This window comes from Histomonas meleagridis (genome assembly GCF_020186115.1).
Source record: "Histomonas meleagridis strain 2922-C6/04-10x chromosome Unknown contig_14, whole genome shotgun sequence".
NCBI lineage: Eukaryota > Parabasalia > Tritrichomonadida > Dientamoebidae > Histomonas > Histomonas meleagridis.
This window is the reverse complement of record NW_027150770.1, coordinates 169,348-404,956: the sequence shown is the minus strand read 5'-3', so window position 1 is coordinate 404,956 and position 235,609 is coordinate 169,348. Positions and strand designations below refer to the sequence as shown.

The 235,609-nt window shown below is 28.3% G+C and overlaps 48 protein-coding genes across 48 annotated transcripts; 24 read left to right on the top strand and 24 right to left on the bottom strand.

Annotated features, from left to right (window-relative positions):
- Positions 1-2,071: 2,071 nt before the first annotated feature.
- GO595_001449 (Mobile element protein) lies at positions 2,072-4,176 on the top strand (the record flags this gene model as incomplete). Its single annotated transcript, XM_067914249.1, has 2 exons — positions 2,072-2,426; positions 3,569-4,176. The coding sequence occupies 2 exons, from the start codon at positions 2,072-2,074 to the stop codon at positions 4,174-4,176; spliced, it is 963 nt and encodes a 320-aa protein (XP_067778441.1).
- Positions 4,177-5,668: 1,492 nt separating this feature from the next.
- On the top strand, positions 5,669-6,505 carry GO595_001448 (replicase; the record flags this gene model as incomplete). Its single annotated transcript, XM_067914248.1, has 1 exon — positions 5,669-6,505. One exon carries the CDS (start codon positions 5,669-5,671, stop codon positions 6,503-6,505), a length of 837 nt encoding a protein of 278 aa, XP_067778440.1.
- An 8,134-nt stretch (positions 6,506-14,639) lies between these two features.
- On the top strand, positions 14,640-16,109 carry GO595_001447 (uncharacterized protein; the record flags this gene model as incomplete). Its single annotated transcript, XM_067914246.1, has 1 exon — positions 14,640-16,109. One exon carries the CDS (start codon positions 14,640-14,642, stop codon positions 16,107-16,109), a length of 1,470 nt encoding a protein of 489 aa, XP_067778439.1.
- Positions 16,110-20,801: 4,692 nt separating this feature from the next.
- Positions 20,802-21,293, bottom strand: GO595_001446 (uncharacterized protein; the record flags this gene model as incomplete). The annotated part of the gene is made up of 1 exon (XM_067914245.1): positions 20,802-21,293. The coding sequence occupies one exon, from the start codon at positions 21,291-21,293 to the stop codon at positions 20,802-20,804; it is 492 nt and encodes a 163-aa protein (XP_067778438.1).
- Positions 21,294-21,844: 551 nt separating this feature from the next.
- GO595_001445 (uncharacterized protein) lies at positions 21,845-22,204 on the bottom strand (the record flags this gene model as incomplete). Its single annotated transcript, XM_067914244.1, has 1 exon — positions 21,845-22,204. One exon carries the CDS (start codon positions 22,202-22,204, stop codon positions 21,845-21,847), a length of 360 nt encoding a protein of 119 aa, XP_067778437.1.
- Positions 22,205-33,182: 10,978 nt separating this feature from the next.
- GO595_001444 (Protein regulator of cytokinesis 1) lies at positions 33,183-34,622 on the bottom strand (the record flags this gene model as incomplete). The annotated part of the gene is made up of 1 exon (XM_067914243.1): positions 33,183-34,622. One exon carries the CDS (start codon positions 34,620-34,622, stop codon positions 33,183-33,185), a length of 1,440 nt encoding a protein of 479 aa, XP_067778436.1.
- Positions 34,623-35,298: 676 nt separating this feature from the next.
- On the top strand, positions 35,299-37,323 carry GO595_001443 (Clan CA, family C19, ubiquitin hydrolase-like cysteine peptidase; the record flags this gene model as incomplete). Its single annotated transcript, XM_067914242.1, has 1 exon — positions 35,299-37,323. One exon carries the CDS (start codon positions 35,299-35,301, stop codon positions 37,321-37,323), a length of 2,025 nt encoding a protein of 674 aa, XP_067778435.1.
- Positions 37,324-37,815: 492 nt separating this feature from the next.
- On the bottom strand, positions 37,816-39,072 carry GO595_001442 (26S protease subunit regulatory subunit 6a; the record flags this gene model as incomplete). Its single annotated transcript, XM_067914241.1, has 1 exon — positions 37,816-39,072. The coding sequence occupies one exon, from the start codon at positions 39,070-39,072 to the stop codon at positions 37,816-37,818; it is 1,257 nt and encodes a 418-aa protein (XP_067778434.1).
- An 870-nt stretch (positions 39,073-39,942) lies between these two features.
- GO595_001441 (uncharacterized protein) lies at positions 39,943-40,974 on the bottom strand (the record flags this gene model as incomplete). Its single annotated transcript, XM_067914240.1, has 1 exon — positions 39,943-40,974. The coding sequence occupies one exon, from the start codon at positions 40,972-40,974 to the stop codon at positions 39,943-39,945; it is 1,032 nt and encodes a 343-aa protein (XP_067778433.1).
- Positions 40,975-41,682: 708 nt separating this feature from the next.
- On the bottom strand, positions 41,683-42,717 carry GO595_001440 (cell division cycle protein; the record flags this gene model as incomplete). Its single annotated transcript, XM_067914239.1, has 1 exon — positions 41,683-42,717. One exon carries the CDS (start codon positions 42,715-42,717, stop codon positions 41,683-41,685), a length of 1,035 nt encoding a protein of 344 aa, XP_067778432.1.
- A 1,981-nt stretch (positions 42,718-44,698) lies between these two features.
- On the top strand, positions 44,699-45,031 carry GO595_001439 (large subunit ribosomal protein L31e; the record flags this gene model as incomplete). The annotated part of the gene is made up of 1 exon (XM_067914238.1): positions 44,699-45,031. One exon carries the CDS (start codon positions 44,699-44,701, stop codon positions 45,029-45,031), a length of 333 nt encoding a protein of 110 aa, XP_067778431.1.
- Positions 45,032-47,164: 2,133 nt separating this feature from the next.
- GO595_001438 (uncharacterized protein) lies at positions 47,165-48,172 on the top strand (the record flags this gene model as incomplete). Its single annotated transcript, XM_067914237.1, has 1 exon — positions 47,165-48,172. The coding sequence occupies one exon, from the start codon at positions 47,165-47,167 to the stop codon at positions 48,170-48,172; it is 1,008 nt and encodes a 335-aa protein (XP_067778430.1).
- Positions 48,173-48,463: 291 nt separating this feature from the next.
- Positions 48,464-50,035, bottom strand: GO595_001437 (ATP-dependent RNA helicase DDX42; the record flags this gene model as incomplete). The annotated part of the gene is made up of 1 exon (XM_067914235.1): positions 48,464-50,035. The coding sequence occupies one exon, from the start codon at positions 50,033-50,035 to the stop codon at positions 48,464-48,466; it is 1,572 nt and encodes a 523-aa protein (XP_067778429.1).
- A 125-nt stretch (positions 50,036-50,160) lies between these two features.
- GO595_001436 (cytoplasmic FMR1-interacting protein) lies at positions 50,161-53,694 on the top strand (the record flags this gene model as incomplete). Its single annotated transcript, XM_067914234.1, has 1 exon — positions 50,161-53,694. One exon carries the CDS (start codon positions 50,161-50,163, stop codon positions 53,692-53,694), a length of 3,534 nt encoding a protein of 1,177 aa, XP_067778428.1.
- A 1,094-nt stretch (positions 53,695-54,788) lies between these two features.
- Positions 54,789-56,834, bottom strand: GO595_001435 (uncharacterized protein; the record flags this gene model as incomplete). The annotated part of the gene is made up of 1 exon (XM_067914233.1): positions 54,789-56,834. One exon carries the CDS (start codon positions 56,832-56,834, stop codon positions 54,789-54,791), a length of 2,046 nt encoding a protein of 681 aa, XP_067778427.1.
- Positions 56,835-60,649: 3,815 nt separating this feature from the next.
- Positions 60,650-63,559, top strand: GO595_001434 (AGC family protein kinase; the record flags this gene model as incomplete). The annotated part of the gene is made up of 1 exon (XM_067914232.1): positions 60,650-63,559. One exon carries the CDS (start codon positions 60,650-60,652, stop codon positions 63,557-63,559), a length of 2,910 nt encoding a protein of 969 aa, XP_067778426.1.
- Positions 63,560-63,936: 377 nt separating this feature from the next.
- Positions 63,937-77,502, top strand: GO595_001433 (dynein heavy chain 2, axonemal; the record flags this gene model as incomplete). The annotated part of the gene is made up of 2 exons (XM_067914231.1): positions 63,937-65,917; positions 67,649-77,502. 2 exons carry the CDS (start codon positions 63,937-63,939, stop codon positions 77,500-77,502), a joined length of 11,835 nt encoding a protein of 3,944 aa, XP_067778425.1.
- An 8,641-nt stretch (positions 77,503-86,143) lies between these two features.
- GO595_001432 (Bromodomain containing protein) lies at positions 86,144-86,806 on the bottom strand (the record flags this gene model as incomplete). Its single annotated transcript, XM_067914230.1, has 1 exon — positions 86,144-86,806. The coding sequence occupies one exon, from the start codon at positions 86,804-86,806 to the stop codon at positions 86,144-86,146; it is 663 nt and encodes a 220-aa protein (XP_067778424.1).
- A 271-nt stretch (positions 86,807-87,077) lies between these two features.
- GO595_001431 (ribosomal protein L24) lies at positions 87,078-87,488 on the top strand (the record flags this gene model as incomplete). Its single annotated transcript, XM_067914229.1, has 1 exon — positions 87,078-87,488. One exon carries the CDS (start codon positions 87,078-87,080, stop codon positions 87,486-87,488), a length of 411 nt encoding a protein of 136 aa, XP_067778423.1.
- Positions 87,489-87,613: 125 nt separating this feature from the next.
- Positions 87,614-89,443, bottom strand: GO595_001430 (Sec1 family protein; the record flags this gene model as incomplete). Its single annotated transcript, XM_067914228.1, has 1 exon — positions 87,614-89,443. The coding sequence occupies one exon, from the start codon at positions 89,441-89,443 to the stop codon at positions 87,614-87,616; it is 1,830 nt and encodes a 609-aa protein (XP_067778422.1).
- A 5,869-nt stretch (positions 89,444-95,312) lies between these two features.
- On the bottom strand, positions 95,313-96,224 carry GO595_001429 (serine/threonine phosphatase Pph21p; the record flags this gene model as incomplete). Its single annotated transcript, XM_067914227.1, has 1 exon — positions 95,313-96,224. One exon carries the CDS (start codon positions 96,222-96,224, stop codon positions 95,313-95,315), a length of 912 nt encoding a protein of 303 aa, XP_067778421.1.
- A 1,757-nt stretch (positions 96,225-97,981) lies between these two features.
- Positions 97,982-99,297, top strand: GO595_001428 (uncharacterized protein; the record flags this gene model as incomplete). The annotated part of the gene is made up of 2 exons (XM_067914226.1): positions 97,982-99,163; positions 99,262-99,297. The coding sequence occupies 2 exons, from the start codon at positions 97,982-97,984 to the stop codon at positions 99,295-99,297; spliced, it is 1,218 nt and encodes a 405-aa protein (XP_067778420.1).
- A 10,422-nt stretch (positions 99,298-109,719) lies between these two features.
- On the top strand, positions 109,720-110,724 carry GO595_001427 (serine/threonine-protein phosphatase alpha-2 isoform; the record flags this gene model as incomplete). The annotated part of the gene is made up of 1 exon (XM_067914224.1): positions 109,720-110,724. The coding sequence occupies one exon, from the start codon at positions 109,720-109,722 to the stop codon at positions 110,722-110,724; it is 1,005 nt and encodes a 334-aa protein (XP_067778419.1).
- A 1,259-nt stretch (positions 110,725-111,983) lies between these two features.
- On the bottom strand, positions 111,984-112,661 carry GO595_001426 (Bromodomain containing protein; the record flags this gene model as incomplete). The annotated part of the gene is made up of 1 exon (XM_067914223.1): positions 111,984-112,661. The coding sequence occupies one exon, from the start codon at positions 112,659-112,661 to the stop codon at positions 111,984-111,986; it is 678 nt and encodes a 225-aa protein (XP_067778418.1).
- Positions 112,662-112,731: 70 nt separating this feature from the next.
- Positions 112,732-113,826, top strand: GO595_001425 (LRR-containing protein; the record flags this gene model as incomplete). The annotated part of the gene is made up of 1 exon (XM_067914222.1): positions 112,732-113,826. One exon carries the CDS (start codon positions 112,732-112,734, stop codon positions 113,824-113,826), a length of 1,095 nt encoding a protein of 364 aa, XP_067778417.1.
- A 2,065-nt stretch (positions 113,827-115,891) lies between these two features.
- Positions 115,892-116,290, top strand: GO595_001424 (pyridoxamine 5'-phosphate oxidase family protein; the record flags this gene model as incomplete). The annotated part of the gene is made up of 1 exon (XM_067914221.1): positions 115,892-116,290. One exon carries the CDS (start codon positions 115,892-115,894, stop codon positions 116,288-116,290), a length of 399 nt encoding a protein of 132 aa, XP_067778416.1.
- A 547-nt stretch (positions 116,291-116,837) lies between these two features.
- GO595_001423 (uncharacterized protein) lies at positions 116,838-117,911 on the bottom strand (the record flags this gene model as incomplete). The annotated part of the gene is made up of 1 exon (XM_067914220.1): positions 116,838-117,911. The coding sequence occupies one exon, from the start codon at positions 117,909-117,911 to the stop codon at positions 116,838-116,840; it is 1,074 nt and encodes a 357-aa protein (XP_067778415.1).
- Positions 117,912-122,351: 4,440 nt separating this feature from the next.
- Positions 122,352-123,392, bottom strand: GO595_001422 (CK1 family protein kinase; the record flags this gene model as incomplete). The annotated part of the gene is made up of 1 exon (XM_067914219.1): positions 122,352-123,392. The coding sequence occupies one exon, from the start codon at positions 123,390-123,392 to the stop codon at positions 122,352-122,354; it is 1,041 nt and encodes a 346-aa protein (XP_067778414.1).
- A 110-nt stretch (positions 123,393-123,502) lies between these two features.
- Positions 123,503-124,033, bottom strand: GO595_001421 (uncharacterized protein; the record flags this gene model as incomplete). Its single annotated transcript, XM_067914218.1, has 1 exon — positions 123,503-124,033. One exon carries the CDS (start codon positions 124,031-124,033, stop codon positions 123,503-123,505), a length of 531 nt encoding a protein of 176 aa, XP_067778413.1.
- Positions 124,034-132,909: 8,876 nt separating this feature from the next.
- On the bottom strand, positions 132,910-134,358 carry GO595_001420 (uncharacterized protein; the record flags this gene model as incomplete). Its single annotated transcript, XM_067914217.1, has 1 exon — positions 132,910-134,358. The coding sequence occupies one exon, from the start codon at positions 134,356-134,358 to the stop codon at positions 132,910-132,912; it is 1,449 nt and encodes a 482-aa protein (XP_067778412.1).
- A 487-nt stretch (positions 134,359-134,845) lies between these two features.
- GO595_001419 (DNA repair helicase rad25 family protein) lies at positions 134,846-137,065 on the bottom strand (the record flags this gene model as incomplete). The annotated part of the gene is made up of 1 exon (XM_067914216.1): positions 134,846-137,065. One exon carries the CDS (start codon positions 137,063-137,065, stop codon positions 134,846-134,848), a length of 2,220 nt encoding a protein of 739 aa, XP_067778411.1.
- A 3,409-nt stretch (positions 137,066-140,474) lies between these two features.
- On the top strand, positions 140,475-140,915 carry GO595_001418 (ubiquitin-conjugating enzyme E2-16 kDa; the record flags this gene model as incomplete). Its single annotated transcript, XM_067914215.1, has 1 exon — positions 140,475-140,915. The coding sequence occupies one exon, from the start codon at positions 140,475-140,477 to the stop codon at positions 140,913-140,915; it is 441 nt and encodes a 146-aa protein (XP_067778410.1).
- Positions 140,916-146,116: 5,201 nt separating this feature from the next.
- Positions 146,117-150,150, bottom strand: GO595_001417 (TKL family protein kinase; the record flags this gene model as incomplete). The annotated part of the gene is made up of 2 exons (XM_067914213.1): positions 146,117-146,765; positions 147,056-150,150. The coding sequence occupies 2 exons, from the start codon at positions 150,148-150,150 to the stop codon at positions 146,117-146,119; spliced, it is 3,744 nt and encodes a 1,247-aa protein (XP_067778409.1).
- A 3,593-nt stretch (positions 150,151-153,743) lies between these two features.
- GO595_001416 (uncharacterized protein) lies at positions 153,744-154,418 on the top strand (the record flags this gene model as incomplete). Its single annotated transcript, XM_067914212.1, has 1 exon — positions 153,744-154,418. One exon carries the CDS (start codon positions 153,744-153,746, stop codon positions 154,416-154,418), a length of 675 nt encoding a protein of 224 aa, XP_067778408.1.
- A 274-nt stretch (positions 154,419-154,692) lies between these two features.
- Positions 154,693-155,652, top strand: GO595_001415 (CK1 family protein kinase; the record flags this gene model as incomplete). Its single annotated transcript, XM_067914211.1, has 1 exon — positions 154,693-155,652. One exon carries the CDS (start codon positions 154,693-154,695, stop codon positions 155,650-155,652), a length of 960 nt encoding a protein of 319 aa, XP_067778407.1.
- A 14,576-nt stretch (positions 155,653-170,228) lies between these two features.
- On the top strand, positions 170,229-172,166 carry GO595_001414 (mitogen-activated protein kinase-binding protein 1; the record flags this gene model as incomplete). Its single annotated transcript, XM_067914210.1, has 1 exon — positions 170,229-172,166. One exon carries the CDS (start codon positions 170,229-170,231, stop codon positions 172,164-172,166), a length of 1,938 nt encoding a protein of 645 aa, XP_067778406.1.
- Positions 172,167-175,423: 3,257 nt separating this feature from the next.
- Positions 175,424-177,937, bottom strand: GO595_001413 (dentin sialophosphoprotein precursor; the record flags this gene model as incomplete). The annotated part of the gene is made up of 1 exon (XM_067914209.1): positions 175,424-177,937. One exon carries the CDS (start codon positions 177,935-177,937, stop codon positions 175,424-175,426), a length of 2,514 nt encoding a protein of 837 aa, XP_067778405.1.
- Positions 177,938-178,460: 523 nt separating this feature from the next.
- On the bottom strand, positions 178,461-178,931 carry GO595_001412 (ribosomal protein S14; the record flags this gene model as incomplete). Its single annotated transcript, XM_067914208.1, has 1 exon — positions 178,461-178,931. One exon carries the CDS (start codon positions 178,929-178,931, stop codon positions 178,461-178,463), a length of 471 nt encoding a protein of 156 aa, XP_067778404.1.
- A 212-nt stretch (positions 178,932-179,143) lies between these two features.
- GO595_001411 (NAD-dependent protein deacetylase Sirt2) lies at positions 179,144-179,965 on the top strand (the record flags this gene model as incomplete). Its single annotated transcript, XM_067914207.1, has 1 exon — positions 179,144-179,965. One exon carries the CDS (start codon positions 179,144-179,146, stop codon positions 179,963-179,965), a length of 822 nt encoding a protein of 273 aa, XP_067778403.1.
- Positions 179,966-183,013: 3,048 nt separating this feature from the next.
- On the top strand, positions 183,014-183,526 carry GO595_001410 (charged multivesicular body protein 1a; the record flags this gene model as incomplete). Its single annotated transcript, XM_067914206.1, has 1 exon — positions 183,014-183,526. One exon carries the CDS (start codon positions 183,014-183,016, stop codon positions 183,524-183,526), a length of 513 nt encoding a protein of 170 aa, XP_067778402.1.
- A 4,278-nt stretch (positions 183,527-187,804) lies between these two features.
- On the top strand, positions 187,805-190,006 carry GO595_001409 (uncharacterized protein; the record flags this gene model as incomplete). Its single annotated transcript, XM_067914205.1, has 1 exon — positions 187,805-190,006. The coding sequence occupies one exon, from the start codon at positions 187,805-187,807 to the stop codon at positions 190,004-190,006; it is 2,202 nt and encodes a 733-aa protein (XP_067778401.1).
- A 1,441-nt stretch (positions 190,007-191,447) lies between these two features.
- On the top strand, positions 191,448-193,445 carry GO595_001408 (putative adenylyl cyclase-associated protein; the record flags this gene model as incomplete). Its single annotated transcript, XM_067914204.1, has 2 exons — positions 191,448-192,700; positions 193,058-193,445. 2 exons carry the CDS (start codon positions 191,448-191,450, stop codon positions 193,443-193,445), a joined length of 1,641 nt encoding a protein of 546 aa, XP_067778400.1.
- Positions 193,446-196,852: 3,407 nt separating this feature from the next.
- Positions 196,853-197,461, bottom strand: GO595_001407 (Ras family protein; the record flags this gene model as incomplete). Its single annotated transcript, XM_067914202.1, has 1 exon — positions 196,853-197,461. The coding sequence occupies one exon, from the start codon at positions 197,459-197,461 to the stop codon at positions 196,853-196,855; it is 609 nt and encodes a 202-aa protein (XP_067778399.1).
- A 16,432-nt stretch (positions 197,462-213,893) lies between these two features.
- GO595_001406 (NAC domain containing protein) lies at positions 213,894-215,342 on the top strand (the record flags this gene model as incomplete). Its single annotated transcript, XM_067914201.1, has 1 exon — positions 213,894-215,342. One exon carries the CDS (start codon positions 213,894-213,896, stop codon positions 215,340-215,342), a length of 1,449 nt encoding a protein of 482 aa, XP_067778398.1.
- Positions 215,343-216,258: 916 nt separating this feature from the next.
- GO595_001405 (cell division control protein 45-like) lies at positions 216,259-218,010 on the bottom strand (the record flags this gene model as incomplete). The annotated part of the gene is made up of 1 exon (XM_067914200.1): positions 216,259-218,010. The coding sequence occupies one exon, from the start codon at positions 218,008-218,010 to the stop codon at positions 216,259-216,261; it is 1,752 nt and encodes a 583-aa protein (XP_067778397.1).
- Positions 218,011-226,003: 7,993 nt separating this feature from the next.
- On the top strand, positions 226,004-226,309 carry GO595_001404 (histone H4-3; the record flags this gene model as incomplete). Its single annotated transcript, XM_067914199.1, has 1 exon — positions 226,004-226,309. One exon carries the CDS (start codon positions 226,004-226,006, stop codon positions 226,307-226,309), a length of 306 nt encoding a protein of 101 aa, XP_067778396.1.
- A 378-nt stretch (positions 226,310-226,687) lies between these two features.
- On the bottom strand, positions 226,688-227,008 carry GO595_001403 (leukocyte elastase inhibitor-like; the record flags this gene model as incomplete). The annotated part of the gene is made up of 1 exon (XM_067914198.1): positions 226,688-227,008. One exon carries the CDS (start codon positions 227,006-227,008, stop codon positions 226,688-226,690), a length of 321 nt encoding a protein of 106 aa, XP_067778395.1.
- A 28-nt stretch (positions 227,009-227,036) lies between these two features.
- On the bottom strand, positions 227,037-227,654 carry GO595_001402 (serpin family protein; the record flags this gene model as incomplete). Its single annotated transcript, XM_067914197.1, has 1 exon — positions 227,037-227,654. One exon carries the CDS (start codon positions 227,652-227,654, stop codon positions 227,037-227,039), a length of 618 nt encoding a protein of 205 aa, XP_067778394.1.
- Between the last annotated feature and the right edge of the window lie 7,955 nt (positions 227,655-235,609).

The window sequence follows — 235,609 nt, the reverse complement described above, 5'->3', positions numbered from 1 at the left end:
GTTGTGTACGTGAATTGTCAAAAATCATTCAATTCATGAGTAAACTATTCAAGCTAAAATTTTCACTATATCGTACTAGCGACCGTTAGAGGCTGAAGGAAGACCATTGTTGAAGCAGCAAATGCATATTAAATTTAATTTGGCAATTCAGCGCTGAATCTCATAAATTTATGAATTCTTTGAAAAAGTGTAATTCAAAATATTTTAGCATACATTAAAAGCATACAGTGATACAAAAAATGTGAAAATTTAGTGAAAAGAACTGAAAATTCTTGTGGACCACCCCAAAACCGTTGACAATCGGAATACACATGAAACTTTTATACAAATATGTAAAATAGAATACAACAATATATCACACACAAAAAGTTGAAGGGTTCATTAATCCATTTGTTTACTATGAGACAAAACGAATATACAACTCTAAAACAAATTTTTACATGCGAGCGCCGAAGTAGCGAGCGGTTGTGATCGTATTTCACTGAAAAAGCCTATATTCTTCAGTGAAATACGATCACAACCGCAGAAGTGGGTTGACATGTGATTGAATAGTTTACATCGAAATTTAATGATTTTTGAGAATTTCCGTACAGCTGGTATACAAAAAATCTCGAAAATGATATGAATGATTATGTATCCAAACAGACTACTCAATTATTTCACAACGTAAATTAAAATCTGTTCAATTTCCACTTTTTGAGTGGTTTACTCGAAAATTGAATGATTTTTGAGAATTTCCGTACAGGACACTGTTTAAAGTGAGACATAACGGGTCGTATTCTAATTTTCTTATAGATTTTAAATATTTTAAAATATTTAAAAAAAATTTCATATGTTTTAATAAGAAAGAAGACTTTGCTTTAATTTCATCTCATTATCAATAATCAGATCCAACGAAATATGTTACAGGATGAAATTTCCATATGGAATCTTGTCAAAATAGATGAAAACAATGTTAAAAAAAATAACATTGTCTCCTCAGATTCTTCAAAATCATGTTTTTGCATTACTGATAAATTGAATACCCCTTTATTGGTGAAATTAAGAACGGATCAATAGTAATTCATCCTGCGAATTTCAAATTTATTATTACGTCAAATCACAGTATTGAAGAAGCTTTCTCTAATAGTTCTGAAGATGACATAATGGCAATATAAAAAAAATACGAAGAAGTGAATATAACAGGGCCGGATGACTTATTCCTAAGTAGAAATCCAATGGATTAAATAAACAATTCATTTGAAAATTTTTTCCTTAAATTGTTTTTAATATACCTATAAATTTGTGACTTTTTGAATGGAGACCGTTATGTACCATTCTCGAAATTACGGTTATCACGATCAAAATGAATTGAATTTAGAAATAAAGTATTCAATTCTGGAGACCGTTATGTACCAAAATAGATATTTTTTTGCTATAGTAATATAATCTTGACTGGAGGTACCGCTAACGTCCTCCGCAAGATGGTGCCTAGCATAAGAATTTTTATTTTTTAACGTCCTAAAATAACGGTCGGAATTGAAAAATAAAATTACTCAGATTTCCCATAGTTATCCGATTTTGTAAAGTATTTAATTCCACAGAAATGACGACCGTTTGAGGATGACCATTCAATACATTGATGATTCATCCTAAGTTTGTGTTTACTCAATCTTTTACAACGAAGCGAAAATGGTATCGCTATCATGAAGACAAGGTGCTAGTTGAAGAAATATTTAAAGCGTTTGATATTGGAATGAAACTTGTAGATATCCAAAAAGAAACAAATGTACCTGCAAGTCTTTTTGGGAAATGGAGAAAAAAATATAAGGCAGATCACAACTATAGGCCAGGCCAACAATATGGAATCTGGCGAAGAAAATTTACAAAAGATCAAGAAATTGCCGTAGCTGATTTTTTGAGGATCCAATATATTCTCCCTGGAATTGTGGTCAAAAGAAAACATTTATGTAATTTGTTGTTTGAACTATGGAAATCTTTTGATCTCCAAAACAGATGACATTTTGATGGTTCTTTTTCCTATCATTTTGTCACTGACTTTTGTGAGAGAAATGACCTTTCTTTCCGTAAAATGCGGAAAAAGAAGAGGTCTGATTTGAACGAAGATGAAGTTGCTCACTTTGCAAAACAGTACATGAAAGCTCTATTAAACACACCTCCTGAATATATATTGAACATGGATGAAACTCCATGGAATTATGTATTCAGGAGGGGCTTTGTTCTGGCTGAACGAGGGAAAGAAGAGGTAGATGCCAAGCTACCAGATGATTACAGAAAGACTTTTACTGTTATTGCAACTATTTCAAGATCAGGAAATAAATATCCACCATTATTTCTCGCCAAAGGCACAACAAATCAATGCCACAAACAATTTTCACAAATGGTGTCAAGCGCCTCAAAGTATGAGCTATGGCATGCAAAGGCGGGTTACACTGATGAGCAGTGCATGCTTCACTATTTGGACTTGGTTCAAAAATGGGTTGAATGTCAAAGATGCGTTTTACTTTTGGATCGCTACAAAACCCATCGAACACATAATGTAAAAGAATATGCCAAAAGCAAAAATATCAAATTGATCTTTGTCCCCACCTCAGGAACAGAAAAATATCAACCATTAGACAAGAAAGTAAATGGAATTCTCAAATCAATAGGACAATCATTATTTGATGATTTTTTATGGGACAGAGGCTACACGAAATCATAGGCAGCTGATTTGTTTCTTACTTGTTGGAAAAAGCTGACCAATAAAGCAGTAATTCAATCATGGAACTTTGCCGATATCATATCTGATGATGATGACGATATTGAAAATGAAATCGAAAGTTCTGATGAAGACCAATTATATGAAGTATCTGATGAACAGGGATCAAGCAATTAGGTTATCCGTGTTTTTATTGAAAAAATTAATGGATTGAAAAGCCAAAATTTCATCATTTGCCATGTTAACGTGCTCTATAACGATCAAAATTAACGCAAAATCAAATGAAGAACATCCAGGTGCACCGAAGAATAATCTTATTTAAATATAGCAAATTCCAAAAAAATGATGAACATCGGCCCAAAAATATCGGATTTTGTTCTTGAAAAAGCTTCAAAAATTATGAAGTAAAAAATACTAATCGAAACTTTTTATAAAAATTCGTAATAACAATATTCGAAATAAATCTAATGATATCCAAAGGGTTGCAATCTTCAAGATGTATTGATGGGAACAATTCTAAACCAACTTATGAAGCTATGATTTTCCTAGCAAAAAACGTGTTGTTGCAAGAGAAAATCCGTACGACTTCACCTTTCCCCACTTTTTGATAGACCACATAGAAATGTTATATGAGTTCATACAAAAAGCTGTATTGAATGGTTTATAATTCCCGCTTTTTTCATAATCACAATTAATATATTATATGAGATTTATCAATATCACTTTTTCATAAGATATTTATTCAATGTTCAGGAAACTTATTGATCCATGCGATGGAATTGATTTAGATGCATTCCGCAGGTCAATTGAAGAGAATGGAGTTGAGGCAACCATGAAGATATTCTTTGTTGGGAGAGAGAGACTCAGAGCCATATGCCAACAAGCCAATATCCCAATTCCAGGAAGAGGAAGACCTTGCGAACAATGCAAGTCAAGAAACGGTCAGCTACATCCAAGGATACAAGAGCGACTACCATGGTGCCGGATATCAGCGAGTTGCTGGAGTTGCCAAACGGAAGGGATTTTCAGCCACTGAATGGAATGTTCGAAAGTTTTTCGGAGAGCAGAACCTATTTAACTACCACAAGCCACCGAAGAAACCTAATGAGCACAATAGCCTCTTTGTTGCTCGTTATGCTGGGCAACTATGGCATGCTGATATCCACTATGTTAGAATTGATGATAATCAATTCTATCTCCTTGGCTTCATCGATGATCGTACACGCTTTCTACTGCACTATGAAGTTCTCGCAAGCAAGGATTCGAAACTCTGTAGCGAGGCACTCGAGAGAGCTTTGAACAAGGTGCAGTTTCGACCAAAGATGCTCACCATTGACAATGGTGGAGAGTTTGTTGGAAATCCTTTCCAAATTGTTCTAAGTGCAAATGGGATAGAAGAATTCCGTACTCACCCCTTATACTCCCCAGCAGAATGGGAAGATAGAAAGATTTTGGTCTACGATCGAGAGAGCTAGAGGTCCATTATTTAAGTGGAGTCTCGAGAAGATCCAAGAAACGATCAATGAGTACAATACCTATTGGAATCATCGAAGCCTGAAGAAGCTAACTGGTCAAAACATGACTCCCCTTGAAGCATGGAACACCATGGTGAAGTACACAGGTCAAGATGATGCCATAATTGAGTCGGTTTAATAAATCGCATCTCAATCCACCCTATTTTTTATGAGAACGTTTATTTTGGCCTGGTACTGATATGACTTGGAATTGTATAATTTCCAGGTTCCCGATAGGCTGGTCAAATTTGGATTCCGATGTGCATCTATATGTAATAATATTCTCTTGCATATAGACGACGGACCGATACAACTTTTTGAGAGTACTCTCAAAAAGTTGTATCGGTGTTTTATTATAAACCATTCAATACAGCTTTTTGTATGAACTCATATAACATTTCTATGTGGTCTATCAAAAAGTGGGGAAAGGTGAAGTCGTACGGATTTTCTCTTACCACACTAGCAAAAAACGTGTTAGCATTTAAAAAGTCATAACCGCCACAAAAAAAGGAAAACTATGGGAAATCTGGGTAAACCTGACCCCCATTTCTAGTACACTTTATACTGATCACCTGTCTACGCCCTTTTATAAAAAAGTGCTCCGCGGAGTCGGGCTTCGGCAGGTTTGTGATAAATGCACTCATTCGCCATTAGGGCTCTCTTTGGGGGAGGGGGTACCTTGGTTTAAAGAAAAAGAAAAAAAAAAAAAAAAAGTTCTCAATTGCCCATAGAGTGAACAAACTTTGTTATTATCACTTATGTGCTGAGTCGAAAAGAGAAAAAAATTAACCAGAAAAACCGATAGAAAAAAGAAAATATCTTAAAATCAATTGAATGGTTTAATTTTTACAATTAAAAATTAAATAAATAATTAGAATTAGGAACAATTAAAACACTTGGGGCAGCTACTTCAAAATTAGTTTCACGAATATAAAATACAAGAGAATTATTAAATGTATAAAAACCAACTATACGATCATTAACTGATGGAAAAGTAGTACCAAAATCATATAAATAATAATAAAAAGTACCTACACTAGATAATAGAGATTTACAAATAAAGAATTTATGGATTTGATAATTAACAGTTATCTCTGTAAAATCAGAATTGGGTTGATTGCGTTCAATAACAATAAAAACATAATAATGAGTACCATCTATTGATGGTAATGGATGACTTGCATCACGTAATGAAAATTGTTTCAAAGAAAATAAACCAGAAACATCTGAAATAGAAATATAAGATATTGGTATATTAACGCTAATAGTAGAACCTACATCTAATGCTCCCTTCTTATTTATTAAAAACTTTGATATATACAAATATCAATTGAATACTTTATTTAGAAAAGTGGTGGCATAAATAAAATCTATAAAGAATGCCAAAATTAATCGAAAAAATGCCAAATAGTATGAAATAAATGCCGCAATTTGTTGATTTCATTTGTTCAAAATGGGAGCTAAACGCGGTATCAAGAGGAACAATGTAAGGAATAATGTAGATGGTGAAAGAGATATTCAACAATTAAATCCCAGAGGTTGTCGATGGGTCGGCACACTCAATAACCCTCTCAACAATTGGCAAGACTTATTCCAAAGTATTGCAAAAGACTTAAATATTAAGTATTTAGTGGCGGAGAAGGAGTTCGCCCCAACAACGGGCACTCCACACATTCAGTTTTATTTCAGATTATCCAATAGATTATACAAAAATACAATCACTAGTAAGTTTACCGGATGTTTTATAGACATCGCAAATGGTTCTGAAGTTGCAAATTATAAGTATTGTACGAAAACCAAAGTTGAATTATTAGAAATTGGTAATCCTATTGCTGCTATTGAAGCTGAGAGAAACAAATTGGAGAAAACTAAAGAGATGCTTTCAGATGTTTTGGAATTATCCTGGAATGAGTTTGAGGCAAAGTGGCCTTACCAGGCATTCCACCATTATAACAAACTAATGGAGTATAAGTTGCGTCATGATAAAACAATTAAGATTTGGGACGGAAATTTGAAATCGAAGAATAAGTGGGTCTATGGTCCGCCAGGAACCGGTAAGAGCCGGTGGGCGAGACAACAGGCGACGAACATTAGTAAAGTATATAAAAAGAACCTCAACAAATGGTGGGATGGGTTCCACCATGAAGAGGCTGAAGTGGTCGTATTAGATGAGATGAACCTGTCGAAGAGTGTACTGGTGGATCAACTCAAAAATTGGGGAGACCGTTATCCTCTCGAAGGAGAGGTTAAGGGGTCTGCGATGACGATAAATGCACTCATTCGCCATTAGGGCTCTCTTTGGGGGAGGGGGGATTAAATTTTATAAAATAAAGAAAATTAAAAAAAAAAATTTAATAGCCCATTGAACGAACAAACTTTGTTATTATCACTCATGTGCATAGTCAAAAAGAAAAAAAGTTATATCAAAAAAAACCGATAGAAAAGAAATGTTTTTACAACTGACTAAACATCAAATTAAAAAAATTAATTGAAAAAATGTCGAAAACACATCAAAAAAGCAAATTTAATCACGTACGATAAAAATTGAATAAAATTACAAATGTCACAATAAATTTGAGAATTTTAAATATGTCAGTTATCGTTAAAAATAAAAAAGGTATGTCAAATAACTAGGTGGAGGTAACTGTCAAACCATCGATTGTAAGAGCCTAGATTGTTTACTACTGTCATTGAATACTTTACTAAAGAGATATAAGTCATATAAAAAATCAAACAGTCTCAGTCAAATTACTATTGTCAATCAAGAGAATGAAAAAGTGACAGAAAGGTCATAACATATGAAAAACATCATATTTACTGATATCAATTGAAATGGTGTACAAGAAAAGTGACAATATGATCATCATTGAAAAATGGATAAGATAATATGATGCCAAATGGAGTATAACATCGAATGGAACATATCATAACTTTGCCACAAAAGTATAATTATAGAATTTAAATATTTCAAAAATAGTGATAAATAGTAATCATTTATTTAATGCAATAACAAGAATAACAAATCATTAGATTAGATACAATAACAAAGAACAAAGGTATGTATTATGGTTCCTTATCCAATGGAAATGTGACAATACCTATCAATGAGTAAGATTTAATGACTTAAATGCTTTTCACTATCTAGATCAATATATGATGCAATTACCACCTGAAGAAGTACAAAATATAATAAAAATAATTTAGTAAAAAACAAATCAAAATATCTTCTTTATAAAACAATTGAGAAAAAATAAAAAATAACTGAGATACAAATAAGAATAAAAACTAAATTGCAATTGCTAAATGTAAAGTATAGAAAAAAATATATAATGAAAAAATGACAGAAAGGACATGTCATATGAAAAACAGCAGATTAACATAACATTGAGAAAAATAAAGTATAAAATGACACATATAAATACACACAATTACGAAAAAACATAATGTAGTCTACCTAAAAATGAATTTCCAGGTACCTGACTCATATTGATAAAAATAATTGTTAAATTGCTTTTAAGGTACCCCAAAATAGAAAATTTTTTGAATAAGGACCGTTATGTACCATTTTCGAAATTACGGTTATCACGATCAAAATGAATTGAATTTAGAAATAAAGTATTCAATTCTGGAGACCGTTATGTACCAAAATAGATATTTTTTTGCTATAGTAATATAATCTTGACTGGAGGTACCGCTAACGTCCTCCGCAAGATGGTGCCTAGCAAAAGAATTTTTATTTTTTAACGTCCTAAAATAACGGTCATCTGACGGGTAAAATTTAAACCTAGCCCCTACGGTAGGTATATAATGCGGTCGGGACTGATCACGAAGACCCTAGGGGCCCTGCCGGAGGCAAAGCCCCTAGGGTCTTCGTGATCAGTCCCGACCTTAAGTTTTCACTGGGGGATTGGAGGGGTCTTCGGCCTCCGGATATGCCCTTCGGACCCCTCCGGAGGCCTCAGACCCCTCCAATCCCCAGAGTGTGCTCGCTCCGCTCGCTACAAAAATCAAAATGATTTATGTGAGCCATACAATTCGTCTGAAAATTTGAATACACATTCAATTTTGATCGAACGCGAAACTTTTTGATAGGAACGATAGCACTTTTAGCACCACTTTTCGCATAAACCTATCAAAAACATCACATTACCAACACGAATTGTCCCCGATTATCTTTGGTCGGACATTTATCCTATTTAATTTATCTTTGCCAGGAGGTTAATAGACAAAAAACGACGAATATTTGTTGAATGCATGGCAAACTTTATTTTAAATAGTAAATAACTGTTATAAATTATCACTTCATTTTTTCTTCATGTATGCGAATATTTTTTCCATTGCTCAAATTGCAGACAATATCAAAAATAAGGATCTTGATGCTATTGATGTTGCAATATTCTTTGATCCTAAATATAATAAAATGGGAAATTACAACAATTTTATTATCAATCCAATTGGGATGATAATAAAACATAGTAATTCTTCCGATTTTTATTTTATTCAAAGAGAAATAATAGAATTCTTTGACAATCCAATACTAATATCAATTCCAATTACTGAAAATAAGAAACCACCTATAAATCAAAATGTTCATTATTTAGAAATAGACTTATTTCCATTGAAATGTAAATTTGGACGATGGTATGCATCATATATCTATGAGTCATATAATGATGAAATTAATCGTACATTATTAGATAATGTAATCGTTAATAGTCAAAATAAAGACAAAACTCATCAATCTGCTTTTGATTTAAAGCAGGATCATTTTCAAGAGTGTCTAAAATGAAAATGATTTTAATTTATTTTATTTATTTTGATTCCATTAAAAACTAGAAGGTGATGTATATATTCTACTATTTTGTCTTTCAATTGGATAATTTGATAATTTTTCAAAATAAATTGAATTACTAATAGTTAGTTTTGGTAACTTTATATACTGGATAGATGGATCTATTAACTCAGTTTCTTTATCTATCGTTGATGAATTTGATGTCTCATCGTCATAATAAGTCTTGATCACCTTCGTGCTACCAGACATTAATAAAAATGAAAATTTTATTAAATTATAATGAATTTTTGAAACTGAACTATGACAAATGGGACACAGGTGTTCTTTAAGGACGCCTGGGATTTGGAATAGTTTCAAAAACAATATATATAAATAATATTTTATTATTTCTTTTGTCCAACTAGCGCATTTGCTACACCATCTATCACAGGTGAGTATTTATCCGCTATTTTAATTCCTTTTGCAATAGCACCTGCATGACCAGGTAAATCTTCAATTCCAGGTATTTTACCTACTGTATTTACAACAGGTTTAGCTACTTTATTCCATACATTACCAATCAATCTTCCGACTGGTTTAATAATTTTATTTTTAATCCAAGCACCAGCTTTTTTAAATCCGTTTTTAATTTTGTTCCAAAAACCCCAAGCCATGAATAATAATAAAAATAAAATATTAATTCTTTTTTTTTTTATTGATAAAATATAGGATGGATCTTGTCATTTGCTTCATTTCCTATATTTTTAAATAATGGAATTATTTTATCACCGGTTTCGAATATTTTATCCACAGGTAACTTTTTAAGAGGTTTTATTTTTTTAATGTCTTCTTTATGTTGTTTAGCAAATTCATAACCTTTCACAATATGTGGACTAATTTTTGCGAACCCTTCTTTCATTTTTTTAAGTAAAGGTCCTATTTCCTTTATTCCGTTTTTAAATTTGTTCCACAAACCCCACGCCATAAATAATAATAAAAATAAATTCATTGTTTTATTAAATCCTGTAATATTAACTTATTCCTAACTTTTTCTTTTACATCTTTAAATATTATTTTATCATTAGGTTTATATGGTAGAATTCTATTTTTATTACCACCTAAATTCCTTTCATGTTCTAACCATTTTTTCACATTTTTGTTGAATTTTTCTTGTTGTTCTTTACTTAACTGAAATTTGCTCAAACTTTTTTTAATTTTATTCCAAAAACCCCAACATATTTAAAAATTATGAAAAATATTTTTCATTTTTATTAATGTATTATAATAATACGCAATCTAAAAATGAACAAGATGATCAAGGTAATGTTGGTGCTTATTTTGATCGTCTTAAAGATTTAATTGCTAAAAATGATGGTACTCGTTCTTTTATTTTAAGAACTGAAGATTGTCATGATCAAAATGCACCATTTAATCAATCACAAGAAACTAGATTAAGAATTACTCATGGTGATCATATGATTTCACAAATAACTGAAGGTTTTATTAATTTTAAACTTAGAATAACTGTACAATTATCAAAAGCTATTTCATCTGGTAATTTACAAGATCCTGAAAATTTAGCTAAAATATTTATAGGTTTTAAGAGTTCTAATCAATTATTAGATCAATGATAAATTATATCTAATAATATTTCTACTGGTTATCAACAAAATGAATGTTGTCGTGAAGGTTATTGTTATTCTACAATTAAACCTTATGCTGAAAAGAAAACTAGATAATATACACATTCTTTATATGAAAATGTTTCAGAATATTCTCAATCTGTTTGTGGTACTTATGTTGATTTAAATACAATTGCAGATGGAAATAAACATGATATCGAATTTGAAATGAATCTTCCATTTGAAGATATATTAGCTTTACAAGCATTTGATTTATATCCAAATAGATTAGTTGGTGATATTGAATTAAAGTTTTATGTTAAACAAAATGGTTTAGTATGGTGTCAAGTAGATCCACGTAAAATTAAATAAGTTAAAGAATTTTTAGAAGATTCTACTATTAATGCTACATTTAATAATTTACCTTTATTTACTCATGGTTTTACTCAAATTGGTAATTCTGCTAATATAACTACTACATTTAAATGTGATACTGAAACTAATCATACTATTGATACTGCAACTGAGAATGTTTCTTTATATTGTACAGGTTTAACAGTAGTTTCATGTAAATCTAATATGTATGGTTTTGGAGTTAAAGAAGAAACTTTAAATCAAATAGCTCAAATACTTCAACAACCTGGAGGTTTATTAATTCCTTCACAACAATTAGATTATAATGCATTTGCTTTAGCTGCTACTGAATCTGGTATACAGTCTACTATTAATATGCCTCTATTTAATGTTACAACTATTACAGTTGTATTTCCAAAACATGCTAATGATTATACTTGTTTCGATAATTCTATTTATAATAATGTACAATTAACTATTGCAGGTCAAAATTATCCTGATGAACCTATTTCTACATTAGGTGCAAGATTTTTACAATATCAATTAGTTGCTTCTGATTTAGATGGTGGTATACAATGTACTAAAGAATTCGAAGATTCTTTAACTATGGATAGAAATGCTTCTAATGGTACAAGATATAATAATACATTAAGTGATGCTACTTCTTTTATGCTTAATATATAATGTGAACGTTTGCGTGGTGGTTACGTATTCGACGGCTTGGACTCTAACGGTCAAAACATCCCGATACAAATTAAGGGGCAACCTATATATACTCAAGCTAATGATACTTATTATAATGTTGATGATGCTGGAAATCATCCACCTCCTCCACAATTATTCATCTGTCGTGATACTTATTTCACATTAGATTTACATAATGGTTTGAAATATTATGCTAATGGTACTCCTGATGGTTATTAAATAAAAATTATTTGAAATTAGATCTCAATTTTATTTAGATTATAATAAATTAGAAGTATTTTTTTTTATTTACTCCATTTTCTTGAGTGCTGCTTCAATTTGTTCATACATCGTATGAACAATCTCCGGTCTTAAATTCGGACCATGAGTCTCGATCCAATCATAAAGAAGATCGAGACTTCCCGGTACTAAGCATTCCAGGGGTTCTCTAGTGAACTCTCCTGTGCCCCAATGCACCAGGAAAGACACCACCCCATTCTTAATGCGTGGCGCAGGAATGCTTTGAACTGGATATTCCATTTTTAGATGTAAGGTGATTCTAAATATTTCAATACAGTTAAACTTTTTGATATATTTTTTTATTATTTTGAAACAAAACCCTTTCAAATATCAAAAAATATACGATCATAAAATTGAATAGCGATAATGTTGTTTTCTGAAAGTTTTGATCACAATGACTTTTTGAACTGAATAAAGACTGTACTATCAAATATTTTTTGTTTGAATAGTTTACTGATCTTTCCCATGATCTCGAAAATTAATTTATATCTTAAGTTAGTACATAACTGCAAAAATTGAATCTATCGTTAATTCGAAGGTGGGAAAATACGATCAAAATCGATTCATTTTATTAACACTGATCTTCTGTCCATAAAAATATATTAACATATACTAAATAAATATGATTTTTCATATGACATGTTGTTTCTGTCATTTTTTATTTAATATTTTTCTATACTTTACATTTTATGATTGTAATTTGATGATTTTATACTTATTAGTATCTCAGTTATTTTTTTATTTTTTCTCAATTGGTATTAAAAAGATTTTGTAATTTGTTTTTTTTATTTATTGATGTGTCTTGTTAGCCAATTCACTAGATCATTTGCAATTTTAATTTTTTTATCTTCATATAAAAAAATTACGTGAATATTGATTAAATCTTCACATCCTGGTATTAAATTTTGAATTGGTTCCCAAGATGTTTCGCCTGTAGACCATTCGACTTTGAACACAAGTCCTTGTCCTAGTTTGTGGCCTATTATGTTCTTATCTTCGTATTCCATTAATAAAATGTCACTATTTTTCTCTTCTTTAATCATTCGACTATTTAAAATATTTAAATTCTATAATTATACTTTTGTGGCAAAGTTATGATGTGTTCCATTCGATGTTATACTCCATTTGGCATCATATTATCTTATCCATTTTTCAATGATGATCATATTGTCACTTTTCTTGTACACCATTTCAATTGATATCAGTAAATATGATGTTTTTCATATGTTATGACCTTTCTGTCACTTTTTCATTCTCTTGATTGACAATAGTAATTTGACTGAGCCTGTTTACGTTTTTTTTATATGACTTATATCTCTTTAGTAAAGTATTCAATTAAAAATGAGTTTTAATCTTTGTATCTTCATTTTTCATTCAAAAGTGACACTTTTCGAACAATAGAATAATATTAACGGCATTAAATTTTTATTTATAAAACACATTGAGCTTGATCATTTTGATTTTGAGGCATTATTGAGTTAGCATAATTTTGTAAAACATTTAATTTATTTACATAAGCATTATATTTATTCTAATCATCATTAAATATTTGATTTAATAATTCCATTTTAGATATTTGATAAGCTTGATCTAATTGTTCAGGTGTTATATTTTGTAAAGGATTTTTAATAGTAGGATGATATTTTTCATCTATAAATTTATAAATTTGTTTTCTTAATAAATTATGATATTTATTATATACAGTTACAGTTAATGTTATTACATTTTTATTTTTAACGATAGAAAAGGAAGGTTTAATATTTATAGCAGTAAAATCACAATCTTTAAATTTTTGTGCAAAGCATGTATAAAGAGCTTCCATTAATAATAATGAAATGATTTTATAAAATTATTTTATTTTATGGAAAACGATATTAATATTGATGCCTTAGATAATATGATTGATTATTGTTTATATAAAAATAAATTTAAATTAAATGAAGAATTAATAAGTGAAATGCATCCAGAAGTAAATGTGCCTTATAATTCTTTAAATATAGCAGTAGGTAGACAAAGAAGTGGGAAAACTCAATGTATAATTAGAGAAATTATTAAAATTAGTAATATTAGTCCTAGAACTCATTTATTAATTTATATTAATAAAAATGGATTAGAAAACGATCCCACTTTTGAATCATTAAAACCTTTAATTAAAATCCCAATTTTATATGTAGCTGAAAATCAAGCAGAAGATATAGTTAAAGATATATTAAAATGGAAACAATTTTATAATGAAATTAAAAATAATCATTGGGAAAATAAAATAGTAGATAATCAAATATCTGAATTATTTGAAAAATTATATATTAATAATTTTAATAATTTAACTTTACATACTATAATATTTTTTTTTTTTTTTTCTAATAGTCCTTTATTTAAAAAACCTACTAATTATTTTAATCAATTATTTACTAAATTAGCTCATATTCAATGTTCTGTATTTTTCGCTGTACAATTTTGGAAATCTTTACTTGCTGAAGTTAAAGCTAATGTAAGTACTATATTTATATTTCCTAATTTCTCTAAACAACAATTAATTTATATGTTAGCTCAAATACCATTGTCTTATACTAAAGATCAAATTTATTCAGTTTATCAAAAACTGACAGGACATCAAAAAATAATCGTCGACGTTAATAATCAAAAAATAAAAATTGAATGAAAAATGAAAAATTAAAATTCATATTTTTTTAATGTTAAAAGGCCAACAGGGTATAGATAATGAAATAGCTACTTATCTTAATGTTCTTGGTATTGATATGACTGCTGCTGAAGAAAACTTAAAACAATGGAGAAATAATCAATCCAATAAAACAATAAATGATCTCAATAATCAAATAAAAATATGGCGAACATTAAAAACAACCAATATAGATGAGAATACTTTATGGGACAATATATTGACGTATTTACAAAATATTCAACATCCATTTTTTGAGGATCTAGCCGCATTTCATCCAGAAGTACAAAAGGATGATGCTTTGGAAGAAACAGAATATGAAGATCATTTTTCATCAGTGCAGCCAACAGTAACTATCGAAGACATTAAACCAATTTTGTCTAACGAAATTCCACCATTGGGTTATGAAAAAATGGTTGGAAAATATCAAAAAAAAAGAACAAATACTAAAGGTTTACCACCACCTTTAAGACCTCATGAATATCACATTAGAACTCCTGATGGTAAAATGTATGATTTTATAGAAGATAAGAATAAATATAAATATACTGGAGGAAGTAATGTTATATTGGATGAAAATATGGATACATTAGCACATCTTATTCTTGATTTAAAGAAAGATGTTAAAAAAATTAGAGAGCTTCAAACAATAGAAGGAGCAAGAGCATTAGTTGAAAAACATAATAAAGATAAAAAGGATCCAAGATATCATTGGACTGCAATTGAAGAAGATATAAATAAGGATGGTATTCCAGATGTTATAGTTGCAGATCAACATAAAAGAGCAAAATTTGTAAATGGATGGACAGTTAAACAACATGACCCCTATGAAGCACAATATATAAGATTTTTACAAAAAAGTTATGGTAGTCCACAAAATAGAAAACTTTTGAGAGCAAAAGGTCAACATATAGAGGATTTCGATGAATTTATGGATAAATATATAAGAAAAGTTACATATGATGATAATAAGCCATTTGATGATCCTATGGTGAAACCTACTCGAGAAGGTAGACAAATTATGGATACTGTTGATAAATTTAATTTAAATTATTATCAAGATACAGGTGTTAGAGATGTTTATAAAACACACAAACCAAGAAGGAGAACAGCAAATCAAGTGTTTACTAGATATGTTATTAAGCCAATTTATAATGATTATCTTAAAGATTATCAAAAGAATAATGCTAATGATGAACAACTTCCTGTAAAGTTAGCTATGATTAAAGGAATGTTTCCAATACTTAGTGTATCTGCTAAATTTTATAATGACATTATAAAAACAAGAATGAATAAGATATTGTCAGGTCAAAATATTGAGGATGAGAAAACAGCTAAGAAATATATTAGAGAAGATACAGGAGAAAATTATTGGTCAAGTGCTTCAAAGCAAGCAGTTTCTGAAATTTTACTAGATAAGAATAAATTTGCAGATGTTAAAACATCATTATATACATATATTGACAGTAATCGTGGTTTCTAAATAAAGAAAATTTTTTTTTAAAATCATTATTATTTTTTTATGATCAAAATAAGTGATTTCTCACCCCATGTAGGGAAGAATAATACTGAACATAATGGTTGTAGTGCTAATTGTAAAGTTATTATTAATGATAACAATAGTGAACCACCAGTACATTATCCTGAAGTTAATGAAGAAACACCAAAAATAATTACAAGAGAAACTGAACTTAATACTGTTAATGCAAGTGCTTTATATAAACATATAGCTTTAACATTTAGTGCGATATTAAAGACGAATAATATGAAATTAATAGCAAATTTAATTGATAATAGTGGTAAAATTATTATTAATGCTAATGATTTAGTACAAGCTATAAGTTTAATTTTAGAAATTGATTTTAATCAAATTAGATTAAGTTATGAAGATCCTGAACCTGGATGTTTAAAACATGTAAATTCAATTAAAAAAGTTAATTCAATTAAGATTAATGGTTATGATTTTAGTTCACAATATAATAAAGAATATTACACATTAATAAATGAATTCAATATATCATTAGAAAAAGTATTTATTTATTAAAATTAATAGGATAAGGCACAGGATTTAATAAATATCTTGGTACTGACATTTTTATACCTTTTTCATTATAAATATTATATTTACCTTTTTCGAAATTATCTACTATAAAAATATCTGGTAATATTTTTGATCTTTTTTTTAATTGATCTGTGTTATAAACTGTTACTGTTGTACCAGGAGGTAAATAAAATCCTTCTTGATTTATAATTTTATCATTTAATTTATGTAACTCTGAACCAAAAGATTTTTCTTGATTAAAAGCTTCTAATGGTGAAATTTTTTTGTGATTTAATTGACTTAATGTTTTATGATAAGTATTATTATAATTATTAACAATTTTCTTCATATGATATGGATCTATTTCTTTTAAACCCATATTATCAGCCATATCTCTAATAGTTCTACAAATTCTATTTATTATAGCTAAAGAAGTATGAATAGGATAAGATTTATCTTCTAAAATTATTCTTTTTACTGGAATTATTTTTACACCAGATAAATGTGCTGCTATATATTGTAAAGGTTTTGATAAAAATGTTTTTTCAGAATCACAATGTATAATTATAGGATTAAATTATACAAAATATGAATTAGCTATAGATTCTATCGATTTCTTTCTAGTTATTTTATCATTTATTTTTGTATTAGTATAGGCATAAAATAAAAATCTAGACCTAATTTCAACTGCTAATAAATAACAATATTTTGTTTCTGTTTTAGTGGTATCATCATAACCATAAAAAAATAAATCCATTTGATATTTACCATTATTACCAATATATTTTAATTGGTATTTTTTATATCTTTTATAAGGAAAATAATTTATATTAGGTTTAAATTGAGGATCTAATTTTGAATAATCAATATGATATGGAAGAAAATAGTTATCAAATAAATATTTGTTTTTCGAACGAGATTTGAAACCTGTGTTAATATAAGGTGGATTCTTAGAATCTTCATAAATATTATAATATTTATATGTATTGTCATAAGGAAATTTACTAAAATATTGTAACAAATAATTGCTATATGCAGAATCGAATGTAAATACGTTCCCAATTTTATTATCAATTATTTCAATACCATATAAATATTTCCTTAATTCTTCACAATATTCATTAAATTTGAGAGGCTTTTTTTTTAGTTTCAAAAACTTTGCGTGCAAACATCTCATTCAATTTTTTGATAATCGTTCTAATATAATATTCATAATGCTCTGGAATTGTTTTTCTTCCAATTTTTCCATTAATAGGTGTAATTTTTTCAGTTTTGATAAAAAGTTTAATAAAATTATATTCAAATTGCTTATAATCGTCATATTGTTTATTTTTAAATTGTTCATCTGTTGTTCTTTCTAAGCTCACATCTATATAATAATTAACTAAATTGTTGTATGTTTCAACTAATGGCTTTGTACCAGTATTAAATTCAGGTGTAAAATTAAACTCCCTATTATATTTTTCATTCAGAAAATTAATAAAATTTTGAAGACTCAAATTACCTTTTAATTGTGAATTTTCATTATTTAATTCATTTTTAATCAATTTTTCGAATGAATCCTGTATTTCTCTTCTTCTTTTATAAACTGGATCCATATAAAAAAAATAAAATGAAATAAAATATTTTTTTATTCTTTAAATACACTTAATAAATGTTCATCTATTTTACCTGTTACTTCACCAACTATTGAATTTAATATTTTAGTCGTTATTACTAAATCATCTGATAATTTATTACCATCAAATAATACTACATCACCATTTTCATAATCTGCAGTATTATTTACTGTAAAATAAAAATCTCCATGTGTAGCAAAATCAATAGTATCTTGTAAAATTTCGATTTCTCTTTTAATAACATCACCTATTGAAGCTTTATAACCAGTTTCATGTTTAGCTACACATATACCTAAATATTCTTTATATGTACCTGATGTTTTAACTGATGGTATACAATCTGTTGTAAATGTATTTGAAGTATATATGCCATTTTCTTTTAATGAAAAAACATTACCTGTACAAAATATAGGTGAACCAATTTGAAATTGTGTTAAATCTTCTGTAACAGGAGCATTATGAATAATAGTTGTATTTATTTGTACAAGACCTGAAGGAATATCTGTTAAATCATTATAACTATGTGTATGGCCTTTTAATGAGAAAAAACTTACATTAATATCATTAATAGAATTACAATTTATATTACTCCTATCACCATTAAAACTGATATTACCATTACTGTTATTAAGTTTACCGAAATACATAGTATTATCAGCAGTTCTTATTCTCCAATTGTAATCACTATCATCATTACTATCATGAAAATCAATGTACTGTCCTATTTCCATAACACCATCACTTTTAATAGTAGCTATACAAGGTAAAGTATTTAAATAATTATTTGCTGTAGAACCATTATTAATATAATAATTGTTAATTTTACCATTAATAGTAATATCATTATTAAATTTTGTATGTGTATGATCAAGCAATGAATATCTATAATCATGAAAATGTTCTATAGGAACGAATCCATCAGGTATACCATATATTGACCAACTTCTACAACACCATCATTTTTTAATGTAATAATAGATGGTACATATAATTTTGTATCCCATTTACCACCTTCTGAAGTTGCCAATTGAAAACCATTTAATGAAGTAACTTGTACATTCCCATTTACTGTTAAATCATTATTTATTGTATTATGAGTATGACTTTTGGTAGAATATTTTTCATCTGTTTCTGATTTATTATAATATAATTGAGGTAATGTAATCGAAGTTATAGTATTAAGTTTTTCTGTTATTTGGTCATTTGTAGGATAATTTTCTAAAACTTCTTCTATATCATCTTTATCAATAATTTCAGAAGCTTCAACAACATTAGTTTTTACACCTTTCATAGCATTCTCAATAGTAAACATTGATAAAAAATGATTTTTATTTAATAAATTAATAATAATTCTAACATAAAATATTCTGGTTCAATTTCTTTACCATTCATTTCTTTAAACCATATTTTAAAATTTGGTTTTCTACTTTTATATTCATATTTCTTATATTTAGTTCTATTTTCATTCGTATAAATACAAAAATAATCTTCATAATGATCACGTTCAATGAAATCAGCATGCATTGAAACATCAGATACTAAATAATCCTTAAATTTACACTTACATTGTTGTACTACTATATATCTAGGATTTTGAGAATCCACAAATTCAGGCGGAAAACGGTTTTCTTTTTGGGAAGTACAAAAATACGTTTTAATCACTGGTTTAAGCATTTATAAAAATAAAGGTTGTGATGAGACCAAACAATAACCGTCGCTTTTTGACTACTAACCTCCGATCAAAGATAAATTAAATAGGATAAATGTCCGACCAAAGATAATCGGGGACAATTCGTGTTGGTAATGTGATGTTTTTGATAGGTTTATGCGAAAAGTGGTGCTAAAAGTGCTATCGTTCCTATCAAAAAGTTTCGCGTTCGATCAAAATTGAATGTGTATTCAAATTTTCAGACTAATTGTATGGCTTACAAAAATCATTTTGATTTTTGTAGCGAGCGGAGCGAGCACACTCTGGGGATTGGAGGGGTCTGAGGCCTCCAATCCCCCGAGTGAAAACTTAAGGTCGGGACTGATCACGAGGACCCTAGGGGCCCCGCCCCCCAGTACACTATATACTGATCACCTGTCTACGCCTATTTATAAAAAAAGTGCTCCGCGGAGTCGGGCTACGGCAGGTTTGTGATAAATGCACTCATTCGCCATTAGGGCTCTCTTTGGGGGAGGGGGTACCTTGGTTTAAAGAAAAAGAAAAAAAGAAAAAAGTTCTCAATTGCCCATAGAGTGAACAAACTTTGTTATTATCACTTATGTGCTGAGTCGAAAAGAGAAAAAAATTAACCAGAAAAACCGATAGAAAAAAGAAAATATCTTAAAATCAATTGAATGGTTTAATTTTTACAATTAAAAATTAAATAAATAATTAGAATTAGGAACATATATATTACTAGGTGCAGCAACACTAAAATTAGTATCTTGTGAAATAAATATAATAGAATTAGTAGTAGTTGCAAATGATACAATACAATCATCATTGTCTGGTTGAGTTGTATCAAAATCATATAAATATATATAAATAATAATACATAGGACCTGCTTGAGATACTTGACCTTGTTTAATAAAATTAACACGTATAAGAGTATAAATATCATTAGGAGAATTGGGTTGGATACAAATAAAGACATAATAATGAGTACCATCGAATGTCTGATTTAAACCATTAGAATAAGTAAATTGAGTTAAGGGAATAACATTAGAATTATCAGAACCAATAATAACTGATGAAATTGGTATAAATACCTTAATAGTAGATCCAATTTCATATGCAACACGTTTAGTACTAGTACCACCAGGATAATAAACAATGTCTTCTTGAATAGTATAATCAGGAATTTTACCATTGTTCTTAAGAACATCGTATGCTCTATCTAAATCATACTTAGTCATAGGAGGATTAAGAGGGGGCACCAACTTACGTTGTAACACACGTCCCTTATTACGTGAATAATAAGATTCACTAATAGGTCCAATGCGATGAGGATCAAACATAAAAATAACAGTGGGAAAATTTTTTATTAATAAGTGATAGCATAATTTAATTGAACCCCTAAGAATTTATCATCAATAACAGTGCCGGGCATAGAATCTTTAAACATAAAGCGATATCATCACCAGAATTCAAATTACGTGCTAAGCGAGTACGAAATACTTGAGTTTGCTGGGCATTGGGAGTAAGGTACCCTGACATAATAACATTTCGATTAGGTTTATATAATGATACAGGGGCAGCAGGGGTACCAAGTGACATCGGTTGTACAGCAGTACCATCAGGAACATAAACTAGAGCTTATAATATCGGTATATCAACATCAGTAATCATTTTTAAAGTAAAATTCTTTACTTTACGCATACATTGAGTAGCAACGGCACTAATCAAGGTTGTATTTACTTGATCACCAACAGCAGAATCTCCAGAACCGGTATTGAATGTGATATTCCCAGAACAGTTGAAAGTCTCATTAGAATACTTTACAGTCTTCAATGGACGTCCACGTGAATAACTACGTCTACGTAACCTACGAGGCATAACAATAAAAAATTTAATGTTGTGGGAGATTTATTAATTGAGGGTGAATAAGATATGAAGGAACATCCTTACGGCGACGATCATAACGGATGGCACCTATCGAGACTATTGGAAGTACAATAACCCAATTCTCAACCAACTGAGGATTCTCCTTAATAAAGCCCTTAAGTAGGTCAACGTTGCTGAAATATATGGATTTAACTTGACCTTCATTGTCCGGCATAAGGCATGGAGCAGGGGGAGTAAAAACTGGTGGAGGGATCTGATACGGTTTTTCATCGTCTTCCGAATGTATTGATTCAGGACAAACATTAGAAAAATCAAAATCATTGTCGCTAAAGCCAAAATTTTCAAAAGAATCATCATATTCCATTGGACAAAAAAATAAAAATGATATTCCCGCATAGTGTCAAGTAGGAACTTGCTTGTGACATTTGATATGAAATATCTTTGATATTTATCATTATCAATTGAATACTTTATTTAAAATAGTGGTGGCATTAATAAATTTAGATAAAAATGCCAAATTATCGAAATAAATGCCAAAATATGTCAGGACCCTCAATCATACCTGTATTGATTATGCAATCATTAATGTATACATCAGAGTTGACATTACTCTGGATAGCAATTAATGGTGTTTTGTACTCATAGTTGATTCCACCAAACATTAAAACTTTGGGGGTGAACTTTCTATGATGATTAATAATATCATCACAGTCTTCCCCTCGCCTTCTCCAAAGCCACCTATGGCTATCGCTTAAATAAATATAAGATTCATCAACAAACAATACTTTTTTCCAATCAGTTTAATTTTGGATATGAAATTGAGCAAAATTTATTCGATCTTGCTTTTGAGAATCAGTTAGAAAAAAGGTATTGCGAAGTGGAAGATAGCCGAATTATTGGCTCTTCCGAATGTTGTATACAGTCCCATGGCTAATAGGACTTGTTTCTGAAAGGATATTGGAAATTGTTCTTGTTCCCCCCATTCTTCTATTATTTAGCGTCATGCTGTTGACTCTATCGATAGTGGCATCATTTACAATAGATGGTCTTCCAATTGCAGTAAATACAGTTTTATTGTTTGAATCATTTCTAACTTTTCTCACAAATTTTCGACAATGCCCAGTTTCCCTGAAAATTTGAGTATTGTTTTTTCCTTGGGATATCAGCTGAATGATTTCCAAACGATTCTTCATCATAGATTCTGACATCTTGTATTCCATGATTTATAAAATAAACGGTACCCTTTCAAATTGGTGGAACAACCTTTTTGATCGAGCTTTAGAAAGTCAACAATTCTTATATAAAAATTTGATTATTTCTAATATACAAAATAATATATAATGGAATAAATAAAACTTTTAAAATCATGTGCGTGAACCAATTTTATATGAAGATATATTTGTTTTATTTATAAATGTCAAATCTTTAAATAAAAATTTTTGTCTTATAAAGATATAAGAATATTATCTACTGTTATTATTAATCTTTGCTATATATATTATAAGGATTAATATAATGAAAACAACGAGATAATTATATTCTATTTGGTGTCAAACGACCGTTCAGAGAATAGGATCCGTTTGTTTCATTTTTTTATAGCTTTTATTACGCTAAAGCACATGCTTAATGATGATACTGCCATAAACACAGGAGATAAATAATTGGGTGATCTGTCAACTAGCTTGAAATTCCTAATCGAGCTTGAGAAAACTATATTCGGTTTAACCGAAGAAAACTGCGAGGCATCAGTTAAAAAAATATTGGAATTATTCGATTCAAATTTTCCAAATACATTTAATTTTATCATAATAAACATAATTTATAATGCATTTTCGTCAAGAAAACAAGTATTCGATATTAACTTAAATTTTTTAAAGACACTTCAAATGAAAGAAGAAGAAATTAATCAAAATATCGTTAAATTAATACCAATTTTTATCAAACGTATATCTACAACAAACACACAAGAATCATATTATTTAATCGTACAAATGATTAAACAAAATTTAATTGATAAAAATATCACAAAAAATATTAATTCAAAATATTTTTCTCATTATAAAACAAAAGAAGAAAACCAAAGCCAAAATCATTTTGTATTTGGGTCTAATGGAAATGATACAGTAGAAAAATCCTTTATGGATCATTATGAAGAACTTTCAGAGAATGATTGGGAACTTCATAATAAATATATTAAAGAAGGAGTTAATCTGAATGAAATTGCAAAAATAATTCGAAATGATGAAATAGAAAAACTTCAAGAAATATCATCACAAGCAAACTTTGATTTTAATCAGACAATTGAACCATCACTTTATGAAAGATGTTCATTTATTAATCAAAAGAATGTTACATTAATTGATTATTCAGCATTTTTTTCTTCTATTAAATGTTTTAAATATTTACTTATGAATGGTGCAAAAGTAGAAAACACAGGTAAATATGCAGTTGCAGGTGGAAATGAAGAAATCATTCATTTGTGTGAACAAAATCATTCGACATTTGAAGATGCATATGAAGCTGCAATTGAATTTCATCAAAATGATATATTTAAATATATTTATTAAAATAAATTAGAAAAAACACAATCAATTCCAAAAATGTCTAAAGTCACACATTAAAAAAGATAATTATGAAATTTTAGCATTTTTGGTAGATAAAGGAGTTAATGTTAATGCTGATAATATAAACGAATCAGCAATAAAGATGGAAATTTATATCTCGTTAAATACTTCCTTCAAAATAACCAAATTCCGGAAAATATTTTTCCATTTGCTTCAGAATCAGAAAATATTGAACTTGTGAAATATGTTTTAGAACAAAAAGGAATTGATGTTAATGCAAAAACCATTCATTTGAATAATTTTGGATTTATTTTTATAATTTATAACATGTTTTAATAATTTGAAATATGTTTTAATAATTTGAAATATGTTCTAATAATTTATAATATGTTTTAATAATTTATAATATGTTTTAATAATTTATAATATGTTTTAATAATTTTGGATATGTTTAAATAATTTGAAACAGCACTTCATATAGCAGTTAGAAACAATAATATAGAAATAGTAAAATTACTTTTAGATAAAGGAATTGATGTGAATGCAAAAACTATTCATTTGAATAATTTGATATATGTTTTAATAATTTATAATATGTTTTAATAATTTATAATATGTTTTAATAATTTGGAATATGTTTTAATAATTTTGGATATGTTTAAATAATTTGAAACAGCACTTCATATAGCAGTTAAAAATAATAATATAGAAATAGTAAAATTACTTTTAGATAAAGAAGGAATTGATGTTAATGCAAAAAATATTTATTTGAATAATTTGATATATGTTTTAATAATTTGAAACAGTACTTCATATAACAGTCAAAAACAACAATAGAGAAATAGTGAAATTACTTTTAGATAAAGGAATTGATGTTAATGCAAAATATATTCATTTGAATAATTTTATATATGTTTTAATAATTTGAAATATGTTTTAATAATTTATAATATGTTTTAATAATTTATAATATGTTTTAATAATTTATAATATGTTTTAATAATTTATAATATGTTTTAATAATTTTGGATATGTTTAAATAATTTGAAACAGCACTTCATATAGCAGTTAGAAACAATAATATAGAAATAGTAAAATTACTTTTAGATAAAGGAATTGATGTTAATGCAAAATATATTCATTTGAATAATTTTATATATGTTTTAATAATTTGGAATATGTTTTAATAATTTGGAATATGTTTTAATAATTTGAAACAGCACTTCAAATTGCACAATAATTAGGTTACATAGAAATAATAAATTTACTCCTTGAAAAAAGTACAAACGAAAATTCTAATTCAGATTCCTCTTCTACAAATATCAAATCTTCACTTTCAAGAAATAGAAATGAAGCGTATATTGCTAATAATCAAAATCAACTCAAAGATGTAATGTTCGTATAAAACAATCGAAATCATTGTCTCAAAACAAAAGTTGATATTAACATACAAACATATGAAAATCATCAAAATAGCAATATACATTATCCATTTTACCTATTAAAAAACGTGTTGGCAAAGCAAAATTTAAATACATAAATACAATAATATTATAAATTACACTATAAGAAAAACTTCAAAAAATTGTTGGAAACAACATGATGATATCATACAGCATTTCTATAAGAATCTATTCGATTTCATTGATTTTTACATCTACAATTGTTCTAGCTGAGCTAGCCAAAGTCCGGCCTTCTTTCATTAAAGCAACAAATTCATGCAATCCGTACTCCTCGTTTTCCAAGGTCTACATTTCATACATTAAATTTATGAACAAATTTCTTCGTATATTTCAAAAAGAATAAACAAAGAAAAAAATATTTTCAATGACCAAAAGCAAAAATTAAGAAACAAATATTTTTATCAACCGAAGATCTTCTGAAAATTCTTGCTTCTATTCGAATAATAAATGCATCAACGAGTTCCCAATTTGCAATGATTGTTATATACTTTTAAAATCAATTAAAGCAAATAAGAAACATTAAAAAGCACATTTTAATTATGTATCAAAAACAAAAAATAAAACATTCTAAAAAAATAAAATCATATAAACAAGAAATTTTCACATTAAAAAATGATATCAGTTTACTTCAAAAGAATAATCAAATTACTAAAGAAATTATATTCCATAAAATTAAATAAAATAACAATGTTAGTTTTTGCGTTCAAATTTTTTGAAACTATTACCACTAAAAAAATAAGTTTATGCCAAATTAGAGTATATAAATAAAAAATATTATTAAGTTTTCATCTGATGGTATCAAAAGATTTCATAAATTCAAAAATTTTAATGTGATCATCCCTTTTAATTATATATTTTACATCATCTGACTGATTTTTTGCGAGAATACCCCTACGATGTTATAAAAATATTACGTACTTGCGATTATTAAGAAGAAAAAATTATTAAAATTTTTTCCCTCTTATTTTTGTTTTTTAATACTTCATAAGATCATTATTTTGGATATTTTGAATGCAATATGATCGTTATAGAACTGAGCTCGGTCATAAAATTTGAATATATTGATAAATAAAACAAATGAAACACAAAACACATCCAATTTTAGATCTATTTTTTATTCAAAGTAGATATTCCACGCATCTATAATAGAAGAATCATGGATTTGGTTCCACGATTTGATCATGTCTTGACAAGCATTCAGCTCAACAACTAGCCCTTTTGATTCTTTTACCCTTAGGCGATGATATCTTTTGGCATGCGCTTTGACTATACCAAATATTTTTCGATCCAAAAGTTGAAAAGCATCTGTCGTTCCCGGTGGGATAAAGCGCCAATAAGGACTTATGTCACCGATCTGCGAATCTTCAACTCTCTCAGTTTTACAACGCCCTACGAACATTAATGGTAGTTTCTGCCCGTCTGCAGTTATACTTGCCAAAACAGTGATGTTGTCTTTTTCCTTTTTACGAATTAAAGTTTTAATATTGTCTTCCCCAATTATAGCCCAGGTTAATAAACTTTTGGGATAAAGGCAATAAGAAGTTTCGTCGCAATTGATTATTCGATAAATGTGGTACAGTTGTTAACAAATTAGTAATTTCATTTATCCACATTATTTTTTGTTCTGTTGTGACATTTGGTCTTCTTTTATAATGAAACTTCTTAGATGTGAATTTATGTTGTTTTTAAAATCAGAAATAAACCCATTTGAACAATTAAACTGTTTAATATTTTCATGTATGCTCATATAAAATTCTATAGCTATTTCTTTAATATCATCGTTAGTAAAGAGATTTCCTTCATCAATAACACTAGATATATAATCAGCTAACTCATTTTCTTCGTCTTCAGTAAAAATTCTTCTATCTTGGTTTTTGTAATTATTTTGAGGTGACGAGTAAGGGTCATTTCTGTAGCAATTTCTCCAGGTATAAAGTGTTAACTTTGGAATATATGTTCGAATACTAATTGATGGTATTTTCTTCTCATTTTGGAACTCTTGACCAATTAGCATCCATATATCGTTTGTAATAAGACAGTGATGATTTCGATAAGGGTTTCTGAAATAAAGCTTTAATAATCTTTTCATAATTTTTTCATTGTTTTTGTCATAATGGTAATTACCATTGAAAACAAAAAGATTTAACTCAAATTTAATAATGTTTACAAAAGTTATAGTTTAATGAAGTATTTGAATATGGTAAAAAATTACGAAATGGAGCGACTGATAAATAATTGTTGTGAGTCATTTCGGAATGTTGTTCGTTTGAAATATTGAATAATTGGGAAACTTTTTGATAACAGTGATAGCACTTTTATGTCGCTTTTCATATAAACTTATCAAAAACATTGCCTAACCAGCACAAATTGTCTTTTCACCTGACCATTTATTTTATTCAATATTTCATTAGTGTGTCCACTACAATAAAAATTCTAGAGCGATCGAATACTTCATAGTATAGAAAAAGTTCAAACGCTCAAATACCATTGACAAAAAATTTTAATTGATTTTTTTTGATGAACGAACCAGTAACTAAAACATATTTTTGTACTTTTGTAAAAGAAAGAAAACCGTTCACCTCTCGAATTTGTTGATTTCCAAAATTCTAGATATATTGTTGTTCGACAATGTAAATGTAAGTTCAAAGATTATTTAGTGTCTGATGTTTCAATCATATCAATGTTTATTTAATAACCATCTTTGGTTCCATTGGCATGATATTTCAATTAGTTATGTAAATCTAATGTGAAATAAGTATCACAACAAATGAATAATTGAGGAGGTGGTGGATGATTTCCAGCATTATCTACATTATAATAAGTATCATTAGCTTGTGTATGAATTGGTTGTCCTTTAATTTGCATTGGTATATTTTGACCATTAGAATCTAAACCATCATAACCAACACATTCAAGAGGTACTTCAACTCTAAATTCCTCAATAGTTTTTCGTTGAAAATCAAAATATATGGGCAACTTCGGGTGTTTAGTATAAATATAAATTTTTGAGCAATTTCGACTGCTGAATTTTGAGATCTCGATCTGATCAATTTTTCTCTTTTTTCTAAAATCCTTCAAAATAATAAAACCCTTCAATGTCTCCAATGTAAATATCAAAAAATTTGCTTGATTGTTATTCAATATTTGGAGAAAAAGTGAAAATACGTGAAAAAATTAAACATTTAAATGTTAATTCGGATGAATTCTAATATATCGAGTAGCGACGTGATTTTATTTTATATATATTAATATAAGTGATATTTTTTTCATAAATACATATTTTTGAGTATTATTTAAATTGTTAAGAATGAGAAATTTTTGTTTCAAAATAAGGTTAAGTGACAAATTAAGGTATGATTTTATCTATTTTTTTTATGCAATGTTATTATAAATTGCATTGCATAATAATAATTTACTTTTCTATTTCTTTGAAATGCCTAGGTATTTTTGTTAAATCTCAGATGAGATGATGAAAACAAACTCTTTTTCGATTTTTCATTATTTCTATAAATTCTTCGATAAATATCTTCTAAATCCAATTATATTAATTATTCAAGTAAGTAAAATTGAATTTTATGTCTTATTAAAATATATTGGCATAATCCAAATATATTATCATTTTTAATTTTGTTATAACATTGCGCGGTTATATAACCCGCCCCTGTTTCTTCCTGTTTGCCGACCAATTAATGATAGAAATAAACATAAAAAACATAAAATTAATATATTTTTATGTACATAAAATTGAGTACTTTCCTCGAAATAATCTATTCTAGTAAATGTATGTAATATATATTTAATATATATCAAATTATATAAATAAATTTACCAATTCCATTTTCAAGAAAATTTAAATATGATACAAAAAGGTATCGTCTTTATCAAAAAGTCATCATTTTTTGAGTTTTCAAAATGGAGTGTTATTTAACAAAACACTTAAAAAAAAAGCACAAATTCAAAAAAACTAGCAGTTGAATTCAAATAAAAATCTAAGCATAAATAGAAGACTTATAATATTTTAATTTTTGCTTGGTCACATTAAAAATCTATTAACGAATTTTTATTATCGGTCAAATATTTTTTTAAAAAATGAACAATTTTTTATAAAAAATTAAAAAATGAAAATTTCTCGGCAAAAGTTTGTTTATAAAATCATTTATATTTAATTTTCATCATATTGTGTTATAATCAAATTGAAAAAATGTTCAAAAAAAACATAAAATATGTCTGATCATTTATTATTTTTATCGATAAAAATAAAAATTCATTATTTTCTAATATATAATACGATGACATAAAAGAATTTGATTGTTTTGGTTGTTGTATTATTATTTTTATTATTTATTGCAAAAAATGAATATTTTGAAAATTATGTCACTTTTTTGATAATAAAATTTTTTTATTTTCATTTTTCAATTAAATTTATTTATATAATTCATAAAACAAGGATTCTAAGTTGTGCTAAAAATAAATATCTAAAATAAACCAGGTCGCCACTTTATATAATTTTTTGCATCAATTTTTAAAAAAATGGGAGAAAAAAATGAAAAATTTGAATGAATTTTATTTCCTGGTAGGTTTCAGGTTCTCAAATCAATACAATATAAAATTCACCATAAATTAATTATGAATGACTGGAAAATATAAATCTTTTAAAAAAATTGATTTAAAAAATATATTCCATGAGTTTATAAATTTTTTCGATTTAAAATAAAATTATTGTATAAATCATGGAATGCTTACATATGGAATGAAGAAAGAAGATAAAAAATCTGTTTTTTGGGAGTTGAAGTACCTCTTTTCAAACAAAAAATAACTTTTGAGTTAAATATCTTATGTCAAATTTTTTTGAATGTGAGAGGTACATTCATAATGTTATTTATTAATGTTCTAAACGTAAGCTATTCACTTCAGTTAATCTCCATCCGGATTTTAACTGCAGATGCAACTGAATTTTAACCCCCTGAAGAAACACAGACGTTTAAATTTAATCGGTGTTTAAATTGAATTGAATTTGGCTGTTTGCTTTTTCCTTTTGAGTTTAATTTTTGCCACCAAAACCATGCAAGTTGAAAGTAATGACATAGTCGAAATACGCAGCCTTTTCTCTGATATCGAAAAGGAAATAGAAATGTATGAACAGGAAAAAAAAGATAAAATTCAGCAACAATTAATCATTGAGTATCGATCCGTTTTAAAAGATATATTTAAAGATCAAACAATAGAATCGCTTACTGTAAATGAAGGCGAAAATGAAATAATTCAAAGAATTTGTCAAATTGTAAAAAAGTGGAAAAAGAAACCCGGAAATATTCCCGAGCTTCGCTTTAAAGCAATTAAACTTTCACAAGAACTAGGCCTCAAGATTACAACAGCAACAAGAAATCACAGAGAAACACTATTAAAGTGGTACCAACTTTACTGGGATGAAATTATTCCTTTCTTGGATAAAGTGGAAAAAACAGATGAATAAGTGTCAAATTATCAGATGTTACAATAAAACATTTTTCAAAACATGTTTTGAATTCACAAATCCCTTCATTAAGAGATTTTTCGGTTTTTATAAAATTAATATAATGATAGGCTTTTAGCTGAAATTGTTTTAAGCTTTTTTGGTTCAAGACTTACTTAGGCTAATTGTTTGAATGATTCATTTGGATTTTTTTTTTAAAATGATTAGTTATTAGAAAAAAGGAAAATATAAAATAAATATAGCTTTGCGTGTTGTAACACTAAAATTCATTTTTTATGCAAAAAATTTTATTTAAAACAATATTTTGTTTCGAATTCTTTTCCATTTACTGAAAAAGAAATCTCGAATTTTTGATTTGATGGATTGCTAAAGTTTGGACTTAATCGAAACACTCCCTTTATTACATCACCTGGTTCTACATTCACAGGTTCCTTTAAATAAAATATGGTTTGATCCCAATGTGTTTTCTTGCTGAATGGAGATGTTGAAAATTCAATTGTTGTTTGCTTACCAACAAACATAACATCAAACCACATTACAAAAGCATGCATAGTCTCTTTTCTACAAATTTTAAGGGAAAATTCAGAATTTACATTAAAATCATCAAGTGAACAATTTCTTAGATCGAACTCCGCAATTTTATATGAATCACTAATGACATTTTTTTGAAAACAAATATCGATATATGGTTCAAGAAAGACAAGGTCCAATAAAGAATTAAAGGAAAACCCGTAAGCGCTTTTGTAAAAGCCAAATCTTTCTTCATAATATTTTTTATCTTCCATTGCTGACATATATAAAAATGCTTTTGTAGGAAAAATTGTTCCATCTGGCTTGAGATATCGGTTTCTTGCTAAAATGACAGAAGGAAGAATTGTGTCGTAAAGAAGACAATCACTTATCCAATTGCTTATTATTAAATCAACTTTTTCTGGAATAATAATAGACTCTATTTCTCCTTCAAGTAGTTCAATCTTATGAGAAAGATTATTAACTTCAATAATTTTCTTTGTATACTTACTAATAGAAGATTGTTCAATTGAATATACTTTTTTAGCTCCAAATTTTGCTGCAAAAAGAGATAAAATTCCGGTGCCACATCCTACATCAAGTACAACTTTACCATAAAACACAGATGGATTCATAATTATAGCATTTCTAAAAGCACTTACATGAATTTTATCCCTCAAAAATTCTTCATGGAAACTAAAATGAGAGTATTTGTTGTAATAATAGTCACATGATTGTTCTTCTTTTGTTTTTTCCATTTTTTGCCGAGATTTTCACATAACAAGTCAATAACAAAAAAAAATAAGTTTTATTGTGCATAATATATTGGTCCAGGCCTAATTTCTGGCGGTACCGGCATTGTTGGTTCGAAGTTCGGCATTTGCTGCTGGAATCTTGGATCAATTCCTTGCATTTGCTGAATCGGTGGTTCACATGGAGAAGCTTTTATTGAGCGTCCACCTAAAGAAATGTGGTTTAATTGGTTTACTGCTTCATAAGCATCTTGTAGTGATGGAAACCCCAAAAAACAAAATCCTTGGTAAAGATTTTCACCACCAGCAAACTCAATAAAACGAACAGCTCTTAATAGTTCCTCTAAGTTAGAATGAAAAAAAACTGAATTTGTTGTGGGTTCACATCAAAAGGAAGGTTTGAAACCCTTACCCACGCAAGCATTTTAGTTAAAGTTTCTACTTAAACGAGAGCACTTTTCCTATTTTAAAAAGTTTCTATCCAAGGGCGCTCTAAAATAACGTTCTCCATCAATTCAACAAATTATTAAAAATATAATTTGATAATGTTTTCCAACAAATTTTTATTTATGAACAACATTTAGTAAAAAGGTTTCCTAGATCTTAAACTTACAACTGTTTTTTCCCGCATTCCTTTTTTGTTTGTTTTTGCTTTGTATTCTTCCAAATCCGGCTTACTTGACTCTGCTTGTCTAATTTTCTTCAAGAGCATTTCTCTATTTATATCTGTTGTTTTAGGTTGTATTGCCAAATCATCGAACACATCAATTTCCAAAGCATCGATAAACTTGACGCCATTAAATTCGAAATCGTAACCATTTTCGTCTCTAAACTCATATAAAAGTTGCAAAAGCTTCTTTTGAAGCTTTGGAAGTTGTTCTATTTCTTTTCTTCTTTTTCTTTCTTCTTCTATCATTTGTTTTGCCGAAGAAATTTTTTGTGTTTTCGAAATTATATTTTTGTTCTTTAATGTGTCTTTAATTCGCTCTATTTGTGTAATTAATTCGATGATTGGCTGTGATTTGATTCTTTGCTGATTTAATTCGTCGTATTTCTTACGTAAATAAACAACTTCTTCTTCAATCGATGTATTCCCTTTAAGTTTCGGTCTGTTTCGATTCGGTACTCTTAAATCATCACAAAGTCGAATGATTTCTTTACGCAATGCTTTGGCAACTTGTGGTAAGCGTGAATCTTGTTGATCTTGAAGAAACGAAACTTCGTTTTTGAGTGTTTTAATTACGTCAATTGATAAATCTGTGGGAAATTCAATTTGATCATTTTTATCAATCGCTAAAATGACATAAAGATATTGGATCTGTTCAATGAGTTCTTGTATCTGTTGACTTCGTTCTTCTTTCGTTTGCTCTAATTTATTTAAAGCTTCGTTAAGAATCGAAATATTAGAATCTGAAAAAATTTCGTTTTCGAAGATTTGCTGTATATCAGTGGGAATTTCTTCATTAAGTTGATCGCATATATCAATAATATGTTTTTTGTTTGAGTAAAATAATTTTTTGTTTTGATCTTTTGTATCTTTAAGATTTGAAATCCGTCGATAATATCGTTGAAGTCTTTCTTTGGTTAAATCTGTGTCACCTACATAAGCAAGGTCATCTTTTTCTTCTTCTGTAAATCCTAATTTTTGGAATAATTTATCAATTTTGATTTGAACATTATTAAATTTTTGAATCCTTGTTTGATATTTTGCTTCGAGATCTTCAATGGCTTTTTTTGTTTGCTTAATTTGATGTTTTAATGAGCCAGAAAATCTTGGACATTTTAAATTTTCGCCAAAAGCAAATTGTCGTTGTTCGTATGCATCTTGGAGATTACTTAATTTTTCCTTGATTTTTTCTTTTCTTTCGGTAGCCTCTTTGATAAAATTTTGGTATGATTGATTGAGTACCAAATTTAACTTTTTTATTTCTTTTACTTGCTCTTCTTCTGAATATCCGATTGCTTTCCATGTACTTATTAATGAAGGATCAATTTTGAATTTAATCAAAGAATCCTCCATAAAGAAGAGAAGGAAAAAGGATTGGTATAACGGTCGTTATTAGACTACTTAACGTACAAACAATAGGGGTGGAGTAAACCGTTTATACTTTTTTGTGATCTCTACGATCAGCTTTTGGGGCGCCTCAATTGTATTTGGAAGAATGATCTCAGTAAAAGAAAAGGAAATAATTAGAATTCAAGAAACAAATTCTTCCAAAGGATACACTTCATCATACTTTAAAATTGGGAGATCTTCTTTTTATTTAATTTATAAAAATACAGAAGTATTATTATTCCTATGTTCTTCATCATGTATTAGCGATAGAGATCCCAAAGCGTTTTTTGTCGAAATAAAATCCCAAAATGTATTTTTATCAGTCGTAAAATTTTCAAAATCCCAACCATTCTGCAGAATCGAAAATGTTTCTTTACCATTTACTATCCGAATATGGAGTAAAAATCCTAACAAAGTTCCTTATGTTGGGATTACTAATGTTTTTGCAACATGTTACATTGCGTCAGCAATTCAATTTTTATCCAGAGTTACACCTTTTGTTGACCTAATTCTTAAGCAAACACCAGAGCCGGATACAACATGCAGTGAACTTCAAGAACTTTTTATTAATTCTGCAAAAGCAGAATCACCACTTAAAATCAGAAAATTTGTTTCAACCTTTGGAAAAGGCGCATCTCAAATGCTTTTTCAAGAACACGATGCACACGAATTCATCCTAACGTTATTTGACAAATTAGACAAAGATTTAGGAAAAGAATTTGAAAAATTAAGAAACGAAATTTTTGGTGTTATTGGAACACGTACCATCGAATGTGAATCTGTGGACATCAAAAGTTCATCAGAAGAGCTTGCAAGTGATATTGAACTTCAAATTCTTGGATTTTCAAATATGATTGATTCTCTCAAAAGTCTCACAGAATCTGAGCCACTTAAGGGAGACAATCAATGGGATACTGGAACAGAGCATGGAAAGCAAGATGCGGTTCGTTATTTTCTTTACAAGCAGCTTCCACCATTTTTAACATTTCATCTTTGTCGATATGCATATATCCCATCTTCTCAAAATTGCGAAGAGGTAACAACAGCATTTGATTGTCCAGAGACGATTGATATGAAACCTTTTTGTATCCCTGAATATAACGGGCCAACAAAATATGTTTTAATGAATGTTATTGCGCATAGAGGTAGTATGCAATCAGGGCACTATGTAACATACTCCCAACCTAAGCTTGATGGAAATTGGTATCTGTTTAATGATTCTGTAGTTTCTCAAACAACTCACGAAAAAGTGCGTGACACTTTTTCTGGAAGCGGTGGATTTTTTTCAATGATTTACTCATTCTTCTCTGCAAGTGATTTTATTGCTTACTTAGTTGGATATGTAAGAGAAGATTGGATTCCTAAATTCAAAAAAGGACCTACGTTACCTGCATCAATTGCTCCTCATATGTCAGATAAGCATCAAGCAAAAATTGTTTATTCAAAAGATGTAACAAGCTATCATATTTATGATAGTGGAAAACAAGTTGAATGGGAAGATGATGATAAGACATTTGATGATTTATTCGAAGAAAAAGATGTTGATATATTCATTGAAATTCCTTATCAACATAATCTAATTGGTCCTATCAACAGAAACGAAAGAGCTTCTGCATATACTATTCCTGGATTTCTTACAACTTTTATTGCCATTCCCAACGATCAATCAACAGATCCTATCTTTTTCATTAAAGATAATACGTATGCAGGTGCATTTAACAAAAACGAAGTTATTCAGAAATTTGATCAAGAATATCAATTTCGAGTCGATGGTATTCCAATCGAAAACGTAAACGGTCTCCCACTGGGGACCGTTATTTTTGGGGTACCCCTAAAGCCGATAAAGCTTACGATATCAAAAGTAGAATATGAAGTATCACCATGTACAACATATGAAGAACTTCAATCAATGATTGATCCAACACACCCAGAAAATATTCTCTTTTATAGTGGTCATACAGAACTTCTCCCTAAAGAATATCCTACTGCTCTTCAGCTCCATATGATGGGACCGTTAACTTTTGAACGGTTTGAAGCGACCGTTAATTCTTTAGATTTATATTTACAACTTACGCTTAATTTATATGATTTAAATCATGTTCAACATAATAAATCATGCCTATGGATCAAGAAAGGCTCAACTATTACTGACTTAATTCAACGTATACCAAATTGGTTTAATCTTAAAACAGATAAATCATTACATTTTAACATATCAAAAGCAACGCCTTATGGCATCTCTAGTATAATGAATTCGGCTGACATTGTTACGTCAAATAATTTACGAGTTGATATCCTTAAATGTAATGTTCCCTTAACAACTCGTGAAATTACAGATGAGCTTGAAGAGAATAACCTGTCAGCGATAGAAGTCCGAAAGTGTATTTACGAGGGGCAACTCCTAAGAATGAGTACGCTTGGGTTCTTCATGGCAACAAGCATAACAACCGCCAAGTCAATTGCCAAAAGTGCCATATCAAGCAAACCGATAAAATTTCTGATAACTCAAAGGGGAACGTTTATGGGCGGTTATCAAATTGAGGGAAATTACCCAATATCAGAGCTTATGCAGAAGCTGCTTGAAAAAAGAGGTTGGGCTGATGAAAGGCCAATTTTGTTGTTACAAATGAACGAACCGAAAATAGATGAAAATTGTGATGAATAAGTAAAATAGTAATTGGAAATTGATGTATTTTATTAAGAATTCGATTTATATTCATTGATGTTTCTATGTTTAATTGATGGTTTTTCAATTTCATTACATAATATTATGTCTCCTCTATTTATTATCATGAGAGAATCAATTCCTTCGTAATATGCAACATTTCAACTTACAGTAATAATCTGATTATTTCTGTATAACCACTTGAAGATGTTTTCATAAGTGCTGTACTAAATAATTTAAATAATTTTCGAATATTATTTTGAAATATAAAATTATTGAAATAAATATAAAATAAAACAAATAAATATTTTTGGCATTAACATCAATTCCTTTTTGTTCGAGAAGTAAATAAAACATATTAATGCTAAAAATATTTAATTGTTTTCTTCGATTATTTCGGAACGAAACATCACTTAGTGACGAAGAACTCAATGAAGTTCATTTTTTTCGTAACAAAAACGTCAATTTGTATACAGTTTCTTTAGAATCAAATCAAGAGAAGTAGTTCAAGAACTTCTTTTTCTTTGCCTGCACCTGTGCTATTCCCTCCACGTAATCCTCGTGCGATATCACGTCCGCGTTTCTTCTCAATGCGACCATTCCCGCCTCCACGCACACAGCCTTCAGCATCGCGCCATTAAAGTCCTCTGTACTTCGCGCGATTTCCCGAAAGTTAACGTTCTCGTCTGTTTTCATGTTCTTCGAATGGATTTCCAAAATTTGCACTCGCGCGTCCTCATTCGGCATTGGCAACTCGATTTTCCTGTCCAGCCTTCCGGACCTGAGCAACGCCGGATCGAGTACGTCGGGCCGATTGGTGGCGCAGATGACTTTGACATTGTCCAATGATGTGAATCCATCAAGTTGATTCAGAAGCTCCAACATCGTTCGCGAGACTTCTCGTTCGCCGGTGATGTTATCAGAGTCATTACGCTTGCCGCCGACTGCGTCGATTTCATCGATGAAGATAATTGTCGGCGCTTTACTTCGCGCTAATTCAAACGCTTCACGAACAATCTTCGCACCTTCCCCAACATACTTTTGGACAAGCTGTGGGCCTGCTAAACGTAAAAACGTGGAATTGGTGTTTGCAGCACACGCACGCGCTAACATTGTTTTGCCTGTGCCGGGTGGGCCATATAATAGGACACCTTTGGGTGCTTGAATTCCAATCTTTTTAAGACGCTCGGGCTCCATCAATGGTAATACAATTGCTTCTTTGAGTTCTTGGATTTGTTTGTCTAATCCACCACATTGCTCATATGTTTCGGTTGGCTTGGAATCAACTTCCATGGCTTTAACACGAGAGTCGTAATGTGGTGGAAGCTTCTCGTAGATTGTATATGTGTCGCGACTGACTGCAACTAATTCTGAAGGTTCAAGATCTGCTGCTTTAAGTAAACCTGATATTGGAAGGAAGACCGTTTCACGTCGAGAAGTCTTAATGACGGCTGATAATTCTTCCCCAGATCCTTGATAAATATCTTCATCATCTCCTTCAACAAGTTTGAGAGTTTCCACAACAGAGGATATAAGATAAGGGGTTTGCTTCAAACGTGAAATGATCTCCTTATTTTGTTTAGCATGCTCTTCAAGTTCTTTACGTTTATTGGTTAATGAGGATAATGTACGTTCTGAAATTCTAATGTTGTTCTCAAGTAGCTGTGTGTTGTACTTGATTTCTGAAACAGATTTTTGTGACATTTCATTGATTAATTCTTGATCAACTTCGACTTCTTCGTTAGTCATGAAAATATGGAATTGACTAACTTTGTTTCATTTATAGTTGGCCAATTAAAGAAACCGTTAAATATTTTTTGAATGCATTTTTAACGTTATTATTATCAAAACATTTCTTTTTTTCTGCATTTAGATGTGTTGGCCACTCAGATGTTATTTTATGGAAATATCACAATATCTGGAATCCTAAAAATATTTTTATACAAATTATTACAATGTTTGGTAATTTCATTCATGATGTGTTTTATATTTCTGCTGAGGATTGTATCAACATGAAAAAACCTTTTATTGGAGAGGATTGTAGCATCCTTTAATGGTTATATTGAAATATTTAAATTACTTCTTGAAAAAGAAGGAATTGATATTAATGCTGAAGTAATTTATATTAATTATCTGATATTTCAAAATAATATTTAGAAATTATTTAAATTTTTTGATTCAGCACTTATAAAAGCATCTTTATATGGTCGTACAGAAATCGTTAAATTACTTCTTGAAAAATAGAATATTGATACTGATGCTAAAAATATTTTTTTGTTTTATTTAAAATTAGCTGATAAATTTGGTGAAAAAAACATGAAAAATGCAGCACAGCATATTATTTCATTTAATGACACCAAAAAATTATTTAATATTCCTAAGATGTTTATAGAATTTTTTACTTTTAAAGTTTAATGGAAGTCTATAGAGTGCATATAATCATTATCAGTCATATAAAAAAAATATTTGTTCTTGAGTCGAAATACAATGTCAATAATACGTACTGTGACGCGAAATTCCTTAAATCCTCAAGCACGACAAACTTAACAATGTCAACTTGTTAACATAAAATTTAAAATTAAATTATAAAAAGTATAGATCGCAAATTTATATTATTATTTATTGAAGTAAATTCATTTTAGTAACAGATTTTTTAAACTTTGGACCTATTTCTGTAATTTCATTCAAGAACTTAGTACAAGCAGCTTTGCATTTTTCCTTCGCAACAGTCACCACTCTTTCCAAAGAGCTTTGTAAATTCTCGAAGAAATCCAAATCCGAAGTTATTGACAAATAAAAGCCAATCAAATCGAACACGATCTCAGCCTTATCCTCATCTCTCATTAATTCCTCAAATTGCGGCAATAATTGCGCGAATAATCTTTTCCACGTTTGAGCTGAATTTGAGTCCATTGGTTGTTTTAATAACAATTTACAAAGCTCAAATTCTACGTCCCAATTTTCGAGTGGAATTGATTTTATATGCGAAATCAAAGCCTCATTAATCGCAGCGCTATTCCAAGTGCTTGTTAACTTTCCAAGTTGTATTTGCCCTACAACAGATTCAATTGTGCATCTTTCAGTACAAACATTTTCGATGTTTTTACTTCCGATTCTTTTAAATAAATCAATGAGTAAGTTTGATGAAATTGTACCTAATTCTGATATCATATGAAGTGCTAATGACATTACGTCAATGCTTTTTGTATGATCAATGATTTTGGTAATTAATGTTTCTTCATTTATATCAACTAAAAGTTGTATTAAGGCAACTTGAAGTGTAGTTCGATCATCTTCAATTAATGAATTGATTTTGTCCATATACGAGGAAATGATATCAGGACTAATTGGTATGAGATATCGAAGAATATGAATCGAATATGGTTGATAATCTTCGATTTCGATCCCATGTTTAACATATCCCGAATACAAATCGCATAATTTCGTGGTAAAAATTTTTTCTTGAATGACGGAATATGATAATATGACATATTTAAGTTCTTCATCATCACAACATTCAAGAATTTTGGGTAAACGAATGTCACGTGAAGATTCATCCGATTCTGTATATGAATAAATAAGTTTTACTAAGTTGGGTATGAGTGAACGATCATTTAAATATTTACGATATAATGGAAATGCTTGGTTCATGAAAAGAGTTGAAAGAATTTGTTGTTCTTTTTCAGAAAATGCTTGCGCAATCGAGAAAAGAAAATCAAATATGGAGGGATTATGTAAAATGTTCTTCGATATTAATGAATGGAATAACCAAAAATCAGAAACATTGTTACAAATACTTTGAGAAATACTTCTAATATAATGCGATTTAAGGTGATTGATATATTGTGGAAAAATATCAGATGATGAAGTAGTACTAGAAGAAAATATAAATAACACTGGATCGATTGCAGAAGGATTAGATTTTTTATTTGCAATCAATTGATCAACCAATTGAACAAAGGATGATTGAAGATTTTCAGAATGTGCGAACTCAAAAAGCGCTTGATTAAGAATTTCAAAAAGAGATGTGTTCTGAGTTGTTTGCTTAGTAGTTTCTGTATTTCTTTTGCTCCTCTGTGTTTTTGTTTTCCTCATTTGTACGTTATTTGATGAACTTTATATGAACTTTATTTGGAATCATTGATTATCCTATTGACTTAGCAAAATGAGTTCAGAGGCACGATGGCCGAGTGGTTAAGGCGTGGGATTTGAGTCCCCATGGGTTTATCCCTCATCAGTTCGAATCTGGTTCGTGTCGTTTTTTTGATTTTTTTTTTCAAAGGCAATTGCCGATATAAATTTCAATATAGAAAAAATCATATTTCACTGAAAATTCCTTATCGTCAACTTAGTTGTATTTTATTTATTAAATAGCTTCGAGAAAAATCCTTTTTTCTTTTCTGTTGCCTTTGCGATTATTCTTTCCCAGGGAGCGAAGTGTGCATCCAAGTGATCTACAACCTTTTCGACCACTCTAATTTCGAATGGCTTTGATCCTTCTAAAATTTCTCTATCCTTTGTCCAATCGAACAAAGCGCTTCCTGTTGATACGCCATAAGGGTTTAGTTCCACGACGAAACATTTTCCTTTAATCAATGCAAAATCAATAATGCAGCTTTGCTTTGCTCTTTCAGGAAGAATCGGTAATAAAACGTCATTGAAATACTTTTGGAATGTTTGCCCTATCTCGTCTTTGTGTGCAGCAATTTCTGGGAAATAGCACTCTGTCTGGTAGTGGGAAACCGCCGTCAGTTTTCGGTTGTACACAAAACCTCTGTACTCTTGAGAGCACTCGAGGTCCTCGTTGAACGCACGGACGACGAGTTTGATGTCAAACCAATCACCATCCCCGCTTGCGTCAAGGAAAATCTTGAGGTCAGAAACAATTCTAGAGCTCCATTTCATCATTTCAAATGCTTCATCAGAATTATGAACGCCAGAGGCTTTGATAAATGAGTTACGAAGGGCTATCATCTTTTGATTATCATCTTTTATGTTAACTTTGTTAAATTCAGCTTGAAGATATGGAAGAAATCTTTTTTCCATTCGTGAAACTGCATCTTTGGCACTACGACTGGAAAGCTTAACGAAAACTCGCTTGACTTTATGCGTGGATTTGATTTTATTGATGGCTTGTTCAAGTTCACTTTTCAATGAATTAAATGCAGATTGTTGTTCTGGTGTCATTTCTTTGTCAATGTTAAAACACCTCCATGCAGCAGCTTGCTCTTTTGAAACAGAGATAAAGCAAGTTGGAAACATTTCAGTCTTGATTTGATCATAATAAAGATGCATGCCAAAATCTAATAATTTTTCTACTTGCTCTCGCTTTTGTTCAGGTGTTCCATGGAGTTCTCCATCTTCTGCAGGGAGAAAAGCAACAGTTCCTTGCATCTTTTTCAGAAAAAATGATATAAAACCGTTTTTATTCAAACGTCGACTTTTTCTGTTGCATAAACGATTACGAATTCAAGTTTCACATCACCATGTAAATAAAACTGAATTTTTTTTCTCATTGAGTGCGCATGAATTCCATTTTTTTTTTTTTTTTTTCCTCTCTCTCTCTCTCTCTCTCTCTCTCTCTCTCTCTCTCGAAGGCCATGTGTCATTAATAAGCTTAAATATTTTATACAAAAATTCACATCAAAGCTAATGATCTCAAAGATTGTGCAAGAAAAATCGCTTTTATGATTTCTGGTGATCATTTTCTTTTCGAAATTTTATATCATAAATTTATTATTAATATACACTCTGTTTTTGATGCTTCTTGAACTCTTTATATCGAGATTTTTTTTTTTTGTTTCTTCATCTAGTCTATTTTTTATAATTTCTCATATCGACTGATCTTGAAGCATTACCTGAGATTGATCCTTGGACAGGAATTCCTTGATCATTTTTAAATTATTAATTTTTGAAATCTTCCTGAAAGCTCATCATAATTCAGTTCATGATCCGCACGCCTCATCAAAAATCGTATTGCGGATCGATTTCTATAAAAATACCTATAAATTCTTTATCTTCATCTTTGTTAAAACAACATTTGATGAAAATAAAAACATTTGTTATTTTGCATGGATGTAACTAAAGAGCTGCTTGTGCCAATCCCAATCCCAATAATTGGCTGATTTTCCAAATTCCAGTGTTAAAAACAATAATATATTAGGGCAATTTTACATCTATATACATAAAGTGCTGCTAGATTGGAAGTTTTTTGCATCAAAAACGGTGCAAAAAAATCACAATATTTTCATATTGTTCGATTCATAATTACATCCGAACGTACAATGTACTTATTTTTGAAATCTGACTTTGCGAAATTGTAAAAACTTTGAAAAATCAATTTTAACCAATTAAAGACGCTTTTAGTGAAAAAATTATTTTTATTTGTTTAATCCTTTAAAGGCTTTGCATAATGACCATATTCGTAGCTTTAGATCTGTATCTTTTATTTCTTTTTTAGAATTTCTTCAATCGTTTTTTCAAAAATTTGTTCTTTTAAATTTTTTCCTTCAATTTTTTTTTCTTTTTGATAATATATTTCTGTGTTCTCATTCTGTAACAATTTTGAAATGTTGTCATTAAGTGAATGGATCTGAGATGATTGGTAATTTATATAATTTAATAGTTGTTGACATGCAATTTCGAGTAAATTCTTGGAAGCCGAAACATCTTTATATTCTTGATGAATTTCGGATAGGAATTTTTTGAATTCTACAGCTGTCATATATGTCATCGCAACTTGGCCACTAAAAAGGATAACGTTTAAAATTCTTATCATTTGGATTTGTGTGTTTATATGGTCATTTCAATAAAGATTTGTTTATTTAATGGATATACAAAAATGTTGGATAAAATGATTTCTTTGAAAACTTTCAAACATTTTTTAGAAGAGTAATGGAATTTATTGAAACAGAGAATCGATTTTGAAATCAATTTCTAATAAAAATATTATTATTATTTTTTATTTTGAAATTTGCAGAGGGTGATTGGTCTAGTGGAATGATTCTCGCTTTGGGTGCGAGAGGTCTCGGGTTCGATTCCCGAATCGCCCCTGAATTTTTTTCTTTTGATATTTTTTACTAAAGTAAGTAAAGCAATTTTGTTATTTAATTTATTTTTTATATAAACCAAAAACTTGAGAAGATCAAAGATAAATTTTGGGTATTATATTGGGTCATATTTTTTTTTTAAATTTTAAATAATGAACTCATCCATAATTCGAATTTGATGTTGTGCTTAGTGTGTTGACCTTAAACCAAAAGCTACCAATGAAGTTAAGCTTTTGCAGCATTTAAATGCTATATCTGAAAAGTGTAGCTTGTGATTCTAAACAAACCCCTTTGAAAAAAACGGTTTGGTCCTACCTTTCTTCATAATGCCTCTTTTCCACACAAAGCAACAAGAACCAAAGAAGATTGAAACTACAGTACACATCCAAAAGCTTGTGTACGATTCACGTCGTAAATTAAAGGCCCAAAAAGCTATCAAAGAAATCGTCAGGGTAGGACAAACCCTTATGGGCACTAAAGAAGTTAAAATTGATCAAGAACTCAACAGCCGCGTTTGGTACAGAAGCAGAGCAAACCCACCAGCACGTGTTCGTGTTCTTTATGAGCGCAAGGTTGATGATGATGGCAAAATGATTACGACAGCATCATACGTCGATGTTCCATCATTCAAGGGTCTCCAAACGGAAAAGAAAGAATAAACAATTCCTTTGAAAAGAAATTTAACATATTCTCATTATTTGTAGTACTACGACTACATATTTTTCCAATCCCACAAACAACTTCCTCTAAAAGCAAAAAAATAATTTTACAAATGTATAAAAGCTGCACATAAATTTTAACAAAAACAATAAGAAAATATGATATCCACACTTTATTGCAATAGGGATTTAGAAACACACCATTAAAACAAAACGGAAGCTGGTACTTACAGCAAAGGGAAACGCACAGGTCTGATCAGATGTTACTTAGTGGCCATATGGAACGAGGAAATCGACAAGTTCCAGGCAACATGCGAAGTCGGAATGAGTTTCTCCGACAATGTCCTGAAGGACTTCACCGAGAATTCAAGGCTGATTGTGACGAAACCCAATGTTAAGAGCTGTATCATATGTATTTCCTGAAGAAATGATAAATTATTATAGATGAACAAGAATAAAATGCAAACATAAATTTATTTGTATTTATGTTTTTGTTTACTTTCTTCTACAAAACATATTTTGATCAGAAAAGCATTCATCAAAAAATCAAATGTCTCCAAATTTTATTGATTATATTTTTTGTTAACACAAAACAAGCATAGGATACAGATACAAAAAATCTCACAATATATTTCAGATGATTTTTCAAATGATTATAAAAATGTTGCAAAACATGTTGTAATTATTAATGTAGGAGAGCTTGAAAATAATGCATTCAGATTTTATTAACATCAGCAATAATTGGTGAAACTGTTAAAACTATAAATAATGGAGCATTTGCATCACTTAAAAATTAGAACACGTACCATTTCCAGAGAAAACATTGAGTGGAATTGGAGATGGAGCATTTTATGAAGTATTTCATTAATTAATATTACAATTCGATGTAATAGCATTGGTGGTAATGCATTTTATATATGTACAGGACTTGAAACAATAACTTTAGATGCAGGCGAAGTATTGGATCTGATGCATTCAGAGGATGTACAAAACTTATGAATATTCATATACCAAGTTTTGTTACTTCAATTGGAAATTCATTTTTAGAATGTACAAAACTTCAATTTATTAATGTTTCAGATGAAAATATTGAATATTTGAATTACGAAAATGATGGCGTTTTATATTCTAAAGAAATTACACATATTATTAGTTATACGAATGGGAAAAGTAAAACATTTACAATTCCTAATTCAGTCACTTCTATTATGAATTATACATTTGCTTGTTGTAATAATTTAGAAAGAACTGATAGCTTCTATGGGTTCTGGTAAATCATATACTTTCGTAGAAATTTCACCAAATCTAAAAATAATGATGCATTATATATCATCCAGAATATTTTACTTATCATTCAAATTTCATTATTATTACTTATATCGAAAATGTAATAATAAACACTGATGATAATAATACATTAATTATCATTATAATCCTCATTGTTATTGTAATATTTATAAAATTTGAAATGATAAAATAATTTATATGATCAAATATCAAAATAAGAAACGAAAACAAAATGAAGAAGAAATGAATATTTCAGATGAAAATAATTATAAAATTAATGAAATAGATAGATACATTTTCAGTTGGGATTAATAATTCAAATATTGAAGAAGATCTATTTGCAGACGATTTCAAAGAAGAAAAATTTATAAGTCAGATATAAATAAACATATTTTAAGAACAAAATAATTTTTTATTTATTTATTTATTTCATACAAACATTTTTGTTATTTAGCAAATATAGATTATTTGACACGTTTACATATTATTATATAACATTAATGTATGTATTAAATTAATAAAAGACAAAGAATTTCCAAATGCTTATAATCTTACACCTAATTGGCTGTAGATCTCATTTTTGAATATCAAATAAATAAATGAAAATTATGTTCGTAAACCATATTTAAAATTAAGTGTTAAATCTAGTAATATAAGTTTTTTATTATAAAGCTGTAAAAATACCTTTGCTATTATTATTGTCCATCATATATTTTTTAAGGAGCATGATCATAAGAATAACAAGATAATTTTATTTTGCTTGATCTCAAATGACCGTTTAGAGAATAGAATACGTTATGCGTTTAGTGTAATTAATTCGAACAAACATAGTGAATATACATTCAAATGAGAGTAGCTAGCAAAAAAGATGTTTACTATCCTTGGCTAATCTATTTTGCAGTAGTATTCTTTAGCATTCTCTTAGTTAGGGGATGCTACAAATTTGAATATATTAAGGAAATTTCCACTGAATTACCAACTCAGCCAATTCCATCAAGTTACCTCTGTAACATGAATAGATCTTCGGGTATTGGAAGCACAGCTCGAGATGTTGTTCTTCTCTTTGGTTCTCATTTTGCACCTGGACTACAACTTTGCATAAAATCACTACGTTCCACAGGATGTAAAGCTCGTATTATTTTATTTGGAGGTTCTAGCATTACATCAGATCAAACAGCGCTCAACTTTTTCAAGTTAATGAATGTTGAATTAATACCAAATTGTGATGAACCCAATAAGAGAGAATATGTTCCACATATGCTTCGTTATGAGTATGAACTTAACTGGCTTCTTAAGAATTCAGGAACCATTGATCGAGTCTTACATACAGATTCATTTGATGTGTTTTTCCAAGGCGATCCTTTTTCGGAGCATGTTCCTCATGATTCTCTTAAATTTGTTGTTGAGCCACATCAAGTCAGGAGTTGTGGTTGGAACTATGCATGGATATATTCATGCTATGGTGAAGAAGGACTTAAAAAGCGCTTAAACAACTTCATCATTTGCAGCGGTTCCATCAGCGGCGGTTATCTATCGTACGTGGCACTTTTGAAACTAATGATTTCACAAAAGGAATGGAGCACATGTTATAAGGCGAGTGAAGATCAAGCTATTCTTAATTATTTGGTTTGGAATCAGGACGTAAGAAATGCCGGTATTAAATATTCGTTCACTGGATGTGACGATGGATTTTTCACTGTTCAATGGTGCGCAATTGAAAAAAAGGTGAAATTTAATGAATACGGACAAGCTATAACAGAGGCGAATACGGTGCCAAGTTATATTCATCAATACAATAGAATTCAATCATTCACAGATTTCTTGTTCCAAAAGTGTGGAGTTCAACAAAAATAAAAATGTTATAATTTCATTATGTTTTTAATAATAAGTTTTTAATATAAAATTTTATTTATTTGTTCATTTCATATTATGTTTATTAACATTGTTAACTTTGGTATTGCAAAGAAGCATTATTAACCGATCCTTAAGTGGGAAAAATTATGTAATTTCATCTTTTCTTGTTTTAGAAGTAATTATATTTCGTTTTACAAGGCACATTCATAAGTACTGTTCGAAATAATTTTATTTATTTACACCATATATAATAATAATCGAATTTATTTTAACAAACATTTTATTTATTTATTAAAAATCAAAATCGAATCTTAGTTTCTTTGCTGTCTTCGGCGTGTTCTGTATTTTATCAACGAAATCCACCAAGTTTTCTGGCGGCTCTATGCCTGACGCCATAAAATGCTGCAACAAGTCCACTGCGAACTGTCCGTCTCTTGGCGTCATAAGTGTATATGCAACGCCGCTCCTCCCAGCTCGCGCAGTTCTTCCAACTCTATGGATGTAACTTTGTGGCTTTTCAGGTATGTCCAAGTTTATTACAGTGTTTATGCCATTGATATCAATTCCACGAGCTGCAATTTCTGTTGATATCAAAAATCTGATTTTCCCAAATTTGAACTTATTGAAGGCTTCATCTCTTTCTTGTTTAGTAAGCTGTCCATGAACATAACCAATATCATTAGTTTCGAGTTTTAATTCTTCATATAATTGTTCACAAAATTTTTTGTCTTTGACGAAAATTAAAACAAGGCCTTCATCAAACTTGTTTAAGTTTTCCTTTAACCATTCGCGTTTCTGTTGTGGTAGGTCAAAAATTAGAAAATTATGTTCAATGTTCTCTTGGGGTGCCCCTGTTCTTCCAATTTGCACTTTTGCAGGGTAATGAAGCGAATTATTCGAGAGCTCATTGATTTGTGGAGGTAATGTAGCTCCGAATAACATCGTTTGTCTGTCTGGCCTAATGTAGTCGAATATAGAACGAAGTTGTCTGAAAAATCCAGATTCAAAGATTTTATCAGCTTCATCAACAACAACAAAAGTACAAAATCGCCAATCTATTTGTCGAAGGAACTTAATGAGTCTTCCAGGAGTAGCAATTATGATATCTGTACCTTTAATGATTGAATTTATTTGTTTAAATTTGAGATTACCACCTGTTATTTCAGTGGATTTGATTGTGGTTGATTTGATGAGTTGGTGTAGAACAAGTGCTGTTTGATGTGAAAGAAGTTCTGTTGGTGCAAGGATTAAAGATAATGGACCTGTAACATTTTCACTTTCTTTTTGTTCCTTACATTTTTTGACGTGGTATATCAAAGGAAGAAGAAAACAAAGAGTTTTACCTGTGCCTGTTGGTGATACAACAATGAGATCTTTTCCAGTAAAAGCAATTGGTATTGCTTGAGCTTGAACAGGAGAAGGAGAATTTATTTTATTTGCTTCCAAAAATTGGTCAAATCCAGGAAGTGTTTGAATAAATGGTTCAAATGAAAGAAGTGGTGAACAATCACTATTTGTTACTGTGATTTCGTTTTTAGTTTGGAATTCTATTATTTCATCTTTGTTTGTTTTGTCAATAAAAGCTTGCATTTCTGGAAAAGTAATAACTCGTTGAAATGGTGGATATTGGATTTTTGAATGATCAGGAGGTAAAATATATTCTGGCTCATTATCATCAGGTTCTATTTCTTCATTTATTTGATCATTGTATGCTTCAGGATTTACAAATGATCGAATTTTTTTTTCTGGATCTTCAGAATCTGATTCATCAGAAAATTCACCAATATTTACTTCTTGTTTTTTCTCTTCTAAATTATCAAAAAAACTATCGAATGGGTCAATTTCTTCATTTTTATCACCCATTTGTTATTGGCTAAAAAGAAAATTATCAAATATTATTGACAGAAAATTTTTTTGTCAAATTTTTTTTGATCAGGTAAAAATAACGGTTTCTAGGGGTTTTTGACTGCTTTATATAAAATAACAAGATGCCTTCAGACAACGATGATTTTGTTCCACAAAAAGATTCTAGAACAAGATCAAACTCATTGACTAAAGTCAATAGTATGAATCAAGATGATTTTAAGCGTAAAAAACCCGAAAAACCACCTGAACAATCTCCATCACCAAAACCTAAACAAGGAAGATCACGTACAACTGCGCCAAAGGCACAAGAAGTTGGGCCTATTCTTCACTTTGATAATGATGGGAAGGATGATGGTTTTTCGAATATTTTTGCATCAAAAGAGCCATGTGTTATTCCTCCAGTTATTCAATTACTGTACTCTCCAAGCACTGAAATTGGAAGGCTTGATGTTCCTATTGATAAATTAGATTGTTTTGATCAAATTAAAGATATTAACGAAATAATTTCGCTCACTAAAATAGCAAAGGATTATATCCCATTCTTGTATAGCTATCGTTCCATCATGAAAGCTATTAATTCTGATAACCTTCCTCCTGACCAAAGATTAATTGATACTTCCATGTCTGATAAAACGAAAAGTGGGCCAATTACAAAAATCTTTAGGGAAACTTTCAAAGGCACAATTGAGCGTCTATGGAACTTAAAAGAATTCTGTACCCAAATATCAGAAACCATCAAAAAAATGTTCCTTTCAATACAATATGAGCCATCCGATGTTTTCTTCCGTTACCTCACAGATCTTTTTGATGTTGTTTTCAACATTGATTATCTTAAACTTGTTAAAACAGGATTTCTTAATGATTTAGCATTTGTTAAAAGAGATACTGAACAAGATGAAGAAACTAAAGACAAAATCTTTAACCTACAACCTTGGGTTCCATCACCATATTCTACTCTTAGTTCAATTCGAGATGCAATAAATAATGAGCTTGATAAAAGTAAGCCAAAACAATCCAAATATTTACATGTCTTTTCCAAGTATCTCAAATATTGCGTTAGTTTCTTTTCAGGCAAATATGTTTTACCACAAGAAAAGAATGCATTAATCATTGGTATGATCTCAACTATATATATTCAATCCAATCCAAAGAACCCGCAATATGATATCTTTGCGCAAGCGGACCTTTCACAAGTCTATTCCATCATTGAAGGTAATCCAATTATTCCATTATATGGTGAAAATAGTTTTGCGCCAGGATATATCTTAGCAGGTATCCAAGGCTTTAAAGCTGAAGAAACTAACATAGCTACCACCGCAGAAAAGCTTAAGTCTAAAGAAACGCGTTGTCTTCTCAAATATAGGCTTAACGAATTCCAAGAAAAATACAGAACTTTACTTCAGATCACTACTTCACTAGTGAAGGATGAACCTGCTACAACTCAAGACCTCTTGCAACTCCTCCAAGGTATTGCAGAGATGTCCATAGCCATCACCAGACAATCTGCCTTTAAATCTATTGTTGTAGCTCAAGTTAGTGATGAATCGATCAAAAAATTTGATCGAGCTGTTCGTTTTAATTATACGAAAGATGACTTAAATGCACTTATTGAAGTTATTGGATACATTAAAACACTTAGTTGTGCGATTATTAAAGCCGAAGAAAAAATTGTTGATTATGCAAATACAACTGTTAATCGAGGAATTCAACAATTCATCCAAAATGAAATAGAACAACAACTTGTACGAGCAATTGCAGCCAAAGATAAAACGTCCATTAATATATTACGCCAATTACGTGATGCATTAGGACATTGGGGCAATAATGATCCGAATCAAAAGCTTGCCAGCAAATCATCCAAAATTGTTAGTCATAAAATTGATGATTCAAATGCCACAGTTACAATTAACCAAATTGATATTGTCCGAATTGAAGCCATTAAATTCATCACCAAAGATAGTCCATTTATGAAGAAGATTAGTACCTTTACGCCAGCACATATTCGTTCTAAAGATGTAGAAGAATATCAAAAGTTCATTAATGGATCTAATGAATGGTATTATCTTATTAAGTATATTGATTTAGTCAAAGAATCAACAAACTTAGGCTCATTATGGTTTAGAGAAGTTTTCTTAGATATGGATAAAGTATTACAATTTCCAGTACGTTCATCATTACCATTTATTTTAGTTGAACATTTACTTACAACTGATAATCCATCATTACATGACTCAATGTTATTTGCATTTGAAATATATAATGATGCAGCATTTACTGCATTAAATACATTTAAGTCACGATATTTATTTGATGAAGTTCAAGCCGAAGTTAGTTTATGTGTTGATATGATTGCATTTACATTTTCTGAAACATTTTATAAATCTTGTCGAGAAATAGCAGCACAAATGGAATTACCTAATGAATATGTCTCTAAGAATACATTACAACCAATGCGTTATAATATTATCTTAAGACAAAATCGATTAGAAATCTTAGGTGCAGCTGTTGATTTTAATCAAATTGCTACTGGAAAACTTAATCAAAAGATGCGGAAAGAATTAGAAAGTTATATTGAATTATTAACTGATTTTAGATTAGCTCCATATGTAGCACATTTAATTAAAGTTGCAAAGACTACACATGAATTATTATTACAATATCATTTACAAATGGATCCATTTGATACTATATGGCAACGCGCATGTCAATTTACACAACCATTAGTATTACAATCACGTTTAAGTACATTATGTATTGATTCATTTGATTTTGATCATATGGTGTTTAATGTATTATCACAACGATTTATCTTTAGCAAGTCAATTAATATTAATCCAGTTACATTAGAGAGTTGGGCCAAAGAATATGTCCAAATTCATACACATGAAACTAATTATGTTGGCCAAGAACATTTCGAAGCTTTAGTTTACTTATTAAGTCCAGGAGAATTAAGTATTTTAGTACAACGATTAATGTTAACATTCCAAGAAGAAGTTATGCAAATGTTTACTAATTATTCACATGTAGCTACATCGATACGATTACTTAAACCAGGTACACGTGATGACTTATTAGGATTTTATTCATTTATAAGTGACGCATATAACCAATTTACACATCCATCATTAGGAGCGTTATTAAATTCGATGCGTGTCGTAGGGAATATGATTGCATTCATATGGTGTTTAGATAATCATATACCATATAAAGGGAATACTTCATTAATATCACCATTCTTTAATGTGCTGAGTGAAATGTTAAGTAATACAAAGGATTTGTTCATACAAGAAGGTCTGAATCTGGATGAAGAAAATACACATTTGAACTACACGTTTAGTATCATATGGTCTGTGTTGGAATTCATCATATGTTCGCCAGGTACAATTAAATTGGGTGAGAATGACGTGCAGTTAATGAATAGATTCGGTGATGGCCCAATATTTTGTGCTCATACGTTAATTACAATTTGTAACCAACAAAAATATTACGAATTTTATTCTTTGTGCTCAAGAGTAATGATGTTGTCAAAGGCTGAAAATACAAAAATGGAACAAACAGAGTTGGAGGAGTTCTTGAAGAAGGCAAAGGTGGTGAAGCAAATAAAGTTGTTCGCAAATGTAGTGGCAGGACCGTTCTCTATGCAAAATAATAAGTAAAAATCTTTAAATATGAAATGTAATGAATTTGTTTGTAAATTATGAAACATAACGTGAAAAATGAATGTGTTTATATATGAAGTGATGAAACAATGTAAATGTATTTGATGAATGTGTTTATATATGAAGTGATGAAACAATGTAAATGTATTTAATGAATGTGTTTATATATGAAGTGATGAAACAATGTAAATGTATTTGATGAATGTGTTTATATATGAAGTGATGAAACAATGTAAATGTATTTGATGAATGTGTTTATATATGAAGTGATGAAACAATGTAAATATATTTGATGAATGTGTTTATATATGAAGTGATGAAACAATGTAAATGTATTTGATGAATGTGTTTATATATGAAGTGATGAAACAATGTAAATGTATTTGATGAATGTGTTTATATATGAAGTGATGAAACAATGTAAATATATTTGATGAATGTGTTTATATATGAAGTGATGAAACAATGTAAATGTATTTAATGAATGTGTTTATATATGAAGTGATGAAACAATGTAAATGTATTTGATGAATGTGTTTATATATGAAGTGATGAAACAATGTAAATGTATTTGATGAATGTGTTTATATATGAAGTGATGAAACAATGTAAATGTATTTGATGAATGTGTTTATATATGAAGTGATGAAACAATGTAAATGTATTTAATGAATGTGTTTATATATGAAGTGATGAAACAATGTAAATGTATTTAATGAATGTGTTTATATATGAAGTGATGAAACAATGTAAATGTATTTGATGAATGTGTTTATATATGAAGTGATGAAACAATGTAAATATATTTGATGAATGTGTTTATATATGAAGTGATGAAACAATGTAAATGTATTTGATGAATGTGTTTATATATGAAGTGATGAAACAATGTAAATGTATTTAATGAATGTGTTTATATATGAAGTGATGAAACAATGTAAATGTATTTGATGAATGTGTATAAGTATGAAGTGTTACAAAGCGGACAAATTTTTCGTGTCCAACGGTCAAATTTTTGTGGCCTGCACTGTATTTACTGAAAATATAATAGCGACGATTACAAAATTATTAAGAAAGTATTTTTATTATATCTAATAATCAGCCTCGTAATCATAATATGGGGAATTATTCGGGAATGTCATATTTAACTCATTACCCATATTAATATCCGATGCCGCGGTATGAATTCTACCCAAAACATTATCTACTTTTCTACCGAAAGGCTTTGATATCAGAGATACCACTTTCACGATCAAAGGTCTGCACGGTATTCTCACTAATTTCGATAAGTCATTAACTATTACTTCTATGAAAGACAAATCCAAATTTCCGACTTCAGCAATTTGTGAAATTAAAACATTTCCATTTTCTGCGTCGCTTTTTATTGCGTTACAAATATCGAACACTAATTTTAATGGTAAAATATCATTAACATTTACGCTTATAGTTTGTGGTTGTCTTGTTTCGATTACAATCGAATCAATTACATTACCTAATGATACTATATCTAATTTACAAAATTTTTCGAGTGATGTTAATAAGTCACAAAACTCTTTCGGTAATGCATCGAGGACATTTCTAAGAGATGTTTCTTTCGTCATTTCATTTAATGGATCAAGCATCATAAAGAATGCTTCTCCAAGTTTATCATTAATTACATTTAATACATCAGAAAGTTTAAAATCGGATTTAATAATGTTTCCTATTTCGTTAATTCCTTTTGTTAATATGTTATATGTGTTACCAAGTTTTAATGAGTTAAATATTGGTGCTAATAAATTAATAATTGGTGGTATTGCTTGGCCAACAAGATGTACAATCATGTCGATTGCTTTACTATTTATTATATATAAATTCGCAAATTCGGTGGTCTCATGAATTGTGTTCTGTAAATACGTTGTTAAAGTTTGATCTTTAAGTCCTGCAATAACATCATGGAAACTTTTAATGTTATTAAATGATGCTTCACTATAATTAATCATTTTAGTATTGATAGAATAATTTGTGAGATTTTGTATCATTGTGACGTTTTCTTTAGTAATTGTGTTATTAAGATTTCGTACTATGAAATAATCCTCGATTGGAATAGTCTTGTCTGAAAGATCTTTAATTGTTTCACATAAAATTCGATAATATAATGCGCCTTCGAGAGTGGCATTGAAATATTGTGCTAATGAAAAAATGTCTTTAAGATTGGTAGAAAGGGTATATCGCTCGGCTGCATCAATTACTTCTTGACAGCCTTGAGCTATTTGTATAAGTGTTTCATTTTTAACAAAATTGGCACAAATTTGAAAAACATCAAACGTATCGTTAACCGTTGATGTACAGTAGTCAATTGCTGTTAGATAAAAAGTGACATTAGTTTCATCTAATCCAAATGAATCAACTAAAAGAGTTTTAAGATTAGGATGCCCAGTAGCAAGTTCCTTGGCAAGTGGAATGATGTACTTTTCGGCATCTTCTTTATATGTAGTCCAACCACAGAGAGTAACAAGAAATGAATAGAGATTACTTCTTTCTGTCATATTAAGAACTCTATTACCAAAATCTTCAAGATGATGCATACGGCCTTCAAGAGGAGAACTATTGAAATCAAAGATCTTAGAAAATGGTCCTTTGAGAATTCCCCATAAATCTGATATAAGATTAAGAGCAATAGCAAGAAGATCAACAACACCTAATAGACCGTGAAGAATTTGGTTTCCAAAAATACTTGCATTCATATTGTTATCATTATTGGCTGTTGATAAAGCATACGAATATTCATAAAGATCTAAGTAGTTTTGGATACACTTCTCAGCACCAAGGAATTCATATATTTGCGGCCATGTTATTTTTGTTTTAGATAATAAATTTATTACAATTTTGTACACACCTGAAAGTGGAGCTGCATCAATACCAAGAGACTGTATAAGATCTTGAAGTGAAATTTGGTTTGACATGGTGATGTTGTCAATTGCTTTTTTAAATGAATCCCAATATGATACATTCCAATTCAAAAGACCGAAAAAGTCATATCCAATTTCGATGATTGGATAAATCATTGTGTCTTTAAAACCAATTAATCCAACTGTAAGAAGATAAGATTTTTCTTCAATTGTTTGAGGAAGAATTCCTAAAACTTGTGTAATCATTTGGTTGTCTATAATATTAATAAGGGTTGATACGTCAAAATCAGGCGCAATTGTATTAGTAAAATTCTCAAATTTTAATTGAAAATCTTCTAAACCAGCAGCCTTGAAAAATTCTCCTACAGTGTACTCTTTTCCTGATAGGCGGATCAGAACATCGAATATATTTTCTTTGGCTAAAGAAGGAAAACAAAATATGGAAAAAAGAAGAAGCATCCTTCTTACCAATGAACTCGATCAGATCGCTATTCAAAATTCAGTGTAAACACCCATCAGTATGATGAGAATTTGGATCATATTTGAAATAAACGTTCGTGCGGTTATTCTGCGAATTGAGAAGGGGTGCCTCACCGAAAGCTGGAATGCACATATATTAAAACAGGAGATAAATTTATCATTCAGCCATGGTTCCGTAATTAAAGTACCGTTAAACTTTTGGATGAATTGTTATCGTACAAGCAATCATATAACTATTACTACATTTAATAATAATAATATTTCTAATTTATTAAATTTTAATAGTTATATATTTAGCAATATAAATAATAATAATATACCAAAGTTAATGCTTATTCAATCATCTTCATCAAATTCGGTGAAATTAGGATTTGTAATATTTCCATCAAATAAGAAAAGTTTGATACAAATATATTATAAAATAATTAATCGTTAAAGGTTCAAGATATCCAATCTCAATACCGTTAAAACCAAATGAAATTGGACTTAATAAATTATACACAATCGAATTCATGAATACAAAATTTATTTAAATAAAAATGATGAAGATGAAACTTTCGATGATAAAAAACAAAATTTGTTATATAACTTAAGTCGTAATTTAATGAAAAATGAATTAACAAAAGAAGAAAATATTAAAATTATTAAACATATTTACCAATATCCAAATTATGCAAAATATTGTCGAACAATTATATTAAAATCATTGAATGATAATAATAAAAATAAGATAATAAATGATTGGCGCGATGCTTAAATTGAAGTAGTGAAAGAGAAAAAAAAAATAAATGATTGGAACACATTGTGGAGAGATGTTATGGTACTGCCTGATGAAAAAAGAAGTCGTAACAGAAAATATTAGAAAATTACAGCCGGTGATAGAATGAGAATTTGCTATTGTAAATGCTTTCCTTTGATAATGAAATATTTTGTAAAAAAATGAATAAACAGAAAAATAATAAATTTGTTATCGATATGCAGAAAGATAAAATTTGATTTAATTTGTTGATAATGAAAATATTTTATTGAGAATAAAAAAATAATTTGTTATCTAAATGATACCTCATAGCTGCACCTATAAGTACAAATGGTTGGAAATAACTTATTTTTGAAGAGGGAAGAAGATGAATGGATATATAAAATTATACTGTTTTCGATAATATTGAAAATATACAATATTGGAATTAAAGGATTTTCTTCTCATAATAAATATTTTTCTTCATATAATTTGAACACTGGGGTTCTGACATTAGATATACTTTATCACTCTTTATCGAATTATATGTAGAGCAAAGTTTTCTTTTGCTTTCACTTTTAAATACAAATAAAAGTCATGAATTTTATTATTTACATGTAATTGCTATTGGAAAACTTGTTTATTCAATTAAAAAATCTACTCATTTACTTCAAATAATCGAGCATCTTATGATGAAATTCCTGATGTTATACTTTTCACCAAAGAATGATTGGGAATTACATAAGAAATTAATTAGAGAAGGACATAATCCAAATGAAATTGCAAAAATAATTCGAAATGATGAAATAGAAAAACTTCAAGAAATATCATCGCAACAAAATTTTAATTTTAATCAAAAAATTGAGCCATCACTTTATGAAAGATGTTCATTTATTAATCAAAAGAATGTTACATTAATTGATTATGCAGCATTTTTTTCTTCTGTTAAATGTTTTAAGTATTTACTTATTAACAATGCAAACGTAAATAACACAGGTAAATATGCAGTTGCAGGTGGAAATGAAGAAATCATTCATTTGTGTGAACAAAATCATTCATCATTTGATAAAGCATATGAAGCAGCAATTGAATTTCATTGGAATGATATCTTTAAATATTTTTATGATAATAAATTAAAAGAAATTAATAATTTAGATGAATTAGGAAAGCTTTGTATTTTATATCATAATTATGAAATATTTTCATTTTTACTTAAAGAAGGAATGAAAATCAATGATGATATTGTTAATGAATCAGCAATGATTGGAAATATTTTTTTAGTTAAATATTTTCTTAGAGATCATACAATTCCCCATGATATATTGGTATTTTCAGCTGAATCAATAAATATTGAACTTGTTGAATACATTTTAAAGCAAGATGGAATTGATATTAATGCTAAAGATATTTATTCGTTTTATTTTCTATTTCAAAATAATATTTGGAAATGATTTAAATTATTTAAAACAGCACTTATGTATGCATCTTCAAATGGTCATATAGAAATAGTTAAATTACTTCTTGAACAAGAAAGAATTGATATTAATGCTAAAAATATTAATTTGTTATATTTGAAACTTATATTAATAATAATTTAGAATTTCAAAATAATATTTGGAAATCATTTAAATTATTTAAATCAGCACTTATGTTGGCATCTTTTAATGGTTTTACAGAAATAGTTAAATTACTTGAACAAAAATAATTAAACTTAATATTCGACACTAAATCGACATTAAAACCAAAATGATATTAAATCTATTACTATAATAGCAAATAAATATATATTTTTTATTATTGGATTTGCTTGCAAATGTAATTTAATTGAGAGAAAAAGTTCTTAAGTATTCGAAACTAATAAGAATATTGATATATAACTAATCGCAATATTCGAATTAATTTCATTTGCATTTTGCAAAATGATGTAATATAATAATGTATAGCCATACCGAAAAATGATTCAACAAATTGCATTATTTTTTCTTGTTGTTTTAATGAAAACTTAAGCAAAAATTGCGAACTAACTTAATAAATATATATGTAAACTAATTTACATTTCAAAATAATGGATCAATTACAGAACAATTCTAATAATATTCAAATTTAAGAATTTGGGATATGTCTTGAAAAACATGAGCAGGCACAGGTGTTAATATAAAATAATTTAGAATAATAAAACATGCGATTTTCTGTAAATCGGGATAAAATTTTGATTCTACTTTTCATTAAGGAAAAATGAAAAATCATGGAATGTATTTCTAAGTATCTTATAATTCTTTCTTAAAATCAAATAAAAAAAGCTTTTTTTTAAATACATTGGTTGTTTTTATTCTATGAAACCTAAAAATTATTAATTTTATATGACAATAAATGAATTTTAAATTTCATCTCATTATCAATGTAATTTAGCAAAGCAAATCACTAATAAATAACTATATGATTATTTATATGAATAATTTCCAGCTTTATTGCTGTTTTATTGGTATTTTGTAGAGAGACCACGAATACATTTGGAACATGAATTTTTCTAACAAGTATTGCTGAAGATCCATTTGCGGTTGACCTTCAAGAAGAAAATTTCATTGAACAAATGTGACTTTGTTTCATTTTATTTGAATAAATAAATTTCATATATTCGAAATAAAATCATTTTTTAAGTGTTACTGCTTTTTGATTATCTTTTTATAAATTTTTTAGAGCTTATAATATATTACAAGGCAGATATGTCGTTTGAAAGTCATCTAGATTAATGATCATTTTGAACGTTCCAATAAATTTGGGGCTACCCCATATCACACGCAGTTTTCAATTCAAAAAGTGTACTTCATCCATACGCAAGTCTTCCATGGAAGATTATTATTTAATCAATCAAATTGGTGAAGGATCGTTTGGACGTGTTTACAAAGCAAGAAGGAAGCATACAGGGAGGATAGTAGCGATTAAAATGATAAATAAATTAGGTCAAACTCCTGATGATATACAATCTTTCCGACGAGAAATTGACCTTCTCCAAAAAGTAAATCATCCAAACGTCATGCGCATGCTTCATGTTTTCGAGACTGATACAGATTTTTGCGTTGTTTCTGAGTTAGCTCGAGGAGATTTATTCCAAGTTATTGATGATAATCAAACACTCCCTGAAAGTGTTCTAAAGAACATAGCAGCTCAGCTAGTTTCTGCTTTAGCCCATCTTCATTCCAAACATATTATCCATAGAGATATGAAACCACAAAATATTTTAATTGCGAACAAAAGTTCGCTCAAATTATGTGATTTTGGTTTTGCCCGAGCTCTTTCACAGACTACATTAGTACTTACATCCATTAAAGGCACACCATTATACATGGCACCCGAACTTGTTCAAGAACAACAATATGACGAAAAAGTTGACATATGGGCATTAGGTGTCATATTGTATGAACTATATTATGGGAAACCACCATTTTATACCAATTCAATTTATAAGTTAATTCAAATGATCGTTAGTTCACCCATCCAATATCCTGACGAAATATCGCCGCAGTTCAAAAAGTTTCTTAATCGCATGTTACAAAAGGATCCCTCCAAACGAGTTTCGTGTCAAGAATTAATATCTGATCCGTTTATCGCTAATGTTCAATTAGATCAATTTGATGATCACGTGATGCAATTTAAGACCAAGCAATTCGAAAAGGCTATACATGATTCCCTTTTAGGCTCACGAAAGCTTAAATTCCATCCCCCTAAATCGAAAATTCCTGATTACCAAATGATCTTTATGAATCCATCAGAACATTCTAATGATGAATTATCACAAGCTCTGAAGTATTTAATCGAAAAAGACATTTCATCTGATTCACCATTAGCCACAACTTTTGCGTTACATTTCGAATCGTTTATATCGAACAATTCCATTTTAGAACAAACGTTAATATTAGCGACTAATTTACTCAAGAAAGAAAGCGAAAAATTTTCGCCTTATTTTTCATCATCGATTTCATTATTCGGTACGAATAATATGATACCATTATCAATAACATTTTTCGTACAACTTTTAGCTATACCATATTCGAAAAATGTTATTAACTCAATCGATACACAAATCGGCGACTTAAAAATCGACGAAAAGAAAAGCAAAAAGTTAAGAGACTCATTATTAAGTTTCTTGTTTTCTTCTGATGAAGAAATAATCGAAAAGACATTTGTCTTAATGTCGTTTTTCTCACAGAACTCCGAAATAATGTTAAAAAGTTTCTCCGGCTCATTCTCACCACAAATTATACCGATATTAACATCCGCAATATATACCAAAACATCAATATTAATACGATGTTCAGCGTTTTCGATACTGTCGAAAATCATTGAAGCAAATAATGATGCGATACATTATATTCAACCATTCTCCAAGTTTTTGGAAACTTTTGATCAAATCGTTTCTTCAAACATTAAAACTATTGAAGAATTTTGTCTGTTCTCTGCTGCTTTATCATTCATAGCAGTGTCAATTTATCCGTTGTCTCAAATGGAAGAGTTTTCAAATCGTTATTCTGTGCGTGAATCATTATCAACATTGCCAACATTCTTACAAATGGTATTTAAAGGGAAGCATGGAATATATGAACGACTTCAAAACTTTTTGTTAATCGGATCAATGGAACCTAAAACGGAGTCTGAGATATTATGTTATGGCACTGTTTTATCTTCACCATTTTGTCATATACCAATTCAAGAAGAATTTCTCGAGCCATGTTCAAAATACATTATAAAATTAATACCGTTCCATCAGCCTTCGCTCTTATCTTCTATCTTTGCTTTACAGCCTGAAAAGAGCATCAAATATTTGACAAGTTTCATTTCGTTTTTTTCGAAGCCGTCTTGTGCTAACATAATTAGTGAATATGTTTTAAATATATTATCCGAGAAGTCAAACCAATATATAGTGGAGCCCTTATGTGAAAATGGTATCATATTGTCGATTTCGAGCTTGATCTGCGATATGGGACCCGATGTGCCCCCAAACGTTGTCATAGTTTTAGTTCAAATCATTCTATCGTTCAAGCAACCGACCCGTTTATTGATCGAGGAAGCAACCGAAATGCTGAATTCAATTTTTTCTGTTGATTTGGCGGTTGAGTCCGGGATGATAATAGCGTCACATCTCGCAAGGCTTTCTAAAGACTTTTTACCAGCTTTGAATGAGTGTGGCGCATTAAACTTGGCAGAACGTGCTATACAATCCGATGTACATCAAATTCGATCAAGAACAATTGACTTTATTGGGAACATTTGTAAGTATGAAGCTTTGCCTGATCAATACATTAAGACAATCGTACCATTTTTAATAAAGAATTTAGGCGGCAATGAAGCTAATTGTCGGAAATTGGCTGCATTTGCACTTGGAAATGTTTTGTTTTGGTCACCTGAAGTTAGCGACTTAATAATGGAAAATATCGATGATGTTAAGTCGATTCTAACTTCGGACGATGCGAAAGCAGTGGAAAACGCTGCGGGATTATTGGCAAACATCGTAAGGAAATCGGATAAATACGTTTCCAAGTTGATCCTTAATGGGTGCTTGGAACTGCTGGTTTCATCATTGGAAAATTTCCCCGAATTAGAGGGAAAAACAATTTTGCCGATTGCGGTGTTCTGCCAGTATAAAGACGCGTGCGAATACTTGAAAAGAATTAACGCGAAAAAAATATTCGCAAAGTTTACGAAATCAAAAAACGAAAGGATACAAAGATATGCATGTAAATTGGAAAAATTGGTATAATTGCGGTTTGATAGATCAATTTAATAAATGTAATGTTTGAATTAATTATTTTTTAATATTAACATCTATTTATTGTTGTATTTCCTTTTTGAGAATTTTTTTTATTCGATTTAAAATATGTTTTAATAATTTGGATTATGTTTTAATAATTTTATATATGTTTTAATAATTTGAAACATCACTTCATATAGCAGTTAAAAACAACAATATAGAAATAGTAAAATTACTTGAAGATAAAGGAATTGATGTTAATGCAAAAACTATTCATTTTAATAATTTTGGATATCACAACTATTTGCATCATGTTCATTTTTTACTCTTTTGTTTCTTTCATTTACGGTTAAATACGTTTTTTGTGACCGTTTGAACAAATTTAAATGGAAGATCCCCAATCCCCAGAATCTAAAAGATTAAATGATGACTCAACCAATAGATCTGAAGTTACTTCTAACAGTGAAATAGATCAAAATAATTTTAGTTCAAATTTAAATTCATCACGAGATGAATTTCAACGTGCAATTGCTTGGTTTAAATCACATATAACATTAACAGGATTTAAGGGAGAAAATATGTGGACAGAAATTCATGATCAAGCAGTTTATGATTTTTTAACAGGATCTGATAAATTTCGTCTCTTTGCCACAATACGTGGGACTCACTTCTATCTTACAGACATTCCTCCACCACCTGAAACACGCGAAATTGTATATTTTTTAAAAAGAAATCAAGAAGATATCAATTTTGAAGATCTTACCAATTCAATTCAATGGGGTCAAATTCATGGGCGAGCTCTTAACACATTACTTAACTCGTTAGAAAGCTTCATGATGCCATTATTTGTCAAATCGGATTATCTTCATGAGTCAATTCGTTCTGATCTTATGCCTGGGATGAACAAATTTCTTGGGTATGCCACAGAAGCCGCCAATTTATTTTATGGGCAAACAGTTTTATATATTCCACAAGAAGATCTCTCCAACATTGTACAATGTTCACAAAACAGAGCTCTTATTCAACGTCTTGAATCAGTTGTCATCCAATGGACCTCTCAGCTTAAGACGCAAGTACCATTTAAATATGATTCTGTTGGACCACTTGCCGAGATTGAATATTGGAATTTCCGATATAAAAATTCACAATTCCTAAAGCAACAAATCGAAAGTGCACCAGCACGACAAGTTATAGAAGTTCTTAAGTATGTTAAATCTCGATATTTAACTGATTTTCAAACTCATTATTTAAAGATGAAAGAAGAAAGTACAATGGCGCAATCTATCATTCAACATTTACAAGTATTAATTGAGCCATGTAATCAATTAATTAATGGGGAAGTCTCAGATTGTACCATTTATTTACGGAAGATATTATTTGCAATTCGATTTATATGGGAACGATGTCAATATTATCAAGATGAGAATCAATTGTCAGCGTTATTAAAACGAGTTAGTGATTTAGTTATGCATTTCATTACATCTAAAATTAACTTAGATAATGTATTTAAATTAGATGGGGATGTTAATAATGGATTAGAAATATTAACAATAGCTGTAACTGTTGGATCAAGTTGGAATAAAACTTATGAAATAGCGATGAAAGCTGTTCAAGCTAAAGATCCAAATGCGTGGAAATTTGATCACACTGAACTATTTGCTAATTTCGATGCATTTATTTCAAGGTGTGGAGATTTAAAAGAGATTTGTCAAAACACTATACAATTTACTAGGAAAAAAGGTACTGAAATTGAACCAATTCCAATTTTTCCTGGTTCTTTAGGTAATACTATTTCGGCTTCATTACAAGAAATTCAAGATTCTTATATTAGTATACTTAAGAAACTTGAAGAAGGTAATTGTAATGTATTTGACGTATCGGATAATAGTTGGCATACTAAATTTAATGAATATTGTGAATCTTGTACTAATTTAGAGTCAACTTTATTAAACACAATTCAAACTCAATTCGAAGCTATTAAAACACCAATATTAGCTTTACAATTGCTTGAAATATTTGATTCATTAGCTATTAGAGATAGAGTTAAACATATAGTATCTGTTAAATGTGGTGAATTATGGAAATTATTCGAACAAGAAGTAATATCAGTACGACGAGAATTCGAAAATCTTAAAACTAATCCTCCAATACCTATATATCAACCTATTCGATCAGGTACATTATTATGGGCTAAATCATTATTATATCGAATTCAAAAACCTTTTGAATTAATTGAAGCTTCTTCTTCTTGGTTACCACCATTTACATATAAAAATGAAATTATAGAATCATCGAAAGGTATAATGTCATCAATTCAAGATTTCATTAAGAATACTTTTAATGATTTCCATAAGAATTTACAAGAAAGTATTAAATTATCATTAAATAAACCTGTTTTAATGAAGCCAACATCAAAATCATTACGTTGTAATTTAGATACACAATTCATTATATCTACTGAAGAATCGACACGATTTTTATTTATGGATTATGAAATATCAAAAGTTGCATTAGAATTAACTCAACTTAGAGAACGAAATCATTTACTTTCTGAATCTGTTTTATTAGTTGTACGTGATTATAATGCTATTTATGAATGTTTAAGTAATGAAGAACAACAATTATTTACTGATCATTTTAAATTAATCGAACAAAAAATTCGAAATGCTTTAATACCTAAAACTATTTGGGCTAATCCTCAAGTAGTACAAACATTTGTTAATACTACTGTTAAAGATTTACATAATTTACATATAATAATTGTAGGATTTAAAAAGACAGAAAAAGATATCATTAATGTATGTAAAAATATTTCTCATATTAATTTCATACAATTACAACAAACTAATAAACATATTTATACATTAAAAGAATTTAATGAAGTACAAAATAAACAACGTCAAATAGCATTTGATTTTATACAAGAAAATTATCAATTAGCTTCAAATACATTAATTTCAATGTTTAAACAATTCACTGTTAGTTCATTACAAGTTAAAGAATATTGGTTAAATTATTTAATAAATATTGATCACCAAATTAAAATATCATTTAAACATGCAATTATTAAAAGTTTAAATGATATTAAACATTCTATTACTGATGAAACAACTCAATTATTTATAGCAGAAACTAATTTATTAAATGATAAATGTATAATAGAACCTTCTTATGAATTAATTAATGAAACTATAATAAATCTTGTTAAAGAAATTATTTTAATATCAAATGATTTCGCACCACTTTATTGGAAATTAAAAGATAATATTAATTATAAAAAAGAAGAAGAAGATTATCTTTCAGATTCTTCATCAGAAGAAAATGAAGTCATTGAAGCAGAAGTTACACATTTTCATTCATTTTATGAAGAGATTGAAAAAGATGAAGAAATACAACAAATTATTAATGAAATTAATACCATTATTCAAATTATTGATCAACCATTTAAAGATCATGTTAATAAATGGAGCAAATATTATAATATTTGGGGAATTAATAAATCAGAAGAATTACAAAAGATAATTGAAACTTCAAAGACTTTAAATGATTTTGAAACTAAAATTAATTATTATAAAAATGAAAGTATTGAAATCCAAAATATTAAATCATTAAATATAATTTCATTTATACGTTTGGATTCTTCACCACTTCAAAATACTTTACTTTCACATTGTTCTGATTGGATTAATTCATTAATTAAATTATTAAATAAAGTTTCACATGATCAATTAATACATTTATATGATATGTTTAAAGATAATACAATTCATTTAAGTAAAATACCTACAACAATACCTGAACTTTCAGAATTACTTAAATATTTATCAAATATTAAAGAAGAAATTCCTAAAATTGAAAATGAATTCCAACCATTAAATGAGAACTTTGAAGCTTTAATTAAATATGAATATGAAATAGATCCAAAAGATTCCGAATTATTGAATTCTTTAACTAATAAATGGAATGAATTTAAAGAAATGGTAAATTCATCTGAAAAACAAATAGAACAATATCGAGATCAATTTAAGAAACAACATTTAACAGAAGTTGAAGAAATTCGTAATCTTCAAGTAGAAATGTATAATAACTTTATATTAGATGAACCATTTAAATCATCTTTAGGTGTCGAAAATGCTCGTAATATAATACATAAATATCAATTACAAGTTAAATCATTACGTGAAAGAGAAGCTAATTTACGACCTGGTTGTGAATTATTTAAACTTGATCCACCAGTATATAAAGAAATTTCTACTGTTGAAACAGATTTAGGTTTATTAGAACAAATTTGGAATCTTGAAGATGAATGGAATATAATGTGGGAGAATTGGAAGAAAGAATCATTTAAGAATATCGATGTATCTTCAATGGAATCAGCAGCACAAGCACATTATAAATCTATTTTATCACTTGGTATTAAGAATTGGGATGTATGTGATTCATTAACTAAGAAAATCCAATTATTTAAACGAACAATGCCATTAATATCTAATTTAAAAGAACCTGCAATTAGACAACGACATTGGAATATATTAATGAATGAAATTGGTATCCAATTTGATCCTTATTCTGATAATTTCACATTAAATAATATCTTTGAAATGAAATTTAATGAATACTCAGATAAAATTGCAACTATAGCAATGATAGCACAAAAAGAATTTGAAGTAGAACAAGGATTAGAAGTTATTAATAATCGATGGGAAACTTTACATTTCGATATTCAACCACATCGAAATTCATATAAAGTTGTTGGATCAGATGAAATCTTTGAAATCATCGAAAAAGATCAAACTTCATTATCAAACTTTAAAGCTACTTTATCATCAATGAAAGAAGCTAGTGTATTTATAGTATTTGATCAACAACCTATAATGAAATTAGAACAAAACTTAACAAAAGTTTTAGAATTATTAGATTTCTTACTTACTGTACAAAGAAAATGGATTTATTTGGAATCAATATTTAATGGTTCTGAAAGTATACGTAAACAAATACCTAATGAGGCTAGTGAATTTGGTAAAGTTAATACTAAATGGAGAGAAGTAATGGAATTTTTACGGAGAGAAAATACAACTGCTTTAAAAGGTGCACAAGAACATGATATATTTAAGAAGTTACAAGAAATGAATGAGAAATTAGAAGAAATCCAAAAAGTTCTTGAATCATTTCTTGAAACAAAACGTCGTTTATTCCCACGATTTTACTTTATATCTAATGATGATTTACTTGAAATCATTGGGAAACAAAAAGATCCAAAATGTGTATTACCACATTTAAAGAAAATGTTTTCAGCAATTAATTCATTAAAATTCGATACAATAACTATTGATGGTAAATCACAAATTCATGCAACTCAAATGATTTCATCAGAAGGAGAAATTGTTGAATTTAAACCTACTGTACCTATTCAAGGAGATGTTGAAAAATGGTTATTAGATATTGAAAAAGAAATGCGTCATTCGATACGTATTCAATTAGGTAAATGTAAAACGGATTTACTTAAATCGAATTTACAACAAAAAATGCAAATTTTAACTCAAGATCAATATCCTGGACAAGTCTTTCTAACAAGTTCACAAATTAAATGGACTGCTGATTGTGAACGAGCATTAGATTTAGCACAAAAATCTAATGTTAGAATTACAGCACAATCACATCCATTAACCCAATTAATAGCTAATCAAATATTATATTTAGGTGAATTAACTTCATTAGTTCGAGGTGAATTAAATTCTTTATTACGTAAGAAAGTTAAAGCTTTATTAATCATTGAAGATCATGCTAAAGATGTAATACAATCTATGATTCAATATGGTATTAAACATGAAGGTCAAGTAACTAAAGATGATTTTATATGGTTAATGCAATTACGTTTTTATTGGTTAAAAGAAGAATCGAAATGTCAAATCCAACAAACATTTTCACAATTTAATTATGATGAAGAATATATAGGGAATAATCCACGTTTAGTTATAACTCCATTAACTGATAGATGTTATTTAACATTAACTTCTGCTTTACATTTTAATTGTGGTGGTAATCCTCAAGGACCTGCAGGTACAGGTAAAACAGAAACAGTCAAAGATTTAGCTAAAGCATTAGGTAAGTTTTGTATCGTATATAATTGTTCAGAAGGTTTAGACTTTAAATCAATGGGTAATATCTTTAATGGATTAGCTCAAACAGGTGCATGGTCATGTTTTGATGAATTTAATCGTATAGAAGTAGAAGTATTATCTGTTGTAGCACAAGAAGTTTCACGTTTATTAGATGCTATAGCTTCTAATGCATTAGAAGTATGTTTAGAACATACATTTGTACCATTAAATAGGACTTGTGGTATATTTGTTACAATGAATCCTGGTTATGCAGGACGATCTGAATTACCTGATAATTTAAAGACTTTATTAAGACCTATATCTATGATGGTACCTGATTCTTCATTAATTGTAAAAATAGAATTAATGTCAGAAGGTATTGGAGCTAGTGAATCATTAGCTAGGAAAATTGTTACTTTATATGATTTAGCAAAAAGACAATTATCAAAACAAGATCATTATGATTTTGGTTTACGTGCAATTAAATCTGTTTTAATACAAGCAGGTAAAATTAAACGTGAATTTAGTGAACAATCAGATGAATTAATTTTATATCGTGCTTTATATGATATGAATATCGCTAAATTTATTGCTGAAGATAAACCTTTATTCCAATCAATAATGAATGATTTATTCCCTGGAATTACATTAGAGAAAAAGCCTCAAAGTACTTTAGAACAAGCTATTATCGAATCTATTGCTGAGAAATATTTACAACCTGAACCTGGCTTAATAGAAAAAATTTTACAACTTTATGATACAATGCAAACTAGACATGGTAATATGCTTGTAGGGAAAACTGGAAGTGGTAAAACTACAAATTGGAAAATATTATCTAAAGCTTTAAAGAAAATAGGAATTAATGTAATTAAATTTATATTAAATCCAAAAGCTTTATCATTGAATGAACTTTATGGTTGTTATGATTTAAATACTAGACAATGGAGTGAAGGAGTTTTATCTACTTTAATTAAAGAAGCTTCAACTATGGAAAGTGATGATTTAAGATGGGTAATATTTGATGGACCTGTCGATACAATGTGGATCGAATCTATGAATTCTGTACTTGATGATAACAAAGTTTTAACATTAATTAATTCTTCTCGTATTTCTTTACCTCCACAAGTAGGTTTATTATTTGAAGTTGAAGATTTATCTGTAGCTTCTCCTGCTACTGTATCACGTTGTGGTATGATATATATGGATGAATCAATTATTAGTTATAAATCATATATAGAATCTTGGATATTAAAAACTATTGATAATGAAAAACATCGAAATAAAATCACTACATTAATTCATAAATTCTTAATTCCATTTATCGACTTTAAACATCAAGTTTTACATGATATAATATCAACTAATGATTTAAACCTTGTAATATCATTTTGTAATTTATATGAAATTTTGGCGACACCTGAAAATGGTTTAGATCCTTCTGATGAATTACAATTTGATCCAATGATAGAAATATGGTTTTGGTTTTGTTTAGTTTGGTCCGTAGGTGGTTTATTAGATGAAGAAAGTCGGAAAGAAGCAGATTTATGGGTACGAGAATTAGAATCACCATTTCCACCTAAAGATACAATTTATGATTATTATGTTGATATAAATAAACATTGTTTATCTTCTTGGGAAGATAAATTATCATCGACTTGGAAACGACCACCAAATACACCATTTAATAAGATATTAGTACCTACAATTGATACATTAAGGAATTCATTTATATTACAAACAGCAATTCAAGGAAAGAAGAATATATTATTTATAGGGAATTCAGGTACAGGTAAAACTTCATTTATTGAAAATACATTTTTAAATAATTTGGATTCTAATACTTCATCAATGACAATAAATTTATCATCTAGAACTACCTCAAATAAATTACAACAAATCATAGAAAATGGTTTTGAAATTAGAACTAAAGGTACATTTTATCCAATCGGTGGTAAACATTTAGTAGTTTTTATTGATGATTTTAATATGCCACAAAGAGATTTATTTGGGTCTCAACCACCATTAGAATTATTACGTCAATGGATTGAAACTAATTCTTGGTATGATCGAGAGAAATGTACATTAAAGAAATTATTAGATATGCAAATAGTAGGTGCTATGTGTCCACCATCCGGAGGTAGACAACCAATTTCTAATCGATTAAAATCGAAGTTTATATTAATATCAGTACCTCAACCTAATGATTCACAATTAAAACGAATTTATACATTATTATTAGAGAATCATTTAAATAATTTTAGTGATGAAGTTAAATCAATAATTGAACCGATAACTAATGCTACTTTAGATTTATATCAATCAATTTTAAAGAACTTTTTACCAACACCTAAGAAATGTCATTATATATTTAATTTACGTGATATGAATAAAGTTTATCAAGGTTTATTAGATTCAAATACTACATATTTCGATGATAGGAATTCATTTATTAAATTATGGTGTCATGAATGTTATCGAGTATTTTCAGATCGTTTAATTGATAATGAAGATCATCAATTATTTGATCGATTAATACAAAATCAATTAAATATTACTTTGTCAACTACATTTACTGCATTATTTAAAGATTTAGGTGAGCCTACACCTCATGGAGCATTTGTACAAGAAGGTTTAGATTTCCCTTATAAAGAATATCCAGATATAGAAGAATTACGTAAATTCTTAAATGAACAATTAATCGATTATAATGAAACAGGTAATCGAGTACCAATGAATTTAGTAATGTTTAAAGAAGCTATATATCATATATGTAGAATCATGAGAATTATAGGTCGACAATTTGGTCATGCTTTATTAATAGGTTTAGGTGGTAGTGGTAGACAAAGTTTAACTCGATTAGCTACACATATTTTAGGATATGAATTTTATCAAATTCAAATGTCCAAAAATTATAATGAAAAAGATTTCCATGAAGATATGAAGAAATTAATGGATATGACTGCTATTGAACAAAAGAAAGTTGTTTTTTATTTCCAAGACACACAAATTATACAAGAATCATTTATGGAAGATATTAATTCTTTGTTATCAAGTGGACAAATACCAAATCTTTTTGAAGATGATGAAATTCAACAACGTTGTGAATCAATGAGAACAGAAGCTAAGAAAAATCATTTAATCGAAACTACGCAAAGTTTATTTGATTTATATATACAAAAATCGAAAGAAAATTTACATATAATTTTAGCTATGTCACCTTCAGGTAATGGACTTCGAAATAGAGTTAGAATGTATCCACCAATAGTTAATAATACTACAATTAATTGGTTTAATGAATGGCCAGAAGATGCATTATTATCAGTCGCTAATAATTTAATGAAAGATATAGAATTTGTTGAAGTAGAAGAAGAAAATAAAGAAGAATTAAAACAAAAAATTATTAAATCATTTGTCGAATTCCATAAAATATCTAATAAAGATTGTATTAAGATGAAAACACAATTAAAACGACCTTTCCAATTAACTCCTACAACATTTTTAGAATTTATTAATAATTATTGTAATTTATTAACTAAAAAACGTATTGAAATTCAACATAAAAGTGATATATATCGTAATGGTTTAAATACTTTAATTTCGACTAGACAAGAAATAGAAAAAATGTCAATTGATCTTGAAAAGAAAAAACAAAGTGTTTCTGCTTCTCAAGCACAATGTGAACAAATGACTGAGAAAATGTTTCATGATCAAAACCAAATGAAAGAACAAGAAAAACTTGTGAATTTAGATACTGAACAATTAGCTAAAGATGAAGCACGAATATTAGAGAAACAACAAAAAGCAGAATTAGCATATGCACAAGCTAAGCCAGTTTTAGATGCAGCAGATGAAGCATTACAAAAAATCAAATCAAACATTACACAAATCCATGAAATTGCTAAATATACTTCATTTCATGGTGCTATAGCTTCGATTGTTGAAGCTTTAATGGTATTATTAGGAAAACCTACTGGTACAGCAGCAGCTAAAGCAGAAATGAAAGATCCATCATTTTGTCAAAACTTACAAAAGTTTCCTAAAGAAGAAATATCGAAAGCTACATTAAAGAAATTAGGTCGTTATATGCGAATGAATGATTTAAATCCGAAAATAGCTGCGAATTCTTCACGTGCAGGAGCTTTATTAGCAGAATGGATTAATGCAATGTATAAATTCGGAGTTATTTATCAAGATGTACATCCATTACAAGAAGAAGTATCAAGAATTCAAGCAGAATATGATGAAAAGAAACGTGAAATGCAAATAAAACAAGATCGATTAAAACAACTTCGACTTGAATTAGAAATGTTAAGGAAACAACGTGAAGAAGTAAATGCTACACGAGAGAAACTTCAAAATGAAGCACAAGAAACTGAAATTAGATTAGAAAGAGCTAATCATTTAATTAATGGATTAATAGGTGAACGAACTCGTTGGGAAGAAACAATTAAAAATTTCGATCAATTAACAAAATGGTTACCAGGAGATTGTTTTTTATCATCAGCATTTTTATGTTATAGTGGTCCATTTCCTTCTGATTATCGACAATCATTAATGCAAAAATGGAAGAAATATATTCGTACACAAAAAATAATATTTAATCCTAACTTTAATGTATCTACATTTTTAAATGAGCCAATTGATATACAAAATTGGCATGTATATGGTTTATCACAAGATGAATTCTCTGAAGAAAATGCTACTTTAGTATTACATGGTGAACGTTGGCCTTTATGTATTGATCCACAAAACCAAGCAAATAAATGGATTAAATTAATGTATAAAGATAACTTACAAATATTAACAACTAAGAAACCTAATTATATTAATATATTAGAATTAGCTTTACAAAATGGTCAACCTTGTTTATTACAAGATATTACAGAAGATATTGATCCTTCTTTAATGCCAATTTTAAATCGTGAATTTATTAAACGTGGAACACAAAAAATGTTTAAACTTGGAGGTAATCGATTAGTTAAATTAAATCCTAAATTTAAATTATTTATAACTACAAAAATGTCGAATCCTAATTTAACACCAGAAATTACTTCTAAAACAACAATTGTTAATTTCTCTGTTAAAGAACAAGGTTTAGAAGAACAAATGTTAGGAATTGTAGTAGGTAAAGAACGACCAGATTTAGAAAGTGAGAAAGTTCGATTAGTTACACAAATGACATTAGATAAACAAACATTACATGAAACAGAACAACAAATATTACAATTACTTGCAAGTAAAGAAAGTCATGAATTATTAAATGATGATGCTTTAGTAGGAACATTAGAAAATAGTAAAACTTTATCACAAAACATAAACGAAAAACTTAAAAGTGCTGCAGATACTGAAAAGAAAATCGATTTAGCTCGAGAAGGTTATCGATCAGTTGCGATTCGAGCTTCATCATTATTCTTTGTATTATCTGATTTAGCTTATATTGATCCTATGTATCAATTTTCATTAGATTCTTATATAACATTATTTTCACATTCATTAATTCGAGCTCAACATTCAGATGATATTAATGAACGTAATGAAAACATTAAATCAGTACATACATTAGCAGTATATAATAATACTTGTCGAGCTTTATTTGAAAAACATAAATTATTATTTTCATTTTGTTTAGCTATACAAATCCAAAAAATTGGTGAACAACGTAATCAAAATAAAATTAATCAAGAAGAATATTTATATTTCTTACGTGGTCCTACTAATATTAATATAAGTGAAAACATTGATACTAAACCTGAATGGTTAGGAGAACATGAATGGGAAAGTATTATCGGACTTAATCAATTACCTACATTTGAAGGTATTTCAACAAGTTTCGAACAATATAATGATGATTGGTATGAATGGTATCAAGAACAAGAACCAGAATTATTACCATTTCCAGGAGAATGGACACGGAAATGTAATTTATTACAATCAATGATTATCATCAAATGTTTACGACCAGATCGAATATTATCATGTATTCGTACATATATTATACAAACATTAGGACAAGAATTCATTATACCGCCGACATTAGATTTTAATTCTGTTTTAAAGGATTCCGATTGTTATACACCAATTTTATTTGTGTTAAGTCCTGGTGTAGATCCATTAATACAATTAAAACAATTTGTTATTCAAAACAAAAAAGTTGATGAATTTCATGACTTAGCTTTAGGGCAAGGTCAATCAGAAGCAGCTAAACAATTAATACTTGAAGGATCTCAAAAAGGTTGGTGGATATATTTAGGTAATTGTCATTTAATGTTAAGTTGGATGGAAGAATTCGAAGGATTAATTGAAGAGATTTCATTAACTAAAATTAATGATGAATTTCGTTTATGGATATCAAGTGATCCAAATCCTAAATTCCCTATTTCGATATTACAAAAGTCAATTAAAATTACTACTGAATCACCAACAGGTATTCGAGCTAACATGATTGAAATGTTTAATACATTAAACGCTGAAACATTTGATAAGGCTTCAAATAATTATAAAACATTAATATTCACATTATGTTTCTTCCATTCAATCATAATCGAAAGACGCAAATTCTTAAATTTGGGTTGGAATATTCCATATTCATTTAATCGAAGTGATTTCGAAATATCAACAAAAGTAATTTCTAAAATTTTGGATATTTCGAACAATAATAAAATTTCATGGGAAGCATTACGATTTTTAATTGGCGACATTAATTATGGAGGCCGAATTACTGATGAATATGATCAACGTTTACTTAATGTATATATTAATCAATATTTTTGTCCCGAATTAATTAACACGCAAAATTATCAATTATCAACAAATACTTCGTATTATGTGCCTGATCCAACTTCATTAAATGATTATATACAATATGTGAATAAATTACCAACAAACGATTTACCAGACGCATTCGGACAACATCCAAATGCAGATATATCAAAGTTAATTAAAGAATCGAACGCTTTGTTGTCGACAATTTTATCTTTGCAACCAACAAATGTTTCAACAATCGGAGCTTCACGTGAAGAAATAGTTTTACAGATAGCAAAGGACATATTGTTGAATATTCCATTAAAAATTAATGTTCCAAGAATCAAAAATCAAAATCAGCAAATGAACGATCCTTTGAAAATTGTGTTATATCAAGAAATTAAACGCTATAATAAACTAATAGAAGTTATTCGTAACTCATTAGAAAGATTAATTAAAGGAATTCAAGGTTTGGTCGTGATGTCAAATGAACTTGATATCATATTTCAATGTTTATATGACAATATAGTACCAAACCTTTGGAAGAATACTTACCCATCGTTGATGAATTTGAGCTCTTGGACTAAGGATTTGACGAAAAGAATTAATTTCTTTAAAAAATGGTTGGAAAAAGGTGAGCCTTCTGCCTTTTGGTTAGGAAGATTCACATACCCAACTTCGTTCTTGACTGCTGTTCTTCAGAGAGTTGCACGAATTAAACATATTTCCATTGATCAACTTGAATGGAGTTTTAATGTAATGGAAACAAGATCAATCCATGAGCTACAGCAACAAGGAAAGATACCAAACGAAGGCGTCTTAATTAGAGGATTATATCTCGAAGGTGCTAACTGGAGTAAGAAAAAAGGAATTTTAACCAATCAGAAACCGTTACAATTGTCATGTGAAATGCCGATAGTGCACTTTTTGCCCGTTGAGAAAAGTAAAGCTGTGAAAAAGGGGGTTTATAAATGCCCTGCTTATATTTATCCGATTAGAGGCGGTACTTCTGAGAAGCCATCACTTATATTACCGGTGGACTTACCAACGGAATTGCCTCCCGAACATTGGACTAAAAGAGGTACAGCACTTATACTTTGTAAACCATAAATAAAATTTTATTTATTAATAAACAAAATGTATTTATCATTAAAGATTAGAGAAATATTTGTTCTCTTTGAAGTCTTCTGCAAATGGATCTTCTTTGATGTTGGATATGTTTGTAAAGTTTCTCATTGCGATATCTTTACTGTCCATATCTTCAGCAATACTTTCTTCAGTACTTCGCTTTTTGTTACGGATTCGTATTATTAATATGATAAGAATTATAATAATTATTACGATAACAACGCAAACACAAATAATTATTATAATTGTTTGATTGTTTTTGTTTTGATTATTTGATTCGTTCTCTTTTTGATTTATAACTGTGTAATAACCTGAGTAATATGAAATATATGTTGAATATGCAACGAATTTATACTCGTAATAGATAAGAATTGTCTCAATATATGAATATAATGAACCAAACATATAAACAGAAATAGTATTAGTGAAATGTGTTTCGGATATAATTGTTTGAATAAATGATCCAGTGTAAATTATTGTCTTCACATATGTTAAATCAAATTGTAAAGAAGAAGTAAAATGATTCGAATTTGTAAATGTATTTGATTGAGTAAATGAATTTGAATTAGATAATGTATTCGAATGTGTAAATGTTCTTGATTGAGAAAATGTATTTGAATTAGAAAATGTATTCGAATGTGTAAATGTTCTTGATTGAGAAAATGTGTTTGATTTTGAGAATGTGTTAGAATTAGTAAAAGTATTCGATTTAGTGTATGTATTCGAAGAAGAAAATGTTTCTGATTGAGTAAAAGAATTCGAATTAGAGAATGTGTTTGAATTAGTGAATGAATATGAAAAAGAAAATGTTTGTGATTGCGAAAATGAATTTGATTTTGAGAATGTATTCGAATTAGAAAATGAATTTGACATTGTAAATGTGTGTGTTGGCCAAGAATATGCGTCGCATCCTTCAATTGGCGTGGCTATAGACACATCAAATGTACCAAACATTGCATCTGAATATAGATCTGATGTCATTACATATGTTGCAGGTACATTATCAAAAACATATGAATTACCTAAAGTTGGCTGTTGATATCCCTTAAAGTAAATACAAGTAAGATCAGTGCAATAGTAAAACCCATAATTTCCTATAGAATTAACACTTGCTCCAATAACAATTGTTTTTAGAGAAGAACACTTATAAAATCCGAAACTTTCAATTTGAGTAACAGAGTCAGATATTTTTATGTAAGTAAATGAAGAACATTCATAAAATGCATAAGCTCCAATTTGAGTAACTGAATCAGGAATATCATATGTTTCAACTGAAGTTCCTGATGGACATGTAATGAGTAATGTGAAATATTTATCAAAAAGAATTCCATTATTGTCATTAGAAAGATAAGTATTTTCAGTAGATACTTCAAAAAATTGAAGACTAGAACATGATAAAAATGCATCAGAATTAATCGAATGTAATGATTTTCCAATTGTAACATGTGTCAATGATTTACAAGAATAAAATGCTCTAATTCCAATTTGTTCTACATTTTCCCCAATTATAAGTTTTACTAAATTAGAACAAGAATTAAATGCATAACTCTCAATACGAACAACAGAATCAGGAATAATTAAATTAGAAAATGCAGGACATGAATAAAATGCATTACTTCCGATTGTTTTAACTGAATTTGGAATATTAATATTGTTTAATGCTTTACATGAATAAAATGCTTGAATTTCAATTGTTATGACAGAATTTGGAACATTAATACTTTCTAAATATAAACATAAAGAAAAAGAATAGCCTCCAATTGTGATAACTGTGTTTGGTATTGAAAATGATGTATCAGAAATTCCTATTGGATAACATACAATTGTGGTATAATTTTTATTGTAAAGAATTCCATTATCTGTAGAAAAATATTTATTTTCATCAGAAACTTTAAATATTTTAAGTCTTATACACGATGAAAATGTATTTGGTCCAATTGAAGTTACTGACTTTGAAAGAGTAACATTAGCTAATAAAACACATGAATTAAATACACCACCACCAATGATAATGACTGAATCGCCAACTTCAAATGTTTGTAAATTAATCCATCTCAAAAAAGCAAAGTTTTCTATTTCTTCAACTCCATCAACATAAACATATTTTGCTGTGTTTTGATATTGTTCTCTTTTGTTATATTCATCCAAATTAGTTATCGTAAGTGTTTGTGTTGATGAATCATATTCCTCAAAAGAATAGACAAAAAATAAAATCAATAAAATAAGGTTTCTACGATAATAAATTCCTTTGATTTTGTTTATCCAATCTCTTGCATGTTTTAGAATGACAAAGATAAGTAGAACAAAAATAATAATCGAAATATAAATAAAATGTAAGAAAGATAAATATTTTCCATGAAAACAAAGAGAGAATTCTGTACATGTTAAATTATATTGAGTAGCAGAATGAGATAATGAGAAATTAATATCATATAATAGAAAATTAGTATCATAATTCATATTTGAATTATAAAATGATAAATAAAATGTAGGTAGAAATACATAATCCATACTCGTTATACAAAATAAATTCGAATAATTTTTATTTGTGATAATATTATTATTAAATTTAGATATATGTTGTGTTGAGAGTGAAAATTCTGATGATAAAATAGGTAAACATTGTATCATGTGAGTGTAAGTCATAGCATATAAATAAAAAGCATGCATACGGTTCCAATACAACAAAATAACTTGAAGAACTATGAGATCCTATTTGTCAAAAAATCACATCTTCAACACAGAAATTTTTGCATCGTTTTCAATTTTGTGAGGGAAGGTAGATACGATTCATTTTTGAGAGCCACGAAATCATAACACACTCAAAAAGTGGATATAGATTCGAGGAAAACAAATTTTAACATATTTACAAAAACTGACATTCCACAACTCAATTGACTAAGTTTGTTTGCTTGGAAAATTACAAAAAAAAAATTTATTACGAAACATATTTACAAATTAATTATTTCCTCAAATGAAAGGAATGATCAATGGAATCGGAGCATTTAATTTCTTTTGCAATGTCACCTGTAACGTTGCTACGTATTGGAACGAACTTTCTGCCAATTCGAAATGAGCCTTTAAGTTTTCATCTTTTTCATTTTTCTTCACGAATTCGAATCTTTTGTTATGTCTATGGAATATCATTTTGAGCTCTTTAAAAGCTCTTTTGATTACCGACGCGGGTATAAACATGAACGAAGAGAAAGGATAATCCGTCAACAGTCTATATAACAATCTCGACATTTCAGTGAGATCAGCGTAAGTGAATATGAACAAAGAAGAAGACGCGTTTAATATCTTCGGGAAATCATTTGGTTGCACTTCGACGAAAGTACAAAATCCATATTTTCTTTTATATGCAGATATGTCGTGATTATTTTCATATAAAATCGATTGATAACATAATGAACGTTGTCCATTATCAGAAGAAGGTATTAAGTTATCACAACCACAAAGTGATTCGAACATATTATAAATTTGTTCTTCGATAAGTTTATTATTATTTTGTTGACATTTACATGAAATTGGAGAAGGAGTATTTTGGATACTACAAGTAGAATTATGTAATAAAGAACGTAATAAAAATGGTTGTCGAATAACTAATGAATCAGGTAAAAGGAATTCATAAGGAATAAATTGTAAATCAATCGATGAAACAATAATTATTGGATTAAATCCTACATTAAGTGTTTTTAGTCGTGAGTTTTTATTTTTACCAAATAAAGCACAATCATCTTTAATAATATCATATTTATAATCATCAAATATTGTACTAAATAATGATGTTGATAATTTTGTTAATGTTGTTGTATAATTATTACTTGGAAGTTTAGTTTGTGATTTAGAATCAATATTTAATAACGTAATAATATATTCTATAAGTTTAGGATCAAATAAATTCGAATGTGAAATAAAATGTAAATCTTTTTTATGATATGAAATTGTTTGATTAATATTTATTGTGTTATCATAGATCGGTATCTTTTCTAAATAATTTTTAGATGGAATATATACAATTATTAAGTTAAATAACTTTTGTACTAATACTAATCCATTTAATATTGGATGCGTTTGACTTAAGATTTCAAATGATGTCGTCGATGGTATTTGTGATGAATGTTGTAATCGAATTCGTTCTGAATACGCTTCGATTTGTTGACATAATGAACGATTTTTATGATTCATTTCTTCATGTGTTAATTTTTCTTCTTTACATAATTTGACATTAAAATGAATCGAACATAATAAATCAGTGATAGTTTGTGTGTTATTATCAAGATAATCATCAAAGAAACCATTTTCTTGTAATATTGATGAAAATGAAGGAAATTTAACATTTTCTAAGTTTAATATATTTTGTGATATATTTAATGATGGATCAATAGGTGTTAAAGAATCTTGTTCAATACTTTTTAAACGATTATTAATATTATAATATAAATCATTCATCACATCGAAAACTATTAATTTCTCATTAATATATTGTGGCATAAATTCTAATAATAATAAACACATTTTTTGTAATAAATAATATATATAATTTAATCGCTTTAATGGTAAATCTGTTGGTATAAAATGACATCCACATACAAAATATTTAAAGAAATTTTCATATGCAAAATCATATTGTGTTTTAGCTTGATTTTCTTTCGATTTTTTTATATACATAATAGTAGCTAATAATTCAGTATGTATAATATAAAATGGATTTAATATTGACGTTGTTAAACTTTCGACATTTTTATAAAAGATATTTTGATCTTCTTTTTGATATTCGAATTTAAAAGGAAATTGGAAATTACCATTTAATGTTGATTCTGTTAATAAAATTGGTTGTTCATATATTAAATCAGGATAATCTAACATTAAATCTAAGATCATTAAATCAGTATAAGCAAGTTTAGCTTGAGATTCAACTCGTGTAAAACAAATTTTTGCAGCAACAAAAGAAGAAAATGTCATATTAACAATTTCTTCCAAATTATATTTTTTATTTTTATTAATAATATTACCAATTGAATTTGTTTTAACATTTTCAAATAAATTTATTTCATTATGACAATATTTAAGAGCTATAAATAAACTATTTGCTCTTAATAAAAAACCATTACCTAATTCATTTAATGATAATCGATTACAATAATGTATATACATCTCAGACCAATATAATGAATAACGAAATTGTTTCCGATCTAAATAACCTCTTGATAATATCTTTAAAAATGCAATGTTAGGATTAAAATTATTTGCTGAAGTAATTGAGAAATGTGAAGTATTTTGTACTATACTATTTTTAGCAAATTGTAAATTTGGTATTAAACTTAACATTTTATTAAAATTATTTTGTCTTAAATAAGTCAATGCTTTACAATAATTAATGATTTTCTTCATTTGAATTTTATCTGTTTGTGAATCAATATTATCCAATAAATTAATAGAAGGTTGAAATAAATGTAATTTAGAAAATAATATTGATAACGCAATTCCACTAATTATAGTATTCACTGAATTACCATTAGGTTTAAATTCTGTTGATTCTATTTGTCTATTTTTATTAGGACGAGGTAATCTTAATGAACCTAATGAAGTTACTTCTATTTTATCTCTTAATTTACCAGTAGTAATATTATATGTCGAAAATAAGATATATGATAATAAAGAAGAAGCTAATGAATAACATCCATAATCAATATATATACTCGCTGCTGTTTGTCCTACATATAAAGCTTCATCAACTAAATTGTTTTTAACATAATAACGAATAGCTTGTGTATAATGAAAGATAGCACGAACTGCATCATTATTCCTTAATGCTATTTGTGCTATTTGTGATGTATATGTATAATTACGAATATTCATTAAAAAGAAATTATCTAATATCGATGCACAATAATAATATTTGTTCATCTTTTCAAGCATTTCACCAAAAAATAAAAATGCTGAACGTACGCAAGGCAATTTCTTTGCTATAGGTATATTTGCTAATAATGTATATATTGCTTCAAATATAAAATTAGTAGAAAGTTGTAAATTAATATTTTCAAAATTTATTGCTAATGCAAAAGCAATTCTAAATGATATATAAGGTGAATAATTATGTGATATATAATTCTTAAATAAATAATTAGCTCTCCATTTCCTATCATTAATTAATCCATTAATAATATTTGTATTAATTGGTAATGATAATAATTCAAGTGATAATGGTGATCTCCCATGAATTAAAAACTCATAATCACAAACAGATAATATAGATACAAATGAACTCGATATCTTTTTGATTAATGGTGGTTGTTTTCTTTTCTCATTAATAGTTTTAATTTCAATGTTCTCAAGTTGTTCTTGTGTAGAATGTTCACTAAAATATGTTAAAGCTCTTAATACCATATCTTTCCCATCTCTTTTTAATCCAATATGAGCTTCTCTTTCCATTGTTAATAACTTTGTATACAAAGCGCCTCTCGTTTCTGTTGAGCTTGAATTAATATTAATAGTATGTAATGTCGGCAAATAAATCGAATAATATTGTGGTGATACCATTGAAGGTAATTGTTGCATTAACATTTGTGGCTTTTCTAAATATGATATTAAACTTATGTAATGATCTTTCGATTCTTCAAAATCACCTGAATCATCACTATGCCCAAATGCTGGTGCATGTATAGGATTTGATTTTGCAATGTTTTCTGGCTTTTGAACTCGTGATGAATTTCGACTTATTATTTTGATCGAATCAGTACGTTCACATCGAGTTGCAATTATCCAACTTTCGAATTGCGTAGGCGACATTTGACTAGTTCCATCACTTAATAAATATGTAACTGTTTGTGGTGGCTCACTTAATGTTATTGGTTGATAACGTTGTGATGTCGGAACTGTACCTAATGGATTTGTGTCAGTATTATTACCAAGTTTAAGTGATACTCGTGATTTATTTTGTGCTATGCTTTGTAATGATGTGAAAAATTCATCGTCTGATGATGATGAAAATAAATCGCCACTACTTTCATCATCTTCTTCAGATATGTTGTTTAATAATTCAGAAACTTTCGGAAAATATGTACTAAACTTTTCTAACGCTGATTGTAAGAGGGGATGGGCTTGAAACTTTAAGATTAAATCATTACATAACATTAAGATCATCGACTCAACGGTAAAATCGGGGAATAATATACTAATTGGTGATGGTGAAGGAGTCTTAAAAAATTCTTTTAATGACATCACAAGGTGATAAATCGATTTGGATTTGTCTGTACGATCTCCTATAAGCGCAAAATGAATTAATGAAAGTATTCGAGAATCCATCTTCATTTTGGAATATTTTAATAATTGGCCTGTTTCTTTTGTCTTGTAATAATTTATAAGTTCAATTTGTGCAAGGATAACTTGAGGAAGATCTTTGGAATGTATATTTTGAATTAATTTTTTGAATGATTTTTGGTCGGTTGTATCATTGATATATTTTTTGAGTGCATGCTCAAGGTCTGGTGGTGCAATATTTTCGGGAATAAATATAATTTCGGAAATAACTGGCTTAGTAAATTCATATTTGTCAAGACTTGTTAAAAGTGATGTAATTTCTGGTAGAACAGTCGTAAAGGAGGTAATCGTTTCTGAAAATTGTTCTTGAGATGCGCAGCGAGTTTGAGTTGGATTAATATCAATACCTGAAATTAACAAATTATTTGATTCACTATCATCAGAAAAGTCATCCCATAAATCCGAATCTGACCCACCTTCTGCCTTTAGCCCGATTAAAACGAGATTATTTGGCCTTGACATTGTTGCGTGATTATTTCTCGATTTGGGTGTTGACTTATTGAAAAACTTCTATCGATCACGGTTATATTCGTTCGTTTTTCTTGGAAAGTGGCTTGAATTTGAATAGCATATAATCGTAAACGTATTAAACTAATATACAAATTTGTGTCATAAAAATATCAAAATTTTATGGTCTAAAGTATTAATAATATTTTTAACAATTTTCATTAATTTCGTGGAAAGGCCCTTTATTTTTTCAACTAAACTCAAAAATCTAAAAATATTTGAGCAATGAAAGAATTTATTTGATATGTGATATGAAAAATTGTGCTTTATTCTTTGATTGTAATAACACAAATACAGACCAAACTTATCCTTTTTTTGGTTACACATGCACAAATTAAGTTATATATTAAATTTGCAAAGGCTCAATGAAAATCTGATGATATAGAAATATAAAAAAGTAAGTCCTTTTTCTTCATTTCATTAACGGTCGCCTAAAATGACGGTTTTAAGCCAAAATACGAACATACTCACTTAAATTTTTTTATAAGGGAAATGATCATTGAGTCGATCTTAAAATTTTCTCATTAAAAACCTTCTGCATCTGTTTTGAAAGCATTGTATAAATGAAACATATTCCAAAAAAATGGAAGATTATATCGTCATTAAGTATTTTTGTTTGTTCTCTCAGAAAAATTATGTCTTCAAAACTACACATTATTCAGAGACAAGACTCATCATCTTCTCCTCCAAAAAGTATGGCTAGAGCCATCTCAGAAAGTGCCAAAATCATGAATGCAAACATTACATTCGAAAAAAGATATATATTTTAATAAACAAACATTTGTTGACAGCACTAACTCAAGAATCTTTCTACAAGTCCTTTAAGCAGGTGCTGTGTTGATGGTTGGAGTGTCTTCAAATCAAACTCTAAATCATTATCTCTGTCTTCGTCATCTTTTTCTGCTTCCATTAGCAATTCGCCAATTTTGTTGAGTTGTGCTTCATCAGTAATTGAATTTATGTCTTTTGTCAGTTGTGCTAATTGCTCACGAGAAAGCGGTTTCACTTTGCCTTTATCTTTTTTCTGGAATTTTGGTTTAGATTTGTTGATTTGTGTTCCTGTAATGGGTCGCGGTTTTGATTTTGGCTTGGACTTTGCTTTTTGTTTCGTTCGCTTATCAATTGCAGGCATATCCCGCATTACTCCATTCATTTCTTGAAGGAGTGATTGAAGTTGATCATTCCAACCAGCAAGGACTGAATCGCTTAAATTAACTGTAAGTTTTTGAAAGAATTCGCTTAAGTCCTTTGTGATTAAATTTAATAAAACATTTTTGGAATTGTATAATAACGAATTTGACCATACTAAATTTACATCTGCTTTCCATTCAGCAACTGATTTGTATTGATTTTCTGTTAGTTTTTTCATGACTGTTCCAAGATCCATGGGGTTTTTAACAATTTTAAAATAATTTGGACATCCATCACGAACTGGATTTACAGGCTGTGCGAACATTTTTGATGTCTGCCGACTGAAGAGTTGATTCATTACATCAATGCACTTCTCCCATTGGGATGAAGAAAGTGACATTGGTGATGAGGTTGAAACGGACAAGGCCTCCCCCTTGGGGCGAAAAAGTGACTTATTCAAAACTCTTGGTTCCCGAAAAAATATAATACAAATTTTTCTATGTGATCTATCAATACCAGAATTGAACGACAAAATTTCAATGGTGTGAAAAGAACGATAGGGCTTACGTTTTGACAGGCCATGATCGCCCTTTTAAATGAAGACAAATCCATTCGTTTCATCTCAAGCACGCAAAGTTCGTAAGGCTTTCTTCAATGCCACCAAGGAAGAAAAGCACATCGCAATGAGTGCTCCTCTTAGCAAGGATTTGCAAAAACAATATGGAATCAAGCGTCTTCCAATTCGTCGTGATGATGAAGTTGAAGTTGTTCGAGGTCAGATGAAGAAGCGTACAGGACGTGTTGTTGCAGTCAAACTTTCAACAATGCGTATCAATGTTGAGTCAGTTACCAAGCAAAAGATCAGCAATGAAACAGTTTTCATTCCAATTCATCCATCAAATGTTGTAATCACAAAAATCAAGATGGACAAATATCGCAAGAATCTCATCGAAAAGAAACGTCAAAATCGCGAAAAGGCACTTCAAAAGCTCGGTCGCGCCAAGTAAGGTTTCATAAATAAAGCACATTTCTAAAAGTTTCGAAATATGAATTTTGAAAATTTCAATTTTCATTTTTTTTTTAGTTCACAAACAAAAAGAAATAATACCAAAAGTTAACCATAATTTTCATTTTATTTTTTCTTTTCTTGTTGCTGCTCTTGAGCTTTCTTCATTTCTTCCTTTGCCACTTTTCCTATCGTTGGGCAAATTTCATGTACAAAATCTTTTCCGTTTAAAATGGCTGTTGATCCGATATAGAACTCAACAGCTCCTTGGAAAAGATGTAATCCCATTGATCTAATTATTGAGGCTTCTGTTGGAACAATTCCACCAATGACAAATATCATTACTTTCTGTGAGGTTGACTTATCAATTCCGGACTTTCTGAAGAAACTTCTCTTTTCAACAGGTGGTGTATATGGCGTATTATTCTTTGCCATTACGTTCTTTTTAGCTCTTGTCATTTCGCCAAGAACTGCACTCTGAACCAACCGGCACAAAAGTGGCACATAACCGCCATCGTAAAAAGTGCCAAAAACGTCTTTATCGTTTGGATTTGTCATTACGTGGAAAGCTTTGTTCGTTTGTTCCCATGTAGGAAGTTTTGCAGTGAATATCTTGTAAGCAGGGATCTTAGCAAGAACAAGGTTGGCACGCACAAGGTTATCTAGATCGTCTAAGATTTGGAAACCAAATCTTTCAATCATAACACGTCTAAAGTTCGCAAGAACCTTTTCGTTAAGGCCACGCTGGTACAAGCATGATATACAATATTGACGTACAGCTTCATCCCAATTCTTATCAAGAATCATATATTTGTCAGCAAGTGGAGGAGCAATCTCAATACCCATTTGTGCTTGGTATTCGAATTCAATGGTTGTCTTGAAGTCTGGATCAGCTGATTTCATTTTTACCAGATAATCCATAAGATCAAGATGCAACGTAAGAAGTGGTTTGAGTAGTTTAAGACGCTCAGCGTTTGCCTTCTGCGCTTTAAATTGATTGTTATCAAGTCCAGCTCTCAAAGTTTGTTTCACTTTTCCAATCGCTGATACCTCAGTACTCACTTTGTCAACAGCGTCTTTTAATTGCATTCCTCGAATCTCTTGGAATGCTCCATCATTGTCATTAAGCGTAATCGTCATCGCTTTCGGGTCTATCGTCGGGGGAAGCGCCTCCGCGTCGGGGATCTTGACGTTCTCGGGCAGCTTAAGGATGCCAGTGTCCGTGTGAAGGTTTTCATCGAGGATGCCTTCGTATGTGAATTGGGTCATAAGCGGTGTATAAAGGTCACACGTTCGATCTAGAATGATAAGATGTGTAAACGATGGTGGTTCAACAAATGCATTTGTGGATATTTGTTCTTTCATTTCTTGTAAGATATGGTAAACACGTTCGGACATTGGCCCAAATGTATGGACTTTCTGAAAAACTCCATTTAACATTTCTATTTTGACGAGTGCACGGGAAATTGAAGTAAGATCATCAATGTCATGTTCAACAAAAACGCGCTTGAAACAACGAGGAACTGGTACTAAAAATTCATAGCTCTCAAGAGTGATAACATCAGCATGAAATTCGGAAACTGTAATTTCTTTTTCAATCCCTGATTCTTCAACAGCGAGTTGTGAAAGCCTACCATAGATAGGAATGATAAGAATCGTTCTTTTGAATTTTGGATATAGCTTAAACGCTTCACATACATCTCGAACGAGTTCATGATCGTTAGGCAGAATTGACACGAGAGTTCCAGATCCATTGGAGCCCTTAGCTTCAGATATATCAAGTACTTGTTTAAATGTACGGCTCATACGTGTTGGAGTAAGTAATTTTTTAATTCTTCCTTGGAAATTTTCTGGAATAATACAAATAGAACCTTCAGGGAATCCGAATGTAGTAAATTCTCTAATTGCTTGATCTATTATTGTTTGGAAAACAGTATCCTTCTGTGCTCCTGCCATTGTTCAATTTTGCGGAAAAGTGACGCCGTGATCGTTATAGTTCACAATTTTGAGAACAGTTCAAACGGTTTCCACACACAAAAATCGCTTTTGTTAACCATTGAAAAAGAGAAACACCGTTAACAAATGCAAATGCATTAAAAACATTTTTTATTTATCTATAGCAAACATTTCGTTGGGTAATTTAGCTCTATCTTCACTAGATAAGCAGCTAAAAAACGCTTGGAATATTTTTCTATTTTTTTTCACAAATTTTATTGTATTTTCTAAGTCAACAAAGCACCAATCCAATACTAAATTAAACCTAATTGGATTCCAATTTGTATCAAACTCATTAAATATTTGCACAATCAATTGTTTAATTTCAGGACCAGGCAACACTTTACTCAAAATCATTTTCACATTAATAAAAGCAATTTTAGAACCGTTTGGATAAATCTTTTGTAAAATTGCTTTAATTCCATTAAAAATCGCTTTGTTATATCTACCATTAGCTAAAACACAATTCACAATTAACCAAAAAACGGATTGAGGCAAATCTTTCCAAGTTAATGATTGCTTAAACAATTGTGCTACTTGTTTATCATCAGTTGGAAATATCACATTTATATCCGAATAAATATCACAAATTTTATCACATTCACAATTATATGAAAGAAAACGAATGAAAGGTGTTGAGTCGGCATCTTTTGGTATGTTTTTAAGGAATGGCAAAATGTATTCAAGTAATTCCGGCGACAAAACTAATGTTTTCGATAATGATGAGAATATTAATGTTCCTGAATCTTCATGATTCTTTAATAACAATTCGAGAACTTTAATGATTCGATTATAATCATCGGACATATAAAATATCATCCGCTTCATAAATGATGGACTTTTATAACATAACTCTGATAAGATTTGATCATTAGAACATTCCATAACAATGTCAAAATCTTTGTTGTCGATTAATGGGATTTCGAATTCATATAATTTCATGTTTTGGATTAAGATTGTAGTTAATTCGTTTGCAATGTTTTTCGATTCTTTCGTTTGCCATTTCATCTTTTGTAACGCCGTTGTTATGGCTGAACGCGTATCAATGTGCGGTGTAGTTTCTTCATGTTTAGGTAAAGCTAAATTAATAAACGGATTTTTCACATTTGCATAATATAAGGCTTCGCTGATAGAAAGCTTCATTTCATTATTATCGGATGCAATTCGTTCAATAAATCCAATTAATGTTGGATATGTTTCAAGAAGTTCCAAAAATGATTCAATTGTATCATGTCGTTCTTCGGGATATTCACTAGATAATGAAAGAATATCAAGCGATAATGAAAGACAAACTTCAAATAAATTCGTCATTTGTGTCGAATTTGGAGATTGAGAAATTATACTTTTGATGAGTTCCGTACGAACTGATGAAAAACGAGGATCGGCAAAAACAAAACGAATACAGTCAGAAACTAAAAGATGTGAAGTGCTCGGATTGGCATTAGAAAAGATTTGTATGGTGGCTTCATCTATGGAAATGGGATTGGTACTAGAAATGACCCTTTCGAATAACCTACGAATTGGTTCAGGGAGAATAAGATGAACAAATTCTTTCTGTGGTTTGGTAAAATAATTTTTGATATCAAAATCAAAGGAATAATCAGAAACAATTTGTTTGTCGAGACCAAAACGAAGAAATTCCCTACCGCAACGAGAACAAATTGATTTTTGTTCGTCAGAGAGAGTTTTTAAAATTCCTCTTAAATTTGAAGATGCAATTTGAAGTAATTTATCTTCTTTACGATTACTAAAAAAATTTAACATATTGCGTGCATCTATTTCTTGAAGAAATCTTATAAATTTATATGTGATAACACTATAAATTAATTGAGAATCCGAAGATTTTCTGTAATTTGGAAGTTCTCTCCCAATTTTGAGAATGCTTTCATTAAATTCTGATGTGAGTGGCTGTGTTGATGACTTAATAATTTCTGATGAAGCTGATTCTAGAAACTCTAGAATGTTCATTCTCAAAAGTGACGATTTTATGATTTTTAACGTTTTTTGTACAACACAGAACACCAAATAAAAGCAATAATTCATGTTTACATTTGTGAAAAATGCTACAACACATAAAACAATTTCTATGTTACTGTATATTTAAAACAATATTTGAAAATTATTCAAGTTATTTGAAATAGAAATTATGTAAGCAAGTATAAAAAAAAAAAATAAAAGATTAATTATATTAAATAAATATTTTAAATGTAACAATAGATCGACTAATCGATATAAATCCCTACTATTATTTATAAAAAACAAAACAATGACAAATTAACTTGTGCGATTTTTGTTTGTGAAGATTTTCTTCATTTTAATCTAATAAATTCAAAATAATGAGATAAAAACATTTTATTAATTCACATTACATATTCTCCGAGATCATTTTCCATATAAAACTTATTTCTTTTTTCAATCGGCAAAATACCTTTAGCGTATTTTAATGCTAATTCTAAATTTTCTTCGTCCAAACATATTTTTGCGTATTCTTCTTCTTTCAAATGATGCTGCGATTGTTCCATCACTTGGAACTCGATCCACATTTTATTCTTTGCCAACACTAATGCAGTTATCATTGCGAAGAAATGGTTTGACAACTTAAATTTCTTCGACAACATCAATGCGTAATCGAATTTTTTATCTTTTATTGCGTTTTCGATTATTTTTCTTGTTGATGTTGGCTCATTTAAATTACTTTTAATGCTATTAATTATATCCATTTGTTCATTTATTATATCGTTAAAACAATTTAATGATAAAGAATTCGGGGTCAATTTTACTAAAGATTTCAAATGCTCATTGTTATTCCAAAAATCTTTTTTATTCATTTTATCGATGATTGATAAAATATAAAATTGTTTTTTATCAAAAGATTCGATGTCACCGAAAAATTTCAATTTTATATATTTACGAACTAATGAATAAACATTTGCGCCTTCATTAGTTGTGTTTATAAATGTTAAAAAATCATTTTTATTCGATTTATATTTATATGAATAAATTATACGTAATATCGAATCGCCATCTTTTAAAGATGTTGCTATGCTTAATGGGTTTCCATAATTAATATCAATCAAAAATGTTATTTGTTTGAATGGATCATTAATGTTATCACTTAATAACAAAAGATTTCCTTTGTTAATATGCGAATTTTGGGCAAATTTTGTGATTTTGTAATAATTAATTTTCGGATATTTTCGGAGTTTTTCAATGATTTTATTTATTGATTTGTTGCCATGTAATAATATCATTGTGAATGCCCAATGCTCAATAACTTTAGCTTGATCCAAATTATATATTTTGCTAAGCTCAATTGCAATATCATAAAGTCGTAAATTTGTTAAGATTTCAATGAAAAATTCGATTCCAATTTTGTTGATTGTTTTTGTGGTGACAATAAACCCAATATTTTCTGATGTTAATGTGTTAACTAATCTCGTTTGATTTAGGAGCTTAAGATATTTTTCCATTTGAAGATCAAATGTACAAATGTTTATAAAAGATACAATTTCAAATAAATATTCTTGTGAAAATGGATCTAAAAGTTCAGACGCTGCATCTAAGATAAGAGATGTGACATCAGAAACATCAATAATACTTTGGATGATCTTATATGAGTTTGTTGATTTTTGTCGATATTGTAATAAAGCTTCCGTTAAAAGTTTAACGTCTTTGTTCTCAATGACTTCAATTATTGAATCGGGAACTTTTTGAAAAATGTAAACATCTGAATCACTCATGATTTGAATATAACCGTCATATTCAATGAGGCTTTTGGCGGTTAAAAATGGGTACATTTCTTTATATTGTTTTGTAGTGCTTAATAAACAAAGTTTTGAATTAGAAATAATTAGAAATGAATCACTAGTAGCCCATGCAAAAGATGATGAGTTTATTTTCCATTTTAAAATTTCATCATGTTGTCCATCAATTGGAATCAAAGCAATGTATGTTGAAGAACGTGCTGCTATATACGATTCATCTGGCGAAACATGAAGAGTATCTGGAATGAAGTTAAGAACATAAAAATGTTTACAAATTGTTCGATCAATCATTACTAAAGACCCATTACTAAAAATTGTATAAAATTTTCCTGCATAAAAGGTAAAGGTTGAAGGTATACCATAACTTTCACATTTGGCATATTGTTCAATTGAAAATGTTGATGAATTAAAAAAATAGAATTGTTTGGATTTTGAATAAAATCCAATTCCATTTGGAACAGATTGATATGAAAGAACAGTACTTCCATCAGGCGAATGAATTTGAGAAATTGTTTCATTATGAAGAGATGTAATTGTTATATCTCCATTTTGGAATAAGATTCCAACATCACAATTTTGACACCAAAAAATAGTGAGAATATTTTCAACCTGGAAATTACATTTGGATGTAAGAATTCTCTTCCTTGCGCTATTATAAACTTCAAAATATTTTGTATATTGATTTAATTTGATGAAGCAGCCACAATTTATATTTGGAACTAACGAATATATATCAAAATTGCTAATATTAGGGAAAAGTTTTTTCAGAACGTAGGGCGTATCACAAAAATAATTCCAGTCTTCTTTGATTTTCTTGGTGCTTCTCATTATGTCAACATTTTTCGACTTTTTGAATTCTTGTCAACAGATAGGAATGCTGGAAGAAGACCGCAAACTCTACAAAGAAAATGTGCTTTTAGGAACTAAAAACTTGTTGTCAAGCTCAAAAGTTCTTTTTGAACCAAGGGCTGCCCAAACAACAATAGAAATCACAAATAACTTTTCACAAAATCTCGAAGATCTCTTTGAACAAGCACCATATTATACACCTGTTATGGAAGAAACACTCGAAAACTCACGTGAATCAGTTCGTCAGTTTATCAAAACAGTTTCACAATTATTTGGAAGTATTAGTTCAACACTTGAAGATTCAATATGTTAAATAAAAACAAAAATTTAAAACATGTTTTATTACAGCTGCAACTTTTACACATTAAATCTACGATCCTGAATCGTTGAAATGTGTAAGACGATAAGAATTAAATGCATTTTACCAGAAAATTATCAAATCATTAATGATTTTGAGATAATAAGGATTGATATAAATTTGTTCAGAATACAATTGATCTACTTAAAAAAATCATATGAATGTATTTTCATCTGAATATGATTTCTCAGATAATGGTGATTCATTTGGCATAGATTTTATTGAAGATGAAAACATCAGAAGATTACTATTGGTCAATAAATTCAACAAACATCTCCAAACCCACTGATACTAAATACAGGAAGAAACCAATTGATCTTTATGAAGTTTTCATAAGGTGATAAATATTTTTTAATAGCACTTGAAACTTGCTAATAAATCAGTACTTGAAATATTCATGTTTTCCATTCTTATGAGTAAACTATTCAATTAAAAATTTCACTCTATCGTACCAGCAGTTATGGATGGAAGTCTATCGTTGCCGATTCTGCTTCAGCAAATGCAGAAATCTTTCTTTCAAATTTGGGATGCTGAACTTCATAAACACAATGAAGAATATTTTTTATCTATTATGGATAATAATTACATAAAATTATGGTTTATCGATATTTCGAACCATGGAAGTTTTGCACCATCGTCAACCTAAAAAAAGAACCTATTTCACTGAGCCAAAAAATCTTGCTTTAGAATAAAGATTGATATAATTATTTAAAGCCTTACCATAAAAGCAGTTTCAAATTGTGTATCATTTGGCAAATGAAAATATCACTTTATCAGTTCAACAAACAATGAATTCAGCTCCAATAATTTTTCCTTGATAATATTGACACCACATTATTATAATAATATCAAATTATGTTTATGCAGAAGTGTACTTGTAATAGTCGGGTATGTCAGGCGATCGATCCTCCAAAAGCCTTGGCGTAGCAAAACGAATTTCCTTCCTCCTCAGCTTCTCGTCCAACTCTAGCACTCCTGCTAAGTTACCACATCTTAAGCAATAGTCCGGCGCGCTAAAAATGGTTACGAGTTGATCTTCGTGCGTATATTCCAAACCGCCCATTACAAGTTGGTGTGCACGTGCAGTAAGTTCGAGACCATTTTTCTCGTTCCAGCGCTTTGTAATGTCGTTGCCAAACTGATAGCCTGCATCGCGACATGAAGGTTGAAATCCGCGAATCGTGCCTGGATCACTCCATAAAATATCACACATAGGACCGTCGTGTGGTGGCTCCCGGAAGCGGTTGATCTTTTGGATGTCATTGATGGTCTGGATCTCGGGACTAAGACCTCCATGGACACATAAGATTTTGGAGCCGATGAGAGCAGCTAATGGAAGATAGTTAAAAGTCTCGGTATATGTTTGCCACACTTCGTCATTGCCATAACGAGAAACAACTTCATCACGAAAACCGAAATGATGGGATATTCCAGAACTTTCATGATTTCCGCGAAGAAGTGTTATCGAATCAGGATATTTGAGCTTAAGTGCAAATAAGTATGTCACAGTTTCTACTGATTGACTCCCACGATCAACATAATCACCCATAAATAAGTATTCAGTATATGGCACTGGACCATTAATTTTGAATAACTCTACAAGATCTTGAAATTGGCCGTGTATGTCACCACAAATTGTGACTGGCGGATTTACTTTAATTACATTAGGAAGTTTTTCAAAGAGCTTTTTGGAGCGAGATGTTACATAATTAATTTCCTCGACTGTTGGAAAACCACCATCTTCTATTTTTTTAATAATTGAATCGAGCATTTGCCTGTTTTAGAAAATTGGTATGGATTTGGCAAAACCGTTTAACGATATTCTTTTGATTAGTTTACTCACTTTGTGAAAAAAGTGACAATACAATTTTGTCTTTATGACCGACTTTTTCAGTGAAATATGATCGTGATTATCCAATAACCGTTTTTAACAAATCTTTGTAAAAAATGTCAGTTTAAACGGCCGCTATTGGTAAATCTAACAAATTATTTTGAATTAGAAGCCTTGTTAACAATTTATAAATTCCATTTTAGGTATAATTTATTTACTCATATCACTGAAGGTATTAATTCGAAATTTGTAGCACATTATAAAGCAGAAATGGGATTTAATCCAAATTTCAAAAATAACTCTAATCGAATTAGAAAAACTTCAAAAAATATTATCTCAGAATGATTTTAACCATGAAATTAAGCCATAACTTTATGAAAGATACTTATTCAGTTCTTAAAAAATATTGCCTTAATACTTGAAGTGGTTTAACCTGGGGTTGAAATAATTTTTTACTAAAATTGAGTTGGAAACATCTCTTGAAAGGACGGGTACATTCTGTTTGTCATTCTCAGATTAAATTCATTTTAATAAAAATTTAATATATAGTACATAATCATCATGATGAATTTAGGGACATATGCTTGAAATTATTCGACAAGATTTATCTCTTTTTATTAATTTGATACGACACAAATAACATACTACAATCCAAAAATATGTGGTACACAAGCTCCTAAATTCGATTAAAATACATTGAAAAAGTATTTAGAGCAAAGACGATTGAAACATATTCAAAAAGTGGTTCATGACCAAATACATAGCGACCGTTAATACAATTCAATAATCATTGAAAAAGTAACTTTTTTCAGAATAAATATTTTTGCCAATATTCACTTTTTGAATTTATTTATTTTTAATTGATTTAACGATCGTTCTCAAAAGTTGATCCGCTTTTTCAAAATGCAGAAAAGTAAATTTATGTAGAACTTTTGAATGAAAACCATGTAATTAAAATGATCCGAAAAAAAGGAAATTTCTGAAAAAAAAAAACACACGATCAAAATCAACTCAAATGCAACTGGTTTTTTTTACCAAACTAAAGAAATCTGATTTGGTCATGTAAGCATGCTTCATACATCGTTTCAGTTGAGGCCATTAATAGTGTTGAATCAACTTTTTTGTCCTACAGTTAATTGTCATCTTTATATATTTTTGAAAGAGAGTCGACCTAGCATTTTGGTGATCAATTTAACCTACACACCAAACAAAAGATCTCTTTCCTGTTCCATTTTATTCCATATTTGATAACAAAAGATATCAATTTGATATATTTCATGATTAAAAAATTGTAATTTCATTCTACCTTCGAAGTATTTAAGATGTATGCTGGGAATTTGATGTGTACTTGCACCTATTATGTTGCTAGTAGTTCCATATTACTTGGATAATGAGAAATTCGAATTTCTCAAATTTTATATCACATGTCTTTGTTATTTCGGATAATTCGCATGGCTGTTAAATTTTGAATGCCGCTTATTTTTTACAACCACTTTATGAATCCCCGAAAACCCCACTTTTTGTTTTGATTTGGTTCTGACACTCGGTTTTTGACAGGTTTGTATGTACTTTTTGATAATAAATAATTGTTAACAATTTAAACAACAATGCTTTTATGTTCAATAAACCGTCATTCTTAGGGGGTACGCTCAAACCCGAAACTTTTTGAAGGGGCTCAAAAAGACTTGTAGCTGAAGATGTCTCCGAGCCTTGCGAAAGAAATGGTTCAAACTATGCTCAATGAAATTGAGGAAGATCTTAAGAACACAGAAGGGATAAATGGAGATTACTCTGAATTTTCTGCAATTGCTTGGATAGAGTCTCCGCGTCGAAAATATGCTTCAATTCTACAAGGTGTTGCGAAGTTAAAACCTCAAACAGCTTTGAGTGTTCTTCTTCTTAAGTTAAGAGCATATTGTAAATTAATTAATAATTCTTATTCTTGCACAAGCTCAATACAAATTAAGAAACTTCTCATCATATGCCAACTAATTTTACATCTGCCTGTCTATGTTATTAATTCTAAATCAAAGGAATCTTTAAACGCAATTCTTTCATTAAGTCTTTTCAATAAAGGCGGAGATGCAGCAAGACAGCTTATCGTTGAATCCGTTAGTGAGGTTGCACGTGTTTTAGTCATGCATGGAGCAAATCCAATTCCATTTACATATCCAGTTTCTTCTGTTAATGAACTTTCCAATCTCTTTAGGCTTTGTACTAATGTCAACTATACTGTTGCTACATTTAAGTCTACAATTCATTTAGCTCAAGTACTTGCACCTAATATTCAAGCTGATATGAGATCAAAATTTGTTGACAAACTTTATCATGCCATATTCAGATTCTTTATTCGTAGTCCCAAAGAACACAAGGTACTTCTAGAGCAAGGAATTGATGATGCTCAAAAATTAATGGATGCAATACTCTCATGGAAAAGTATTGACATCGAATACATGTCATTGTTTGGAGCGTTGATGCCATTTTGTAGGTCGTCACTTCAAGATCTTCAAGCACGTAAGAAAGGAAATCAATTTTCCAATATATTGAACATGATGTCACAGTTTAAGCAAAGTAAAGAATCAGCCCGTGTTGCAGTTGCCTTAGGGATCTTAGAAATCATCAATTGCGTTACATTAGTTACTCCTAATGAGAATGAATTATTCCGTGCATTTGATGAATTTCTGTTCACATATCGGCCCAAATTTGAAGAATGGCTTTTCAAGCCACGAAAGAAACCATTTTTCACGGGTTATCTTGTTAATTTATTTTTGCCGCGATATGCCGCATTAGAATTTTATAAGCGCCAAAAGCCAGATGGTATAGCGTGTAAGAAAGTCTTAGAATTAGCTGAACATAAATATGGGAATATTGGTTTAGTCGTGTTTATTAAGACGGTTTATGATTATTGTTCAGCAGGTCCAAGTTCAGAAGTCTTAAAGGAGAATCAAACGAATTTATTTAATTTATTATCACAAAGGTTTACCAAAGCAATGAAACATTTACAAACGATTAGTGATAATAACAAAAATGACTTATATTCATATTCTGTATTTGTACGAATGACCACCTATTTCATTACAGGCTTTGATTATCCATTTTCTATCTATTGTATGATGGATTTATATGGTAATCAAGAGAGTGTTAAAGCTAATAAGCAATTAAATGCGTTCATTCATTCCAATTATGGCTTTGATCAAGTTTGTTCTATCTTAAATATGGTATTACCAGTTTATATTGAACATTTCATTGATAATTCGATATTTTTAGTACATTTATTACGAGAATTTTTAACATTTACTGATAAATGGGTTAAACAATTACAATCAGTTTCAAGTAAATTAGCAATGAAACAACTTACAGAATTATCAGTTAATTTTCGATCATTAGTTGAAAAAGCTATAGTTATACCATCACCTACATTAATATCAGTTCCATTTATTTTTTATCGATTTTTGAAATGGGAATTTTTAGTAATTGAGACAACTAATTCTTATGATTTATTAGCAAATTCACCAGAGTTTATTAAAGCTAATGAAATTACAATCTTTTTATTACAATCTTGTACATTAGATTCAGTTATTGATGCATGTAATGAATTATTAGAAGAGAAACTTAAAATCGCAAATATTAAATATCAATATACATTTCCTATTAAATCATTACCTGAGAATGACGATGTAGTAATACCTTCATTACAATTTATCTTTTCACATTGGGTAAATATTACTAATAAATTAAATAAAGTTGAAGCTAATTCAAATGAAGATGATAATTATCAATCTTCAAACCCTTATTTATTAGATACTATTAAAGAAAAGATTTCATCAAATACATTATTCTTATGTAAATATATTCATTTCTTAAAAACTATGCCTTTATCTGACAACAAAAATATACCAGTAGAACAAAGTTTCATTGATATTACATTAAAATATTTGGATATAACTGTATTAAGGAATGAGAAATTTACAAATTCATTTAAAGAAATTAACAAATATACATTTCCTAATTTTATTACTAGTGCATGTGAATTTATAAACACAAAATATAAAAATTTAGAGTTTTCTAATCGAACATTTTGGATTAATATGATTAATTTATTAACATCTTTATTAGAATCAAATCAATTACAAGAACAAGAAGATACAACAAAAATCATTGAAGAAATCGAAAAAATTATTTATGTATTTGTTTCTTTAATTCAAATCTCAGCATTTGGTGATAATATTCGTATGATAATTCAATCATTAGCACGATTTCTTCAAGTATTTTATTCATTAAATATAAAGAAAAATTTGTTTTTACAAAGATCTATAATTACTACATTAATTGAAATATCATTATCTAATCGTGTTACACGACCTTCAATGACTACAATCCCTATAGGTAATATATTAGAAGTCTTATTTACAGATTTTCATTTTGATTTATCTGATTTAATACCATCAGTAAGTGAATCAAGTTCTAAAGAAGATGCGATTCAATTATTTTCATTTGTACTTTGTTCATTTAATTTATTATTACAAGATATATCTTCAAATATTGCAGGTTATAATAATTATGTATCATCAATCCAAAAATGTGTAATGAATATATTATCTAATAATGCTGATTATGTATGGCAATTATATGTTGAATTTTTATCCAGTGCTAATCAATTATTAAAGTTAATTATTATTGAATCATTAAGTTTAATGTTTAAAGCAGAATTTCATTCTATTCAAAAGAATATAGTTCGAGATGAAACGGAATCTTATATTAAAACATATTTAGATGATAATTTATCTGATTCTAATTTATCTACATCATCTAAATCTAGTCAAAAATCAACTTCTTCATTTCAAAGTCAAAAATCAACATCAAGTAAAACTAGTGTTAAATCTACGTCATCTAAACAAAGTACAAAATCTACAGCTTCTAAAGCTAGTGGTAAATCAATTAGTTCTAAACAAAGTGGTAAATCAATAAGTTCTAAACAAAGTGGTAAATCTGCAAGTTCTAAGAAATCTAGATTAAGTTTTAATAAGTCTCGTAAATCATCAATATTAGATAGTTCATCACATGCACCTACATCTATATTAGAACCTAAAATTATGACTATTGAAGAAGCTTCTAAAGTATATGATGAAATTCATATTAATAATCAATTCCATCCTAAATATGCAAAACTTATTGGAAAAGAACATATTTATAATTTATTAATACAAAATAATTTCGAAGTATTTAATCGACCACCTACAAATAATATAAACTTTTTAACATCTGCTATTTCATGTTGTATTACATTTCATATTCATGATGAAGTATTTCTAATGATGACGAAGAAATTTAAGAAGAAGAAATCAAGTTTATTAAAGAATAATCAATATACATTATTTTATACTGCTTGGTTTAAGAAGATTATTGAAAATTGGAAAATTGAAGAATTTATAGTATTAGCAAAACCTAAGAAAATTAAAGAATTTATACAAGCCATTAATCCTAATTTAGCATTTGTATATTATTTCCAAAAGTTTAATAATATAATTAAAGATGAAACTATATTAAAAGATTTATTTATTGAATGTTTCATTAAACCAATATTAACAGAACCTAAATTATATAATAAACCTTATGATACTAAAAAGATGGGACTTAATGTAACAGAATTTATTACATTATTAAAAGAGAATCAATTATTTGATAATTTAATTAAATCAATTATTCAAGCCGAACCTTATTATCCTACATTAACTACTAATACATTTAAAGCAGATAAAGATGTAGTCTTAGCATTTTTATCAGATCGACCACCAATCATTAATAAAAGAGAATATATTAAACATAATGTTACCCATGTAATTAAGAAAATACCAGAACCATCTATTGAAGATCAAATTAAAATGCGTAATTTCCAATGGTTTAAATATTTAGGTAAAACTAGTAATGATTGTCATGGATATTTTATGTATCCAAGTCAAATCCCTAATGTAAGTTTTAATTTAAATTTATATCATTATATATCACATTTTTCACATATGAAGAAACGTACAATTGAATTCTTTATTAATGCTCGAGAATTATCACCTCGAGCTAATGAATTCTTTACAGAACATTTTAAATATGTACCACCAGAATTCATTAAGAAAATCTTTCGATTAACTATATTAAATCCTTCACCTCAAGTTATGAAAGCTTTTGGAGTATTTCCATTAAATAATGATAATTTATGTGTAGTTACAAATCATTTTGATGGTGATAAATTATTATATTTCCCAGCAGAATCATTTGGTGATAGTTATTATTATCGAGGTCAATTTAATGTTCAATGTTATGATACTGATTGTATATTATATATTGGAGTAAATTCATTTATATTAGAAGTCCCTTTTAATGTAAATGATACTACAATTATAACTAATCAAAAAATTGAAGTAAATTTAATTAGGAATATTAATATAAATGGAAAACAAGTAACATTTAATATTAATGGAGGGAAAACTATTGAAATGATTACTAATGCAGGTAATTATATTAATTCTGCTTATGAATCAATGATAAGTCGTAAAGATTTAGTACATGGATTTAGTTGTATTGATACTGAAACTAATATATCACCAAATTATAAAGCTGAATTAATAGCATTATCATTATTCTTATTAAATGCTGAGAATGTATTCTTTAATCCTTCATTACAATTATTTGAAGCAGCTATAAATGATGATGATAATTCATTAATTAATTGTGATGTATTTACTAAGAGTCATAACTTAAATATCTTATTTAAAGAAGTAGAAAAATCTGGTTTATTAGATGAAGTAATAATTTGTTTAATGAAATATCTTAAATCTATGATTAGTTATAATAATCAATCTAAAGTAGTTTTAACAACTATTAATATTCAAACATTAACAATATTGATACCATTAATTATTAAATTCCTTAATAAATCTACTAATTTATGTTATATATCAATTGTAACTCATATAATGTTAAAGTTTTGTATGAATCAAGAAACTTGTGATATATTATATCGATTATTTTGGAATGAAATTGAATCACGTACATCATTAGAAATTATTTTACCAATTATATTTACATCGAATTATCCAATTATTACATTACGTTGTATATTACAATCATTAATGGAGAAATCTTCAAAGATTATGGGTGAATTAATCATTGATCATTATTTAGATGGTACAATTCGAAGGAAATCATTTGATAATTATATGTCCATCGAAAAGATCTTTCAATTAATACCTTCATTATCATTTCGTTGTAATGATTTTATGTCCTCTTCAAATTTACCATATTTATTATTTTGTAGTGTAGTTGCCGGTATTCATTCACATAAAGAAAATGCAGAAAATGTTAAAACTTTTATTAATATTTCATTAGAATCTATTGATCAAACTACACAAAGTTTTACATTAATTCAAAACCAATTAGAAAAACTTTTAAGAAATCCACGTGTCTTATCAGCATTTGATTTAATTAATATTGGAGGTAATATTGCACGAATTATTGATACCAAAGTATATAAAGAATATCAAAAATTAATGACTAAAGAACAAATTGGGGATAATCCTAATATTTGGTATATTAAAGCAGCAGCAGCAGTATATAATGAAGTAACTGATTCGATGAATTATCAAACAGCTCAAAAATATGTTGAATTATTACCTTCTTTATTATCAAGTGATTTTCCTACATTAAAATTATCATTAGCATTTTCTACGTTAACAAAATTAATTGATACATTTCCATTAGATTCGATAATACCTATTGCATTATTTTGGCCAACATTATTATCAACTTGTAGTTCATCAACATTATTACGGAAATCTTCATTACTATTATTATATCGAATATTAGACACGATATTACCTAAACATGGGTATAAGAATGTAGTTGAACTAACCAAAACTTTAGATAAATCACCATCAATATCGAAAGGTATTAAAGAGTTTGGTGATTCATTAGAAATTAGTTTTACTGATAATATTCCTTATGCTATAGTTAAGACATTAAATAAAGTATATGAAGATAATGAAACCCAAAAATTAGCACTTGATTGTACTGCTGTTTGTTTACGTCAATTAACTAATTATCCATCGAAAGCTGCATATTTCGTATTACCATTCATAGCTTATTCGACAGAAGATTGTAATTGGATATTACGTTTGAAGTTTAAGAACTTTAACCCAACTTCATTCCCTCAAATTATATTCTCTTCTTTCGATAAACGAAATTTGGATGAAATTTCTCTAGTGGCAACTTATTTGGGTAGTAAATTCTTCGGATTAAATTGCTCAAATAAAATAGAAACAATCTCCGAATGTTTGATATATGGAATGAGAAAATTCCCTCACGTGTTCGCTCCTGTACAAGGTTTCGTGTTGGAGAAGTGTTGGAAGATGTTGGAGTCTGAACAAAACTATCAGAGAATAGATATCGTAGCATCTGTGATAGCAACTTTCTTCGGAGTAGTAATCGATGAGGACGTCTGCGCTGGTATTTACGAGGGATCGGTGACAGAAGAAAATTTGTTTAAACAAATTGTGAACTGCGTGGATGGTTTGAAGGAAATTGGTCAAAAGTAAAAATTTTTATTAAAAAAAAATAATTTTTTTTTGGGGTTTGTGTACAAAAAATTAATGAAAAAGTTTTTGGCTTTTGATGAAATATAAATATTTCGTAGTGAATTATGTCAAAGCTGAAAAAGGGAGTAAAAAACTGTGAATATTTAAGTTGGTTTAATTTGAATCATTTTTATCGCCTGTTTGTGAACGGAAAAATTATCCATCCATATGACAATATTTTCCTTTCCATACATCTCAAATAGGGGATTTTTGAGAAATGCATTAAATACATTTTGTGCTACAGGTCCTGTAGGAACCTCTTACAAATAAACAGTACTCCATTCCAGTTGAACTTATGCCAAATAAGGAAGTTCCTCTAAACCCCTTAATCCTTTTTGTATTTCATATCCTTTCCCCTTTCTTGCCCCAACCTTCAACATTCACATATCCAATTTCAAATGATGTCTCATCAATGCATACCCACTCGTAACCAGATTGAATATATGAAATCAATTTGCTACAAGCCTTCTTTCTTATTTCCTTATTTTCTAAACTATTCGAGAGGTGTCCTATTTACTGCTTTCTTATATGAAAATAAAGGGAGTTTATCATCCACTGCCTTTTGTGTTAGATAACGATATATTGTCGATTGCGTAATAGTGCAATCTTTGTATATTTCGTATGTAAGCAAAATCTTCAATACTTTGAACTGGATTATCTTCATATGTTGATAGCAAAACTTTTCCATAATTTTCGTCAATTTTTCTAGGTATACCTTTCTTTTATGATTTATCCAATATGTTTACTCCTTTTCTAGGTTTGTTCAGCTATCTCTTAAAATTTGATACAGGTATACCAACATTTGCAGCGTACCACATTGAATTTTCATCGTCTTTCTCCATGCTCATTAAAGAGTTTAATGAGTTTTTCTTTCTGGGAATCCATCATTTTCTGGTATGATCTTTTTTCTTTTGAAATAGAAATGGTTAGTTCGTTGGGACCCTTAATTGTCTTTTGTTTACCGGATGGTGATGGATAAAATTCAATTTCTTCTGCCTCTCTTAAAGGAACGGATATTGACTGAATTGAGGGAGCATTTTCAATATACTCTTTCAAAACTTCAGGATTTATTGTATTCAAAATATCCATACTTCCATGTATGTGAGCACCTGGTTGTTCTTCAGGTGTTCTATATCTATAATTGATGTTAATTAACATTACATATAAATGTGACTTTATCATAATAATAATAGCATATGTTTTTGAATCTTAAAGCTATTGTATAATGTCCAGAATCAGGCTTTTTTGAATGATATAACATCCCGAAAAATCTTATTTTTTTGCCCTTCTTCATCTTTAAACACTCGATAATTTGAAATATCGATATATTTTCGAAAATTTAATGTAATTGTGGTCTTACTTAGACTGGGTCATATGAGAAGATAAATATTGACTAATTGAGGCCCTATTGACCAATACAACAAGATCAATCCGACGATTGAAATCTCGAACAAGATTATCAATCATTGATTGATCTAGTGAATTCCATACTGAATAAACAGCAGAACAAAATCACCTTTAGATTTAATTTCTTGTTTCTTTTAATTTATTTTTTCAAGTACTTCCGTGAGTATATATCTTCAAAAGTAAAATATTACAATGTATTTTGTGAGAATACTTATTAATATGTAAAATGTTATAATGTATTTTTTGATGATTTTCATATGTTTGAGTGTTTATGCAATGCTGTCTCAAATTAGGAAAACATATTCCAAATATTAAAACATATACTAAATTATTCAAATGAATATTTGTTGCATTAATATCAATTCCTTCTTTATCCAAAAGTAATTTTAAAGATGGTCGATAAAGTATTCAAATTTTTATCTCCTGTGTTTGGGATTGCAGTATCATCATTAGGCATGGTATTTTTCATATAAAATGAAACAAACACATACAATGTCTAAATTTGAATAAAATCATATTAAAAAATTATTTGATATTTTTTGTGATTTCAATTTTTTTCGAAATTTTAATATAAAATTGACGAGAAATGCACTTCTCACATCCAATTGCTGTTATTGAGTTATTATATCATCTACTGAGAAAAATGTATTTAAAAAATTGAGCGTTAGAAGTGTGCTTTACTAAATTCCCAAAAATCATTCATTTTCAAAAACTGCGGTTATTTGATCGTCTTTGTGCATAAAAAATTACAATTGAATTGATAGCCTCCGAAAAATGCGTGCAAAAGTGCGCGCAAATTCCTGACACGCTAGTTAGTGGCCCTATGAATCCAGCTCCCAAATATCGATTTTCTGATAATTGTATCATTTCGATAATTAACGTTTTCGTTTTCATTTATTAAATATTTTAAACGAACCTTTGGAAAAATTTTTATATGTAACGTATCAAATTCTAATTATGTTTAGAAATAATTTTTCTTGAGGAAGCATTTGGTGCACCAAACTAGTTTGATGGTTTCTTGGCTCGAGGAATCCACTCAATAATTAAATAGAACGTTTCTGGATTTGAATAGTTACTGCTTTCAAAAATTGTGATGAGAGTTTTGAATGTTGGCACTTTTTGGCCGTTGTTCGCCAACAAGCCGAACAAGTCAACAGAAACTCAAAGGGCATAAGATGCCACTCTCAATACAATTTTTTTGGTTGAATTTAAAAAACACATTAACCAAAAAGAAACCAATTCAAGTTATTAAACAAATTAAATTTTTAATTTCTACTCATCGAGGATATATCTGGTTTTATATTATTTTAATTTATTTAACTGCCCACTTCTTCTTTTTGTTCACGCCAAGTACGAACTTAAATTTATTATATTATATACCAAACCTCAAAGTTTCAATTGCAATTGATCTTAATGAAAAAATGCCCATTAACTATATAAAAGATTTCCATAACTTTGAGGTAGTATCTGGGTTTCTTGTTGTTAAAGATAAATCTTTTTTAAATTATGATAAATATGGATACAACATAACATTTACTACATTTCCAGACAATGGTTATCTTGCATTCCAAAGTGCTTTGTATTTAATGGATATGCCTGATTATGTAATTTATGTTAATAGTTCCAATGTTAATTATATGCCATCGATTTCATGGATTGATTCTGCAATCTCTAACATTACATTTCATAAAGCGGATATTCTTTTTGGTGGTAATACCACATTTCATAACAAAACTGTTGGTATTGGCGTTGCGATACTTAAAGCATCAATTGTTCGTGAAATTCTTTATTACACAAATTCCACATTTACATCTATTCCTCCATTACTTTCTGTTTCATTACTTCCCAAAGATAAAATTCGGATTATTTATAATCATTTCGATGGAATTAAACCATTCCAAAACTATGATTATATAACAAAAGTTGAACAACTTCGACATCAACAATGTTCCAAAGTATCCAACGCAACCAATCATTCTTTTGCAGTTCTGATACCATTATTTAAGCGCAAGAACATTTATCGATACATTTCAGCGTATGAAGAAGAAATAAGTAAAGCAAATTTATACGTATTAATTCAATGCGAGAATCGATTTACGTTAAAATTGGGACTTGTTCAATCGAAAATACAAAATCGAGTTCCAGTATATCATATTTGGTGTTACAATTGGAGTCCATTGTTTATGTTTCCTGTATATGTCTCCGGAATGTTACCTGTTGACTTTGTAATGCGTTATGATGATGACCAAAGACCATTTGGGAATCAAACGCAAAGAAACCTTAAACAATATTTGGAAGAACACGATGCTATTGTTGGATTACATGGATTTTCTGATCGAAGAATAGCATGGAATCATCGAAAAGGATCTGTAGAAAATTGCACCAAATTGGATCATGTAGCATCGCCAATGATGTATACACCAATGCATGCCAAAATATCTGCGAGAATTAAAACTATTACTTTTGTACATGGCGAAGATATTTATTTATCTTTGACGAATAATGCACTATGTAACACAAGAATAGAACATGGAAATTTAACATTTAGAATGAGAGGTAAAGACGGATTAAATAATGAAAATGATGAAAAAATGCAAAAAATAAAAGGAATAAATCAAATGAATTATGTTAATGCAATATATAACCAATATAGAGCTAACGCATCGTACGTTCCGATATGCCTTAGAAATAACAAAACTGTTTTCAGGCACAGCCTGTCTGCAATAGAGTTTAATCACACAAAATTGTTTAGTTGATAAAAATGAAAATGAAATTTTGTTTGCTTAGAAATTACTTAAATTAATAATATATTTTAACAAATATATTTTTCTTTTATTGCTATGTATAAGTTGTATTATCTATAATAAATCTTTTTGAATTTCATATAACTTCTGGTGAAATTATAGTATGGAAAAATTTAAATAAGTGTTCGCCATTGTGCTAAGAGCAGTTAATGGAGTGAAACGATTAAAGAAGCACTAACCAGCTTCAATTTTTTTTTTTTTGCTTTGTTATTTATATATTTAGGAATGATAAACGATTGTTTTTTATTCAATTTTCAAATAAAAGTGTCTCCACCTTCGCAATTTATTCTGATAAAAAATTTAATCATTTTTTTGACCCTAATATCATTTTAATATCTATTTAACGATAAAATTTGATTTATCTTGAATATCAATATTTTTAGCATTGGAACTGAGTTTTGATTGGTAATTTTTGTATTTACACCGCTCTTGATATCAAAGAAAAATTCCTTCTCAATTTTCCCTTTTCAATAAGTGAAAATTTACCATTTTTAATTTCTCTCAAATTTATTTGAATGATATATCGTTCACTATTCAATTATTTCGTTAAGCGATAGAAAAACATTACACAAAGTCAACGGTTTTCAAATTTGTGGTTGGATGGAATCCAAACTGGATAAAATCCTCAGCAAATTAATAGCAATCAGAACAAAGCCTCCAGGGTACTGTGCAGGCTTGACAGTAGCTGATGTTGAGTATCTATGTAAAACAGTTCGGCAAATCTTTAGTCAACAACCTATTTTACTTGAATTATCTCCTCCTTTAACTATTGTTGGTGACACACATGGACAATACCATGACTTATTACGTATTTTCGAAATTGCAAAATACCCTCCTCACACAAATTATTTATTTTTAGGAGATTACGTTGACAGAGGAAAACAGAGTATAGAGACTGTTTGTCTTTTATTTGCCTTCAAAATCAAGTTTCCTTGTAACTTTTTCATGCTTAGAGGCAACCATGAATGTTCCGCTATTAATCGTCTCTACGGATTTTATGACGAATGTATGAAATATTTTAACATAGGTGTTTGGAATATGTTTTGTGAAGTCTTCAAATATCTCCCAATCGCAGCAATTATCGAAGAAAAGATATTTTGTATTCATGGAGGACTATCACCAGACCTTAAATCTCTTGATGACATACGGAGCATTAGAAGGCCTGTTGATGTCCCAGAAGAAGGTCTTTTATGCGATCTTCTTTGGTCAGATCCAGATCCTCTTGTCGATACATGGGAACCAAATGGAAGAGGAACATCTTATGTCTTCGGTGAAAGACAAGTTGAGTCCTTCCTTAAAACATTTCATTTTGATCTGGTCTGTAGAGCTCATCAAGCAGTAATGAACGGATACGAATTCACATTTGGTGAAAACAAATCATTGATAACTTTGTTTTCAGCGCCTAATTATTGTTATGAGTATAATAATAAGGGTGGAATTATGAGCGTTGATAAGGATTTATTGTGTACTTTTATTGTGATCGAACCAAATGACTGGGATGAAGAAATAGATGACTTGAAAAGACCTGGGACACCTCCAAGAGATTCTATGTTAACTTCTAACGATGAACAGGTCACGGCATTTACACCTAAAAATGTGAATTAGGAAATAAAAATTTTAAACTGTTTTCTTTCAAATTTTGAATACAGAACGATCGAAATTTATTCAAATAAATTTTTAAAAATTTATAAAAAATGAAAATGTTTTAATATAAATGTTACATGAAATGTTATTAGATTTGGATTACTTATGTGGAGGATTCGTTCTTTAATCTTTTTTAGTAAACAATGATTTGGAAATTTTAGCTTTCTTGAAAAAGTTATATGATATGAAGGCAGAAAGGATAGACAATATAAAAGTAACAGCTGCTTTTGTAAGCCTTGAGGAAGGAACTATCAAATCACCATGTTCGTCGATCTCATATTTTCCGTTATATGTCCATATAATACGAATATCATTTTCATCAAATGGTTCTCCATCTGTTGTACTTATTTTGGTTAGGTTTTGGATATTAAGACGGAAAACTTTGGTCAAATTAAGTAATTGTTTTTGGTAATGTTTTAGAACTTCTCTGTTATCTGAAACGATCACCCTTCCTGGCTTATAGCAAATGTTTTTGAATTGAATGAAATGATTAGGACATTTGAAATGTTGGTTATCATTTAATGGACATTCTGCATGCTTAGGACATTTTTTACAGTTCCACCTTACTTCTCCACTTGGGCAATACGTTTTTGGATTGTATGTGATCGGAATTATTAGAAGAATTAATATGAATGATATAATTGCAAATGTATATCCAAAAGATCTGTTATAATCTGGCTTATTAATGGCTGTGAAAGGAGTAGGAGTTCTTGATGAAAGACTTGAAGAAAATGATGAAGAACTTCTTGAAGACTCCATCCGAAAGTGACGGTTTTTTGGAACACAAAAAAATCAAAAACAAACAAATGAAAACATTAAAAAAAACATAACTATAATGCACTATATTTGCAACAGAATAAGGTTATGAATGCTTTTATATTTTTTGATCATAAAAATATTAAAATCAAGAAATCATTATTTAAATTTTTACCTAACAAAGTCACGATTTCATTAAGATAGAGCCTTCCTATGTATTAAAATAAAATTAAGCAAAAAATTCTTACATAAAGACTTCCTTTATGATATCTTTTAAACTAAATTGGCAATTAAAATTCAATAAATTGTTCTTAACACAAAAAATGAAAAACATCTAATTGCAATTTGAAAAAGCTTTTTTTTTAAAGCGAGTGTTAAGCAAATACACAGGACGATTGAATCAAAGGCTTTTTCATTGAACTTCATAATATATAAAATTTTATTGAAATACTTTTCTGTTGTTATTATTGAGGATATTTTTCGCCTTTTTTCTCTATAGCCGCTTTTACATAAGTCCTTAGTGCCTGAAATGTTTGTTTGTTCAGCTTTGTTACATCGAATATTAGATTCGGTGATTCATCAAAGAGTTCAGGTTGGAATTCACTTATAATTTTTGATATATTTTTATTATCTTCTTTAGTTTGAAGCTTTTCAGTCGCTGTTACAAAACATTGTAGCTCATGCTGCGAAATTGGTGGTGAACTCGCGTTTAAGTACTTCTGAATTTGAGGAATTTCTCTGACTTTTGTTGGTGGACTGGACATTAAATTTGTAAGTTTGCTTCGAAGTCGAATAATTTCACTTATCCATTTTGGTGTAGAAAGAAGACCAATAGATTTTTTTTCTTTCTCAAAAATATAACGATCATATGAAATAAAGGATAATTCAGACAATTGAGCAAGATCTGTTGGATCTGTATTTTCTTTCTCAATATATGACCAGCAATTTTCAATGTCATCTGCCCATTCTTGTAATGTAGAATATTTATTTTCAAGTAAACGAGTTTGGATTGATTTTAAATCAATACATTTGTCACTTCCTGGAAGTTTTAAAGTGGGTTCATCATAAAAGTACATTGCGCTTGGATGCTTTAATAAACTATCCATTATTGCAATTGCTTTTCTTCTAAGAAGTTCGTTCATTATTTGCTGAAAATTAGGGGTGCCCCAGTATGTTTTTAATTAAAAATACGTTAAAAAAATAACGTATTTAATGCCACCAAGAAGAAGAAAGAGGCCAAGGCGACTTAGACCATATGAAAAGGTTCAAAACTTCCTTGATCTTTATAAAAAAATTGCTAGTATTTATGATGTTCCAACTTTAAATGATGTTGAAGAATTATATGGTCCAATTGTTGAAAAACATGGAAAAAGAATTCCACAACTTCTTCAATTTGCTGAAGAAACAGTTGCAGCAACACGCCTTCGTCCTCTTATTGATGCATTTCAACAATCAGATGTAAGGGTCAGATTTTTATCTTTTTTAAATACAAATACAGGTGATGATGGACTTCATGTTTTAGCTCATGCACTTCAGCCACCTCTTGAAGTTGCAGGTATTGCTTATCATGCAAATAATGTGAGTTCATCTGGCTGCAGAGGTTTTGCTCGGAGTATGATTACATCAAAATCTTTAGCAATTCTTGAGTTAGATTTTAATCCTAACATTGGCGATGAAGGAGTTATCGGATTAACTGCATACGGGCATTGTCCAACATTAACGAAATTATCTTTACGATTTTGTGATATTTCAGATACAGGTGCCATAGCAATTTCTAAATGGCTTACACAAGATACGTGCAGAATAAAGGAACTACTTTTAAACGGTAATAAAATCGGTCCAATTGGAGCAACGGCAATTGGACAATCGTTAGGAAAAAACAAAAGCCTCACACGGATAGACCTCTCTGATAATATTTTTGGGTTTGATCGCGATGCTTTAATTGCGATACATGATGGAATAATTGAAAGTCCAACACTCAAAAGCATTAATATGTTAAATCATTTCGAATGTCCTGAAGGAATTGGAGAAAAGTATTTTGAATTAACAAAAAATAAACCATTATGCGAATGCGTATTAACTGTTAAAATGGATGCGATTTTGTTTAAGAATATAAAAGCGACCGCTTTGATAAATAAAAGGAAAATGTTAAAAGAAGAAAGGAAAAGAAGATTAGAAGCAAAGAAAGCTGCACAAAATGTTGACAATAATAATGAAGAACAAGTAAAACAAGAAGAAAATGAAGGAAAAGAACAACAAAACAATGAGCAAGAATTAAATAATGGTCAAGAAGCAATTAATGAATAAATGTATGATACATAATTAAAACTTTTCTTGAATTTTTATGTTTTATTAATGTTAAAAAGGATACAATTTTGTAATTGTAAAAAAAAAAAAAAAAAAAATGTTATATTTTCTGTGTTATTCCATACTTAGGAGCAAGCTTACGAGCAATACGGAAAAAAATGATGAAATTCGTAATTTTCATTTGAAATTGGAAGTTTTTTAAATGAACTCTGAAAATAATTGGTAAATTTTTCTTGTTTTTATATTATTTTTTTTATGATTAATAAGAAAATTAACAATTTCAATATGACCTCCTTTAATAAGTGCTGTTATAAATATTTTGAATAAATTCCAAAAATTATATTGAAATAAAAAAGCAAAATTATAACTATTATATAGAAAAATCAAGTATTTTTTGAGTTAAAATCAACGCTTTCATGATCAGCAATTAAACTTACACATTCATTATAACCTTTTTCAGATGCAATCATAAATGCTGTATTTAATTATTTGTATAATTATCGAACGTTATTAATAAATTTCATTTTATTTAAGAAATAAATATCTTTGGCATTTATGTCTAATCCATTTAGATTAATAAGGAATTCTACCAATTCATAGTGATTATTTTGAACTGCCAACATAAGAATTGTTCTAAATTAAATAAATAAAATCCAAATATTTACTTTAAATTTGGAATAAATAAAAATAACAAGAAATATATAAAAGAAATATCTTTTTCATTCACATTTGTTCCTTCTTTTTTAACAAGCAATTTTACAATCTCAGTATGTCCATTTTTAGATGCAAGCATTAATGCTGTATGGAATATTTTATCCAAACTCCAAATATTTTAATGAAATCTGAAATTATTAAATTAAATTTTATCTTTTATATTAATATCTATCCCTTTTTGTTCTAAAAGTATGTTAACAATTTTAATATAACCTTTTTGAGAAGCAAACATTAATGCTGTCATAAAAAAATTAATGTAATTCCCAAAGTTAATCCAAAACTTTAAAAAAACAAAAAATATATCAAAACATTTTAACAAATAGATTTAATATTTACGTCAATTTTCTCAATATTAAGTAATATCTTCACAATTTTGCTTAGACCATTTTTTGATGCATACATTAGTGCTGATTTTCGAAATATCATTATGAAACCCAAAGTAAAATAAGACGAAACAAAATATTTTTCATTAATATTAATATTTTTTTGTTGAAGAACATATTGTACCATTTCAACATTCTTTGACTTTATAGCATCAAATAAAATATCATCTGTAAGAGGTAATGTCTCATTGAAAAATCGAAGAATTAATGTGTTTCCATTTCGAGCCAATTCTTTTAAAATACTTTCATTAACACGCATTCCGTTATCTTCTAAAAAGAATAATAATTCAAAATTATTACTTTTAATACACTCTTCTCCTAACAAGATTGAAACACATTTATCAATATGTTTTCATCATTCAAGTTAAAAATAAGTTTTTGCAAGTTGATTGCTTGCATTTCTTATACAGTAACGTTCAAGTGAATTGCCACTTTTGACGATCGATAATTGAGTTGATTTTGATAGTTTTTTAAAAAACCAAGCATTTCTAGATGCAAAATTAATAATTTTCATTCATTTTGAAAACGAATGATCCTCAGTAAAGGTTGAACTTAAAAATAAATTATTGAGATTTTTTATAATATTTATATGAACCAAATTTATCGTTTTGTTCAATGTATTTCCATTAATATATTTTAAACCAAAAATATATATGATATAGCATTTTTTATACTTGAAATTTTAATAAGTATTGGCCTGAGAAAATTGATCAATTCCCAATTTTTATGTAAACTTTTCGAACAATATATGTACAACCTCTGTAAAAACTTTATATTATTATTCATCATTAGCTTAATGAATTACTTCATGAAAAATGCCGATTAAACATGCTTAGAACAACACGCAATTCGATTTGTATACTTTATTGAAATGTAAAAAAATCAAAATGAGGAGAAAAGAAAGGAAAGTCTCACTTATTAGTGAAATCTTTGCAATTATGAAAAAATGTGATTCATGTGTCCTTTCCATGATTGATGAAAAATATCCTTATAGTGTCCCACTTAACTTTGCTGTAAAACTAAAACCAGATTCAACTATTTCATTGTACTTTCATGGTGCAAACGCAGGAAAAAAAATATCTTTACTTAGGAAAAATCCACACGTTTCTTTTGCTATGTCATGTTCAAGGAAAATTGTTGAAGGAATACCAGATTGTCAATCAACAATGAAATATGAAAGCGTCTGCGGCACAGGCAAAGTCACATTCCTTGGCGAATCTGATTTAAATGAGAAATGTCTTGCTCTTTCAGAAATAATGAAACATCATTTTCCAAACAATAACCACACATTTTCTGCCAAAGAAGCTGAAATGGTTGCCATCCTACGACTTGATGTTGATGAAGTCACAGGGAAACGCAATATTTAAATATCTAATAATAAATATATAAACTTTTTATATTTAAAGTATAACTTAATTATTTCTATTAAAAATGATTTGTTACACCTGATCAATTTTCATATTTTGTGTGAAAGCATAAGCATTTTAAAATTCTGAATCAGTTTATTTAAATATTATTATTATTTATTATTTAAATATTATTATTATTATTATTATTTCTTAAAAAAATATTTTTTATTATTTAAATATTATTATTATAAAAAAAATATTTTTTATTATTGGATGGCGCTCATGAGTTTTTTGCCTTGAATTATTAATCATATTAAATAAATATTTTTCATTTCTTTGTCATAATTTTTAACAAGCAAACCAGATGTTCTTTTCATCAAAGCAGTGAAATATGTATCATTTCTTCATTATACTCACATTATTACTATTATTCGAATCGAACATTTAAACGTTTAAATTTTGTAAAAACGTTTGTGCACAAAAACCGCAGATATAATGAAAAAGTGAGATTTTGTATATTTTATATATTTTTCAATGAACGATACGAGTTTGAATCACAACAATTTCATTCGCTATTGCTTGCCTTCGTTTGGCTTTTCTTTGGCATTGGTAAAGAATCCACGACAGTTTTCGAGAACGCGATTTTCATTGACTTCTTATGCTTATCATCACTTTCGTTTGATAACCTTTCGGTGGGCTCAACGTTTTTCTTTCTTTTTCCAGTTTTTTTTTTGAATTGTTCGAATGTATCCATATGCTGTTGAACCATTTTCTTAAATACAGCTTTAATATCTTCGTCGAATTGATTTATTATTGAGTTTACAGTTTTTATAAAATCTGTGATTATCGGTTGGAGCTCATTTGCACGTTTCGTTTCATCTTCTTTTAATACTTTTAATGTCTTATAATCTTGTGAGTACTGATGCTTTTGTGTCTCAATGGTTCGAATGGAATTTATTTCATCAATTCCGCGATCTAATAAATTCTCAATAAACTTTTTTCGTTCTTTTATGACTTGCATCCATTGGTTGGAGATCTTTATCCCTTCTGGTGTAAATAAGTGAGGACAAAGAGCTGTAAGGATATCATTTGTTTCTGTAAGTTTGGTACTCCATGCAGATATAATTTGCTTAACGACTTCATCACCTTCAACATTATCATTACCACGTGGTTGAAGTCGAAATGCTCGAATATCAGAGTTATATTGACTAATCTTCTTTCGAATAATTTCATCAAATCTTAAAAGTCGACGCTCAAGACGAGTTATATCAATAAGAAGTTCAGAGATATGGTCAAATCCTTCTTCAATCTCGGTGTTAATGAAGTTTTTGACATCTTTAACTTCGTTGTTGATTTGGTGATTTAATTCGGCGATAAACGAAAAGCCGACGGCGGTTTGTATCGGCGTTTTTGATGTGAGGAGAAGTTCAACAGATGGATCATCCTGCTTAATGGCGGCTTCAAGCTCTGGTGTACCATAGAAATCCAGCTTTTCATCTTCTGTGTTTTGAAATGTACATATTATTCTAACACATTCTGGATCCATTTTGTTTATGGCATATTGAAGCGCTGTCATACCATTAACTGCTGTTTGAGAGCCTCTTTCAAGAAGGAGTTGAACAGCTTTAGCGTTATGCATATGAATTGCAAAAAATAATGGAATCTCAAAACAAAAAAAGAAATACCAAAAAAACAAGATAAACATTGTTATTACAAATGTTGGGATCCGCACCGTGATCAAGAAGAGATGAAACCGCTTCATTATTATCATAAATAATTGCTGTGATAAGAGGTGTAGTTCCTGCTTTAGTTTGTATGTTCGGATCAGCGTTGTTTTCTAAAAGTAGATTAACACATTCGTTTTGTTTAACTTTGATGGCGAAATGCAATGGTGGTAGATGCATTTGACATTTCGATGCTGCAGTATCAACTCCGTTATCTAAGAGTGCACGAACCTGTTCAATATCTCCTTCTCGAATGAAATAATGAAGAAGTGATTTAAAAAATTTAAAGAAATATCGTAAAATGAAAATAAATATTAAAAACAGTAAAGAAACTATTATGAAAATTTGAAATGAACAACATCTGGATCTCCTCCTGTATATGTAATCGGATCGGAATTCTTCATATGAAGATGAAAAACAATTCAAACGAAATTAAACAAACTTAGTCAATTTTCATTTTTTATTTGGAGACATAAAACATGAAACTTTCAGGAGATAATTTTATTATAAATTTTTAACATCCTAAAAATAAAAAAATTCATACATTATTACACGCTCACTTAATAATTTAAAGTATTAATTTATTCTAAAAATATTTAAAAAAGTAAAAAAAATTTTAAATAAAGTTTAAAAGTTCATTTTAAGGTATTTTTACTTAGGAAAAAAGTTTATTTTTAGGCTTTTACGAAAAACCACTATTTTATCTGAATTTTTTTGGGAGGAAAGAATTTGTTATTAAAATGAACTCTCCAAATGATGGTGTTCATCAAACGTATAAAGAATCATTGGAGAAAATCGACCAACATGAATTCGATAATCAAACTAACACAGAACAACAAGAAGACATTATCGAAATCCCAATTAAACTTGAAGAAATAAATTATTCATTAACCAAAACAGAGGATAAGTTAGAAATAAATGAAAGCATATTAAATATGAATTCAAGTAGACATGAATCAATTACTAAAACAATTAAAGCTAAAGCAATTCGAAGTGAAACACTTCAACCAAATTCCAAAAAGGTTGGACAAAATAAAGAAGATGTAATTTCAGAAATTCCAACTGTAGAAACAAAACGCAAGGTAGTAAGAAAGAAAAAAAGAGTTTATCATGGTCAACATAAATCTAGTCGTAAAAGAAGAAACTATACAACACATTCAATATCAAATCCAAACATTCATGCATCAACGTTCGAAATGGATAGTGATACCAAAATAAAAAGAAAATATAGAAAGAATCATACGGTCAGAGTAAACAAATCATATTATAATTTACATTCATCAAGTTCAGTGCAAGTGCTAACAACGGAAGAATTGATTTCATTAATTGAAGAAGAAGATGAAGAAATCGAAGTAATATATCAATTCAATAAGAATCCCAAGAAAAACATCAGCATTTTATGCCAATATTATAAAAAAGAAGAAACACCAGAAAACATTGCATTTCTTCTAATGAATGTACCTGGTTTATTAAGAAAGAAAATAGGAGAATTTCTCGCCATAAAAGGAAACGAACCAATTCTCAATGCATATTTCATGAACCTTGATCTTAAAACCAATTTCATCACTGCAATGAGAACAGCATTAGGTGGACCATTACATTTACCAGGTGAAGCACAAGAAATTGATAGAATCATGCAAGTTTTCTCAACTTGTTATATTAACCAAAATCCAAAAGTATTTCAAAATTCCGAAGTTGCCTATATACTTTCATTTGCTCTTATAATGCTTAACTCAGATTTACATAACCCTAATGTTCAAAGGAAGATGACATGTAGTGAGTTTATTGTCAATATTAAAGGATCATTAAATGATCATGAAATATCAGACAAAATGTTAATGCAAATGTATGAAGAACTAAAATCGAATCCTTTTCAATTTTCGGGCTCTTCAAATGAATTCCTAGCAATGTCAGCACCAAAATTACGAGGTTATCTTGAGATAAAATATGAAAAAATGTTTTCAAAATGGAAAAAACATTATTTCGTTCTCACAAACTCATGTCTTTATTATTTTAAGGATAACTCAGGGCTAAGTGATGATTCCCCTCAAGGAATGATACAATTAACAGAGGTTGATGTGTTCTGTGGAAAAAATCCAACAGAAATTGTTATAAAAACAACATCAAATCAAATTCAGTTCGTAAAATTCCAAAAGAAAATGCCAGTTATTAAATCAGGAATTAAAAAGATTTGTTTCAGAGTACAAGATCAAAATGCTAGAGATAAATGGATGATGAGATTAATTAAATCAAAAATTATGTCTAATTTCCAAGTCGAAAAACCTGAAGCATGTCTCGATTTCCAAAATGAATCAATGTCAGACCTTTAATCTGCTTTTGCTTACTAAAGAAAATTTAATCTTCTTGAATTTTTCTGTTTTTGAATCCGACTAAAATTGCTTGAAAACGAATTTGAAAATAAAAGCAAAAAGCAATTCAAGCAAATCTTGTTGTTTAAGAATAAAAAAATTCTATAAATGAAAACAGAATGAATATTTTCAATATGTTTTCGAGAATTTAGTAAAAAATATTTTAAAAGACAATCATTTTTTCCAAAAAATTTTAAGATCATATTAGACAAGTCCAAATTCATCATTTTTTATTTTTCCATTTCCAAATAACCGCCAAATTAAATAATGATTGAAACAGTTCTAAAAATTTTATGAATGACTACATACAAAGAAACCAAAGGCTTAACATTATCTGAAATAATGACCTATGTTTTCGATGAAAATCCGTGTTGTTTTGTTCGTAATCCCGATTTTAACTTTGGTGATTTTCAAAATTCTATCATAAAACTAAATGAAAGCTGGGAAAATCAAAACATAAACATTATGCTTTTAACATTAAATCATTTAGTAAAGCAAGACATTATTTTTCTTCCAGGAGTTATTCAATTAATCCATAATTCCTCTCTAATCTCTCTTTTATTTACAATATATGAAAACACGTCAGAACAAAAAGTAATTCTTTTTTTAACAAAACTCTCTACCAATCCAGTAATATCAAATATTATACTTAATCATAATTTTATTGAAGTTGTATTTCATAACTTTGAAGGAATTTCATCAGTAGTTTCTTTAACGCAGTTAAAACTTTTGACTAATCTTATTGTCAATTCCAAAAATTTTGATATATTTCTTACACAAAACTTTAAATCTTTTGTTTTTGATCTTTGTTTCCACAAGAACGTGAAGTTCCGTGAAATCGGGTGTTTTTTCCTTTATTCACTTATACAAGTTGAACAAATTTCGACAGATTTCATCAATCAAAACAGTTCACTTCTCACCAAAATATTTGCGAAACAAAATGTCAAAGGCTGCAAAATCTTACTTCTCATTGTTTTATATATTTTAAACAAGTATCCCGACAATTGCTTATTTGTCATCAGAAATCTTCATCCGATTTTCCTTAACATTCATCTCCAAAAGCCATCGATAATACAATTTGCATTAAAGATCATGAATTTAAGCTTTTATAAGACAAATGAAATGCAAATCATAAATTTCCCTTTTTTCATCCAAAGTTTAGAACGAAAGACAAAATATAAATCCGAATTTTTTGTATATTGTTCGAATTATATTTATAAATATCCAAATGATATTCAACGTTTAATAAATTTGGGATTTTACGTGTGTACATTTAAATATAAAGAGTTAATGAGTTATGTTGAGTTGTGTAACCTGTGCAAAGTGTATTGGATAACTTTCGTCTCGGCATCTCCAGACGAATGCGTTCAGTTGTTAAATTCGCATTGTTTGGGGTTACTGTTCGATGTCGTGGATAGTGGATCCGATGTGTCAATTAAATATTTGTTGGAATCATTACATGCGCTATTAGAGAAAATGACCGCAATTAATGAAATGAGTTGTTTGCTAAGACAAGTAATCGAAGCTGAGGGTTTAGATGCATTGGCCGAAATAGAAACGGATGAAGCAAACTTCATATTAGGCTCTTTGGAAAATGCAATCTCTATGTGCGTTGAAAATCAATAAATTATATAGCGTGAGATATGTTTAATTTGACATTATAAATATACATTTTTTGTATTATTTTTTCCATATAAAACAACACGAACTAAATTATTTGATTGGAAAACTATTAAACAGTTTATATTTATTTACAAATTAATTCCTACAAACAAAAATTTATAAAATATGATATGCTTCAAATTGCATTTTTTTTTTTTTTTTAGATAAAAATTATTTGCGATTTTAAATTAATTTATAAAAGAAAACATTTTTCATTAAACAATTACCATAAATAAAATGAATAACATTCGATTCCTTATTAAGTTATTAATCGAATTTCTCAAAAACAAAACGTGAACAACAAACACCATTTAAACAAACACATCACAAAAGGTTGCAGCAGCCCTTTTTTTGGGCCTCCCCATTATCCGTATCGCCCAAGTACGCCTCCTGCGCGGCGGCGGGCTCTCCGTTGTCCCAGCTTCCCTCCACCGCGCTCGAGCTTCCGAACACGCTTCCGCAGTTTGGCGCGACAATCAGCGCCATTGATCCGTATTCCTCGCTCAAGCAAACGCCATTGTCCGAACCGGCCTCCGCACCCTCGATCACCTCGTCCAGCTTCTGTATGATGAGGTCGTAGTCGGGATCATCAGCGAAGCCCAAACTTGAGATGTGATTTGCAATATCCTCAAATTGCGAAGGAAGCCCTGTGCACAGACGGGCAACGCCCCTCTTCTTTATCTGTGCGACGGCGTCTTTGTCGTTTTGCGTTTTCCATGGTAATGGTGGAGCACACAATTCAATCAATACGTAAAAAAATGACCAAAGGTCATCGCGACGGCCTAAATCATAGCCGTCGTGTGAGTTAATGGACGCATATCGTGATGTGCCTCGAAACCCAACGTTTTCTCTTGGTTTGTATACTTCACCATCTGGAGATCTCCAACGTTTCGCGAGACCAAAATCAATAAGACATAACTCATTTTGATCTGGCCTTCCTCTAAAAACAAAGTTTGAAGGTTTAATATCACGATGAACAAATCCCATGTTATGAAAATTTTGGATTGCTTTGACCATGGAAACAGCAATTGGACCAACTTCATTTAATGATAATATTCCTCCTGTGTGATTTTCTTGAAACGCTCTTAAGCTCATTCCCAACATTTCAATAATTAAATAATGAAATCCTTGTTCTATTCCATTCCCATAATAATGTGGGAATGATTCGCATGAAGAAATTTCCTTTGTAATTTCTGCTTCTTCATTGAGAAAAGATTTTGTTAAAGTTGGATATTCGAATTTAATAGCAACAATTTGACCACTTCCTTCTTGTTGAGCTGACCATACACAACCGAAAGCACCCTTCCCTATACACCGATCCAAGCGATATGATAGGAAACGGGTGCCGCTTTTGAGTTTATCCATTTTTTTGCTTTTTCACAGGGTGTCACATTTGTAAATTTCAAAGAAAAAGGCCAAATTTCGAAATTTTGATAAGTTTATTCTCTATATTTTGTGAAGAAATACAATTTCTTTCAGATGTCAGAGTCTTTCTTAAAGAAGGTTTGGTCCGGTGTTTTAGAATACTTAGATACAGTATGCCTATCAATAGGCTGTTCTCTGTGTATCTGTGGTGTGGGTGTACGTGATTCAGCTCTTGGCATTTGCTGAAAACCTTGATAAATTGACTTAAGTAGTGATACTGTAAGCCTTCCAAATGGCTGCTTTGAGTCTATGTCTGGAAATATTGCTTCAATTCTTTCTCTGTGTGTTTGGAATGCAAGTTCAACTGTATTAATTCTCATTGAATGTACTGTTGTGAGTAATTGAGCGATCTTAAATTGTGAGTTAGGACTTGTGTTTGCGTCTGTAAGGGTTTTTAATATTTCTTCTATGAATATTTCTGATTCTCTCATGGAAAAAGCAAATATCTTCGTCTTTAATTTCTGTATGGAAGCGAGAGACCATGTGCCAGTAGCACTAAGAGCTTCCCGCATTAAATCATTGATGAGATCGTAGAAGTCGGTGATTCTTAAGGCAGTCATCCTAAGTGGTTTGAGCTCCATTCAAAAAAATCACATAGAAACTCTCAGAAAAATTCATAGGTTAGTAAATCAATTCAACTCCTATCAAACATCGGTGTTTTGAACGTAAACCTATGAAAAACAGAAGAATTGCCTCAAAAAAGTTTATATTGAACATTTTCGAAATTTTAAAATTTTCCGTAAACCGTTATTGACATTCAAATATGGACACTTATCTATTGAAAAAATAAACATATATCAAATAAAAATAACTTTATGGATTAGGAAGATACATATGTGATTGAATGAATTTCATCATAAACGCAAAAAATATGTTATAAATATGATATATAATTTATGTAACACAATTAGATTGTGATACAAATTTTATCGTCAATAAAATATGATCGTTATTACTAACCGCTGTTAGGGTACTTTTTTTTTGAGTTCTCTGAACGTTTATATCACAGAATATGTTATGTAAGGTGATACAAAAACTTCAGATGAGCATCGAATATTTTACACATATCAATCAAAAAGTGAATAATTTGGCGGGCATATAGCATTGATGAAAGAGTAATTACTCATTCCGTTATATTTCGATACAAGGTTTGTCCTGAAATTACGGATGAAAGATAATTTTATATTTAAGGTAGTACTGAATGAAGATACATATATAACAGAGACCTTCGATGATGAATTTTTATCTGGATATGAACACACAAATTTGGTGTTTGTGGGTAAGAATGATGCAACTACAAGATCGAATACATTTTCTAATTCAAACACATTTTCTAATTCAAATACATTTACTAATTCAAATACATTTTCTAATTCAAACACATTTACTAAATCAAATACATTTTCTAACTCAAATACATTTTCTAGTTCAAATACACTATCTAATTCAGATTCATTATTTACTAAACCAAATATATTTTCATTATCTAATACGTTTTCGATTTCAAATACTTTTGTCAAATCTAATGCATTATCGAATGCATTTACTAAATCAGATATCCAAAAAAATTTTAATACTCAAGCATTAATCGAAAATATTTCATATCATAAATCTTTTACTTATTCACTTACTTTGACGCAAACCATTATTATAACAGAAACAATAATCATTGTTAATACATTTTTTATCACACTCATTCTTTTTTAACATTTAATAACTTAAATAGTTATTTAACATATTCTGAATTCATATTTTATGATTATACAGTTCTCCAATATACAGTTCCATATAGTTTTTATTCATATTTTCATTTTATTTTGACTGAAAATAATGAAACCAATGAAAATGATACACAAACGATGATTATTATAATTGTTTGTGTCGCAATTGTAATTGTAATAATTATTTGTATAATTGTTATTTTGGTAATTCGTCAGCAAAAATCCAAAAAAGATTCGTCAAATTTCGAAGAAGTATCATCAAATAGTGAAAAAGATGTCACGAATAACAATGTGGTAGGTATTAAACTGAACCATATTGAAGAAGATTTTAAGGACAATGAATTTGATAATCACATTTTCATATGATGTATCTATCTATATGTAAAACAACACTAATTATATAGTAAACACTAAAAGCGTGTGAATTTGATGTATTGTCTTACTTTTTTTAATCAAAACTGTCGAGTTAAGAAATCAATGAGAATTGATCGTCCGTCAATAGAAATGAATTCAATTGCCGTTGTAATCTGCGACCGTTTTTTTAATAAAATGTTTCTAACTCCTAAAGGTGAAATAGTTTGGATTCTGTTTTGATAATAAATTTCTATTTTATCATTATTAATTATGAAAATGCAATCTAATTCTTCATTAATTTTTATTCTTTTTACATTTAACTTTATACATTTTACCTTTTGGCACTTTTACTTTATTAAACGGTATTTGGTTTTCAAAACTCAGGAACCGTTTAAGTTTCGATGAAGAAAAACCGGTAATGATCGACGACCGTTTAAACAAATAAACATTTAAATTCCAAAAAGTGTTTTGATGCATAAAATGTTTTGAAATTGTTTTCCAAATTTTCTTTTGGTTTAAAATATTTTGTTTTTTATACTTCATTAAAGGAATCTGAGGGTTAGGTATATCATTAATAAGTTTCACTTCATTTTTGATTATATAATTTTCAAGTTCTATTGATACTTTAGAAAGTTTATTCTGTGCATCATCAATCATTGGCTTAATGATTTCTTTTAATCCGAATTTATTTAATTTTAACGAGAACATATTTGGATATTTAATTTCGCCAATTGAATAACTAATACATTGCAAAATAAAATCATTAAATTGTTGACTATTTTGTAATGTCGGCAATAAAGAACGCATTAATGTTAACAAAGTATTTTCATTTTGACTAATTAATTCAGGTCGTAAAGTTTTGAAATACGTTCGTTGATGTCGAGCGATATCACTTTCTTTCTTTCATTTTTTTGTTGTTTGAAATGAGGGAATTTTCTGTCACTTTTCAATAAAAATATTTTACGTTTTCAGCTTTGTAAACATCTTCCGATCGCAAAAACAACAAAACATGCATCAACAAAAGTTTTACCAATGATTCGACGAAAATGCGGCGCGGTTGAAACTCTCTGTATCGTTTTTGACTGATTTATTAGCAAGTTCCTCAAGTTTTCTCGCAAATGTGTTCTTTCTTTTTTGTTTTGCCCATGTGTTTATTTTGCTTATTACAAACCTCTCAAAAAAATTCAGGTTCAAAGATTTTTAGTGATCAATTATCTATTTCTCAAACTCTCAAACATTCCCCTTATTTCACTTTAGAATCCAAAGGGCATACATATTTACCATTCTCAGCCCATAACAAGGAGTGTGTATCCATTAAAGTCACAAAATTTATTATGCTAAAAATGAATGAATCGAATACATTAAATATCATCACTGAAGAATATCAGCATCATTCCCCTTTATTAAAGTTCCCGATATCATATGTTAAACATTATTTCAAATTCTTTTCTTTGACATTTAATCATTTTTCATTAAAAGCTCATTTACCAATTTCAATGAATAATAATTTCATAAAGAAAATGTTCAAATTCAATGAAAATGTTCAAGTTCTAATGTATAACTTTTTTATTTTGGGATTTTTTTTCTTTTATGAAATCAAATTTTTATTGAATAAATTGAAAGCAAATGAAAAGAAAAAACAGAAAAATATTTTAATTTTTGTTATGTTTTTCATGAACTCTTATCAAATATATCATGAAGATAATTTAACACTTACAATCATAAATTCAAATGAATTTTATGAAATTTCTCAATATCAAAACATAACAAAATTTATAATTATCAGTGAAAATATATATGAAATTCCAAGTAATTCATTTTCAGGATGGCCTTCAGTTGTTTCAGTTGATTTTGGTAACTCAGTATCAAATATTGGAGGTTCTGTGTTTTCGTTATGTTCACAATTAGAAACGATTATATTTGGAGGAAATGTTACAACAATTGGCGGTAGTGCATTTTCATTGTGTTCATCAATCAAAAACATTACAATTCCAAATTCAGTTACAACAATTGGAAATTCAGCATTTTCATCATGTTCTAATTTAACATTATTAACACTTGGATATGGAATCAGAGAAATTTTAAGTTCAGCATTTGGTAATTGTTATAATCTTCAATGTATTTATTATTATGGAGATTCAGAACCAAAAATTGGAATTAATGCATTTTATAATGTTTTTACAAGTGTTATCACATATCCAACATACGTAGGAAGTAAATTTGGAAATTTAGATGTTTCCAAAGAAAACGCAGAAGGAACATGTAATCCACTTCCAACGCATTCATTTAGTCAATCGAATACATTTTCTAATTCGAATACATTTACTGCATCACTTCAAAGTGATATTTCATTATCATTATCATTTTCATATACATTAACAGTTACATTATCAATTACACATTCATTAACTATTTATGAAACAAAAACGAAAGCATTTTCATTATATATAAATCATTCGACATTTTCATATATTGAAACAGAATTTATTTATTACAATTATACGATTGTTATTTATTCGACTTATTGTAATTATTATTCCAATTTCTTTACAATGTTTTACACTTCCAATGAAAATTCACCAAATGGAATTACGACAAATGCTTTGATTGGAATTATTTGCGGATCATTTGCATTTGTTTTGATCATTGTTGGAATTGTTATATTTTTAGTGAAAAATAATAATAAGAAAGAAAAATCGAAATCAAAGTTACAATTTAAGGACACGACGACATCAAGTACAAAGCAAATCGAAGAAGTAAATAGTTTAGTTGAAGATATTGTGAAAGAAGATGAAGACAATTGGCTATGAATAAAATGTGTCATAATGAAAATTTTTTGATTTAATTTTTATAAACGAATATAAAATTATTCAACAAAATGAAATCATATTAACGATAATATCATTTTTACTTTAAAATGTTTTAAATTAGTTTATTTTAATATGAAATTTTGAATTTTATGATGTTTAACTAGTAACAATAATTTTGAATTACGATTGTAAATACATTAAATGTTAACTTTTGAATGAGATTGAATAAACTTTACTTGAATTCATTATTCTCAATCAAAAAATATTTTTATATTAAAGTTACAATGTAATTGATTTCGTACATAAAGAACTCCTTATATTTTGTTCATTTTATATAAAATCATAAATATTCAAACAATTAATAGCTGAATTGCCAATGTTTTAAAAAAGTGTTAATTTTATGATGATGGAAACATCTTAGATTAATGAACGGCACACCAAATTAAAGCATAAATTCCGTTCTATAACATATATTCATTGTGTTATTTAAAAGTGAATTTATAATGTTATAAAGCTGTTTCTTTGATTGTCGTCTTAAAAAATCGATTCAAATATGTCAAAATTGGTTTGAAAAACGACAATAAAACAACAGGTTTTTAAAAGTTTAACCGTGAGATTTTAAACTTTTGAGATAGCCGATGTATAATTGGTGAAGGTCTATAGATATATTACAAGCTGAAACATGAAGATCTTTTTTTTGTTCAGCATTTCGATCATGATGAAACGATTTATAACCGATAGAAAGCTTATTACACCTTATATCATTCAAAAAGAAATATTACAAATACAAAACCATGAAAACAAGAAAAGCATGACTTACAAATGTGATGGGGATGCATCAATTAATGAAATTATGAACAAAAAATATAAAAGATTTAACAATAATTATAAAGTTTTGATAAACAAATTATTTTTAAATTTGATACCATATAATGAATCTACAATAGTTGTACATCAGAATTTTAATAACAAACAAAAAATTCCAAGAACATATTTTTCAAACATTTTGGAAAAATACTTTGAAATTGATATATTTGTCAAAAATGGTATATTTGATAAAACATATAACAAATCTTATGAAGATGTATATCCTATAAAACGTGAATTTTCACGTTTTTTTATGATGCGAAATGACAACGAAGAAGGACCAAACATTTTGAATGTTTTACTTCATTTAACCATCATTTTTTCAATTACATTTCCGGTTATTTATATCAAATTTTATCAGAAAAACACAATTTCAGTTCAGAAAATATTAACGACCAAATATATATTGAAAGTAAAAGATAAGAAAAAAATTGAAAATATTTTAATTTTTGTTATGTTTTTCATGAATTCTTATCAAATATATGATGAAGATAATTTAACACTTACAATCATAAATTCAAATGAATTTTATGAAATTTCTCAATATCAAAACATAACAAAATTTATAATTATCAGTGAAAATATATATGAAATTCCAGGTAATTCATTTTCAGGATGGCCTTCAGTTGTTTCAGTTGATTTTGGTAACTCAGTATCAAATATTGGAGGTTCTGTGTTTTCGTTATGTTCACAATTAGAAACGATTATATTTGGAGGAAATGTTACAACAATTGGCGGTAGTGCATTTTCATTGTGTTCATCAATCAAAAACATTACAATTCCAAATTCAGTTACAACAATTGGAAATTCAGCATTTTCATCATGTTCTAATTTAACAATATTAACACTTGGATATGGAATCAGAGAAATTGGAAGTTCAGCATTTGGTAATTGTTATAATCTTCAATGTATTTATTATTATGGAGATTCAGAACCAAAAATTGGAGTTAATGCATTTTATAATGTTTTTACAAATGTTATCACATATCCAACATACGTAGGAAGTAAATTTGGAAATTTAGATGTTTCCAAAGAAAACGCAGAAGGAACATGTAATCCACTTCCAACGCATTCATTTAGTCAATCGAATACATATGCACATTCAGATTCAATTTCAATCTCAGCATTATATTCATTTAGTCAATCGAATACATTTTCTAATTCGAATACATTTACTGTGTTGTTACAAAGTGATATTTCATTATCATTATCATTTTCATATACATTAACAGTTACATTATCAATTACACATTCATTAACTATTTATGAAACAAAAACGAAAACATTTTCATTATATATAAACAATTCGACATTTTCATACATTGAAACAGAATTTATTTATTACAATTACACGATTGTTATTTATTCGACTTATTGTAATTATTATTCCAATTTCTTTACAATGTTTTACACTGATAATAATGATAATCAAAATAACAATAATAAAACAACGATTATCATCATTTCTGTTTGTGTAATTGTTATAGTAATAGTCATTATCATATTATTAATTATATTATTGACACATATTCGAAATAAAAAAGAAGAAATTTATGAAAATGATAAATCAGAACAAAATGAAAACGAAACGACGAATACATTTACTACAGGAATAAGTAACATAAATATTGAAGAAGATCCATTTGCTGAAGATTTTCAAGAAGAAAAATTCATTGAACAAATATAATTTTCAATATTATATATTTTTATATTTTGTAATGATAATTATAAATATTATATGAATCTTATGAAATCAAATATTTTGATGATACATAACATTAATGCATGACATCATGTTAATATTAACTTTAAAACTTTTATAATGATATTAAATGGATATGATCAAATATCTTTAATACATTCAATACGATGAATAATGAAGTATAAATATCAAAGAACACATGGCTTATTTACATCACAAACTATAACTTTCACACTTACACTTAATTAACATGGAACCAATTATTAATCAATTGATTAATCAATATTTTTTTCATGAAAAAAATAAGTGCCAATGGTAAAATAACATATTCAAATTTAAAAAGTAAAGTGAAAGTAATAGATCAATTTAAAATGATGAAGAAAATTAATGAGTTCAATATAAACAAAAATTAATACTATAAAATAAAAATGAAAATAAATTTAAAAATGTTTATTTATTGTAAAACTATTTTTGAAATGAGTGTTAAGAAGCATAAAACCATAAATTGTAAATTTAATTTTTTTATAAAGACGTTAAATCACTTCACGTGTTTTATTTATAGACATGTGACATGAAACATTTTCAAAAAAAATCAAATTTGTTAAAACGATATCGTTATGAAAATATTTTCCTGGGTTCAAAATTGCGAGTTTACATGTTGTAAATCATAGAAAAATTGCTCGGCAACAAGCAAAAAGTTTCATGTTTTGAGAAAAACTTTTTTGGGATGTTTTTGGTTTCTTTTCTCCTCCTCAGCAAATGTGATAAAATTATTGCAATACTTTCAAAATTTCACGCTAGAATTGATATCAATATTTAAGGAAGACAGCGAGTATTAGATTTAGAAACAACAATTTGATTATGGCTATGGTGCTATGGTATGTCTCCAAAATGTTCCAACGTATTCTGCAAAGGTAGGTTCTGTTACATCAGATAAATGCATCAAATTAGGATAATTATATCATATTTAGAGTTTCTGCAAAAAACACCCATTTTTGTTATGAAATTATCAAAACATCTGTAACTTCTGATACACGTTTTTTGTTTCTATATTTCTACACATCATATCTGAATGTAGTTCTGGTGGTTAATCAGGTATTCAGATAAATGATGACTATGGTATTGGTCTTCATAAATATTAAATAAAAATAATGCTTTTCATTCATTTAATTTTATTAATAAAACATGCTTCCAGTTTTCAAAGTTAAACAAAAAAGATGAAAACACGTCAACTTTAGCAAATCTATGAGAGTTCCAAAGGACAAAAAACTTTCCTTATTAATTCAATTTGAATTTCAATGTTTGAAAACATATCCTTTCACAAAAATTTGATTATTGTTCGTAACTTACTATTTGTTTTGCTTAATGTATGTTTATTCCAATTGAAAACCGTCATTTTATTGGTGCAACAGTGTTTTTGCTTTGATCTAGGTGGTCTGAAAGGAATTATAAGTAAATGATTTTCTTCACCATCGTTGAGAAAGTGCCATCTTTTTTTGAATGGTTTATTCTAAACGTTTTCCATCTTTGTTCATCAAAGCTTTGAAATCAAAAATTCAAAAAATCAAAAAAATGGATTTAATTTAATTTAATTATGAATATTTGTGTGCCCTGCTGATCACTAATGTATCATATATTGTTCAAATATTTTTCATACACGATGAGATAAAATTATTTTAATCCTTTAGAACGATCGAATTTCACACAAAATGTTGAAATATGTTCATGAATGAAATGATATCATTTAAGGTTCACATTTTGATTGTGTTCATTTTGATCTGATAAAAACTAATGAAAATCTTGAATCCACTTAGTTTAGCAACTGGATTTCCAAATACATTTTTTTTTTTTGAAACTCATAATGTTTGATTATTTTTTGTTTGCTTTTCTGTGCAATTTAAAAAAATTTTTACTCTAAAAGATATTCGTACATAAAAAACTTAATAGCAGTTTACTAAAAGTATCACTTTATTAAAATTATATAATTTCGATAAATTTATCAATTATTTAAAGTCAAAATCAGTGATTTTCTCGTTTTTTCTGTCTAATAATTTTGGTGCGCATACTTTCAGCAAGTCCTTTTTCATCGGCACGTACACAACTCCCGGTTTCATGTTCGCTTTATACCTTTTAGCTCTTTTTATTTTGTCACTATATTTTTTCTGTGAAATTTTCTGATGATTACGTAAATCAGAAACATCAATTTTACACATTTCATGTATACACTCTATTCTAATTTCATGTTCTTCTCTCATTAATATCTTTTTAATACGAAGTTTTTCTTTAACATTTTGATTATCACATCGACTTTCAGCTTCGAGCTCAAGTAATTGATCTTCATATTGCTCATTAAGAATCTCAATTAAAAGGTTTTCTTTCTCTTTTGATGCAGTTATTCGATTTTCATATTTCAAAAATGAATCTCGAGATTTCTGTTGAAGTTGCTTGATATCATTAACGTTAGCAGAACGTTTGGCTTCACTTTCGATATCAAGCCCATCTATAAGCTCAGTAAGATATGAGGCTTCATCAGCCCATAATTCACTGATGCATTTGTCGCGCAACTTTTTGAATACTTTATACGCCCGTTTCGGATCTTTGACGTTGGAGAGGTCGCCAGTGAGGACAGTGTTATAAATCTCTCTGTCGGAATGACGAACAATCTTCCCAAGATTACCAAAGAGTTCTTTGGGTTCTTCTTCGCTTTCTTCATCGGAGTATACAATTTTAGCTTTCGGATCGGGTTTTCGATTTTTGAGCATAAGAGCTTCAGACATGCGGGAAATGTTGGAAGAAGCTTCCCCAAGTTTCATCCCATCACTTCCACACCTTCGATGATGATGAGAGATATTAAGAGAGAAACGAGTGTTCTTTCTTGTATTATTACGAGCAGTGCCGTTGTCGTATGTGTTGTATGGAAATGATTTTAAAGGCTTTTTTTGGTTTAAAAGTTGTATTTGTCGGAATGAGGATTGAGTATGTGCACGTGTAAGTTTGATAAGATCATCTGGTGGCTCATATCCCATCTCTTTCCATCTTTGAAGATTCTTTGTTCTTAATTCTTTAACGATTTGTACTTGAGGATCATTATCTTCTTCCTCTTCTTCTTGTTTGGTTAATTCTTTGGGAGTTTTTTCAGATGGTACAGTCCTAGTAGGCCGAGCATCTGAATATGGTTTTCCACCTTTTAAAACCATATTCCCATCAATAGAGGTAAATGAAGGTTGACGAAATGTGAGTCCAATAGGTTTATCACCATCACCTCCTTCATCAAAAACTATAATGGGGTCATCTTTATCTTGCTTTAAATTTTTATTTGCTTGAGATTTTTCATGATTTTGCATCTCAATTTTTGGTGCTATTGAATTTTTGAAGTGAACATCTAAAATTGTCTCTTGCTGGGAAGGGTGCTGAGCAAGTAATGCTGCAAGAGGTCCTGCTTCTTCACTCATTTCCAATTTTAAAGTACGAAAAACCGTCGATGTTCACAAATATTTTATTCAAAAGCTTACAAAAAGTAGCATCGAAAGTGACAAAGCCGATGCAGATTCTGCACTTCGAGTTTTCGGTTTGTCACTCGGTTGTGAGCTTTACTCATACAATACTTCTATGAAATTTTATCGGCATATAAATTGAGTATGTTTGTTTGGGAGATCAGCGGTTTTCAGAATCAAACTGTAAAAAACTGGATTAATAATATTGCATATTATAAATAATTATTGAATACAACAAGTCATAAAAAAATAATTTCATGAAAAAATCATCATAGTCTTCGTTATAAATATAACTTTCAACACTATTTTAAGAAATTACTTCGGGGATACTTTTCCCACATTAAAAATAAATCCATTAAATTCAAACATAAAATTCTTTATTCGTATTATAAATTCCTCAAAGAGCTTCAAACGATTCCCAAAATTCTATCGTAAAATATAATTTTTATCTATTTCTCATTGTATAAGAAGCCGATGCTCCTGTCAAATCGCCTGATTTTCTCACTCTCAATTGCGCCGCATGTGAGGAAGACTCTGCGTCATTATCCTTTTCTATTGATCCGGAATCCGCGTCAGCGTTTCTACATATTTCCAACAGTTTCCTTTGTTCCTCTTTTGTGCTGAACATTAACTTTTCGTCCGTTGGCCATTTGTTCTCAGGGTCTTGCACCACTTTAAATGAGTAACCTTGGTCGACCAAGAACTGCTGTCTCTTTCTGGAGAAATACATTTCTTTTGTGTCCTCGCTGATCAACGTATAAAAGAATGCGTTATATTCATCAGCTCTTCCAGTCTTAGGCCTTAAAATGCGCCCCAATCGTTGAGCCTCTTGCATTCTCGAACCGAAATGAGAACAAATTTGTATTAAAACATTAGCAGATGGTAAATCGATAGCCTTATCACCGATTCTACTAATGAAGATACAGTTATATTTATTAGAAGTCTTAAATGCATTAAATATCTTTTCTCGTTCATCGTTTTTAGTTTCGCCACATAACATCGCACGATGAATATTCGGGTTTTGTTTAGACGTCTTTAAATTATCATGATAAATACCTAAAACAAATAATATATCAGCAAAAACTAATATTTTGTCGCCACGTTTTTCATGATATCGAATTAAGCGTTCGACTGTTTGGAACTTGTTCGGATTTAATGAAGAATATATTCGCCGTAAATTCATGTCATTACAATGCATATATTCGCGATAGAATTCGCCGGTCATTTTGTTCCAGATTTCGAAACATTGGACTCGTGCAATGTATCCTTGTTCTGCTAAATCAATCCAATTCGCTTCATAAAGTCGTGGCCCAATTAAATAATTCAAATTTTTGATCTTTTCATCTTCACGAATTAATGTCGCTGTTAGTCCTAACTTAGAATGTGCTTTGATCATATCAAATACTTTTACAAATGTTTCTGCAACGACTCCTTGAATCTCATCAATTATCATTAAGCCCCATTCTAACGCACAGATTTGCGCAATTATATCTTCCGATTCTTTGTTCTTCCCTGCAGATGTAAAGATGGAATATGTAGTAATCAATATAATAGGCTTATCATTAGGTATTGGCGTCTTGTTACCTGATGTGAATCGATATATTAATGATTCATCAACAGTGGTCCAACTAATGAATTGATTCCGCCATTGATCAACAGGAACATTAGAATCACAAAAAACTATCGTAGACTTCTTGATAGTACATGCTGCAGAGATACCAACAAGTGTTTTACCGGCACCACATGGTAAGACAATGATTCCACTTTTGGCACGTCCACCACCAAATATTTTATTAAGAGCTTTCTCTTGGTATGGACGAATGGCTGAGACTGTCTTTAGATCAATTAACAGATTCGGACTGGGATCATTATGAAAATCATATTCATCGGAAAATGGAAGTTGTAAATCAAACAAAATTAACTTACGAACTTTTTGAATCACATTTGATCGTACTTCAAATCGGCGATTAATTTGATCATCTGTAGGAATTGTGGATTGATTCGTGTCGCCACCAAGACCACTAAGCATTCGAGAGGTGGAGCTATAATCAGCAGAATTACCAACACCAGCAATATCAACTGATGTGGTTTCATCATCTGGTAAAATAAACCCTGTATCTGGATCAACAGTATCAAGTGGATCTGGATCTTCAACTCGAAGCGGACCAACCGCTTTGGCAACATCTCGAAGAAGTGATAATTTGGGAGATTGGATAAAATATCGATTATTATGAAGAATAAGTTTGAGCATACCAATGTTATTGACTGTGTCAGATACAAGCTTTTTAAATTCTTCAGTAAGTTCACACTTACTAAGAATGGAAAGATAATATAAAATGTCCTCGGTTTTAAGACCAATGGAATAAGCTGCATAAAGTGAATACATTGTGATTTGATACTCTTGAATATACTTCGGACGAGAAATAGGTTCTGCTATAGCAATCATGAAATCATAGGCTTTCTTGTAATACGGTGAAAATGTTTCTAAAAAAATATGACCGTCTGGTGCAACATAAATTGGACGATTGGCATGATCGGGATTTAAGACAAGATCCGGAAAACTTCTTGTAATAGCTTCACGTGGTGACATTGCACCTGTGAATTTTTCGTCTGAATTTGGTTGTTCTTTCTTTTTTGTTCTTGACTGTTTCCGATCCTTGCCCATGAATATGAGACATGTTATATGAAAAATGATTTTGGGTGTTGTTGAATCGAAAAGAAAATGAAATTACAACAATAAAAAGTCCTTATATTAAAAACGCCAAAAGTTTTGAGTATTTTAATTTTAGATAAAATGTAGATTTAAGCTTATAAGTTATTGTCAATAGATTCACGAAAAATTAACTATTCTTTAATTAAAAATAAGTTTTGTCAATACTAAATGAGTTAAATCTATTTAACAAAAAATTTGTTGTTTTCCTTATTTTTGTATCGTATAAATTACTAACTACATTATTATTCATCAGTGATTATTATCATACTATGTTTTATGATCTAAATGTACCAATTAAATTTCGTCAAATAATTGCATAGGAAAACTTTATATGTTGAAAACTTTTATCAAACAGAACAAGAATTTTATAAATTTGCTCATAATAATGATCATGGAACAGAAGTTTCAGGAATTCTTGCAGGCAAAGCTTTAATCCCTAATAGTAAAATATCTTCATATAATGGTATAGCACCAGATGCTAAACTTATGTATTTGGTCATCATTTATAGGGTGCGTGGAAAGTTCGTATAAAAATAATATGTGATAAAGATATAAATAAAATTTATATTAATATAGTATTTGTACATGTAGTATTTTTTTTCTCTATGAATTTTGTTTTGTTATCTTAAACACATGAAAAGTTATTTTTAATTATGTACGTTAAAAATGGAGGTTTGACATTTTTTTATGGAGGAACAAAGAGTAATTATAAAGTTCTTCACAAAAGGGAAGAACGCACAAGAAATGCAAGAGATATTAGAAAAACATTATGGGGAAGAAGCATACAAACTTCCCACAATATACAAATGGATGCAAAGATTTCGTACACTTTCATGTAGAAGATGAAGAAAGGTCAGGAAGACCATACGATGATCAAATTGTAAATTCTATTCAAAAATTATTAGAAGAAGATCCTTTATGTTTCGCTCGTTCAATAGCACGACAACTAAATGTATCAGATTGGTTGGTTAGGGATCGATTGAGAAACAATTTGGGATATAGAAACCTAAGATCAAAACTGGTGCCGCATTTTTTAACACCAGACCAAAAAAGTGCCAGAGTAAGATATGCAAAATCGATGCTAAAAGAACTTGAAAAGCATATTGAAACAAATTTTAAATATGTTCTTACAGGAGACGAGTCCTGGTTTTATTTTTATTATGACGCCAGAACTCAATGGGTTATTGAACCTGAAGAATTAATACAAAGAGAATCTTCAAGCTATTTTAAGAGAAAAATCATGATTATTTTATTTTCTCTCTGGAGAAGGAGTCAAACTAATCATATTTAAGGATGACAAGGAATCTATTAATGCTGACTACTTTATTAACAATATACTGAGTCAACTTAGAAATACATGTGAGCAAGAAAAGCCTCCCAACGGTCTAAAATGGGTTGTGCATTATGATAATGCAAGACCTCATACTGCTAAAAAAGTGAGAGAGTTCTTATTAACTACAAACTTTTTAAAACTCGATCATCCAGCCTATTTGCCCGATCTTGACCCTTGCGACTTTGGGATCTTTGGTACAGTTAAAGGACGAATGGTAGGGATCGAGTGTTCAGAAGTTAACGATCTTAAAATTGAGATAATGAAAATTTTGAATCAATTCACGCAATACGAAATAAATTCAATATATTACTCTTGGATAAGAAAATTGAAACAATGTATTCATATGAATGGAGAGTATATTGAGTAAAGAAATTATATATTTAATTGATTTTTGAAAACATCTAAAATCGGAAAAAATTATACTAACTTTCCACGCACCCTATATCACAATATAATCGACTTTTTGAGAACATAGATCTTTTTTTATCTACTCTTTCATTAGAAAATCCTCATATGTTTACCTGTTGAATCAACAATGGATTATAATATACTTGATGATAATGTTGTTTATAATCCTTAAGTAGGAGAAAATTGTTTAGTTTTATTATGGAGAAATATTTTACAATTCGAAATCTTGGAAAAGCAAAAAACGTACTTACAATAGGTGGAGCATCAAAAGTTTTTGATTATCGTTATCTTGAAATATATGTTATTGATGGTGAAGAAATATTTCAAATGTATTTCAAAGATGAACAACCAAATGGATATGTATGAATTTTATTTATCAGGAATCACTGATTTACAGCAACCAAATGGAACAAAGAAATTATATTATCTTAATTCTTCTACAATTCCTATACTATTATATTGAACAGGAAAAACATTATCAAACTTTTGTATTTGTTACTGATTTCCCTATAGAATCTTATCCTAATATTAAAGAAAATTTTAATTTGAAGTGAATTCAATATTTTGTTTTATCAAATGATTCTAAAATCTCAATAAAAGTCGAAAAAAATCCTAAAATTTATTCCAGACTGATCCATTTCTTGTTTTCCTCATATATGAGATTAAGAAAATGGATACAGCTTAATGTTATACGTGCTGCACACAGCATCATTATTTTATGTTCTTTTTTGAAAATCCTATTTTCCTTCATGAATGCTTCAAAAAGTGGATCCACTTTAACAATGAAGTAAATAAATAAACCTTACAATTTAGAATAACAAACCATTTAAATTTTCTCCATAAAAAGTGCCAATGCGCTTAATAATTTTTCCAAAATCAGTTATCTTGTGTCTGATCACTGTTTTTATGAACTCGCTTTTGTGCAACCTAACAAAGTTAACCCTTTATTAATAGCATTAATGAATTTACATATAGAATCATGGTTTCTTGCTTTCATTCTGATACACCAAAAGATGCATATTTCGTTTTTGACGAAAAACACATTATTTTATATTTATTTTAATAATTTTGGATTTCAAAATAATATTTGGAAATTATTTAAATTAGTTAGAACAGCATATATGAAAGCAGTTCTCAATTGTAAAATAGAAATGGTAAAATTACTTCTTGAGAAAGAAAAAATTGATATTAATGATAAAAATATTCATTTATTCATTTTAATTTTTGATTTCTTAATTTAAAATTTAAAAATAATATTTGGAAATTAATTAACATACTTGGAACAGCACTTATGAAAACCAACCAGAGGAAACAAAAAGAAATAGTTAACATGCTTGAAACTAGTTGTGCTTGCACAGGGATGTAATAATGGTAAAATTATATTTCTGTAAAAGTTTTTAACATTAAAACATTTGTTTGATGTTTATTACTTTTATTTACATCAATAAAAGATTAAACGAATCACTTGACAATTAATCGTTCAATTATTTAAAAAGTTAAAATTGAAAGAAAAATGATCGAAAATAACCCAATTTCAAATTCGGTTAAATTTTGAATAAGTTTGTTTGGTGAACACTTAAAAATGACAACAAAAGTGGCATCTAAATAGCCTGCGACTTAATGAACGCTGCAATCCAACGCGAACTCATTCAATACAGTGAAGATGATGATTTGAAGTTCACAATTGATCCAATCGAAGATGACATTAGCAACCTTCGTGTTACACTCAGTCCACCAGAAGGAACACCATATGAAGATGGAATTTTCTTCTTGATCATGACAATTCCACCACAATACCCATCAGCACCACCACAAATCAGGTTCGAAACCAAGATTTATCATCCAAACATCAATGAAGACGGAAAAATTTGCCTTGATCAATTAAAGAGCGAATGGAAATCCAACTATACATTGAAGCACGCTATCGAGTTTATCTATTGCTTACTTAAAGAACCAAATTGGGAAACTCCACTTGTCGCATCAATTGGTTCTCAATATCAAAATGATCCAAAGGAATTTGAAAAAACAGCACGCGAATGGACATCCAGATATGCAACATAAAAAATGCAATCTTATACCAACAATATTTTTTTGAATGAGTTGTTTCCAAGCCTTTTTAGATTTCTGATGTTTACATAATATAATTGATTATTATCAGAACCGATAGGTTTACACCGTTATTCAATATTTGGATTAAAATTGCTGTTTGACTATACTTTGTAAGTTTTATTTTGACTGAAAAAGCAACCTATCGTTTTGGTCATGTGATCGTTTTACTGCAGAGAACGTTTTTTAATTCAATCATTTACTTTTCCGGCCAATAAAACTGATTTTTGAGAGTATCGTTACATATAATGAAGCTGAGTTTTGCTGAAGCAGTTACGGCAAAAAGCTTTTCAGATTCAGTGGTCATCAGCAATCAAAGGTTTAACTCGATGATGCAGATTATTTCTAAACTATCTCCTTTTGTAATATTTCCATCTGTTTGGTCAATATTTCTTCATCTCTTCTATATTTGTCTTCAATTTATGATATTTAAAACAACATATATGTTATCTCAAATTCCAAGTTATAACTTAGTTTTATTCAATTCTATATTTGTGATAATCAAACAGCTCATTACAGATTGTTCAATATTACAATTAAAAGATCAAAAAGAAATTCAACCAATTATTGCCATTCTTGACACCTTCTCCATTGGTATTACTACCATCCTTGAATTATTAAAAATTTCACAAATTTTCCAATTCAGCAGACCAATATATAGTTATTTCGTTATTATAATTCCCTGCATTTGCCAGTGGATTGTATTTTGGTCTAACTATATTTCCCGTAAATTTAAATTTTCTTCCTCTATACAAATTTACTTTATATCTCTTATCCTTCCAATTTTTATGATATATCAAAAGAATTACGATGCTATACTTTTTCCAATTATAGTGTATTTTAACTACTCTCTCTTCATATCAATTAATCAAGTAGATACACTCCTTCGCCGGAGTGCAACAGCACGAAAGCGAGCTTTCCAATCGATTGTCCCCGGGCTTGTGACGATCCTTCTTCTCTGTCCCACACTTTTCATACGAAGTGCCGAATTTACATTTGACCATATTTTCTTCAAATCATGCGGAGCACTTCTCCTTCTCTATGTCATACTAAAATTGTTGCTCATTCAGATATTCGATAAACCTGTTAAGGATATCTATTCATTATCTTTAATGGTTTTCTGGTCGATGTGCGTCATCTCCAATTTCCCTGAAAACCCAAACATGATGTTCTACTACTGGTTAATACTGTCAGTATTAGTAACAGTATTCTTGTGTTTAGACGTTTATGTCAATGTGTACAAATTGTGCAAAGGATTGAAAGTGTCCTTATACACAAAATAAACTATATAAATAAAATTATAGTTGAATAATTTTTGGAAGAGTTCATATTATTCATAATCGTTTTCATAATTTAGAACAAAGGAAATAATATATTTAATATGACCATTTAAACATGCAAAAAGTTTAAGTAATTTCACTAAGTCTGCTTGTTCATTTTTGAGAATGAAAATATTTTGAAACATCGCAATAAATAAGCAAAATTTACTATAAATGCATTTCACCCATTCGAATGGTTATGCATGCAATATTTTAAATTAATTGTTTTCCATTACACATCTTAATGTTAAATTCCTAAGCTGCATTTTTCATAACGTTAAAAAACCGTCTTACGATGCATACCACTTTCTTCAACGTTGAGGAAAGTGGTATTTTTTTACAACCACTTTTTATAAAACAATCAAAACTTCTTGGTTTTCAAAACAGTGATTTGTTCTTTGGATGGGCAAATGAAAACCTTTTTATCGACTAGTTATTTCCTCATTTTAGAGAAATTAATTAATGGTAATATTTTTTGATATGAGTTTATAGCTTATAACTTTACTAGTAAAGTTACCTGAAGCAAAATAATCATTTCAAATATTATTTTACAACCACGCGCTTTTTCAGAGTTTTGAACGCTTTTTTGAGTGAATTAAATAAAAAACATCAATATTTTAATAAATACCATTTCTTAAGCAAATTTATTATCTAATAATATCTAATTATTGATATTCATAATTATTCTACCAAGAAATTATCTTAAATTTATTCATATCAATGTGAATTTTTATTTTATCATTTTGAAAAAACAAAACTGACACCCAACATAAAAAGTGATATCAATTTCAAAAATGGAATATCGCAGCGATAGTCACGCAAACACAGATAACAATGATAAGAAAAAGAGGAAAACATTTTCTTATGAAGAAGACCAAAAGCTCATGAAACTTATAGAAAAATATGGAATAAAAAGTTGGAAATTTATATCATCGAAAATGAATTCAAGAAGTGCAAGACAGTGTAGGGAAAGATGGAAATTTTATTTGTCCCCAAATGTGAATCATTCGCCATGGACGCCTGAAGAAGATCATATATTATTTGAAAAATATAATATGCTTGGTCCGAAATGGTCAATCATCTCCAAGTGTTTCCAAAACAGGTCTCTTAATAATGTCAAGAATAGATGGAATTCGATTATGCGTAAAACAAAAGTATTAAATCTGGATGTGAACTCAGAAGAAGATTTTTACTATTGTGGTCGATTAGTAACAAAAGGTTCTCCTGGGTTCATCATGAAAATTAATAAGATGGATAAAGAAATGTTGATCGAGCAAAAAACTGATGAGCAAATTGGTCCTCAATTCGACCCTTTGTATTTTTTCCAGATCAATAACCTATTAAACCAGCCTAATACTGTGTAATTTAATGAGTTTTGAGCTTAATAACTTTGGTTAGATTGTGAATTTCAAATTATTTAGTTTTTTTGGTTTTCAATATAAGGAACCGCAGAATCAAAAACTTTTGATTTGTTATACACACAATTTTCAATACTAACCACCCCAATTCAGAATGGTATCTGTCATTTTGGCATAACAACCGCATTTTTTACCGGCCGATGCCCAGAAAAAGCCTGTGAATTGAATGTAAATTAATCGGTACGAATGGAATTAAACATAACCGCAGAATGCATTGAAATTAATCCAGATTTCAAAATCTTATGCTCAAAAAGTTGGAATAATTCGGATCAAATTTCAGAGAGGGTTTCTTTTAAAACAACTATCAAAATATTTTGATTCGTAAAGAGAAAAAACAATCAACGCATTATGCAAACCAATGCCCTATATGATAAAAATTATTAGGATACTTAATTGCAATGTTTTTCAAAAATAAACCAAATTATTTATGAAATTTATTCATAAAAACAAAGATTACCATAGAAACATCATATATAATAAATACAATTTATATGGCATATGAATGATTTTCATTATTTATAATATTCATACGTATCTTTTCCAAAATATCAAATCTTTCAGTATCATCAAAGAAAAATCAACAATTTTAAATTCATGAAACATTAAACACATTTGTAATAACATATTTAAAAGCATTTTTACATTTTATGCATAATTTATTAAATTATAACAAAAGCATTTTTTTTTCTCCAGGCAATTTTTAAACACATCATTTCCCTTTAAAAATTTTTATATAAAAAATATTTCAAACATCATATTATGAATGCTAAAAGCTTTCAAAACAGTTAATTCATAAATCACCAATACTATAAAAAAGCATCTAGCAAGATAATTATGCTCATAACAATCAATGATTTTTAAACAAATATTTTCTCATTCCATTGTTTAAAATAATATTTATTATTCAAAAAATATATTATTTTAATTACTTTTTACAAACAAATTAAAATTTTATGCTCTTAAAGACCGCAGAGACCCACTTTGGTGCGCTTAGCATTGGCTTCCCATATTTCACGCCAACAACATCATGAACAAAGAAGTACACATGTCCTATAGCGTATGCGATGAAATTTGTTACCAATGCAATTTTACCATTTTCGATGTAATTAATTGCGAGTGTGACCATTGGTAAATATTGTGCTTGAATTGGAATCGGCAAGGAAAACATTTGTATCTTCTGATCACCGAAATGTTTGGACCAATAATATGTAATATATGGAACTAATAACTGCCCAATAAATACTATATGAAAAATAGGTGACAAAAAGTAAAAACATAAAATACCAAACATGAGGAAAATTAAGAAATTTTCTGGCCTTCCTGTAAAAATACCTGATTCTACTGTTGATGAAAATTGTGCGATATTGTATAAGGAAAGAATGAGTGATATTTTGAAATCGCCAAAGTAAAAAGGCGATGAGAGAAATCTCCAATATTGCCCATATTCAAAAATCATTTTAGGACTAAATGATAGATAATGAATTGGGACTACATTAAAATATGTGAGTATAGACATCGATACTGAAACTAATATAATAGCTTTTGTTATTGGTGCTGATGTGATGCTGTCAAACATTGTTTTGATTTATTTGTCTGGTCGGATTCATTCTCAATGCATTTTTGTTCAGACAAATAAAAATTGAATCCTTATGTGGCTCGATAACCGTCGGTGGGGGGCTCCGAATCATTGAATACATTACATATTTATCGTTGAACAAATGGGATTTTTTTATTTGTTGATTTGCATTTCTTTCCAATTCAAATTAAATAAAAATATTATCGGAGAATGGGAAATATATGATGATTATAAATCCAAAAAATCACTTTATTATATTGAATTTCATAAAGATAATGGAATAATTGTTGGTTCCATTTGGAATAATACAAACACTCCAAGCAAAACAGTTCAGGATCCAGATGATTTTGTTCTTACCTTTTTTGAAATATTTTTTGAAACAGATTCAAAAGGCACATTTAAATATGGCAAAAAATCTGTAGATTTTAATTTCCAAACAACATCACAACAGCTTTTTTCGACTGGGTTATTTGATGGAGGCAAATATTCCATAACTTTTTCTGATGAAAAAAATGCAGAAATTATTTTTGACTTCAATGGAATCAAAACAAACTTAAAAGCACAAAAGAGGGAAGAAATTCCTGTCCAAAGGAACATGAAAAAATTATTCTTTATTTCTTATATTGTATCAATGACATTTATTTTCTTATTCACAGTTAAAACATTTTGCTTTGGTAAGCAATCGCCGCCACCAAATGCAGATCAGCGAACCAAAGCAAATGCCAACACGAAAGAAGAAACGCATGAAAAGCTTCACAAAGATTAAAAATATAAAATTTTTAGCGAAATTTAAAAATATTTTTGAAAGTTTACGAATAAACAAATTAAAATGTGATGACGTTTTTAGTCTGTTTTTTCTTTTTTATGTTCTTTTTCTTTTTCATTTTCAGTCTCTTCTTCTTCTTCTTTTACTTCTTCAACTTTTGGCTTTTCATTTTGTTTTGCATCTTTTTGTTCTTTGGCTTTCTTGGCAGCCTCTGCTTGTCTTTTCATCATTTTGCTTTGATTGTAAAATGAGAAAATTTGTACAGCGATGAAAACAACGATCATTATGATCATTTGTGCATTAGCCTTGTACCATGGTAATGGTGTACGATCAATGTCTTTTATAAGATTGACAACTATGTTTTGATTGGTTTCTGTATCAAAGAGATTTATAATTATGATTGTAGCTGATTGAATAATAATGTTATAAACATAGTTTTGGAATTTACCTGTTGCAGTGACATGTTGGCGGAGGGATTGTGCTTGGGATTTGATACCAGTTTCTGCTTCTTCATTTGATAAAATCATTGAATGCTCATCCTCCAAAAATTGTAATGTAAATGATTGAATTTCTTCCTCAGTTTCATTTGATTCATATATGTTTGCAACGCTTTGTTTGTTTCCTATTGGTGAAATTCTGAGATAATAGTCTTTTTGTTGTTTTGCAGAGTCAATTATTTCAATTGACCAATTTCCATTAAGAACTGCAGCAAATTGATTTTTTGGCCTATTGTTTCCAAAAAGAGATAAGCCAAAGCAGAAGAAAAGCGTGATCATAACCCAGTTGGCCGTGACACTTTTCTTGAATCGTAGAAACCGTTTATTTAAATATGAAAACGAGCATAAATGATTTGGCGTTCAATGCTTTAACAAAAACAAATTAAATTCCACAAACATTGTGCGCTTTGAAAATATAATTTTAAAATACCGTAAATTTTGAATTTACTGATAATCAAACATCAAATTTTTGACCTAAATTCCGATTTTCTCTGCGTTCTTAGCTTACTTTGTAAGTACCTTAGCTTAGATGAATTGTCGGCTGTGATCTGTGGATTCAATACAAATGAATCAATTGAGTTCAATGATTCTTGTGAAAGCTTATACTCCATTGCCAATGCGGCTTCACAAAATACTGTGAAAACGCTGACATTTTTCTGGTTAATAATTTCATTATTAATTATTTGCTCGAAGTTCTTTTGGTCAGCAATAGCCGAGTATATTTCATTTTGTGATGCCTTAATGATGATCTTGCCGGCTGCATGCTTTGCGTACATGTCTCCATTTTCGATTGATTTCAATAATACATCAAATACTCGACCTGATAATCGAGAAGTTGGTGGTGGAAGATGACAAGTAGAAAGAACTTGGAGTGCTAGTCCGCTATATGGAGTGTTTGATTCTGCCAATCTAAGTAAATGTGGATAAATAGATTGGAAAAGAGGGTTTTCATGTTCTTGTTCATTAGAAAGATTATAAAGGATACCTAAGAGGAGAGTCAATTCGAGTTCTGTGCAATAAGATTCCTTTAAAAGGTTCAATAATTCAGTAACTATTTCTTTCCTATCTTCGAACTGTGTATAAGAAGAAAGTACACCAATTATTCTAAGGACCACCTCAACATACTTTCTTTCTTTGAGGAACTTTAAACAAGTTTCTATTACGAAATTTAATTCTAAAGTTTCTTTTGGATAGAAACCGCCCAGCGGGATGAAAAGTGCCAATACTTTCGGGTGCCCTATATTTTTCTGAAGGAACTCCTTTTTTGACAAGATAACCGCCGCCGATTGAGGGAATGTACAAATTTTGTATAAGATTTTACCCTTTAAGTCTATATCGGCGTTTACATCGAACACATCATTAACGAATTTGGGGTACCCTATTACCACTTTTAACACGTCATGAGGAATTGCATCTATAAGTAATAAAGCGCAAGTTTTGCTTTCTATTGAAGCGCTTTTATTTGCCAAAACGTTACAAATTTGTAAGATGTCATCGTTACCCATTTTACCCTTAAACGCATCGAACGAAAGAAGTTTTAGAACGAGTTCTGTCGAACCCATAGATATTGCGAATTTTGTTGTTAGTTCTGAAGCTAAAGCATTGTCTATACCTTCTTTAGCTAAGTAAGTTGCCAACAACAACGAACGACTTTCGAGTTGACTTCTTTTTTTGTTGTACGAAATTATTTCATGCAAATATTTTCCGATTACAGAGTAGCCTTTGAATTCCGTCTTCTTCAATACTGTCATTGACAATTTATATTTTCCTATTTTTAATAGCGACGAAAGAATTATTTCCGTTTGATCATTATCTAATGTATCAAGTAAATGTTTGATTAATGCGCATCCATATTTACGTGTTGATTTTGATTTTAATAACTTCGTTATCGCTTCGACACCATTCGAAAATAAAAATGATTTCTTCGATTCATTCGTTTGAAGTGTTTGGATTAATAAAGTAACAATTTTAGAGACATCATTCAGTTTCCCTAATGCAAATGTCGCCGTTTCGATAAATCCTAATTGTTGTAATGAATCTATCATCTCAGGGCTCTTTAAGATTGTATCTATACATTGATTAACATTTTGCATGTTTGGCTTCTTCATTGATATTAATCGAATGATTTTCTCAGGTTCAGTTTCATTCTTAGTTAAACTTTGCGGTTCTTGTTCATCATTATTATTATTAGAATGACCCGAAATTTCATTAGTATAGAAATCTTCTACAAGTTCTTTGTTTGTCCCATAAAAACAAATTCTTTCCGATTCCATTCTTCGAAGAATTTGACTAAACGAGGGGCGGTTTTCGGGTTCGTTACCCCAGCAATCGGTTATCAACTTTTTCAATGGCTTCGGGGTGGTCTTCGGAATGTTCGGGCGCACCCCGTTTCGTATCAATTCAATTATTTTGAATTGATCGTATTTCTGAGCTCGAAATGGAACTTCACAAGTGACCATCTCCCATAACATCATCCCGTAAGAAAAGACATCCACCTTTAAGGTATAGCTTGCTTTAGATGTCTTACAAAGCTCAGGTGCCATATAGTTAACTGTCCCAATTAGTCCAGTCATTGGAGTATTTCCTTGTGTAATTTTCCTGGAAATTCCAAAATCGCAAATTTTCGGTTCGTTATTTTCGTCGAGTAAAATATTTAATGTCTTTAAGTCTCTATGAATTATCTTCTTCGAATGTAGAAAGGCCATTCCTTCTGCTATATGATATGCTATCTTCGTCTTGTCAAGTGGTGTAAGATCAGTTTTGTTCTTGACTCGATGATATAATGACTTGCCAGGCATATACTTAGTGATGATCCAATATGGTGCGATGTTTGTAGCGCCAACAAATGGGACTAAATATGGATGTTTAAGTGCACTTAAGACTGCGATCTCGCGTTTGAAGGATTCGAGTTCTTGAGGACTAAGATCAACATTCTTAAGTTGTTTGATTGCAACTGTTTCTTTGGTACGAAGATCTGTGCCAATGTAAACAATCCCCGCTGAACCAACGCCAATCTGTTTTTGAATGGAAAAATCATTGTGATGCACAATATAGTCAACAGTACCATGGAAAATGTCAATGGAAATTGATTCATCACTTGAAGGAATTGGAATTCCGTTATTATGCATATAGATGGTTATCGATTTAAGCCTTTCTTCAAGTTTGGATGAGCTTTGCTTGGATGACTTGAAGATCCTGTACAGTGATGTAATGTCTTCAGAAATAATTTGTTGGGAAGGACGATATGGTTTAACATCAAGTTGTAGATTGTTGAGAATAGTATATATGTTGTCCATAATACTAGACACATCATCAATTGGTTTAGTTACTGACCATTCAAGAGCTACAGAACCCCAAAAATCTTTGCTCAACATTTGAACAATATTATTCAATTTGGTTAGAGAAGAAAGCAAGCTCTCATAGCTACTCTCTTGTTCGGTTGTAAGTGTTCCTTTAGCTGGTTTTGATTGTTTAATCGATTTTAAATATTGATTAAGAGAAATATAAACTTGTTCGCATTCTTTCTGGTAAACAACAGCTTCGTTTAGTTCTGCTTTGATACGTGTAATGAAATTATAGATATTCTTTAATATTTGTGGAGTTTTTCCACTCATATTAATACGATAGACATTTGAATACATATAATATCCGAAAATTCAACACATTTTTTAATGAAAAACGATCAAGATGTAATTAACATAATTTGTTTACTCATAAAAATGTTGATTTAAGTTATAATACCTTCAATACTTTGAGAACATATTTTCTTATTCATGAATAACAAAATTCCAAAAACATCGGAATCTGAAATCCATAAATTATCATTATATAAAAAATCTTTATTTATAGACATGAGAGTATCTTGGTTATTTGTGCTTCAAAAAACATATCAAAGCCAAGCTTTGGGGTTTTGTTCGCATTTTTAATAGATTTTATCTGAGAAATTTCATCCAAACCCAGTTCAGTTATATATAAAAAATAATGGAATGATTATAATCATTTAACTTTAAAAGTGAAATGAAACTTGGTATTTTCATATTTAGTTTCCTTTAGTCTATGTATGCATCAGACCGGTTCGATGTGAATAATTTTTTTCTTATTCTGTGAAATATGATGTTATCACATACAGAAGAAAGACTACTTAAGTAGTAAACATTTTATACTCATTTAAATATTGATATATCTTTTGCCTTCTAAAAAAATTATGCATTTTTATCATAATGTCTTAAAATTTCGGATATTTTCTTATATATAATTTAACATTTACTTTTCTTGTAATCTATATATTAATTTTTTATTTAAATTACGCCAGAACACATTCACATTTGAATTTATGCATATCTATCCAATGTTATTTCTGTTTTATTAGATTTTTTCCAATTTGTTTCACTTCTTATTAAACTTTACAATAAATTATTTAAAATCATAACAACATCATTTCTTAAAGGTACTTCATTAACATTTGAAATTCGGATGTAGTTATTAGAAATGGCCACTTTTACGAATGAAATGTTGGAATAGTTTTCATATATAAGAACACATGATTCTGTTAATTCGATAAGGACGAGAAAAGAGCTTAATTATATAATATCTTGAATTTTTATTAATACAAAGGAATTCTACAATCAAAAAATTCTATGTGCTACAATCGGAAATCATTGGATGTACAGATGTTAACATCGAAACATAACTATAATAATTATCGAAGAATCTGTACGAATTTCTGAAACTGAAATGATACCAATCTAAATGTAACACATATACAAATGAATTCTCTTTAAATTTCCATCACATGTTTCAGTGCATTATTTACATTCATAACATTGTTTATACTTAAAATGATATTTAAGAAAAAATCGTGAAATGTAAACTAATGTTTATTATTAGTTTTGCTTATTTTTCATAATTCGATATCCTTTTCTTCGACGTAATTTCCTTCACTGCGGGCTTGTTTGTTATTTCTTTTACGAATCACTAATAATACTATTAAAACGGCAATTAATATCACAACGACAGGAACACATATTCCAACAGCTATTGAGACGGTGTTATCATTGTTTTCAGTTTCACTTGTTTCGAATGTGTTATCATCATTTGATGTAAACAATGATTGCGCGATTTTACTTATTCGGAAGCTAACAATAGAAAAAGTGAAATTAGATAATAATAAGTGATAACTGAGTCATAATAAGATATTTGTGTATCTACATATATTATTCGTTTATATAGTTCACCACATCTTGTTATTCTACGAAACAAATGTATTTTTGAATTTGATATGAAAATTGAAACAGTGACTGAATTTGTAAGTGATAATGAATTAATTAATGCAATGGATCAATGTCAGATCAAATTGTAATGATGGATTAAATGTATTCGACTGAGTAAATGTATTTGACTGTGAATATGTATTCGATTGAGTAAAAGATTTCATTATTAATGAAGGACATCCTTCAACTGTAGCTCCTTTTAATACTTTCAATGTTACAAATGTTTCACCAGTATACGTATATAATGTCATGACATACTTTGCGGGAACACCATCAAAAACATGTGATCCATATTCTAATGGATCGTAGTCACCATAATAATTAATACAACTTAAATTAGAACAATATCTAAATGCATTTTGCCCAATATAAGTAACAGAAGATGGAATTTCAATATTTGTTAAAGAAGTACAAGAAGAAAATGCATTTTGCCCAATATAAGTAACAGAAGATGGAATTTCAATATTTGTTAAAGAAGTACAAGAAGAAAATGCATAACTTCCAATTGAAGTAACAGAAGATGGAATTTCAATATTTGTTAATGAAGTTCAATATTCAATATTGAATTCACTACGTTTTCAAATCAAGACAAAATTGTATGTGTATTTAAACTTTTTGAGAAGCTTCAAAAAAAGCTTGTAGGTGTTGCAACATGTGTGGCGTAATTTTGCATCGGTTCTTCAAACATATCATTTTCTTCAAAAATTTATCTTAATGTGTTCAAATAATTTGCTAATATCCATAGCGAAGATTAAATTCTAGATTATTATTGTTTTTGAATATTTATAAAATAATCAATAACTTTGATATAAGATCGTTTCTTTAGGATAGAGTCAACCAATGATCCTTCATAATTTTTTTCGAATATAAATTTATATGCAAAATTAATAATACTGAATAGGCTATCCTACATAACAGTTATACAGGAAGAATTCATATTTTTAACTTTTAATGCCTTCGATTGAAAAAAGTTATCCATTTTTTCTCATGAGAAAAGTGGATTCCTTCCCCAAAATTGTTTTATAAGCTGTAATTCAAGACTAATCTCAGCACACTTTAATGTTTCAGAAGGTAATGTTTGGAAAATTTTTCCAAAGCTAAGAAAAAATTAAAAACCTGTAGGGAGACCGTTTGCATTATATAAAAATGAATAAAAACAACTGATTGGCATTATTTAGAAAAAAGAAACAGGTGAATTTATGACACAACGGCAGATATTAAAGAAGTATTTGGAAAAGTATCAACAACAGGATGGTCAAGTATTCTTTTAAGATAAGATTTAAAGGGAATAAATAGGAAATCCAAATGATATGAAATATTATTTGATAAAACATTTTTGAATTTTCAAAATGTGATGAATTGAATAAAAAGGAATCAATTAATTTCTTAAATAATTTTTTGTTGACTTAAAATGTTCGTAATAAATTTGGTACTTTAATATATAAATGAGGATTTGTCTAAAAAATATAACATATTATAACCGCTTATTGTACAATTTCTATCGTTATAGGGCAGCCCAAAAATGCACGTTATTGACTTCCCAAAAAATGTCTGTAGAAAGATTAAAAGCAATTGTCGAGAAAGGAAATCTTCTAAACATAAAATTATCAGCTGATTCTCTATCAAGTACTCTTGATGAAATTATGAAAACTCTTAAAGAACAAAAAAAGCAAATATTATCATTAGAAGAACAAATTAACCAAAAATGTAACAAAGATGACTTTGATGCATTCAAAAATATATGCATGAATGAAATAAAACAAATAAATGAAAACATTCCAAATATTGATAAAAAACTTGGGTTAATTCATACTGAAATTGATCAAAAAAATAAAACACTAAAGAAAGATCTTGAAAAATATGTTGATTCCACTATATCATCCAATAATGTCACTATTGTTCAAAAGATGGATACGTTATCTGCCGAAATAATTTTAATGTCACAATCAATAAAAAATGTTGACAAAAAAGTTGGCACTGGTACTAATCCAAAAGGTAATGATGACGAAATAATAAAGAAAATCAAATCTATTGAAGATCGCATTCAAAATAACCAAAAAAATGCAACTTCTACACAAATTGAAGATGAAATCCAAGAAATTAAATATGAAATTCAACAACTTAATGACAAAATGATCGATCAGATGATATCATCTGATTATCATCCACCACTTCCAATTGAAAGAAATGTTAAAACTGAACCAATTCATGCTCCTATAAAGTTAAATGAACTTCCAACTAACATTGAAACCATCGAAGAAAATGAAACGAATGAATTTAATGAAGTACAAAATACTATTTCACATATATATGAATTCATTGAAGAAGAAAACCATATTCTAACTTCAAAAATTGAGCGTAAAGCTGAGAATACACTTGTTGAGAGAATGTTTGAGAAATTGCGATTGATGATTGCGAAAGTTGGAGAAGAATTAAATGACCAAAAGAAACAAATAAATAAAAAAATGGGAAAAAATGAGGCTGAAAAATTCTTCTCAGAACGGCTGAAAGAATTTTTGGCAGCTGGCCATGGGAAGGCGTGCCTCGTATGCGGAAGTAAGAGAATAAATCCAGTACAAACAGATATAATAATCAAAAAAGAAAACATTTAGATTGGAAATAATTTTTTGTAATAAAAAGCTTTTATTGTATTTTATTACATCTTTACTTAAAATAACCAATAATTAGTTAATTTTCAAAATTGATTTGATCAAATCTTAAAATACAAATTACTGTTTTGCTTAAAACTGAGTTATGTATAAAACAAGCACTAAAGCTTGAAATCTTTCCAAAATAACTTTGAAAATATGAGTTACGGGTGTATTTTTAGGTTCCAAAATTGAACTTTCGTTTTCGCTCTCAATTTTGAATTTAACGTCTTTTATTATGGATACTGAAACTGAAGTTTTCCCAAAAGGCACGAAAATTTCCCATTACAAAATAGCTTCTCTAATAGGAAGGGGTGGCTTTGGAAATGTTTATAAAGTTATTGAAACAACTTCAGGAGAAGCATTTGCGTTAAAGACAGAGTTGTCATCAGTAAATGAATCATTTCTTAAGAACGAAACAAAGTGTCTTAAGAAAAACAGGTGTAAGTGTTTCCCAATAATTAGTGAAACTGGTACTTTTAAAAATGTTCAATACTATATTATGCCGTTATACGGCCAATCATTATCAGAAATCCGCAAAGAAAGTAACGGTAAGCTAGAGCCAGCCATTGCTTTCCCTCTTATTTATCAGATGTATTTAGTTATCAAAAAATTACATGAAAAAGGTTATATTCATCGAGATATCAAACCAGGCAACTTCCTTGTTCAAAATGACAGGAAGTATCCACTGGTTCTTATCGATTTTGGACTTGCTGAACTTCATATCGATTTTGAAACCAATCAACCATTTCAAGCCAAAGAATCCAATCCTTTCAAGGGGACAAAGAACTATGCCTCACCATATGCACATTTACGCAAACCAATGGGTCGTCGCGATGATCTCATTTCATGGTATTATTCGTCAATTGAACTTTTAACAGGCCAACTTCCATGGAGAGAATGTGAAACGATTGAAGAAATGCGCGAGATGAAGAAGTCTATGACAGCCGCTAAACTTTGTAAAGGAATAACAAAAAGTTTTTGTCCGATTTATCAACATTTAATTAACCTCAAATATAATTCACAGCCAAGTTACACAAACATAGAGAACCAACTGAAGATAATATTAAAGGAATTAAATATATCACTTAACCAAATAAATTGGGAACTTTTTTATAGACAACACGCAGGGTTTTCAAAAGAATCATCGGAATCTAATTCAGAAGCAGAAAACAAAGAAGATTGTGTTATCCAATAAATAAAATTTGTATTCTTCGCATTGAAAATATTTTTTATTAAATAATATTCATAATGTGTTTGTTTATTCATTAATTTATTTGTTAAAATGTGATAACAAATAGAATGATTTTTGATTCATTAAATCTAAATGAAGTTTGTGCATGATTAAAATTATTTCATATTAGAATTAAAATTATTATTTTTATTCAATTTAAACAAAATAATTTTACTCAGTGAAGCATGCTTCAGATAAAAATGCGATTAAAATCATTAACTGAAATATATGAAACAGATAATAAAAATTTAATTATAAATAATAACATATGTTAGGCGCTTAGAAGCAAAAGGGAGATTCAAAGTTTCCAAAATTCTTTTCGTTATTGGAAACAGAATCATAAAAATTGAAATCAAATATTTTGCTCCCATTATTATCTTGATCTGGTTCTTGATTAAAGTTTTGTAAATGGATATCCACTCTCTTATTTTTCTTTAAATGGAGATCACTCACACTTGCGAATTTATCCATCCAACGCTTCTTTATTTGGATATCTGTACGTCCTTCAAAAAATTTGGAAATTTTTGTCCATTTTGGTCCTAGTTCTTGCATCTTTATGAAAAGTAAATCATCTTCCTCTTTTGTCCATTCGATTTTTGATTTTGTTGATGATAAATAATGTTTCCATCTTTCACGGCATTGACGTGGGTTTCGATTTTCCATTTTTTTAGATATAAGCTCCCATGAATTCACCCCATATATTTTTACAAGCTCACGAAGTCGTTTGTCCTCATCAGGTAAAAACTTTTCTCTCCTTCTTGCAGACATTTTAAATTAAAAATGATTCTGAAAATCTTCACATGATTTTTAAATTTTGACCCGTATTGAAAAAGTGGCGTACGACCAACTTATTTTACATAAAATGTCAAATATTCCATTTACAAATGAGACTGTTTTTCTATTTATATTTCGCAAATTACGCATTTATCCGTAATAAAAATGTAACACATATGTTAATGTTATAATTTATTTACAAAATTTCGCAATAAGCTTTTGATTTGACACAATTATTTGATCAGTAGCATTCTCAACATCAACAATTGGTACCAATTGCAAACGCTTTGAACATTTTGTCTTTTGTTGTATCAGCACCGATTTTTTTAACAAATGAATTTTTTTGTTTAATACTTCTATTTGCTCTTTTATTAAATTCTGTGGATTTTTTGAATTCACGTGTTTTACATTTACTTTGCTTAAACATTTATTTAAGTAATCAACTTCATTATCTTTTAATTTTTCGATTTCTTCGATTTGATTCATTGTTATATTTTCGTTCTGTTTTTGCGAAAGTAAGATTTGCTTTTCAAGTATTTCACGTTGTACTTTGTTTATCAACATTTTTTGTTTCTGAAGTTCTATGGTTTTAATTTCTATCATTTGAGAAACAGATTTTTTGAATTTTTCCTTCTCTTTAACTTTTTCATTAAGTTTTGTATATGCAATTTCCACTGAATCAAAGAAAGATTTGATATTTTGATAATCATTAAAATTAATATTTTCGAAATTTAGAAATGTTGAAAATTCTTTGAGTCTTTTTATCATCTTTGGATTATATGAATTTGTTTTATCATGAAGCAAAGTGAAAAAAATTGGATTTGATTTATCAACATGGATGAGATCAGAAATCAAAGAATAATCATTTTGAATTTTAAGTAACTGGAATTGCTTTTGTGAAGTTGCTGATTTTATTGCATCGAGTTTTAGTTTTCGTTCTTCAAATAATTGTGTGAGCTTGAGGTGATTCTCATTTTCTTCTTCTAATTTGATTGAAATTGTATCAATTTTTGAGTTATTTGCTGCATTCTGTAACTCAATATCTTCGATTTCTAATCGAGCTTTGGCAGCTTTAATTTCATTGTCTTCAATTGATTTTTTTAAGGATTGGATGTTCGAAATAAATTCTTCGTCTGTTTTAACTTTGTCCCCAAAGATACTTATAAGCTTGCTTGATCTTTGTATGAAAGAAGAATTTGGAAATATTGCAGATTGTTTTGAAATTTCAAAATCTTTTTTATCGAGAATAGTTTGTGATTTATCATTTGTTGTACTTGTATTTTGTTGTTGTGAATAAAATATATTGTTTTGTTGATCAGAAAATTCATTCATTTTATGTTTTGATTCATGTACGTTTAATAATTTCCGAAAATTTCTTGGAATACAGCTTTAGTACTCTCTAATAAATGCAGTGAAATAGAGACTATCATGGCATTTATTTGGTGATTATAAATAATACAAAATTTGTTGATGAATCGAAATCAAAATATAATTAGATCCTCTAATTTTGTTACAAATGAAATGATTTGTATCTAGTTATTTGTTTAAATAAATAAAAATAAATGTGTTTCAAATTACTATTATTACTATTATAAAAAAAAATATTTAATGTTTGAATCCACTTTTCATTTATAGGAAAGTGACAGTAATATTTTTTTTTGTAATCAAATAATGGAAGATACAATTAATAAAAAATATTCTTATGAACAAAAAGACATTCCTCAAAATTTAGAGAATATAATATCAAAGATAAATAACAATAATATTGAAGAATCGGCTGTTTTAACTCTTGATTTTTATGATGAAAAATTTCCCTATTCATTTCATCTTCTTATATATTATTTAATATATTCATACAGTATTCAACCTCAACAAGATTCAATTATATATTTAAATTATTTAAAATATCTTGAAGAAAAGGAAGAAGAAATTAACAAAAATAAATTTCAAGTTATAGAACAATTCAAAGAATTTCTTCTTAAATATTATTCCAATGAATCATTATATCTTCTTGCCAAAATGGTTGATGAAAAATTCATTGATTCAACCTTTCCAAAAAAACGAATATATTTTGCGCATCTTATGACATCAGAAGAAATTAAAAAAGAAAATTATGAATATTCATATTTTATTGATAATTATGATGAACTTTCAAAGAATGATTGGGAACTTCATAAGAAATATGTTAAAGAAGGACATAATCCCAATGAAATTGCTCAGATAATTCGAAATGATGAAATCGAAAAACTACAAGAAATATCATCACAAACAAATTTTTATTTTAATCGAACAATTAAACCATCACTTTATGAAAGATGTTCTTTTATTAATCAAGAAAATGTTACATTAATTGATTATGCAGCATTTTTTTCTTCTATTAATTGTTTTTTAAATGACAACTGTTTATTTGTTTTTTCATGTTAAATAATATGATTCTTGTGTGTTAATTTTGGATATACGTTTGATAAAAATTGAAATTAGTTTATCGATACTTTGATTTTTTTTTTTTTTTTTTTTTTTTAAAAGTGTTTTTAAAAAATTTAAGTAAATATCAAATTCATGTTTTAGTGTGATATAAATGCATTATAAACGATGTTACTTATCATAATATTAAATGTATAGGGATAATTTTAATCGAATAATTCCAATACTTTTTTAATGGATGGCTGTATGTTTTTTTCGGTTAAACTGAATATAGTTTTCTCAAGCTCGATTAAGAATATCAAGCAGATTGATAAATCATTCAAATTTTTATCTCCTGTATTTATGGTGGTAGTATCATCATTAGCATGTGGTTTGTCAAAATCGATTCAAAATCAAAAAAGATAAAGCGCTAAACCTTTGTTTATGCAAAAGTCAAGTTACGAACATGCATATAATATTAAAATGTAAATTATTTAAAGAACGATGTTTTTTAATTTCGGTGTATAAAAAACCAAAAAAACTCGCTGACCGGGAATCGAACCCGGATCACAGGAACGACAATCCTACATGATAACCATTACACTATCAGCGACTCCATAAAATTTTTTTAAATAATTAATAAAATAATATAAAAGAGAAAAATTTCCAGTTTTTTTTGGAGCAAAATTTAGAAAACATATTGGAAAAGAAGATGATATAGATAAAGTTGGTATGCTCTGAAGAAAGAAAAAATCATTACAGAAAGTTGGATCGATTTGGTCCAACAGAGATTATCACAAACAGAAAATTTTCCAGGAAGAATAGCGTTAATTGATTTATTATAAACACAAGAAAATTGGAATCCCATTACATTGATTAGAAAAGGCTCTATTAAATGGAACTCAAATAGAGCTGAAGGATTCTTTAGACACATTGGATATAAAAGTGAAACACTAATAACATTATAAAAAAACATAATGAAGTTATGAAGTCATAATGACATAATTTAAAGAACATCCATATGAAAATGTTCCTTTAGGTCGAGCAAAGCAAAAAAGGCCTTACAATTGTAGGAATTGTGTCGAATATAATCACAATAAAGCTAAATATCCTTATATAATTAAAATATTTGACGATAATTTCTTGTAGGTTTGTCATACCATTCCAGGGATGGTTTGCCCGCTAAAATTTTTGAATCAAAAATTTGACTGGGTCTGTCTGACGGAGAAAACGATTCCCCATTTTATTGATCTAGTTAAAATATTTTAATAATTTGGAATATGTTTTAATAATTTGAAACATCACTTTATATAGCAGTTAAAAATAATAATATAGAAATAGTAAAATTACTTTTAGATATAGGAATTGATGTTAATGCAAAAACTATTCATTTGAATAATGTGGAATATGTTATAAAAATTTAAAGCAGCACTTCATATAGCAGTTAAAAATAATAATATAGAAATAGTAAAATTACTTTTGGATAAAATGTTAGACATCAACAATTTTTTAACTTATTGAAAAATACAATTATGTATGGTTATTTTAATAATATTTAAATAGAATAGCAAGATTTTTATTACTTAATTATTCGAATTTTATTTGTTTAAAAATTGCTTCTAGATGGATTTTAGTAATTTAATTATTTTTGTATACCTATATTGAGTTGCTACAATAAGTGCTGTTTGTAATAATTTTAATAATTTCCAAATATTAATTGTAAATACTAATTTATAATAATATATTTTAAATAAAACAAATAAATATCTTTAGCATTAATGTCAATTCCTTTTTGTTCAAGAAGTAATTTAACTATATCTGAGCTACCTCTTGAAGATGATGCTAATATAAGTGCTGTTTTAAATATTTTAAATAAATTCCATATATTATCTTGAAATAAATAATTATTAAAATAAACATTAAACAAAACAAATAAATATCTTTAGCATTAATGTCAATTCCTTCTTGTTCAAGAAGTAATTTAACTATTTCTGTATGACCATTTTCAGATGCAATTATAAGTGCTGTTCTAAAAAATTTAAATAATTTCCAAATATTATTTTGATATATAAAATTATTAAAATAAATATTAAATAAAACAAATAAATATCTTCAGCATTAATATCAATTCCTTCTTGTTCAAGAAGTAATTTAACTATTTCTGTATGACCATTAAAAGATGCATACATAAGTGCTGTTCTAAAAAATTTAAATAATTTCCAAATATTATTTTGAAATATCAAATTATTAAAATTAATATTAAATAAAACAAATAAATATCTTTAGCATTAATATCAATTCCTTCTTGTTCAAGAAGTAATTTAACTATTTTTGCATAACCTTTTTCAGATGCAACTATAAGTGCTGTTTTAAATATTTTAAATATTTTCCAAATATGATTTTGAAATATCAAATTACTAAAACATATAACTACAACATTAATATTGATTCCTTTTTGTTCTAAAATATATTTAACAAGTTCAATATTTCCTGATTCTGAAGCAAATACTAAAATATTTTTCGGAGGTTTATTATCTTGAAGATAATGTTTAACAAGAAGATATAAATTTCCAGCTCTTGCTGTTTCATCGATTATATATTCATTAATTTTCATGATTTCACGTTCCAAAAAGTAAATCGTTTCATAATTCCAATACTTGATACAAAAATATCCCAAATTATTTATATTTTTCACTCCAGGATTACCACATAAATTGGAATTTGTTCGTTTTGATGGATGTGGTATTGTTTGTTGGTCATATTCAAGCATTTTTTCTAATTTATTTTCATAAACATATTTTAAGACATCATTTCGATGAAACATAATTGCTGTTTCATATGCACCTTCAAATGATGAATGATTTTGTTCACATAAATGAATAATTTCTTCATTTCCACCTGCAACTGCGTATATACCTGTGTTATTTACATTTGCATTATTCATAAGTAAATATTTAAAACATTTAACTGAAGAAAAAAATGCTGCATAATCAATTAATGTAACATTTTCTTGATTAATAAATGAACATCTTTCATAAAGTGATGGTTCTATTGTTTGATTAAAATCAAAATTTGTTTGTGATGATATTTCTTGAAGTTTTTCTATTTCATCATTTCGAATTATTTGAGCAATTTCATTTGGATTAACTCCTTCTTTAATTAATTTCTTATGAAGTTCCCAATCATTCTTTGATAAAACATCATAATTTCTTAAAAAATTATTATTAATTATATCTTTTTTATATCTTTTCTTGCTTTCTGCCTTTGTTTTATAGTGCGTAAAATATTTTGTAATTAATTTTTCTGTAATGTTTGAGTCAATTAACTTTCTTTCAATCATTTTTTCAATTATGTAATATGACTCTTGTGAATAAATATTTTTTATATAATTACAAAAAAAATCCATGATTTTGTTTATGCTTTTTTCTTTTTTACAAATTAGTTCTAAATAATCAAGATAAATATGTATATCTATATTAATTCGTGATAAAAACGAAAAATAAATTAAATTAGTTATCGTAAGTTCAAATGAAAATGGAAACTCCACTTCAAATAAATTCATTGTTTTTATTACTGAATCTTCAAGATTTTCTTCTGTTAAATTAAATATAACATGTTCAAGCTCATAAAGCATTTCTACATAAATTGTTTTTGTTTCGTTGGTCTTTTCAGCTCTTGTCATATCTAAATGTTTACAAAAAAGTGAATTTATATTAATTTACACACACACACACACACAAAAAATAAACATAATTTTTATTCTAAAAACAAAGGTATAATAAACAATTTTGCATCAGAGCTTAAAGCCACTATAACCTTATAATATTTATTATAGCTCATTGCTATAATATTTTTATTACAACTCGCTATATGTGTCACATTTTCAGGCCAATAAGCCTCGAACACGAAGATATGACCGAAAGAGTTCGCGCAACAAATGTAATCGAATCCCGAAACATCTCTAAACGTATTCCATTTATAAATCTGGAAGTCGACGAATGTTTTTTTAATGAAGAAACCATTAATTGTGAACAGCATAATTTCGTTAGATGAGTTATAAACAATAATAAACCCTAAACCATCAGTGATGATAATCTTTTCCACCATACATTTCAAGTTTATAGAATTTATTAATTTCTTTTGATGTATGGAATATATCCTTAAATATCCATCATTCGTAGCGCACACAAAAATACCATAAATATCACTCACATACACAGAAGAAATCGTTTCTAATGTTATCGAAAACAAAGGATATGTTTTAAACTTAGGCGCTTTCCATCGTTTAACAGATCCTGTTTTCGTTGCTGTAATAATTTCATCATTCGGTCCACTAAACGCAAAATCAATTTGAGGAATTTGGACATTTATAACTTTATATTGCTCAAATCCTATACAATGAATTTTCTCTTTTTTCTCATCAAAAATAAAAACAACATCATTCGATACAACAAATATTGCATCGCTTGGTGGCTTTAATCTTAAAGGCGCAAGATATACAGGAGTAATATTTTGTGCATTAATATCAACAAAAAATCGTTGTTGTGTTCCATCATGAAATGATGTTATTAGTCGAATTCCATTTTTCTCAAAGATAAATCCTTTCTTAATTGTACATGGACGAGGGAATTTAATTTTAATGATATCATTCACAAAACATTTTTTGTTTTGTATTCTTCGTGGTGGAATATTCTTATAAAACACTTTCGGTGGTATGGAGCCAAGCTTAGATAATAATGTCGGTATCATTTCTTGTATTAAATCCTTATTTTTATATGCGTCTTCATATAAATATGAATTAAAGACATCAATGTTTTCAAGTTGTGCAAATTCATGTTGTGAAATGCCCCATAAATGATTAATGAAATGACATAAATGTGTCGATACTGAATCACTTTCAAGTAATTTACGTGATTCATAAATCATATCATAAATTGTTGAATAAGAAGTTTTTAAATCGCCGATTTTCATCTCATTTAAATCTAAAAACATCTCAGGAAATGAATAAAACTCAGCAGTCGATTCTTTCCATTCATCATCATTTAATAATGAATTAATGAAATTATTTAATGAATTAAACATTCGTTCTTTAACATCGAATTTATTATCATGGATTTGTAAATGTAATTGTGTATAAGGTTCAATACGTACAAAATAATATGATAATAACATAGCATTAGAAGGCGATGCGCCGAATATATAATTATTCATTTTAAGGTTTTCGATAAAATGATCAATTCGATTTTCCGTTTGTGAATTTAAAGGAAATTCGAAGTTTCTTAATTTAACTTCATTAAAATATATCCATGGAAAAATGATATTATTATTCGGGTCTTTAAAACTTCGGCCACTAAACATATTTAAATATAATAAAAACTCATAATTTGTATATTCCCCACTTAACCATTTCGTTAATATATTCGAATGTGATATAAATTGTGGATATTGTTCATTTTCTTTATATATCAAATTCTTCATTGGATATGACTCGAATGAATTCATAATAGCAGAAGATGTATTAGGTGAGAAATCTAATAAATATGATGAATTATTAGTTAAAAAAAACTCAATTGCAGTCGGCTTTTGATTACGATTTCGTGTTAATATATGTCGAATCTTAGAATAATTTATTATAATGATTTTATGATTTGTAACAATTTCAAATCTATTTTTAAAAACTAAAAAAATACATCGAATAGTTTTCGAAATTGTAATTTTATAACATGAGAATTTAGTGATATAATTCTTTTCTTTATATGATATCTTTTGTTTAGTAGAATGTTCTGGATGAAAACGTTTTAATAAAATACAATTAAAATCTTTCGAAAATGAGAAATCTCTTTTCCATTTACATTCGTTAAAATCTTTAAAGTTAAATAATGGCTCCGCTCGAATTAAATCCTTTAATAATAATTTCGATTCTTTTTTCCAGATTTCCATATATTCTAATTCCTTTTCAATGAATTTCTTAATTGGTGTCTCAATACTATATTTATGTTCCGAGATAAATTTTAATGGTTCTTCGAAACTTTCGAATCGTGAATTAATTTGATTTAAAAATGTGTTCACTTTAAACTTCAAAGTTCGAAGCATTTGATGAACATTTGGATAATAATGTAAAACATAATCAAAAGTTTCATGAACATTTTCAAGTGAATTTCGATCATAATCAATTAATCTTAAGACAAATGTACCAAATGTATAAGAGTTCGACATTCGACTTATAATTTCATGTATAATATTATGTAATTCTTCGACTTTTTTGTCTCGGAATTTAATTTGTATTTCTGCTTTAGTATATAATGAAAACATATTCTTCATTTCAAACATATTCGTGATTTTATCTGCTTTTTGTGGATAAAATTCTTCTGTTTCTTGTTGGAAAGGTGATTTACTTATTAAATCCCAAAGTTCAGGAGAAGTTGGATCGAACATTACTTGTACGAATAATATTAAAAAACAACGTCTCATTATAATAATTGATTTCGATTTAGTTATATTTGGTTTTAAATTATTATATACTTTTTGTAATATATAAACTTGTAAATTAAATGAGTCTAAATTTGTAATTGTTTCTAAAATCTTTAATGTAATTATTACTGAATCAAATGTATCTTTATTAAAATCATTAATTATCATATTTACTATAAATGTACAAATTTTTTCTTTAACTTCTTCTTCTTTAACTTGTAACGCAAATATTATTGGCCAATTCATCCAAAATTCGATTTTTTTTATTAGTTTGGATATATTTTCATCTAAACTAAATAATATTAATTGATCTGCTAATTGTATTTGAATTGATTTTTCTTTTTTTAATGCAATGATTAATGATAAATTAAATAATTGAGGAAATTCATGTAATGTTTCAAATATTCGTGGATAATCAAATGAATCATCGATTTGGAAACATAATAAAAAAATGGAATTACTAAAATCACTTGATGTTAATGAAATAGAACGAATTAAATAAGGAAATAAAATCGGATTTTCTTGAAAGTTTACTGAATGAAGTAATAAAATTTGTTCTTCTGTATTTTCAATTAACACAGTAATTTCTAAAAATAACTTAAAGAAATGTATTGTTTGTTTAATATTATCCGATTCTAATATGGAATGAATTAATACATTAATATCATTTGGTATTAACTTTATTGAAGATCTTTTAATGATTATATTATCAATTAATTCCAAATATTTATCTTTCCGATGTAATTTACATATAAAAAAATGTATAATACCTAATATCTTAATAAAAAAATCATCATGTAATATATATATTTGACATTTATCAAATAATATATCATTAATATGATACATTATGTTTTGGAATTCTTTAAATTTACATTTGGACCATATCGCAAAATTAAAAAGTATATTATTACATAATTTAAATAAAGCTTCATCATTAGCACATTCATCAATATAATCAGAGAATGCTAAAAAATGTTTAAATGTAAAAGGCTTTTTAGTTTTAGTCAGGAAATAAGGCAAAATATCAAAAGATTTCGATATTTTCTCACCAAAAAATGTTTGTAATGCTTTTATTAATAAAATCGAATATTCTTGTGTACAATTATCATATAATTTAAACACTAATAAAAAACGCTCAATTGGATATGAATTCCTAAAAATATCTAAAATGTTGGAAACTATTGAAGATAATCCATTTTTTCCTATTAATATATTAATCTTTAATTCGGATTCAATATGTTTCGGGAAAATAAATGTCGGAACTTGATCTATTTCTGGTTTAGCAAAAGGATTTAATGATAATTTATCCATATTCGATTTAGATACAAAACCATTAAAAAATGTGAATGTGCCTAATTGATAAATACAAGTTAAAAGTGAATGATTACCATATAATTTAATAATATTACCCACTTCAAATATAATATCATCAACTTTAGGATGAATTACTTGTAATGTATTTTCACTAATTTTCATTGAATTTAATTCAGTAATAATTTCGATTACTTTAAAATTAATACGAAATTGTATTGTAATGAAACACCATTTATTTCCGGGTATTTTTTTTATTAATATATATTGTGATGTTTTACCTTTTTGATTAATATATAAACGTAATGATAATCGTTTCATTTTTACTTCTAAAAATGTATATTTAGGTAATTTTATTGTATAAATAGTAGGCTCAATGTTTAATTTTTGGGATAAAAATGAATCAGCAAAAATCCAAAAAGTTGTAACTGATTCATGTAAAATTGGTTTTAAATGTAATCCAGAAACATTAAACAATTGTTTGAACATACATATCGGAAAACCTATTGATGAAAATTCATCTTTCTTACGTATTAACACCAAAATTTTCTTTAAAAAACTTTTAGCTATAGGTGAGAAATGATTATTTTCTCGTGGAGATATGATTTTTAACATTTTCTCAACAACATATTCGGAACTTTTAGTACAAGATATTTTCATAAATAAACACATTATATGTTGAAACATATCCAATTTATTTTTAAAATTTCGAATATAACATCCACCAAAATTAAAATCATTTGGATAATTATATATCATATTTAACAATAAAAAATCGATTTTTCCTTCATTTAATTGAAATATGTTATAACTACTAAAGTCACATAATTGATTTAACTTATCAAATAAATTATCGAAATCTTTAAAAAATGTACACGTCGAAAAAAATGGTACTAAAGCTTGAGAATTTATTATTAAAAAATTATCATTTGCTGAAACGTTTTTATTTGTAGCTAATAATTGATAAAATTGATCTTTACAAACAAATGAATATTTTTCAATTATCGATGAAACTTTAGAATAAATTTTATCTAATAATTTATAATGATGAGCTTTAATAACGAATTGTATCATTATATCTAACGTAAATGAAAAAATCGATTCATTATAATTCTCTTCTAAATATGAAAAAATACTAATAAATATAGTTGAAGCAACTTGTTGTGAATATACAATAGAATTTTGGAACCTATTTAATAAATCATATAATAATTCAACTGGAATTAAAATACTTTGGAATAATGTAAATACATTTCGTATAAATACACAACATGAAATATCAGAAGTTTTCGATAAATAATAATTAAATGCGCTTTTCATCGTATTACTCATTAATAATGGTAAAAAATCATTTATTACAATGTTTCGAGATAATTGATTTATCGAAATCTTAAAAATAAAATTTGCGTTTAAACACATCGCAGAATATATCATTCGTTGGAATTTATTCGCTGTTAATTTTGTTAATATTTGGAAATTCCGTTGAACTGTTAATACACAATTTATAGTTTCTTGATTATATAATGTTTGAGGATAAATATTTTTTATATGTTGTTGAATTCTCAAAGTGATTTCAGCAAATAAAAAAGGATTTTTTACAAATTTCTTTAATAGCTCTGATAAATAAATAGTACCATTTGATACTAACAAAGAAATAATTTTATCACGAAAAAAAGAAATAGTTTTAAACTTATTATCAGCATTAAATATAGTATAAGTAGGCAAAAAAAATTCCTCATTTAAAAGTGCATCAAAAACATTTCGTTCAAATGAAAAACGAAATGATATTTTCGATATACAATATAAAAACATTAAAAAGTCATTATTTTCGTGTATGTTTTCTGTTAATGATTTAAAAAACATGTTTAAATGTATCGGAAGAATTTCATTGCATATTTTTATGATTGGTTTTGTCGTAGCACGCCAAGAAATATCTAAAAAAGAACTAATTTTCATTGTTTTATCAAAAAATATTACTGGCGTTGGTGCTTTATAAAAATCAAAATCAACTTCAAATATAGTTTTGTCATTAGGAAAAAAAGTTGAATATCCAAAATTTTCTTTTTGATGAAATGTAACTGTTCGTTGTTTTTTATTTTTATATATTATGTTTCCTAACTCATAATATAATTTCGATATATTTTTCGACTCCGAATTTTGCGCTAATATATGTAATATCACTAATGATTTAGGATTTGTTATTGAGTTTTGTATTAAATTTGTTAATTCTGTGTCATCAAATGTAATATTATATTCATTTAATGAATCAATTGTCGTTTGAATAAATGTTAAAATTCGGTCTTGAGACTCTTCTTCTATGCATCGTGGATATATTTTAATGGAAATATTTAACGCATCAGTTAAATTGTTGGATTGAAACGTCGATAAGTTTAACAAAATTGATGTAATTAATTGATCTGATAATAAATTTTCATTTGTTGCCATAAATTGTTTTATCGTTAAAATAATTAAATAACTTAATGTTCCGACAGTTTCTGGAAAAACTTTAATTAAATTTAATGAATTTTGGATAAGTAATAAATCATCATTTGTAATAACTGATGGATTAATTATAAAACTTATTGTATTATAATAAACAACAACTATGAATTTTTTCGATAATTCTTCGCTTATTTCAAATCTTGAAACTTGTAAAAGCTGTTCTGAATGATAAGCAAATTTATCCGAAACAATTTGAAATGCTGTTATTATATCTTGGTTTTGATTTAAATTGGCTACAATTTTTGTAATATCTGATTTTTGAATTTTAGGAAAATTACACGATGCATAAAATTGATCAAACACAGATCCATTCGGGTTTGTTTTAGGAAGGAATTGGAAAAAAGATAAAACTTTTGCTAAAGGATGATGAATCATAGTTTGTGCAAAGCCACTTTTTTCATTAAAAACCTTTTTTCCCGGTGTCTCTATCGTCATCATTTTTGAAATGTTTATTTTAACGCTTAAACGGTCTTCATATGAACACACCAACAATCGATAAGATTATTGGAAGTTCAACTATAAATAGAAATAATTTTGTATTACATTATAAAACAGCTGCATGCGCTTTTGCAAGCCATGGCTTTTTATCAATAATTTTACCAAAAGAAAAACAAAGATATGATTTATGCGTTGCTAATGATCTTAGAGAAATTACTGCTCTAGCTTTCTCAAATAATGGACGTCATCTTGCAATAGGAGAAAGTGGAACTAATTCTAGATGTTTTATAGTTACATTTTCAGAAAAGTATGAAAGAATAACATCAAAAATTGAAGTTCATACAAAAGAAAATGGTTTTTCATGTCTTGCCATGGATTCTACTCATGGAAAATTAATCACAATTGGAAATGATTCTCAACCATTTTTTTTAATATGGGATATATCTCAATCTAAACCAATTTGTATTGGCTGTTATCACCTACCAACTATTCCAACACGTTTACAAATGGCACTTAACGGATCTTTTGCCATTGTTTCAGGTGATAAAATGCTTAAATATATTGATACATCAATTCCAACAAATTCTACACCAGTTACCCTTAAATGTCGAAACCTAAATATTGGTCAATTTAAAAACATGAATTTTGTTTCATGTAGTATTAGTGTTGAAGAACCATATCAAATATATGGATTAACAAATGATGGCACATTATGTGTTTATGACTCAAGTACTATCACTACTAAACTACGACGTATTCCCATTGTAACCACACCAATGTCCTTAGATTGTGGCGAAGCTACGTCAATAATAATGGACAAAAAAATTATTTTATGTGGAACAAAATCCGGCTCAATCTTAGCGATAAAAAAAGACGCGCAAGGTAAACATAAGATTTTTGGCCAGTTTAGCTCTGATGGTAATGGCGTAATTGCAATTGGCATTTCAGAGCGCTTAACGGCCGCCGCTTATGAAGATGGGAATTTAATGTTTTGGCAGCGTAGAATCAATTCTCAGCCATTGTTAATCTTTCCAAGTCATCGTGGCCCAGTTTGTGGCTTAAGCATTCATGATAATTATATAATTTCATGTGGAAGTGATTCCACAATACGATTATGGAAATTACAACGTAATCGTGAATTAATTGAGAAAAGTTCTCAAGAAATGATATGCATGAAAACCATTACAAAAAAGAATTCTAATTTTTTAGATAATTTAACAGGTGTTCGATGTGTTTCCATTCGAAATGAATTAATATTTGCAGGAGATATTAATGGGAATTTACATATATTAAATTTTAATGATTTAAGTGAAGTTAAAAAAATCATCGAAAACTTCACTGGCGTATTATGTATCTGTGCACATCCTATAGAGCCTTATATAGCTACAGGAGGCGGCGATGGATATGTTCGCATCTATAAGATCAATGAAGAGAATAATAATTTATCATTATATAACTCAAAACAATATTTTAATTCGCCAATAACTTCGATAGTGTTTACTAACTTAGGATTTGCTATCTCTTCTACGAATGGTATTAAGTTTTGTACGTTGAATGATGATGAAACTTTTTTTTCGTATGAAACTAATGAGCCTATTTTAGCTTTAGCGACTATACCTAATGGTAAAATGGTTTTTTCTTGTGGTTGTGATAATTATTTAACTATGTTTAAGTCTTCTGATGGAAGTATCTTTCGAAGATATAAACTTTCCCAATTTTCGTATCCGATGTGTATAGATATCGATAAATCTGGTTTATTTATAGCGATAGCTATGAGCGATAGTAGTATAAAGATATTAGATTTGTTTAGTGGATCGATTTTATTTTCGTTTTTATCACTTGCTGGTATAATTACAAGTATTCATTTCCATGAAGGTGATTTATTATTATCCTCTGCTTCCGGTTGTATTTTTAGATGGGAAACTCCATCAATAATTCATAAAATCATTTATGAACATGAAAATGAAAATCAACCTATACTTGATATAATATTAAACGCTAATGAAAAAACTAATAATAATAACATAAATTTAAAGCGTTCTTATGGTACTTTAATGAAAGGTAATATACCGAATAAAGATTGGATATTTAAAGAATTGAATAATGACCAATTAAAACAACAAAACCCTCTTTCGCAATATGATAACATTGAGGAAGAAGAAGAAATAGAACAAACTGATTTCGACGCGCCACGACCTAATTTAGATGGCGAATATGAAACTAAAGTCGATGACTTAGTACGGAAATCATTTGTTCGAAGAAATAACGAAGAACAAATTAATGATAATGAAAATAAAAACGAAATTGAAATTGTCGAAAATAACGAAAATGAAATCGTAGTAGAAACTAAAACAACAGCCGAGCAAATTAGAGAGGCAGCTAAAAGGCTTCAAGACGCGTTTGTGAAGGCAAAGAAGTTGCTCGACGTGAAGCCAAGTTGTCCGGAAGAAATTGCTGCAAAGGCACTGCTGAATACCACTTTGGAAGCAATTAGAAAAGAATTGTCACCCCAAGAAACACCGATTAAAATTATGGAATATGCTAAAGAAATTATGGAGTTGGCAAGCAAATTATAATATATTTGTTTTAATAAAGCGATATAAAAAATAAATTTGTTTGTTGTTTTGTTGAGTGAGACTTAATAAAATATAAAATTTGTTGATTAGATTGAATGAAGAAGCTTCTTTTTGTTGTTGATTTCCTATTTAGTGTCAGAGAGACAAAAGAATTCATAAATTTTTGCTTTTCAAATATGGATTATATTTTATTAGATCAATTTGTTTTAATAACATTTCAAGATGTAAACATTATTCTAATGAAATTTCATTTTTAGACACTTTTCGTATTTCAAAAAGTTATGATGTCACTTTTTTAAAAAGGAATTTTAAATGGAAACAAAGAATGGGCAAGAAAATGAATGGGAAACATTACTATATATTAAGGATTTAATTTTTAATTTAAGCAATGAAAATATTATTCAATCTGCCAAATTGATCATTAACAAATTCGATAATGTATATCCAAATACTTTTAACTTAATTATCATTAAAATCACACATATAAGTGTTGTTATGCGAATGAATAAAATTGATTTATATTTGAATTTTCTCAATGAAATTCAAAAATTAGAAGTGAATCTCAACAAAGAAATAGATATTTTTAATTTGTATGCACGTTTTCTTCTTGATGAAGAGACACAAGAATCATATTATCTTCTTACGAAAATGATTGAAAGTAATTTGATTGATCAAAAAATTGTACAAAAATTACAAAATTTATATTTTATACAATATATGCCAGAGAAAAAAATTGAAACATTATATGATGTAAACTATGAAGAACTTTCAAAGAATGATTTTGCACTTCATAAGAAATTAATTAAAGAAGGAGTTAATCCAAATGAAATTGCAAGAATAATACGAAATGATGAAATCGAAAAACTTCAAGAAATATCATCACAATCACATTTTGATTTTAATCAAACAATTGAGCCATCACTTTATGAAAGATGTTCATTTATTAATCAAGAAAATGTTACATTAATTGATTATGCAGCATTTTTTTCTTCAGTTAAATGTTTTAAATATTTACTTATGAATAATGCAAATGTAAATGATACAGGTAAATATGCTGTTGCAGGTGGAAATGAAGAAATTATACATTTATGTGAACAAAATCATTCATCATTTGAAGGTGCATATGAAACAGCAATTATGTTTCATCGAAATGATATCTTTAAATATCTTTATGAAAATAAAATTGAAAAAATTAATTTAGAAGAGTTAGGAACGTACTGTTTTTTATATCATAATTATGAAATTTTCTCGTTTTTGATTGATAAAGGAATGAATATTAATGATTCCATTATTAACAAAGCAGTAAAAGTTGAGAATATTTTTCTTGTTAAATATTTTCTTAAATCTAATAAACTCCCATACGATATTTTAGTTTTTGCTTCAGAATCAAAAAATATTGAAGTTGTTAAATTTATTCTTGGACAAAAAGGAATTGATATTAATGCTAAAAGTATTTGTTTGTCTCATTTGATATTTGTTTTGATAGTTTAAAATTTCAAAATAATATTTGGAAATTATTTTAAATATTTGAAACAGCACTTTTGGAAGCATCTTATTTTGGTTATACAGAAATAGTTAAATTACTTCTTGAACAAGAAGGAATTGATATTAATGCTAAAGATATATATTTGTTTTATTTAGAATTTATTTTAATAATTTTATATTTCAAAATAATATTTGGAAATTATTTAAATTGTTTAGAACAGCACTTATTTGGGCATCTCATTTTGGAAATGCAGAAATAGTTAAATTACTTCTTGAACAAGAAGGAATTGATGTTAATTCTAAAGATATATATTTAACTTATATGAGAATTATTTTAATAATTTGACGTTTCAAAATAATATTTGGGAATTATTTAAATTATTTATGACAGCACTTATTTATGCATCAAATAAAGGTCATACAGAAATAGTTAAATTACTTCTTGAGCAAAAAGGTATTGATATTAATGCTAAAGATATTTATTTGTTTTATTTAATATTAATTTTAATAATTTGATATTTCAAAATAATATTTGGAAATTATTTGAAATATTTAAAACAGCATTTATGATAGCATCTTCAGAAGGTCAAACAGAAATAGTTAAATTACTTCTTGAACAAAAAGGAATTGATGTTAATTCTAAAGATATATATTTAACTTATATGAGAATTATTTTAATAATTTGATGTTTCAAAGTAATTTTTGGAAATTATTTAAATTATTTTGGACAGCACTTATGTATGCATCTTCAAATGGTAATACAGAAATAGTTAAATTACTTCTTGAACAAGAAGGAATTGATATTAATGCTGAAGATATTTATTTGTTTTATTTGAAATTTATTTTAATAATTTGATATTTCAAAATAATTTTTGAAATTTATTTAAATTTTTTAGAACAGCACTTATGTGGGCATCTTTTAATGGTCATACAAAAACTGTTAAATTACTTCTTGAACAAGAAGGAATTGATATTAATGCTAAAGACATTTATTTGTTTTATTTGAAATTTATTTTAATAATTTAATATTTCAAAATAATATTTGGAAATTATTTAAATTTTTTAGAACAGCACTTATGTATGCATCTTTTAATGGTCATAAAGAAATAGTTAAATTACTTCTTGAACAAGAAGGAATTGATATTAATGCTAAAGATATTTAATTGTTTTATTCAAATTATATAGTAATTTGATGAATAAAATTTAAAAGTACTTTTTCTCTTTATTTATAAATGCTTTTGATAAAATAACTTGATAAAAAATATTTAAATAACATTATATTAACAATTAAGTATCTCATGATGTTATATACATGTTTTAAATATCGGGTGAAAATGTGTGCAAATAAGTCCAAGAATAAACATTTTTAAATAATCACTGATAAAATAATTTGAAATAACATAGAGAATATACCATATGTAATATACAAGTGCTTTCAAAGCAAAAAATACTTTTTATTATCCAATGATTTTTGTTTTATGAGATTTTGGAACAGTCACCAAAAAGATTTTTTTATAAAATGTGTCTTTTTATCGAAAAGTAAATTTTTATTATTATATTCCAATCATCATAATTAGAAAATAACATTTTAAGCAAGAAAACTCATCAAGACGTGTGAATTTCCCTTTTATTTTTTGAAATTAATTTTTAATTTATTCAAAAGAAATAATTGATAAAGTTGAACTTATCATTCCAAAAATTATTTTTTTGATGAATAAGATTTCTTATCAAAAATTTTAATATTTAATTTTATTAAATAACAAACATTTTCATCAGTCAGAAAGAATTCCAGTCAAATCGCTATCATCGAATGATTTCTTTACAGCCGAAGAATTCCCAGTCGTTTTGGACACTGTTTTACTATCCAAATCCGATATCAAATTATTCGCTGTAATTTTACTTATATTTTTATTCTTAATATTTGAGTTTGTGTTTGATTCCAACAATTTATTTTTCAATTCGGATGGAAGCGAAATGTTAACATCGTTCGCATTCGTATCATCCAACAACGAAAGTCCGGAAATTGCCGAAATTCCGGTGAATTCTTCTTTGTGATTTTTATTATTTTTCGGTTTGATTATCTCGTTAAGAAATGACGAGTCGTCTTTAGTATGTATTGGACTATGCTCATATTCGATTAGCGACTTTCGACTTGAGATACTTTTCGCTTGTTTAATTGGTATATTGTCGTCAAGAATTTGCGTGAAGTCGTCTTCAGCTGATGAACTATGTTTGTGCGCCGTTTCCTTTCTGCCTCGCGACGGATCAATAAGAATGTCTTCGAATTCGTCGTCGTCAATGATTGTTGTCTTCTTGTTCGTTCGACTCGCGGACGATATGCTCATGATTTCATCGAACTCCTTTTCGATTGACGTCTGCTTATTGGGATTTGTCGTCTTGTCCGACGGTTTGCTGATGATGTCGTCCAGGTCAGAGTCGATTGTTGTCTGGTTGTTGGTCTTGGTCGAAGGGCTGATGATGTCGTCCAGATCGAAGTCTGTTGTTGTCTGGTTATTTGTTTTAGTTGTCTTGTTTCCTGACGTTTTATTTATAGGAGTAATGATGTCGTCCAGATCGAAGTCTGTTGTTGTCTGATTATTAGTATTTGTCTTGTTTCCTGACGTTTTATTTATAGGAGTAATGATGTCGTCCAGATCGAAGTCTATCGATGTTTGTTTGATATTTTTATTGGCTTTGCTTCCGGACGAAGTTTTATTTGATGATTTGCTTATGATATCAGTAAAATCGTCGTCAATTGATGTCTGCTTGTTAGTTTTGTTTCCGGACGAAGTCGTTCTGTTTGATTTCGATTTGCTCGACGATTTACTTATTATGTCATCGAAATCGTCGCCAATTGGTGTTTGCTTGCTAGATTTACTTCCTGAAGAAGTTAATTTATTTGATTTCGATTTGCTCGACGATTTACTTATGATGTCATCGAGATCATTAACATTCGTATGTTTATTAGATTTACTTCCAGACGAAGTTAACTTATTTGATGATTTACTTATAGTATCACCGAAATCATTTTTAGCATTTGTATGTTTATTAGATTTACTTCCAGAAGAAGTTAATTTATTCGATGATTTGCTTATAGTATCACCGAAATCATTTTTAGCATTTGTATGTTTATTAGATTTACTTCCAGAAGAAGTTAATTTATTCGATGATTTGCTTGGAATATCATCGAGATCTTTTACATTTTTATTCTGCTTTGTCTTTGAGTTCGTTGTATTATTTAACGAAAATGTCGAATTTTGCTTACTCGACTTATTGTTATTCATTGGCGTCTTATCAAAAGCAGAAACGGAAATATTCTCAACGTTATTCACTTGTTCATTAGAAGTGTTAACATTCTTTGGATGCATTGGCGGCGATGTTTGGCTTTCGGGTTTTCTTCTTCTTACGCTTTTTGTAACTTGTTTAGGCATTTGTGTATGTATATTTCGATTTGCGTTTTCTCGTTCTCTTTTCCGCATGGCAAATTCTTCTTGCCGCTTATAAAAGTTATCTGAGAAACTACTTTTGCTTCCATTTGTACGTTTTGTATGATTTGTAGATTGAGTCACTTTTGGAGGACGTTTAACTTGAACCGTGTTGTAATTCGGTTTCGGTTTCGGTTTGATTTCGGTTTCGTCGGTTTTCGATCGTCTTGGTGAAAGTGCTTCTAAAGTTTTCCGAGTTCTTTCACGTTTCTCTTTTTTAGCAAAATACTCAACTTCACCTTCGAGTTTTTCGACTTCTTTAAGAAGTTCTTGACGTGTGGCTTGATATTTCTTGTTGAGATATAAGAGATCGGCAAGTCGTGGAACAACACGAGGTGCTTTTTTCTTTTTCTTTTTTGCGGGTTCAACTTGTGTGGCATCATCTAAAAGAACTACAACTGGTTGATCATTGGATTTATCATCTTGATCTTCAAAACAAAAAATTTGATTGACATCGCTTTGGAAATGAATAACAGAAAATTCAAGATGTATTTGCCCAAGAATTTCATCATATCTGTTTTGAAGAGGTAAGGTTATTTGATATGTTTCTGGTGAGAATTTTTTAATGTCGCTATGACGGTACGCATCAACAATCATTGGGCCTAAATCAAAGCCACATGCACATAAAACTTGGTTGGCTTTATTCGAAATATAAATATAATGTGGACATACTTGAAAAGCACTGAAACAATCAAGCCTTACAATGTACTCAACCCCACTTCCAACATCTTTATGTATAGTTTCTTCTGGATTAAATTGGATTGGTGTGATGTCAATTTGTGGAATTTCTCCAATTTGCATTCGAATAAAAAAGTCATCTGAACTTGAACACTCAAGTTCAATAGTTGAAATAAATACTTGACAATAAAATAATTCCAAATTGTCCATTTTAATTTGCTTTATCCTCTTGCATACGTTTATTTTTTGTTAGCGAACGTTAATACTCATAACGGATTTTAAATGATTTTGATTTTGTCTTCTTTCTTTGTCTAGAAAACTAATGAGATTATTTGACAAGAAAACAATATTTATTTTAAAAAGCAAATAATGGTAATAAAAATTAAAAATCATATATTATGGATATCTAATATTGATATGATGCATTAATATAAAATTTCAAATCATTATTCACTGCTCTTTAATTTAATAAATTTGAACTATTTTAATATGAAATGATGATAAAGATTTATTTTTAAAAGAGTATATTTTTCAATTATTACTATTAATTAATTCCAAATTAAAGAGTTTTACATTAAGTATTAGTTTCTAAAATTCTTTTATAACAGAGTAGAAATAGAGAAATGCAAAATGTGATGTTTATGATTTAAAGCCTTCTACCACGGCGACCACCCTTACGACGTGTTGAATCGTGTGGAAGTGGTGTAACATCTTCGATACGGCCAATCTTAAGACCAGCACGAGCAAGGGCACGGAGAGCGCTTTGAGCGCCTTGGGCTGGGAGACGGCGTGAAGAACCACCCTTACCAGAGAACTTGATGTGGAGTCCATCGATACCCATTGTTTTGAGACGTGCAGCAACCATTTGTGCAGCAAGCATAGCAGCGTATGGTGTTGATTGATCACGTTGGGCTTTAACAACCATACCACCAGTTACCTTAACAAGAGTTTCGGCACCAGAGAGATCTGTAACGTGGATGAATGTATCATTCTTTGTAGCATAGATATGAGCAACACCAAGTGCAATTTCGTTTTGTGCCTTGGTTGGACCAACATAAGCTTCTTCCTTTGTCTTTTTTGTTGCTTGTTGTTTGGCTTCAACAGTTGGTTTAGACATCCAAAAAAAGGCCGACCAAGACGATAGGGAAAGTGCTCTATCGTAAATCGGTTATACCAATTTACATAAAAAGTGATATGATATAAAGTATTTAATTCTATTTGCAAATGGAAAAAGACCAAAAAGCACTAAATAAATCACCACTTAAAAGCTTCGATATAGAAGGTGTCGTAGATTATATAAAAAGCGGGAAGGCAAAAAATATAATATTTATGACTGGTGCAGGAATGAGTTGTGGAGCTGGAATTCCAGATTTTCGTTCTATTGGAACAGGCATTTATTCTAACCTCGATAAATATCATCTAGAAAATCCATCAGACATATTTACATTATCATACTTCAATAAGCATCCCGAACCATTTTTTGATTTTGTCGGAAATCTACTTCCTGGTAATTCATCACCCACACCTGCTCATTACTTTATTAAGTTGGTGTATCAAAAAGGACTACTTCTTCGTCAATATACACAAAATATTGATGGATTAGAAAGGGCTGTTGGAATACCATTAGATCATCTCGTTGAAGCGCATGGAACATTTTTCACTGCTCATTGTCAAAAATGTAAACGAGAGTATGATCTTGACTTTATTCGTCAAGATTTAATGAAAAAGGAAGTTTTACATTGTAAAAGCGAAGACTGTGATGGTGTTGTCAAACCTGATATTGTTTTCTTTGGAGAAAACCTTCCATCATTTCATCCACGACCAGATTTCTCCAAATGCGATTTATTAATAATCATTGGAACTTCACTAAAAGTTAATCCATTTGCATCATTGACTTCGTATGTCGGTGAAAACGTACCGAGGGTATTGATTAACAACCAAAAAGTTGCTGTTTATACTGAAACAATTGAAGAAATCGACGGAACCGAATATAAAATTCTTCCTCAAAATCACCGCGCGCTACTTAAATATGATCATCCTTCCAACACAAGAGATGTTTATCTCGGAGGTGACTGTCAAGAAACGATCAAAAAGCTTGTGAAGCTTTTAGGATGGGAAAAAGAATTTAACGATTTGATGAATAAAAAGTAATTATGTGTTATATGTAAAGTGAAGTTTTATAATAAAATTTATCTGCACATTTCAATAATTTTCACATGTTCTAAATATATAGAATAATATATAATTAGGTTACTTAGAGTTAAAGATACACCAAATAATTGTATTTAATGAATAAATTATGTAATTTTTTATTTGAAAAAATCATTAGATTTCAAAAATTCAAAAATATCCTATGATACTTTTAATGTATTCAATTAAAATATTAATCAGCTTTGTTAAATAATAACTTGTTTAAAATTTACAATATTTGGAAAAAGAATTGTGATTTTAGTTCTGTTGTTTACAAAAAAATTGACGGTGTTTTGTTCCTGCAATGCTCCAACAAGTTGCTTCAATTTTTGTTCAAACATATTCTGTTCAAGGACCAGATGCTAATGAACAGATCAAAATTGCTGAACAAATGCTGGATCAATTTGGTGGAAGTCCAGATTTTTGCTGTTGTCTATTTCAAATAATTGTTTCAAAAGAAATGTCAACGTCAATTCGTCAATCAGCATGCATTTATCTAACTAACATGATTTTATACCATTATGATGATATTCCACCTCAATCAAAGGAATTAATAGTCAAAAACATTCCAGAATTATTACTAAATTCAAATCTAGATATTTTTGGAATACTTATGAAACTTACATCTGCTATTGTTTCAAAAGCATTTCCACAAAATCAATGGCCAGATCTCTTAACAATTATTTCAAATAATTTTCAAACTGCAGGAAATGGAGTTTTGGTAGCACTTATGTTATCAAAAAATGTTTCATCACTTTTTAAAACATTAACAGACATGGTAATCCCATTATACTCAACATTTTGTGAATCAATTATCCCAATTCTAACCAGAATTATATCAGAGAACAGACCACTTCTTGAAATCTCTTTATGTTTTAAGATTATTCGACTTTTATCGATTAGTTCATATCCACAAATTTTTGCTACTCATCCCGATATCATGAACCATTGGTTTAATTATGTAGCATCTATTGAGGATAAATCAGAGCTTCCACATTTTGACCTTTTGGCGTGTTCTGTTATATCATTTTGTACAACATATTTTTACAAATATCCGGAAATTCTTGATCCGATACTTTCAGTTTCTGTCTTAAACGCAATTGTTTCCATTTCACTGATGAACATTAACACTAAATTGCAGGGAAAATGTGTATTATTTTTCAAATATGCTATTTTCTATCCTCCGACTTGGAATTCGATCATTGCTGACATAGATAACTTTACACAAATTGTTTTATTCCCATATTTTCAACTTAGTGAAAATGATCTTTTAGATTTTGAAAATGATCCTCAACAATTTATCTTAAATTTCCATTCATTTTCATATGATGAATCCGATCCACGTGCATATCTACTTGAAATATTACGTTTTCAAGCAGAATGTTCAGTAGAACTTCGAGAGTCATTCACACGATTATTTAAAGCCTCCATAAGTTATGGTGATCCTTTAGTAATTTTTTCGTACAGCCTAATGTTTTCATCTGTAGCGCCATTTGTTAATCCACAGGATATTTTAAATGACATCATTCCATTACTACAAAATCCGACGATAATAATTCAATGCGCTGCGTTAATTTCACTGCGTTATCTAAAAGTGCCGCTCGAAATAATTTATCAAACTTTTGTATTATTACAAAGTCCTTCAATTCTTATCCAATATTACTCAGCTATTAATTTAACAAAATATTTACCTAAACTTACAACCGAAGAATCTCAAAAACTTCGTGAAATCTGTTCACAAAATATAATTAACATATTGCAAATTTATTTTAAGTTATCTGAAGAATTCAATGATTACAGCTTTATTGAGCTCATACAAATTTACATTAAATTTTTCGGACCTGAATTGTTTAATCATGCGATTGGATTCATCCAAGAAACATATCAATTATTTTTAAAATGTGTCTCATTGAACAATCAAATTTCTGCTAATATTATCTTATCATCTCTTTCAATATTTATCCAAATGTTAGCACTACAGCCGGAAATATGCGATATAGTATGCAACTTTTTGTTTAAGCAAATTCTGAGCGATATTCCAAAAGTGCCACTGCCAATTATTGAATCATTAATTGATTTAATATCAAGTATAATCTCATCAGTTTCCATAATAACATCAATTCATTGGGAAATATTTCATATCTTTCAACCATTGCAAACGTATTTTCCATATGAAATCTGTATTTCATATCGAAACTTAATCATTCGCGATCAAGCGACAGCGAAAACTCCTGAAATAGCAAAAGAGCTCATTAATGTATCGATGCAAATGTTAAATACTATTGGAACGTTTCAAATCACACCAATTATATCTTTATTAACAACTATTTTCGTCGTGTTAAAAGATATTTCAGGTGCGGAACAACTCTTTAACATGTTGTTACCAATTGTTATTGATCTGTTTAACTCGCCAGGCACTATGTATTATGCGTCGAATCTATTCGCTGCAATGATTTTATACAACGCGGAATATTTATTCCAAATTCTCCAAAATAATAAAAACTCAATAATCGAAATATGGTTAAATCATTGTCATTTCCAAGAGCTAATGGCAGTGATCACGAATAAATATCAAATGTTCTCATTAAATGAATTAATTGTCATGTCGATAAAAGCAATACAATTACTGAACGAAGAGGTTAAAAATATTATAATCGAACAAATGGACCAAAATTTGTTAAAATTTGAAGACGCTCCTGATCAAGTTCAAATAAAATCATTACAATTGTTCCAAGAAAAATCTTTGATCAACGATTTGTTCAATTTGATTAATAAAATTAACCAAGAAAATCAAGGATTCCAACAATCTATACAAAATAGCTTTAACGAACCTCTCTTAGAGATATATAACAGAGCAATTTCTTATTTTTAAAATATATATATTTAAAATTTGTTTTTTGTAGTGTCAAAAAAAATTCTGTGTGAATTCAAATTTGAATCCGTTTTGGGGTGCCCGAATTTGTGCGGTTAATATTTTGCTAAATGAACCAGGCTGACTTCCAAATCAGAATGCAAGCAAAACAACTTGAGCGTGAGGCCAAGAAAATGCAAAAGGAAGCAGAAAAAGAAAGAAGGAAAGCTAAGAATGAATTAAAGCGTGGAAATCGTGCTGCTGCTCAACTTTACGCTCAAAATGCAGTTCGTTATGAACAACAAGCTACACAACTTCTTCAAAGTGCTGCAACTACAATGGGTTATCAAGTAGATATGAAGAATGCTCAAACATCTGCTCAAATGGCGAGAACAATGGGTGCTGCTACTAAAGGAATGAATGATTCATTGAAGCACACAAATCTCCAACAAATTTCAGCAACACGTCAAAAGTATGATCAACAAAAAGATAAAATGGGCGCTGCTAACATGTTAATTCAAGGTGATAGTGCAGATGCTGTTTCTCTCGAAGCTGATGATCTCATGAGCCAACTTGAAGCAGAGACAAATGAAGAAGCTATTGCTGCTTTCAATGATGTTCCATTAGATATCCCAATGGAAAACAATGGCCAAGCACAGGCTCTTCCATAAAAAACCATATCAAAAAACTCTTAAAATTTTTATTCATCTGCAGTTGAGATGAGAAATTTTATCGTTGCAGTTACCTGCATAACTTTTTGAGAACATTTGACAAAAGATTTGTCACACAATTCACTTTTTGATTGAGAGGGCCTTTCGTTAACAGAAAGGAAATGGATATTGAACCGAATTCATTAGAGTGTAGTAGGCTATTACAGCCTCAAAGTAAAGATAGTGAATTTAGAGCGGAACTGTTGCAACCATGTTCTGCCGGAAATGTGGCATTTTTAAAAAATGCTTATTATGGTTGCTTTAAACTACACCCTTCGGACTTGTTGGCTAAAATTAAAAGACAATCAGCGCAATACCCAAAAAGAGTGTTCACTTGGGTTGATGAACCAAAAATAACTGATGATCAAAACGTCGACTCAACTCAAATTACTGGTTCATTTGAAAGCTCACAGCTGCTTAAAACCAACTGTGAGTTTGGGCTCTTTTGATGAGCTATTAATTAAACATTAATTAATTTTAATTTCGAAATTGAGAGTTAATATTAGCATAAGCGCATTTTTTCATGATGATTGTTTTACCTTTGGGTTTAGCTAAAGAAGATTCTTTACAAATTAAAAAAAATTAGAATCACAAATTTTGATTTTTCTTATTGTTTAAAATATTAATTTATTATATTTTTGAAATTTAAGGAGTTCTATTTTTTATAATAATTTTGCTTAAAAGAAGTGTCACATCTATGAATTTTTGTCTTGTTTCAGCTATACATTATTAAGAATTAATTTTAGGTTTATTCAACAAATTATCAATAGAAAAAAAATCAAGTGGATCATTATAATTACACCTTAATGATGTTAATTCTTTAGGATTTTCAAATGTATTTCTTATTGACCTGCAAGCAATTTTTTGTCCTGCTTCTATAAAATCTCTTTTATCATCTGGATTCAATCCGATTGATTTTGCTTTCCTCACTATCGTATTCCATCTATTTTTTACATTATTTTGTGTTCTGTTTTTAAAAAAGCACACAAGTGCTCCCCATTTTTTCCCGTACTTTTGTGCAAGATCAAAAAGTATACCATCTTCATCTGGTGTCCATGCTGTTCTATTAACATCAGGTGATAAATATGTAAACCATCTTTCTTTACATTGTTTTGCACTTCTTCCTGGGAGATGGTTTGAAACAATTTCCCAGCTATTTGTTCCATAATTATTGACAAGATATTGAAGAATACGATCTTCCTGACTTGTAAATACAAATCTATATCTCTTACTTTTTTGTTGTGGAAATTTATTCATAAAGTTAAAAGTGTGAATTAATGTTATTTTTTTATTCAGCGTTCAAATCATCTGTCTTCTAGAATTTTCTTTTAAATTCCGAAAAGACACATTTTTATTTGAATATCTTCTATAAATTGTTTCGTTCAAAAGCTCAAAACTATTTTAAATTTGATTCGCTTTTGATGAATTTAATTTTCTTTGTTCAGCAAATAAACTTTTTAAATCTACCAACATCACCAAAGCGTTATATTGAAAATAAAAACCATAGCAATTACAACACATTATAAAAATGTCCTTTCGTCATCCCGTGGAGACCACAATTCCATAAAGATGACGCAGTGAAAAATGTCCACCGAACAATTTGACGAAATGATAAAGCTTATGATTATCAAGTTAAGTAATTTAAAATATTGTAAAACATACTACAATCATTAATGTTTTATTATATAATTAGTGTTTTTGCTGCCCATAGATTCGCATTAATTTTCATATTAAGTGATTATTTAATCAGAACGTTGGCAACACCTCCATTTTGTTCGATTTTTACCCAAAATGAAAAACTCCATATATAATAAAGAACGAATATGTAATCCGTACATAAAATAAAAACATATGTCTTTTCATTAATAAACTTCCATTTTAGGTCGCATAATTTATATTTTAACCAAAATTTGAAAGTTTTTTTGAGTAAACAGTTTTTCATATAAAATCACAGAAAAATTATAAATTTATTTTTATTTAATATACAGATTCAAAAGCCATACAACGAATCTCTAAAATTCGGCTTCGATATTTTTATCAAATTACTCAACTCAACAGGCGGAATATTATCCAAAATGTTATTCTGGAACTTATCAATGTCCCACGGTAATTTACTCTCAGATTTCCCAATGATTCTTCCAGTTGAAATTCCGCTTTTGTTCGGAATTTTAACATCAACATCAACTAACATGCCATTCAGACGGAACATTTGGGGAGTGAACCCTCCTAAATCAATAGCGTCAACTAATGTTCGCGATTCATTAATAAGTTGCCCAAAAGCTTTGTTTTTAGTTACGTCGATATGTAATAATGCAACTGGAAATTCTTTCTTGTATTCCCATTTGTAAAAGAGAAAAGAAGACCCGTTGGGCTTGGTATATACCCACCCTTTTAACTCGTATTGGAATTTCTTGTTGATAAGTTTTTCAAAATCAAATATATTATAAAAATGGATTAACTCAATTTGTTGTCCCTGGAAATCAACTTGTGTAATAAACTCATAGGCAGATTGAATCCGCTCGGAAAATTTTAAATTCCTTATATCTTTATTATTATGTAAATATAAATCAGTTAGATAAATAGCATCACCGATCATAATTCCCTCAAAAAGTGAATTACCTGAAATGTTATGTGAAATTGAGTTAAATTGTTTGTGTTTTTGATATTGGAAATCAGTTATAAGAAACGTTTTATGGGATTCAACAAAGAAAAAAAAACATGGTTCGCCATTGGGAAGCGGCATTACACAATATTCAGTATTTTCTTTACGTAATTTATCGATAATTGTGCGAGTGATTTTTATGTATTTACGTTGTTTGAAATTGGGTAGGTACATGTTAACAATTGATTTTATTTCGTGACTTGAAATAATGTGATTATTTTGATTTATATTGAAATTTGGTTGTGGTGACACAGATTGTGGCACCGTAGATGTTTCAATTGGAGAGAATTCATAGAAAGGCTGTGATTCTCCTTTTAAATCCTCAAAATTATTTGTATCATTAATATTTCCATAATTTTGTTCAAGAGAGTGAAAATACTTTTCCTTGGTTATACTAAAGCCGATAGATTTTTGGTAACATTGGATTGCATTTTCAAGGGAGTAATTACATTCTTCAATAAGCCATTTTACAAGAAAATAACCAAGTAAATCAGGACTGTGCCCAACTATAGCAAGTTGAAACTTTCTGTAATTGTATGGACAGCCTTTTTTTATCTGAATCAAAATTTGAAAAATTACCTCCTTAAATTTGATATATTCACCTGAGTTGCCAATGCTAAAATTTGGAACAATAACACATTCTACACAAAAATTAGGTATATCAATTTGTCTAATTACATCTTCTTTCGGACGTAATACAAATATTAAATAATTTTTTGTTGGAGGATTATTAACTAATTTACTTATTGAATCATAGTTGAAGCTTGCCTTCTTTGGAATAAGAAAAGGGACAAATTGTGTGTTTGGGATAGGAATCCCTGCAGTAATTCCTTTCATTCTCTGGGCAGGTGGAGAATCGTAACGGTCACCGCAGAACGGTTATTTTCAGCGCCAAAAAGTGCGTTGACGTGTCAAATCAACCAATGTTCCACAAGAAACTAAATCACTTAACCTGCTAGCCATTAAATTGCCTTTGAAATGATATTATTCTGGGTATTTGATATTGAAGTTAAAGGTTTATTCACGGTTTCATAGAATTTTTTTGTTAAATATTAAAAAAAAGTGTTCAAATTTTATCACTTGGTTGCTTAAGGAAGTCCGAATAATTTGCTGCAAAACCAAAATGTCCCAAGAAATATTTCATATGAATATTAAACTTTCTAATATTCGTACAATAAATAGGATCTGCTTAATGCAATTAATTGGAAATAATAATAAAAAAAAAAAAACAATTTTTATATTTTTGATATTCACAAATTACTTAAACAATTGCCAAAAGGTTTCACAAAGCAAAAAAAAATGTCGAATAAACTTTTTGAAGCGACTCAGCAGACAACAGGTTTGATTATCATTGAAATTAACGGCATCATATCAAATTTAAATCTGTTATTTGATTGTATATATGGTCGCTGGCAATCATATGAACTTATTACATGGTATCGGAGTTTATTCCTTTTGAATTTTCAATGGAAAGCACTTTTTGACATTTCAATTTCTAAAGCACGAAAAACGATAGAAATATAACCTTCAAAAATTCATTAAAACCGTCAAAAAATTGAAACCGTTTACGTAATTGAATGGAGTGGGAGCTGTCCACAGGAGATTTTCTATCAAGTCTCAACAATATCAACAAAGTCACAGAGGGACTTAAAGCATTCAACTACCAAATCGCTCCTTGGACATCAAATGATTTTTGGTTCAATATTCGCAATATAGAATTTTCTGAAATATACTTTCGTGAAATTACAAATGGTTTTAACGCATGCTATGCACAGCTAGTCGACAAGAAAACAACTCCAGAAAAAATTAAATCCTTAAAGAAAATGATGAATAGCTATTTGTTAACAATTGCTCACTTATTAGTTTCATATGGAAGGGAATTCCAAGAGCAGTCATGGTCTAGTATATTCGAACAGACTGAATCGACAGAAGATACCATTTTATATTCTGTTTATTTGGCTATTATCAAACCTGCACTTCAGATGAAACCAATGAGTTTACAAGAAATAATCCCAAACATAGTATGCTTTTATAACATACCATTGGCAGCATATTCGATTCCATTGTTTTATTTTTCAGCATTGCATCGATTCATTAATCATGATGTTTATGGCGCATTTTTCACAGTTTACACATGTCTGCAACTTAGTTTTGATAACCAACCGAGTCATGAAGCCAAACTTCTTTTATTCCATTTATTGAAATATGTCATGTCAACATTTCCTGGGCTTGATACATCGAAACTTCCCAACGCTGTTACCCAATTTCAAGAATATTTAGGGTGTCAGTATCCCATTTCCACTTTATCCGTTGAATTAACCAAAAAGATTGAAGACGAAATCGCTTATCCTGGAGCAGCCTACTTCAACACATTGAACTGGGTGATTGACATGGTCCAAGAAATCAATTATATCCCACTCGTATTTGATCAAGGAGATAAATTTTTCATCAATACAATGTACTCCGAACTTCCAAGCACATCACTCCAATCATCCATTATATCATTTGTTAAGTATTTTGTCAAAGCCTATTTCAAATCATCCAAGATTTTAACATCAGAACAATGCATTGAATTCTATACTCAACTTCAATTGAAGTCCACTGTCCTTGCTAAGCTCAAAGAGAAGTATGGTCTTACACAAGACATAACACCAGATCCTTCTAAAAGATCAATGACCTTATATCCACCCTTTGTCCCAATCAAACCGATCAAACTACAAGTCACCTTTGAGCCATCAGGTAATTATGTCACCAAGACCAGTGAATCTTATCATTACTATGCTTCACCAGTTGGAGCAGTTTTTGAATTGTCAGTATTGAAACCGTTAGACGATATACTGAAAAACCGTTTACCTGACACTTTTTACTGTAAGATTTGTTTATGTGGCGATGATTATTTCTTATCATCATTTTTGAATGCTTATTGTAGTTGTATTCGTCCAGGCTCTCAACTCCTTAATATTTTAGACTTTGTCATTTATTTAGTTCCTATTGATATAGCTGAGAACACGCGTATTCATAACAATGGAATCATCTCTAAGTTCATTTCATCATTTGATCCAGTTTATAAGCGATTTGTATCGCATTTATTCCGTATAACGCATTCTATCTTACCAAAGATGGACGAAGATTCACAACTTAAGATTCCATTGATAGAATCCAATGATGACCAATTCGATAGTCATTTATATTTCACTGATCCTTCACCTAATAATTTATTCCAATTTGGTCTTCAACATTATTTAATTAATGCTCGTAATATTGTTGATGTTAATGTCTGGAAATGTGAACTTGAACTTACTGATCCAGATCCACATTACATAATGATAGTACCATTTATCACAACGATATTTATAGGGTCGACAAATGTAATAACAAATGACTTCGAGAAAAACGCAACAGGAAAAACACGTAACATAAACATAACATATAAATCGCCAAATGGAAAAGAAGAAAAGAAAACAAACTTAAAGACAACTTCGATTTCGATTGCAAACATCGACTTAAATTGCGGAGTAACTTCTATGGATGAATATTTGCTCTTGCAACTCACAAAGAATAACACAGTCGATATGGAAACGTTGAACAATGTGCACCAGGCGCTGGTGACGTCGGTGGAATTGGAAATGGCTAAGGGAGAGACATTCAAGGCAATGATAGACATGCACACATACCAAAACATTAAGAAGATTAGAATCGCAAGAATGGAAAACCCGCATAGAAAGAACGAAAATATGAAATTGCATTTCGCTTCATTCGTTCCTTATCATGAAGTTTGAGGAATAAGGAATTATTGAATCGGACGAGTGGAAAATAAAAAAAATTAAAAAATTCTTTATTTAAATAAATGAGTAACAATGTCATTATTAATTAACAATGTGATGTCAATGCAAAGTGAGTAACAATGTGATAATTAAATAACAATGTGATAATTAAATAACAATGTGATGTCAATGCAAAGTGAGTAACAATGTGATAATTAAATAACAATGTGATGTCAATGCAAAGTGAATAACAATGTGATAATTAAATAACAATGTGATAATTAAATAACAATGTGATATTAATGCAAAGTGAGTAACAAAGTGATAATTAAATAACAATATGATATTAATGCAAAGTGAATAATAATGTGATAATTAAATAACAATGTGATATTAATGCAAAGTGAATAACAATGTGATAATTAAATAACAATGTGATAATTAAATAAAAATGTGATAATTAAATAACAATGTGACAATTAAATAACAATATGATATTAATGCAAAGTGAATAACAATGTGAAAATTAAATAACAATGTGATAATTAAATAACAATTTGATAATTTAATAATAATTTGATTAAAAAAATAATACTGATACTAATATGGCTAATAAAGGAAAAAAATGACTTAAAAAATAAGGTATATATGTATCGTAATATAAATTTTAAATTAAGGAAAGAATATAATAAACAAAAAGGGAAACAAAATACAATGGACCAATCCTTTCAAAGATAAAACAGCAATCAATAGATCAAATATTTTCCAAGATCAAACAAAGAGAAACAAAATTTGGAGTATGAAGAAGATTTTAAATGATAAAAAATTGTAAACAAGAGAAATAAAGCAAACAATCAAAAACGATACAGTAAATAACGATTACAATCAATTTAAATTCAAATAAATATAAAATTAGAATATCTGAAAATTTATCAGAATAAATTTAAAAATACCTGATATTATAACAGCATTAATATATTACCCGATTATTGTTTTGAAGAAATCTTTTGAAAAATGTTGAATCAGAACTCCCTTCTTTAGTACTAAAGAACATTATAAAGATTTTGAAATGATCATTATTTGCTAAATTGGTTAATATGATTATAATTTTTTTTTTAATTCCATATCGAACAACATTTTTAAATTTTTGCTTCCAACAAAAAAAAAATTTCTATTATATAAAGAATAGAAGAATGCATTAATTTATATATTTTTATATAAATATCGAAATAATTTCAAAAATGATAAATAAATTACCATCAAAAAATTTCCGGAAATAACAAGAAGAAAATGAACAAAAAAATGTTTTATTCAGAAATGAAGTGACCAATCAACACTTTTTAAAGATTATTTCAACTTTTGTGCGCTATTGTAAAAATGTTGGTGAAAAGGGACAAATTTGATAGGATTATCCCTTTCAATATCGAAAAAGTGACGGTTCAGTTCACTTTATTCAATGGAGGCGAAATTGAACGATGTTGTTGCACGCCTTGAGGCTGTTGCAGCAAAGCTTGAGAAGGTCGGTGTTGCTGGACCAGTTGCTGGTGGTGATGAAGAAACCGAAGAATATCCAGAAATCATGGCATACGATCAAATCGTCAACCCAAAGATGGAACAAATGATGGCTGCTGCTAAAGCAATCGATGATGAACTTGTTACACTTTCACAATTTGTCGTTGATGGATTCAAAGAAGTTCGTCGTCTTATCCTCTGCGGTGCTCGTTTCAACAAACCAGATGACATCAGCGTTGTTCTTAAGCCACTCAACGATGTTAAGAGCGCTGGTATGAAGTGGGTTCATGATAACTATCGTACCAAGCATGTCAACCATGCAAAGGCTGTCAACGAATGCCTTACCGTCTTTGATTGGGTTACAATTGGCCCAAGCGCTATCACCTTTGTTCAAGAAATGACAGGATCAGTTGAATGCTACACCAACAAGATTGCCATGGAATTCCGTGGAAAGAACGAAAACCAAATGAAGTGGGTTCAAGGACTTGTTGGAGCCCTCAAAGCCCTTCCAGATTACATCAACGATTATCACAAGATGGGTCTCAAGTGGAACGTTCGTGCACAAAAGGCAACAGGACCAACCAACATGAAAGGTGCCGCTGCTGCTCCAGAACCAGCTCCAGCTGCCAAGCCAGCCCCAGCTGCCAAGCCAGCTCCAGCCAAGGGAGGCATTGCCGGCAAATTAGGAGGACTTAACATCCCAATGAAGGCACCAGCCAAGGAACCATCCTGCAAGAAGGCACGTGAAGGTCTCTACACCGTCGAATACTTCGATGGCAAGAACCCAACACTCCCAGGCGATATCACCATGAAAGATATTATCAACTTCTACCAATGCAAGAACTGCACATTAGAAATCCCAGTCAAAGTTAAGGCAATTGCATTCCAAAACTGCGAACGCGTTACACTCATCATCAACGATGTCATCGGCACATGCGAAATCACATCATGCAAGCGCGCTACAGTTTGGCTCAATGGTAATTGCAAGACAGTCACAATCGATAAATGCGATGGCGTTCAAATCAACCTTTCAGAGAAGTCCATCGAGTGCCAAATCACTACAGCACTTTCTCAGGGTCTCAACGTTGAGGTTCCTGACCTTAACGAAGAAGGCAACATGATCGAATTCCCTGTTCCTGAACAAATTAAGGTTCACTTGGTCGACCGCAAGCTTGTCCACGAAGTCTACGTTCACGAGTAAAAAGACCTCATTAATCATTTTGCACAATATTCGCAAGTCCACTTCTTTTGTATGAATCGAAATCTACCTGAAAAGTCGATTGGGTGCATTTCCTTCACATAAAGTTGGACACCGACGGTTATATTGTATACTTTATTGATCGTTGTTTTACCTTTCGATAAAGTATACAATTCGAAAGAGACATTAAACCAGTATCAACAACCTCAAAAATATCAAAATCTTCAAACACGACAACGAATTGAAGCAGATTTTTCATGGTCTAAAAAGAAGCCATCAAATCAAATTCCAGAACAGAAGTTCTAAACAGTCTTTGGAAAACCCAGCTTCCAAATCCCTCAAAATCATGGCAGTAGAGCACTTCCAACAAATGGCGAAATTAATGCATTCGAAGCTTTTATTGTTCCTGAGTCTCTTGTTGAGTTAACCGCTGGCTTAAACAGTGCTGAGTGGAAGGCTAAGGTTAGAGTTATCTATGGTCTTGAAATTTTCGGCCAAAAGTTTGGAATCGGAACCGTGGAGCATGTAAAGGGTGAAGTCCAACGCCTTAGGTCTGCACCACAAGTATCGCTTCGTTCTGCTGCTGTTCGTTTTTATGAATCAATTGAAAATGTACAACCAACAGATTTGCCAGAACAACCATCTGCATTTTCTTTCACAGGTGAAGCACAATCTGCGCCAAACGAAGAAGCTCCGAAAGAAGAAGAAGAAAACAAAGAGAATGCTGAAAGTAATGAAACATAATTGCTGTTTCATATGCATCTTTAAATGATGAATGATTTTGCTCACATAAATGAATAATTTCTTCATTTCCACCTGCAACAGCATATTTACCTGTTTTATTTACATTTGCACCATTCTTAAGTAAATATGTAAAACATTTAACTGAAGAAAAAAATGCTGCATAATCAATTAATGTAACATTCTTTTGATTAATAAATGAACATCTTTCATAAAGTGATGGTTCTATTGTTTGATCAAAATCAAAATCATTTTGAGATGATATTTCTTGAAGTTTTTCTATATCATCATTTCGAATTATTTTTGCAATTTCTTTTGGATTATGCCCTTCTTTAACATATTGCTGATGAAGCTCCCAAAAATATTTATATCTAACTAATTTATCTTGATTAATATGAACAAAAAATGGTTCACATATATTTTGAATGATTTTTGATTCAAGTAAATTATACTTAATCATGTAATTAAGTAAATAAAATGATTCTTGTGTGTTTTCTTTGAGTAGAAATTGAGAAAATAAATTGACTATTTTTGTGTTGATTTTATTGTTTACTTCATATTTTTCAATTTCTTGTAATAATCTCAAATATATATTAAAATTATTATTAATCAAAAGAGATGTATATATCATTCGGCTTATTATGATATCATAAGATATTGGATATTCTTTATGGAAGTTGGTGGTAATATAATTTGCTGATTGAGCAAATTTACCGATATTCAAACCAGTGATTGTGTTTTTGAGCGTTGTAAATGTTTCCCATTCGTTTTGAGCTTTCTGATTTATTGTTGTTGTTTGCTTTTGGTGGGTTTTGAACGTATAAACTACTCAATAATTTAGTATTTATTTTTTTTAACGGTCGGATATTTGCGGTTAATTTTCGACTTGAAAATTGATAACTTCAAATTCAAAAGTCAAATTCAAGTCCTCACAAATTTGTTTTAACCGCTTCGTGGGACGCTCAAAAAGAAAAATATGCAACTCCCTAAGAAAAAGTGGCAAGCAAATTTCAAGTTGAGTTACATCCCAAGCATATGCATTTGCAATACTATTTAGAATAAGCCTATCATGATAAATTAGATTTCATACAGCAAAGTTTTAATAAAATATCAAAAGATTTTTTTCAATTCTTAAAAATCAATAAGTTAGAAAATTTTCGTTCTAGAGAGACAAACAAAAGAGCGCTTACTAAGTATGAAGTATTTCTTCCTCTGCAACATAACATTCAAAATTATCAAAATATGAATTGCACTTTAAATGATAATAAATTACAAACAAATATATTTTTTAAAGATGAAAATGAAACATTCATTCTTAATGTATTCTATCCATATTTTAGGATTAATGAACAAGGTGAAAAAGACATTAATACTAAAATAACTAATATAGACATCTTTGCTGGTAATACAAGTGTTTCTTCTTCTACATCTGAAATTTATAGTGTTGATTTGATTAGGATAATGTCAACACTTGAAATCACGATTGAACTTAATGATTACCAATCAGATTGTAAATTTTTTATCAGTGGTCTGAGACACAAAGGAACATTTAATATTTACACATGTAATATCACTGTCGATGAAAATGAAAATACTAATTATCAATATGATTTTACAAATGCATTCTATTCTAATAATACATCAAGTCAAAGGGTATATACATTACATGTTATCCCACAAAAAGCTAGCAATATGGAGGTTACAGCATTGATAAACGGAATCACTTTCATCTCAAAGCTTAGCAACGCCGAGCTTGAACCTGCTTGGACTTATAGTTATACCATTAATTTGACGAAACCAACAAATACATTCACTAAATCAAATGAATTTACCAATTTTAATTCAATTACAAGTATGTTATCGAATGGATTAACATATTCTTTAACATTAATATATTCTTATTCTGTTTCTCATTCTTTAACTATTTCATTATATATGATAAATACTTATAAATTAACTATAATTGATTCCGTTTTAACATATATTACTACAAAATTTATAACTTATAATTACATTTTTGCACAGTATCCCTCTGAATATAGTTATTACACATATTTAAATTTCTATAATCAAAATAATAACAACAATGGCATATCATCAAAACTATTAATAGGAATAATATGCGCATCAGCTGTAGTGATTTTGTTGATAGTCGGAATTATCATTTATGTGTTTCGAAACGGCAAAACATAAACTTCACAACAACCACAAAATTCATATAAAGAAAACTCTTTTTCTGATGAAGAAAATGTTGTTAATGTCGAAAAAGAATTTTATAATCTAGCCCAAAAAGAAACAGATAAATGGGTATAATACAATATATGTTATTTGTATATGCAAGTACACATCATGTTATACATTGATTTCTTCATCATATATTACAGGTGGTATGTTCCTATTTATCGTTCAAACTACGTCTGAAACATACACAAAATACTGAACAGGAAGTGTAACATCATCTCAATCAATTACAATCTCTGTAACAAATACATTTTCTTTCACACTCAGTCATTCTTCTTCTACAACTCGCGTCACTTCAAACACGTTGTCTCCATCTCAGATGCAAACACTGTCAAACGCCAACACACTTTCCAGGACATCAACATGTCACAATCGGTATTTCCTACTTTATCTCGATCTCTTACATATAAAAACTCATTAACTCGATCACAAACACTGAAACCCATAACAACATTATCACAAACAAATTCTCGATCATTGTTGCCAACACTAATTCAATTGTATTCACCCACTGTTTCATTTATACTCACCATTTCAACTACTCACACATTGTCACTTACTAAAGTAAAATCAATTACATGGATTCCAGATCCAACAAACACTTTTACGAACTCTAATACATTCACTAAATCAAATACATTTACCAATTCATTTCAATTTGATGTAACAATTGTAAAATGATAATATGAATCAATGTCTTAAACACCAAATCAATAAATTCTTAAGTAAGTAGGTAAAATCAATTTTTTTTTTCTTTTAAATCAGATATTATCCTTTTGAGTTACATATTAAAATTCCTTGTCTTAATCAATTTTTGAATATTCAAAGATGAAGAAAAAATTTCCTTGTTTAAAGAAAAAATGCCCAATTGCTTGTGTTGAAAATCAGTTTGACAATAGGGCGCCCCAAATGGTTACAAAAAACAATAAAACAATGAAACCATCCAACATAGCTAAGAATCATTCTTAACAAGAATCGCTGAAGTACAATAGTACCAGCAGTTGTTTGTAAAAATTTTTAAGTTTGTAGTGATGTTTTTTACAATGTCAGTAAAGTGAATTTTATAATTTTTAGTTATATATAAATATATTACACAAATAAACAAATCATTTTAATATTTAAAAAGAATTTATATGTATGAATAAATAGTTTACAAAAAAGTGTTTCCATCAGCAACAAGAACTATTTCCTGAATGCTCTGTTTGTGTGATTAATGGTTTTTCAAAGTTTTTTGGGAAAGAAATTTCGCCAGATTTAATTTTGTGAACAATTTCTGTTCCAAGTCGAACAAATGTTTCTCGTATGTTTTTACCATTTTTGGCAGATGTTTCAATGTAACTTAAATTATATCTTTCTGCATATGAACTTGCTTCTTTTTCGCTTATAACTCTATCATCTTCAAGATCTGCTTTATTTCCTATTAAAATTATAGAGGCATTTGGTGTGCACAGCTGTCGCATATCATTCAGCCAGTTTATCAAATCATCAAAACTATCTCTATCAGTAATATCAAAAACTAATAATCCACCAAATGCATTTCGAAAGTATGCTTTTGAAACAGAACGAAAACGCTCTTGTCCAGCGGTGTCCCAAATTTGCAGTCTAACATTTTCGTTTTCGACTTGAATCATAAATGGTCTGAATTCTACGCCAATTGTTGGCTGTTCTTCCTCACGGAAACTACCAGTAATCAAATTCTGCACCATGGCAGATTTACCAACTCCAGAACTACCAACTACAACAACTTTATATCCATTTGACGATTCTTCTGATTGCATTTTTTCTGATTGAATACTTTACTTTGTACAAAAATGTATTCAAAATTTTATCGTCACAAAAAATGCCCGTTTATTTTTTCCTTGGGGAAAAAATGACTTCAAAGTCATTACAATAAGTTACTTTCAAGTTAGACTTCATGCTTCATCATGCTCACCGTATTTTTTAAGTAAAATTTGGATTACAAATGAATAAACTTTCAATTGATTAAATATAATTTTCTTCCAGGAAGTTATTAAAGATATAAGTTATAAAATTATTTCAATGATTTTTGTGACAAGTGTACAAATGGTATAAATAGGTCATAAATGAAGTTTTTTTAGGAGAAACACGAAAACAAAAAATAACGTACTTAGATGAAATCTTATAAACTTGAAGTTTTTCCAAACCCTATTATTTTTAACAACTTAAATGTAGGGGAAAGGAAATCAATTCAAGTTTCAGTAAGAAATATTAGCAAAAAAAGTTTATCTCTAAGATTTTCAGTTCCGCAAAATTCTTTATTTACAGTACAAACAAATAATAAATCTAACAGAATACCATCAGGACTTACTACTCAAGTAATAGTTTCTTTTAACTGTGGAAAAATCAAACAAATTGAAGATTTTTTGATAATCAAAAGCGAAGAATCAATTGAAAAAATACCTATTATAGTCACATTTCCTACACCCCAATTAGCATTATCAACAAATATTATAAATTTAGGAGCAATAACAATTAACCAACAAACATCTTCTTCATTTGAAATAATCAATAATGGTACAATTCCACTAAACTTCAAAGTTGAATGCAATAATCCATATGTTGTTTTAAAGTGTACTTCAGGGCAAGTTTTACCTGATCATGATTGCGAAATTGGTTTTATTTTCCAACCAACAAAACCAGAAAAAAAACATTCTTTTTTTATTAATGTTTTTGATGAAAACAAAAACAAACAACAAGTTAACGTTATTTCCAATATATACAATCATTCATTAAGTGTTCTAATGAATGATAAAAATATTGAAGAATTAGATTTCGGACATATTTATTTTGGTCAAAAGAGAATAATACAAATTACACTTTTAAACAGATCACCCTTAAAGAGGACATTTATCATCCGAAAATTTATTGATCCAAATTCATCTCAACAAAAATACAATTTTTCTGATTTTTTATTTTATTCAGTTCCGAACGAAGGAATTATACCACCAAACAAAGAAATGTCGATTTCATTTGTTTTTTGCCCACCTAAACAACAACAAAATATACAAATTCAGGATGATGAAAACGCCGAAATTTTATTTAATCAAGTTTCGATAATTGAAGTAATCGAAACGAAAGAAACAATTGACTTAGAATTAAATGGAATTGGAGTCTTTCCCAAGTGTAAATTATCATCAGCTGATTTTACTTTTGGGTATCAAAAAGTGAACACAAAATCCACTAAAACATTAACAATATATAATAAATCGATTTATTTGCCATTAACGTTTAAAATCTCTAAAACTTTAATGTTTAAATTTAATCCATCACATGGGATAATTCCTATAAATGGAGAGAAAACAATAACAATAACATTTTTGCCAGAGAATTCTGGTGATTTTGAGTCAAATATTTATATTTCATTTTCGGATGTTATTGTAAAAAAGTATATAAATGTATCCGGAATTGGAATCTTTAATAATGATTCACCGAAGAAATTTATACGTGAAAACATATGGGAAATAGATTCATCTGCTAAATATAGTGCGGAACATCCTTATGATAATAGATATGGACTTTCTATCAATGAGTTACAACATAAATCAAAATTAAGGAAAATGTTTGATCAATATATTACAGATTCTGCAGAAAATCGAAAAGAAATTTTAACGAAAAAAGAAATCAAAACAAATGTAATCAAAACAATTAAATTGAAATCACAAGAAAATGGAATTCATTTCGATAAAGATGATATTAAACAAATGATTAATCAAGAAATGAAAGAAAAATTAAATCCCGAATATAATGAAATATCACAAAACGAAACATTAATTCCATCAGATCCGAAAATACCGAATTTTAATAATAGTTTGTTCATACAAAATCCTCAAAAACTTGGATTAATTACATTAAAAAATAATAAAACTCAAAATATAAAAATATTTAATGAACCATTAAAACTTAAAAATAAACCAACAACTTTACCTGAAATTAATGATTGCGTAAAACAATTAACGCCTGTTCAATTACTTCAAATAATTACTTCATGTCAAACATTAAATTTTGGTTTAGTTTCAGTTCTTTCTAAAGAAACAAAAGAATTCGTAATACAAAATAAACTTAATCAATATGTATTTGTTGAATTTGATTTTGACGAATTCCTTGAAATTAAAAATAGTTATCCAAAATCACAAGTAATACCACCAATGCAAGTCGCAATTTTTAATATCATTTTTTCTACGGAAAATCCGAAAAATTTTAATGAAAAAATTAAATATAAAATTAATAAAACAATTCAATACTTAAATATATCTGTGAAAGTTATTCCAATTGAGATAAATATATCGAAAACTTTAATCGAATTTAAGTTTAATGATGAAAGCTTCCAATCGTATATACAAGAGCCAATAGTTATACAAAATAAATCAAATTCTATTGCGTATTTTAATTGGGAAAAGTTCGATTTAAATGAATTTAAAATCGATTGTTCAAATGGTTTTGTTTCACCACAAAGTTCGAAAACATTTATTATAACTTATTCACCATTAAACTTAACACATTCGGAAGAAACTGTTACATTAAATATAAAAGGAGGATCAAAGTATAATATTAAGTTAATTGGTAATATTGATAAACCTTTAATAAAGTTAAACAAGAAAACATTAAATTTCGGATTGTTTTCAATTGGCATTAATAAGTCAATGAAAATTATAATGAAAAATAAAGGTAAAAGTTTTGGATTTTTTAATATAATAAATTATACACAATTAAAAAATGAAAATATTTTAATAACACCAATTAACGGTCGAATTAATTCTGGCGATTCTAGGAATTTAATTATTACTGTTCTACGTAATAAACCAGGAAAATTCAATAAAACAATTCAAATAAATTTATCTGGAACGAATCCAATTGAATTTAATATATTTGGCGAAACAGAAATAATTTCTAATGAAAATGAAAATATTAATAAAAATATAATTAACGATAATAAAACAAATGAAATAAAATCAAAACAAATAATACATTCGCCATTAAAATTATCTACAAATTCAATATATTTTGGTACTACTCCAATTTTTAAGGATTCAAATCCTTATGTTCGACCTATTATTAAAGAGTTAATCTTAACAAATGAATCAACAAATGATATTGAGTTTAAGTTTGAGTTAAATTCGTCGGATTTTTCGATAGATAAAACTGAGGGTATTATTAAGTATGGAATGGAATTAAAGAATTTCATATTATTTAAACCAAGAAATGTGCAAACTTATAAATGTAATTTAATTCTTCATATTAAAACATATGATAAAAAAGAAATAAAAAATGAAATTCAATTATGCGGCGTTGGAACATCGAAACTATTTAAAACTTCAGTTGATTATTTGTTTTTCCCTATAATGCCATTAGGTGTAACATTATCTAAAACGATTTATATATTTAATACTTCATTTTCTAATACAAAAATTTATGCGCAAATTCCTGTATTAGAAAATGTTTTTCCTATTAAAGTATTATTCCCTAATGGCCAAGAAATGAAAAACATCGAAAAATTACCAATTACAATTACATTTCAATCGAATAAACCAATTTCTTTTTCAACAGTTATAGCGATTTTAGATGATTTTGGGAATTCATATAAATTTATTGTATCAATAACTACTGATAATTCCATATTTACACTTTATCCATTTATTTCATTAAATAAATATTCGATTCATAATACAAATAATTCAATTATCGCAAAATTTGATCATCAAAATTTCGATAATTTAGAATTTCTTGCCAAATTTATATCTGAAAATGATTTATTAGAAATTCAAGACTTAAAAGGTCAAACATCTAAAGAAACTGCTGATTTCTTAAAGCGATTTTTAAATAATCAAGTTTTATCATATCCAATTGAATCATTTCCTGAAGATATAGTAAATTCTAATGGAAAAATTCTTATTGATATGATTAATAACTTAACAATCGAACAACAAAAAATACAAAAATCAGAAGATCCATTTATATTACATTTAAATATATTACATACATTAACTGAATTAGGTTTAAAAGTGGCTGAAATTAGACCCGAATTTTTACTTGACAAAATACAATTTATGAAATATCATGAACAAAAAATTATATCGAAAATGTTAGGAATCGAATTTAATTATCCAAATATTGAAGAAATTGATGATGTAAATGATATTAAATCTTCATATTGTTTTAAGACAGTATTATATCAACAACTTGAAATTGTTGAACAATTATATGAAATTGTAAGTTTAGAATCTTATACATTTTTAATGTTACAATTATTTAAAGTTTTCTTTTTACCAAAAGTTTTAACTAATAAAATGAATTCGTTACCAGGAATTCAAAATGCATTAAAAACTATAAAAGAAAATGTGAATGATCAAATTTATAATAATATAATTAAAAATTATACATCGAATATTTATAACTCATCAGAATTAACATTATTAAAATGGATTAATATACATTATAATCATATTAATTATGAAAACCCAAAAATTTTTATGGATTTTAAAGAATTAAATTCATTAGAAATTATAAAATCGATTGTCCAAAGTCATATTCCTAATAAAGAAATTAAAGATATAATTTCTACAATTAATGAAATTGATTTACATATACCAATAAATGAAAATGATATAATAAATGGAAATCAAATAATTTTAATTATAATATATTTCCAATTATATCAAGTTTTACCTCAATTAATACCTTCGATGATAATTAATTTCGATTCTTTTTTAAATGAAAAAACAACTCAATCATTACAAATCGCAAATCCTTCAAAAAAAGAAATAATTTATCATGCAAATATTATCGGATCAAATAATTTTAAATATATAAACGAATATATTAAACTTGAGCCAAATCAAAAATTGGAATTTCAAATCGAATATAAACCAAATTTTTTAATATCCGAAAAAGCAATTTTAATATTAAAACCTGAAAAGCCTAAAAATGTTAACTCGCAACAATCTAAAAGACCAATTTTCGCATCGATAATTGTCGTCAAATTAATTTCAAATGTTTCTGTTAAATCTTCTTCGAAAACATTTGAAATTCAAACATTTCTTTATGAACCTATAAAAACGACTTTAAACATTGATAACATATTTAATATAAATGATAAATTTGAAATATTTTCAAATGCAATAAAAATTAATGATATAAATGGTAAAAAAGTTTTACCAATTTTAACTATAAATGATCAAATTAATGAAATATTAAATGATCAAAATGAAATAAAAAATGAATTTATAACTTTTGATGATTATATTAAAAATCATCAAACATTTATAATACGATCTAAAGAAATTGAAATTCCTATAAAATCATCAATCGACATTGAGTTTAATCCAATTTCAGTTGGAACATTTCGTTGTGTTATATTATTTCGATCCGAAAACAATGAATTTATATATGAAATAATTGGAAAATCGAATTTACCGAAACCAATAACAATTAAAACTTCAATAAAAGTTGAAGCTCAACAAAGATTAAATGTTAATATACCAATTGATATAATTAATCAGAAATTAATTCATTCACTTTCTTATTCATATCAAAAGTCGAAAAACATAACATTTTTCATTAGTGATCGAAAATTAAATAATTTAATTAATTTAACTGAACAAGATCTTAAAAGTATTTATTTAAAGTCATTTAACTCATTAAAATTTAATAGTGAAATTTCATCGCAACATTTTATATTCCCAAAAGAAATCGAAATATTTAAAAATAAAGAAAATTCTTTTTTGTTAACTTTTAAGCCATTAAAACCTGGCGAATATCCAATAAAAATCATTTTGACTTCTGAGTTTGATATAAGAATTTATTCATTAATCGGAATAGCGATTCCAATTACTAAAAAATTTGATATTTTATTCGAAACAATTTCCGGAAAAACTGTTGAACAAAAAATTCCAATAAAAAACCCTTCGAATAATATTTGGCGTTATAAAACTAACATTAATGGAGATCATGAATTTTATGTACCACAAACATTTGTAATTGAACCATTAAATGAATATAATTTAATATTACGTTTCAAAACTTATAAAATCGGTAAACATGAAGCTGATTTAATCATTACAAACACAACAAAAGAAGCGACAATTAAATATCATCTTTTAGCTAATGTTTCTGAGCCAGAAGCTATAGATAAAATTGTTATACATTGTAAAGCTCATGAGAAATATATACATAAAATTAATGTTCCTTCTTTTGTATATAATAAAACTGTTGATGTTAAATCAACAATTCCAATTATCGAATGTTCGAAAACTTTAACATTTGATAATAACAAGTATAAACAATTTCCTTTTGTTATATTTTCTTTAAGAAGTGGGATATCTATAGGAACTTTAACATTTATTGATCCAGAAACTAAAATTTATTGTTGGTATATTATCGAATGTTATATTGAAGAACCGACTGCACAAGAAACTATTGAAATAAATGCAATTGCAAGGAAAACGATCACAATTCAAATACCATTGAAAAACACATCGTCAAAGAACGTTAACTTCGGTGTCACTTTTTCTGATGATGATTTATTTGGTGAAAAGAAAATTTTAATTCCAGCAAATTCATCATTCGTATATAATTTAATATTTTCACCTTTAATTGAACAAAGAAATCGAATTTCTACGATATCATTTTATAATGATATTATTGGAGAATATATTTATAATTTAAATATAAATGTTAATAAATCTGAACCTGAAATTCTAAATAAAATTTCATGTCCAATTGGAAAAATCACAAGTATTTTTATTACGTTAGAAAACATATTCACTAAAACAATAAAATTTATTGTTGAAAATGATAACTCAATAAATTTCCAAGTTATAATAAGTCAAACATTTGAATTAAAAGAAAACGAAATTAAACAAATCGAAATTCGTTATAACCCAACAACTATAGGTAAAAACGAAATCGCAAATATTAAATTTAAATCAGACGAACTTGGCGAATATCTTTATAAAGTTATTGGCATAGGTAAACCACCGCCAATACAATTGCCATTAACAATCGAAACAAATATAAATAAAACTTCAATTGGTATAATCGAATTTATAAATCCGTTTTATTTTCCCGCACAATTTTCTATAACTTTAAATAATGAAAAAGCAAATCAAAATGTTTTTAATTTATTATCACGGAAAAAATTCTCTTTAACTAATTATGGAGATACAAATGAAATACAAATTTCATTTTTGCCACCTTTTAATGGCGAATTTAAATCGAATATTATTGTAACATATAATGATATTCAATGGGTGTATCCGATAATTGGAATTTGTAATTCATTAAATACGAAAAATCAAAAAATTATTTATGGAATGAGTTATCAGAAGATACAAAAAGAAATTTCTTTATTTTTAATAGGCGAAAAAGAAAATTATAAAATTTCGGAATATAAAATTATTGTTCAATATCAAAAAGGATTTGAATTTGTTTCGAAATATTTAAACATATTTCCGATTAATATAATAAAAAATGAAAATAATAACAAATATATAAATCTTCAAATTAAATATTATCCAAAACGTCCAATGAATACATTCTTAATTATAATCATTAAAAACCCTTTAGAACAAAGTTGGAAATTTAATGTGAAACTTCAAATAGAAAGTTCTGAGCCATTACAAAATATAATTTTGGAATGTTCGCTCGATAAAATAATAAAATATAAACCTAAAATCGTTGATGAGTTCGATGAGAAAACTCCTTTTCATGCTTATCTAGTAAATGGTTCTTCATCTGAGTTCTCTATTTCGAGTTCGAAAGGTTTTATTGAGCCTTTTGTTGATGAAATGCCTTTTGATGTTTTGTTTAGTCCGAAAATTTATGGTAAAGTAATGAAGGCACAATTAATTATCGATACTTTAGAAGTTCAATTTAAATATGACTTAATTGGGAGAATTCCTAAATATATGCCGCCAAAGGTTTGCGGTGGAAGAATTGATTTGTCTACGCCGGAATCTCTGAAAAGAAATAATGCGGTGAAAAGAAATATCGTTAAGGAAAATATAGAAAATGCAAAGATTTCAATACCAAAAACTGCTAGATCACCAAGAAAAAAATATTTTTATGCATAAATATTTGTTTTTATTATAAATTTGAATGTTTGTTTTCAGTACTTAGATAGAAGCCTTGATTTAATACAAAATGACATTAAAACAAATTTAGCATTTGTAAAAGTTGAAAATGATTTGACACATGGATGAATTACTCATCAGAAATGTGGTATACAATGATTTAGGAGTAAATTATGTGATATTAATTAATATCACAACGAATTGTAATATTGGTAATTAAGAAATGGACAAGAATTAATATAATGAACATTTTCATCAATAAAAATTGTTTCGAAATCATTACAATAAGCAAAAGTATTATTCATAATAGAAATTCAATTAGGAATTGTAAATGTTTTACTTTTCTCATTCAGATAACTAATGATTCGTGTAATTTCTTTAGCATATAAAATGCCATCATTTTCATAATTTGAATATTCAAATTTTTTTCTAAAGTTCTTGTTTCAAGTACTGTACATTTGTAAAATGCATTATCACCAATGCCATTAAAACTGTGAGTGTTTTTGTCTCTGCTTCATATGATTGCTTTGTGTTAACAAAAAATATAATCATCAATATCAAAAATATTTTGAAATTTTGTTTATTTTTATCATAAATTAAATAACTTTTATAAAAATATTTAATAAAAAGAAAATAAGGTGAAGCATACTTGAATCCCCAAAAATTACATTATCATAACAAAAATTCCAGGGTTTTGTTTACTGAGTTTTGCTAATAAAAACTTTTTGTATACATATTTGGTCAATTTACAAAAACATCCACACTAACGCAATATGATAAATATTTTTAATTTTTTTCAACATTATAATGATTACCATACTTTGTGTTTTTTATTTTCTATATCATAGCTTATATTTTCAAACAAGACAAATGTTATAGTAAATGAATTGCATATATCAATTTTATTTTTCTACTCCGCGTCTCTAGTTAATAAAAAATGATTCTTGTGGGTTATATGTATATGGTTATTTTTAAAAAATCTTAAAGAATAAATTTTGTTATTCCTTTTTTATCAAATGATTTGTCACTTTTTGTCAAATTCATGAAAAACAAGGAAAAAAAAACAAATACAAAAATTGAAGACGAGTTAAAAAAGCTTTCATTTATTAGCAAAAAATTATTGATTTAAAGAAAGAAAATTTTACCAAATCATTAAATTCATTAATCAACAATTTTAACAAAAACATGCCATTACTTTTTAATACTTTTATAAGTCAAATTATATATTCATTATGTGTTATAAGAATTAATGATTTTGATATTGAAATATATTTAAATTTAATTAAAGGAATTGAAGCTTTTGAAATACATACCAAAATTAAACCAGAAATTTTTAATGTGTTTTCACAATTTCTTCATGAAAAAAATACACAAGAATCCCATTACTTTCTTGAATATATGTTTGAATATTATTTTCATAAAAATTACAAAGCACTACCAAAGAATAATCCTGAACTTCATAAGCAATTAATTAGAGAAGGTCATAATCCAAAAGAAATTGCAAAAATAATTCGAAATGATGATATAGAAAAACTTCAAGAAATATCATCACAATCAAATTTTGATTTTGATCAAACAATAGAACCATCATATTATGAAAGATGTTCATTTATTAATCAAAAGAATGTTACATTAATTGATTATGCAGCATTTTTTTCTTCAGTTAAATGTTTTAAATATTTACTTATGAATAATGCAAATGTAAATGATACAGGTAAATATGCTGTTGCAGGTGGAAATGAAGAAATTATTCATTTATGTGAGCAAAATCATTCATCATTTAAAGATGCATATGAAACAGCAATTATGTTTCATCGAAATGATATCTTGAAATATTTTTATGAAAATAAAATTGATAATAATTTAAAGGAATTAGGAATGAAATGAATTTGTTATAATAATTATGATATTTTTTCATTTTTGATTGAAAATAGACTTAAGTTTGGGGATGTTATTTCTAAAATAGTACAAACTGAGAAATTATATTTTTTATATCTTTTTCACCCAAATCGCTTGCCTCATAATATTTTGTTTTTATGTATGAATGTCCGAAATATTGAGATAATAAAATATATTCTAAAGTATAATATTAATGTCAATTATAGAGAAATTTGTTTTTATAATTTCATATTTAAAAATAATACTTGGTAATTATTTAAATTATTTTTGACTGCACTTCTATTGGCTTCTTATAATGGTAATACAGATATGGTTAAATTACTTCTTGAACAAAAAGATATTGATATAAATGCTAAAGATATTTATTAGTTCTATTAATTTGATGTTTCAAAATAATGTTTGGAAATTATTTATGTTATTTTGGACTGCACTTATGTGGGCATCTCATCAAGGTTTTACAAATATAGTTCAATTACTTCTTGCCCATAAAGGTATTAATGTATATGCGAGAGATGTTTATTTGTTTAATTCAAAAATTATTTTAATAATTTCGAATTTCAATACAATATTTGGAAATTATTTAAATTGTTTGTTTCAGCACTTATGATTGCACATAGAAATGATTATACAAAAATAATAGAATACTTAGAGGACTTCATTAGTAAAAGTCAATAAACGTTAAATTCAAAAATATTTATTTAATGTTTCAATGCTTATGGTTATATTTTATTAATATTATTAAAATCTCCCAAACATATATGTTTAAAAAAAAAATCAATTTTTCTCATAAAAAAACAGATATCATAAAATTAAACTACTTTTTTAGGATAGAAAATTCAATTAATCATCCGTTTTATTTCTGGAAATGATCATAATATATAATAATTATTCAACAATTCACATTACTAAATGATTATATTGTATATATGTATATTTATTAACAATGTTGAAAGCATTGGAATTAATGAAAGAAAGTTTTTGTTTTATGTTAAAATTATCTGTCATTTCATCAATGAAAAATTAAAAATCTATGAAATTCTTTCCGCTGAATCCATTAAAAAACTTGATTTCATTATCACAAAGATGAATCCTAATTATCCTACACATAAAATCAAAAGCTGTAAACCTCTTAAGAGTTTTGCAAAAAGAACTCATTGTTATGTAACCAAAAGTTCAAATTCATTAATGTTTGGAGGATTTGATTATGAATATAAAAAAATTAAAGGAATTTCAGGTATTGAAGCATTTAAGAGAATTTACCCTGAATTAGAAATACTTCAAGAGATGGTATATGTAATTGATGAACTTTTCTGTTTCTTTAATTGCCATAACTTTTCTTCTAAATCATTACTTAATGATTTAAATTCTAAAAAATTTGTTATTAAAGATTTGTTGATAAAAAATATGGGTATTGATTTAACATATATTCGAAGACCACTTAATGATTTAATGAAACATTTTGGATGTATTTCTGATAAATTAACATGGGTATATTTAGGAGAAAAATATTTACATGATAAAGAAGTAATAATTGAACTTTATGAATGCATAAAGAATATTTTTCAACCAACAAGTTTAGTAACACCTTTAAACGTTATACAACTTTTTATAGCTTCGCATAATTTTGTTGCAAAAATGTTTCATTTCATAAGTATTGATTTGATAGGAAATGTAACAAAAATGTTTTCTCAGCATATAACATTAGCAGAAGATATAAAATCTTATCCATTTGTAAAACGATTTGATCATTTACAAAATATTGTTAATTATCTTTTACAACTTCCACAAAATAAAAAGATTTATAAAAAAATTAATAAAATATCACCGAATTTCTTTATAAAAATGAATCAAATTTCAGTATTTTTAAATGACATTAAGGAGAAACCAATTAAACAATCAATTTTGCAAAACTTTAAAATTACTGAAAACAAATTAAATAATTTTCTTTATATTATTTCGAATATAACATCAAACAAAATAAAAATATATGAGTTATTTATAAATAAAAATTTAACAATTTTAGATATAATAAATGGAATTGCAAAGAATGATATTTCTAAATGGAAGTTATATATAATGAAAACACAAAATTATATAAAAAATGTCATGCAAAAAACAGATGTAAAAATTAATTCAATTCACAAGAATTTTTTATTTGTTGTTGCTATTGATTTATTATATAAAGCTAAAATATTTGATGTACATAAAACATATATAATACAAAATCCAGAAATATATAAAATAGCAATTCAAGAAAAGTTAATTCCATCAATTGTTACATTTTTCAAATTGTTTAATTTAAATCAACAAGTAAATAAATTTTTCAATAATATATTAAAAGTTGATTCGATATTTACATTAATTTTTAATAATAATTTATCTTTATCAAATTTGTTCCAATTGTTTCATTTAAATCTTGATGAAATCTTTAATATAGCTAAAAATTTGTTACAAAAATTTCAGCTTAATAAGACATTAAAAGAAATAATTGATTCGATTCCAGTAGAATATTGTAATGTTACAGCAACTTTAAATAATTTTATAAATTTAAATGACTATACAGTAAAAGGTTTATATGATTGTGTGGTCGTAAATACATCAAATACATATTATTATGATTTATTAATGAAAGTTTGTAATGTTATAACACTTTTTAATAATGGAAAAATAACTGAATATGAACCTTTGTTTAATTATAGTCATTTTAATATAATTTTAAATATTACATATAGAGATGTTGCTTTAAATATTGTCGAATTTATTGGGTTTAACAAAATACATTGGAATAAAATATTTGAAAATGTTAATGATTTAACAAATTTGATATTAAATGATCAAAAAATAAATTGGAACGAAAACAGTACAGAATTTACTTTATATGTACCAAATTTGAAAAAAATTTTATTAACCAAAAATATAATTTTCGTTGGAAGTTTGTCATGTTTCATTGCTTTGGTTGTTGCTTTACAAAGCTTCAAAAAGAATTTTTTTTTCTTAAAATAAAAGAAGCAATTTAATTACTTTTTTTTTGATAAATTTTATGATATCAAACAATATTTTAAACTCCGATTTCTTAAATGTTCCAGAAATATTAATTTTAACAAACTTGAAAATGCATAATATTTTAGACAGATAATGATTCAACAAATAATTAGAAATTTTTTTTACAACGAATAAATACATTTATTTTTTCCTCATCTTTTTGGAATCAGGGTCTAGGCCTTTTAAATAATCGACTGCTTTTGAATTTTTAATATCTCTACAATAATGAAGCATTTCAAGTATTGTAACAGAATTTGCTTCTTTTATAATTTGTTTAATAATTTCCATTTTATCGAATTTTATTGCTACATGTAATTTTTTGAATAAGAATTCTTCATTTGTCATTTCTAATATATTTTTACAATCATTAATTGCCCTTTCATCATTAGATAATACTACTTGTTCGAATAATTCTAACGGAGTCATTAAATCATATTCATCTTTTATTTGAGTATTTCTAATTGTTGGTTCTTTTTCTTCATTTGATTTTTCTATATTTTCTTTGGCTTTATTTTCATTTTCTTCATTTTGTTTTTCTATAATTTCAACATTTTCTTCTTTTGTTTCATTGTTTTCAATGTTTTCATTGTTTTGTTTTTCTATAATTTCAATATTTTGTTCATTTGTTTCATTGTTTTCATTGTTTTGTTTATTAAATTTAAATTTTTCTTTAAATGTTTTCTCAATATCTTCTTTAATAACTTTAGCTTTTTTAATAATATTACTAAAGAATTTTGTTTCTTTTATTGATGTCTTTAATAAGGGAGAATCAATTCCTTGTTTCTTTCTTCTTAACCATTTTTTAATTTTTTCAGTTGCTAAATAAAGTTTAAAAGTATCTTGAACAATATTTTTATTATTTTTCTTTAACAATTTTTTAATATTTTTATCAATTATATTTTCTTCTAAAAAGCATTTTAATATTGGAATAGCATCATCATTTTCTATTAAATATTTCATTTTTTCTTTTACTTTTAATATATCTAACATTAGATTAAATGATATTTCATTTTTAGATGTAATTTTTCTCAAACTCTTTTTATCATATTTATTTACTTCTTCAAATGTATATGCCATTAATGATGAATCTTCAGATAATATTGAATATTCCAAACATTCGTTCCAATTTTTTTGGTTTAGTAAAATTGGTACACATCTTGATTTAGTAGAACATAAATCAAGTAATTTAAATGCTATTTCTTCTTTTTGTATTAAAAATGCAGTCATAGCTAAACCTATCAAGTCAATTTGCCCTTTCATTTCTAATAATTTCTCATTTATTTCTCTGGGCGATAATTTTGTTCTGATTAAACAATTTGCCCAATGCGCAGAAATAAAACTTGTATCAATTCCCATGAAATTCGCAATTCGAAGTGCTTCGAAATGTAATGAACGATTACAAAGTCTTTTTAATAAATTCGGGATTGTTAATGCTTTTAATTCTGCATAAGTTATAAGAATATTAAATGGTTGATGATTCATTATTTCACATATGCGTAAAATTGAAATTTGTTCTGCAAATTGATCAAAATTACGTAATTGAATAAGCTTTTCACTTTCTTCAGATCCATCATCTTTAGGTATGGGAATAATTAAATGTAATCTTGATATAGCTAAAAGTAATGATTGCCTTTGTTTAAACTTAGTAAAGAATAAAGTAGCATCATTTAAACCAATTAAACCTTCTTCAATTTCATCAATTGAAAAATCATTAAAAGGTTCATTTGTAGCTAAATAATCAATATTATTCATACATTTAAACAATTTTAATGCAATACATTCTTCATTCCATGAACCAAAATCAAAAGTTATACCAATAAAAGCTCTAAGTAAAAAAATACCTTCTTTTGTAAAAATACGTGCACCATCTATTTCGGTAATTATAGCAAAATCTGATTTCATTTCCCAATAAAGTGCACGATCAGAATTACCTAACATCCAAATTTTATTATTTTTTATTAGTAGAACAGTATCATTACCACACCAAATTATCTTTTTTGGGATAACTTCATCAAAATGAATATGAATTTTTACATCATTTAGATTTTTTCCCAAAAAGAAATAATTTGTATCTGATCTAATTAAAGCAAATTCAAGTGAAGGAGAAAATAGTATTTCATCAACAGGATATTGAAAGAACTCAGTTTCAAATGATTTTTCTTGAACTAAAATAATCTCTCCTTCAAACCCCCAGCCCCACAACATTGGATCACAATTAGTTTTAACATCTGAAGGAACAGCAACACAACCAATTATACGTTTTTTACATTCGCAATATTTTCTAAAATTTAACAACGAAAAGTTATCACAGACATATACCCAATTATTATTTAAAACAAGAAATAAACCATTTTCCCAAAATGAATATGAAACTATTTTATATGTAAAATCATTTTCTTCAACATTAAATTCAAAATCACTTAACAAATTACCTCTTAAATTAAATGTTTGTATTTCTGCATTAAAAAATATTATAATAATACATTCTTCAGATGTAATATATAGCCCTTGAATGTTTTCTGCTGTATAAAGTGGGATTTTGTTGATTAAAGAACATTTTCCATCATAAACTGATAAGTATTTATATCCACCTTCCGGATTTTTATCACAATTATGTGCAATTACCATTGAACCACCACTACTTGCAATTGCCCATTTATCATGCTGAAAATTAATTTTTTCCATGAATTCATTCATATTAACATCTTCAATGTCAAGTTCTTCAATAGAAAATGTTGTCTCTTCCATTGATTTTGCGTTTTTCATAGAGCTTGTAAATAGATCCTTATATTCCATCAAATATAAAAACCATTTTATGTTTTATGGAAGTTAAAATTTGAATAAAAAATTTGTTTTGCAAACCATTGAGAATTTTTCATTTGATTTCGAAGAAAGATTTTTTCGAAAAAAAATTATTGTTATGATAAGAAATAAAAATTTTAGCTAAATATATATAATTCACTTTAAAATAAATAATAAAAAAGTAAGTTATATGATGGTTAAATGAAAATCAAATAAAATCATTGTTTTCCAAATTGATATAACAAAACCTACGTAGGCTTATGAATCAAATTATGTATATTTTGTTTAAATCTAAAAAGGAAATAAACAATAGAAACTCTAAATTGTTTTGGTGTTGTACGTTAAAAACGACCGTTAAATATAAAAAGTGACAACCTTCATGTCTGAGTCGAGTACAGAAGAACAAAAACCCAATATATTTGCACAGTTCACTCGAGAAAAGCTTGAAGAACAAATAATTAAAGTTATTAAGCAGGTTAAATTTTTAAAAAATCAAAATTCAGAATTAGAAAATCAATTATCTGAACAAATCAAAATCAACAAAGCACTTGAAGCAGAAGCGCAAAAATCTAAATCTTCTTTTGGTCTAGGGAATTTTGGAAAGAAAATAACACAAATGTTTGAACAAAAAACAATTGAGCTCACATTTTTTTCTAATCCCGATCTAATATCAATAACTCCTGACGAAACTGACGACGAATCACCAGAACTTCATATTTTAAAAATTGAAAATCAATCTCTTAAAAATACTCTTCACGAACTTCAACAAAGTGAAGCAGCCTTACGTGATACCCTTGCCAATTTTCAATCTAAAGCAGAGATCCGTGAATCGGAATATGAAAAACTTCAATTATCCTATGATCAAATCCTCACACAAAACCGAGCTCTCACTGAATCAAACACTGTTTCAGAGCAAAAACTTTCAGCCCTTAATCATACAATCGAGAAACTTCAAAGCGAACTTGAGAAAACTCAGAAACTTGAATCTGTCAATTCTGATTTACAACAACTTATTACTAAACACGGTGAAGTTCTTGAGCAGTATGAAACTCTTAAGAGCGAAACCATACAACACCGCGTTAAAGCGCAAGAATACGATCGACAGATCGAACAACTTCGCGAATCATTAAAGAAGTCGATGCACTTATCGCAATCCAAAGACGAAACCATATTAATATTAAAGCAAAAGAATTCGGACATTGAATCTGAGCTAAAAGAACTCCAACAACAAAACGAAGGGCAGAACAAACTCATTTTGCATAAAGAGGACGAAATCAAAGAACTCAACTCGAAAATCAACGAAATACAAAATCGACTTGAATCAGGAAAAGGCTCAATAGAGAACGAGAAGAAAGTTATCAAGATGCAACAAATGATTGAGAAGTCGAACATGTTATATGTTGAGATGCAAGAAAAAGCGAAAAGATTCGAAGAGCGATCGAAGCAATTGGAGTTACAAATACATAAAATGAAAACAAGAGGCGAACCTGAATTAATGTTTTTAGTTAATGATGAAAAAAGTTTTGTTTTATGTAACGATGGAAAATATTTCGAAGGTGTGTGTAATGATGTGCCAAAATATTTGTGTTGTTTAAATGTGGAGAAAAAAGATATCGAAACTCAGTTTAATAATGTTGAGGAAAATGTAGGAAATGAAAACTTGGAATACGTGAAATGTTTGTTTTTGCAGTTCTTAAAGGCTGATGAGCATACTAAAAAGTTGTTGATACCTGTGATTTTAAGCGCTTTAAAATGTAGCGACCCGGAGATAAAATTGGTGATGGAAATTAGCTCAACAAGAAAATTCTTTCCTTTCTTAAAAAAGTGATTGTTTGAATAAAACGTTATATAAAAAAGGCTTTTATAGTTATGCAATTATTCCATATAAATGATCGAAGTTGTGTAAAATGTGTTTTAGATCGAATAAAGATTCTTAGCTTATGTCAAGAAGTTAATTGTTTTTGCATGTAACTTTTTTAATCTCTTATTGAAAATAATGAAAAAGATTCTGGATGAGAATTTTCATCTGTACTTTTTTCACAAAGTAAATTTACAATTCCTGTGTAACCTTTTTGTTGTGCAATTTGAAGAGCTGTCAAATATTATTAATACATATTAAAAATTATTAAAACATATATAAAATTATTCAAATGAATATATTTTGCATTAACATCAATTCCTTTATCTAAAAGTAATTTTACTATTTCTATATTATTATTTTTAACTTCTATATGAAGTGCTGTTTCAAATTATTATAACATATTTCAAATTATTAAAACATATATAAAATTATTAAAACATATTTCAAATTATTATAACATATTACAAATTATTAAGTGAACGACGGTTTTTTCAATGAACGATAATATGTAAACTATATAAAAAGCCAACACTTTTTGGTAAACATACCGCCGATGAATAAAAGTGCTTTTTGACTTTTTTATATTTTAACATGCTTGTAAAAGTTCCGTTTTAAATAATTAATATAAATTTGGGAACAATTTTATGATATAATTTAAAAGATCGTATTCTAAAAAACCTACTGTGGATTTATTTACTTTGTTAAATAACAAAAAGTAAATATTGTATTGATCAATAATCTAAAATAGAATGTTATTATTTAATAGTATTTGATTTAATTTGACGATTTTTAATTTTTTTGACATTTTCCTTCATGATATATTACAAAAATATTTTAGAAAATAAAAAATTAATAAAATTCAATAACAAAACAAAGTTTTATATTAGTTTACATCAACTTCTTTCATTGCAAGAAGTGTAAGCTGATCAACGAAAACAAGTAAAATATCATTTGGAACTTGACAAACAAAAGAATCGAACGAATCCATCACAATTTCTATTTCGGCATTCTTTGCTGCCTGGATGAAGTAAGAACCAAATCTTGAAGCCTCAACTTCACCGAATTCTAATCCTGTTGAAACTGCTACAATTGTCCATTTTTGTGATTCTTGATCAAATGCAGCCACAACAATTGGCACTACTGCATCTTCTTCCTCACGGAAAGCTTGAATTAAAAACTGTCCAAGCTCAGTGAGTATTGATGGCTCTAAAGGAAAACCTCTTTCGGCGGCATTATGGATGTAGGTGATCCTAAACGGTCCCACATTCAAAATAACCGTCGATTTTCTGTTCATGAGTTCCATCCCAAGCGAAACGATGGATTTGAACCGAACCTTCGCCTCTTCAACTCCTTCTGTTATGAGCTGTGGGTTATTTAGGTTCTTTAAGACAGAGAGTGCCTTTGTAAAAGATTCGCCTGCTTTATTTTCTTTTGTGACAAGTTTCGCTCTGATTCCATAAACAACATCACTAGCTGCTAGTGGCGCTAGAAATCCAGTCTTCATTACAAATGAAGGGAAAGCAATTCCAGTAAGTCCAAACCGATCACACCATTGATCAAATCTTGATATTAAAGAATCTCTAATATCCGCACTCATTGATATATATGATGTATTAGCATCCCTTAAAGGAACTCCCATTTTTGCAAAAAAAAGTTGAAGCCTTTCTTTTCCTGAATGATACCATAATTTTAATCTTGATACTACAAATGGTGATGCAGACATTGATTCAGATAAAGTCCAATGCCTCATTAAATTACATCGTAGATCAATACATGGTTGAATATAATTTTGTGCAGAAATGGGGACCGTTACGGAGTTAACGGGCGAAACAACTTCGCTATCGTTTTCGTCTGAAAGTACAGTAAACAATTCAATTCCGCCGGTTAGTCTTGATGCTTCGTTTTGTAGTGCATTAAACAAAGTTTCATATCGCTCATTACTTATATGTTCGAGAAGAAAATGTTCAGTAAGCCCAAGAATGGCATACCAAAGAATTGTGAGGGAAGTAAGATTGAGAGCAGATGCAAGCATGTAAAATTGAATGCTGGCAGGATCGGAAAATCGCTCGTTTTGGAGATAACTGATCGATTCAGGAGAATTTGGATCGATGATCTTTTTAATTATTTGCGTACTTGATGATCTTGTTTTTCTTTTTCCTTGAATAATAATGGAATTGTCTTCATCAAGAGTGGAATCAGGAAGGCCACAAACTTCATCGAAAATTGAAAGAGAATCATCAAATACTTTTATCTGTTCGAGTCTATTATCAAGATTCTCAAAATTTACTGGTCTATGTGAATCAACAACATAAATGGTGGAACTATTAAGGGCATTCTGAAACTTGCGGAACAAACTGATTGAAGCACCACAATTGATCAAAATTATTGAAGGTGGTAATGTTTCATCTTCAACTCCTTTTTCAATTGATCTTGTGAGATCACTGTAACCTGTTATGATTGTAAAATGATTTAAAATATGGTTTTTTTGGAGAATTTCGTCAAGTATGCAACAAGCTGCAATTGAGTCAACTGTTAATGGAACGAATGTAAGAACTGATACCCTTTGATCATTTGTCATGGAAGCCTCAACAATTTGCCGATATGCTTCATCAAGGTCTGCAACCAGAATCAGCATTCAAGTCTTGCACTAAACCGTTGTTTCCTCACATGTTTTCTGTGTTTTATTTTTTACAATTATGATATTGAATTGTTTACATTTGTTACAGAACGATAGGGAATGAAGGACGTTACGAATTCCGATCCAAAATGAAAAACAACAAAAAATTGAAAAATGATTGGGAAATATCATAATCAATCGGACTAATCACATTTAATTTAAATAAATAAAAACAATGCACAGTCATTGATTTCTTTGATTAATATTTTTAATCAGAAATAGTATAATTTTATTATGCTTACATCATTTATGTATAACATTCTCAAGAAGATACAAATGGATCATGTTACCTTATTGATTATATGATTAAAGAAAATATTAAAACATGTATATCAGTAAGATTTATATCTGATTGCTGTTTCATTGTTTTTGAATAAGAAATCAAATTTTAAGTTTTACATCCAATTCTTAATTCAATTTTAATCATCAAAGCAAATCCAACAATTCAATTTATAGATCTCATATCTATTCAATATAACACTAAGTTTCATATCAGCAAAAAGTTATTTATTTATATAACAGCTCTACATCAAATTGTCATGCAGTAAATCCTTTGAAAGTTCTTCTGAACCCATTTCAACTGAATCGTCATCATCTTTGATGTTATCCTTTGGCTTCATGTACAACATAGTGATAACAATGATCATAACGGGCAAATTTCCCAAAACGAAAGTTCTTATTAACGCGACCGAAAGATTGATCGATCTTCGCTTATTAAAATCATAATCGTAAACCACAAATAAAATGTTAAATATCGTCTCAGGATCACCAAAAGAACCAATGATGTTGAAAATAACGTATAAAAAGTTCAATAATGCATTTGCAAAAAGTATATATCTCATGGCTTTGCAAAATCCTGGTGAAACTATCCACTCAGCTTGATCGGAAGTAATGTAAGCCAGGACGCATGTAATGGTATATAATGTGATTCCTAAATTTTCAATAATTATTGAGGCAAATTGATAAAAGATTCGATCCACTATATCAAAGCAAATGGCGCAAATAACAAAAATTATGTATAATGCTGTGATTATGGTGATAAAATACATTATAAAATATAATACTGTACCAAGCTTTGAGTTCATAAGCTTAATGAGAAATATGGCTTGACTTGTGGCTACAAGGTAGCTGAAGCTTTTGAGTGCTGAACTTATTAAATAAAATGATTGAATTTTTTCTTCATAATATGGATAAAAGCAAAGAATAGTATTGACAATGGAATAAAAAACGCCAGGGAAAACCAAAAAGGTCATTTTTCGATTGGCTTTTGTTGGATTGATAAAGAAATTACGTGCATAGTGAGCAAAAAAATAAACTAACACAAGAGAAGAAATTCCTTGAGCAATGATAAGGATAACCAAAAAAGGGTTGGCCCCACAATCTTCGAATGTTGTTCCAACTAGACAATAATAATCATCGATGGTGAGCAGCATGAAATAACCGTTTAGCAAAAACAACTAATTCAAAAAGTGGTGGTTCGCCATTGAAAAAAATCATCGTGCTGGAAGAGATAATAATAAATTTGCAGCAAACCCATTAGGGTTTTTCTTTGATACCACAGAAAGGACTCCATTTAAGAATGTGCTCAAGGAGACTAATTGTTGCTTAGCTTGGTATATTTCATCATTTCCGATATCGTTTGATCTGAAAACAAACATTTCACATGTTTCAAGTACTTGATTCACTTGATTGAATACACTTTCATAGTTAGGTAAACAAGAATATGAAATATGTTCAACAAACTTAGCATGAGCGGTTATTAAATCATCAAAGTTTAACGCCTTATTAAATGATTCGAATAATTCAAACAATCCACATTCGATATATGAAAACATTGATTGATAAATTGAAGTCAAAAACTGGAGAAATTCCATACGTAATGAAGAAATAGATTTATTTAATGGCATTATTGTTAATCCATATATTAGTTTCCGAACACGAAATGCCCATTGGTGGTAAGTGTGATAAGTTTTTAATTGTTGTGATGTAATTATTTTTCTTAATTTAAATGGGATATTCACAACTATTGAGTTTTGACTAATAAATCTATAACTAAAGTAAGGGATTGGATTCAGAAACTGCGAAAAATAATTTGTTATTTTGTCCGGAGGAATTTTTCCCATAATATAAATTTGATGCAAATCTCCTCTTTTCATTAGATATAACGATGATAACATTTTTATGATATCTATAAGATAACATTCTTTTAGTAAATATCCAACAAATTCTTTTTGTAGTTTTTTTGCTGATTTCCAAATTGGCTTTAATAAAATCAGTTGAATTGCTTCATCGAGTGAATTATATGTCTTTTGTCTACTTGAGTGTTTCTTTTTCGGTATATTTATTCCCCAAGCAGCAGCTCGAAAACTTGAAATTGATTCATTTGGTGATTCGAATTGTGGAATTTCGTTTGGCAAAATAAGTTCAAAAGACAGTGGGACATTTGGTGTATTTTCTTCATCGAAATTTGATGTTTTTTCATTGAGAGATTCATCAATTGGAATTGTCATCGATTTTATTGTAATAGAATTCGCTGCATAAATAATATCTCTGATGAACTCTTGTGGAATTAATGATGGAACATTCATCGAAATTACTTCGGTTTTGTTTTGGTCTTTATTAAAAAGCCATTGCGCATCAAGAATAAGAGAGTTTTGGTTTAAAATGAGCTCCTTACAATAATTAGATATAAGGTTTAAGCATATGACTGAAATTTGAAGCATCGTTTTTGATCCATGTTTGGCCAATAAAAAGAATTCTTCTAATGGATTTGGTGAATTAACTATTGGAACCGTTGTTTTTAGTTTTAGAAATATTGGTCTTGATTGGAATAAAAAATCTAATAATGAATTTGAATGAATGTTTTCTAAATTTTGATAAAAGGGTGTAACTATATACAACTGAAGGCCTTCTTGTAATGCTGCTTGTATTGGTGATTTTGATATTCTGGAAATAAATGCTTTAATCTGATACAAATTTGTGGCTGCTAAAAGAGGCAATCGAAGCAATTGTCTTATTGATTTTGGTGTATAATTTTTTGTTGATATTATTGGATTTATTGAAAAAATTCCATTATCGAAAATTATATAAGAAGAAGGGGATAAATGGAAAAATAAAGACCGTATGCTTTCAATAAGATGTATCTCAGGAATTATTTGGGTTTTTATTGAAGTATGATTGTTTAAAAGAAGAGATAAACAATTTTCCATAGAATTAAATCATAAATTTCTAAACGGCTTTCCTGTATCGTAGTTTATGAGGGTGCGTTAACAATAATTTGAAGCTGGCTAAAACAATACAACTGACTAAGGTGATTTATTGCTTCAGCAATCTGGTCCTGATGATCATTTATTGTTTTGGAAACAAACAATGTTTTTTTGAATATTGTATTTTTGCAAACGTATGATTTTTCCATCTCAAAGTATTTCGTCCTTAACATCTAAATTTATTTTTATTAGAGTATATCAGAACTATAAAATAAAATAAATAAAAAAAGGAATGGAATTATATATTTGTTTTACAATATCATATTTTAAACATTCAAGCAATAGCAGAAATATTTCTGTATAATAATCTTTCAACACTGAAGGCACAAAAAAATATTATGATTTCTTCAAATTGGTTTATTTATCGTTTTTACGGTTTTGTTCTAAAATAATTGAATTAAATAACGTTTAAATGTCGCACGTTTAAAATGTATGGCGGTTTGGCGTTTTTAGAACGTTAAGGAAAATGAAAGAAGGAACAAAAATTTATACCAAAATTTCAGATGTTAAAGTTCCTCAAACCATAACATCAATTGGATTTTCATCAACTGGTAATAATTTTGCAATTGGCCTTGATACTGGGTGGATATATATTTATCAAGTTAATTCAGAAGAAATATTGCAAAAGAAACCTATTTTTGCAAATAACATCAATTGTATTACATGGTCAAAAGATGATAAATATATTGTTGCGTGTTCGAATGATTCCAAACTTATTTTGTTAAATACTTTAAATTTCAAAATTGTACGAGAATATTTTGGTTCTCTTGAAGCTCTCTTTGCGTGTGACATATCACTTTATAATGATATGATAGCAGCTGGTGGTGCAGATACATTACTTCATCTATGGTCAACATCTTCATCTCAGCAAATTCATTATACGCCAGCACATAACGAAATCATTACATCTGTTCACTTTAACAGTAGTGGGAAATTTATTCTTACATCATCTATAGATGGGCTTTGTCGTATTTTTGACACGAATAATCTTTTTCTTCTTCGAACTTATACAGCGAATAGCTATGGCATAACATATTCTCTTTTTAGTCCTAGTGAGAAATTTATTTTAGTAACGACAACAAATAATAAATTATTTTTAATTGACATTTCGAATGGTTTAATGATAAATTCATATAATAATAGTAATTCAGATGAAACAAATATTCGAAATTCGATTACAATTTGTTATAATAATCCGAACGTAGAATTAATTGTTGCATCAGAATCAAATAATATAATGTGCTATAATGCAATCAATAGGAAAATTCTTTGGAACATAAAATTGGAATCGGATCCGAATTCGCAATTAATGATTGGCGTATCAAAAGATGCTGAATTCGTGGTGACTGCAGTGGACAATAGCTTTACTGTATATAAAAGAAAAAATCCTTTGGATAAGAATTAAATATAATAAAAACCATGTAATTTTCTTAATAATAAAAAAATAATTTTTAATTTTAATAAATACTTAGAATTAATTATTACAGATATATCCAAAAATTTGTATAATTAATGAAACAATTTTATTTATCAATATTATTTAATTATTCATAATTTGACATATAAATTCTTATAATAATGAATATAGTTCTTCATGAATAGATATGGATTTGGTAAATATTATTTTGTGTTCCCATCACCTTCAGCATAGTTATTTTTACAAAAAAATTACTATTTCTGAAAACAATTTTCATGTTAACGTTTTAAGTCAGAAGAATTAGTCATGTCAAAATCAATAATAAAAACAAAACGCTTTGATAGATAACATTTATTCAACACACGTATTTAGCCAAAATCTGTTACAACAGCCGAAGACAACAAAATATGTTCATCGATTTCGGCTCTCAGTCTCTGATTCTTTTTATTCTTCATATAATACAATACTGAGACAATCACAATAATCAAAACGAAAACAACAGAAGAAACAACAATAGCGACAATGAAGCCTGTTTGGTTACTTTCAGTATCTTTTGCATATATGCAAACATCGAAATAGTTATCAGGTTCAATCGCCAAAATATTATTCCAAACTTTCGTCTTGTTCACGTCTTAATTCGCATAATTCTTTTTAAATGGTAAACATAATTTAATGTCATAAACTAAATGTCCTTCTTCTTTAATAATATTTCGATTAGTGTTACTAAATATATACGAATTCATATTCGGTGGTTCATCAGGAAATGAAACAATAGAAAGTGAAGAACAATTTTCAAATACATTTCTCAGATTTAATGGAATTGATATTAATGAAGGCATATGAATCAATTCAAGTGATATACAATTTCTAAAACAATAATCACCTTTAATTTCATGTAAAATTCCAAATTTCGCAGTTTTCAATGATTTACAATTTTCAAATACATTACTCTGTAAAGTACTCAATTTGTTCATTTCAATTTTTGTAATAGAAAAACAATTACAAAACTCAAATGTTCCAATTTCTTCTATGTTTTCTAATGAAATATTTATTAAGTTATGACAATTATAAAAACATTTTTCTCCAATTGTTATTAATTTATCAAAATTAATATTTTCGATACTAGAATTCATAAAACATTCTCCAAGTTTTTCTACATTTGGAATATAAATGTTATTTAATTTTTGTTGATTAATAAAAAATCGATCGCCAATTTCGCGTAACTTTGGCGCAGTGAATTTCACAATTGTTATATCATCAAAAACGTCATTACCAAGAAATTCCAAATTCGACAAATTAAAATCGAAACTTAAAATTTTACAATTTTTAAAAGCACAATCTCCACAAATTTTTAAAGAAGGAAAATCAAAAAATTTTATATTGGAATTACAAAATGAATAATTACCAATATGTTCCAAATATGGAAACTTAACATTAGAAAGGAATACACAATTATGGAAACAATAATCATCAATAGATATCACATTAAATTGATTGTTATTAACATTCAGTAAACTTGTGTTCATGAAACATGATTTCCCAAACGTTTTACAATTTGGTAAATCAATTTTATTTATACTTAAAGTGTTCGAAAATAAATAATCTGGCGCTGCTTCGAGACTTGAAAGATAGAAATTTTCGATATTGTCCTTGAAACAATTTTTGGCCACATTTTATAAGTTTAGGTGCTTCAAAAGTTGTTAAAGATTTGCATTCTTTAAATAAATAATCGCCTGCTTCAATAAGTTTTGGGAAATAACAATTCGTTAAATAAAGACATTTCTCAAATGCTTTATCACAAATAGTTTTAACATTTTCGAATCGAACTGAAATAAGTTGTAAACAACAATAAAATGCTGTTTCGTTAATTAATTCAACATTTGGGAAATCAATGTTTACTATAGAGCAATAAGAAAACGAATAATTGCCAATATATTTAACATTAGGCATATCAACATGTATTAAATGCGTACATTCCGAAAAACATCCACTCGAACATTTTTCGATTTTAGGTAACGAAACATTTTTGAGATTTGGACAATGTAAAAAACATTCATTGCCAATATAAGTTACAGATGGAAAAGAAATCGTTTCGATACTTAAACATGATTCAAATGCATTTTCGTTAATTGTGGTTAATTTATTAAAATGAAAAATTTTTAATTTGTAACAAGAATGAAATGCACGATATTCAATGATTTCGATGTTTTCGCCGCCATAAATCGCTTCCAAATTTGTACAGAGGTTAAAAACATTATTACCAAGTTTGGTAACTGAATTTGGAATAGTAATGTTTCGTAATAAAATACATTCACCAAACACCATAGAATTAATACATGTTAAACTTTCGCTTAAAATTACAGTTTCTAAATTAGAACATCCTAAAAATACATTGTATCCTAACGTAGTAACTGAATTTGGTATTGTAATGTTTCGTAACGAATAACATTTATAAAATGCTTGGTATTCAATGACTTTTAGGTTGTCATTGAATATAACTGTCGATAAGTTCGTGCATTCTTGGAATGTATATTCATTAATGATTGAAAGTAAAGGTGGAATTTTAATACTTTGAAGCATGTAGCAGAAAAAAAATGCATGTCTGCTAATGTTTTTTATGTTTTCACCAAAAATAATCTTCTCTAATGATATACAATTTGAAAATGCAAAAATACCAATTGTTGTAACCGAATTCGGAAGGTTGACATACGTTAAAGAAGTACAACCATGAAATGCTTCTGGACCAATAGTTATCAAGTTTTCGCCAAAGTTTATGTTCTCTAATTTATTACATTGTGAAAAAGCATGTGATTCAATCAAACGGACTGAATTACCCATACTGACTGAAATAATATTTGGCCATGCGCTGAATGCATATTTTGGTATAGTTTGAATTTCACCATAAATCAAAATATGCTTAGCCATATTTTTGTATCCATCAGTGAAATCAGCTTCATTGAGAATTATCAATGTATCATTACCTTCAATGAATATCTGTTGGGTATAAACTAAAAAAATTGCAAAGAACCAGAGAAACATTTGAATTCAACTCACCCAAACGGTTGTGTGTTATTATGCATAATTCAAGGAGATGACACTTTTTGTCTTTTCAAAAAATTTCAGAGGAATCAACCGATGAAAAAACAATACCTCTCATGAGAAATGGTTCCTCATATTTCGTTTTGTAGATATTGAATAATTATGGGATCGAAACGACATTTAATAATTCTGGCGCGTAAAAGTTCCAAGAAATGTATCAGTTTTATTCATGTCAGGCAGAGGAAAAGGTGGTAAAGGTCTCGGTAAGGGAGGTGCTAAGCGTCATAGGAAGGTCATGCGTGAAAACATCCAAGGTATTACAAAACCAGCTATCAGAAGATTAGCTCGTAGAGGTGGTGTCAAACGTATCAGTGGTGATATCTATGAAGAAATCCGTGGCGTTCTTCGTCATTTCCTCGAAAACGTAATTCGTGATTCAGTAACATATACAGAACATGCAAGAAGGAAGACAGTTACTGCAATGGATGTTGTATATGCTCTAAAGCGCCAAGGAAGGACACTCTATGGTTTCTAAATTTTAACTTTTAAGGGAAATATTTTTGTTAATGAGATTTATTTCAAATTAAATTTTCGATTCAAACAAGGGTTTGTTATTTTAACATGTAAAAATTGTTTTTTCATGTATTATGATGGTTTTTATATATGAACATTTCTCATGTATTTATACAATTTCCAAACAAAAAGCATTATTTTGTTATCAACATCAAAAAATAACGTGATAAAACATTTGTTTTTAGTAATACATTTGTATTCATTATATTAATCTCATTGATCATATTTCCATCACAGAACATGTACCCAATGCGTATTCGTCATCCGACAATAACTTTATTTTTTATAGCTACCAACAAATAAAATTACAGAAGTCTGAGAAAATACTTTTGTTTATTTATCAATTTTCTGGCTTTATGTAAGAGCCAGCAAATAAAATTGTTCCGTTTTTATGCGTGATGAAATAAAGGAATGGATGATCAGCAACGAACTGCGCCGGGAGACTTCTCGTCATTGCGGCGGTGGCGGCAGCAGCGACTGTTTTCTCTTCGTCAACTTCGATTACTGCCTTTTGTACAATGTCCGAAACTGAGTTTGGATCAGCGCTTTCATCGAAGAGATTAACAATTCCCAACTTACGAAGCATTTCGAGTAATGACTTTGTGCCCCATATGTGCTTAAACTTAGGGAATTGCACATTAACCTTTTGCGGTCCTAACATATCAATGTATATTTGGTATTTGCCTTTGTTAAGTGAACTTTTTAACTGATCGGAAAGACTCCAAATCTTTTTTCTTCGGAAGAACAACAACCATCGAGAAGTCATTGACATATTCCATGGAGAGAACTTGGGCTGCAGAGTCTTCTGTATAGAAATAATTGTCTGTGTTCGTCATCATCGATGTGGATTGTTTGGAATTGTCAAAAAGTTTGAAATCACCTTTTTTGGTTTTCGATTTAATGAATGGCTTCTTCCATTTGGAGTTGAAATAGATGGCATTGGTAAGAACAGAGTTGATTTTTGATGGGAGCATTGAAGGATCGAGAAGATTTTGAATAAGACCTGAAGTGAGCTCTTCAATCTTTTGATTGATGATGTCACAACCTGGTTGTGGAAATGAAACTGGAGTAAAATCAACACCAAGAATTTGAACAAGTGGATTATAAATTTGAAGATCAATGGGAGCTTCTTTGTTTGGCCAGACATTGTTTCCTGATTTAATAACACTGTCCTTTCCTTCTTTTCCAATAATTCCCATGAGATTTTTAAGAGATGTAAGAAGCTCTTCAACGGTAGAGTTGGATCTAATCTTAAGTGCTTCAAGAGCTTGTTTACGTGTTGGCTCTTGAGTGATGGAAACTGCCATTAAAAGAGTAACAAATGCTGAATATGGAGAAAGAACAACATTACCAGATTCGTCACTCTAATCTGCAATCATAAAAAGCCCAAGAGATTGGATTGGATCCTGGAGGATAATTGGTTTTGCTGTGCTGCGCATGAAAAAGTGAAGTCAAGTTATTTGACACCTGATTTTGGTATCACTTTTTCAATAAATCCGATAAATCCTCGGGTAATTTTTGGGTTTTTGTCTCGTGATTCTTGTGAGTGTCTGTGTCATTGACTTATTCTTTGTTTGGTGTAATGTTGATGACATAATCAGCTATTAAATATTTTTATCTTTTTGTGATCGATACCAAGTATTGATATGGTGGTGATTTGAAATATACGTGAATAGCAAAGTAATTTTAATTTTAGTGAGATAGAACTGCAAGTTATCTTATGCTGCTCAATAATTATGCACCGATCCTTTAATAATCTGTATTTAATCTGAAAAATTGTTTAGAGTGAAAACTAATTCCAGGCTATGAAGTTAGGATAGTTGTCAATACAAGATTTACCAGTTGAACTCAAACAAAAACACATTCCCTATTGGAGCTGAACGATAGATTCATCTTAACGTACTTAAAAAAATTTTTTTGTGATGGAATGTCCTCTTTTTGATCATATTTTTATGCATATAGAAAACTTAAAGGAACAAAATCAAGAAAGCAATTATATCACACCATGTAGAATGGAATTCTTGTCAACTCAATTCCCAAAAAAATTTGATAGAAACTTTTCTTTTTCAGAAGAAGATTTACAATGCCTTGACGAAGGAGAGTGGATAAATGACGAAGTTTTAAATTCTTATATAAAATATATGGCAATTCAGGCAAACAATCCAAACGTCGGATTTACAAATTCATTTTTCTATAAAAAATTAGAGAGAGATGGAGCTCAAGCTGCATCTTGTTGGCAAGGTGTAAAAGAAAGACCAATAAACACATATCAAAAATTTCTCGTACCAATATGTTGCGGAGCTCACTGGATTCTTGCATGTTTCGACTTTATTAATCAGAAGCTAGTTTTTTGTGATTCATTGAATATTCATTATGGACATATCGGAAAAGTTTTAAACACATATCTAATATACATGGGAATTCCAGCTTTTGAGCTATTTTATGAATCTGTTCCCCAACAACATAATGCTGATGATTGCGGTGTTTTTGTAATGGAGTTTGTTCGTTGCTATCTGTTTGGATATAATCTGCATTCATTCTCCCAAAGGGATATTCCTCATGCTAGAAGGCGGATTAAAGAAGAACTTTATTTATTGTTATCTGAATAATAAAAATGTTATGATGTCTCTTTTTAAGTTATGCGCGAATTCATGATATTATGAGTTTTTCTTTGTTACATCCTTTTTAAATGTTTATACGGAAGACAATATATTTCTTATATATTTGAAGCAATTTTATATCTTAAAAATGTAATTTGTATTACATAGAAACACAAATTAAATGGTGCATTTTGAAAATGAAACAAAATTAGAGTGAAGTAAGCGAAAAAAAAAAACTCCCAAAAAATGAACCTTTAAAATCAAGCCAAATTTTTTCTATATAGAGATACCTTAATAAATATAATTTTGTAATTTTGAAATTCTCAAAATATTGAAATATTTTTATTTTAATTGAATATTTTGGTTCATTTATTATCAGATAATGGTAAAGTTATAATGGAATTGTTTTTATATAAAATTTTACACAATGTTTAATTTTTTTTCATATGTTATTATTTCGATTTGTTACAAAAATCCCACAATGGTAATTTAAAATTTGAAGTACCATAAATAGAATACAATCAATATTTTGTATTTAAGAAAGATTTTATCAAAATTCTTTCGTACATTTTAGAGAAATTTTCCATTTAACCAACAACAAATTTCAATGGTATGATGTGACATGTGAATTGAAAAACATTTTTAAGTATCACAAAAACACGAAAAATTTTAATGAAATTAATGTATACTCTTTATAATAAAAATCAGAATTTTGATCATTGAATAAATTTATAAGGACATTAGACAAAGTTTCATGAAGATATAATAATTTTTTATAAATTTTCTTTGAATTCCGTAACTTTTAAATTCGTGTACGATACAATACACAAACGGTCATCAAAGCAAAAACTGGAGTTGTTCTTCTTTGTCCAGAGCCTCCAATAATGAATAAATTGTTCCAAGAATTATCCTATTTATAGCACAAATAAATTATAAAAAATTGCAAAGATAGATTTTGGAATTTTTGCTCTGGTCTCGAGATATTGAAAATCTTGTATAACTTAAAAACTAAATGAAAACTAAACAAAAATTATATAAATTGATATTAACCATTATTAGTTCTATATATGTTTTGAATTTGAACTTCTGTTATTAATTCTAAAGCCAAAAAATGCATTTTGAAATTTTGGAGATTGCTCATAAAAAACTGAGATAACAAAATTTGACTCTAATATTTTAATTGAATACAATATCTCTTTATTTATATTCTTTAGATTTAGTTCAGTGGAAAATGAAAAAAAAAAAAATTGATTTTCTGATTCGAAACGACCGTTTATTTGGTTGACAGCGTCTTATTTTGATTTTTTCATAAAACAACTTTTTGTGATTACGATCATAACCATTTATTTCAAAATTGGATGACCAAATAATAAACTATATAAATTTCAATAGTATGGCATTTTTTTCTTTTACTATTTGTTGCAAAATAATCTCAGGCAAAAATGTCTATAACTGAACAAAAGCAATTATCTCCAATGAAAATACCTAATATAACAAAAACTATTTCTTCTGTTGGAATTATTAAACTTTATGGAAAAATCAAAGAATTAGGGGAATTAGAAGATATCATTCAGTTTCATGATCAAGGGATTTATTATACATTTAATGTATCTAAAACATATGATATAACAATTGATAAATTAACGCCGAAATTTAGATATTTAAAATATATTAATCCACAAGGTGAAATATCTCTTTTTATCTGGATTGATGGTTCAGATCTTTCCACACTTAAGGATACTATGATATCAATGAAGAATCAACCAGTTGAAGGTATTGATAATTATGTAATTGAAGGATGTAAAATGCATGAAGGATATTATAATGCAGCCAAAGAAATTATATCACATTTTAAAGGAATTAATGGTGACAAATATAAGAACAACTATTATAAAGAAATGATATTTATTGGACATTCTATAGGTGGAGCAATCGCAGCTTTAGCGGCAACGCTTCTTCGTTTTATTGATAATATTAATGTTAAAGCATTTACATTTGGTACACCACCATGTGTTTGTAGTCCATTAGATGAAAGAATTAATGAAGAAAATCAAAAAGAAAAATTTTTACTTACAGTATGTAATACTGATGATATTGTTGCATCTAAAGGTCATACAATTGGAGTTAACATAGCAAATTTCTTTTGGATATTAATTAAAAATGCAGCAGTTTCTATAATTAAAAGTGGTGGAAAAATTTCATTTGAAAATTTAACTGATGTAATTTCAGGCCTTTATGAAGAAAAATCTAAATTTACATATAATAAATACATAATTCCAGGAAGATTAATTTATATTCAAGATCAAATAGTTACATGTAAAGAACGAAAACAATCAATTTTGATGTCAAAAGTTGTTTCATCAGGTAAAGCTTCTAATATGAAAATTAAATTGAATAAAAAATCTATTAACAAAATATTTGTTAATAATCATTCATTAATAAATTATATATCAATGGGAGATCGTATTCAAAATAACAAAGCTGTTAAAATGAACGGTTCACATAGGTTATTACATGGTGCTCCAACTGAATGTGATAATCGTGATACAGAAAGATATATATTAGAAAATATTGATGACATTGTAAAATTAACAGAAAAGAAAGAAGAACCACCTGAATACTTAGAATTCATTTATAAAAATTCTCAACAAGATGATGGAAAACCTTTAATTAATGATGAAAGCAACAAAGAAGAAGATAAAAATGAAGATGAAGAAGATGAAATTGACGAAAATATTGAACCTCTTGATGAACTTATAAAATTTGCAAAGAAAGAAGGAATCGATATTAATGAAAATATTTGTTTTACATATAAAAAGTTTCTTTTTTGTATTTTGGATTTCAAATTAACATTTAGAAATTATTTTAAACACATGATGCAGCACTTAGAGTTGCTTCCAAAAAAGGAGTGACAAAAATAGTTTCTTTAATTCTTGAACAAAAAGGAGTTCATATTAATTCTAAAGATATATCTTTATTTGTTTTGAAGTTTATTTAAATTTTATATTGTTTAAATTTAAAATTTGGTATAAAATTTTAGTTATTTTGGACAGCACTCATGTTAGCATCAAAAAATGGACATACAGAAATAGTTAAATTACTTCTTCAACAAGAAAAAATTAAAATTAATATCAAAGATATTCAATTTTTTTATATGAAATTCTTATCAATGATTTGAAGTAACAAAAAAATATTTAAAAAATATTGTAATTATTTAATACTGCACTTATCTTATCATCAAAAGAAGGCCACACAGAAATTGTTAAATTACTTCTTGAACAAAAATCAATTGATTTAAATGAAAAAGAAATTCACTTATTACATTTAGAAATTCTCTAAATAATTCAATGTTTTAAAATAATGTTTGGTATTGACTTGCTTTATTTTATACTGCACTTATCTTATCATCAAAAGAAGGTCATACAGAAATTGTTAAATTACTTCTTGAACAAAAATCAATTGATTTAAATGAAAAAGAAATTCACTTATTACATTTAGAAATTCTCTAAATAATTCAATGTTTTAAAATAATGTTTGGTATTGACTTGCTTTATTTAATACTGCTCTTATGCTAGCATCAAAAGAAGGTCATACAGAAATTGTTAAATTACTTCTTGAACAAAAATCAATTGATTTAAATGAAAAAGAAATTCACGTATTACATTTCGAAATTCTCTAAATAATTCAATGTTTTAAAAATAATGTTTGGTATTGACTTGCTTTATTTAATACTGCTCTTATGCTAGCATCAAAAGAAGGTCATACAGAAATTGTTAAATTACTTCTTGAACAAAAATCAATTGATTTAAATGAAAAAGAAATTCACTTATTACATTTAGAAATTCTCTAAATAATTCAATGTTTTAAAATAATGTTTGGTATTGACTTGCTTTATTTAATACTGCTCTTATGCTAGCATCAAAAGAAGGTCATACAGAAATTGTTAAATTACTTCTTGAACAAAAATCAATTGATTTAAATGAAAAAGAAATTCACTTATTACATTTAGAAATTCTCTAAATAATTCAATGTTTTAAAATAATGTTTGGTATTGACTTGCTTTATTTTATACTGCACTTATCTTCTCATCAAAAGAAGGTCACATAGAAATCGTTCAATTACTTCTAGAACAAAAAGGAATATATATTAATGAAGCTGAAATTTTTTTATTTCATACAATAATAGCCTTAAAAATTTAAGGTTTAATATCAATATTTGGAAAATACTTGAAATATTTGATACAGCACTTATAAAGGCATCTCAATGCGGTAATCTTGAAATTGTTAAATTACTTCTAGAACAAAAAGGAATTGATATTAATGCTAAAAATATTTTATTATTTGATATAAAATTTATTTTTTTATTTTGATATATATTGTCATGTTTTGGAGTTTATTTTGTTTGTTTATAACACCTTTTATGTATGCATCTTCATGTGGTAACATAGAAATCATTAAAATCCTAATAAAGAAAGGTGTAAATATAACTACAACAGATGTTTAAATGAAAAGTTCAATGTTTTTCGGAAATCATTTTAGTTGTTTATTAATTTTAAGGTGTTTATTAAAAATTATTAAAACAGCATTCATGTATGCATGTGATTCTGGACAATACGAAACTGTTAAATTTTATCTTGAACGTAATTTATTTGATATCAATTCAAAAGATGTTTGTTTCTACTATTCAAAGATTATTTTAATCTCAAAATATTACTAAATAATATTTGGAGACTATTAACAATATTTAATACAGCTCTTATTTTTGCTACAGAAAAAGGTTATGAAGATATTGTTAAATTACTCATTGATAATAAAAAAATTCATATTAATGCTAAAAATATTTATTTGCTTTATATAATATTTGTTTTAACAACAGAATATTCCAAAATATTGCTTAATGATCATTTAAATAATATCAAACAGCTTTTATTTTTGCATTCAGTAAAAATTATCCAGAACTAGTTAAATTATTTGTTACACAAAAAGGAATTGATGTAACTGGTGAAAATGTTTATTTGTTTTGTTTGAAATTTATTTAAATATTTTAATGTTTTATAATAATATTTGGAAATTGTGTAAATTATTTCAGACAGCACTTATTTGGGCAGCTAAACATGGTTTTATAGATATGGCTAAACTCTTCATAAAGAAAAATAAAATCAATTCTAAAGATATTTATTTATACAATTAGGTATTTATTTAAATAATTTTATATCTCAAAATATTATTTGAGAATCATTTATAAGATTTAAAACACCTCTTATTTATGCATCTGAAAATGGTCATAAAGAAATTGTTAAATTACTCATTGACAAAATAGGAATACAAATCAATGCTCAAGATATTTATTTGTTTTATTTAAAATTTATTTTAATAATTTGATATTTTAATATAATATTCCGAAATCATTTGAAAAATTTAGAACAGCACTTATTTATGCATCTAAAAATGGTCATACTGATATTGTTAAATTATTCCTGAAAAAGAGAGGAATTAAAATCAATGTTCAAGATATTTATTTGTTTTATTTAAAATTTATTTTAATAATTTGATATTTCAAAATAATATTTGAAAATTATTTAAAATATTTTATACAGCACTTTTATGGGCATCTGAAAATGGATATACAGAAATAGTTAGATTACTTCTTGCACAAAAAGGAATTGATATTAATGCTCAAAATATTTATTTGTTTTATTTATATTTTATTTTAATAATTTAATATTCCAAAATAATATTTGAAAATTATTTCAAATATTTCAAACAGCAATTATGTATGCATCTTTAAATGGTTACACTGAAATAGCCAAATTACTTCTTGAACAAAAAGGAATTGATGTTAATGCTGACGATATTTATTTGTTTTATTTAATATTTATTTTAATAATTTAATATTTCAAAATAATATTTGGAAATTATTTTAAATATTTGAAACAGCACTTATTAAAGCATCTTACAATGGTCATACAGAAATAGTTAAAATACTTCTTGAACAAGAAGGAATTGATATCAATACTAAAGATATTTATTTGTTTTATTTTATATTTATTTTAATAATTTCATATATCAAAATAATATTTAGAATTTATTTAAATTATTTTATACAGCACTTATGATTGCATGCGACAAAAATCATTTAGAAATAGTTAAATTACTTCTTGAACAAGAAGGAATTGATATTAATGCTAAAGATATTTTTTTGTTTTATTCGAAATTTCTATTTCAAAACAATATTTGGAAATTATTCAAATTATTTGTAACAGCACTTATATTAGCATCTAAAAATGGTAAAATAGAAATAGTTAAATTACTTCTTGAACAAAAAGGAATTGATATTAATGCTAAAGATATTTATTTGTTTTATTTTATATTTATATTTCAAAATAATATTTGGAAATTATTTTAAATATTTGATACAGCACTTATTAATGCATCTTTAAATGGTTACACAGAAATAGTTAAATTACTTCTTGAACAAGAAGGAATTGATATTAATGCTAAAGATATATATTTGTTTTATTTAGAATTTATTTTAATAATTTTATATATCAAAATAACATTTGGAAATTATTTTAAATATTTGGAACAGCAATTGAGTATATAAGAAATTCGAAGTTATCAAAGGAAATAGCTCAAGAACTTCTTGAACAAAAATGAAGTAAT